We start from the raw sequence: 288,358 nt of genomic DNA on the forward strand, positions 1-288,358 counted from the left end.
TTTGCACCATAATTGTTGTAAATATTTTTTATTTGAAACCAGGGTTTGGGAATGCCAGTCCTGAGTGGACTTAGCTGCTGCTCTGCTTGGCAGCCAGTCTCTTGTCTCTCTCTTCAGCAATGGTCAGACGGATACCCTTTCCACGAGGAATGGACACCCATGCCTTGTTACCCTGGTTAAATGAACAACCAGACAAAAGATTAAAAAACCTGCTATAAGCAGCAAGAGTTTACAGACTTTACAATGCTGTAGATACTAAATATAGTGTGTGTGTACAATGCAACAGAAACCAAACTCATTCCAAAGATTCTTCAGTCAAATAAGCATGTTTTATTCAATATACAAGTTGCCCAGAATACCTATGGATTATAAATAAACTTTGACTTGTTTAAATTTTTATAGAAAAAAGCTCACATTTATGGTAAGTTTAAAAATCTGAGTAAAAAAAAACATGCAGAAAAGAACACGAGACCAGTGGGAAATCCACCAGCCAACAATAAAATGTTTTACAGGGTCATGTTTTACTATCTGAAATCCTAACTGAGGCAACATTATACAAGAGAAAATCTAAGCAATACAATAGGAATGACTACAGAACATTGAGCAGCTACTAGCAAAAGACTTGTCCATTTCTTACTCACCTTGCCAATGACAAAGATGTTGGAAAGCCTGGTGGCAAAGCTGTTGCCCGTGCTGTCCTTCACGTGAACCACATCAAAGGAGCCAGGGTGCCTCTCTCGGTTGGTGATGACACCAATACGACCCAAGTTAGCACCGCCTGTCACCATGCACAGGTTACCTACGCACAGTACAAGAGACAGCAGCAATGTTACTCACCGAATATTTCTAACATTGACTACAGTGTAATTTACTAATTGCTATATCAGTAATTATTTACTTTAGTACACTAGAATAGTAATTAATAAGGAATTAATAATAGCAGTACTGACCAGTGTCAAACTTGATGAAGTCTGTGATTTTGCCAGTCTCCAGGTCAATGCGGACCGTGTCATTGGCCTTGATCATGGGATCAGGGTAGCGGATGGTGCGGGCATCGTGGGTCACTAGGTGGGGGATTCCCTTAGTGCCAACAAGGAGCTTCCTCACCTTGCACAGCTTGTACTAAAAACACAGGTGGATAAATTTTTTTTTTAAATGCAACATCATACAAAGATTCTATAAAAGTTGTAAAGAAGATGAACAGAGACACCTAAGGTTCAGATAAAAACAGCCAAGCTGCTTGTTCCCGCTGTGGCATCTTTTAAAGACCTTTAACCCTCAACTGCATAGCTGTACCCAGTCCAACTATTCATATGAACAAAAAGTAAACTACTACTTTCGGCTGCACCCATTAAGCGTCGCCACAGCGGATCGTCAGTCTCCATACTGCCTCCATACTTACATCTGCCTCTTTCAAACCAACTACCTGCATGTTTTCCTTCATTTGTCTTGAGCAAAAAATAAACAAAGCAAAAAAAAAAAAAAAAAAACCTGGGAAGTTTCAGGTCCAAACCAAAAATGTGATTTTTTACTAAAAACCTAAACACCTCCAACACTTGGTAGACTAAATGCTGCAAAGGAAAACAAGGTTGTGTTTACAAAGAACCGCAAATGTCTAATGTTACACAAAAACATGTTACACACCCTTTTAAATTTCCACAACATTAAGACTGCTCACCTTGGCCTCCTCGTTGGTGATACGGTGGACGGTGAAACGGCCTTTCACATCATAGATCAAGCGGAAGTTCTCTCCAGTCTTCTCAATGCTGATCACATCTGCAACACAGGACACAATACTGTAACACTGTTCAGAAACAGCTGTTCATACAACCTACTCCAAATCACCCGCATCAAAATTTCCAGGCCTTATAGTGCAACAACCTGCTGGTCTTTTCACAAAGCTTGGCATCATGCTCTATCGGGTTTTAACAAAGAATCAGATCAGATTTAATATCCTCTTGGCAATTCGATCTGAACTCCCACAGGGTGAATGACGATGGCTCCATTAAAACACTCCAACATGTGCCAGGCTTGGAGGAAGGACATCTAACAGCTCATCCATCTGTTATACTGTGCTATCAAAATTCAGCCGTTACACACAAACTACTCATTTCACTATGCCATCCACACAATACTGTTTTAACTCTAAACTTATACCAGGTATAGTTCAGAGTTCATCCATATCTATGAATACATTAGAAGAGCCACTGTGCCCATCAGGTGAAAAACCTGAATGTACCCGGCAAATTCTTTTAGCAGTAACATTGAGAGGATAAGATTTCTGGGTATGTGCCATTAAGCAAAGCTTCTATCATCTCTTATAATGGATTCGCATGGGGCAAGTAACTAATATATAAATAGCAAATATGGTTGACTGTATTTACAGTGTATGTGAACACGGTACAAACTTACAACCCAACGTGCTCAAATGTACTTCTCTTACAAATATACTCAGTGAAATTTTTATTCTAGGTTTTGAGTGAGTGCAATCATTTTTTTGCTCTGTACTGCTGAAAATATCAATTGCACCATGTTCGTTTATTTGTATTGCAGCCTTTTTCCCTTCACTGTAATTTTTCAGAATGTCTTTGCTTTAGGATTTAAACACCAGAATCACTAAAAATGGAAAAACTAACTAAAGTAATAATAATAAACCTTTTTCTATAGAAAATTGCTCAAGCTTATCATCATGTCACTTCCAAAGGCCCTGTTAACATTAATAATGTTGCCCTGGATTACATACACCAGTAATTTTATAGACGATAGATGTCTTAAGATGAGTAAAATCTGAGAGACTCAAATTAAATTGCTCCACCTGCTCATGTAAATCCAGTCCAAACCTGAATCATTCTAATAACTCCAAGAACAAACCTGAAATCTAACATGTGCATGAAGTCATGTCAGATTCTGAATCTTGAAGCGATCTTCACTAGAACATGGTTAAGCCACCAGATTATCGACTGCACATTAAGATCGATCTGGTGCTATTCAGCTATCACTTCAACTCAGTGTTTACTCTCATGACCACCCCGACTTACCCATAAATCCAGCAGGGTAGGTGATATCGGTGCGGACCTTTCCATCGACCTTGATGAACCTCTGCATGCAGATCTTCTTGACCTCGTCTCCGGTCAGAGCGTACTTAAGCCGGTTCCTCAAAAAGATGATGAGGGGCAGGCACTCCCTCAGCTTGTGGGGACCGGTGGAGGGCCGAGGAGCCTAAAACAGACAAACCACATGGATGTGTTCACGTTTTTATCATGAAAACTGCCTTGTTCAATCACACACATCATTATTAATATATAATTATAGAGTCACGTGAAGAGGAAAGAAAACTCACAAACACTCCAGTAAGTTTGTCAAGCATCCAGTGCTTAGGCGCTGCAACGCGCTTCAGGTGCTTCTTCGGTCCTCGGGCCTAATGCAAAAAAACAAACAAAAAAACAATTTGTCTGTTTTAGTCCCTGATTTGGTTTTCATTGTTCATTCTTTGCTAACATGCTTAGCTTTCCTAACACTACTGAGCTAACCAGTTAGCGGCATACACCCGAATACACAAACCGGTCGAGGCCTTACTTACACAACATACTCACTTTAATTACAATATTCACAATTGTCGCATTTATTTTTACGTTTTCACAACTACTAAATCCGTTCAACGGTAAAATAGGAGCTATATTTCGAAACGCTGCCTCAAGGCGCCATGTAGAGTGAATGTGGCGGAGAACCGACACCAAACACTTTCAACATCTTTATTAGAAAAACACTCATCAAACTACAACCATTTACAGATTTATGTTGACATCATATGTGATATTATGATTATTTGAATGGTTTGGTTGATTAATACGATGTAAATTATCTGATGGTTGTGGATGAAAACTGAAGAGCGCCGAAAAAAGAAATCTGCTCACCATGTTGGAGTCTGCGGAAAAGGGCCACCAACTTCCGGGGAAAGAAAGATATGCCGCACTACGGCTAGTGAAGAGGGACAGATAGAGCGTAATGTGAGGACTCCGCGCGCGCGTCTGCCCTCTAGTGGCCGGGGTTTAAACACTAATTCTAATGGTGTTTACTACTAAAGTCTGCTTACAAGCAAACAAACAAACAAAAACAAAAAAAATAAAATAACTTTTATAATAAGAAATTTATTTTCAGCAGAATATAATTCGACAACACCTTTCACTTATTGACATAGGTCTTCCCTTAGGTTGTCTTAAGGAGTGGTGGTTCAGTGGTCAAGGAGTTACTGATCATATGGTTGGGGTTTCAAGACCCAATATCAATAAGCTACCACAGTTGGAATATTTAGCAAGGCCCTTAACCCTCTGTGCCCCAGAGGTGCTGTATCATGTCTGACCCTGCACTCTAACCCCAGCTTCACAACAATGGTGGGATATATGAAGAAAGAATTTCACTGTGCTGTAATATGACATGTAAGTCAAATATTTTTCTAATCTTAAGCAAGGCACTTAACCTTATCTGCACCAGCAACATTACCATTGCCGACCCTGCACCCCAATGCTGATCCTGACAAGCGGGACGTGTGAAAATGACAATATTTCTTTGGGATTATTATAGTACTTTAAAAAAGTTTGCTTTTTCTTCTCTAACAAGTATAACATACCATGTCAAATGATTCATAAAACTTATGTTACTGCATGTGCTATATGTAAATTATCTCCTGTCTCTTATTTCTGCTCCAACTTGTATGCACACACACACACACACACACACACACACACACACACACACACACACATGTGCGGTTAAGGAAAAAAAGGATATTTTGGAATTAGTTTTAAAATTGTATTTCTATAGATTAATACAATTTCTTGATGTAACAAACAGAACACACAAAAACAACTGTATTTAATAAAACTTAATGAAAGTACACCTGCTACCTTAATTCTGCAGATATGTTTGCTGCACTTTATTTTATATGGCACTCAATTGCAGTCAAACATTTCACCATAATATATCTTATTATAATAGTATTGTAATATTATTATTATTATAAACTACCACTATGAGGTTGCCTTTTAAGAGAAGGACATGTGTGATCCTGCCTTCAAATTGATCCAAATCAATGAATCAGATGGGACAGTCTTTATCTCCAGAGCACAAGCACTGAAAATAAACACTGCATGGAAATAAACACTTCCCAGACATAAACACTGGCTAGAAATAAATCCTTCCCAGTACTGGTTCTCACCAATTATGCCTTCTCTTGAATGAATCATAGGTGAAGTGTGTTGAAAGTATTGAAATATTTTACATTAATAACTGTTAAAAGGTCTAAATGTCTAGCTTGACTGACGTGTATCCTCTGTGAGAGTGTTAAAAATGAGTTTTGATATTTGTGACTTGACCCAGATAAATCAAGCTAGAGGTTTAACATGTACTAGGTTTTTGTTTTTGTTCAGATATCTCTTCTTCATGAATGATAATCTCATTCAGGAAATACCAGACAGTGGGACAGAACAGCTTTCTGTTTATGATAGTAGATAAAGTGAGTCAGTGACTTATCTGTGTATGATGGCCAGCATGTCCAACCTCTTTCCTCATAGCTACATGGTGTTAGTCTTCTGTGCTTTATGTGAATTTTTCACATGTTACACACTGTGTGGTCTTACATAGACTGTAGTGCATGTACCCTGCTTTATATGTACGCGTTTGGTAATGTTTACAGTGGATGACCCACTAATTAATGTTTGTTTGTATTTTTTTAGTATTTACAGGCACAAGAAAATCTTCACAACACCATTACAACACCAACAACACACTTCATGTCTAAGCCTAAAGAGAAGTCCAGGAAAATGGGCCAGTGTAAATGATTCAATGATTAAGTGCCTCAGAGTCAACCTCATGACTTTGAGCGAGACAGAGTCACATGAGTTCCATTCCACATTCATAAGCTTATAAATGGTCTCCCTGCTTATTAATGCTATCAAATATATTTGGGGAGTAAATCTTTAACGCCTTTAAGGTTAACTGATAAGTGCGTCATGAACATTCTGGACATGTTAAGATGTAGCTGGTTTCAAAATGATTGCTGTTCTATGAGTGATTGCAAAAAAAAAAATAATAATAATTTTGCGTGCTAATGTTTCTACCCAGTACTTGCTTTCACTACTCAAAGATTGAGTTTAATTGAATTTTTTTTTTTAATGAATCATGAACGTAGAAGATTCACTAATGTCCACTAGATGGCACTATATCGTTTAACCTAATATTAGTAAGCTGTTCAAATAGGAGTTAAACTGAATAAAAGGTTCTTAAATGATAATACCTTAATTCGTAGGAAATATGAGACAAGATTAGCATTTAAAAAAAAAAAGGGGCAGCACAGGTTTCTGCTTAGTTATTTTTTACACTTTGGCTTTTAGCAGTCTATCAAAACAGTTCAGCTCTTATCTGAACTTCCTTCAGGTGATATTGCATTGCAATCAACTTTGACATCTTTAGTTGTAAATGTAAAGATTTTAGACTTCATCATTGTATTTCTCCTAATGGAGATGATAGGTGTGAAGAATTACCAGTAATATTGTATATAAAACATGTTATAAAATCTGAAATCTTTACTTTTATTAAATGATTCACTAATTGTAGCTATTAGGCCATAAATAGCTAGAAGGGCATTTTAATTAATAATACGTTAGTGTGCATGTCTTATTTCACCGTATTCTGCTAAACCCTCCATTTCAGGTCCCATATCATTATTATCACCAAAAACAATAATAAAAATGAATACAAGGTTTGAATCCTGTACTTTTTTATTTATGTATATTTTGAAGAACAACATAACAGAGTACATATTTTAAATATTACAGTAATTACATCTTTTGTAGAAAAATACACAAGATGAAAGGAAAGTGCTATAAAAAAAAAAAAAACAACACAATCACCACATATGATTCATTCAGTTTTGTTAAACCAAAAATAATGAAGCAATCTTTTTATCAACACAAGTTTGCATTAATCAACACTAAAGAACATGACTTTATCTTTGAGTCTTTTAGATCTTTCTAAAAATTTCTATTCTTATGCAAGACAAATATTGATTAAACACGTACAAATATAGTGCTTTTGTAAGAGATCATATTCTAAACTATTTATTTTGCTTGAAATAATCTCATCAAATTCCGGCTGCTGATCACAACCCTTCTAGACATCGGTGAGACTATCAGTGGAGGAAATGGACACGTCCATCATTAATATATTTAACCATGGAAAACTGTCTGATAGATCAGGTTACCCCAGTGGAAAGGAGTCTTACGATGACATGCATTTTGGAAAAGACTAGCCCATGCTGGTTTTAGGATCACCTTCCATTGCAGAACAAAAACACCACCCGGCTGCTTGTATGGACAGAACCCACAGATGGCAGGTGGCAAAAGAAGAAGCAGCCAATCCATTAGAGAGCACATGAACATATCACCTTTCAGAAGAAATACATTGTGGATTCACATAATGTTTATTGAAATGTTGACTGTTGGTGGTGAAGTATACCAGTAAAAAAAAAAAAAAAAAAAAGACAGTCACAGATCGATCCAACAATGCTGATTCTTAAGTAGACTTGGGGGGGTGGGGGGGGATCATGTCTGATAACATGTTTAGCGGTCCAGTCCATGTGTGAAGCTAATGATTTAGCTCCATGTCTGGTGACTTGAGAGAAATTCTTGCACCACTTTGAAATTAGAGATTGAAAAGGATTATAACGAACAAGACCTCAATGTAAATAGAGTTACCAAGTTTTAGTCTCAAGAGAGCCTGTCTGTGGGGTTGTCCAAGTAGTCTTTTGATTGTGAGTGTATATACTCACTAATACCTGTGCAGCTTACATAGTCATTAAAGACAAACAATTCTTGTGAGCCATCCAACAGTGTCACAGGTGCAAAAAAAAATAGGCAGCCAAAAAGTGATTCGGGACTTTTAGGGGGTCAGCACCCAGCAGGTACATCTGATATGAAGTCAAACTCATTCTGGCCCAGCCACAGCTCTGGAAGTTCATTAGCCCTGTCCAAACCGAGCTCCACTACCAGAGACATCAAGACATCCTCGTCCACTGGATCAGAATCTATGATCCCAGACCCTTGAGCCATCCCTGGGCCAGAGATTTGCGCTGGACTCATCGAAGCACTGCCGAATCCTCTGTTGGATCCAGAAGAGACTGTAGTAGAGGCAGCCAGGCTTTGATAGTGACTGTTGAGTTTCTGCAGCTGCATGGAGGCTATGAGGTGCTGACTGGACTGCAGACAGAAGGGCTGGGACTTTGTGAGGCCTGGGGAGGGAGAGTGGAGATTAGGAGGGGGGTACTGGGGGCCTGTTTTGCCAGAGTTTGTGTAGTGCAGAAGGGACAGAGAGTCACGGTCTTTCATGCTTGAGCTGGAGAGCAGCAGTAATCTCATTACCTGGTGACACCTGTGACACAAAAAAGAAGTTGTGCAAATAGTGAACCAGTGCAGTGTCGTGCATGAGGATATGGCATTCCTAACACAAATTACCCCTTACTTTCAAAATAGAATCTTAGTGAACACTGATATTTAGATCAAATCTCCAACCAGAAATATAGCTCAATATCTCCAAAATGCATTTGCTAACCAACAAGAAGCCCCAGCTTGTCAATTGAGTAATTTTATTATAAATCATGCATAATCAACTAAATTATAAAGCACTTAGTCGACTCTGGTAATTACTATGCTGCACCTGTACAATCGTAATGGGCAGCAATTTATTGCTGTGAAAATGAGTATTGGGAAGAAATAACCCGAGCACACCAGAATTTATTAATTTTTTTTATGTTAAGCAGACTTTTAGTAAAGAAATTATTTCTGAACATTCTATTTATTAACATGCACAACCATTACTGTTTTCATAATCTTAAGGCAGTCATGATACTGTTCAGGCAAACCCTTTAATAGGGCTGATGAATCATTTCACTAATAATTCATCACATTACAGAACAGAATATGCAGTGCAACCATTTATGAGGCTATGAATGTGGTCATGTGATCCTGTATCACTTACAGTGTGAGAGTCATGAGGCTGACTTTGAGGCACTTAATCATTTAATCATTCACACTGCCCCTTTTCCCTGCATTCCTCTTTAGGCTCATGTTTAGTGGAAAGACATAATTGCAAAAGGCTGGCATGCAGCTGTAACAGGCCTCTAGCAAGGAGCACAAGCTCATCTCATCAGCCCTCCCTGACGCTGACAGCTGTAGGGCATTCAGCTCAGGATCTTCATGATAGGACTTTGTGTTCATTATTAATTGCCTGGAAGCAGTTACATACATGGTTAAGCCTACAACGTCATTAGCATTAACCAAACACACATCGGCGGGAGAATGTTTCAATCACTTGTCCATCAAAGTCCTGAACTATTGCATATACCATACATATATCTCTACTGAGAATTTCATATGTAAGATTAATTTACTTTAGAACAAATGTAGATTAACTATGACAAAAAGTGTGCAATATACGCAATACAAAAAGCATTTCATGAAGTCCTGTGTGCCAGGATAATTTCCCAAAGAAAACAATTCAAAGTGCCAGTAATGTCACAAGCAAGACATTGTTTTAAGAATGATTCTAAAGCCAAGTCTCTCTCTCTCTCTCTCTCTCTCTCTCTCTCTCTCTCTCTCTCTCTCGTATCAATAACCATAGAGATGGTTGGGATTAGCCAGTCATTAGTGGTGTCTCTTACACAACTAATTATGTTAAGTTAGTTAAAGTTTGCTTCATTTACCCAACTGATATGGATACTGGTATGGATTTTTGTCCAAGGAATTCTCCAGGTTAAAACACGAAATGAAAATGAATTAATAACCAACATCTTAAATTAATGATTGTGACTTCAAAACATTTTTTGAAATTACGTGTTACAGAAGTGAAACATTAAGCCTTTTCTTATCTCTTTAAACGCTATAAAACAAACAAACAAACAAACAAAAAATAAATACAAACAAAGGCAAATACAAAGAAATTCTCAAATATTCCTGCAAGTATTTGATTAAAAAAATCCAAACAAATATATACACAAGTAAAAAAACCAAAAAACAAAAACAAAAAAACCCATAAAAAGAATAAATAGATAGGAAAATAATCGATATAAAATAGATACATCTTAGAGCTTCCTCACACCTATATTTCTATTTGTGAAAATGTACCTTTGAAAAAGTCAGCAATGTCTCGTAGTGGGTTTCCTATCACACAGGGTCCAGGACTGGCCGCTGGTCATAAAATAACTGAAATATCTGCAGGATAAATAAACCAGCAAGAACAAAAAAGCATGTGTTAACAAGTCCCTGGGAAAGATGCAAAGCGCGGTGTATCATCTGCTGAAGACTGAAGACTTGTCTGTCTTCCCTCAGCACGATCACAGAGTCCAGCTCCTCAATCAAAGGCACTAAGCCTTAATACACACACACACACACACACACACACGCGCGCGCGCGCGCGCGCACGGATCGCGTTCAGTGGAGTCGACTCATTAACGCGGAGCGGATCATTGGGACGGGATTCAAACGCAATGAACAGTTTTCTAAGTTCAATTAAACATGTTTTTATAATGAAAATCATCAGCAGAACAGACTACTAGTTAAACATGTTAGAAAACTTGTTTGAGTCACAAGATATATAAAATCAAATGTGGGTCTGTCTTGATTCATGTTTAAATATTTCCATACAATAAATTAAAGAAGTGAGGGAAGCATTGATGTTGCTACACCTCTTATAAATGTTTTAGTCTTCTGAAATATAAATGCACCAACTGCAAAGGGCAAAATTGCTTCTATGCAGTCTATGCAGTCTATGCACACACACACACACACACACACACACACACACACACACACACACACACACACACACACACACACACACACACACACACACACACACATATATGATTATATATATATAATGATAGCCTACAATATAAATCATACGATGACAGAAAACACTACACAAATGCATAAAGTGGGACAAAGTAAATTAAAACTATTTAATAATTGATCATCTAAAAATTTTTTTTTTTATAATTTATCAATCATGTTTGTGCACTAGTCTAATCTACTTAACGAAATATTTAAATGTATTCCAATACAGTCTGTCTCAGCCTTCTATCAAATATATAGGATATTTCCAACCTGCTTCATGTAGACTTAATGTGGGAGATTAGGAGTAAACTATGATGATGCAGCTGTAAAAGAATGAGTTTTTACAACATATTCAAAGTTCAATCCAGTGCTCTGTCCATGTTTTTTCCTCGTCCAATGTAAAAGCAAACTAAGTGGACAGATGCTGGCTATTCACACACACACACACACACTTCAGCAACGGCTCCAGTAATTACCCAGTCAATATCCATCAAATCGGGCGACAAAACAAAAAAGAGAACAATTCACTCTGATTATACCTCTCATTTAAAGCACTGTCAGCAACAAAACACTTTATAAGTTATTTTTTTCTTTATACTATTTTTATGCATTGTCTATACAACTAAAAAAAAAAATCCCACTAAAAAACATGGGCCTGCAAAAAAGGATATAAACATAATGCAGTATTTGCATATTTTACTACTAGCATAACTATATCCAGTATTATTGATCTGTAACACTGTATATAGTTATGCTACCACTGTATAAGAGGTGACATGGACAAGGTGGTGGTAGACACACAGCCCCCTAGACCCAGTCTGAAATCCAAAGCAAAGATTTATAATACAACAACCTGATGAAGAAGCAGCCTTTGGGTTTGTTCATATATTCAAAACTGATGGGGAACAAGAAAAAAAATTACATTTAATGTCTACATTTAACATGTAAGAACCCTAAATGATTTCTCGTGCTGTTCTCAATGCCCTGTCATAATTGCGTTGTAATATATTTCAGGATCGTGTTAATATTAGAGACATTTCAAGAAATCTGTTTGACCGAGATTTCTTGATAGTCTCTGCATTCCCATGACACTGCCATAATGGCGGTTTTGATGCTTGTCCCGAAAGGCACATGCTTTCAATTCTGTCTCAACAACCGTTAACTTGAATCAGTCCTATTAGGAACTCTCCCAGCAAATATGGGCGTTTGGGATGCATCTGGCACTTTGACGTTTGTAGTCCAAACACAGTTCACATGGAGATGAGGAGCAGAATTATGTCTCCTTTAGGCTACTCCTCTGGGGAAATAGGATGCAAATAAGAGACAGTTTACACCCCAGACATGGGTCACATGGCAGATTCTTGGGAAATGGCCTGGTTTCATTTTAAAAGCAAACCCTAAAGAAAAGGAAGCAAGGTGTATGTTGCAATATTTGTTGATTGGGCTTAATTGAGTGTGTGTGTATGTGTGTGTGTGTGTGTGTGTGTGTGTGTGTGTGTGTGAGACAGAGACAGTGCATATTTGTGGGATTAAGAGGCTGTTGCCCTGCAATAGAACCAGATGAGCACTTTGCATAAACCCGTTGGGAAGTCAAAAGAGGAGCACGAGCAGGTGCGCACAAATTGGTGTGTGTGTGTGTGTGTGTGTGTGTGTGTGTGTGTGTGTGTGTGTGGAAGAGAAAGAACAATGCAATCCTGCTGAATAAATTGCCATTAGGCAATGGATTTTAAGCATATGTTAAAATTTAGGAGAATGAGGAGACAAAGACAAATTGCATTTCATAAATAAAATAAAACAAAAGCAATAATGGTGCATAAAAGAATATCAATATCACAGGCAAATTTAAAAGCATTAGGTCTAACTTTTTCATAGACATAACTTCTGTTTTCTCTATGTTCTAAAATTATTCGAGTGAGTAGCTTAATAATTATGGGCAGTTATTTAAAATGAGGAATGCAGGGCAGTGAAGAAGGTATCATTGGCATCTCACAGTGACCAGGGTCCCCATTTTCAACCTGAGCTCTAATTATTATTGAGTATAGCATTTCACATGTTCTTATGTCTATTGTATGATTTCTTGTTTCTTTCTGTGGAAAAACTTTCTCTGGTGTGGATTGGCTACTCATAATTGGCCCATGTGTGAATGGATAGTGCCCTGTGATAGACTGGTTTAATGTCCAAGGTGTGTTCTGGGATTAGATCCTGAACCACGACAACCCTTAGTAGGATGTAGCAATAACTGAAGATAAAATAAATTAATGAATGTTTAAAATTAGGTACTGTTTTGCAGTGGGTAACAATGTTGTGCATAATTTCACACTGTCCAAAACGTGCTGGTAGGTGGATAAGTGACCCTAAAATTCAACTAGATGAGAATGTGTGTGTGTGTGTGATGCTGTGCCAAAAACAGGGTGCATCCCACCTAAATAGGTGTGTTCACAGGATAAGCTCCAGATTCCACAACCTTAAGTAGTTACTTGAAGTTATCAGAGTGAAACTAAGAAACCAATGAAAAAAATAAGAAATGCCGTTCCTTTGTAATAAAAAATTTTTTTTTTTTTTTTTTTTTGGCTATTCAGCAGTATAACAGCAAACTAGGTTCAGCACAATTCTTGGACAATGAAAAATAACAGGTCCTCCTGAAAAACAGCCAAATGCCCAAGACGATATATCTGTAGACAGCAGATTGTGGGCGTGCCTACATGCTGAACTGATCGGTGTGAACCCATACATGAACCCATAGGCACACCTACATCCTGAACCCTTCATCTGTTTCTGACTAAGCCCCAGGCCTCAAAAGGAATTTCATAATTGCATTCAAAAAGAGCAAGTTTTCTGAAATATCCAGTCAGGTCTGTGTAAGGCATGTGTCAGGTGCATTCATTCAAATTCTAACAATTTATAAGTGGCTAAAAATATGTGGACGCATGGCCACGCATCACACACATTTAAGCCCATTCCAAAGCCAGGAGCGTTAACACAGTGTTTGCAATCACTCAGTTGACACTTCATTGGAATTGCTAACAAGGTGCTGACACACTTTCTCCAGGTGGAAATGAATAAAGTAATTTCATTTTCTCTACAATCTATATGCAGGGCCAGCATTTGAATATATACAATGAGTGTTTTGCCCGTACACTCTCAGAAATAAATGTACAAATCTGTACCTTTCCTCATCACCTTTAGGAATACATCTTTTCTACCGTTTGTATTTGTTTAACCTAAAGATGTAAATGTGATTGAACTATTTGTTTTTCTCTTTGGTGAAAAAGGATATCCATATCCATTGCACAACTTTCTTCACATCTTTCCTCTCATCACTACATTGACGCTTTGTCTTTCCTTTTTTCTAGAGACACACCAATTCGAATGTACATTTATTTGTTGCTTTTCCCATGTCATTTATTAAAAGGAAAAATCCCAGACACAGCTATCTAGCTGGTGTTACGGTCTGCTTTTTTTTGCTGCTGATTCATTTGTGGCATTAAAATGGAATATCTTTTCTCAGTGCTAATAAACAAGTTAATGAATCGCACTTGCAGCACCATTAAAAGAAACCACAGCCACTGAGAAAACTATAAAGATTATAGGTGAGGAAAAGCAGTGCTGTTTCACATATGGCCATGCCAGACTAACACACACAGAGCAATGAAATGGAGAGGACACACACACGTGCACTTATCATTAGGATTTTATTAGGAAAGGAATATTTACACTGCAGTGTTAAAATTCACCGGAAAAAAAAAACTTAAATGGGGTGATAGCATGACAGCATCAAACAGAATGAACAAGTTTTGTTGACCTACATACTCCTTTCTTTTTCCTCCATCCTTTTTGTCTATCTTCCAGTTTGTGTGAGCATGCTTGGGTGGAGCGGTTTGTTGTGTTTTTGGAGAGAATGAGTGTGTGTTGGCAGTAATATAAGACAATGACTCCATTGCACCAGGGAACAGTGAGAGGCATACCACTTAAAATAATACGTGTAAAAAAAAAAAAAAAAAAAAGACAAGCAAATATCCTGACTTCATATTTAAGAACTAACCTCGCACTCTGACTTGAAACGTGGTCCTGAAGTGAATCCATGAAGATAACAATGCTATCAAAACTACAACCGTACTGAAGAAACAAGCACCAAATTTCAGCATTTGAATTCTTTCTTTCTTGACCTGTTTAAGCGTAAGTGTATCAGATTGGATATGACAGGTCCTGCATTTTTATTTAAAATATCAATAAAATTATGTAAAAAAAATAAAATAATAATAAACCCGATAAAAACACTGTGGACTGTTGACCTTGTGACCCACACAGACTTCGGACATCTCGCAAAGGGCAACACTAGCCCGCTCGTTTTCCCATTAAACAAAGTTCCTCGGAAACATTTGAGTAATGTTTTCCAAAGCTCAGCTCCCTTGATGGCTCCCACATACTGTCTTCATTAGGAGAACAGGGTCTGATTTGGAAACACGAGCTTAAAGCCCACTGCTTAAACGACATTCTTCAGATTCCCTGTAAACAAGCATAAAAAAAAAAAATGGGAGAGAAAAAACAAGAACAAGTTTATAAGAATTTACTATAGACAACAAAGAGCATGATCGGGATTTGTTTTAATGTCTCACCAAAAGTGGTGGAGTCATGAACAAAAACCCCCCAGAAAAGTATTTAAGTTTAAACAGTTAAATCTCAGAGGAGTCGTCTAGAGACTCAGACTCTGTCTGTTCTTTCTCCACAAATGAAAAAAAAGTTAATTCCACTGCTTTAGTCACAATAAAAGATAAACCATTTCAATCAAACTGGTTAATAATAGTTATAAAATGTACATATTTGATCGGATACTTCCTACATTTATAAAGAGAAAGAAAATATTGAACATTCCAGTTAATACAATGTTGACTGGTGGCATGTGAACTGCATTTGATCTTGTCTTATCTCACACGGACACTTTTTTCCAAAGCTCACACCTTGTCAGAATGGAAATATCAAAGTTATTACATTTCCTTCAGAGGCAAAAAGGCATGCAAATAGGACGACATGTAAATCGACAATATTTGAGCCTCCTGTTTTGATTTGCATGACACGTAACACATGTTGAAAAGGATATCCCTATCAACACGGCCCGCTGGCGTTTTCATAACATTATGCCTGTCTGAATGAAAAGCAGCTAACAAAGCTAATATGAAGTTCAGTGTTAAGGGGAAACACTTCCACATTTCTGACCGTGGAGCATCAGAAGTGATTGGCACGTCCTGTTTCCTATTACTCACAAGTCATCTTAGTGTAATTTTTTTCAGGCAGCTGTTTGAGGCTACGTGACATTACTGGTTATCCACGAGACCACAAATTCCTTCGGCTCGGATGCAAGATTGTTATAGGCATTTAAAGAGTGCTAAGTGCATTATTTGCTCACTAGGGCTTTTATTTCAGATTTGTCTGTGCTCAACTACATTCTGAAGAGTACATGGAGTTGTTTTGCTTTAGTTGGTTTTTTCATTGTAAGTACAGCACACTACGACATAATTTGATTGCGGGAATTGACTACTTTTTAAAAAAAAAAGCAACGGCGTAGAATAATGGCTTCAGGTTTTTTTTATTGGTTACATGATTTCATGTTTGTTTTGCAGTGCACAGCACTCACACAGGCCACATTTCATTAGTCAGTCCTGTTGTTCTGGCTTATACAAGGCCACAGTCAATAGGGATTTCAATTGCTCTACTAATGCACTAACAGAGTTAGAGAAATCAACCATATATGGCGTTTAAACACTTTTGTGTTCTCGTCTATCCCCCCCAATATAGTGAAAAACTCAGAATCTCATAAAACGTTCCCCAGATGTGCTCAGAAACCGTGATAATGCGCAGGGGCCGAGGGGCGAACCATTTATTACCTGTGTTAATCAATCACAGTTTTTAAAGAATTGTTTGGCTATGTCCAACACCACTTAGCACCACACTAAATAGTTTGCCAAACCAGCAGAAGTAATATATGTATTAGTACAGTAGTTTGCAGCATTGGTCCCCATGATGAATGAAAAGCCTGTTAACAGATCATGTGGGCCAGTGGTGCACAAATCTAATGGGTTTATTTCACAATACCTCTGTGAACACAACACACACAACATACATTAAATAATAAACAAAAACGTCCACTCCTGCCATAGCTAGTTAAAAATATGACCTGGTTGAAGCAGAAGACTTCTGCAGAAGAGGCAAACCATTTACCGATCTTTGTTTTTCTATGAAGTGGTCATAGGACAGCCAAATAGAATTTAGATAAAAGGTTGAAGTTTCTTTCTGCAATTTAACTTTGATCACAAGTGTCACAATGCTGCCTCCTCCTTGACAACACCTTACATTATAGCATGCAGGGGAAATCAAAGATTTCTTAGTGGAAGAAATTAAATGGAATAAAAATTGGAAGGGGAAATAGTACACCACAAACTGTTGGACACCAACTGAAATGGCATTCATTTACTCCATGATCTCACATAAACACACTTAATCAAGAAATCCATTTTATTTTGTCCCTGACACAGAGTACATTCCACTGCCATGCCCAGCACTGGTCAAGCAGCAGTCCATTATTCTTTAGAAAAGCTCTCAGTCTTGTTTGAGGTTTCCAAGGGTGGGGAAGCTCAAACACTGGCATGCGAGACTGCCAACCTACTCTTAGCAGGGACACAGAGGCCAGCTGTTACACCACATTCTGCTTGTCTGGCAAAGGAGATGTGTGAGAAACCCGGGTCCATACCCACATGGTGCAAACTGTATGAACTATACAAGGCCACACCACTTAGTTCTTCCACTCAGACTCATTTAAACCTATTAGAGGTTCCTTCACACATACATAATCTGAGCATGAACTAGATCATTGAGGATCTAAAAACTAGAAAATCTTGATAATGATTTTGTATCTGACACTTTTCATATACTTAATTTAATGCTGTCCAGATTCTAGAATTCAATCTATGTATCTATAGACACCCTGGTTAATTCAAAGCAGCCACAAAAATCTTAATAAAAGACAGGAGTGGAACTGAGTAAAGACACAACATACACAGCAATACTACAGGGACCTGCCCCAAAAACAGTCAAAGATCAGGACTTCTTTGTACTATGAACTGGTGACTTGTTTAAATACTAGTTTAAGACTGGCCCCAGACCTGTTCATATAGGATATGCACAACATGCCATTTCTAAAGCTTAAGAAAGAAACTGGAAAGTCTGCAGCTTAAGCCCTTTTTAATTAGTCTCTGGTGGCATGGCAGGGAGGGAGCACAGCCGCGACATTGTACACATACCACATGGGTACTAAATATAAGCAGAGTTTGGCACTGGTGAAAATTGGCATTTTTTTTTCTGATCCAAGTTTACTTTTGCTTTATAATATCAAGCTCATGAACAACTACGAGCAAAGTGCACCCAGCTATCTGAAACCATCAAACTGTTGGTTCTGCAGCTTTTCATAATAGGTATGGTGTTCAACAAAAGTAATTACTTATGCAGCCTTTTGTGATTTGAATGTTTTTCCCCCCAGTAATACAAAGGATATATTTGCTCTTACCCTTTTTCTTGTAAACTAAAAAAATAACTGGGTCCAAAACATGGTGTATATATAAATGTGTAACATATAAACATATAAATATTGCTAGTCATGCAGGCCACATGGTAACCTGCAGTTACTGAAGGTCAGCTGAAGTTTTAAGGTGGACTGTGACCTCTGCATGACCTTTATCTTAATGAATAGGCTCTAAGATTTCTGTGTGTGGGCAGACATTAGCCAGATTTTAACTGAGAGTGAGAGACAGATATACAAAGGCATACAGTGTTCGGTTGAAGATGGGTCAAAGGAAATCTATACGGGAGGTAAAGCAGATGATACCATCACTGCTGAAGCTGGGATTGTTCTTAAATTGACATTTACTGGCACAGACAGCCTTTCACTTCCATTTTCTGGCAGCTGAGTTTCAAAGCCTGAACCCAGGCTAAGTCCAGAGCGGTTTTATTCCAGTCAGGCTGGTCCCAAAGGGAGTGATGTGTTCAAGACAAAAGACCATGATGATGTTTGTCACCCATCTCTCTCTCTCTCACACTCACACACACGTACAGAGAGACACATTCCAAAGGAGATGAGAAGCTGGAGCAGGCATTCTTTTCTCACAAGTTAACCACATACCAGCAGTTCAAGCCCAGTTTGGTTATGTACACTCAAAACACTTATTCGTGGAAAGAGAAAGTATCACTGTTTTAATCTTAAACATACAACATCTACACTAGCCAAAAAGAAAGGAAGAAAGAACAAAAGAGAATTCAAGAACGTGCCTATCTTTTGCTACTCTCTCTGAAGGTATTTATGGGGTCTCAATAGGGATAAGCCTTATTTACGTCCTGGGGAAATCAATCCTATACATTTTATTAATTTCGCTGATTGAATCATGCTGCTTGCATAAGTTGACAGGTGGCCATGATTAGTTTCTGAGATTTACAGGAGTGTAGAACAGGGTGGAAGATTATTTTTGAGTCAGAATAGACAGCCGAATGAACGAATGTTGCCTGAAAACCGGCATTACGCCATTCGACCGAGCACCAGTGACTGTCTACATAAACAAACCAAATGTTCTGGACTTTATAACCAGCTCCTTTGAAGAGGCCAAAGTAATTCCATCTGTAGCAATGGCACTGCTTTGAGGTGTGCAGCAGGGGTATAGTGTGGGTGCATAACAGTTGTGTTTGGTGCAGTTCTGGTTGTCTTCACAACAATTACCTTTGATAGTGCTGATGACCCGCTCCAACTGCTGGCTCTCGTTGCGGTCGAGTCGGCAGCTTGGGCTTATCTCCAGAGTATAATCCGGACCGTATTCTGTAAAGAACTGCAAGAGAAATAAAAACAAACTGTTGCTCAGAAAACAGAACGTTAATCCTGGAAATCCACTTGCATGCTAATTCAAAAACCGTTGTCTTATAAAAACTTCAGTATGACTGATCTAAGATTTTCACTGATGCCTTTCATGCTTCTCATAGCAGAAAGATTAAATACCTTGTGTATCTGGGCACCATGTGTCAGTAGCTCAACAGATATCCAATAGAACCCAAAAGAAAAATCCATTTTGGTTTGAACTTAAATAAAATGTCTAAAATTATAACTTTCAAAAAGGTAGCAGAAAGAAACGAGCATATTACTAATAAAATCCAGAACTGGCAAAGTTTGCCTAGAAAAAGGAAAGGAGTTAGCAAACAGTTATCTAATAGGTAAGGAGATTTAGATTTTAGACTGTATTTCAACATTGGAATTTTATGGGGAATCTTTATTCAATATTAGTATGTTATCTACAAACATTTTCTGTCCTCAGATACTGCACAAACCGATACAGAGACATACACACACATTCCAAATGGCCGGTAGATCTCTGTACTTGTTGTCATCTCGCCCTGTGTCTGACCTCTTCCTTTCGAAGGCCAGCCAATAAGCAGAAAAACTTTCCCTTATTGTGCAATATGAACAGAATACCATTAAACAATGCATTATGTTTTTCAAATGGAAACGATATTGGCTGTCCAACAAATACAGCCGGCTGTGCTGCTGTGCTAATTTGAAAGACATTGACCGCTTTGTCTTGGAGATATATTTAGGGGTTGTGTGTTAGTTCAACTCTGCTTTCAATTATCTCCCGCTTGTTTATCCGGCTTACCTCCGATCCCAAGGCGCTTCAACATGCAAGGGATTATAGAATCTCAACAACGCACAGGCACACACACACACACACACACACACACACACGCATATATATAAAACACATGCACATAAGTACATCCAAACACCTACTCTATGTATGCACACATCTTACTGTTCATACAAATCCACATTTTAATAAACAGAAATTTACCTTAAATATTGGACAAACACATTCATTTACATATACAGTAACTTTCACATTACCACTTGCTAAACTACACGCATGTACACTCACACAAACTCCTGTATTTTCCCATGAACTCAGGCTTTCCCATGTACATCAAGCTGAGACAACTCTGTCCGCTTCACTGCTGGACTGTTTGGTTTGGACCACATCAAGACCACTTTGAAGAACAAGCTGAAGCACAACAAACACACACAGTATTTGCTATATTTTCGAGCGTGTGTTTTCAATTCATACTTGTGTCCGTTATCATCATGCTACATTCTTTTAATTGTTCCCAAAATCACACAATTTTTTTTTTTTATTAATTAATAATAAAAATTATTCAGCTTTAAATCGAACAAAGCTAAAATCAGCTAACAATTTTAAATCAGTCATTATTATCTATCCTTAAACATTGATAAAAGATTAAAAAAAAAAAAAAAAAAAAAAAAAAAAAAAAAAAAAAAAGGAAAGTTTATTAAATGTTTCACAGGACATAGGTTCACCAAACACAACAAAGGTCAAGTTTCTCTTCTCGACAGGACAAGTCACACAGGAACAGCTTTGGGAAACCCACACAGAACCCAAGAACAATACATTTAGCATAGAGGTCAAAACCCTGCTCAAAATCTCATTGTCCTTCGTCCACTTACGCAACAAGAAAGCCGGTTTAAATTTCAGCTCTTGGCTTTGGACCTCTAACCTCTCATGTCACACCACCAGGCCTGTGCTGTAACTGACTTCCTCTAGACTTGTTTCCTGCATTTATCCCACTCCAGGAATGGTGAGAGCCAGCTATTTCCCTACCAGGATGGCATAGCTTTCCCAGCCACACGGTTCTGTCTACTGATCTGAGGTCAGATTGTAAGCTGTAATGTCTTTTCTATTGACAAATGTGAATGGATTTACACGCAACAGGCACTGTAGTGTACAATCAAAGTCTACAATGGAAACAAACACCTCAAACAAAAAGGCCTTGGAGTTGATAACTAGGGTGTGATGAACTTCACAATGTGTCAAGCTTCCTCTCTCCAGAGAAGACAGGAAGGTGATTCAAACAGCTTGCCCTGGCTGTGTTTCTTAGTGTCCCTTTGTGGATTTACCTAGAAATTACACTGGATGTAAAACACGTCTAATAACAAACAACTTGTCTTAACATGACAACAATGTTTGAAGTAAACTAACGGCTGTACAAATTGGACAGTGTACTTGAAATAAGGACAAGGTGAATTTTAGATATCCAAAGAAAAATCATTGTGGAACACACTTGACACTACATTAGATTGCTGAATGACTACTGAATTATTATCACACTGTAGAATTTTTAATTTTATTCTGATTGGTCAGAAGGTTTTTTCTACTTTCTATAGCGGCTACTTTTTATCTTTTTATCTACTTTCTATAGCAGCAACTCTAAAAGTAGTCCATTATACATTATTGTTTCTATAGTAACAATGTGCATGCAGAAAAGGTATAAACCGGTGTATGGTGGATACTCGGTATAAACATCTAAATTAATATGTAGTTCATATGGTGTTATGTTTTTGGGAAGGTAACATTCATCCTACTTTTTTGGTAACTCGAAAAGCTACATTTTACATAATATACGGGCAGTAATTTGTTTACTGGTCATTCAACAATATTTAACATTATTGAATTGGATAAAAAGTGTCCTACTTTAATCAATTAAATATTATTAGCATTGTGAGACTGTTGTGGTTTTAAGTCTAATTAAAAACTAGGAGATGCAGTCATCGAATATGTTCCTGACAGCGGCCTCTATTGTGATTAATTCTGCACCACTGAAGACAATGACATACATAATGTGGAACTGTGTGATGTAAATCTATAGCTATGAATACAAACACAATTTGGCAAAAAATATTACACAGATCATCTTGCATTTTGGGGGACACGAATCACATGGACTGAGAAACTGGCTGAAATGTAAGCGTAACTGCTATTTGAGACAATAACAAATGCTCTAGAAATGCTTTTGAAGTGAATTACCATTTACAATTGAAAATAGATTCGTGACAAAATGATTCTATGGTTGAATATGCTTACAGACTACAGAGAAAGCATGATACATTTCTTCAGTGTTATTCTGCAAGTCTAATGTTACTCAGTGTACCGTTTGTATTCTGCATGTTCCACAGGTTCCTGATTGGGCTTTTTTTTTTTTTTTATCTCTAAAAAAAATATATAGCAATTATAATGACATTACTGAAAATCTTTAACTGTGTTAGATCAAGTGGTGCCCGATTTAAATGTGTTGAGAGGCATATTGTACTAGTGATGTATGACATTACAATAATAGTATGCTATTCTTTCCCAGTATTCTTTTCTACTTTCTCCATTAACTTAAAAACAGGAAATCAACTCATGTGTAAGGGGCAAACCCTCAGACAACGCAAAAACATCACGTCGTCTAGTCTTTCTGGCTTCCTCTACAGCACCACCTCTGCGTGGCTCAGCGTGTTTGTGCGAGTGTGAATTGGCATGTGTAGCACTATACTGTTTGGAGACAGACTGGGAGGTGGAGAAGCAGCTTAACTGTTGCCAGAGTTTGGTGGAGCTCAGAAAAGACCAACCACTGACAGAGAACGCACGCAAGCACACCACACGTACACAAGATTCAGAAATAAATACTGAAAGGTTATCATGTGTTATATAACAGCTATAAAAAAAGGTGTGAGCCCCTTTCAATCAGTAAACCAAATTTGGGTGGTGTTACTGTCGTACTGTCCTCGAACTGCTTCCCAATTATTCCACAGATCCAATTGTACAAGGGTAAAATGGCCAAAAGCATTTCTTTGTATCTGCAGCTCTTACGCTCTATTCACACCTAATTCTCTTCGCCTAAGAACCAGCACAAACACTAGAAAGTGCGGTCTCTTTTATTCTGTGAGCTTATCCCAGGAGAGCCATACCCCCCCAAATATTATTCACATGGGACAGGAGTGCTTCTAATCCATTTAGCAATGTTTGACTAGCATAGCCACAGCTGTCCTCCTGTGTGTGCTTGTGTGTGTGTGTTTGTGCTGCATGTATAGAACCTTACTAACTGTATAGTTTTCATTATTAGGTTGACTCTTCAGGCTCATTGGAACACATGCAGTTTTTGCGTGTGTCATCTCACAATAGAGGGAAATGGTGCTGATTGTCCAGCACCCGGTCTCCAACACCCTCAAAACTTATATCGGACTCCTCCCAAACTCACCACAAAGTGAAAGAGAGTAAACGAGAGTATGAGTGTGCGTCTGTATCTAAAAGAAAAGAAGAAAGTGTGTGTGTGTGTGTGTGTGTGTGAAAGACAGATAGATATGGGGAAGCAAAAAACTAAAACATAAAAAGACGGAGAGAGGTTGAGTAATGAAGTGGGTACATGGTGAGGGGGGAAGCAAAGGGGTTGCTGTTTGTTATTTCACTGGGCTGTGCTGGGAAAGGCTCAGCGGAAACGAGTAAAAACAAGGCCTAAAAAAAAGAGGGGAGAGGATGTACACATGTGGACGGCCCACTGAACAGCGATGGCCGTTTCCACCCAAGGGGTCACAGCCGAGCGCCTTACGCCACGGGTACGAAAACATTATCTGCTTCGCCCACTTATCACTGATAAGGATAGATAAAGTAAAAAAATACATAAGATAATGACAAAGCTTTGTCTAGTTTCCATTGAACCATTGGTCAGCCAACGGAGATTTATTTTTAGACTGAACTGAGGAATGCATCCCTCACTGTAAGTTTTCGAATTACAATCATTTGACCTTTTTTCAGGGAACAAAATAACAAATTACACAGTTAAAAACACCCTGGACAGGGCAGAGTCGGCCACCAGGGAACTTAGCAGGGCTCACAGGTCCAAAACTGAGGACTCCTCAACAATGCTGCCTTCTCAGGCTGTAGAGTATGTTTTCAGAAAAACATCCAGCCATATCCAATGCAGCCACCTTCTAAGACCCCGTCATCTGGTTGAAGGCAGAATAAAGGCATCCTTCATTTTTCCACAAATCCCATAAGACAGTGCTGTGAAGCCTTTCTCCGCTATCACAGATATCAAAGTGATATCTTCTAGAACACTTCCTTTAAGACCGTTGCAGCAGTAACAGATCCAGGCAGCTATAACCTTTTGTTTTGAACACAGCTTGAAAATCTGGCTTTACCACAGGTCAATTGAACATGGAGCATTATGGGAATAGTTACAAAGTGATGAAATAAGACAATTGACAGAACTTGCAAATTTTTTTAACTGAGAAGCGGACTTTCATCCACATCGACTGTAAACTATAAAGAATGTGTGAGAAAATGCTTTATCAGCTAGTGCATAAATAAAAGCAAAAGAAAAGACAGTTCTGTCCTCGGCTGGGGTCTAGCTATATAACCCTCTGTTGGCCTTCCATTTGGTCATCTGCCTGTGTGAGTGTGTGGAGCCTGACTGCTTGAATGAAGCTGTTGTATTCCCTACTTGAGTATCTCTGCCTCTTATTGTTTCCACTGTTGGCAGGGCAAAACATAGAAAGAGTCTTTAGCCCAGAAAGAAAGACAAGTAAAGGAGAGCTCCATGCTCAAATAGCTTTAGACATTCGGTTAGTTCTTTACAGTTATTATCAGCTTTACGTCTTTATGTCTTTCTTTTGCACCAACTTTTTATTTTCTCTGAACTCATGCTATCGTTAAAGCGTGTTTTGTTTGGCCGGGATGGACACACAATAGTGGCAGGGAGAGGGAGTCTGTGCATGCGGTGGGGGACTCTTGCTGCGATTTGAAAGACTGAAGGGAAAAAATAAGAGACTATGAAAAGGAGGGGGTAGATGGGAAATGAGGAGTAGAGCTTATAGTGTTGTTCATATACTGAAGTTTAGATAGGCTGAACTGGGGTTAAAGAAAGTTTAAGCAAAGAAAAACAGGAAAAGACGTATAGCTTTAAGGAATATTATGACATTTAATGAGGATGGACTGTCCTTAAGCAACTGGGTTTACGTATTTTCTTGGAATACAAACACAAATCATTCCATCAAAGTTCCTTGATTCGTTACCCAATAATTAATAAAGTAATTACCATGATGATGCTATAATTATAATAAGTGTATATGAACTATAATTAATTAAATATGACATGCTGAATGCTCAGCTACGATTACCCGAATTATGTTTCCACAATATCCCAGATCAGACAGTAGTTCTGGCTGCATGGTTTATATGACTGCATTAGTATTTCATTAGCATTTTTATAGTAAGAAATTATACAAACTTGTATGGTTCATAATCCAAGTAATGGAAGTATAATAAATAAATAGAAATTTTAACTGATCTGGTGAAGTCTGGTGTAATGAGATGTTTATGAAAAGCTGTTTCCTTATGTTTTTTGACAACATCAGAAAACAGAGCACTTTAACTTTGCAGTTAACATGACAAGTGTTTTTTTTTTATATTAATATTATTATTATTATTATCATCATCATCATCAACTTAGAGAGAAAGAGAGAGGCTGGTGAGGGAACGCCTGTTAAAAACAGCTATACAGTAAATGACTTGTTTTGTGGATGTTCAACAATAATTGTAATACATTTATATACCATTGTTAAAATAATCAAACATTTGTCTATTTGATGCTGTAATAAGAGGAATAAAATCACATCTGGACTTGTCGCTACTAGATGGTAATGCTATTCCCTCATAGATTACTTTGGTATAATAGCCTGCACAAATGGGTTTTATTCCTTACAAAGCACAATGATTAGATAAAGCACAACAAAACCCCAGATGCTTTCTATTCCACTCCATGGTCAGACCACATTTATGCAGTCTTATTTAAGGTGCTTGGCCAATAATGAGGTTAAAGGTCAACCTCTTGCCGGAGTTCAGGTTTGAAGAAACAAGAGCATCTTTTCTTTAGCTGACCATGAAAGCGCCCTCTATAGTGCTAAAAGACCCTCTTTGTGAGTGTAAGAAGCAGAAAGATATCAACCTATCACTGTACATTCAAAAAGCTCCTCCATCCAGCTACCCTCCCCTACAAACACAGTCTCTTCAGCGCTCTCTTCTGAAGAAGCAATTATGTGGGAATTTACAATCCCTCTCCTCCAAAAAAATCTTCAGCCTTCAAAACCCCCCCTTCCGTCTTTTCAGTATGATGTGTGCACACACATGCCCTCTCTTTCTCCAAGGAAAGAGGAGAGAGGGAGAAAAAGGTTGAGGAAAGAAAAGCACAAGCCCCTCTCTGTCAGGCAGCAGGGACAGAGTGGTATTGTTAAAACCCCCTTCACGCTGTACATGAGCACACACACACACACACACACACACACACACACACACACACACACACACACACACACACACCTCCTCTCTGAATCACATGAAAACAAATGCGTTTATTGAGAGGTGCTCGGACATCTTTGATTAGAGCCAGTGACTCAGCAGAGAAAGAGAGAGAGAGAGAGAGAGAGAGAGAGAGAGAGAGAGAGAGAGAGAGAGAGAGAGAGATGGAGTGGGGTAGGAGTGAAAGAAAGAAATAAGATTTTCAAGGAGTGCTAAAAGGAAGGGGGACAGTGTCTTACCTCATGGTCTGGTATCTCTGAGGATAGACTCTGCTCCAGGACTGTCCCTGTCAGATAAGTCCAGCAGCGGGCAGTATTGGCAAGGTTATACCCACCTGCGAGAGAGAGAGAGAGAGAGAGAGAGAGAGAGAATCCCAGCAAAGGACCTTATTGTACTGCTGTAATTACTACCTTTCATCCACTGCTGAGTCAGGCAGGTCTGGAGTTCAGAGCTCCTTTCAAAATAGACTAAAATCACAAAGTTTATTTTCTTACCCCCTTATTTAATCGCACACTAATAAACCTTTTGGCCATGGCTTCAGCCTGGCAACAGGAACAAGAGGCAACCAGCATGAACGGACAAACACACTCTGTATCTCCGACATGAGCTTGTCTTTAAGCTTTGTTACGCAAAAGCATTTGCACTTAGGCTTTCACTTCATCAACACAAACAAACACACTGCGGTATTATCATGGGATTGTGAAGAGGTTCATGCGAGTTAACTAGCAATCGCCTTTTTATGGTGTTAAAGCCCAGTAGATCAGAAAGCAGCATTCAAACAGTAGGACTCTAGGACGCTGAGGTAAAATATGCATAGAGTAATAACTTGAATTTCTCAATAAAATAAAGATATCATCTTTATGTGTTTTTATTCCATGTTGAGTAGCTGGTATGTTTTTACAGCTCATAAGGAACAATTAGTAGAAGGAATACTAGTTTGCTAGACACACACTGACCTCCTCCCAGGAGAAGTGTAGGTAGCTTCCACTCCAGCACATGGCTCAGGCACTTGCTCACTCCTACTGGAGTCATGTTAAAAGAGCACATAGGGTCACCAGCCATGGTGTCCGCCCCTAACTGCATCACTACTGCTTCAGGATTGAACAGCGCTTTTACTTCCTGCATGACACTGTCATACAAAAAAAAAAAAAAAAAAAAAAAAAAAAGAGAGACTCAATCATTTTTCATAACATCTGCTCAACTCGATCTGCATCTACAAGCACAAACTTCACTGCAGTTTTTTATGTGGAGGCACAGCAGCAGACCTGGTAAAGACCTGGAGGTAGCGATCATCTCTGATTCCGTCCTCTAGAGGCACGTTTACAGCATACCACCTGCCCTTTCCAAGGCCTGTGTCGGACACGTCACCTGTGCCTGTGAAATCAAAAACACCTTAAAATAACACTCTACTTATAGATAAGCAAACTTTCTGGATCACCAGTGGACAATCCTACTATCCATCACATGTTTTTTTCATTGACATACTGCATTACAATATGCAATTACTGTAAAATGTTAAATCTTTCAAACAGAGTATTTAAGGACATTCTCCCATTAAGAAAAGAAAAGAAAAAAAAAAAAATTATATATATATATATATATATATATTATATAAAATTGTGAAATCAAACAGTAATTTCCTGTGGAACCAATGTGGAATTATATTTATTATCATTAAGTACTTATTTGTTGAATTAATAATTTAAATGTAAATTTGTTCTGATATCCCTATTGTGAATGTGACATTTGATTTCTCAAATTACATCAAAACTTAAAAAGACTTTATATAGCGCCTGGTCTTTTATTAAAGAGCACGCAGTCTAATACAGAAACACAACCTTGAAGTGTGTGTCACGGTATATTGTCCATGCATGCTGGGCATGATGGGTGGGATGGGTTATGAAGAACAGCAATGGGTGCAAATTAAATTCTGTTCAGTGCCAGCGCAATAACATTTGGTAACTGAACGTAAGAAGAAAAAGTGGCTGAAATGCTGGTGCTGGCCCCTGTTGCGCACTATTCTCCTCAAGTCAGCAAAGCCATTGTGTCCAACTATCAGATCGGTAATCAGACTCTACAGGCACTGATGTGGAGCTGGCTGCTTTGAGCTTGGCATCAGTTAAAACATGGCTGTCAATTTAGTGAATTAAAAGGCAGGCTGATCTGCGCTGAAGCAAAAGAAGCATGCTGAACCAACCTGGGAAGAAGCCAGGAGAGAACTTGTGCAGAGACACAGTCATCACTTTGGAAGTAAAGCTGAAGGCATCTTCTACGCCTGCACAACAGACCACAGATCAGGCAATGTTCGAGGGGGAAAAAAAAAAAAAAAAAAAAAAAAAAAAAAAGGAGATTTATAGATTAATACAAATCATGCACTATGTTCAGTAGACATACATTTCAGTTTAGCTATACACTGCTCTGAATAACTCTGAAGCTAACAGAGTTATTACCGTCGCCATGGTGAAGATCCACGTCTATATAAAGCACCCTCTCATACTTCTCTCGCAGTTTGAGAATCCCCAGAACAGCATCGTTTACATAGCAGAACCCTGATGCTTCGTCCCTGTATGTGCGCGCACAAAAACACAAAAAACACTTATCTGATTGACCTGTACTATCATTTTATAACATAACAAAAATATAACTCATGGTTTTTTTTTTCTTGGCAAATAAAAATATTGACACTTTGGACACAGTTTTGACATGTTGACTCAGGGTGTAATCACTTTCTTTGCTAGTTATATAGACAATAATGGGTGTATGTTGTCATTTTCAGAAGCAGTAAATCTGTACTGCACTACAAGCTGCACATTGATATTTGTGAGATACAGTAGATGGCACAGGACACTGGCATAATACATGCAAAACAGTGTACACAGGGACAAGTATCAGTGCTTTGTAACAGCCTGAGGTAATATAAATTTGTTCCCTGACATGGGAAAATGAACAGGATGGAGTGCTTTGCAGAAAAAGAGAAAATGAAACTAAGGGAACATCTGTTTACAGCTGTTATAATGTAAATGAAAAATTGTTACCATCGGCAGACTGCTGTGGTATAAGGCTCATAAATCACCCTATTACACACCGTAATAGAAAAATAATCAACGACAAGATGGAATGATCTGGACAACCACACACACAAAAAAAAAAACCACACACACACACACACACACACACACACACACACACACACACAGAAGCTGTTTCCAGAGTGTCATCCAATGTACTCTTTAATTATTTTAAATGTCTCATTTTTTTTTATGATGTCCAAACATCATTACAAGTTCATGACAAAACCTAGAAAGAATTTTGATTAGAAGGGGTCGTATATATTGTACTCCAGACAAAGATTGGTCTACATGTCACACTTAGCCAGTGTGAACAGTCCACAGCTAGCACTCTAAATGTCTGAGCACTGTTAATCTTTTGTGTGAGTGTTGGAGAGCTTGCTGGGCCATCTCTGACCCAGTCACCCGGGACAATCAAACGACTGTCTATCAGCACAAATTAGGGCTTGATCTTTTTTTTTTTGTTTTTTTTTTTTGCAAACGCATAGTAGCAGCAGCAGCGAAGAATTCAAATGATGAGCTGCAGACCTTCTAGGGAGTTTTTCATTCTCATTGGTTTTGACAGTAAAAATAAAGAGCGCTTTATGCACACATGAAAAATGTCAGTAGTTTTACAAACATGCAAGGAAAGATTCAGTCTGTTGACTCAGTAATTGATTGAAAAGGTTAACTAAATAAACTTGCTATGTTCTCTTACTTTTTGGCATGGTGCCAGCCTCCTGCCCAATTGATGGCAACTTCACACTTTCCATCCAGCAGACATTGAGCGGCTGTCAGAGTGGCTCCACCAACTGCAGCTGCGTACTCGAATATACCCTCCACCACTGGACAATCATACCCTAAGGATGGCAGGAAAACAGTAATAAGAGTCATACTCAAACAGAAGATCTGGCAGCTGCACTGTTTGCTTTGCTATAATAATTCCATTTTTTATTTACTTCCATCCAAACTATGGATATGAATCGCCAGCTTGTCAAGAGTTAAGAACACATGGGCAACATCCAACATAAATGCAAACTTTATCCATTTTGGCTGACTTGATCTGGAAAAGAGCTGGTTTTAAAAGAAATGTGCATATATTGCCCTCTAGTGTCTGAACTGGGAAATCACAAGATGCTATAAATGGACATGGATTTCTTTCTCGTAAAATCTTCAGTAAAACCACTTTGTCCTGGTCAATGTTGCGGTGTAGCTGGAATCTAAACGGGAATACAGAGCACACATCAGGGATGCACCCTTGATCACAGGGAATTGTGCACATATGCACAATCAATTACACCTGGGGGAATGTAGTATTTTGATAGATGGAGGAAGGACACACCAAGCTGTATTTAAACTGGACCACGGAAATGGTGCCCTGTAGCCTACCATTACTATGGACATTTTATTAACCCTCTCTACCTGTTCATTAGTAACTATGATCCAGTATAGTCTGCCCAGTGAATTAGAGTTGATAAACAGGGTAGTGGGAAGTCAGATTTAGTGTTTTCACACTTACACTGATACAGAGCGAATGGAGACAATTGATTTTTAATTAATGATGGTGACTTTTAACTAGTGATGGTGACACAGCAACAATTGGGGACCACTAGTGGGCATGTCCAGAAAACAAAAATTCTCTGTTTACTGTCAAAAGCTAATTGAAGCACCCAATGATCAAGGTTAGCAACGTTGGCAACCTGTAGTAGCAACAGCAACTGGCAATTTACAGCAATAAAACTATACATATGTAAACGTTTAGATTGCATAAAAAATCTATGTAAATACGCAAATGCTATAGGTCTTACCCAGGCCAAAATCCACTGACTGAGGGTCATCATTGTCTCCATTCTGGCTGATCTTGTGCAGGTGCTCGAGGTAAGAGTGTGTGTGAAACACGGCCATGTCCTCCATAGTAGCCATGCGAGGCTTAACCACACTGTAATGTTATTCAGAATATTGCAAACATGGGGTCAAGCATGAGCACAGGACCAGGCTTGACATAATGCAAAGCACATTTACTAGTCATTTCTGAACTTTTTGTACATTTGAACTGGAAATAATGCATGCAGTGTACTTTTAAATGACATCCATCCATTCCATCTATTCATCCATACCATCAAATCCTTCCATTCACCCATCCACTAAATCCCAGCAAATCCATCTATCCATTCACTCCATCAAATCTATCCATCCATTCATCTATTCCATCTAATTCATCCATCCGTCCAAATCTGCGTTTATATAAATCAAGCCTAAAACAAAAACACCTTTCAGTACAAACAAATCAGCAAACACAAACACACACACACACACACACACACACACACACACACACACACACACACACACACACACCTCATATGATTTAATAACCCATAAGCTTCAATCAGGGAATGCACCATACTCGCCTGTGGAGAGAAACACAAAAATAAAGTTATACTTAATAAAATGTAAGATTGTAAAAATGAACTAAACAGTTATAAACACTCAGTTCTAAGCCACATGTGACATCATGAAGTACATGATCTAAGAGCAGGTTTGTGTGTGTGTGTGTGTGTGTGTGTGTGAGAGAGAGAGAGAGAGATAATATACAGCATGCACTTAACACTCCATCAGAACTCTGCACGTGACTCATCAAAACCCGCACTATTCGGGTGCACTATGTAGTGCGGGCTGTGCGGTTTGGGACGTCTCCGTGGTGCTGGCGGTGCGGTGCGGTGCGGTGCGGTGCGGTGCGGATGCTGCACTCACCCGGTTCGGGACTTTGGATAAAGAGTCACAGGTCTCCACATAGTCCCGGCTGTACATATACACCACGCTGCGGTGACTGGGAGTTCCCCGATTCCCGCTATCACACATTTCTCTCACACTAGAATTTTAAGTTAAATATATATATTTTAAAAAATCAGACACAAGTCAGCTGCTTTCCCGAGGTGTTTAAATCCAATAACATGAATATAACCGATTTCCGGTAGATAGTTAAGAAGAACTTCAAAATAAAAGCCAGCCATTTTTTAAAATAGCAGTCCCCAACATTTTTTTTTTTTTTTTGCACAGGAGACCAGTTTTAGTTGCTTACAGCCTCTTACAGCCTCTAAGGAGCGGTGCAAATTATTTTATTCGTCTAATGTTATTAGACAAATATTAATTCTGAACTGCTCCAGATGATGTAGGCACAGTTGCGGTTGTAGTGTAGAGGTTTGGAGCTTGCTTAGTAAAATGCCTCTCTCTCTGTATTACCACACGTTGTTATATTGAGTTTTTGTATAGTATTGATTTGATGGTTTCTATAATTGCGACGTGATAGTGGTGGTATTAATAGGTGAAATAAGTCGTGTACGTCCCCATTAAAGGCTAGGGTTCCAAATGCACGGCCCACCACTGGTTGCAGAAAAGATCTGGGGTGTGTATTGGTTTAGGGTGGGGTTGCATATCATTTTATCGATGCACAGAAAAAACTGTCTGAAACAATTGAAACTGGCATAAGCAAAAGTGGTGTAACACCACTGCAAAGTTAGTTAAATATAAATAAACTAAACATTAAAAAGGTTCAGCCCGGTGCTAAATCATTTACAGCTTGGTTCCAGTCCATGACCCGAAGTTTAGGAATCTCTGTTTTACATCCCATTCCATCCCAACCTATCCCATTATATCTAACTCATCCATCCATCATGTTTAGACCAGCACCATCCTGTACACTGCCTGTATGTGCACTCTAAACCAGAAACAAATTTCCTCAGGCATATTTAGCCAATAAAACTAATTGTAATTCTGATTCTATTTCTAAATCCAATTTTAATTCTAATTCTGAGTCTGATTCCTATTCAAATTCTGATTTTAATTCTGATTCTAATTCTGATCAATTTACGTCCATGTTTAAGTGAAAAGAGAGAATCTGGCAACACCTAAGCCTGGTGTCTACACCGCGCATGCTCCGTTTCATTCTTTTTTTCCCCCCCTGCATGTCGATGTGGCTGTAGTCGGTTTTTAAGTGTTTAAATAAAGTCGACATGGAGGTTTTATTTTTATGGGTATTTGTTATGCTGAGTTTTGCAGTAGCGGAACAGGAAGAAAGGCTTCCAGATAAATGTGAAGGTACAGAAACGACCTGCTGAGCTTCTCATCAGTAAGACTTTAATGCAGGAGTGTAGATTTTCCTCCCAGACATTTCAAAAAACAAAGATTTGTTTTGCTTAAATTCAGTAAAGTATAAAGTGTAAAACTCTCAAACTTGGAGTAAGATTTGTATAAAAAATATTTTGTGCCATTATTACAGCCTCCTTTCTTGTTTCTCTAATGCAGAGATGCCTAAACCTGGGCCCAGGGACAGAAACTGTCTCATGTCCCTCATTAGAGGTCACTAAATAGCTGAATTAGTGTGTAAAATCTATTATATTTGGTTTGGATCGTTTATTGATTATTGTATACGTTTCACTAAACTAGAACTTTGGAAATAAAAATGCATTAGTTATGCAGATTTAATAGTCACGTTTTCCAATTATTTCATTGTTGATATTATTAAAATCACAAATGAGAGGAGCACATTTTTATAAAATGTAATTAATGTTGAAATGTTGAAACATTTATTTTCAGCCCACATCTCTCAATTAAGCTTGGTTTTTGTCAGTTCATAGAAAAAGTTTGGGCAACTCTGATCTAATGTCATTGTAATATATTCCTATGTTTGTTTGGTTTTTTACATATTTTATATATACTGTATAAGTACAGTTTTGTGTGTGTGTGTGTGTGTGTGTGTGTGTGTGTGTGTATATATAGTATATACTGTATATACACACACAACGTCTTCTTCTTTTGGCCTGCATGTCTTCCCTTACCACATACAGAAACCTTCTCCCTGGCCTTCCTCTTCTTTTGAACACACAACATATCTACATTTCTCCTCTCCTTCATATCAGCCATCTCTCTCCCTTTACCAGTCATAGTACCAACATTTAAAGTGCCCACCCTAACCTCCACTCTCCTACACGGCTCCTTTGTGTGATGTTTCTGTAAATGTGTTCCTCTTCTCCTTTTATATATATATATATATACACACACACACACACACAAATCATAAACACATCATTATCTAGCAGAGTTGTTTTGTGATGTTCATCTTATTACTTGCATCTCTTAGTTATCGTGGAATACTTTCTCTTCGACAGTGTGTAAGTTTTTGACAGTAGAACTGCAGGCTACTTTGGAAAAGAGCAGCCGCTCCAAAGAGGTCCTTGAACTCGGAGAAGTGCTGGATACTGGAAAACGTAAACGCAAAATTCAGTACAACACTTCGTAAGTTAACCATAGTGTGCCATCTAATGGGGAATATCTGAGATAACTTGGTTAGATGAACACCCCATAGATGAGCGCAGTCTCAATTGTTATCCTATAGTTATCAGTAATAAAAGCATAAGAACACGTAAGATGTACTAATGGCGCTCATTCGTTCTTTTTGTTTTGTACACTAGGGAAACAAGATTGACAGAAGCTGTAGACAATATCTGTGAGAGAATACTGCAGTACAGTGTCCACGCTGAGAGACCTGGGAGCCTCCGATATGCCAAGGTGTTTATTGCAACATCCAAATCTGAAATGCTAAAATACACATACAGCTTGTTCAAACAGTCTGATACTGCTAGTGAACATGCCTTTATTGATCTAATTCAATACAAAACTATGTACATTTATTAATTGTACAATAATAACTTATACTAATTGGAAATAATTATTGCATATTGATTATTGCCCATTTAAGATATTGAATATTTCTTGTTTGTTGTTATATTTCTTTCCCCAGAATAATAAAACACATTATTTTCAGGTTTGCAATAAAAAAAAAACCCAAGATTTTCAAAGTGGTCTCAGACTGCTGGAGCACACGATATACTACAAATGCAGTGGATAGAAAATTGAAAATCCTGGAATATTCCTATAAATTAGCAATCAACAGTCTGTACAGCATAAAATCAGTTACAATCAGATTGAATACAGTCTCCCCAGACTGAACTGCTTGACACAAACTGGTTCAATTACTAGATTAGACAGACAGATAAATAAACTACTTTATTACTGTATGTAGTAGGTAAGAATAAAATATCATATTAGAATACCCACATATTTAAAAAAAACAAGACTTTTAGCATATATTTCAAGCATTAAGATCATCGATCGATCTGTGATTGTAAATGTATGTGTTTGTGGGTCAGGGCACCAGTCAGACCATGAACACACTGAAGAACCTGGTTAATAAAGGGGTGAAGGTGGAGCTTGGTATCCCCTACGAGCTGTGGGATGAGCCATCAGTGGAAGTGGCAGACATGAAGAAACAGGTAAATAAAAAACAGCTATCTCCACTACATGTGTTTTTTTTTCTTTACAGTTTGTTTTGTTCTGTTTGTGTGAGAACCGTGTAAATATGCAGTAGTGTAGTATGTGTTTTCATAACTTACAGCATGTGTAAGCTGCAGTGTGACAGCATGATTGAGGAGTATATTTTTTTAACCAACACTGTATATATTTCAGTGTGAGACTGCATTAGAAGGTGAGAGGGGTGTGCATAAGGTAACACGTGCTATTATGTTTCAGTGCGAGACCATGCTGGAGGAATATGAGGAGGTGGTGGAGGACTGGTACTTCAATCACCAGGAGGAAAGACTGGAGAAATTCCTGTGTGAAGCTCATGTCCTGAAAAAATCAGAGTCAGGTGAGAGAAAAATACACACACACACACACACACACACACACCCTAAACACTGCGTATTGAACAACTGCCACAGTTTGCACATTAAAAAAAAGAAAAATAGTTTCAAAACAACTTTTTTTTAAAAGCTTGATGTAATATTTATAAAGTGTTTAATTATTTTGAATGTAATGATTTATGTACTGTAATACCTTAAAAAGTTTAGTAATTTAGTAATTAAATATTCTGAATTCATGCTTTGCAAATGCTACACAAAATACTGTAATCCCTTAGGTATCTATAAATAGTCATTTTCATTACATTATTCCTGTTCATTATTTCTAACCCTCTTTTTCAGAATGTCTAAACGAGGTGTGGAAAGGAGAGCTAGGTGTGAAGGGATCGACTGTAGAGTCAGAGAGCAAGCGAGAGGAAGATGGTCATACACACGACACAGGGGAACTCTAACAGCAAGCTGACAAACTACGACAGCTGGACGTTTCAGTCTTGCTTGTAGAATGTGTCCTGGGAAAGAAAGTCATCCCGAAAGACCAATGAACTGGGAGAAGTGTTTACAGAAAAGCTTTTAGTGTATGATGGTACTAAACACTATAGTACATATTTGCACACAGCAAAATAAAAGAAACAATCTGTGTTTTCTAGCCAACGAACAGTTGTACCTCAGTGTAAATCATTTGTAAAAGGACTTTTGGTGCTTTAGAAAGTTTATTATGCAGTTCTGCCAATAATGAAGTCACTTTTTGCATATTGTCTTTATAATATAAAAAGTATTATTTTTAAGACCGGAATACATACAAGCTGTAATGAGGAATTGTTCTGATGTCAATGTACAATTCATATATGAGTAGTTTATGTTTTTTTCAATAAAGGATTTTCTATTAATGTTGCAGACTTGCCTTCATTATATGTGTTTTGTTCATTCCGGCTATGCTTCATAAATTCTGTATAACTCTAGACCACAATTCATTTCTTTTCAACCAGACTAAAACCATTTACAAACAATTGTGAGAAGAGTTGTTTTATTCAGCATTTTTGGCGGTAGTCACCAGTGTTAGCGCTTTGTATTAGCTCTGTATTCATCTAATGCTTTTCATACATGAGAAGATCATGAAGCAGTTAATTATTAACATCAAGATAAGTTAATTAATGTTCATCGATGTTATAAGTGTTAACAGGAACTAACCTGTCTCATGAATATAACGCTAACATTTAACTATAAATCAATACAAGTATGACTTGTTATTCTGCAAATTTCTGTGGTTATAAGACAAACAAAACAGTTAGTGGAGGTGTTATTTAAATTAATGAGTGGTAATACTTTACTCTACAATCATTGATTGTTTTCACACCTGGCTGGGACAGTATATGTTGTCATTATTTTTGGAGTGAGCACTGCATTTAGAATTTTCCAGTTTGCAATGATGGAAAGTGTACAATTTACTCTTGCCAGGAAAGTCTTGAACATGTGCCAGGTATGAAAAATGAAAGCTATTATTCAACAATATGGAAATTACAAAGGTGTGTTATGCGTGATAAAAAAAAACAAAAAACGCAGAATTAGTAACTAGAATGAACACATCAATATAAACCTGCAAACCATAAAACTGATATATATATATATATATATATATATATATATATATATATATATATATATATATATATATATATATATATATAGAGAGAGAGAGAGAGAGAGAGAGAGAGAGAGAGAGAGAGAGAGAGAGAGAGAGCGAGAGAGAGAGAGAGAGAGCGAGAGAGAGAGAGAGAGAAGAGATGTGTATCAGGACACTACTGTCACCTAGTAGCCAAAGAGTACATTATTGCATACAAATAGGAGCGTCATTACGTATATATATATATATATATATATATACACACACACTCTCACTTGTACGTAATGATGCTCCTACTTGTACGTAATGGTGTGCTCTTTGGCCACTAGGTGGCAGTAGTGTCCTAACCGTTTAGAACTGATCCAGATAGACTTGTCAGTTAGCACATGCCCCTTTGTTGCTTCTGTGCATATGGTTGGGAAAGTGAGTGGCCTTATGGGGGGACAATTTATAAATGTTGAAGCAGACTGACACTTGACACTTCATGTCTATGTGCGCATTTGTGTTGCTACATAGACACCTGTCATTGCCACTTGCTTGAATAAGCTTAAGAATAATGGCTAAACGCATAGCATCTTTCAGCATCGGCTCTGATTGAAGCAACCTGCTGAAACCTAATTTACTTGGAAGATGATGTTCAAGATTAATTTAAATATTTTTAATATTACTATGAAGTTAGAAGAAACTGATAGCAAATCATAATTACTAAAGTTTAATGTTACATTCTTTTTTATTGAAATTTCTTATGATTAGGCAAAAACCTTAATGATCCTGAAATCTGTGCAGATTAAAACCTTTCTCCCACATACCACTGAATATTTATTTAAGGTTCAACAGTTTATTGGCATATGTACAGGAAACATTTTATAACACAATACAATGAAATGGATTCTCTGCAAATCCTTCCAGTGAACTCTAACATCATTTACCTTTTGTAAAAAATAAATAAATAAATAAATAAATGTAACAAAAATATTATGTCAGATTTTTTTATTGAATTTGAAGACACCCCACTTTAGCATGTTTTAGCTCAGTCTGAATAGTATTTTTTTCCCCCTGAGGTCTCTCAATGTTCTCCTGCAGGGGAATTCCGGTTCATTTTTGTGCCGAACGAATCTAACACAGTTTAATCCCTCACCCCCAGGGAAATCTGCTACATCCATCTCTCCAGACACCTCAGTAATTTATCTACATAATACAAGTGAGGCCTGACAGATTTGTTTTGGAATTAATGACAGGAAAGGACAGAATGATTTGCACTGATGGCATAAAATCCTCACTAATCCTAACCCTAGAGGTTTAGTCCTTTCACTTAGTGTGTGAGTAAGAAAGTCATGAATGAGACTGGATCTGGGCAACAATGTGTTCCAGAATGTGCTACAAAAGATTTCCATGAATTATACTTTTAAAAGCCGCAATTAAATTGACTAGTGTATAATGAATTGTATCATTGTTGGTTATGACTAACACAGTGGGTAGTGTTTGTACCTCAAAGCTTCAACATTCCTGGGTTGATCCTGAGCTCTGGTTTCTGTATGTGTGAAATGTGGATGTCTTTCCTGAACAAGAGTTTCCTCCAGGTTCTCTGGTTTCCTACCCCCCAAAGAACATGCCGTTTGGTGGATTTCCTAGTGTAAATTGCCCTTATGTATGACCCACATGGGATGTATTCCCACATCATGCACAGATTTCCATGCATATACTCTGCATGCACTCCAACGCTGACTAGGATGAAGCACTGAAGAATAAGCAAGTGTCGCTCATAACAGTTAATACTGTAGTGGAGAACATTGTGTTTATCCAATATCTAATATCGGGTAAAAATTCTCCTAATGTATTTGACATGTTGTGATGATAATATTGTACAGATTAAGTCAGGTAACAGGAATGGGATTGGTGGTTGAGTGTATTTTAGGGCTTGGATAGTTAAATGGAAAATGCTGAATTTGCTTTGATTACTGGACCTTTAGTAAGAGAATGAATACAGGATTTGTAGCATCAGTTGTCTCATGGAGGCATTTGTAATTAGGTCTTTATTTTAAACAGTAAAACAGATTTTACAGCAAAAATGCATTGCTTGGAGCAGCACACTGTTAATGCTCCCATTAATGTTTTCACAGATCTCTGGTGAGTGTCTCATTGCTGACATGAGGCCAGACTAAAAGTATATTTACACTCCACTGCCTATAACATTGCTAGGGCTAGCCTTGAGCATATTCATGAATTATATGTTATTACAAGAAAGAGCTAAAAAGCAGTATTTCTGAATAGACAAAACACAAGCTTCACAATAAGAAAACATAGATGATTCTAATGAGATCTCCAGAACTTATATTTTTCATTTATTTCCTTTTATGTGGTTTTAAGCTCTTATCTACATCCTTACTCTCTGAGCTGTGTTAATTTGAATCAGTGGACAAAAGGTATAGTTCGGTATATTTAATACTTATTCTTTAGTTTTTTTTTTCTTTGCTTAAAATAAATCATTTTTACTGGAATTAATGTGTCTTCATGTATTTACACTTTTTTAGACATGAAATGATACAGAAAATGTTTATATGCTTAATGAAAAAACTAACTAATAAATGTAATATTTCTAATTATAATTGGTACAAAAAAATCATTAATACATAGACAAAGTTATTATAAATCAAGCAAGCTCACATTGTTTTATCATTATTTCTAGATATTAGATTTATATACATATAAATTCAATTACATTAAAGTAGAATTTTTTTCTATATACATATTTTTCTATACTTTTTTATTCATTTACTTTATTTATATCCATATGTTCTATTCCTTTTTTCATGTTATGAATGTGTACGTGAACATTTGTATTTGAATTTCAATACATTTGGAGATATACTACAGTTATGGTGATTATTGCACAATTATATAGAAATAATAGTTTGCAAATCTGGATGATGCAACACTGCACAGATTTTCACTTATATCAGCTGACAGTTAATTTTCAGTGGACGTTATGTATGTTAAAGTTATATAGTGCAGGGTAACTCCTACAGGAGCAGGAACAGGAAACACTAGCATATGACATTCATCAGCTATTAAATCAGGCTTTCTCCAGGTTCTTTTTTTTTGACAAACTGCACTGGATCAGCTGTCCACTTCAGTGATTTACTACTCACTTAACTTCCACATGTGATTAGGTGTGATTTGAATCTACTGGGAAGCATTATTTGGGGGTGCTACTTTAGCTGTCTTGATTAACCTGCAAAGAACATATTATTTCACCAGAATTTTACACGTATCTCCCAACCACCACCCACTCAGAATTGTTTATGATGATGAAAAGTCATACCATCTAGAGTAGGCCATGACATGCTGCTATGATGAGATTTTCTGTAAGTCAGTATGAATACTGCCTTTCTGCACAAGTTTTTTTCAGAAGAGAATGTACTGTGAAATGCAATTCAAAACACTGGGACATTGTTTTGTCTGTCTTCTGCACAAAAAAAATAACACTAGAGGGCAAGCTACAGGCTCTTGCAAATAAAATCCTCCCTTTAGTTTCCTTCTAGCATTGAGGCACACTGTGTTTGTACATGGTCTCTCAGAGAACTTTAAATTGGAGTTAGGACCGAATACCAAGGTAATTGCTCTTAGATAATGTTTTCTTTGTCTAGGCATGGATTTGTTTTGATATCAATACTGTGGAATTTCCCTTCACATGTTGCATACTTTCACTGGCTGGTCTCAAATGTTGTGAGAACGTATCCATGTAATTAATACTAACATGCTTCACAATGCCACTCTAATCAGCAGCTGCCTGCCATGCATTCACATTATCATTTGCCTACAAGACAAATTAACCTCTTACTGCGTTGCTTTTTCCAAAACGGGCCAAGCTGCATCATGTTAGGGCAAGAATAATTCTAAACCAAGATGTGATTGAAAAATTGACCTCATAAAAGGTTAAAGTGTATTATAATAATAATAATGATAATAATAATAATAATAATAATAATAATAATGATAATGATAATGATAATGATAATAATATCATTATCATTATCATCATTATTATTATTATTATTTGCATTATTTGGATTACTCACTGTAAAAATAATATGCATTGGTAAAAGGTAATTAGAGTCGTAACAGGATAAAGATCCTACCTCAGCACACTCTTCTGGGATTGCAAAGCTTTTCTACCTGCATTTTTCTAATAAGGTCTGGACCAACTTCAAGAAGGTAACCACAATTGCATTAAATATCTGGAGGTTAGTGACATGCTGACCACAGTAGCTTTCATTTTCACTTCACTTGCACTTTCATGCTGATCCTCTTGGATCTCCTACACATCTCCTCTATCAAGCAGTGCACTTTATTTCCACACACCCTGCACACTATAGCTTAAAGCTTTCCCTTATGGATTCATGTGATACAGAATCATCCTGGTAATTCAACACAGTTATTATACTTGTCTCATGTCCAAGGATATCAAAAATGTCTAAACTGGACTACTCTGTTGAACACCCCCCCCCGCCCCGCAAAAAACATACACACACACACACACACACACACACACACACACACACACACACACACACACACACACACCTGGGACACAGTCCTCAAGGGAAGTCATCAATCAACTTTATGAGACTGCTCTGGGAAAGTGGCTTCATCTTTCCCTTCTCAGTTAATTCGTTTCATTCATTCTCTCTCTCTCTCTCTCTCTCTCTCTCTCTCTCTCTCTCTCTCTCTGTCTTGTATATGATCGTCAATTATCAGCTAACTTACTACAGAAATTGTCAAGTGTTTATTCAGGCAGATGTGCGTTTGAATATCTGACACTAGAATTAATGAGCAGGCGCTTGTCGTTTGAAAATTATGTCGTCATTCCTTCACACTGGACTGCAAATTTATTTGGGCAAAGCGCAAATCATTCTGCGTCCAAAACGCGGTGGCTAAAATTGCGCACTCTGCGTTATGGTGTTCGCTTCCACCTGTTTAAAACGCGCGCCTGCAACTACAGAAGCGTCAGCGGCTTGTGTGTGTGTGTGTGTGTGTATGTGTTTGTGTTTGTGTTTGTGTGTGTGTGTGTGTGTGTGTGTGTGTGAGTGTGTGTGTGTGTGTGTGTGTGTGTGTGTGTGTGTGTGTGTGTGTGTGAGTGTGACGTCACGGTGACAGTAATGGGCTCGCCGCGCGCGCTGCTTGCTGTGGCACTATTGATCACAGACCCTATGAGACGCAGGCAAAGCGGCAGCGCGGCACATGGTAGGAGTTCCGTGTTTTGCTTGTTTTTTTGTATTTCCTCTTCATACTTAACAATTGTAGCTGGTTTATAGCCAGTTATGGACTTATAGCAGAGTAGAGGCTTTAAATATAGAAAAGCAATGGCGTAGGATTGTCCAGCTGATTGGTGGTGAAGTTGCAGTGCATGAAGTTGGAGCGTGTTTTCCTGAAGTGAATGTAACCATGAGAAACTGTACAGACACAAGAAAATAAACTTGTAGAATTAGACATAGCAAAGTGAATACACAGGCTTGAGGTCTTTTTTCAATACAAATAACTAATACAAAAAACCAGTAATAATTTTCTTATAATGAAGAATGTGAATTTCGGTGCGATTGCTCAAGAAAATTGGAAACGATCAAATTAACCTTAAATGTAAACATCGTATATTAATATAATCTAATTAAAAAATTAATACAATTAGATTAATTACGTATTTTATTATTAATTTAATTCGTCCATACATGTGCGACTTTTCTGGGCCAAGCCAAATTGAAAATAACAAGGAAAACATTGTGAATATAATTATTTTATAATATTAATAATAATAATAATAATAAAAAAAATAAAAAAAATAATAATAATAATAATAATTATTATTATTACTACTATTATTGTTGCTGTTGTTGTTGCTATTATTATTATTATTATTATTATTAATAATAATAATAATAATAATAATAATAATAATAATAATAACGTCAAAACGACAAGACCTTTAAAAATATATATTTATCATCATCATTATCATAACTATTATTCATGTATTGCGAAATCATTAAAAACCAGACCTATAATTTCATTACTATTATTTAAAAGAAATTGGAATATGATTACAGAATGAGAAAGTGATGAATTATTGTGTTTTAGGAGAATTAGGAATAATTGTTTTGTACACATATCTGAAGGTTTTGCTGCTTTCTTATAATGCGGCTATAACGCAAGTGCTTATTTATGCGTAACGAACAAATGAGTTACATGTGGCTGCTCTTATTTTGGTTAAAAGAAGCTGTCGGAGACACATGTGCAGCGTAAAGGTGTCAATTTAAGCTGTTTTATAAAAAAATTAAAATAAAAAAAATAAAAAGGAATTTCGTTCCTCTAATCTCAAATAGGAAGCACACGAGTTAATGAAATGGCTCTTAACAAAATGGCATGATGGTGGTTTAAAATGTTTTATTCATCATGAACGCTAATTATATTCTTAGTTTGATTTAGTGCCCTAATTATGAAATAGTTATTTGAAACAATTTGGAATGTCTATCAGGAAATAACTGAGCTCAGATCGTTCCCCTTACGTCAGATTAATGATGTTTGCTTTGGACGCCATGTGGAGGTTGTTTACATAATCTGATTAGCTGGGATGATGGTCTAACTTTCAAACTATGGCACAAAACAAAACAACAACAACAAAAAAAAACAACAACCAGAAGACAAAAAGCAGTCCCTGGTGACCTGTGGCCTGTGTTGGTGGCCAGCTGCAAGAGACTGATTTTCTTATTAAAAACGCAATTTCCGTTTGCCTTCCTCTGGCTCACTTTTCACAACGACACATGTCGGGTCACCTGATACACCCGACTGGTTGTAATTATATAGCCATAAAGGCGAGTTTTTCATTAAATGATCATTATAATGATGGAGCAGAGTTACAGTAAATGTAAATCCCAGAGCAATATCAACAAAAAAGAAAAAAAGTGTGTGTGTGTGTGTGGGTGGGTGGGTGGGTGGGGGGGGGTGTTTAAATTGCTGTAAGTGTCTGAAGACATGCTTTTGACGGGTCTTCATTGATAATGTTCTATTAGTCGGATGAGCATATGAGGACTTGTCTGAGTTAATGATGTTAATTTAGCATTTTTTGGAAAACTGTCCACAGGGCCATCATCTGAGTGCTATTAACATTTGTAGATCATAACTAGCACATGTGTCTGTAGGTTTAAATGAGGTGGAACCGATGTGCAGGTCTGACAGCTCGGCCTGATTTCACTGTGGAAATGTTGTGCTTGGCATTTGTGAAGATTGCTCTAGGGCGATCTTGTGTGCATCTGTTTTTCAGTTTTTCAACACTGACAGTGGAACGAAAACTCCCAAGGAAATTTCAATGCCAGGGCGCCTAATCTAGCGTGGGAGAGTGTGTGATCTCCTCTTTTTCTACTCCATATGGTTTCTCCTGCAGACTTGAACCATGGCCTTAGGCATACACGGATTGAGAATTTGTCTTCCTACAGCAGATGAAGGTTAGGGGTTTGTCTGAATTAGGACTTGCAAGACAGCACCATCATCTATTTGCAGGTTGTAGATTTATGGGTCTCGTGTCTGGACATGCTTAATAAGAACATTACTTCATGGAGCAAGTCTAGATCCTCATGAGCTTTTGGCACTTATGAGGAGTGGTGAAAAGGTTTAATTACAATCGACATTTTTTTCACACTCCAACAGGAAGATGACATCTTGGGTTTGCGGTTTAATTTGGCTGCTATTCGAACAATATCAGTGTGCTTAATGCAAACCATCCTTATCATTTATTAGGAACATTTAGGCCACAGGCGACGTGTGTGTGTGTGTGTGTGTGTGTGTCTGTGTGTGAGAGAGAGGGGGGGGGGGGAGACTCCAGCTAAAGACACGAGTCGTAATAATCCATTTTCTGAGGCCTGTCAGGTCACTGCTCCTCTAAAATTAGATGAATGCACCTGATGCATAAAGTGGCAGCCGTACTTGGACCCAGAGGTCCTCTAGAGTTTAAACTTTCCGAGCACAACTAAAACTATCGACGGTGTTGACAGCAAAGTGTGTTTATTCACATGTTTAATTTTAGAAGGCGCACTCACTTTTCCCCATATTTCTATATAGGGGCTGAAATTTGCGGTGACCTTCAAACGGTTTACTATCCGTGAAATTAGCATGTTCCCCTACATGCTTAAAACCTCCAAGAGATTTTATGAGATGATTATTTGGATCATTTGACCTGCATATTTAACCACGTTAAATGGCATGTGAATGCTCTCTGGGGCCTAAATAAATGTGCATACATTGCATTCCCCATAGGTTAAATGTAAAAGTTAATGCACACAGTTCAGCATTGGACGTACAAACGTGTGAATAAAAGTACAAATAAACTGCGTAAATATTGCTGCAGTAAAAGTACTTATTTTGTATTACTACTTGAGCAAATGTACCAAAGTACTTGCTTTTGTATGAATGATAAAGTACTCACCTGTAGTTGATACTGTTATCATTGATGCAATTTAAAAATGCATTAGTGAAATGAAATGCATTTCAATCTAAAAATGTATTACTATCAAATGTTTTCCAAAATTAAAATACCTGAAAAATAAATAGCTTCATTACTGTCCACCGCTGGCAGTTAGAACGTCAGTGCACACTGTAATCCAATCCAATAATCCAAAACACAGAAGTAAAACCCAGATCCAGATCTGATTAAAGCAAACCATTCAGAACATCTGGAACAATTTAACAGACATATCAAGAGAACGGGCAAAGATGGACAAATTAGAAACAGGGATGTCAAGAAGATTTAAAGGCAAATGTTATAGCAGAGAGTATCGAAACACTACTCAAAGCACGTGCGCATGTAATGTATTATAGAATATTATATCGCGTTCAAAAAAGGGACTGCAGATGGATTAGAAATACACATGAAACCTCACAAACCGAGTTGCCTTTTACAATACATTTGGTCCTAAATGTCTGCAAAACAAACCCTGCTGCACTCGCTCATGTGAGCTCCTGTTTTGCACACTGAATAGTTTTAAAGTGGAATGTGACTAAAATACCTGAATAAGCAGTACATAAATTTTTCAATGAAAAAATTAAATTTACAGTGAAGTATTAATATTAGGGTATATTCCCAATACATTACTGTAGCTCTATTTCTCTCCCTGCTCCAGCACTGCGGATCAGTGATCCAACTCAGTGGCTCCATGATGAGATAATGTTAACGTTGAGAATCGCAGCAATCTGTCAGACAGCAAGAGGTCCCATTTAGCATGAGAAGACCAACAGAGAGTACGGAATGTGACAGGTATCCAGATCTCCTGAAGACAAGCCAAACCGTGTGTAAAATCGATTTCAGGGCGATTGGGCAGGAGAGGGACTTGTGCCGAACCTCAATCTCGTAAATGAATAAAATAGCATATGTGGGCCTGAATGGAGCTCGTTAGTGGTCTATAACTGTGTAACCATCTTTAACTATTCAATAAAGTGGTCTTTAAACTCTTGAAGTCATGCCTATAAGCCTCGGGCGAAAATGTGTTTTTTTGTCAGGAAAGAATACTAACCTTAAAAATAAAAAAATTATAATATATATATATATATATATATATATATATATATATATATATATATATATATATATATATATATATATATATATATATATACACACACACATTAATAATTCAGATAATACTATTAATTACAAAAATATGTGTTGGTCTATTGGTTTAAATTCTTGCCAAAAGAAAAAAGGCTTAATAATAATAATAATAATAATAATAATAATAATAATAATAATAATAATAATAATAATAATAATGATTCCAAGCTTTTCTTATATATATATATATATATATATATATATATATATATATATATATATATATATATATATATATATATATTAATATTAATATATATATATATTGCATTAATGACGGAAAAACAATAAAACATTAATACATTTATTTGTTACACCGTTTTATATGAACATACCTTCATCCATGGCTTCTTCTGTGGCCGACATTAGACTTTTATGTATCTTTAATATAAAACTATTTTGTTCTATCTCTTATTGACGTCGTGCTAACACACCGTGTCTCTCGGGCTCCAGAAGAAGGTCTTCTCATCTTCAAAGGCAGCTTTGAGTCCAAGCGTCTCATGTATCTTTCTCGCGTCTCGCGCAGTGAGTGTGAATTTATGGAAAGTGCAGGATAAATTGTTGAAACCACATCCGCACTGCTGGAATGGCCATCAGGCGAGACCATACTGAAACAGTGTGTATGTGCATGGCTTTGAGGGAGTGCAGAGAAAGTCCAAACTCACTCTGCTACAGGATCACTAATCCACTGAGACCAATAAACAGTCTATCATTAATCAATCAACAATATAATAGATCCGAGTACAGGAAAAAATACACAATCACGCCCTCCACAGGAACACATCCGCTTATTATGTCAGCTGTGGACCTCAAGCCGTGAATAGCTGACATGTTCAGTCCCTGCTCACTTCCTGTCCTAAATTACCATTAGGCTGCTGATACAGAGACGCCACCCGAGAGCCAATTAATCAGACGCTCAATTAAAGACCGATGAATTTGGGACTGAGGCCTCACGAGTGTTGCCAGATTGAGGATATTAACATGGTATTGTTAACGCAGATGAATTTTATATAAACCAAAAATTATAAAAAAAAAAATAAATAAATAAATAAAATAAATATATATATATATATATATATATATATATATATATATATATATATATATATATATATATATATATGAAAGAAACTACAGTTAGCGCAGTGTCACTGTAGCAAGATTTATGTCCAGCTTCAAGAATTATCCTGACAATTCTGCAGATCTAGGGAGTGAATGAATGAAAGATGGGCGGAATGAAGACATTTGTTAAAGTATGCTAAAATAAGTAGAACAGTTAAGTAGATCACACACACACACACACACACACACACACACACACACACACACACACACACACACACACCTGTATTACTCAAATGGGGTTTAACAAATGTAAACTATTTAACTTTTCCATGTATTTAATTGAATGCCAATTTAATTGATTCCTCAGTGTAATATATCTAATAAAGTGTATTGCATAAATTTTTTTATTCTATTTAGTTTTTTTTATTAAATATTATTTTATGTATTATTTAACCAAGCAGGCTATATATATTAGAGGTACACTATATAAATATTAACAGTACACATAATTCACGGTTCGGTACACACTTCGGTACTCGGTACTTCGGTACTCACTTTAAGACACGGTTCGGTTAATTTTCAGTACAGTTAGGGGAAAGAATTAGCAAAAACTATAATTATTATTTTATTAATGCAGTTATTTATTATCAATATTTGTGATTATCAACATTTAAACAGTTTACATTTTTAAAACAATTTTAATATATATATATATATTTTTTTATTATTCGATTTTATTTAGCTTTATTTGTTATATAAAAAATTTACATACATGGGTTAAAACAACTATCTGTAATCTTTTGTGTGCTCAGAATAACAGGATACTGTTAAACCAGTTTGTTTAGTGGTTCTGTTGCTTTTTGACACTGTTTTTGATTGCTTGTATGCTTGTAGCAACCCTCTACCCCCAACGCCTACTGAGCCCGTTTACACAGGCCTGCTGACTCTGCTGTCAGTGTCACACGCTTGTTAGGACATTAACGGCATTTAGAAATAGTCTAAGAACGATTGGAGCAGGTGATAAGAAATGAAAAAGAAGGGAAAATTAAAGCCCTTCCTTTTAACATAACTTTGGAACAATGTGTTTAAAAATGCTTCAAAAATCAGGAATCACAGCTAAATGATTTCTATCTCGAAATTATTTTACTTATTTGCACTTTACAGGTACTGCTTTGTCATTAACTGATTAACAAAACAAATGCAGAAAACATTCTTTTTAAGAAAAATAATTAATTGAGAATGATAAATGATGCATATAATAATTAATTTAACTCCCTAATATTTGGAAAGAAGTGGGTAAACCTCTATGAAATGTCTAAATGAGAATTTACTATAGATATAATTATATATTTAAAATACTAAAAGAACAACCACAATACTTGCTAATTTCTTCCTTATATTACTTTTGCCTATACTACACAGTTTAACTTGTGAATTAATCATGTTTTAATAATCTAACTTAATATTACATTGAAATGTTTAATATATGTTTAGTTTTATTAGAAATCATAAAATTAAAGTATGGTTAAAAAAACAAAAACAGAAAAAGCACAGAATCCGACATATTGCAGTATTTAGCATTGCACGAGCAATGTTTACTATTATTGTATGTGTGTGTTCATCAAATTATATGTAATTGATTAAGCCTGTAGACATGTTAAGTGTAGTTGGAATGCCTGTGGTATGCATGACTATCTTTAATGTTTCAAACGAGTATATTAGACTGTTATGGGAACTGATTTCACTGAATGTCATGCCTGCAGGTGACAAGTTCCTTGAAATAAAAAGCATGAATCTCAGTTTCAGAAACAGAGTCTTGTACATAACTGCAGACAGAATAGCTGCAACGTGTTTTGCTTTAAAAGCTGGTACAAAAAGTCTTACATGCCTTTTCACATTGAGTCAGTAAATCTGCCACTCAGTTTTCTCTTTTAATCTCCATTTCCCCTCTTCTTCCCTGACTTGCTAAATCCAGCTGTCCAAGGTCCGCGTTGTCGTTGCCTGTTACCATTTCCTCTTTGACAAGCATTGCAAAACATTTTAACAAGGCATGGTGATATAACCACAACATCTTGAGAACAGGGGACCAAAATATGTTGACTGAATGCTTTATAAGATTCATTCTAAACAGACAAAAAATTTGAAATAGTAATAGCGGTATTAGTATACTAAATTAATTCATGTTCAGGCCGAAAAAAAGCTAAACAAATGCCAGATTATATCATGGCCTATGTATCCTGTATTCATAAATGTCTTTTATTTAATTTTTTATTGTCTCTGTCAGTTACACTTTTACACTCTTTTTCTATCTTGTTATCTTTACATAGCTTCCATTACTGTAAACTTCCCCACTCAAGCATTCTCTGTTGCCTCAATCCTTTACTCTCTGTGCCTCAGGTTTGGATTAGGAATGGGAAAGTGACTATAAATTTGATGAATGGCGCAGGGGTTGGGCTCATAAGACAGCTGTTCCATTTGCTTTTTGACGTTTCTCACAGAAACTGCCTTCATGCCTCACACATTTGCTTGCCCTCATTCCTTTTTTCATTGGGATCTTTATCCTGAGTTGTCGAATAAGATCCGTTTTAAAAGGCTGCATCAAGCTAGACCCTACCAAGCAGAAGGAAATAAGAGACGCCCTCTACTGATACACTAGCGAATGATTGGTTGGCTGGACTTTCCTGTAAATCAGTTAACTTACATTCTGTACCATGAGTGGGGATGTTTTCAATTGGGGCACAGATGGTGCAGGTGAAGAAAATGGATGATGTAATGCTCTCACTCTTTTGGTTTTTATTCCTGTGTCAAATAAATCCTTTATAATCCTTTCCTGTTATGAGCTGACCTTTTCCTTATTAAAGAACTCCCTACTTTCTTGCCTTCTCTGTTGCAGGCCTGATGACATCATGCTCCAGTATCACTCCCCTACCTCCCTAGCCCTGTCATTTCTCTTGTCCCTTTTTCTAAGCTTCCTCCCTTATTCATTTCTCTCATCCCTTTCTCAATCTCCCCTTCGTTGGAGCTCACCCCATGACCCCTGCTACCACCTGGATGGGCGTGCACGCCACTGCCTGTCCGATTTTATTAACGCTGCATATGGTATGCCTGTACGAGCTGAAGACCTGCAGCAAGGGACAGAGAGAAACATCAGCACTCTGACAGACCTCCATAATCCCCATAATCTAACCTGTTGGAAAGCTTCAGAAGGTTCAGTTACTGGAGATTGGACCTTTACTATTCCTTTAGGCAGACGCTTTGAGGTCACATACATCAGCTTACAATTCTGCCAGCAGGTGGAGCCCACTGATCCTTTCTCCATTTCAATCTTAAAGTCAATGGACTACGGACGCAGCTGGCGCCCCTTGCAATTCTACTCCAGTGACTGCATGGGGAGATTCGGCCTTCCAGCTCAGTCTGTTGCTCTTAGCAGACACCAGGAGACAGAGTCTCTGTGCTCAGATCCAAGGCCTTTGCAGAAACACCGTGGTGGGGTTGTTTTGGCTTTTTCCACTCTAGATGGACGTCCTTCCTCCTCTGATTTTGAATACAGTCCTGGACTCCAGGACTGGGTGACTGCCACTGACATAAGGATTGTGTTCCATCAATCACAAGGTAAATCAGTGAGACAAGACAAGAAGCCAGATGAAGTGGGTGAGGATTTAAAATGGTCAATAAGGTCAAATGAGGAAGTCACTCAAAGTGAAAAGCAAAGAGAAGCGAATGCATGGATTAAAATGACTGAAACAAGAAGGCACAAGAAAGGAGAAAAATCATCAAGAAGAAATCGGAACAAGAGTTCCTCTCAAGAAACTGGACACAATGTGACCCGCAAACAGTCAGAGATTCAAGAAGGCAGAGGCAAAAGAAGGGGCCAAAAGAAAGACACACCTCAGTGGAAGCCATGCCAAAATGGCTTGTGTGATTGGATGATAGAAATTCAGGGGCAAAGCACTAAGAGGAATGAGTTGAGGAAGCGGAGAAACAATGCAGGACGTGCAGGGTCTCGTTCGCGATTAAGGAAGAAGGTCGCACATCACCTCTTACCTTCCTCTCTGTCAGCCCCACCCACACATACTTTTGCTCTCGCTGATGTCCAGGTGGGTGGCAGGTGCAAATGTAATGGACACGCCTCTCGATGTCGTCGTGATGACAGAGGTAATGCACACTGTCAATGTGAACATCACACAGCTGGACCAGACTGCGATGTCTGTGAGCCATTTTATTATGATCGTCCATGGCAAAGAGCCACGCCCACCCAGCCACACCCGTGCGTCCGTGAGTTATGATTGCTGTGTATGTCTTTGTTTACCATGATCTTATATTAGTTTACTGCTCTTTAACTTAAAATATTTTACAAACGTTGTAATGTAATGTGTTTCACAGTAATATCGTTACCTATTACCATCCTCTGTCCTCTTTCTCGCAGCATGTCAGTGCAATGGCCACTCCAATAAGTGTAGGTTCAGTATGACTGTGTTCCAGCAATCTGGCCGAGTCAGTGGTGGAGTGTGTTTAAAGTGCAGACACCACACAACTGGGCGCCACTGTGAGTTGTGTCAGAATGGATATACCCGTGACCACAGCAAGCCTCTCGACCATCGCAAGGCCTGCCAATGTCAGTTTGTGTTTGAGTGTGTGTGTAAACATTTGTGTGTGTATGCCTAAAAAACCTGCATTGTGGTTAAATTAATAATTATATTAGCTTCATATGTAACAGAAAGTATTTGCAATTAACAGTTATTGTGTTTTAAACAGATATAAGCACAAATGCCAATAGGAGGTGCACAGTTTGGTTTAGACTTAGCTGTGTTTTTTTGCCAGAAATGTTCACATGCCATCCTGGCTAAGATTAGAATTTCATAAAGGAGATTCATTTAAACCTCAAGGGTGCCTTGAGGTTGGTTAAAATGAAGTTAAGTACTATTTACAGTGATCTAATGGACTAATTGGTCAGGGTCATAGTGAGGGGAATTAAGCTATATTTTTAGTCATATATTTAGAGAAATACAATTAATTAAAAAAACACAGGGCGGTAACAAACTATAATAATAAAGTAAAGGGGGAAGGTTTCCCACTTTAGGTTTATATCTAACAGATACCAACAGAGATACAACTACTTAAAGCTATGTTCACTTTGGTTAAAATACAAATTCTGGTAGAGATGTGAATAATTAAAGCTGCAAGCCGTTTAGGCCATGCTAACTTTAGATTTAGGTTCAATTACATATACAGATACACCTGTTTGTAGAAATATCAGTACAGATAATGGCATGGTTTTACCTGATGTTCAGACTTGTGTGTATAATTGACAGAAAGCCTGATGGTTTGTGTCTATGTTATGGCTACACTTTGACTGCTGGAATGTGCTCTGACATTTGGCCTTTGCTCTAATGTTCATGGCATGCTTATAGAAGCTTTTAGTCCTAATATAACTTCACACTGTGGGCGGCCTTTGTGTGTAAACATTATGTACACATCATGCTGTAATAAATTCACTCATTAAATTCTCTGAAGAAAAAAAAAAAAGCTAAAGCACGAACAATAAAAAATTACCTAAATATTTCAGACTGGATACAAGCAGTAGATTTACATTGTTGTACTCCTAAGGCAGTTTGTTTGAATAATCAGAGTTTGACAGAGTTGCTTGGTTATGTCTGCTGCTTTTATAGCCACTTTTACTCCTGTTTCTCCCACATTTACATGACTCACTGATAAACTTCTTGGAAATGTGGAAAAATATTTTTTGCAAAAATGCAGGCCACTTTTACAAAATGCGGACTCTTGTATAGTCTCATATAATTTCTTAGGGAACAAATGATGATTTACATCAGAATCAAAATCAGTCTTATTGGCCAAGTGCGTGGACACAAACAAGGAATTTGGTTCTAGCTGTTGTTGAATCTGAAATGTACAGACATAAATAACAACAATTTACATTTAGTTTAGACTATACAGGACAATACAGACTATACTAGACTTTACCTGCAATATGAAACAATACAAATTATATGACAGACCAGTAATGTACATAAAGTGTGAGAGTACATGGCAGTACAAATAGCTGTATTGTACATCACATAAGATAAAGAGGTTACTTTAGGTCTTTTGTACAATATACAGCAGCAATATGTGTGTGTGTGTGTGTGTGTGTGTGTGTGTGTGTGTGTGTGTGTGTGTGTGTGTGTGTGTGTGTGTGTGTGTGTGTGTGTGTGACATATGGGGATTTTACCTGCTTTCCATCTCTTTCTCTTTTACTCTTATTTACTTTTATCCACTACTCCAGCATGTCAGTGCCATCCTCTGGGTGCCGTGGGCCACTGGTGTAACCAGTCAACAGGCCAATGCCTCTGCAGGGAGGGAGTTACAGGACAAAGATGTAACCGTTGTGCTCCAGGATACAAACACGGCCACTCGCCCATCAGACCCTGCATTCGTAAGTTCCACTCAAGTATGAATATGCTGTATTTAATTTGCATAACGTAGACTCAAACTCTCATGACAGGTCTATGCTTAGTTTTCAATGGATAGACCTACTTTTAAGGTGGACAGAAGATTTTTGTTCACTTCATTGCTGCCCTAATGATCCCAACATACTTTCTTCTTTGTATATTGACTTTGACTGCTCTTGGCCTAATTAATTTTGATTGTTTAATTCATGTATTGGGCACCATATCAATATGCTGCCTTACCCTGTTGTTTGTTAATCCTCTCATTCCTGTAAAACCAGACAAGGCTCTGAACCTCCTCTGGCCTTTATTAGTATGCCCAATCTCCTATCCACCTGGTAGTCAGCCAATCTCTATTCTTGCTGATGTTGGCCCAGAGAGTGATAATCTGCACGCAATGCCCTGCCATAGCTGAGTAGTGGATCTGGCGACACTTTTAAATCTCCACTCAGGTGACACATGCATGAGGCACCTGTTGTAGCAGTCAGACGAGCAGCCAGCATCGCACCCAGCTTTGGCAGGCACATAATTCTTCACTCGTAAAGGCTCAGTGAAAGACAAGCTTGTTTGTTGTTTTACTGGGCAGGACCAACTGGGATATTTATAACCAGAGGTCTTCGCTCAGGCCACAGCTTAAAAACTAAGCTAAGACCAGCACCCGTGAAACATTTGGCACTTAGTACAGCAAGGAGGTTCAGTCCTTATCATTGAGAACTCGGAAATTGACCTGAGCTGTATTATAAGCATGACACCGGCAAAACTGTTTGGGGTCTTTATCTTGCATGCCTTAAGTGTACATAACATTTATAGCACAAAGAGACAAAAATTAGAGTGTGCCATGTTTTTAAACAAAGCTCATTGTAAGCCAACTACTAGTACCACGGGTCATTAGTAAATGAATCATATATTAGATACATATCTTAACAGAATGCATTCAAATCCTGCATAGGTTATGGAACCCATGGTGACATGTAGGAGCAACTAAAGGAGGTTACAGTATGGGGGCCAAGGTGAGGGATAAGGTATCACTGTCACAGTTGTGTCAGAGCTATAGGCAAAAAGACAAGTCTCAGTCATAATATATGGTTGGTCCAGAGCTACAGGCCTTTCATGGCTAATGTGTATCAGTGTGTGCGATTGAGAAGGAGAGAAGAGATAGAGAGAAATACACCAGCATACACACATCCTCTTTCTGGCATCTCTGCAAAGACACAGACACATGCAGATGCACGATCAGTATGCACTAATGAGCCACCACTGGGATTAGAAAACTCACACACACCAGCGAGGTGTAAAAAAGCTCAGAGTCTAAATCAAAGGCACACAAATAAACTTGTCAGTGCTTGCTATAATCAGCTTCTATCTCTGTCACCAGGCATCCCAGAAGCTGTTCCACCAACCCCAGTTTACCAGCCCCAATATAGCATAGGTGAGCTATATATTGTTTATATTTGAATTGCCATCATATAATTTATTGGCAGAACCATTTAAGGACTGTATTGATATATAAGTTCTGTGAAACGCTTTTTTTTTATTTTATTGCTGGCTCCTTACTAGCTAAAGCCTTAATCATTATTAACTGCTGCCACCTTGTGGATTATGTGCGTATACTCTATGTATCTTTATAATCTTTCACTACTCTACAATCTTTCACTTATTTCACATCTTTCTGTTTCATCCACTCCAGCTGAGGAGTGCCTCTCTTACTGTCAGCCATCTCAAGCCAAGGTCAAAATGAATTTAGAGACATTCTGCCTCAAAGATTATGGTAAGAATCAATGGTCTGTGAATAAAATATGAAATAAATAATATCTTAAGTGGAGACATAAATGTAGTATAGTTTAGCAATGGAGTGCTCTCTCTCTCTCTCTCTCTCTCTCTCTCTCTCTCTCTCTCTCTCTCTCTCTCTCTCTCTCTCTCTCTCTCTCTCTCTCTCTCTCTCTCTCTCTCTCTCTCTCTCTCTCTCTCTCTCTCTCTCTCTCTCTCTCTCTCACAGTGCTAAAGATTCAGGTTAGGGCCAAAGAACGCTCTGGTCCCTGGTGGCAATTCTCTGTGTGGGTGCAGTCTGTTTTCCGTGTTGGATTGTCTCAAGTTAAAAAAGGCCTCCAGACCCTCTGGGTTCCTGACCGTGATGTCAGCTGTGGTTGCCCCACCCTCCAAGTGGGCAGGACCTTCCTCTTGATCGGTGCAGAGGAAAACAGGAGGGGCTGGGACCCAGGAGAAAGACGGCTGGTTGCTGATCGCTCCACCATGGCCCTACAGTGGCGAGAACACTGGAATCCCAAACTGAGGGGATTTCGTGGTCATGACAATAGGGGAAAATGCCTACCAAACACAAACTCCACAACACGGACACATTCCCTCTTGCAAACACAAGAGGAATACATCCCACCACATCTCGAGAAACTCCAACCTGAGAGGCTGCATTTTCACCATCAACTATCTGCAAAGTTTGATGAAATCTTCCACACACACTCACCCAACACCACACTTGACACACAAAAAGATAGCACAAATACACAGGATTTACAAGGACAGCTTGTCCATAACAGAGACAATTTTGAGAATGGAGATAATCCAAAAACACAGTATCCTACATCTGATGCTCGAGCAGTAACAAGTCCAACTATTGAGCCTCAGCAGCAGGAGACAAGTTTGCTTACATCATCTCTAGTAACAGATGGAAAGAAGGAAGAAAGTTCAACAGAACCTGATAGTGCACATTGAATAACTATATTTGAATTAGTTATGCAGTGCACAAAGAACTGTCATATTATCAGTTTGGATCTACACTAAAACAGTACATTTGACACCCAAATCCTAAAAGCTGGAAGAACCTCAATACAAAGTTTTTGTTTAGCAAAAATATATTGATGTTTGGTTGATTTATTGAGGGCCACAACTGACATTTGTATTTTAAAGCATATGTCTGACTGAAAGGATTTGGAGTGATGTTTAATTATATACCAAAGTCCTATTAAAATCTTAAATGTGTTTTACTAAAGTCATTTATTGATATTTATTAAGTCATTGGTCATTTATTTTTAAAAACAGCAGCTCCATGAACAGGTGCTCTTTCTAAAACACTTTTTTCCCAACAAAGAAACATTTTTGGCAGACATAACCTAGATATAATAAAGAAAAGTGCTCTTATTTAACAAATCTTTAGTTAAAGTGATATGGTGGATTTTTACGGAATGAGTTTTTGGTTTTAACACTGTTTCCTACAATAGTGCTTTCCGGGTTTTTGCTAACACTAAGATTTGTGGATTTTTTTGTCATACTTACTGTAAAACAGAGAAAAAAGAGAAGCTGATTTGAGATCACCTGCTTTTTCCTTACATAAAACTCTGTATAAAAACCAGACCTGCGACACTACTTGTGTGTGGGTTAATTTTCTATTGAGATGTCTTGTGGCCAAAATCAGCGACTGCAGCAGGCAGGCCAGTCTTTTTTTAATGAATAAAAATGACATTACATTGCACCAACTAAAACATTAAATACCTTGATGTGTATGAAAGGGAAAAGTAAAAGACTTGAGGAACTAAATGCTGCAGAAGAAAAATTAAGAGACTATTAGATATTAAGATTGGTCAGATGAGGCTAAGATGTGATTGTAAAGGCTTAATTCAAATATCTTATGTGAAGGAGGTTTTATTTGCCACTTTACTACAGCATATAATCAGCAACTTCAAAAACATTTTTGCCCTTTTTATGTTTTATTTACTGTAAAATCTCTCTAACTCTCCAACTGTGCACTATACTGGTTGAATGTGCCAGGCTTACTCTTATTAAAAATTATTTATTGTAGCTGTCCTTTAATAAAGTTATACACCTAATATTAAGTGTGTTAGTCCTCAATACGCTTACGTTAATAAAAAGCTGTCTGCCTATGAGTAGCCCACTCTTACTCTTAATGTTATTCCGATGCACATTTGAAAGCAGTGACTACTGTACATGTCAATACATATCACATCTACATAACTATCATTTAATATAAAACAAGAATGCCAGTTGTTTGCAACCTTTGTCCTTTATGTCCAAGCAGAACACTGCCACTCCGATGTTCCAGTATGACAACTGTACGGTGCACAGAGAGAAACCAATGTGTCACTTTTTTTGGCATGTGTGATTGAACACTAACATGCTTTTGTCACCCTGCGAAACAAACAGACCTCAATCTTGTTTAACAGGAATTATCCCATGACACTGGCAACATCTTTACCTGATAGGTATCATGCAGTTATTTAGGCACACTTTAAGGTAATCAAGCTTAAGGAATGAAATTCCATGACCAATGAGTGCATTTGGGTATAACTATCTCACATATTTGTCTCTTTTAAAAATATTCATGAACTTTCCCCCCCCAATTAAAAATAGTCTCTTCTAGTTAGCCGTCTATGAGATGGCAAGTCCTGTGGTGATGAGAGTGGTGTTAGATTGTGGATTAAATCTTAAGAACCTTTTCTGTTTGAGTAGCCTGCACAGTTTAGAAGATGAAAGAGCTGGTTGGATAAAAGGACTAAAGCACTGTTGCATCTGTCTATTTAGGTAGACATTAAGAGAGAGCTAAGCTGAGCCCTATCAGGACCACTATAATGAACAATACATCATGGATGTGACTGAAGACGTTTTGATAATTTTGGTGGGAAAAGATCCTCTGTGTTTGTTCGGGCAGCACTTGTCTTTACTCTGCCAATGATAGGCCTATGATGGTAAGTTATCTTAGTAGTATAATTCTAAAGCTCTTTGCTCCTTGCACTACACAAAACTGTCTGCTTAAGTATTACTCACACACATGCATTCTTTACACCAACATGTTCGGTATTTTGTCTGTGTGCCAACTGTGTGTATTGAATAACACATACTTTGCACCAAGTGAGCCCCCAAACATGTACTCGACTATCAAGTGTGGTCTTTCAATGGTCTGTTTTGTGTTTTTGAACAAGCTAGAGTATGTTAGTACAGACAGAGGAACATGCCTCTTTACTGACACCTACTTACACACACAGGGAGGATGTGTGGGATAAACACCATGTTCTGAGCTCTGTGTTTACTGCCGAGCAAGAAGAATTTTTATGGGACTTAAGACCTCTAGAGCCAAAGTTCATGGAGACCTCCTTTAGTGCTCTCTTACTCTCCCATACTCTCCCTCCCTCTCTCTCTCTCTCTCTCTCTCTCTCTATCTGTCTGTGACTGACTGAAGACTGAACACTGACACCAAAAGTTAAACCTCAACATACTGGGAGATCTTTCCCACAGTGTTTCGAAAACATACACTCATACTCAGACAGCCACTCTCCCTTCTTCATCCACAGCCACACATGTTAGCTCAGGGAACCAGATACACATGCGGCTTCTGTTAACCCGAGAGCAAGGGGGTCAATCCACTTGATCCCAAGCATGAATACCTTTCATATGAGTGTACTGCATCCATAGCAACGAGACCCGTTCCTGCTCCCCAGCCCCCTCTACAACTAGTAAAAGCAGGGCCATCTTTAATTCACCATGACCTACTGTACAAACACAGGGTTCAAAATGACCAGTAAAGTAACAATTAATAGTCCATAAAATATCAAGTTAAAAAAAAAAAAGATTTGGGGGATTTGGTTGCTATATTTAGCCCAGCAGTTGCTCAGTAAATACAATTCAGAAATTTTACAGAAACCATTGTTTGCTAGTTTCACTATATTTCTGCTTGATGTTGAATTATTTTAAAGTAAATATGAATCCTTTCTGATTTTATGGAAAATGGATACAAGTTCATAGTGAACTGAAAGTTTTTTTTTGTCTGTCACTGTTATCCTACAATGAGTCATTTTGATTTCATGAGCTAAACTCTGCTTTTTCTATCTCCTGTCATTTGATCTCTTTTCCTTAACTTACAAGAGCCTGTAGAAAGATAAAGTCAAGTTAATGGAAGCTTGGGTGATTTTCTCTCTATTTCCATTCCCTCCTGCGTGCCTGTAGTTAGTTATAGGAACTATAGAACAGTTGATTTATAGCAAATACCTCAATCTGACAGTCATTGTTACCATGTCGATGTTTGGACCGCGTTTCCGTGCATATCTGACACCAGCTGACTTTTTCCCTTGTCTGACGTTTTTGAGATTTTGTGAGCAGGAGTTTTCTGCACAAGAGTCAGGATTATGGATCAAAGCCACAAGTGGAGGGAGACAAAATGGGTAGCTTTCTCTAAGCAGGTGGTGTGTGCATGATGAAAGTTAACACCCTGCTGTATGGGCAAAGATGGATTAGTACAGATTCTGTAGACAGTGTGTGTGTGTGTGTGTGTGTGTGTGTGTGTGTGTGTGTGTGTGTATTCCCTCCAGATGTTTTGCAGGATGTAATTCTCAGCTTGGTCTTGTTGAAGTGAAACCATAGCAGATTGATTTGTTTGGATGGTGTTGGGAGATTTGTGTAGCGATGGTGGAGAGATTATTGGTGACTCAATAGTGTATATGTTGGAAAGTTGCCATAAACCCTATATCTCCAGGTCTCTCAAAAGTCAAGAGGTTGCAGGTGTTTTACTGTTCCTGACCTAGTGGCTCAAATGTAGAATATGGGTGGGATTAAATTGGGATTTACAGTGCAGTTTATGAATAAACATGTGTTTTTAGTTGTTCTCTTGCCCCATTTTGCATTGTATACTTAAGCCCTGAACTGTTTTACTAGCATTAGAAATTTGTTTTTGATGGACTCTATAAAACAATTCTGTGCATTACTCTGCTAAGGACATCTGCCAATCAGTGTAAATGTACATATATTACAAATAAAACTCTTTTTTATCAAAGAGTTATTTTAACTAGCCACAATTAAGTACGTCTAGATGTAGTTTCTTTTGGAAAAATGCATGTATTTTGCTGATCTTATTGTTGGTTTACCTGATGATGGTCAACCAAATCAACCTAGTTCTGTTTTTTGCAGTTTTTCATACTGTTTTTTCTAAAAAATATATATGTTTTAATTGAATGCAGGCAAATATATAGCATATGATACTCCACTGTTCTAAAGGCACTATTAGTCAATAAGGGTTTTATTTATTACAAAATAAAAATTTCTGTTGACCTCGGCAATGTCAAAGGTGTTACAATTAATCTGTTTATAATAAATAAAATAAATAAACATGGTATATATTTCTTATATATTGCTTATCAAAAAAAAGTATAATATTTGTCTATAATTTATATGTAGGTAACGGATCATCAATCTCTAGATATATACACCAGTGCGTTACACCAAGAGGAATGCATTAATATCAGGTAAAACAGACCTAGCCATGGATTATCCTGCTTATACCATGGTCTCTTGCCAGCATTGACAAGTGAAAGCAGTCAGTGATGTTTGCAGTGCAAAATTTGTAAGGATAAAAATGAACTCAGTTTTAGGAAGTAATTTTATATATTATGTTAGATCTAGAATTCTGATTGCTCTAAATCACACGCTGAGATAAAGTAGGATAATAAGATTACATTTATTTGAATTATAATAAATAGTTTCTAGATAGTGAATGACTTAATATGGTTACAAGTGTGTATAAGGCAAAGCATTGATTTACAAAGCTGAATAAACTGACTGGAACTATTTGTATATTCAACAGGTTGAACCCAATCCTTCCAGCCAATCAGAATAGAGTATTCAGACTGACCATAGTATAAGTACATATATAAAACATAGCAGTAATTTTACTTTCATGAGTCTTCCTCAGTATCCAGTGGTTGTGTAGTGAGGGCTTCTGGAAGATTAGGAATCTGGAGGTAGAGGTAAATCACATGGACCTGAAGAAAGACAAATACATAAATAAGTTTCCAGAAACTCCATATTGCACTTTCTGACTGTATTCTTTTAGTGTTGCAGGTAACTGTAATAGATTTCACATTATGAGACACATAATGACAGCTAACTGACCTGAACTTCAACCTCTTGAGAGATGTCCACTGATAGAGCGCACTGATCTAGACTGGTCACTGGGGGGCGCATGAGAGTGGGGCCAAACACAGTGGCCAGATTACTCAAAGACATTTTATTCATTTCCTCCTTTAATGCAACCCTAAGACAAGACGAAAGAAAGAAAAAGAGGAAGGGTTACAAAAAAGGCAGAGAGCTGAGAAGGTTTAAGAGAAGTTTAATGAGGAATGAATGTTTATTTTAAGATTCTGTTCACTAAACCTGAAAAGTCGCTGGAAGTGAAACCTAAACGCCCAGGCGACCGTTAATCCTAACAGATTCATAAATGCATAGTTTTAAGTATGTATACAATTAAAGAGCATAAGTTACCTTTTAAGGTGATGTAGGAGGAAGAGAAGCGTGTTGCGATTGACATCAGGGAAGGATTGTAGCTCAGACAACATAGTGGTCGCTCTGAGATTTGTGTCCGACAGATCTGATTGAGATACACAGTGTGTTAGTTTGTGTGTTGGGAGAGAGAGTCGATAATAGAAAAATTAAGAAACTCACCCATTGCTTTAGAGAGCCTCTGGAAATATTCAGAAGGAATAAGAGGCTCAGGCAGTTCTCTTAAATACAACTTAAGAGTGCCAGACACTACGTTCACATCTGCACTTCTCACCTTACTCATAGCCTCCCAGTAATCTAAAGGCAGAAAAGAACAGTTGCTTAACTTAAAATGTCTTCTAACAAGCAAGTATCTTTACCAGCAGCCCTACAAATACATTTTACATAGTAAATGTATTTTTTTATTATAAAATGTGGAACAAATCTCTTTAATTTCAGTGCAGTGGTTTTGCAGTGGTAGTTTCATAGTAACACTTTAGTGGCACAGTTTTTTAGTATGCGTTGTGGGCACTTACTGGTGTTAAATGCCTGTTTCAGAGCCTGAATCTCATTACTGGCTCCTGAAATTCTGTAAATACCCTCTTCTTCCATTCCTCTTCTCTCAACCTCGTCAACGCAGGAGCGCACTATATGAGGAACCAGCACATGCTCTTGTCTGCAATAAACAGACCAAGACAGAGACACCCACACATGCACGTACGTGCACAGACACACACACACACACACACACACAAGGTAAAAAAAGGAGGATGTAGCTCATTGGTTAAAATGTTAAACTTCTGATCAGAAGGTTCTGAGTTAAATTTCCAGCACTCCAGAGCTGACATTGCTGTGCCCTTGAGAAAGGTGCTTAACCCTTAACTGCTAGGTTGTATAAATTAGATCAGTGTAAATTGTTCTGGATAAGTGTTCAAGGTACATGAATGTAAAGGCAAAAAAGGAAAGCAAGTTTACATAATTTAGTAAAACCAATATATAAAAACAGATCAAGCAAAAGAGGATATCTGCTTACAAAATTCCGCAGGAAACCCTGAACGTGACAGAAAGTGTACTTTTTGCAGAACTTCCCATGATTTTGCCAAGTTGTAATATTCCTGTCTTACATAACTAGGTTTCATTTCAGACTTATCAGCCATTGTTAATTAATTCTCAATAATACACAGAATGCCACAATCTGAGAAGATTTACTTTGACTTTGACTTTTTTATTACCTGATTAAAGCGTAATAAACCAATCACTCTATCTCTTTCTATATTTTTTTTTGAGAGAGAAACACAGCAATATCTATCACAGTTAACCAAAGTGTGTTAAAATTTGACTGAAAATTAAACCCAATGAATAGAATTGCAAATTCTGACCTTGCTACATCTTCAATCAGCACACAGAACACAGGTTTTTGCTGAAGAGGGGCTGAACTGGGAGGCTCGAGTAGATGGGGTGAGTATTTTATTGACAGCATCACTTCTAGTGAGCCCAAACTGACTTTCATTTTCTTCCACTTTTTCAGTGTATCAACAGGATTTAACTGTAAAAAACATTCATGCTTATATTATATAGGTTGATCGTAAAAAAAACAAAAAAGATTGTATATAAAAGTGATCCATATTGTTTGTGATTATGTTTAGGAAACTGATGTGTAGCATAATTCCAAAAGAGGCTACATCTTACCTGTATAATTGCTCTGCCCAAAATTTTCTCCTCTGACTGAGAGACACACAGCAGGCGAATGGTTTGAGCTCCATCTACCTTTAGCTCCAGCTCCTGTCTCACACACACACACACACACACACACACACACACACACACACACACACACACACACACACACACACACACACACACACACTCACAGCACAGGGTCCATTTTTACCCAAGGGTTAATGGTTCTAATATCAGCTTAACTACTGTTAGGGTCAAATTTACTGCCAGGCTTCAGAATTTAGGGAAGCTCATTGTTTTTCAATGCCTCATTCAAACACAGTTAAATCAGTTATAAAGTGCAAATTACACCAGTCGATCAAAGTATGCAAAAGAATGTGTTTTTTTTTGCTCAAGTAAAGTCTATACCTGATCCCACTGTGGCATCAGACTGTATGATGAAAGACATGTCTGAGCTCTTCTGTCAAAAATCTCATAGCCATCAACTTCAACACACAAATAGACACCTGAAGTCATGAAAAAGTACATTTAGAGTTAGGGCCGAGTTGAGTGTTTTCAGCAATCAAAAACAATTATGGAATGTTTAACTGATTTCTTAAACCTTTATAAAAACATAAAAGGTTTGCTGATTTTAACATACCGTATTTTCCGGACTATAAGCCGCTACTTTTTTCCACGCTTGGAACAATGACTTTCTTGGTAGGCTACTGTTTAGATACAAGTCGTGTAACAGACACCGTCTTTTATTAAAGCGTGTGTAAAGTTCATTAGTTTCAATGTAGATAGCGGCTTATAGAGAGGTGCGACTTATTTATGTTTAATATAAAAATCTTTGTCAAATTCAATGGGTACGGCTTATATTTGGGTGTGCTTAATAGTCCGGAAATTACGGTAATAAAAAACATAGTTTTCCTCAAGCATTATTCTAATATAAAAATGCATATTCTTGTTAAAAGCAAAATAAATAAACAGATACATACAATACTGATACATTACATAATGTGTATACATTAGATTTACGTTTTTTTCTATAGCGCTTATAAATACTGTCCTTCCTACAATCTTATACTGTCAGTTCAGGTTGTGGAACCAGGAGCTCCTGAGCAACTAATAAAATAGCTCAACATTTAAGATTATTATAGACATTAACCTTCCTTTAAAAAAACTGAACTTGAAATTATCATCCAATACATGAATATTCAATTGATCTAGCAGCTAATAGTTCATTGGTATATTTAATATTAGTCCTATTTTACATTTCAATTTTCATGTAGATAAAAGTCCTGGCAAAATAATCCCCCTCACTACACCAGTATTACAAACACTTGTTGGTTTTACACTCTAATTACTTTACAATAAATGTACATATTTAATGAGTATTAAAAAAAATTTAATTTATGTATGTACATTAATTCATGTTAAGTTCACGCAAGGTGATATTTTTGTGTATAAGCAATTTAAAAGGTGATTTATGATTTATGTGCTGTTGAGACACAAAACTTACTGGCTGGCTGCTGTAGGCCACAGGCTGAATGCACAATTACTGCCACACTGCCACACATGCTGTTTTTCTCATTGTCTGTATGAGAGAGAAAGACAGAGACAGAGAGAGAGACAGAGACTGAGTGAAATGGATATTTCTGTGGAGTTTTGTGTCCGGGCCACAGCAGCACACAACATAAGAATTTATTCACATTTAGTTTTGTGCCTGTGTGTGTGTGTGTGTGTGTGTGTGTGTGTGTGTGTGTGTGTGTGTGTGTGTGTGTGTGTGTGTGTGTGTAAAAATTGAGGTACTGACCAGGCTGTAGGCAGCAAAGTGGCAGCTGTTGAGTCATTCTTAGTTTGACACAAGAGTTGGTGAGAGAGAGTAAGTCTGGTGGCACTGTCTCTACATCTGAGACACACACACACACACACACACACACACACACACACACACACTGGATTACAGTTAAAATGATAAAGACACAAGATAAATCATTAGGATGTTTTTATTAATTTCTACATACTCTCTGCTTTGCAGGTGTTAATTGCTTCTCTCCACTCGTCTAGCTCGTAGAATGAAGGAAAGTGAATTGTGTGACTCTGAAGTGAGAAAGAGAGACAAAGATAGAGGGAGGTGTTAGGTACTACTCAGAAAGTGATAAGCAGTGTTGAGGCAGCTTTATACGAACTCTACAGTGTGTGAATTTATATTGATGCATTTCTGCATACCCCACCTTACAACTGTGGCTATGTAGCTCCAAAATAAAAGAAGGTTTGTGGGTGACAAGCCAACTTTCGCATGCTTCGAGCTTCCTTCTACAACGATCAGCAGCACGACAAACCGAATCCTTCTTCTCTTTCTGTAACATGCAAAGCCTAATCATTCTCATGCATAATGACCTGTACACAACTGTACACTTAAATAATTTCTTAAGAACAAGTTAGTTTTACTGAAACAATATTTTAAAGCCCCAGCAGACAAAGATATGGCAGTGTTAAATTTGAGATGACAGTACCATGTTCTATTTCTTTCATTGATGAGATCCTTTATCCAGCTTGGATAATTAATCAATTACACCACATTTCCCATTATTAGATTATTTGGTTGCCCAGTATTTTTATTATTTAAACAAACACACACACAGACAATAATGAATAGCTTTTATGCTGGAACAGAAACTAAAAACGTTACCATTAACTGCTGGAATGTTTGCCTCAAGTGGAACACCTTCACTCTCATATTGCTGATTTTAAGCTGAAGGTCAGCTGATGCTTCTGTCTCTGCTGCCCAATTCATCTTGAGTCCTGCTATTGGCATATACCAACAAAACCTGTAGTAAGGCTGCCTCCTGAAACACACACACACACACACACACACACACACACACACACACACACACACACACACACAGGGCCAGTAAAAAACATTTGCTAAAAGTGGAGAAAGCAACTAGTATTTTTAAATGGCAATCTGATTTTCTGGTATCCCTCACCCCATAGCCCCACACTTTAGCTTAACACAAAGTAGTAGATCTGTGTAAAGAAAAAGGTGCCTGAGGCTCCGTCCCCCATCACAGACTTCCACTACAAATCCATCACGCACAAGTTGTCGTCTCTGTGAGGAACACACACATATATAAGACATAATGTGTAAAAATTATTTTGAGCTGCTATGGCAGTGTCTCTAAGAGCAGCGCAAATGTTCATGCATTGCTCAAGTTTTCTCAAGTTTCTTGTGCTATTTTTGTTTATATGTGTGATCACACCATGCAGCTTGTACATTATGAAGGATATTAAAGTTCATGCTACTTTCTAAGCATCATAATGGTTTTATGTGAAATCAGATTCAAATGACTAACAACAGTTTTTGAGAATAGAGATAGGATGTGTTATCTGTGTTATATTTCTTGAATACAATATGCAGTTTTTGAGATGTTATACAATGGGACTGAAATAGTTAGTGTCAAATGTTAAACTGTACATGTGCATGTGTGTATGCACAAATGTCCATGAATGTGCATGTGTTCATGTATACCTCTCCTCTGCTAAGAGTGACAGAAGTCTTGCACTGTGAACCTTCATTAACACCAGACAGGAAGCTACTTGAGACACGTAAAGCTTCCTGTAGCACTGCACTGTCCTGGTGATCAGCTGGAGTGTGTTTGAGCAGATCCTGTATAAATAAGAAAAGACATAAACTAAAGAGCAGTAAACATAAGAATTTGAACCATACTTTTAAGCATTTAATCAAATATATATATATATATATATATATATATATATATATATATATATATATATATATATATATATATATATATATATATATATATATATATATAAAAATAAAATGCTTGAATAAGTGACATAAAACTGTCTTACATGCAGAACAAGAGTAGTCTTAGTCACTCTGTCTAGGGGCTTGTACAGGAGAGCTGTGATGTAAGTGTGACATGATTAAAACAGACGGAAAATCTAAAATTAATGTACAGTATAACTGAAAAATAACGGTCAATATTGTGTTACCTTCAAAGGTATACATAGCCCTGTAATTGTCTGATCCTTTGGTGAATTTCATACTCTAAATAACAAAAAATGTGAACAGGAATATGAGTTTATGATTTTGTTTTCTTAAAAAAGCATGAATCTAATGCAATCAGATTGACGCACACGCGCCGCACACACACACACACACACACACACACACACACACACACACACACACACACACACACACACACTCACAGTGATGAACTGCATACACACCTGGGCAAGAGTTCGGAATCGTGGGTCCGACTGGGTGCATTTTTTCACTATGTCCACTGCATTTTCATAATTATCAATGAATCCTCTATACACTCCTAACTGGCTCACCTACACATCACATGACAAAAACACAAACACTAATAATATTCCTTAAAATAAAAAATCAAACACATTTCACATTATAAGTTGTATGCAGTCAGGTCCATGAATATTAAGATATTGACAGTTATTGATAATTTAATGGCATACCACAATATATTGGAGTTGAAATTGAAGAATTAAGATGACCACAGAATGTAGACCTTTAACTTAAATACAAGGGCATTTATATACAAATGAAGTAAATCAGTTTAGTTGCATTCAACCCCAAGAAGTTCACAGACAAGGTACTGCCAATGAAGCAAGCCATCATTAAGCTAAAAAGTCAAAACAAACCAATCAGAGCGATAGAAAATTTGGCACCCTAGATTTGGAACATTATTAATTGAAAATAATGCATCAATGAGCTTAGGAACAACAAATGGCACAGGAAATGTCATAAAATACACAAGAATTCTATTCCTTGTGAAGAAAAAACTTTCACAGTTGTCCAGGCCAAAAGTAGAAGCAGACATATATGTGTCAAAGACAACAATCAAGAAAAGACTTCAGCAAGTGTTTTCTACAAGTTGACAATGCTGAAAACCATACTACAGTTTGCAAAAACATTATATGGAAAACATGCAGTTATGGAACAATATTTTATAGACAGGTGAAACCAGGATCAGCATGCACCAAAATGAGAAAGTATGAGAAAAGCATACCCCATCATCTTGTGGTGTGGGCATTTGTGACTGCCAATGGAATTGGTGCCCTTTGTATTTATTGATGATGTGACTGCTGACAAAAGCAACAGGATAGATTGTGAAGTGTATCGGGGTATAAAGTTTCCCCAGATGCCTAATTCCTCAAAACTCATTGGATGGTGCTTTACAGTGCTGATAGGCCTGGAGCATACTTTGAAAGTAATTCATTTTGAAAAGGCAAAGAAGTGGAATGTGGAACTGAGAATAAATTTCACTTGCTGATGCAAAACCAAAGGCAAAATGCTCCAAGAAGAAGTTGGAAACAAGATGTAAGCCTTCAAATTGAGCTCATATTCATTCTTTAATATCAACTCAATACACTGTAGTAGACAACTAAAATAAAAAATTGTGCATGTCAAAGTATTTATGTTTGCAACTGTGGATCTCCATTTTATACCCTTAAAATTACCTGTAAGCACATAATATGTAAAATAAAATTTTAAATAAAAAATAAAATTCTTAAAAAAAAGAATGAATAACCTTAAAGTATAATAACATATATAAAAACTCACAAATTTGATGAAGAGGTCTCCCACAGTCATGTCAAGGTTCTCATGGCTCAGCTGCAGAGGAAGTCCAGGCTCCAGATCTAAATAAAACTGTAGTTTTGCTTTGAGGTTTCTGTGAAACTCAGTGTGGATATCTAAGAGCTCTGGAAGCTGGTAGAACACTGTTTGGACCTGCTCAATGGACAATACAGGCTGGGATGTACCAGCTGAGGCCCTGAGAGCCTTCAAAGGCTTGAACAAGAAAACAAAAAGAGAGAAAAGTTTAAGGAAAACCTGAAATATAACTGCAATACGGGTTTCACTATTATGGTAAGGCACTGATTGCAAAATAGTAACCATGCTATTCAATACATATGGTAATGTGAATGAAAGTAAAAAGGAAGCCAACAGATTTTCTGTTGTTGTTGTCGTCATCAGTCAGTGAACTACCTGCTTTTCAGAGGATAAGCCTGATTTACTAACAACGAAAAGATGAAAGAGGAAATTACGAATCTGTGATACCACAAAAACAGGCACAAGTGCAACAACTTGGAAACAATGTGGTTTTTTAAAACGGCAGTGACTACAGAGCAGAGCACTACAAGAGCAGTCTCTTAACTCCAGTGACAATATCCTGGTAGTGGGGGTCTTACAGTCAGTAATTGCCTGCTTACAAAGCTTGGCCATATAATAATTTAACTAGATTAAATGGCCAATAAAAGACAAATTTTACCTCATAATGTGGCCATTAAATTTACATCAACTGGCTTGTGGGTGGAGCATCGGAAGTTTAAACCCAAATGTCAGTCTGGTTAATAGTAGAAGAAAGTTAAAAGTTTCCTGCTAAACTTCTCTCAAGTCTTCTCTCATGCTAGACAGGCAAACCAAAACATAACCAGTGACCTGCCAAAGTTAGTTAGTTTGCTTTATCAAGACTAGTATTATTGCTTTAAAACCAATTATGCTCAGTATAAAAAGAAACAAGTACATCACTTTTTGCGTGTGAATAGAAAAAGATGAACCACAGATAAAACTGAAAGGGGAAGAATCTTTTTCCATTTATCAAAAATACTATTGTGGTGAAGGTATAAGCATGAGCTAAGCATTGGCTAGCAGAATACTAAAATAAAATAATTGCTTTCACAAATTTTTTTATTCGTTTCCTTCTGCTATTAAAAAGAGTATAGTATGCGTTTGCTACACACTGACAGCATTTGACTTTTATATAAAGAGATGAAGGTTTCATTGTCTTGGCATTGCGCACTGGGTCATTTTCTGCGTGATATAGTTTCTCCCAGTTAGAGTCAATGTATTTCTATGTAAATTGGCAGATATAATGTTTCTGTACACTTCCTGAATTCATTCTGTTGTAATCACAGATAAAGATTGTTGAGCCTGTTTCAGAAGCACTCATAAAAACCCAAGTCATGACATTCATCCAGCGTGCTTGACTGTTTAGTTTGTAGGTTTTGGATGATGAGCAGATCATTTCTTTCTCTATACTTTCGCCTTTCCTTTCCTTTGGTAGGGGCTATTTTTGGTTTCAGAAATTTTGTTGCACATCTCTGTAATTCTTTGCTCATTCTAATCTGGCCTACTGATTTTTACTGCTGATTAGTGGTTTGCACTTAGTGGTGAAGCATCTATGTTTCTGCTCTCTAAGTCTTCTTTAGCCAGTGGCTTGTAATACCTTCACCATTATACTATTTGTTAACAAATCTAGATGTTAATATCAGAAAATTAAACCTTGCTATTTCAATACTTTTGGAAGGGACTGCCATATATAACTATTTTAACCCGAGACATAGTTATGGTGGATATTCATTCCTGTGCATGAGGCAAAATTCATAATAGATAACAGATACATTCACACAATTATTTACAAGCCCAATTCCTAAAATGTTGGGATGCTGTGTAAAATGTAAATAATTACACAATGCAATGATGATCTTATGAATCCATATTATATTCACAGTGTTTAAACTGTGGAAATTAACCATTAAAAAAAAAAAAAAAAAAAAAGTAAATCTGAATTTGATGGCCTCAAACGTTGGGATAGGGGCTTAATAGCCTGGTAAAGTAAATGTTTCTAAAAAGAAACAGATAGAGGGGCATTTTGCAACTAATTAGGGTAATTGGCAAAATGTCAGTAATATGATTTGGCATACAACGAGTATCTTAGAGAAGCAGAGTCTCTCAGAAGTAAAGATGGGCAGAGCTTCACAAATCTGCGAGAAAAAAAAATGCATCTACAAATTGTGAAGCAATTTGTAAATAAAGCTCCTTAAGATGAAATTGTGAAGACTTTTATTCTCATTATTTACAATGAATAATATTGTCATCATTTCAAGAATCTGGAGAAATCTCTGTTCTCAAGGTATAAGGAAAATCAGTATTAGATGCATGCAATATTTGAGCCCTCAGGTGGCACTGCATTAAAACAATTATGATTCTGTAATAGAATTTACAGCATGTCCTGAAAAAAACACCTTCAGAATTTTTAAATAATAAAGAGGAACCATCTGGCTTATTAGCACTTAGTTCAAAAGGCTGCATCTCTGATGGAATTCGGGTGTTTTATTGCCTATGGAATGGGCAGCTTTCATATCTAGAAAGGCACCATCAAGTTGTTAAACAGTGGTAAACATGGGCCTGTTCCATCTTTTTTTAAACATGCTGAAGTCATCAACTTAAAAACCACCTTATTTTTTCCAAAAAAATTCTACATTTCCTCAATTTAAACATTTGATATGTTTTCTATGTTCTATTGTAAATAAAATATGGGCTTATAAGATTTGCAAATCATTGCACTCTATTTTTCTTTTTTTTTTTTTTACATGTGAATGAATGAACGAACGAACGAACGAACGAACGAACGAACGAACGAACGAACGAATTAATTAATTAATTAAAAGTTTACAAGTTTGTATGTGTTAGTGTGTGTTTGTTACCATGAGCAGAGTTTCCAACTCATTCAGGTAGGTCTCTTCACTGATTAAAATCTCTTTGAGTAACTGCAATCTTCTGTCCAACATGTCGTCTGGGCTATTACAAGTCTGGAACAACAACATGAATATCAAACAGTCAGAGATTTTTCATTATAAAAATTGTTTATGCCAGCTCAAGAGAAAAAAAGGTCAGTTACTCTAAGAACTGTTGATAATAATAATAATAATAATAATAATAATAATAATAATAATAATAATAATAATAATACTGAGAAGTAAATGTTTACAAAGATCAACATTTCATTCCAGAAATACCCCAAGCTAAAGATTTCTTGGTTCTTGAACCACAGATAAGTGTCCTTCATACTTTTAGCACAAATGCAATTTTATATATCCACTTTCTCAGAGAGGTCAAATCCTCATATGAGTTTATATCCCACTGCTATGCTGATGGCACTTAACTTATTCTTTACTGTCCTTCCGAAGACACTTATGTTTCTGCAAGGATTCCATCATGTCTAGCCAACATCTTGTCAGGGATGGCAACTCATCAGCTGAAACTAAATCCCAACAAGACTGAGCTGCTTTACATTCTTTGACGTGCCACCCCATGTAAAGATTTTGTGATCCTTCTAGTGTGCAGTCGGCAACCCATTTACTCTAAAGGTGTCACTGGGATTGAGTTCAGAGCTCTGTGGAGGCCACTTCATTTCTTTTATTTAGACCAGAACAAACCTCATGTTCATGAACATTACTTTGTACACAAGGAACATACTGGAGCATATTTGGGCCACATATCAAATCAAATAAAAAAAATTCTATGCTGCAGCATATAATGACATCCTATACATCAACGTGCTTCCAATTTTCTTTCAACACTATTTGGGAAGAATCAAATAATAGTCTGATGGTCAGTTGTCAGAAACCTTTTTTTGCCATATAGTGTGTATTGGGTGTATTTTAAGAGACAAAGTATTGTATTCCTAAGGCAGAACATTTTGAAGGTAATTTTTGTGCTATGTAACTGGTGGTTTTGAGGTTTGGGTTCAACCCTTCCTGATTTGACCAGTCAATCAGGCTAAAGGACGTGTTAAAACGTGTTTTGTACAATTGAACAAAATACTTACCGGTGTGTATGGAAGACTTGCCACCTCCTCTGTGATGCTGGGAATCCAGTCGGTTTCATCCCCAAACACATCTTGGGAGAAATCTGGATCCACAGCTTCATTTTCATCCACTACCAACCCAGTCAGAACAAGATTTAGAACTGAGTGTCATTTGAACTATAATCACCTAAAACTATTCATTGACTGCATGTTTGCTATTGCAGTGCTGGCAAGAAAGAAATTTAAAAAATCTGCAAATATTAAAACAATTATTCCAATCATATGTATTATTAATGAAGAAACGCAAACCGCTCACAATATCACACAGAAAAGTCTTAAGACGTGTTAGGATTGCAGAAGAGTAGCGAACTTGACTGCAGTGACAACATTAAATGTTGAACAATATGTAATACGGTAATGAAACCTTAAACCTACCCGGTATACCGTTGGATATGAGATACTGTAGCGAATCTTCAAAAAGCTCCATCAGCAATCCACAAGAGGGGCACAGACCAGAGTCAGCAAAGAGCTAATCTAGACAAGTCTCTTCTACTGTCAAGAGAGAAAATATAAACCGTTCTTCCTGTTTCTCTGACCAGAGAGAGAGAGAGAGAGAGAGCGAGAGACTCAACTTCAACTTTATTAAACAGCTCGAAAGTGAAAGTAATCTTATTAACACCTGTCCTTTTAAAGAAATGATGATTAGCGATATGGATGTGGTCCTTCGTCAGAAACTGAACTGAACTGAGCACACACACACACACACACACACACACACACACACACACACACACACACACACACACACACACACACACACTGTGTGACTGATCTGTACAATCCGGACTCAACACACACTCGTACTCACTTCGCACACTCATGATTCAGTACCACTCATATTACATCACTTCATTACCATAAACTGTTTACATGTCGTTTTTGCACATCTTCCTGGATTGCTGCTAAGTTGCTCTTTTGCACAATATTTTGTTTAAATTTTTGCTACTGTTCACAAGTTTACTGGCGGAGCTATTTCGTGTTTTGTGTATTGTCTTTGCACTGTCCTGTATTGTCTTTCACTGTCCTGTGTTGTCTTTGCACTGTCCTGTATCATCTTGCACTGTCCTGTATTGTCTTTGCACTGTCCTGTATTGTCTTGCACTGTCCTGTGTTGTCTTGCACTGTCCTGTGTTGTCTTTGCACTGTCTTGTGTTGTCTTGCACTGTCCTGTATTGTATTTGCACTGTCCTGTATTGTCTTTGCACTGTCCTGTATTGTCTTGCACTGTCCTGTGTTGTCTTTGCAATGTCTTGTGTTGTCTTTGCACTTTCTTGTGTTGTCTTGCACTGTCCTGTGTTGTCTTTGCACTGTCCTGTATTGTCTTGCACTGTCCTGTGTTGTCTTTGCACTGTCCTGTGTTGTCTTACACGGTCCTGTGTTGTCTTTGCACTGTCCTGTGTTGTCTTTGCACTGTCCTGTATTGTCTTGCACTGTCCTGTATTGTCTTTGCACTGTCCTGTATTGTCTTGCACTGTCCTGTGTTGTCTTACACTGTCCTGTGTTGTCTTTGCACTGTCCTGTGTTGTCTTTGCACTGTCTTGTATTGTCTTGCACTGTCCTGTGTTGTCTTTGCACTGTCTTGTGTTGTCTTTGCACTGTCCTGTATTGTATTTGCACTGTCCTGTATTGTATTTGCACTGTCTTCTATTGTCTTGCACTGTCTTGTATTGTCTTGCAATGTCCTGTATTGTCTTGCACTGTCTTGTATTGTTTTGCACTGTCTTGTATTGTCTTGCACTGTCTTGTATTGTCTTGCACTGTCCTGTATTGTCTTGCACTGTCTTGTATTGTCTTGCACTGTCTTGTGTTGTCTTTTCACTGTCCTGTATTTTCTTGCACTGTCCTGCATTGTCTTGCACTGTCTTGTATTGTCTTGTATTGTCTTTGCACTATCCTGTATTGTCTTTGTACTGTCTTGTATTGTCTTTGCACTGTTTGCACCAGGTTGCACACATGCACTTTATGTGGTGAGGACACGTACTAGTTATTAACACTGTGTTTTTCTGTTTTTGTGATTGTTGTTTTATGTTGCATCAGGGTTCTGGAGGAACTGATGCAACTTTTCTTGTTTCATCTCACTGTGTACTGCGTCAGATATATGGTTGAAATGACAATAAAAGCTTCTTGACTTGACTTGAAACATCAGCCTAATTATTTTATTCCAATTATGTTATATCTAGGTCTAGATGAAGTACATTCGATGCTTTGTCGTTGTCTGTCTATTTGTTTGAGAGATTTGGTGTCCCTGCTGTACTTTGAGCCCAGTATTCCCGAGACCACCTCATCAGACAGTGCAGTGGATGAAAGAACGAATGAATTACTGAATTAATTAATTAATTGTATTTCATTCATTCATTCATTTATCAAATGTTTTTGACTGAGAGAATCTGTGTGCTCTGTGTGTAGGTGAACGGATCCACCCAAAAGGCACCGGAGAACAGTCAGTTATGGGGCTTCGTGGCTTTACACAATTTCATTAGTAAAATGTTGGGCCACCACGAACCACCAGAACAGCAACAGTGCACCCTGGCACACTTTGTACACGGTGGTAATGTGATCGTCAGACAGTGATCTGCCACAATGTTCAATTTGAATGAAAAGTGATGAATAGTCTAAGAGGACAAGTGAACAACTAGAAGACAAGATTTGATAAGAACAGCTTTTAGATCGAACGCATATATTCCAGAAGAGGTCGGCAAAGAGGTCTAAGAGCACAGGAAATGGAAATCACATGAATAGAGCAAAACAACAACAACAACAACAACAACAACAAAAACCCGATTAATAATGCTTAAAATAATAGCTTTTTTTTGATGAGCACTGAAGTTTTGTTATGACATTTAAGTTGTGATTTAGGGTTACGCCTTTTCAATATCTGTAATTAATTTGAAAAAATCCATATGGTACATATTATACTACTTTTTTCATCTATGCAAGCCTGTATATTGAGCTAATATTTAGTTATTTAGTCTTATACTAATGTTCAGTTCGAGAAAAATGTTTGACACACGTCTTTACCAGATATGGGCATTTGATTTGCTATTAACTGCATTTCTTTTTACCTAAATTTGAGAATTTCAAGGCAATAATCTGATTATAATTATTTCTAATTAGTTTTAAAGAGGTTTCTTATTTTGACCTGTGCAACTCTCCCACCTAGTGTTTAGAAGTTGCTATTGAAATAAAACAGATCATTTAATGTGAGTGCATTACCAACAGATGGTGCAAGAGAAACATCAAGAACGACACAAAAAAACAATGCCCTTTTGCAATGCTTTTTAGATGCCATGACCTCAATTAATTTATCTGTGGGGTCTGGCATGCCTCAAACTTTACTTAGATCTCTCTTGCTTGGGTGAACAGTACAGGATTAGCAAAAATGCTCGGTGTATTATCACAATGTCAAAATCTTAATCAATTACAAAAGTGCAAATGTTGAAGCTTATTATTGTATTAAATTGTCTTGTTTGTTCATGTATTTTGGGCAAGGGTTAGTAAAACCATTAGCCATTCCATGGTTACCTGCACACTGCAAATAAGCACTGCATATACAAGGATGAATATACATGAGATGACTGACACTGGAACTGTTGCAGACACAATAGTTACACAGATCCTAAGAGATAAAAAGAAAAGTGAAAAGAAAAATATAAAACGTTAAACCAGGGACATTTTCTGCATATATTAAACAAAAATATTTAACTTTCAACTTTCAAGTTTAAGTTTATTTCTATAGCGCTTTTCACAATGGACATTGTCTCATAGCAGCTTTACAGAGTGTAAGAATTATAGAACAATTGCCTTGTACTCCTTTTAGTTTCTGTAAGGCGCTCTATAAATAAAACTTGATTTGATTTGATTTGAACAAAAATTTAATTACAAAAGCTATGTGTATTTATCACTGATGAGCAGCCTCCCTTAGATGGTATAAAGAAGACACCTTTAGAGAAACTTTAGGTGACACCAATAATGTGATTATAAATCATAAAAAAACAATACAAACACTGGAGAGTGAGAAATATCATGAGCACTGGAGTGTGTGATTATGAGTAATGTCCTTGCTACAGTCTTATACAGTCATTTAGAATCGTGGAACCAGGTGCTCCTGAGCAGTAAATTAGCTCAACATATGATTTAATTTATATTTAACATCAACTCCTCCTTGCCAAAACGTTTTAAATGTTCAATGATGGAGAAACAGCATGTGTATAATGTTATTTTTTGGTTTTTTATTTTAAATACATTTGCAGAGATTTTTCAACAAACCTCTTTCACCTTGTCATTATGGGGTTTTATTTGTAGAATTGAAACAAAAATAAATCTCCTTCCCCCAGCACTCACATATTAACCACCTTCACCTGTTTCCCATCATCATCAGCTCAGAACACAGGTGAGGTGCGTTTTTTCATTTCCGTTCGGAAATTTCATTGGTCTAATGTTATGGGGTTCAGTTTTTTGGCTTGAAGTTTGTGAAACCGGGAAAAACCCAGGAAAAATTCATAATTAAGCCGCTTCGATGTTTACGCCGCGGGGTTCAAAACGTGGGGGAAAAAGTTTCGGCTTATAGTCCGAAAAATACGGTACTCGAGACAGCAAGAGATTAAAGACAGTAATAAACTTTGTGCAGGCATGTCCCTTTTTGTTCTGTGAAATAGAATAAAAAACAGGAATTAAATCATCATCGACGATTGTCTGTAAGTTTGGAATAAAAATCTGCTTCATGTGTGAAATGTAGAGGAAACAACTTTCTCTTAATCAGACAATTTTATATTTGTCCAGACTGTTGTGTAACTTGCAACATTTTCCAAAGAGTTAGCTAAACAAAAAGAAACCAAAAGTAGAGAACCACCTGATCAATCACACCCATATGTGATTGTTGAACATCCTATTCCATATTTAGACCCCCTTAACTGTTAGAATACATTTTCTGTAGATTTTGTAGTGTAGGTGTGGGCCTTGATTTATTCAATCACAGGAGCATTTTTGAAATTATGAATCCATGCAAGAAACAATTGAGAACACTTAACAACCACCATTTAACTGTTTCCCAATAATAAGTTGGATTATTTTTTCACTCATGTGTTGCAACACAAAAGGACTGTTTTTACAATGATCTTTCTCCGTGTCCAAGTTGGGTTTTTTAAGTTCATGCTGAATAAAAAGACAAATGAGAAGAGCAAAATGTGCAACGCTTCTGTTTGTTTCCACGAGTGCTAGTGAACTGCACACTGAATCTCAACAGGTTATGGGCCCAGGAAAGGAAACAAGTGAGCGTTTTTTTTCCTCTCGAGTAAGTTAAACGCGACGTATTACGCGTTATTGATAAGGCTAACGAACTAGCTTACCAAGAGACGCATTAGGAACAAAGTCAGCGATTCTACAAAATGGCAAGTAGAGCGGCAGGGTTTCTGGTACCGCAGTTTCTGTTTGATGGATCTGAAGAGAAATATGACCTTTGGGAAACAAGATTTCTTGGCTATTTGCATACTCTAAAGCTAAAAGAAACTATTTTACAAGAACCTGTTCATGCTAATGCAGAACAGCTAATCGAAGACAGGCAGAAGAATGCTGATTGCTATGCTGAATTAATATGATTTATAGATGATAAAAGCCTATCGCTTATAAGACATAAAGCAGCTGATGATGGTAGAAAAGCGTTTAAAATACTAAAAGAGCATATTTCGGGGAAAAGCAAGCCACAGATAATAAATATGTACACACCGTTAACCCAGCTACACATGACCATGAGTGCTGGATTGACTATTGTCATGATTCTCCGTGGACTACCAGATTATTTCAAGCCGCTAGTCGTCCACATAACGCAAAATGAAGACAACTTTACATTCATAGACTTTAAAAGAAGATTGAGAATTTATGAGGAAGCTGAGAAAATAAAAACAGAATCCACAGATAATGTGATGAAAGCCCACATGAGACAAGCACGAGGCCCTTTAAAGTCACACACTAAAGACAGAAAATATGAGGATACCAATGTGACCTGTTACAAATGTGGGGTAAAGGGACATATAGCCAGAAAATGTTCCAAGAGGGTGTGGTGCAATCATTGCAAAAATAATACATATGCAGAATTTCTATGTAAAAAAAAGGTTGGCCAAGATGACGCCAGAAAGGTTGTAGATGGAAAGGACCATTTCTTTAAAGCTGAGCACTAAAGATCAAAGGCATCATGGTAGACGCTGGTGCAAACTCTCATATTGTGAATGACATCAACAAATTCAAAGACTTTGACAAATCTTTTCATCCTGAAACTCATTCAGTGGAATTAGCAGACGGGACAAAATGCAGCGGAATGGTTTAAAAAAGAGGAACAGCTGTGATTTTCTTCCTAGATGATACTGGACAGCATCACAGAGTTCAGCTACAGGATGCTCTATACATGCCTACATACCCACATGATATTTTCTCAGTTGCAAGGGCAACAAATGGTGGAGGGAACAGTCATATGGTTACCAAAGACAGCAGCAGGTTTGACATTCATGAAAGTGGAAATTTTTATTATTTGCCGACTGTCGAAGAGAGTATTGACCAGTGCAATGTGTGTCATGATTTACAAACTTGGCACAAAATTTTGGGTCATTGTAACTATGACGATATCCAAAAGTTACAAGGTGTAGTTAGAGGCATTGAGATAAAACAGAACACAGTCAGAAAAAATCGATTATGTGAAGTATGTACAAAGGGAAAATTCACTCAGACAAGAAACAGGGAGCCAGACAGAAAGGCAAAGAAACCCTTAGAACTAATTCATACTGACTTAGCAAAAAAGGACACAGATATGCACAGTCGTTTACAGAGGACTATTCCGGCACTGTGTAAGTGTATTTTCTGAAGTGAAATGAAGACACAATTCAAGCCACAAAAAAATTGCTAGCTGACATAGCACCTTATGGAGAAATCAAGTGCATCCGTTCAGATAACGGCACTGAATGTATGAGTCGAGATTTTCAGGCATTATTAACAAAGAATAAAATTAGACATGAAACGTTTGCACCCTACTCACCTCATCAGAATGGCACAGCAGAAAGAGGTTGGAGAACACTCTATGACATGACCAGGTGCTTACTGATAAAAAGTGAATTACCAAATGATTTATGGAACTATGCTATGCAAACATCAGCTTATGTGAGAAACAGGTGATTCAGTTGACGTATAAAGAAAACCCCATATGAGTTATTTACAGGCATAAAGCCAGGTGTTTCCAAAATGCAGAAATTTGGATCGATATGTTTTACTTACAAGAGAAAGGCAAATTGGAATCTAGGTGTAAACAAGGTGTGTTCATCGGCTATGATTAAAACAGTCCAGCTTATTTAGTGTACTATCCAAACACAGAGAAGGTCCAAAAGCATAGGTTGGTGAAGTTCACAACTAAGACAACCAAAGAAAGAAAAAAACACAAACATTTGTGACATTTACAGAATTCGAGGATATAGATCCTAACATCATTAGCAGTGAAAAAGATATTGATGAAAATGTAGAAAATGTACCAGGCCAAGGCAGGTACCAGGCAAGTGATGTTTCTGAGACATTGCCTGAACATACTGATCACACGCATCCTAGCAAAGATGCTAAGGATATAGTCAGAAGGAACCCACCAAGAAGTAGGAGGAAACCAGCTCATCTACAAGATTGAGACTGAGTATATAGAAGACAAACTTCAAACATGTATAGACTGTTGTTACAGAGTTGTATGCGATATACCACAAACTTACCAGGATGCCATAACATCAACCAAAGCAAAGCAATGGAAGAATGCTATGGACAAAGAAATGCATTCACTGGAGGAAAATAAGACATTCACACTCACTCATTTGTCACCAGGTAAACAAACAGTTGGGGCAGATGTATTTATACACTTGTGAGAGCGTATAAGGGCGGGAAGAAGGAACGCCACAACATGTCAGGTGTAAAGGCTTCACAGCCACTTTTATTTTTGATTTTCGTGTCTCAGGCAGTACGTCTTCTGGCTCACGCGCGTACACACACCACCCGTCTCACACACACTCTCTCCTCCTTAAATGCACCCCCCAATCACTGGAAAATAGAGAACACTTAATAGGTCACATTAGCTTCAGGTGAGGCAATCCCCTGCCTACCTGCTCCCGGCCCTGCCCTCCATTCACAAACCGACGCTCGGCCACGCCCCCGCTGCCACATACCCCCACCACCCGACTCAGGCCAGGGAGCCGTCCGGCCCGCAACCGACCCCCCCCCCCCCTGGCTCGAGAGGAAGTCAGCCACGACCATCCGCGTCCCCGGTCTGTGGGCCACCTCGAACTTGATTGGTTGAAGCGCTAGATACCACCGAGTGATCCGCGCGTTGGTATCCTTCATGCGATGGAGCCACTGGAGCGAGGCGTGGTCCGAACAGAGGGTGAAGGCCCGTCCCAACAGATAGTAACGGAGGGTGAGGACCGCCCACTTGATAGCCAGGCACTCCCTTTCGATGGTGCTGTACCGGCTTTCCTGCACTAACAGCTTACGGCTGATGAACAGCACCGGCCGTTCCTTCCCCTCCACCACCTGGGACAACACGGCCCCCAACCCTCTGTCCGACGCATCAGTCTGTAAAACAAAAGGAAGAGAGAAGTCAGGAGCATGTAAAAGCGGACCACCGCAGAGTGCGGCTTTGACACGCGTAAAAGCCTGCTGGCACGGCTCCGACCACTGGACCGGATCTGGCGCTTCCTTTTTAGTGAGGTCGGTCAGCGGTCTGATGACGTCCAAAAACATATGGATGAACCTCCTATAATAGCCCGGCAGACCCCCATTAACCGCCTCACCTCCTTTTTGGTCTTGGGTCTCGGACAGGCTGCAATCGCTGCCGTCTTATCGATTTGGGGACGCACCTGCCCGTGACCCAAATGGAAACCCAGATACCGTACTTCCACCCCCCCAACCGCACACTTCTTCGGGTTCGCCGTGAGCCCTGCCCGTCTCAAGGTCCGCAGGTACGGGCGACTGCGCACCACAATACCGGGAGATGTCTCGATATGGTGTTCTATAAGGTTTGTTCGCCCAGGCACGGGAGAGAACACGTCCGCAAACTCCTGCTGTAATTCTGACCTGTGCTCTCTGCGATGGCGAGAGGTGGGCTCCACAGGGAACCGAGGCGGATTCTGACACGTTTTTTAGTCGTACCTCCGGTCCCAGCTCCTCCCTCTCTGGAATCACCATCGCTAGAGACACCGGCACCACCTCACTCCATAATTTTAGGAGATTCAAGTGATATACTTGGAGTGCCCCGCCCCTGTCCGTGTGCTGCACCTCATATTTGACATCTCCCACCCGCCGTGTAACCTCGAACGGCCCTTGCCACCTGGCGAGTAATTTCGAGCTTGACGTAGGCAGTAGAACAAGGACTTTATCTCCCGGTAAAAACTGCCTAAGCCAAATTCTCCATTGTTAGCTGTCCCAGTGTGTGGAGTTTTGCTCTCAGTGAATTTCATTTTTTGCGCTCGAAGGTCCCTCCTCCCAATTTTCCCGGAGAACGTCCAGCACTCCACGCGGCTTACGGCCGTACAATAATAAAAGGGCTCGAGGCATTTATCCCAATTCCGCGTGTCCCCATGTACGAACTTCCGAATCATGTTTTTGAGGGTTCGATTGAAACACTCCACCAGACCGTCGGTTTGTGGATGATAGACACTGGTGCGAATCAATTTAATCCCCAACAACTTGTACAGTTCGCAAAGAGTTCGTGACATGAACGCCGTGCCTTGATCAGTCAGGATCTCTTTCGGGATCTCAACTCGGGAGATAACGTGGAAGAGCGCCTCTGCAACACTGCGTGCAGAGATGTTGCGAAGGGGCACTGCTTCCGTTTATCGCGTCGCATAGTCCACTATGACTAATACGAAGCGATGCCCGCGTGCGGTTCGCTCTAATGGCCCGACGAGGTCCATGCCGAGTCTTTCGAAGGGAACCTCGATTAATGGTAAAGGGCGCAAAGGCGCTTTTGGGATGGCCGGCGGATTCACCAGCTGACATTCCCGGCATGCCGCACACCATCTACGCACATCGCCGTGAATGCCCGGCCAATAAAAACGGTCCATTAGGCGGTCTAAGGTTTTAACACAGCCTAGGTGCCCGGCCATCGGATTATGAGCCGCATGGAATAAAAGTTCCCTACGGCTCTTTGGGACCAACAACTGGGTCGTTTCCTCTCCGGTTCGAGTGTCCTGCGTCACTCGGTATTATCTATCTTTAATCACGGCGAGGTAGGGATGGGAAAGCGGGCTATCCGTCCGGATTCGCTGACCATCGATTGCTCTCACCTGGTCGAAGGCGTGTCGGAGCATTTCGTCCCGCGGTTGCTCGAGGGGGAAATCCCCGGGGGGAATTCCCCGTAGGGCGGAGTCTGCCTGACGCGGAACTGACGTCCCCGGCTCCGCCTCCCCAGCCAACATGGCGCACCCTCCCGCTTCACCTTACCACAGGACCCATCAACACACATTTCCCTAAGTAAGCGAGGAAAAGTGGCCCAATTCGTACCCAAGATTAGCGGATGGGTGAGTCAGGGACTAACCGCCGCCTCCACTCTATGATTTCTCCCCCTCAAACAAACCGAAATGGCCACCAGTGGATATTCCTGAACGTCCCCATGCACACATTTCACCTTCACCCGGCGTGCAGCATTCAAAACCTTGCATCGCACCAGGCTTTGATGGATGGCTGTCTGCTCGCAGCCCGAATCCACCAACGCCTGGTGTGTACCCCCTTGGATACTCACAGGTATACAGTAGGTTCCTGCTTGATCGGGGGCAGCCTGTGGCGCCTCGGGAATCCGGACCATCACCCCCAACTCCATGACGGGACACTGATCCAGGAAATGCCCCGGCTCCCCACAGCGCCAACAGACCCAGGCTTCCGCTCCACACCTGCGCGGACTGTCTCCCCCACCTGTTAAGTCAAAGGCAAAGATCTGTGAGCGAGAGCAGAAGGAGAGGAAGAGGAAAAGAAAGAGGAAGGAGCTTGCCACCGGCTTCGGGGAAATCGGCCCCCGTTTCCGGGGTAAGGGAATGGGAGGAGAGGGAGAAAAGCCAGGGGACAGGGAAGCAGGAGATTCGGACGGAGACCCAGGGGATCCGCCCACCCCCGCGTATGCCGCCAGGTGGTCCTCTGCCAACTGTACCGCCTTCTCCACGGTCTCCGGTCGCTGGCACTGAACCCATTCCGCCATCCGCGGCGGAAGACGGGCGATAACCTGCTCCAACACCATGCAATCCAGAACCTCGTCCGTGCTCCGGTCCTCGTTCCGCAGCCATCTCCGGGAAGGCATCGCGAAGCTGGTGGGCGAAGGCGACCTCGCGCAGCGTCAATGCGCGAAACCGCTGTCGGTGCTGCTCCGGTGTCCGCCCAACTCGCTGGAGGATCGCCCGCTTCAGATCGTCGTATTTCAGCTGAGCAGCGAGATGAGAGGCGGCGGACGGGAGGGGGGGCGGGGATTCACCGGAGCCTCCTTTGAGTTCAGAGCGCTCCGGAATGCCGCCCGGTCCTCCACCTGTGCTCGGATTACTTCCTCAAACCGTTGTTCCTGCTCGGCACGCACCTGAAGGAGGGCCTGGTGCTGGGTCTGCTGGAGCTCAGCAATCACCTTAACGAGCTCCGCCAACGGTGAAGGCTCCGTCATTTCTTGACCTGTGTCCTTTCTCAATCCCGGGTTTTGGCACCCCTGTGGGAGAGCGTATAAGTGCGGGAAGAAGAAACGCCTGTATCAGGCTTTTCTATCAGAAGAGCGCATCAGGTCGATTCGCAGTTGTCTCTCTCTTTTTCAGAGAGGAAGGACAGTTCCATTCAGACTCTGTTTACGCCTGCTGGGGCTGATGGTTTCGTCAGTGTCTGTCATACCGCTGGGACTGTTGCGAATGAGAGAGTTTCAGTGCTGGGTTACGGCACAGCACTTATGTCCGAAGCGCCACCTCAATCGCAAGGTGATGGTGACGTCACTGTGCTTACGCGCTCTCCATCACTGGAGAAATCGAGAACCCCGCTGGGGGCTGTTTCCCTAAGAAGAGTAGTGACGACGGATGCGTCACTCGCAGGTTGGGGTGCGGTGTGCGAAGGCAGGATGGCGAAAGGGAAATGGCCCGTTTCTCTTCGGTGCGGGCACATAAACTTTCTGGAGCTGTTAACGGTGTTTCTAGCTTTGAAACATTTCGTGCAGTTTCTTCGGAGTCACCACGTATTGGTCAGATCAGACGGCGGTGGCGTACATAAATCGCCAGGGCAGAACGCGCTCTCCTCGACTTCACCGTCTGGCGCGAGATCTCATGGTGTGGGGCATGGAGCATTTCCTGTCGCTGCGAGCGGCTCATGTGCTGGGAGTGCTGAATGCGGGGGCGGATCTTTTGTCCAGGGGAAATCCCCTGTACGGGGAGTGGTCTCTCCATCCTCAGGTGGTGAACCTGTTATGGGAGAGATTCGGCCGGGCCGCCATAGATCTCTTCGCCTCGCACGAAAACACTCATTGCCCTCTGTTCTTTTCTCTGGCGAGAAACGGTGCACCTATGGGTGTGGATGCGTTAGCCCACCCGTGGCCAAACGTTCTGCTTTACGCATTTCCTCCACTAAGTCTGATCGTGCCGACTCTACAAAGAGTAAGAGAAGGCAATCACTCTGTCATACTAATCGCTCCGAACTGGCCAGGGAAAGTGTGGCTGACGGAGATATTCCAACTCCTGCACGATCGACCCTGGCCTCTCCCGTTGCGCGGGGATCTCCTCTCGCAAGCGCGCGGGGAGATTTTTCAGCTTCGACGCGCTCTGCATATGATAGGAAATGGAATGTGTTTGAACTATGGTGTGCTCAGAGACATATCGTCCCTTTTCACTGTTCTGTGGCAGATGTGTTGTGCTTTTTGCAGGAACTTTTGGTTAAGGGCAGGGCTTTTTCAACCGTTAAGGTTTATCTTGCCGCTGTTTCTGCATGCCACGCAGGGATTGACGGTAATACTATCGGTCATCACCCGCTCGTGTGCAGGTTTATGAAGGGGGCGCGGCGCCTGAGCACATTCTCAAAGCCGCTGGTTCCGGCATGGGATCTGTCCGTGGTCCTGAGCGCGCTCTCTCAGTCTCTCTTTGAGCCGATAGGGAGTATTGATTTAAAGCTCCTGTCGCTTAAGGTTGCTTTGTTATTGGCTCTTTCTACCGCGAAGCGGGTTAGTGAACTTCATGCTTTGTCTGTTCATAACTCCTGTATGCATTTTGCTTTGGATTTCTCGCGAGTGGCTCTCAAGACTAATCCGGCTTTTATCCCTAAGGTGAGCGAGTCAGCTTTCGCATGCAGACAGGTGGATTTAATGGCCTTTCATCCCCCTCCTTTTTCCTCAGCGGAGGAGAAGCGGCTTCACTGTCTGTGTCCTGTCCGTGCGTTCCGTCACTATGTTGACAGGACGAAGGGTTTGAGACGGAGTAATCAGCTGTTTGTTTCATGGGCTGGTTCCCGTGAGGGAAGTCCCGTTTCCTGGCAGCGCCTGTCCCATTGGCTCGTGGAGGCTATTATAATGAGTTATAATAGCGTGGGTCTTAAACCTCCGGAAGGACTGAGGGCTCATAGTACCTATTGGTACCTAGAGGCTTGGCCGCTTCATGGGCGCTTTTTAAGGGTGTTTCGATTCAGGACATCTGTGCGGCAGCATGCTGGGCTTCCCCGCACACTTTTGTCCGTTTTTATAGGCTGGATGTCACGGAGCCTTCGCTGGCTCATTCCGTCCTGAGTGTGTAATACATATATGTATACATTTTGTATGTGTGTATATGTATGTATGTATGTATGTATATATTATATATATATATATATATATATATATATATATATATATATATATATATATATATATATATATATATATATATATATATATATATATTTCATGTCAACGGATGATGGTAACATCGTGTATCGGTTGTTTGTCATTTCTCTCACTTTCACTCTCTTCAGTGAGAGGGGTTATCTCTTTTTATCACATCACTGAGTTGGTTGACACCTGCTTCGGACAGCATATCTAGTGAGATACCGAACGAATGTTTGAAAGAGAACTTTGGGTTACTTACGTAACCCCGGTTCTCTGATAACAGGAGTGAGGTATCTCACCACACATCCCTCCTTGCAGTGCACGGAGAAGAGATATGTGAGAATGAGGCAGGGACCGCCAGCAGCGGTGTATACAGGGAAGCGGGACTCCCGCATCACTGTCGTGATTGGTCTGTCAGCCGACAGACGTGGTGTGATTGATGCTTCCAGGATTGGTCACGCCCGAGGCGATTCCCATAGTGAGATACCTCACTCCTGTTATCAGAGAACCGGGGTTACGTAAGTAACCTAAAGTTTTTGTCTTCATGCTCAACTAAAGTGAAATATTGAGCATATTTCCACTTTGAGAAACTCGTCTTGCTCTCTCCTTGACTCGCCATTACTGCCACACAAACCTGAATAAACGGAAACATGGCCACAGTGCCCCTTGTTCATCCACCAATCCTACAATGCGTAAAAAGGTTAGGCTGTAGTCTACACACAAGCCAAAATTAATTCATTAAAAAAAGTAACGGACAACGCACCATATGGTAACGGAGTTACTTTATTTAAAAAGTAATGTGTTACAGTATTAGTTACTGTCAAAAGTAACTGCGTTACGGTAACGCGTTATTGCCCAACACTGGGCACGAGCAGCACAGGTCAGGTGTATACCGGGAGCCAGGGTGCCGGACATAACAGGTCAGCATAGGTTTTTAGGAATGCACAGGTTCTCTACGATAGTTTTCACACCGGAGCTTATGGTATGTGCCTTCGACAATCAGGGGTTACAAAGAGTAACATTACAGAGGTGTGTAAATTAGCAAAGGCAATGTCTGATGCTGTAATATGCTCTGGCCCCATCACAATGTACAATGCACATCAACTACAGCAGCAAGTTTCATCAATAACCTTCCGAAGTCGACATTAATTAAATCTTTATCAAACCCTGCAGAGCTCGACTGGGCCACTAAATGTCTAGAATCAACATTCCATTACACTCTAGATCGGGGGTGGGCAACCAGTCAGAGACCGAGAGCCACATTTTTTACTGTGTTACCGCAAAGAGCCACATCATACACATGGGCACACATGAACATCACCCATCCCTTCCTCTTACACACACACACACACACACACACACACACACACACACACACACACACACACACACACACACACACACACACACCTCTGCTCAGCCAGATTTATTGTAAATATCACACACCAACATAATGACAGAAATTGACTCCTACAGTTCTAAGACCACAGGCCAGTCATTTTTAACAATGAACATTGTGTGCACACACACAAACTCTGTTTAACCAAATCCACAAAAAACTAAAAATATATAATTTACAATAGCGTTTTTCTTTTACTATGCATGTTACTTAGTGGGACTTTTGGCTATCCTTGCCTTAAACAATCCCCTTCAAATCTGCCTCGTATTCCGTTGTTGCCACTCGAAGCAATTCTTTCACATGGGTGTCAGTCAGAACAGATCGATGCTTTGATTTCACGTGTTTCAGGGTAGAAAACACAGACTTTGTTTGTGTTTTTTTTATGTGCATGTTCAGTTTGCTTGAGTTCAATACGGTATTTTTGTCAAATGCGCATGTGCGTGAGATGAATATGGTGGGCAATTGATTTTTACAAGGGGCCACATGAGAAACCTGAATTGTTTCAGAGGGCCACACCAACGATAATATTTTATCGATGCACCGAAATGAAAATTCAATTCAAATGGCAATGAAATCTATGATTTTTTTGTGTTATGCCTTTTGCCTTGGCACCATCACTGAAAAACTTTCCTGCCTTTTGTAGTATATTAAATGTGTAGTATCTTAAATGTGTAATATCAAAAGGCCTAAATTCATGTTATTCAGCAATGGTGACACTCCTGAAGAGGCCAAAGTTAATTACTGAACCACCTGGACAGATCGTTCTCTTTAAGCAAAAGTGTATGAAAAGGCTTTAATGTTATCTCAAGGCCACAGAGAGACTGCCACCGTATTCTTAAAACAAATATAGAATGTGGTCAAGGATGTATATCCTTTTGGGAGGCGACCTCTGACCCGTTCACCATATACAAGGAGGTACAGGAAAACAGGATGTTTTATGATCTGGGAATAACACCTGGAAACATCTGGAGATTTCAGTCAGGACAAAGACAGGCTTTTCTTTACGTTCAACATTATTGCACAGTAAGCTCATATGCACCTAATTTACATTAAGAGGCGGACCCGGAAAACGGGCAAGCATTTAATGTGTGTGTAAGCATGGATCTGGAGTCAGACTTTGAATCAGAGCGTGCTGACTCCAGGCTTGACCGGAAGGCCTGTAAAGATGCTATATTTCTGTGCTAAATAAAAATCATTATTTACACGAAATACGGTGTCTAACGAGAGTCCTTCCAGCCGACAACTACACCTCATCAAGACGACGAAATACACAACATTTCCTGGCGTCACGAATCCTGGGCGGTTTGCGGCCTTCTCAGCTTCGCGGGTCTGCTCCGACGACTGCTCCCTGATCTGTCCGGCCGGCTGAAACGGTGAACGTTTGGGGTTCCGTTTATCTGCTGTTGGGTCGCACCGTTAAAGGCCTGCACTGTTAAAGGCCTGTGTGTGGGTTATTGGGTTGTTGAGTGTTATGTTGTGATTGTCGGTTTGGGTGGCTCTCCGTTCTAAATTTTTGCACTGCTGGGCAGCGCAAAAGGGGGATTTGACTGTAATAATGTTTTAAGGAAAATTAAACGTTGAATTACAATAGAAAAGAAGTGAAGTAAAAAGTTTAAGATATAAAAGGAACAGGAATAAAGAGAGAAGTAAAGAAAATAAGAGTTGAAGCTGAAGTAAAAAAGCATAAAGGTGATTGCTTTTGAGAAACAGTTGAATATGGTAAAAAAGTTAAGGAAATAAAGAAAAACAGGAATATAAAGGTTGAAATACAAAGGGAAAAGTAAGAATAAGGTTTAAAGAGGAAGCCGCAAGATTTGGACAAAAACCCTCAGGGAGGTGACATTTAAGTCAGGCCACAAAACCTGGGCATTCACTAGGTGGATTTCAGGTCAGTTCTGGGAACTGGATGATGCAGAATTAAAATTCAATTGAAGTTCCCACTCTGACTAATTAGCTGACGAGCTAGGTGATGATGCAACTGTCATTTGAATTTCTGCATATCAATAAGGTAGCAAAAATTTAATAAAGGAAGGAAAATAAAGAGAAAATAGAATAAAGGTGCGGCAAAATAGCATGCTATAAGTTTGTATGACTGAGTCGACTATAGTGTATGTGGAATTTGTGTGTGTGTGTTGAGGAAAACGTGTGTGCGCTTTGAGGAAAAAAATAAATAAATAAATAAAATAAATAAATAAATAAAGGGGAACTAAGTGTGTTTGTGTTTGTGTTTGCGCGTGTGCGTGTGCGCTCAGCTGCGAGTGAAGTCCCTCTTCCTCCGCTGTGGGCGAACCCCCCCCCCCCCCCCCCCCTCTTCCTCTGCTTTTTGTCTCTCTGCGTGTGAGGGTCTGCGCTCCGCTGCGGGCGGGCGGGATCCCCTCCCTCTCTCTCTCTCTCTCTCTCTCTCTCTCTCTCTCTCTCTCTCTCTCTCTCTCTCACTCTCTGGAAAATTTGTGTGTGCGCGACTGATTGCAATATGTGCTGAGATGTGTAATAAAAATATATATATATATATATATATATATATATATATATGAATAAATACATAGGAGAGTTAAGGTGGAAAACAAGGGTTAGTTTCTAGTAACTATAAGAATAATATTTGTCTTTTTAAGAATAAAACAATGAGCCTCATTACATGAGAGGACTAAATCTGTTAAAACTTATGAGCTTCCTTCGGAAGACCTTTTTCTGTTAAATAACAAAAGACAAGCTAAAAACAATGAGCCTTTTTGGGAAAATATTTTATTTTATGGCCAAATAACTTTATGAGCCTCTAAAGAGGACCTAAATACAAAGTCAAAGCCCCTTAATACTGAATGAATAAAGATATCCCTACAGTGAGACAAAACACTCCCCTGCCCTGAATGAATAATATAATTCCCAAAAAAGGACATTTTCAAGTAGAGAAATTAATGAGGGTGTGTGTGTGCGTGTATGAGCAACTATTATAATAAAGTGATTATTGTATATGTATATGTATTGTTTGTGAGTAATACTGATTGATAAAAAGTTGGGGTGATTATTAAAGTAAAGCAAATTAAAGTTTAAACAATAATGGTGTTTAGAGGTTAAAAGGAGATAAAAAATCTGTAGAGTATAAAATCTTAAATGCTGATGGATATTGTGTGTGAATTATATTGAATTATATGTGGTGTCAGCTGTGGAGAACTAAGAAAGGATCTAAGGTCCTGTTTGCCTCTTTTGTTGAATCTTTGGTGTGTGCGCGTTGCTGAGACAGTTGCTCAGAACGTCACACGGATTGAGGCCCGCGACCGGAGCAACATGATAAACGCATGGCTCCTGTTTGATTAAGGCCAGTGCTGTTTTATCCATAAATAAATAAATAAATAAATAAATAAATAAATAAAATAATTTTTTTAAATGCTTGGATGTGTATTTGAACATATGTGTGCGTATTCAAATATCTATTTTTGTAACTGTGCGGTTTGATCTCTCAGCTTGAGAAGTATCGCAGTGAATTACATTTTGTGTGTGACCTTTGTGTTATGCAGTTCAAAGGACACTTGGCAACGGACTGACCAGTCGTGGTATTTAACTAGTTAATTATTTGATTTGTACTCGGTCAAGGGTTGTTGTCATAAGTTTTACAATTTATCTGTGGGTTTTTTGCTGAAGTCAGTTTTAAGTAATCTTTAATTTGGTAGTTGGTATCAATATATGAGTACAAAAATACAGAAAGTTGTAATAATGTCGAAAATATTTACTCCTGTAGATGTGGTATGCGAACAAGTTTTTGTGTAGAGAGGTTATAAGTAGGTGGGGACTCCCGGATCGAATATCCTCAGATAATGGTAAAGAATTTGTGGATAAAACAGTCAAATTAATCTTACAAAAGTTGGAAATCAAACAGCGTCTTGGAGCAGTGTACCACCCACAAAGTCAAGGAATGTGTGAAAGAATGAATGGTGTTTTAAAGAATCGCATTGTTAAGATCTGTCAGCATACGGGTTTAAATTGGGTAGCAGCGCTTCCGTTGGCACTGATGGCGTGTCGATCAAGTGAGCTGCGTGATTTGCATATGACACCTCATGAGTTGCTAACGGGAAGACGGATGCCGACTCCTTGTTTGCGTACCAGTGGGAAAGGTCCAAGTCTAGCACTTTTGGTAGACGAAATGCGAACTTATGTAACATATATGGTCAGCTTACATAAAAAGATATCCACATATGTTTTTGACAGGCAGAGGAAAGACGAGGCGCAGCAGAAACTTGATGAGCAAAAGAGCACCACAGTGCAACCCGGAGACAAGGTGTTTGTGAAAGTATTTAGAAGAAAGTGGTATAACGAACGTCGGGAAGGACCATTTGAAGTGGTCCGCAGTACTGGAACAGCGGTCCAGGTCAAAGGGTCTCCAACGTGGTATCATTTATCACATTGTGTTAAAGCACCAAAAGAGGAGATAACGTGTTCACAGAGTCAAGATGTTGAAGGTTCAAGAGAATTGGAAGAAGGTATGGGTGAGCATACAGCAGGAGAAGAGATGCATGACAATAACCAGAGTCAAATCCCAGAAGGGGAGGTTGTCCGTGATATGGGCAATGTTGATGATGCTGTGTACGCTTTTGATGATGCCAGAAATGACAGTACAGCTAACGGACAGGAAAGAACATTTGGGGACATTGATTTCCAGCAGGTTCCCGAATCAGCAGAGCCTGTGGCGATGGAGAGAAATGCGTCACAGGTTAAGAAGGACTGTAACTCAACTGCAGGAGAATCAAGAGAGACAGCTGACAGAAGGAGTCCGAGACCGGCTCGGAGAAGGGTTAGACCAAAACGATATGAGAACTAGAGCCCATGTGGCTATAGTTCCTCAGCAGATCGCTACAACACCCTCTCCTCCGAAGGTTGTTATCAGAGCTGAGTTAGGGAAAGCGGTTGTTCTTCCTTGTCAATGTGGAAGATGGAATGTTGGTAGTACTAATCCTCCTAAGTGGAGGAATAATCGTGGTGAAGATGTGTTGTTGACAGGACCCGAATTTGAAAGTGTGCCTCGCGATCAAAGAAAGTATTTTTTGTACAATGACATGAAGTTGGTGAAGATGCAGACGGATTGTTCACTAGTTTTGCGTAATGCTACATGGGAAGATGCAGGTAAATATGTGTGCACTTATTTAGAACCAGCATTTAAATTTGTGCCAATTCTTAATTATTGGGAGGATGATTATGTAACGCGTAAAGTGACACTTGTGATAAAAGGTTTGGAACCTAGTGGGAATGTCGCGGATATTACAAAGGTTCAAGATCAATCTAATTCAATAACTACTCCGAGAACGAATAATTCTCAAATGGAGCTCGTTACAGTAGTGCTGGGTACAACTAAGAATGTTGATACATCAACCCAGACTACTACTTTGTCACAGATAAAGCTTGTCACTACAGCTCTGGGTAGCAGCGCTTCCGTTGGCACTGATGGCGTGTCGATCAAGTGAGCTGCGTGATTTGCATATGACACCTCATGAGTTGCTAACGGGAAGACGGATGCCGACTCCTTGTTTGCGTACCAGTGGGAAAGGTCCAAGTCTAGCACTTTTGGTAGACGAAATGCGAACTTATGTAACATATATGGTCAGCTTACATAAAAAGATATCCACATATGTTTTTGACAGGCAGAGGAAAGACGAGGCGCAGCAGAAACTTGATGAGCAAAAGAGCACCACAGTGCAACCCGGAGACAAGGTGTTTGTGAAAGTATTTAGAAGAAAGTGGTATAACGAACGTCGGGAAGGACCATTTGAAGTGGTCCGCAGTACTGGAACAGCGGTCCAGGTCAAAGGGTCTCCAACGTGGTATCATTTATCACATTGTGTTAAAGCACCAAAAGAGGAGATAACGTGTTCCCAGAGTCAAGATGTTGAAGGTTCAAGAGAATTGGAAGAAGGTATGGGTGAGCATACAGCAGGAGAAGAGATGCATGACAATAACCAGAGTCAAATCCCAGAAGGGGAGGTTGTCCGTGATATGGGCAATGTTGATGATGCTGTGTACGCTTTTGATGATGCCAGAAATGACAGTACAGCTAACGGACAGGAAAGAACATTTGGGGACATTGATTTCCAGCAGGTTCCCGAATCAGCAGAGCCTGTGGCGATGGAGAGAAATGCGTCACAGGTTAGGAAGGACTGTAACTCAACTGCAGGAGAATCAAGAGAGACAGCTGACAGAAGGAGTCCGAGACCGGCTCGGAGAAGGGTTAGACCAAAACGATACGAGAACTAGAGCCCATGTGGCTATAGTTCCTCAGCAGATCGCTACAACACCCTCTCCTCCGAAGGTTGTTTTTAGAGCTGAGTTAGGGAAAGCGGTTGTTCTTCCTTGTCAATGTGGAAGATGGAATGTTGGTAGTACTAATCCTCCTAAGTGGAGGAATAATCGTGGTGAAGATGTGTTGTTGACAGGACCCGAATTTGAAAGTGTGCCTCGCGATCAAAGAAAGTATTTTTTGTACAATGACATGAAGTTGGTGAAGATGCAGACGGATTGTTCACTAGTTTTGCGTAATGCTACATGGGAAGATGCAGGTAAATATGTGTGCACTTATTTAGAACCAGCATTTAAATTTGTGCCAATTCTTAATTATTGGGAGGATGATTATGTAACGCGTAAAGTGACACTTGTGATAAAAGGTTTGGAACCTAGTGGGAATGTCGCGGATATTACAAAGGTTCAAGATCAATCTAATTCAATAACTACTCCGAGAACGAATAATTCTCAAATGGAGCTCGTTACAGTAGTGCTGGGTACAACTAAGAATGTTGATACATCAACCCAGACTACTACTTTGTCACAGATAAAGCTTGTCACTACAGCTCTGGGTAGCAGCGCTTCCGTTGGCACTGATGGCGTGTCGATCAAGTGAGCTGCGTGATTTGCATATGACACCTCATGAGTTGCTAACGGGAAGACGGATGCCGACTCCTTGTTTGCGTACCAGTGGGAAAGGTCCAAGTCTAGCACTTTTGGTAGACGAAATGCGAACTTATGTAACATATATGGTCAGCTTACATAAAAAGATATCCACATATGTTTTTGACAGGCAGAGGAAAGACGAGGCGCAGCAGAAACTTGATGAGCAAAAGAGCACCACAGTGCAACCCGGAGACAAGGTGTTTGTGAAAGTATTTAGAAGAAAGTGGTATAACGAACGTCGGGAAGGACCATTTGAAGTGGTCCGCAGTACTGGAACAGCGGTCCAGGTCAAAGGGTCTCCAACGTGGTATCATTTATCACATTGTGTTAAAGCACCAAAAGAGGAGATAACGTGTTCCCAGAGTCAAGATGTTGAAGGTTCAAGAGAATTGGAAGAAGGTATGGGTGAGCATACAGCAGGAGAAGAGATGCATGACAATAACCAGAGTCAAATCCCAGAAGGGGAGGTTGTCCGTGATATGGGCAATGTTGATGATGCTGTGTACGCTTTTGATGATGCCAGAAATGACAGTACAGCTAACGGACAGGAAAGAACATTTGGGGACATTGATTTCCAGCAGGTTCCCGAATCAGCAGAGCCTGTGGCGATGGAGAGAAATGCGTCACAGGTTAGGAAGGACTGTAACTCAACTGCAGGAGAATCAAGAGAGACAGCTGACAGAAGGAGTCCGAGACCGGCTCGGAGAAGGGTTAGACCAAAACGATACGAGAACTAGAGCCCATGTGGCTATAGTTCCTCAGCAGATCGCTACAACACCCTCTCCTCCGAAGGTTGTTTTTAGAGCTGAGTTAGGGAAAGCGGTTGTTCTTCCTTGTCAATGTGGAAGATGGAATGTTGGTAGTACTAATCCTCCTAAGTGGAGGAATAATCGTGGTGAAGATGTGTTGTTGACAGGACCCGAATTTGAAAGTGTGCCTCGCGATCAAAGAAAGTATTTTTTGTACAATGACATGAAGTTGGTGAAGATGCAGACGGATTGTTCACTAGTTTTGCGTAATGCTACATGGGAAGATGCAGGTAAATATGTGTGCACTTATTTAGAACCAGCATTTAAATTTGTGCCAATTCTTAATTATTGGGAGGATGATTATGTAACGCGTAAAGTGACACTTGTGATAAAAGGTTTGGAACCTAGTGGGAATGTCGCGGATATTACAAAGGTTCAAGATCAATCTAATTCAATAACTACTCCGAGAACGAATAATTCTCAAATGGAGCTCGTTACAGTAGTGCTGGGTACAACTAAGAATGTTGATACATCAACCCAGACTACTACTTTGTCACAGATAAAGCTTGTCACTACAGCTCTGGATACAACTACGAGTGTTGATACATCAACCCAGACTACTCCTACTTTATCTACGATTGTAAAAGAGTATAATGATACAGCAGTGCCAATACCTTCGATGCCTGTGAAGTTTGTAAATATAACACAGGCGCCGGACATAGTGACCTTAGAGTCGACAGAAGTGTTAAATATGACTCAGGAACCCATGTTGAAAACAAAGCCTACAGTAAATGGTAGTGAAGAGACCTTTGAAGCCAGGCAAGAGATGTGGGATGAGCATGTTGTAGCCTCAGCTGAGATAACTCAGGAAACTATATTAGATACAATGAGTGAATATTTTAATTCTACTCAAGTTCGTACTTTGCAAAAGAGAGAGAGTGACTGGAAAGCATATGGTTTCGATTCATCGGTGTTACAGATTGCTGACCCCTGGGCAGGTAGGAACTTATGGTTTCAGCAAATAACTCATTCTGTTAGATCAGTTAGAAATTTGAATTGTCCATGTGTGGTGAAAGTTTCATCACCAGGCACATGGCCTTCGATCTTAGAAACCGCTAACTTCTAAGTGTCAGTATTATGCATTATCGTGGCTATTGTTTCAGCAGCAGGCACCAACGGATAGATTAATGACTTGGTCACGCGTTCTGTTTACGCCTAAATTCGAGTGTGCATGGCTGGGAGGATTACCTTATATAAATTTACTAGGTCAACATGAGAATATATTAACAGCAGTCCCTGAGTCGATGGAAGTGACATCTGTGAAAGTGGATGTATGTTTCTGTTCAAATGGAACGTATACTAGTTCGGGGATGTTTATGGGAATATCTGATTGTGACAGTTATTTGATGAATCTGGGCAAACACCGTAATAAAAATATTAGTAAATTATATGAAGTGAAGTTTCATGCGCCACATCAGAAATATAGTAAAACTTTGATGGTGAAAAATCAAGATTTGCCAGGAAATGTGACAATAGGAAATTTTGAAGACATTTGGTGGGTTTGTGGTGATAAGGCATATATATTTCTGCCTTATGGATGGATAGGATGCTGTTACATGTCAAAACTGAAGCTCCCATATGAGGTTTTTACAGTACGGAAGGGAGACGGTCCTGATACAAATCAGTCAAATGTTGTTTCTGCTAATAGGAGGAAAAAAACAATAGCACAGTTCCATAATTTGGAGTCATACCATTGGAGAATAAGTCTAGGAGAAAAGTGGGGAATAGGACTGTTCCCATGGTACGGTGTGACATTTTTAGCTGATCATATTGATAATATCACTTATACATTACAGGGTTTCGCCAATGAGACAATAAGGGGATTTGATTTTCTGTCTAATACTCAAAGAAGTCACAGATTGACCCTGCTAAAGCATGACATGGCGTTAGATTATATATTGGCCAAGCAAGGTGGCCTATGTGTGGCTTTGAACTTAACTGGTGATGCATGTTACACCTTGATCCCCGATTCTTCTGATAATATGACTAGTGTTATAGAGGCATTGCGAAACATACGGGATGCCTTCGGTCCATCTGCAGGAGCCGGATGGTCTGCTAATTCTTGGTTGCAAGACAAATTAGGTCCGGTAGGTGCGGTCCTAGTACAGATTTTAATGGCAGTTATCTTATCGTTGTGTGTGATGTTTTGCTTTTGCACGCTGTTGCTGACCTTTGCGAAAGCAATGATATTGCGATGGGTTGGAGCTGTGATGCCTGGGGACGGTACCCAGATGCCGCTGCTGCGAACAGCAGATGAAGATGGAATAGAATTAGATGGTGAACTGATGGAGAAGTATCCGTTTTGATATTAGTTCTTATTGTGATTCTTCATGTAATTTGACTATAAGCTTACTTTTTAATAGTTTCCCCCTATACTGTGTTCGGGTAAAAGGGGGGAATGGAATGTGATATGATTCATTTGTTGCCTGAGAAGACGATACTGGTTGTTTTTTTTTCTTTTCTTCTCTTCAAGGAAACAATATTGGGGGAGATTTGAAGGCTCGGAACAAGGAATGCTGTGATTCTACACATCGGCGACCCCATACTGAGAATCAACGCAGCCGCGGATGGACATTTTTCCCATACACATATATATGTTTATTATAGGATTTTATGTGTTACAGTATATCCAGTGACATTGATAGAAAATGTTTATATGCTAGTAGTAATCACAGTAAGCCATGATAGTTTTTAAGTTTCTTCTGATGCATAACCAATGCATATGTATTACTTCTTGTTAAAATCTTGATTGGGCTGGAGTACAATTTGTGGCCACCTGGGGCAGAGGGGCCGTGAGAGCGGTTTTCCTGTCTTGATTGTTTGAAGGATATTCAAGGAGAAACGGCTGCCTGACAGGTTTTTTCTCTCTCACACTCCATAAATTTATTATATTGTTAAGGTTCTGTGACAGAATGTATTATTACCATTTCTGTAAACTATGATGAACATGTATGTTATATTCTTTTGTTTATCGTGGGATTAGTGATCCCCCGAAGGGGGGAATATGTAGTATATTAAATGTGTAGTATCTTAAATGTGTAATATCAAAAGGCCTATGGTGACACTCCTGAAGAGGCCAAAGTTAATTACTGAACCACCTGGACAGATCGTTCTCTTTAAGCAAAAGTGTATGAGAAGGCTTTAATGTTATCTTAAGGCCACAGAGAGACTGACGCCGTATTCTTAAAACAAATATAGAATGTGGTCAAGAATGTATATCCTTTTGGGAGGCGACCTCTGACCCGTTCACCATATACGAGGAGGTACAGGAAAACAGGATGTTTTATGATCTGGGAATAACACCTGGAAACATCTGGAGATTTCAGTCAGGACAAAGACAGGCTTTTCTTTACGTTCAACATTATTGCACAGTAAGCTCATATGCACCTAATTTACATTAAGAGGCGGACCCGGAAAACGGGCAAGCATTTAATGTGTGTGTAAGCATGGATCTGGAGTCAGACTTTGAATCAGAGCGTGCTGACTCCAGGCTTGACCGGAAGGCCTGTAAAGATGCTATATTTCTGTGCTGAATAAAAATCATTATTTACACGAAATACGGTGTCTAACGAGAGTCCTTCCAGCCGACAACTACACCTCATCAAGACGACGAAATACACAACACTTTTCAAAAACATTCTCTACAGACGGAGAAACTCTTTGCAGATACACCCCCTCTTGAAATTTCAGCATTGCATGTTTTGCAAATCGCTATCCGCACACCGCAGACATGTTGCTCTTATCCAAAAACCGTGTGCTGGCTGCGCTTTTTTATTGCGTCATTACAATTGTGTTTCTGCCGTGTTGTTTCTGTGATTTAGATATTTCTGAAAATTCTCGGTGCATCCCTGTAATTTATGATTGGCCTCATGCCAAGGTCTGATATACCGAAAAGTTTCCCAGTAGGGGCAAGCTCATTTAAGTCTTAAAAATACCGTTATTGGACTCAAGCAAAGCGAACACGCACATTAAAAATCAAACACACACAAACTTCGAAAGGAACGTAAGAGCCGCATGAAACCAGCCAAAGAGCCGCATGCGGCTCGCGAGCCGTGGGTTGGCCACCCCTGCTCTAGATGATCTAACTTCCCTTAAAACATATAGTTAAATAATTTAGACCACTGAGCAGGTATCAGGGTAAGCTAAACAAAACTGTCAAGTGAGCTACAGTAGATCTTTACCCCGGGGGGGGTCCCCTTTCTACTATAAAGAAAAGATCTTTCCGTGGGCTCTTGGCTGTTTCAGCCCAGAGTACTCACAAAGGTAGGCTTCTTAGGCCATTAAACCAATTAGTACACAGATTAAACAGTCACAGTCACTGGACCCAGACACTTCAGCTTGGTAGGCTTCAGACTTCGTATCAGGACCTGCTGATTAGGCACAAAAGGGTGTGTTGGCTTCTGTGGGCAGAGGAAGAGTTAGTGAAACATCAGCACTGATAGAATAAAAATTTTCAACCAGGGAAGAAACATAGTCGTCTACCATCACTTCCAGGTTACCTAAGGAAGAAACTCCAGTGTGGTCAAGAAAGGCTTGAACATTAAACTTTCAAAAGATTTCTTTTTGTTGAAGATAGGGTCATTCTCATTTCTGTGAGTACTACCGGGAGAACAACAGTCCAATTTCGGCCTGTGTCAATGCAGGCTGTGGGTAATAGGGAATACTAAAATGCCAATCAATTGCTAAGCTTTTAGCCAAAAGTTGTTACTTTAGAAGCAAAAGGTGTGCTGCTATCATTTCAGTCACTCTAGGAATACCAAACATAAAGTTGATCTCTTGTGTTAATATTTTCACAACTGTTTTAGCATTCTCTGTCAAGCATGCAAATGCTTCTGGCCACTTACTGAATCTGTCAACTATAACCAACAGGTATCTCAAATTTCCTATAGGTGGCATATGTGTGAAATCTATCTGTAGGTGTTGGAAAGGGGCTTCAGGGAAAGTGGCAAAGTATGTTGTATAGGTCGATGTATGTTAGTTTTGGCACAAGTCAAACATGAATCCTACACTAGCTTGGTTGTTTTAGCTACATCAGCAATACAGTATAATAAGTGTATAGCCTGTATGACTTTAGCTATGCTAATGTGTGACATCCCATGGTAATGCTTCACCAACAATATTAAAGCTAATTTAGGCATAGCAATAATCTCTAATGATACCAGGAGAATCTAATTTACATTGTTTAGAAGCCAAATACTTCATGTCCTTCTCATTAGACTGACTTTTTTAGGTCAAAAAGTATTTTTTAGTATTTTTAGGTCAATATCTGGTATATTATAGATATGTATCATCATCGAGATCTCAGGGTTTTTATGTATTGTGTCTAAATCTACTGGTTGTTTTGCTGCTTCCTTAGCTACTTTATTCGCGGAACATCCTTTAACCTTAACTATGGCCACTTTGGCAGGGAGTTGAACAGCATTTAAAAGGTCGCCTATTAGATTGAAATGTGCTATGGGCTTTCCATAAGCTGTTTTAAAGTGTCTTTGCTTTTATGTTTATGCAAAATAATGCACAACACCATAAGCATCTAGTCTAGCAGAACACGCAGCGACACTACAGCTGAAAGCGGCTGAGATATAGGCTTAATGGTAAATGTTTCTGTTGCCAAGAGAGTTGTTTCATAACCAGATCTACATTGTGTTGTAATTATGTTGTGTGTTAAGGTTGTTTAAAATAGCTGTTACCTGATGTGAGGTGTACAGTATTAAAAGATGTGACGGCACCATTTTCTCAGCATCCCGGACCATCAGAGCCACAGCAGCCACCACATGCAAGCACGAGGGCAACCCTTGTGCTATGTTGTTTGAAGATTTGGAAAGATATGCAACAAGGCGATATCCGTCACCGTGTTCCTGGGCCAGAATCCCTGCAGCCGTACCACTACGTTCGTGCACATGAAGGTGAAAATGTTTAGTGTCATTTGAAAGACCTAAAACTGGAGCAGACTGTATAGCCTTGTTGAGGGCAGTAAGACTTTCAGTCATTTCATGACTCCACAAAATGAGATGTGATAGAGGATCTTTGTGATCAAAAGCACTATGCAAAGCTTTATCATGCAATGCGCAGTGAGGGATCCATGCTCGGCAGTAGTTTATCAGTCACAAGAAGTTCTGCAGCTGTTTTAAAGTCTGAGGTCTTGAAAACCTAATCACAAGCTGTACTCGGTCCTGTGATATCTTCTGTTGGCCTGCTGAGATCACATGGCCCAGATATAAGACCTTTCGCTTCACCCACTGTAGTTGCTGGTGTGAAGCTTTAAATCCAGCCTGAGCCAGGACATTGCAGACAACCACTGATGCTTTGTGGCAGTCCTGCTCAGGACTTTGGCCGATATCCACCTGCCATAAACAACCTGCATCCTTTAATACGCAGGTGACATCCTTGTCACAGGATGTCACCTGCGTATTAAAGGATGCAGGTTGTTTCTGGCAGGTGGATATCGGCCAAAGTTCTGTGCACTACAGCGGAGAATACGGATGTCAACAAAACCCTGAGGAAGACGTGTCCAGGTGAATTAACGTCCCCTATAGGTAAATGCAAAAAGCAGCCGCGTCTCAGAGGCCAAAGGGACACTGAAAAAGGCAGAACAAAGATCAATCACAGAGAAAAATCTGTGAGTTGCTGGTATAGAGTTACCAATGGTCGCTACATCGGGGCACCAAAAGAGCTAACGAAATAACTATTTTATTAATCTCTCGTAAATCTTGTGCATTTTTTATCTGCCTTCAAGACTGGATTAATCGGTGTGTTATAAGGGTGAATATGTCTCAATCAAAACAAAATCCTTGTGACAATAAATTGTCAATAACTGGAGCAAAGCCAACATTCTTTTCTTTTGACAATGGATATTGTTTAACAAAAACTGGATGATGTGTTTTCATGAGTGCATGATACGGTTTTACCTGGATTAAACCTGCCTCGTGTTTGTGAGAGGCCCATCATTTAGGGTTAACTTTACCTAAATTAGGGTAATCAGGCAGGACTTCTTTACTATCATGGAAGAAATCTTTCGGATGTGGATGTGGCTCAGTTGAAAGCATGAGGACAAAAGGAAAAGACAGTGAAACATTGGTTTTAAAAAACAGAATCTCCATTCCCATTTAATGCATCAAATCTCTTCCTAAAGGCGAAACCTTCCTAAAGGTTTAAAGGCGAATTTGGAATTATTGTAAAGCTATGATTTGTACCAGTTGGTGTCAACAGGCAAAGGGTGAGTTACAGGACATGAAATTGGAACCCCATCTATTCCCACAGAGTGAATACTTTTACCTGAAATGGGACTAGAATATTCACCCCCAGCAATTGAAGAACAGGTAGAGCCAATATCAACAAGAAAACAATAGTCTATATTGTCTCAAATCAAATCTAATTTTATTTGTCACATACACATACATACAGGGTACGACATGCAGTGAAATGCTTTATACGACTGCTTGGCATGAGGGAATAGGATGTGGAGAAAAATAAAACAAAGAAAAAGAAGGCAGATAAATAAAGAGAATAAACTATGTAAAATATAAAATATATAAAGATATAAGGAGATACAGGGTGTATATACAGGGTATGCTTATGTACAGTAAACAGTAATCACATAAGGTGGTTGATGTGATTGTCCTTAAAGTGACCGTGTGCGGTGTGGTGTGGTATAAAGTGCACTGTGCTGTGCAAGTCCACAGTTAAAGTGACAGTCCAGTGATTAAAGTGTCGTAGTGCGAAAAGAAAAATTTGACGATGGAGAGAGTGGACCAGCTTTTAGATCCTGAGTGTTTCCTGGTTTAAACTCCGAAGAAGCTCCTCCTCATTCTCTCTGTGTTCGCTTTCAGGGAGCGGAAGTGTTTCCCTGAACGCAACAAAGAAAATAATCTGAGGCTGAGGTCTTTCACAATCTTCCTGGCTCTGGTCCGGCACCATGTGCTGTAGATGTCCTGCAGGTTAGGGAGCTCGGTGTGGATGGTACGTTCAGCTGAACGCACCACCCTCTTGAGGGCTCGCCTGTCCTACATGGTGCTGTTTCCGAACCAGGTCTTTAGCACCTGAGAGTTTAAAGTATAAAGTCCCTTAAGTGTCTCAGATGGTACTCAAATGGCCATCTTTACCAGGGTGTTGGTGCGACAGGACCAAGACAGGTCCTGTGTGATGTGAACACCTAGGTACCGGAAACTGTCCATTCTCTCCACTATCAACTCCTTAGTCCTGCTGACAATTAGGAGAAGGTTGTTCTTCTGGCACCATCTCTCCTGGTTTTTAACCTCCTGTAGGTAGGCCGTTTCGCCGTTGTTGGAAATCAGGCCCACCACAACAGTGTCATCAGCAAACTTGATGGTGGTGGAGTTGAAAGTGGCCACACAGTCGTATGTGTACAGTGAGTACAGCAGGGGGCTTAGAACACAACCCTGGGAAGCTCCAGTGCTGAGGGTGAGGGTGGATGAGGTGTGTTTTCCAACCCGTACGGCTTGTGGTCTGTCTGTCAGGAAGTTAGAGATCCATTGGCACAGCGGCAGACTGTCCCAGGACCTCCAACTTAGAGGTGAGTGTGGAGGGAATTATGGTGTTAAATGCTGAAATGTAGTCCACAAACAGCATCTTTGTATAATTTGTATAATTCAAACAAAAAAAAGTAATCCAGTCTCTCCAATTAGATTACAAATTTTTTAAGTTAGGAGAAAAAATATAGACTCTAAAGTTAAAACAAAATTGTAGTCTCTCCAATATTTTTCTATCCCTGTTTTTTTTTTTTTTTATGTATTTATTTATCTATTTTTTCGTGGATTTTTTTGGATACTTCAGACAATATCGTCTATATTAGACAGACTGTAAAAAACTTCTTCTAATCTTTTATCTTACGTCTAAGATGAGGAAAACTTTGTTGTGACAAATTAATCCCACCTAAGGAAATTGTTATCATTAATTGAACAATTAATGCATAACCAAGACACGAACACACATGCAGCCCCTTTGACTGGCAAGGAAGTATCCTAAAACTTACCTTGATGCGTCATTTCCCTTCGGATATTACTGGAAAGTATCTCACTTCTGACAACAACATTGTTAGATTTTTATCATGCCTAAACAAAACTTAATTCTTGGAGAGGTTTCCCATGAGATCTACGATGCCCGTGGTGCCTTTTCTGATCAGGGAAGAATCACACAGCACATAGGATAGAACAAATGTTCTTCTTCAGTTTAATGCAGATAACAGACTAGTATATATACACACTGGAAAAAACCTGAGCTAAAACGGTTGCTGATTGGTAAAGAAGACATAGTATCCAGAGATGTGTGAGCCCAGACAAAGACATTCCATGTACCTTACATACTCCCATCATAATGATCCTATAGACACTGAACAGACAACATGGGAATGAGTTTAGAGAACCAGTGTGAGGTCCATCTTAACAATAACAGCAGTTTAAAGTATTAATTTTAATTTCAATCTTTTGCTAGGTGAAATATCAGTTAAACCCAACAAAAAAAAGGCAAAGTTTTTATAAGGTTTTTAAAAGTGCAGTTAAACTTTGATACTCCCGACTTTCATACTTGTGACAGTCACTTCGCGACTTGGAACCGGACTAAGAGTAACTCAAGAAAAATCTCATTTGAAAATCCAAAAAGCCACGAGTGACTCGATAGTTTGGAGTAACATTTCAAAACAAATAATAAATTACATAACATTTTTTGTTGATTCGACAGTACAGTACATGTACAAGTCCCCTTGATTAAAGAACCATCAAAAGGAGAAAGTAAAAATCGCATGATTTTTTGTTACTCGCGAGGGGTCATAGAACGTAACCCCTGCAAAGATCGAGGTTGCACTGTTTTTAGTGAGTTGTAAGTCTGATGAAATAATCAAATTAAACAAAGTGTTTTGTTCAACGTGCAAAGTAAAGAAAAACAAGAAATGTAAAATAAACAGATGCACTTTTTTTTACATGACCTTTAAAATCATAAGCATAGCATGCCAATGTGAATTTCTAAAAGCAAAAAGGGCAATTTTCAAAACAATCTGTCTATCCATGGGTTTTTATCTCAGGTGACATCTGCCACCAGGCACAGGGGTAACAGCAGAGCACAGTGAAGCTGTCCTCAAGGATGGAGCCCTGAGCGAGGCAAAGAATCAGTTATGATGCTTCACCTCTTTTCATACAGTGTAATATCACATGTATGTATCTCACATTAATGTTATAGCGCTCTCTCATTTTGCTGCGAAGGCAGCAGGAGACGGTCAAAAAGCAGTCCAGTAGGGGCATCCAGAAAAACCAGCCAAAATCAGAAACAGTCTGGGACTGCATACACGGCAAGCACCAAATGTCATAGCAACCTGAAACATATATCCACACAGTAATTAACATTTCTTTTTTCCTTATGACAACACAATGTGTCTATAAGGCTTCCCCTTCTGCTAAAGACTGCTTTGGTTTTCATACTTTTGTTTCAACAAGTCATATGATTGTGCCACTTAGGTTTTTTTTTTCTCTTTGAGATTAAACACATTGTGTTCATCAAATATTCCAACTTCAAGGCTGCAAGTCTGCGTTCCACTCACGTACTGACATTTTAAGCATTAATAGTTAAAATGCTGTGGTTGCTGGTTTGCATTTTTGTACACAATAAAAAAATTTATCAACCTCAAACTTTAGCCTTGCAATTAGTTCAAAGTTCCTCTTTGACTTCTCATCTGACATGAAAACCACATGTGAGCAGACTTACAGGTTTTCATGTCAGATGAGATGTCAAAGAGGCCTGTGCCCCAGGAATGAGAGCTTTGGGTTGTCTGTGTTCTGGTGATCTGTTGTAGGTCAGCCATGGCTAAAAAGACGTGATGGTAAATAATTGTCAGTTACAACCAGTAATTACTGATTTTGCATCTCTAAACACATTCTCCAGTTACTCCCCACTTTTGAAAAATAATTCATTCATTCATTCATTTTCTCCCGCTTATCCGTAATTCGGGTCGCGGGGGCAGCAGTCGAAGGCGGGGGCCTGCTTAGCACCGTCCCTTATGGTCCCTCCTGCAGGCGGTGAGCCCACGGGAAGGCGGCCCTACGTCACTCCGACGTCACAGACCTTGATATTTCCCTCGTAAGGGACCCCCGGAGCATAGAGGGTTAAGGGCCTTGCTCAAGGGCCCAAGAGTGGCAGCTTGGCGATACCGGGGCTTGAACCCCAGACCTTCCAAACGACAACCCAGCGCCTTAACCGCTGGAGCCACCATTCCCCCGCACTTTTGAAAAATAAATAAGTAAAATGTCCACAAAAGGCTTTGTGTTCCGTGTTCCCACAATAGGCAGAGCAATTCTCTGCAGAACAAAGCAATTACTCTAGCGCAGGTACCAGAAACCCATAGTGCTGAATGCCTTCAAAGGCATAGAGTTAAAGGTGCAGCTATTATGACTTCAATGCAGTGAGAATTTTAGTGAAGCCATTGAAGGGCTAAAGAAAAACATTGGGTACTAAAATATGCTGGTCAATTAAATTCCTGCAATTCTCATAAAATGCATTATTTTTAACTGATAGGAAAGGATGATAAAAAAACTTTCTTTTAGCTTCTCCCATTAGGGGTCGCCACAGCGGATCATCCCTATTCATCATCCGCATGTTCGATTTGGCACATATTTTTACGCTGGATGCCCTTCCTAACGCAACCCTCCCCATTTATCCGGGCTTGGGACCAGCACTAAGAGTGCACTAGCTTGTGCAACTCTAATGGCTGGGGTCCGTTTCCTGAACGGGAATCGAACTCGGGCTGCAGCGGTAGCCACCAGGGAACCTGAATGAATGATAAATAATAATAATAATACTTTTTAATTTTTTTAATTATTAAATATTTATATGCATTGAAACACATTTTAAAGTTGTCAAAATATAACACAAGCAAAAGTGTATTGTGAGTTAAATTATATTGATTATCCTTTTTTTGCCCAGCCCTACTCCACAAAACACAATCTCCATCCAATATGTCTCTCTCTGGCAGTTCAGTGTTCTTTACAAATTAAAAAATCCAAGTCAACAGAAGGTTGAATATTTTGAGTGATGGGCCAGCGACCCGAATCCTTTCATCCAGGAGGCCTTTAAATATACAACTTTACATATCTTCTTTGCAAATCTACACATGCAAAAACAGCCACTGACTTTCAACAACCTTTAACTAATTAAATTTCTTGAAAAGATCATTAAACAGACTGCACAGCATATGAAAAGTGTGCTTTAAAAAAAAAGGTTTTAAATATGAAATATTCACAAAATATTTTCAAATGTCAAATATGACGCCTAGGTTTTGAACCTCTTTTTTAAATTCTGTTGCAAGACCCCTAATGTTGAAATTAGGCTGCACCTGCATATTAAAATATACATTCACACTAAATCTCATTAAGACTTTCTCATTAAGAACATTACCAGCCAGCCAATGTTTAATGTCAGTTAAACAACCGGACAAAAACTGGAGCGCACCGAGTGAATCTGGTTTTAAAAGAACATATAATTGAATGTCATCAGCATAGATGAGAAATGAGATATTATGTTTTCTAATTATATTACCCAGAGGTAGCATATATAGGGAGAACAACACTGGGCCAAGTATTGATCCCTTAGGTACATCATAGAGTTGAGGAATGCTCGAAGACAAGATGTCACCCCATCATACAGATAAACTTCTATTTGACATGTAAGATGTGAACCAATCAAGCACTGAACCCGGATTCCAAACAGGTTTTTTAGTAGGAAGATGAGAATTTTATGATCTATGGTGTCAAAGGCTGCTGTGAGGTCTAAAAGAATCAACACAACTGGGCAGCCACTATTTCTTGCAAGCTTTATATTGTTGTGAATCTTTTATAGGGCAGACTCAGTGCAATGACATATTCTGAAACCAGATACAGATTTATCCAGAATTGAATTTTATTCAAAAAAATTTTGAAATTGATAAAATACAAGTTTCTCTAGTATTTAAAAGAGGAAGTGTATGTGTAAAAGCTGGGGCAGCCATGTTTTTTGGGGGTTTTTTTTGTTATTGTGTTGAGTCTGTCTGTGGCTGTTGCTTCCTCAGACCAGAGGAAACTATACGCTAATGAATGCAATGAGGAAGTTATAGATGAAAAAATTCTTTACAAGAAAAACATGGTCAGCTTTGCTGATTTTAAAAGCATACCTAAACGCACGAACATTTTAGATAGTTCATAACTTTTTAATCAACCATTGAATGTTGGTTGGCTTTTTTTATCTGCAAAAATGGACAAATTTTAATTAAGAAATTTGTTTAGTAAGCAGGAAAATGGCAACCAAATTAAATAAAAAATTCACCTTTTCTCATAGTTTATCTTTACAGAGATTCACCTTGTATAGACGGTTCAGTATAGACCTGGTTTTCAGTCACTGGAATATCTCTTTCTTAATTTCTGAACAAAAGAAATTACAGTGAGTGTGTAATAGCATCAGTTAAACACAGTCCTCAATACATAAGCAGCATTATAACTCTTAAGTAATTTCACTTTCAGATTCTCATGATTTATGGACCAGGAAATCCACAACACTAGCATGGAATGTGCTTATGGGGGCCAAAAGACAGTTTTATCTTTATGCTGATAAAACCAGCTAGTCTTAGATCAACAATCATGTTACTTTTTTTCTCTGTTTATGTGTCAAATTTGTCTGTGGCTGTTGTTGTCTGTGGGTTAAAGTTGTCACGTGAGTTGTCACTACTGATAAGTCATAGTCCAGTTTAGAGTCATAAAGAAGTTGAATGTCAAGTTTGTAGTTTTTTTGTGACTTCTCTCTTTAACATCTAACAGCTTAGTAAAAAATAAGAGAAATGTTTACAGTCACTTTATTATAGTCACTGAACAAAATAAATGGATTTGAATTTAACTAAAATTAACTAAAACCAAACATTTGAAGTTCTATAAAGTAATGTCCTTAAAAACATATTTTACACTGTATTCTAAATATCTTCAAGAATTTCATGATTTCTGTTCCAAACACAGCTGTTTCTGTAAAAAAAATTGATTTATTTTGAACATCCATTCTAACCTCAGTAGGGTTTAGTCATAACATAATACATTATGGTCCACAATCATTATGGTGGTGCCATTACTATGTACTACATAATAATTACTAATTCCCAAATCTATACATCTTAAGCAAGTACTACCAGAAGGGATCCTGTTTGTTTTTAAAAAATTGCAATGGCAATGTGAGTATCTTTTTAACTAGAATTAATAAACAATTATTTAAAGACCCTGACCTTTACCTGTTGCTTGTAAAAGTGGTAAATGATCTACTACTGTCTTCTAATAATAGCGGTGTCTCCTTGCTTGTATCACTTGATATCAGCTCTGATTTTGATTCCACTTATTACAATGTCCTTCTGGAAAATGTTTATTGGAGTTAAATGAACAGCTGTTTCCTGTCTCAGGTTTTATCTGAATAATTATTATCAGTTTGTAAATTTTAATGGTGACTTCTTTGTGTGGTGTTTTGAACAATCGTTTTGATCTGCAGAGGATCCACTTTACAATGTACATGTCTTGAAGAATCTGCTGCTTTGCATGTCCTGCTTTGAATCTTTAGAAGTCTTGCAAAGTCAATGTCTTGGCATCTTGTTTGATGGCATGCAGTGGACCAACTGCATTTGATCTTCATGTTTTGGTTTATTAGTGTTTAGCATCATTGCTTTACAACCCATTGCACACAGAGCTAACAGCAGTCCACCAGGACATAGAGATAGTGAGTAAACTTGACTGACTTTTCACTCAGGTCTTTCTTGAGCACTAAGTCAACTCTGTATACAAAAAAAAAAAAAACAATGAAAAAATTGTTAAAACCATTTAATAACTCCCATTGAAATTTGTATTATAATTATTACTATTATTATCTTATTGTAGTATAATTATATTCTACATGCCTTGCACTAAAATAAGAACTTGTTTCTTAAAGAAGACTGCAAGTACAGGACATCTATCAAGTGATATAAATGTAAAATGCACATCAGGAAATCTTTGCATGCACACTGCTCACCCACACAATTTCCTGTCTATATTCTATTTATAAAACACCACACATGCTGCTTTCTACTTTACAAAAAAGAATTTGCAGATAATAATTATGAACAGAAGAAAAACAGATGGCATTAATAGCATTCATAATTAGAAAATAAAATAAATGCACTGGCTATATGCTTTATTTATCAAATTATAAACATGGTATAAAAGGATCATGCAAAGCAAAAGTGATATAGAAAAGTCATCAATATTGATTGATTTCACAGTTAAGGTAAAGTTGTTCTGATGTATTAAATTCTGAATGAACAGATTTTGAATTTAAACTTTCATACATAATGAGATTGTCTAGCCAGTAATCTGCTGAGTGACAACAGTGGCACCAGAGACAGATCGAGCACGAATCTTAATTTCACGTGACATTTGGCACCAGGCACAGGGGTAGCAGAACCATAGAGTGCAACAGTCCCCACAGCATGAGCCCTGAGAGAAAGATATATATAGAGAGAGAGGGCGAGAGTAAAATTTATTAATAAGTACTTTTTAGCAATTATTCTTGCCTCAAATATTATATTTTGTTTATTTAAAATATATAAATATTTTGTTTCCCCAAATTCAGATATTACAGGTTTGAGTCTAAAACACTTAAATATTCTTGTTCGTACCAGTCCCACTTCCAGCATGGCATGCCCCTGTGCACAAAGCGAGCTCTATGAACTTGAATGGTCCACACTGAAACCTCAGCTTTAAACCCCACTGAACACTATTCACTATTCTCACCCAATATCAGTGCTCCCTCTTACTAATCCGCACCAACACTCCAAAATCTAGTGAAAATCTAGTTATTAATATACAGTATAGCACTATTATAAGCTGCTAAAAGGCAGAAGGTGGCAATAACCTAATGTTTTTTTGGCAGCACCGCTAAAGTTATGGATTCTTTTATCTGCAACTGATCAAATCTAAGTAATAATATATAGAGGCTTTGAATACTTTTTTTTTATACTTTAAATTGTAGCAGACTTCATATAAAACCTCTTTCCACATCCCTATGTAACATCCTTTACATATCCCTGTGTCTCCATTACTAATATGAATGCAAATATTTAATGATTATTAATGCCCTACTTTTTACTAACACCCTTTAGGTGTTCCCTAAAAGTTTCTGTTTTCTTTATGGTGAAACTAACTGTGGTCACAAACAGGTGCATCCCGTATTGCAAAAATATATAAGCAAATACAATGACAAAACCACATGCACAATGACACAAAAGATTGTTTCCAAAATGACAGACTATTACTGACTGCTGTGCCATGTACGTTTTTGTATGTCTTACATGAATGCTGTAGCGCTCTCTCATCTTTCTGCGAAGGCAGCAAGAGACGCCCATGCAGGTGTCGAAAAGGGGCAGGCAGAAACACCAACCAAACTGAGAAGCAGTCTGACATTGCATACACGGGAAACACCAAAGGGCACAACAGCCTGCAATACACATCCACATAGAAATTGAATCTTAAGCTACAATTCTAAAAGCAACATTGTAAGTGGTATTGTTCTTGTACCAGATGTTTTATGTGAATGATATGAGATGTGCACATTAAAGAGAGGTTGTGTAAAAAGGATGCATGCATCACTGATTCTCTCCTCAAAAACTGGGCTTGACTGTTTGAGAGTTTGTCTGTAGGAGATTTGTGCATACTATAGCTAGAAGGTTTAACAGTTGGAATGTATTTACTGTTACACAGTGGCGAAGTAGTAATTTTTACTCAGACTTTTTACTCAGAACACTAAGTGTTGCAACAAATTATGATAACAGGGTTAGGGTTATTATATAAAATCATATCCTGAGATTGTGTTTCTCAGTTTTTCCATATTTGGACACAATATACTTTGTCCTTTTCACTTAATTTTAGTGTTGGTTCTCTTGCAAAAGAAGATTCTGTCAATTCTGTTTTGCTCGGTTAGACTGTACAATGAGAGTTATAAAGGAGAATATTTTGACAAATTTAAAACAAAAAAGAGGAAACAGCCAGAACAGGAATTAACCAGCACAATTAATTCAGCACACTATCAGATTAGGTTATTTATTTTTTTTTTTTTTTTACAAAAATAAAATCATATTCTTTATTTATATCCATGTTTATAAGTAACATTAATAAAATTTGGCAGATGCCCTAATCCAAAGCAACTTACACACACAGTTAAGGTTTAAGAGCCTTGCTTAAGGGCCCAGCAGTGGTAGCTTGGTCATGATGGAATTTAAACTTGTGACCTGATCCAGTGGCCAATGCCTTCACTACTGAGCTACCACATCCAGTTTATGATGTGCATAGAACTATGGCGAGGTAGCTCTTCAAACAATCAAGTTTATTGATAGAGATTAGCTTGATTAAAAAATTACTTACAAGTGCTCATGTCAGAGCAGCAGTCACAGATGCCTGTAGTCCAGGTGCCAGAACTGTACTGTGAATGCGACACTACAGTGGTAACCTGCTGTTGGACTGCCATGACTAAAAAAGAAGCAAAATCATTCAGTTATTACTACAATACGTGTATAAACATTTTTACACGTATTGTAGTAATACGTGTATAAACATTTTTACACGTATTACTACAATACGTGTAAAAATGTTTATATTAGTAATACATTTCGCTAGACCCTAGGAGTTGTTATCATTCTCATATCATGAAAACCATCCATAGTGTGAGAAATGATTGAAACATCAAATACAATACTCAATCTAACATTTATTTAAAATTAAAAGCAGCCAACAAGGTAATGGAAAAGCAATAAGGACACTGATTACATAATATACCATAAATATTTTCATTGGAAACTTTTGCAAAAGTAATAACTTGTTTTTTGATACAGGGTGTTCAGTTCGGTACACATGATGCAATCCTTGTTATGTGCAAAACATAGTTAAAATCTGAGTTTATTAGGACCGTATAAAGTGGCGGAACGCAAGTTTGTTTAGTGTCCGCCTCACACTTTGAGCATTTTTTATTATTATCATTTTTAAACTTGAAAACATACACAACAATGCCAGGGGTATAAAAAAAAAAAAAAAACCTATAGTTTGTGCAGTGTCACTGTGGCTTCTCACTCAGTAACAGAAATACAGTGGGTACAGAAAGTATTCAGACACCCTTACATTTTTCACTCTTTGTTATATTGCAGCCATTTGCTAAAATCATTTAAGTTCATTTCTTTTCCTCATTAATGTACACAAAGCACCCCATATTGACAGAAAAACTCAGAATTGTTGACATTTTTGCAGATTTATTAAAAAAGAAAAACTTAATTTTCACATGGTCCTAAGTATTCAGACCCTTTGCTGTGACACTCATTTATTTAACTCAGGTGCTATCCAGTTCTTCTGATCATCCTTGAGATGGTTCTACACCTTTATTTGAGTCCGGTTGTGTTTAATTATACTGATTGGACTTGATTAGGAAAGCCACACACCTGTCTATATAAGACCTTACAGATCACAATGCATGTCAGAGCAAATGAGAATCATGAGGTCAAAGGAACTGCCTGAAGAGCTCAGAGACAGAATTGTGGCAAGGCACAGATCTGGCCAAGGTTACAAAAAGATTCCTGCTGCACTTAAGGTTCCTAAGAGCACAGTAGCCTCCATAATCCTCAAATGGAAGACGTTTGGGATGACCAGAACCCTTCCTAGAGCTGGCCGTCCGGCCAAACTGAGCTATCAGGGGAGAAGAGCCTTGGTGAGAGAGGTAAAGAAGAACCCAAAGATCACTGTGGCTGAGCTCCAGAGATGCAGTCAGGAGATGGGAGAAAGTTGTAGAAAGTCAACCATCACTGCAGCCCTCCACCAGTCGGGGCTTTATGGCAGAGTGGCCCGACGGAAGCCTCTCCTCAGTGTAAGACACATGAAAGCCTGCATGGAGTTTGCTAAAAAACACCTGAAGGACTCCAAGATGGTGAGAAATAAGATTCTCTGGTCTGATAAGACCAAGATAGAACTTTTTGGCCTTAATTCTAAGCGGTATGTGTGAAGAAAACCAGGCACTGCTCATAACCTGTCCAATACATTCCCAACAGTGAGGCATGGTGATGGCAGCATCATGCTGTGGGGGTGTTTTTCAGCTACAGCAGGGGTGGGCAACCAGTCAGAGACCGAGAGCCACATTTTTGACTGTGTTACCGCAAAGAGCCACATCATACACATGGGCACACATTAACATCACCCATCCCTTCCTCTTACACACACACACACACACACACACACACACACACACACACACACACACACACACACACACACACACACACACACCTCTGCTCAGCCAGATTTATTGTAAATGTCATACACCAACATAATGACAGAAATTGACTCCTACAGTTCTAAGACCACAGGCCAGTCATTTTCAACAATGAACAAGTCTTACACACACAAACTCTGTTTAACCAAGTCCACAAAAAAAATAATAATAATAATTTACAATAGCGTTTTTCTTTTACTATGCATGTTACTTAGTGGGACTTTTGGCTTTTTTTGCCTTAAACAATCCCCTTCAAATCTGCCTCGTATTCCGTTGTTGCCACTCGAAGCAAATCTTTCACATGGGTGTCAGTCGGAACAGATCGATGCTTTGATTTCACGTGTTTCAGGGTAGAAAACACAGACTTTGTTTGTGTTTTTTTTATGTGCGAGTTCACTTTGCTTGAGTTCAATACGGTATTTTCGTCTGATATACCGCAAAGATTCCAAGTGGGGGCAAGCTCATTTAAGTCTTAAAAATACCGAATTGCACTTAAGCAAAGCGAACACGCACATTAAAAATCAAACACACACAAACTTCGAAAGAAACGTAAGAGCCGCATGAAACTAGCCAAAGAGCCGCATGCGGCTCGCGAGCCATGGGTTGGCCACCCCTGAGCTACAGGGACAGGATGACTGGTTGCATTTGAGGGAAAGATGAATGTGGCCAAGTACAGGGATATCCTTCTCCAGAGTGCTCTGGACCTCAGACTGGGCTGAAGGTTTACCTTCCAACAAGACAATGACCTTAAGCACACAGCTAAAATAATGAAGGAGTGGCTTCACAACAACTCCGTGACTGTTCTTGAATGGCCCAGCCAGAGCCCTGACTTGAACCCAATTGAGCATCTCTGGAGAGACCTAAAAATGGCTGTCCACCAACGTTTACCATCCATCCTGACAGAACTGGAGAGGATCTGTAAGGAGGAATGGCAGAGGATCCCCAAATCCGGGTGTGAAAAACTTGTTGCATCTTTCCCAAAAAGACTCATGGCTGTATTAGATCAAAAGCGTGCTTCTACTAAATACTGAGCAAAGGGTCTGAATACTTAGGACCATGTGATATTTCAGTTTTTCTTTTTTAATATATCTGCAACAATGTCAACAATTCTGTGTTTTTCTGTCAATATTGGGTGCTATGTGTACATTAATGAGGAAAATAAATTATCTTAAATGATTTAAGCAAATAGCTGCAATATTACAAAGAGTGAAAAATGTTAGGGGGTCTGAATACTTCCTGTACCCACTGTAAGATTTTATTTGCACATGCATGACAACGCTAAAGAATTAAAAGCTATAGTGATAACTAACATTAACGCTGTGGATAATTTTATTTAATTTAGATTTTTTATTTGTCACAAACATAGTTATATGCACGATACAATTAAACTTAAAATAAAAAAGTTAAAGAAAAAAGAATCTTGAATCCAAATCGCTACCCACTTTTGTTTAGCGGCTAACGCTAGCGATATTAATTCTTTAGCATGTAAAAGGAGAAAATTCTGACAATTCTGCATATCGAGGGAGTAAATGAATGAAGGATGGAAGGAAGGAGGGCATTTGTTAAAGTATGCTGAAATAAGTAGGACAGTTAGGTCAGTGATTTTCAACCAGTGTGCCGCGGCACACTAGTGTGCCGTGAGAGATCGTCAGGTGTGCCGCGGGAAATTATCTAATATCATCTAATTAACCATTGTCGGGTGTCTGTGCTGTAATAAAGTGTGCTGTCGGTGGCAGCAGAGAGCGATAAATGCCTGTAAAGACAATAGAGTTAGTGCTGCACGACACGTGACAGTTTGGGATCTCAGCAAGACGAGCAAGTGACAGTGATGGAGAAGTTTTTTGAGAAGGGAAAATGCAAATGCCGAACAGGGCCTTGGACAAAATTCTGACACAGATGAATGCCCTAGTATGAGTGGTCAAAAGAACAAAGCCAAGACAGTGAGCTAGAGGCAATACAGCGAAAGCTATCTTTTATGTGGATTTACTTTCACCGGGGATGCGACAGCACCGACGCCGCTGTGCTTGGTGTGTGGTGAGAAGCTATCCAATAGCGCCATGGTGCCAAGCAAGCTTAAACGCCATCTCCAAACGAAACACCCTTCCGTTCAAAACAAGCCAATGGACTATTTTGTACGCTTACGTACAAACAATGAGAAACAGGCAACTTTTTTTTAGAAAAACCACAAAGTTAAACGAGAGAGCCCTTAAAGCTAGCTACCTTGTGGCTGAACTCGTAGCTAAATAAAAAATGTCCCACACTGTGGCAGAAACATTAATACTGCCAGCTTGTAAAGCCATTGTAAATGAGATGCTCGGCCATGACGCGACCAAAGAGATAGCTAAAGTGCCTCTCTCAGATAACACAATTGCCAGACGTATTGATGACATGTCTGCGGACATCGAAACTGTTGTTTTGAAAAGATGCGCATCAGTAAGAAATTTGCCTTGCAACTTGATGAGTCGACGGATATTAGTGGACATTGTCAGCTCTTGGCCAACGTGCGTTTTGTGGATGGAGAAACCATTAGAGAAAACTTCCTATTTTGCAAGGCACTGGCAGAAAAATCATCAGGAGAGGAAATATTTCGGGTCACGTCAGAATATCTTGACAAAAGCGGGCTTACGTGGGAAAACTGCACAGGTGTCTGCACTGATGGAGCCGCAGCCATGGTCGGGCGCATCAAAGGCTTCGTAAGTAGGGTCAAAGAAAGAAACCCAGATGTTATTGTTACGCACTGTTTTTTGCACCGTGAGGCCCTCGTTGCAAAGACCTTACCAGCAGATCTAGCTTCTGTGTTGGATGATGTTGTGCGCATAGTGAACTTTGTGAAGACGCGACCTTTGAAATGTCGCTTATTTGCGTCTTTGTGTGAGGAAATGGGAGCGGAACATAAGGTCTTAGTTAGAGTGTTAGTGTTAGAGTGTCATTTTGGTTGGTGGTGTGCCCCAGAATTTTGTAAGTGTAAAAAATGTGCCGCGGCTCAAATAAGGTTGAAAATCACTGAGTTAGGTAGATCATATCTTTGGAAAATTAAATATTTAAATGTAAAACACTCACGTAAACATCTGTATTTTCCCAAATGGGGTCTAACAAATGTGAACTATTTGATTAAAAGTTTTCCACTAACTTTCTATTCCTTCTGTTTCTTAGCTCAAGCTAGTCTGCTTGTTGTTCTTCCTAATTAATGGTTTATTTGATGCAATCCGACAATGAAGGCCTGCTTTATACAGTGCACATTAAAATACGTCTGCCACTTGAACTCTGAGAAGCATTTATGTAAATCTGCAATTTTTGACCTTGTAATTCGAATAAATTATTCTTTGCTACAGGATAATTCCTTGGTCTTTCTTCTCTAGAAAGCCTGTCATAATGTTTGATGGTTTGGAGATTTCACTTGGGGATACATTAAAGTTCTTTCGATTTTTCGGATTGACTAACTGTCAGAATTCTAGTAATGTCTGCAAATTTTGTTTATTAATGTTTTTTTTTTTTATTTATAATTACATATTAATAATAAAAAGCTTCAAATAAAATTCCTAAAGGAATGGTGTCTACAAAAAAAAAGCATGAAGTTAAAACAGACTTGAGTAAATGTTTACTCTTTGCACTGTGTAGTAATACTTTCTAAATCGTGACGTGAAGTTCAAACATTTGTTTGATATGCTTTTACATAAAATTTGTTTAATCTGAACCTACTACATAAAAAAAAAAAACCTTAAAGAGTTCAATGTTCAGGGATGTGAACAGAAAAATTCAATGCAAGTGTGTAAAACCTTTACCTTTTCGTTGATTATAAGCTTTTAGTTCTGCAGAATTTCTAAACAAAACCGTTTTCCTGTTTACTGGGAAGAGAAAAATCTCGATAAGACAAAGTCGAGAGCTCTGATGTGTATGCAGCTAAAAATGAAGTGTCGGATCCTCCCATGTACAGTGGAAGACGTCAAACAACGTGGGACCCAATCGCGTGCATTCTATGCAAATTAACTTGCATCTGGGTAATAGTTTATGTTTTCTTTATTTTTATGACTATAAAAATTGTAGATTCACACTGAAGGCATCACAACTATGAATTAACACGTGGAATTATATACATAACAAAAAAGTGTTAAACAACTGAAAATATGTCATATTGTAGGTTCTTCACACTCTTGGCATTCTCTTGATGCCTACTTTGAAGAACCTACAATATGACATATTTTCAGTTCACTTTTTTTTTTATGTATATAATTCCACGTGTTAATTTATAGTTTTGATGCCTTCAATTTGACTCTACAATTTTCATAGTCATAGTCAACTCTTTGAATAAGCAGGTGTGTCCAAACTTTTGGTCTGTACTGTATATATATATATATATATACACAGTGAGGATAATAAGTATTTGAACACCCTGCTATTTTGCAAGTTCTCCCACTTAGAAATCATGGAGGGGTCTGAAATTGTCATCGTAGCTGCATGTCCACTGTGAGAGACATCATCTAAAAATAAATATCCAGAAATCACAATGTATGATTTTTTCACTATTTATTTGTATAATACAGCTGCAAATAAGTATTTGAACACCTGAGCAAGTCAAAGTTAATATTTGGTACAGTAGCCTTTGTTTGCAATTACAGAGGTCAAACGTTTCCTGTAGTTTTTCACCAGGATTGCACACACTGCAGGAGGGATTTTGGCCCACTCCTCCACACAGATCTTCTCTAGATCAGTCAGGTTTCTGGCCTGTTGCTGAGAAACATGGAGTTTGAGTTCCCTCCAAAGATTCTCTATTGGGTTTAGGTCTGTAGACTGGCTAGGCCACGCCAGAACCTTGATATGCTTCTTACAGAGCCACTCCTCGTAATTTTTACACTGTAATCAGCTCATTAAATCCAAACACCTGCAAAGGTTTCCTGAATCTTTAAATGTTGTCTCAGTCTGGTTCAGGCTACACAATCATGGGGGAAGACTGCTGACTTGATAGTTGTCCAGAAGACGATCATTGACACCCTGCACATAGAGGGTAAGACACAAAAAGTGATCGCTAAAGAAGCTGCTGTTCACAGAGTGCTGTATCCAAGCACATTAATGGAAAGTTATATGGAAGGAAAAAATGTGGTAGAAAAATTGAAACAAAGCCCATTTAAGAATCTGGGGGAGATTCACAAAGAGTGGAGTGTCAGTGGTGGTTTGGGGAGACATGTCATCTGCTGGTGTTGGTCCACAGGTCAGCACAGCCATCTATCAGGAAGTTTTAGAGCACATGATGCCCCCCCCCCTGCTGACCAGCTTTATGGAGATGCTGATTTAAATTTCCAGCAGTATTTGGCACCTGCCCACACTGCCAAAAGTTAGTTAAATGACCATGGTATTGGTGTGCTTGACTGGCCAGCAAACTCACCAGGCCTGAACCCTATAGAATCAATGGGGTATTGTCCAGAGGAAAATAAAAACCAAGAGACCAAAAAAATGCAAATTAGCTGAAGGCCATTGTCAAAGAAAACTGGGTTTCCATACCACCTCAGCAGTACCACAGACAGATCACCTCCATGCCACTCCAAATTAAGGCAGTAAATAATGTAAAATGAGCCTCTACCAAGTATTGAGTACGTATACAGTAAATTAACATACTTTTTCAGAAGGCCAACAATTAACTAAAAATGTTTTTTTGATTGGTCCTATGAGGTTTTATTATATATATATATATATATATATATATATATATATATATATATACATAAAATTGACTTTAGCTCTGCGTTCAATACAGTCCTCCCCACTTTACTGATCACTAAGCTCAGTGACCTGGGTATCTGCACCTCCACTTGCAGATGGATTCTGGACTTTCTCACCAATAGACCTCAATCTGTTAGGTTGGGAAACCAGGTATCCTCAACCCTAATTCTGAACACTGCATCCCGCAGGGCTGTGTTCTGAGCCCACTACTCTATTTCCTGTTCACCCACTATTGTGCTCCTCTGTATGCCTCCAACATCTTCATCAAGTATGCAGATGACACCACCGTGGTCAGCCAGATCGACAACAACAACAACGAATCGGCCTACAGGGAAGAGATCCGTAATCTGGCAGCATGGTGTGCCACCAACAACCTGACCCTCAACGCCACAAAGACCAAAAAGCTCATTGTGAACTTTCGGAAATCCAACAGCAGGAGACATCTACCAGTCATCATCAATGGAACCGAGGTAGAGCAAGTCTCCAGCTTTAAGTTCCTGGAAGTTCACATCTCTGACGATCTGTCCTAGCAGCAGAACACGTCAGCTCTGGTAAAAAAAAAAGCACAACAGCGCCTGTACTTCTTGAGAAGTCTCAAGAAATCTCATCTGTCCCAGGGGATTTTATCGAGTTTCTACCGCTACATCATTGAGAGCATCCTGACCAACTCCATCACTGTATGGTACGGCGGCTCTACTGTGTGTGAACGTAAAGCCCTGCCAACGTATCACTGGTGCCCAACTACCTGCCATTGAACACCTTCACCACAGCAGATGTCTGCACAGAGCTCACAACATTATCAAGGACTCTTCACATCCCAGTCATAATCTGTTTAACCTCCTTCCATCAAGAAGGAGATACAGAAACTTACACACCAGAACCAGCAGGTTCAGGGACAGCTTTTTTCCATCCACCATCACACTACTGAACTCTACACTACACCACTAAATCACTACAAAACAAACACAAAACAAAACGTCTCTAGGTTACGACCGTAAGCATAGTTCCCCGAGGGAATGAGACGCTGCGTTGAAACGCTATGGTAACGCCCCTGCGTGACCGCGCTCTGAACCACGTGTGTAATCTGACCAATAGGCGTTTGGTACGTGACGTCATCAGCGGGCGACGTCGCGTAAACAGGAAGCTACACATGGCTGCGAGATGGACCAGACGCTAGCTACTGCGAGAGAAGGTAAGCGCCGCAGGGATGCAGGGAGTGTGGCACGGAGACGCAGCGTCTCGTTCCCTCGGGGAACTATGGTTACGGTCGTAACCTAGAGACGTTCCCCTTCAGGAACTCAAACTGCGTCGAAACGCTATGGGAACGAGTGTCCAATCACGCCACACTGACCAGACCCTGCCTAGAGAGTGAGGGCCTCGGCACCAGCACGCAGGACAGAGGAGCCCGGGGTGGCTCTGAGGTCAAGGTCATAGAACCTGACGAAGGTCAGCGGGGTGGACCAACTCGCCGCTTCACAGATGTCCTGGAGTCCCACTCGCACTGGACACAGCCGGTGCTGTCGCTCCTGTTCGGGGGCTGCATACGGAGGGGGGCAGAATGCCTGCAAGACGACAGGACGTGAGGGAGCTGAAGGCACCTTAGGCACGTACCCAGGTTTCGGGTAGAAAAACGCTCTGGTCATGCCAGGGGCAAACACCAGGCGGGACGGGGCCACAGACAGAGCCTGCAGATCCCCGATCCTCTTCAGGGAGGAAACTGCCAAGAGGAAGGTGGTCTTAACCGACAGAAACCTAAGGGCCACATCGGCTAACGGCTCGATAGGGGGCTCAGACAGCGCCGCCAGCACAACAGTCAGATCCCAGACAGGCACTCTGGGTCGTGTCGCGGGCCTCAGCCTCCGGGTGCCGCGGAGGAAACGTGTCACCAGTGGGTGCCTGCCCAGCGACTGCCCCGCGGGTGGGGTGCCATAAGCCGCGATGGCGGACACGTAAACCTTGAGGGTTGAAGGGGACAACTCTGCGGCAAACTGTTCCTGCAAAAACTCCAGAACTGAACTGACAGGGCAGGTAACCGAGTCCAAACCATGGTGCACACACCATGACGCGAACAGTCGCCACCGTGCAGCATACGACCTCCTCGTAGAGGGAGCCCTGGAGTGGAGAAGGGTGCCAACTACCTCGGGAGAGACCAGCCGCTACGAACTGTGCCCCCTCAGGGGCCACAGCCATAGCCTCCACAACTCCGGGCGGGGGTGAACCAGGGTTACGCCCGCCTGTGAGAGGAGATCCCTCCTGGGAGGAATTTCCTACGGAGGGCCCTCGAGCAGGGACACCAGATCCGCAAACCATGGCTTGCCCAGCCAACAAGGTGCTACCAGGAGATACGGACCCCTTCCCGGTGAACCCTCTCCAGAACACCAGGGAGCAGAGCAATCGGGGGAAAAGCGTACAGGCGTAGCCTCGGCCACGACTGCACCATGGCATCCAGCCCTAATGGGGCTGGGTGAGAGAGAGAGAACCAGAGGGGACAGTGCGAGGTCTCCTGGGTCGCAAAAAGATCCACCTGGGCCCTGTAGAACCTCCGCCATATGCGCTCCACCGTCTCGGGGTGGAGTCGCCATTCCCCAGGCCTCGGGCCCTGCCTCGACAGGGCGTCTGCTCTGCCATTCAACCGACCCGGGAGGTAAACGGCCCTCAATGACAGGAGCCTGTCCTGAGACCATAAGAGGACCGCCCGTGCCAGCTTGTACAAGGGGCGAGACCGGAGACCCCCCTGGTGGTTGATGTAAGAGACCACCGCAGTATTGTCCGTCCGGACCAACACATGGCGATCTCTCAGGGCCGGGAGGAAGTTCTGTAACCCCAAAAACACTGCCATCATCTCCAGGCAATTTATGTGCCACGAGAGACGTGGGCCGCTCCACAGACCCTGGGCGGAGTGGCCACTCATGACCGCTCCCCACCCCATGAGGGAAGCGTCCGTTGTCAGCGTCACGCGACGGCACGGAGACCCCAGCACCGGGCCACGGGACAGGAAAGGACGGTCTTTCCAGACATCCAAGGCTCGAAGGGCATGCCGCGAGACCTTGATAGCACAATGCGGGTCTCCCCTAAGGGAGAACCCCCTGCCCCGGAGCCACCACTGGAGGGGCCTCATGTGCAGGAGCCCGAGCGGAACTATGCTGGATGCCGCCGCCATGAGACCCAGCAGCCTCTGAAACTGCCTCACAGTGAGTGGCTGGCCTTCCCGCACTCTCCTGACGGCGGTGAGGATGACCTCAACCCCAGCAGGCGACAACCGTGCCTGCATCCTGGCCGCATCCCACACCACGGCCAAAAAGGTGGTTCTCTGTGCCGGAGAAAGCACACTCTTGCCGGCGTTCAGCTGAAACCCGAGCACCTTCATGTGGGCGAGGACGACATCTCGATGCCGAATCGCCTGCCGCTCTGAATGAGCTAGGATCAACCAATCGTCGATGTAATTAAAAATGCGGATGCCCTGGAGCCGCAACGGGGCCAGTGCTGCATCGACGCACTTCGTGTGCGGGGCGAGAGTGCCAGGCCGAACGGGAGGACCCGATATTGGTATGCCACGCCCCCGAAGGCAAACCTCAGGAACCTCCTGTGCGCAGGAAGGATGGAGACGTAAAAGTACGCGTCCTTCAGATCTATCGTGACGAACCAGTCCCCGGACCTGATCTGAGTCACAACCCCCTTGAGGGTGAGCATCCTGAACCTGAGCCTCCTGAGAGAGCGGTTCAAGGAGCGAAGATCCAGAATGGGACGCAACCCACCATCCTTCTTCGGAACGACGAAGTACGGGCTGTAGAAGCCTGACTCTTGAACCGAGGGGGGAACCACCTCGATGGCCCCTTTCCCCAGGAGTGTGCGCACTTCCTGTTCCAGGACCAGAGCCTGCTCGGGCCCCACCAGGGTGGGACACATCCCGTTGAAACGGGGAGAAGAGGACGCGAACTGGATCGCGTAACCGCCCTCTATGGTCCGCAGGACCCACCGGGAGACTTCTGGCAGCCCCTCCCATGCCACCAGAAAGTCCCTAGGGGCAGAGTTAACGGCCCACCCCCCTGGTGGTGCGGGGGAGGGACGGGCACCGTAGCGAGAGGTGTGCACCGTCCCTTCGACTAAAGATCGTCAGGATTTCCGCACCACAGCCCGTTTGCTGGAGGCGAGGGTGACCCTCAGGTCAGCCCGCTCCTTCTTGGGCCCAGAGCGACGCCTCGGACCCTTAGGCCCTGCCCGCGGAGACCGGGTGGCAACGCTCTGTTTCTGGGCTTCGCGGTGCCCGGAGGGACCGGGCTGGGGCTGCCGCTAACCAGCCCCATGCGATCGGCTAAGGAGGTACTGCTGAAACGCAGCCGACTGCTTCTTAGACTCCTGAAACCTGTTCACGACCGCCGTCACCGCGTCGCCAAACAGGCCAGGAGGAGCCATCGGTGCGTTCAAGAGCACACCTCGATCCTTGTCCGGGAGGTCGGACAAGGTGAGCCACAGATGCCTTTCTGTGGCCATGGACCAACCAACGGCCCGCGCCGTGTGCTTCGTGGCCCGAAGGGTTAAGTCGGCAGCGCGACGCAACTCCTTAATGTCAGAGGCCCCAGAGCTAAGTCCCTCATCCAAATCACGTAGCAGGTCAGCCTGGTATGCCTGCAACACACCCATGGTGTGGAGACATCCCGCAGCCTGACCTGCTGCCGCGTAAGCCTTCCCCACCAAAGCCGATGTAGCACGTAGCGGCTTAGTAGGGACCACCGGAGCCTTTAGCGACGAAGCCACGCCAGGAGAGAGATAGCTGGCTAGCGTCTTTTCAACACGCGGCATCGCCCCATAGCCGCACGCCTTAGCCCCAACCACATTCGCATAGAGCGAGAAGTGGCGAGACGAAGAACGGGCTGAGTACGGGGTCTCCCAGGAACTGGACACCTCGGCGTGCAGATCGGGGAAGAACGGCAGGCCCCGGCGCCGAGGAAGCGACACAGGACGCAAAAAGCGCTCATCCAGCTTACTGGGTGCGCGCTGTTTCTGCTGCTCCACCGGCCAAGCTAGATCCAGCTTAGCAACGGCTCGTGTCACGACCTCGAGGAGTTCCTCGTACAGCACAGGCTGCGAGGACTCCACGGGCTCGCTAGCATCCATCAGCTCACCCTCCTCGGAGAGAGAGACATGTAATGCCACGCTGCTCGTACCGGGAGAAGAAGCAGCCATCGGGCCTGCTTCTCCGATAGAGCCGAAGCTCAATTCAGCCGACGAAGCTGAAGCTGACTCATCCGACTCCAACCCCGCCGCTAAATCGGCCTGCGAGCCCCACGAGCGCCGGCGCCGCTTCGCCTCGGCAAGAGCGGGACTGGAGCCGCGAGGGAGAGAGCTCTTCTCAAAGAGCACTCTCCGGGAGCGAAGCGTGCGCATAGCCATCCGGCTACAATGCGAGCAATCGACACCCTCGAGAGCCGATTGTGCATGCTCCACTCCCAGGCAAACAACGCACCGATCATGCGAATCCTTGCCGGTAATGAATCGCGGACACGGATGCACGCACCTACGGAAACTTTGCCTGCCCGCCATCACTCGATCAGAAACACAGCGAAACAGCGCTTACCTGAACGAGCAGAAAGCTAGCGTCTGGTCCATCTCGCAGCCATTTGTAGCTTCCTGTTTACGCGACGTCGCCCGCTGATGACGTCACGTACCAAACGCCTATTGGTCAGATTACACACGTGGTTCAGAGCGCGGTCACGCAGGGGCGTTCCCATAGCGTTTCGACGCAGCTCGAGTTCCTGAAGGGGAACACTGTATATAACCTCTGTACAATACATGTACATATTACATACTATATCTTTTTTACTCCTCATTACACCTGCACTTTTTTATCTATATGTATTTTTATATCATTACTGTACATTCTGCCCAACATTTCATTCATTTATGTGTATATAACGTATATAACATTTAAATATATATATATATATATATATATATATATATATATATATATATATATATATATATATATATATATAATTTCAGCTTGCTAACTCCTCAAATGCCATATTCTTGTAATCTTGTAACCTTTGACTTCTGCACATTTCTCTTCAATGCCATAGCCATAGAACCATTTCTGTAATTCTGTAATTCTTAATGACGTCCACACATCTCTGCACTATAATAACCTTTATATTTATTCACTGTACACCTTTATATCTATTCACTGTACTTCTGTATGTCCACACATCTCTGCACTGGTATAGGCTTTTATATTTATTCACTGTATATACTTTTATATATACCACTTGCTGTAAATATGCTAGATATTTATCTGCACTTTTGCACGACTGCTGCATTTTGCACTTCTGGTAGATGCCAAACTGCATCTCGTTGCTGTGTACCTGTACAATACAATGACAATAAAGTTCTATCTATCTATCTATCTATCTATCTATCTATCTATCTATCTATCTATCTATCTATCTATCTATCTATCTATCTATCTATCTATCTATCTATCTATATATATATATATATATATATATTTATACATATACATACACACACTGGAGATCAAAATTAGAGAACAATTTATAAACAATTGAACAATTCTGAAATAATGTCATCTTCACTGCTCAACAGTTGAAGGAGTTTTTGTCCTGTCTATACCATGCTACCAGAACACCTTTTCCACAAAATAACTAATGCATTAAAAAAAAAAAAAATTCTTTTGCAGAAAACACACTGATCAAAATTAGAGAACAACAATGACTGTAGCATGGAAAAAGATTACAACAAAATTTTCTGAGGGTTTCAACAGTCAGCAATTAGTAGGAAGTGTACAGGCCTCTGCTCTGAATGACTTCAGCACATCTGCGGCCACAAGACAGCACTAGTCTCTCACACTGCTCTGGTGTGATTTTGGTCCACTCTTCTTCCAGTCTCCTCCACAGTTCGGTGACTGTAGTGGGTTTCTTGGCCATAACTTTGTCACCAAGGATTTTCCAGAGGTTCTCTATTGGGTTGAGATCAGGACTCTGGGCAGGCCATGTCATTATTTCAATGTTTTCAGTTTCAAGGAACTGTTTTACCAGTTTTGCTGTGTGACATGGAGCGTTGTCCTGCATGAACACTGCGGGTTGATTGGGTGATGAACGCATGGAAGGAACCATATGTTGTTGAAGAAGGTTCTGATAAACATTTGCATTCACTCTGCCATATACAGTGAGGAAAATAAGTATTTGAACACCCTGCTATTTTGCAAGTTCTCCCACTTAGAAATCATGGAGGGGTCTGAAATTGTCATCGTAGGTGCATGTCCACTGTGAGAGACATAATCTAAAAAAAAAAATCCAGAAATCACAATATATGATTTTTTAACAATTTATTTGTATGATACAGCTGCAAATAAGTATTTGAACACCTGAGAAAGTCAATGTTAATATTTGGTACAGGAGCCTTTGTTTGCAATTACAGAGGTCAAATGTTTCCTGTAGTTTTTCACCAGGTTTGCACACACTGCAGGAGGGATTTTGGCCCACTCCTCCACACAGATCTTCTCTAGATCAGTCAGGTTTCTGGCCTGTCGCTGAGAAACACGGAGTTTGAGCTCCCTCCAAAGATTCTCTATTGGGTTTAGGTCTGGAGACTGGCTAGGCCATGCCAGAACCTTGATATGCTTCTTACAGAGCCACTCCTTGGTTATCCTGGCTGTGTGCTTCGGGTCATTGTCATGTTGGAAGACCCAGCCTCGACCCATCTTCAATGCTCTAACTGAGGGAAGGAGGTTGTTCCCCAAAATCTCGCAATACATGGCCCCGGTCATCCTCTCCTTAATACAGTGCAGTCACCCTGTCCCATGTGCAGAAAAACACCCCCAAAGCATGATGCTACCACCCCTATGCTTCACAGTAGGGATGGTGTTCTTGGGATGGTACTCATCATTCTTCTTCCTCCAAACACGTTTAGTGGAATTATGACCCAAAAGTTCTATTTTGGTCTCATCTGACCACATGACTTTCTCCCATGACTCCTCTGGATCATCCAAATGGTCATTGGCAAACTTAAGACGTGCCTGGACATGTGCTGGTTTAAGCAGGGGAACCTTCCGTGCCATGCATGATTTCAAACCATGACGTCTAAGTGTATTACCAACAGTAACCTTGGAAACGGTGGTCCCAGCTCTTTTCAGGTCATTGACCAGCTCCTCCCGTGTAGTTCTGGGCTGATTTCTCACCTTCCTTAGGATCTATGAGACCCCATGAGGTGAGTTCTTGCATGGAGCCCCAGTCTGAGGAAGATTGACAGTCATGTTTAGCTTCTTCTATTTTCTAATGATTGCTCCAACAGTGGACCTTTTTTCACCAAGCTGCTTGGCAATTTCCCTGTATCCCTTTCCAGCCTTGTGGAGGTGTACAATTTTGTCTCTAGTGTCTTTGGACAGCTCTTTGGTCTTGGCCATGTTAGTAGTTGGATTCTTACCGATTGTATGGGATGGACAGGTGTCTTTATGCAGCCAACGACCTCAAACAGGTGCATCTAATTTAGGATAATAAATGTAGTGGAGGTGGACATTTTAAAGGCAGACTAACAGGTCTTTGAGGGTCAGAATTCTAGCTGATCGACAGGTGTTCAAATACTTATTTGCAGCTGTATCATACAAATAAATAGTTTAAAAATCATATATTGTGATTTCTGGATTTTTTTTTTTAGATTATGTCTCTCACAGTGGACATGCACCTACGATGACAATTTCAGACCCCTCCATGATTTCTAAGTGGGAGAACTTGCAAAATAGCAGGGTGTTCAAATACTTATTTTCCTCACTGTAGCTGTATAAGAGGCCCAACTCCTGCTGCAGAAAACATGCCCCAAACCATGACACTTCCTCCTCCACTTTTCAATGACTTCTTTACACACTTTGGGTTCAGTCTTTCTCCAGTTTGTCGCCGAACATAATGTTTCCCATCGGACCCAAATAAATTAAACTTGCTTTTATCACTGAAGTGAACTTTGGACCAGTTCTCCTCTGTCCACACAACATGCTCCTCAGCAAAGCTTAGTCTAGCCTTTTGATTCTTTCTGCTAATGAGAGGTTTGGTCACTGCAGAGTGGGCTTTCAGTCCAAATGCTCTTAAACATCGAGACACTGTATGACTAGACAGATCCTTAACCTGTTCAGCACTAAACTGGTGAGCAATTCCAGCTGCAGTGTGAAAACGATTGCCCATTGAGATCCTCCGCAGTATCCTGTCCTCTCTTGTATTTGTCTTCCGTGGACGACCAGCCTTCTTGGCGGACTTGAATGAGTTTGTGATGTTGTAAAGATTCAATATTCTTGAAATCACACATTTGGAACGACCAACTTGTCTTGCTATGGCTGATAGGGTCATCCCTTTGGCCTTCATCTGGACAACCTGCTGCCGAAGGCTTTCAGTCACTTAAGAACGGCCCACCATCTTGCAGAGTCAGTGAAACTGGAAGTTAGGCTGCCAGTTAAATAGGGGTTGACATATAATCAAGGAAATTAGCACCAGGTGCCAGATTAACACCAATAACTGGGAGGTATCTAAAAGTGTTCTCTACATTTGATCAGTGTGTTTTCTGCAAAATAATGTTTATTTTTTTTTTAATGCCTTAGTTATTTTGTGGAAAAGGTGCTCTGGTAGCATGGTATAGACAGGACAAAAACTCCTTCAACTGTTGAGTAGTCAAGATGACTATTTCAGAATTGTTAAATTGTTTATAAACTGTTCTCTAATTTTGATCTCCAGTATATATATATATATATATATATATATATATATATATATATATATATATATATATATATATATATATATATATATAATCTTTTTATTGCTACTCCTAGAAATCGAGTCCTACCAACACCAAATTTGGCATACATCTACATTACTGTTCTGTAATGTTTATGTGACCAATAAAAATCTCTTTCTATTATTGGTTTTTGTTGCTGTTAATGCTATTATTATTATTATTGTGTTCAAATATATAAGATTAGTTGATACATCTAAAATGCTTTGCATGGTTGTTAGTGTGGTCTGCCTTCCTCCTCAAACTACAGAAAAACTCAAATTCAACACAACTGAGTGTTTTCACTATTTTTTAGACTGCCATTTTTTTTCAAAGAAGCATTTTAACCACATTAATTATCAACAGAATGTACTAGTGAAACTGTCATGTTTCAGCTGTGGTCTTCGTGATTTTGTTCTTCTTCAACCTCGTTATAAACTGGACTATATTACGAGAGCAGAGTCTGCGCAGCCATGTGCACTTCGTGCTCGTCTTCCACCTGCTGCTCTCGGCCAGCATGTTCTTCGCCGTGCCCTTTATCTTCTATCTGCAGATGTACTTGGAAGCGAAGCTGCCGGTGGCCACATGCAGAGTCCTCATCTGACAACGAGCACCTCGAACATCCTCCTCACCATCTCCGCCATGGCCCTGGACCGCTACCTGGCCGTCTGTTTCCCGCTCCAGTACAGCAGCGTCTGCTTCAAGCACTGGCCCTGGCTTCTCGGGGTGCTCACGTGGGCGCTCGCGTCCATCATCCCTATCAATCTTTTCTTTCAAGTGGAAACGAGTAAAGCGGTCGAATGTAACCGGGAACAACTCAAATTCGGGACGGTGCATAAGATTGTTCTCATTTCTATTTGTACTGTACTCATAATGTACAGCTACGTGCAGATTCTGTGCATGGGGAGACGCATGGGTGTGCTGAACCGGAGGAACCGCACCGGATGCAGGACCATCGCCTTCCACGGCGTGCAGCTTGCAGTATGTACACTGCAAGCTGCACATACTGCAGCTTGCAGTATGTACACTGCAAGCTGCAGTATGTGCAGCTTGCAGTGTACATACTGCCAAACTTCATCAATTTCCTTCTCTCTATCCTGAAAACATGGGACGAGATTACTACAGACACGAAATAACTGTTTGGTATCATCACGTTTGTGTTCTTCAGCCTGGCGCAATGCATCGCCCGGATAGTGTACGGACTGCGCAAAGGAGCGCAAAGGAGATGCTGGAGCAACTGAATCTGCGCTTCCCCTGGTTAGCCTGCAAGCTGAAGAGCCTGCTGGAGTGGACTGTCGGACATCAACCCCGTCAACGGTATGTTACACACACACACACACACACACACACACACATGCGAGCATTCCTTTGTTAGCTCAAAAACTTACGCTAGTTGCGCTAATATGCGCCATTTTTTCATCATAATGAAAGGGAAAGGTGGATCCCATCACATTTCAGCGCAAAAGGTTAATCACAGTTATTAGGTCATACGTCCAAGCAAATTTTTTAAACATATTATCATATACTATTAGATGGTTCTCTTTCACCATCTCGTGTTCGAGATCCACCTATGGGAAGGACATCCGTACCTGACCTACGCAGAAGCATCCAATTGCACCAAGTCTGGCTTGACAGACCGCTCTCACTATCCTCAGTTAACATTCGCCCTTCGGTGCATCCGCGGCGAAGAAACCCCCCAACCCCGCTCCTCCTGGTCCTAAGCGAAAGCGGCCATCCTGATGCTCGACCACAGGGGGCTTTCGATCCGCGTGCATGGGCGGCCAACCCTCCGGATCCCTGTTATTCCCTCCAAGTTCGCCCATCAAAAAGACGCAGGTTCTCTTTCAGCGAGGTCAGCCCCCCTCGCCAGCGAGGGTCATTCTCTTTGCCGCACAGGCTTCACTGTTCCCCGTGTCGTCCGAAGTGCGTTTCCCCGTTCCAGTGGGGATAGATGTGAGATTAAGTGCAGAAGCAGTGTCACCAAACACCCCCTTCACACTTCTCTCACAAACTTAATAAAGGCTATGGCCCCTGTTTTTCACAAAGAAACACAAAAAACTTAAAAAAAAAAAAAAATCTAACGAATCTAATGAATTCGTTTCTGGGAGAGAATTTTTCCCCAGATCCCCACATGTCGTCTCTGGTTTGGCCACCAGATAACGCCATTGCACCATTAATGAGCGATCCGGCCAGATCGGCTCTCAACATTCCACCAGGTTGTGTGGGGACGCTCGGGAGTCACGTGACGGGCTGGTTGTCTGTCTCAGCCCCCGATTGGGTGATTCACACAATCACGAGGGGTTACAGGCTTCAGTTTGCCTAAACACCCCCGCGGTTCAACAGAGTGGATCCGCTGGATCTCAGAGTGTTGAACAAACATTTAAGGAAATACAATTTCAGAATGTTATCACACGGCTCTCTCATTCGTTCGATCTGAGCAATGCTTTTTTCCACATAAGCATCTATCCTCCTCACATGAAATTCCTTCTTTACGCCTTCGTTCGGTCTCGCTCTGAGTCCGAGGACGTTCTGTCTGTGTGCGGAGGTGGGGCTTGCGCCACTGAGATCAGCAGGATTCAGGATCCTGACGTACATAGACGATTGGCTTATTATAGTCGATTCGAGAGAGAAAGTGATTCAAAACACTGCCCGTGTGCTCTCACACATCACTGCGCTCGGTTTCAGAGTCAATGTAAACAAGAGCAATTTCACTCACGCTCAGGAGGTAATTTTCTTGGGTTTGGAGCTGAATTCCGTTTGGGTTTGGAGCTAAATTCCTGCACAGAAGCGCATTTCTTAATTCATGAACTGTCTCGCGCAGTTCAAGGAAGGAGCGCGCATACAGTATCGCACATGTCTCAGATTACAGGGTCTGATGGCTTCGGCTACCCATGTTTTGCCTCTGGGTCTTCTGAGAATGAGAGCTTATATGAAGTGGATTTTGTCCCTTCATCTCAGCCCATTGCACGATCTTTGCCGCTATGTCACAGTGACGCGCGCGTGCATGGCCACGCTGCGCCACTGGAGAGCTGCGGAATTTTACGCGCATGGGACCCCTCTCGGGGCGATCATGCTGCGGAAAGAGGTGACGACAGATGCCTCCTTAATGGGGTGGGGAGCCACTCAGGAGGGCAGGTCAGTGAACGGTGTAAGGCCCGAACTCACTTCATTCAGCCCATATAAATTATCTGAAGCTCCTCACTGTGTTGAAAGCTCTAAAGCATTTTCGCCCCGCCTTCAGGGGAACCATGTGCTGGTGCGCTGCGACAATACAACAGCTGTAGCACATATCAACGGTCAAGGTGACATGCGCTCCTCCAAGCTTCACGCTCTGGCTCACAAGTTGTTGGTATGGAGCACATGGCATTTCCTGTCATTACGGGTGGCTCACGTCCCGGGCGTTTTAAACAGGGGCGCAGACCTTCTGTCAAGAGGAAACCCGCTCTACGGAGAGTGGCGTCTCCACCTGCAGATAGTGAGGCTGCTATAGGAGAGGTTTGGCCAGGCTACCGTCGATCTCTTCGCCTCGTGCGAAAACGCCCACTGTCCTATGTTCTTCTCGCTTCGGGATGCGGACGCCCCCCTCGGCGTGGACGCTTTGGCTCATCCATGGCCAAGCACGCTGCTCTGCGCTTTCTCTCCGCTCTGCCTGATAACCCCGACCCTGGCCAGGGTCGCAGTGCAGGGGTTGTCTCTGATTCTCATAGCTCCCAGGTGGCCCAAGGAACCTTGGCTAGCAGAGATAATTCCTCTTCTATATGCGGAGCCTTGGCCCCTCCCGTTGTGCACAAACCTCCTGGCCCAAGCAAACGGGGAAATCTATCATCCTCACCCAGACAGAGTGGCTCTCTGGGCCTGGCCCGTGAGAGGGTGAATTTAAACACCTTGGGACTTCCCCCGCGTGTTATTGCCACGATTCAGAATGCCAGGGCCCCTTCCACTTGTTCTCTCTATGACTGCAAGTGGCGTGTGTTTGAGGAGTGGCATGAAGAACACCAGCTCGTTTTATATCTGTGTTCAGTTGCTGACATTCTGGGTTTCTTATAGGACCTTATCGAACTTTTCCGACAAACAAGGTCTATTTAGCAGCTATCATTGCGTGTCACGCCGGGTTCGGCGAACACTACGGTAGGGCAGCACCCCCTTATCCGTAGATTTATGAAGGCCGCGCGCCGCTTCATTCCAGGCACTAGAAGTGTAGTCCCGGATCTGTCTATAGTGCTGGAGGTGCTGGCCCAACAGCCTTTCAAACCCCTGGGGGATATCTCCCTCAAGCTGTTGTCCTTCAAGACGGCCCTGCTTTTAGCTTTGGCTTCCGCCAAACGTGTCAGTGATTTGCATGCGCTCTCAGTTCATTCCTCGTGCTCCAAATTCTCGTTCAATGGAGATAAGGTTTTACTTAGGCCTAATCCGGCCTTCGGCTTTCCAGCTTTCACTGGTGAGGTGATTGATCTCTCCGCCTTTCACCCCCCTCCTTTTTCCTCTGCGGAGGACCAGAGGTTGAATGCTTTGTGCCCTGTGCGTGCCCTCTGGGTTTACATGGACAGGACAAACTCTTTTTCGAAAGAGCAACCATCTTTTCATCTTTTGGGCCCCGCCAAATACGGGGAATCCCATCTCTAAGCAATGCCTCTCTCGCTGGCTGGTAGAAGCCATCTCCTTAGCGTATAAATCTAGGGGCATGCAGCCTTTAGGTGGCCTTAGAGCACACTCCACTAGAGGCATGGCTGCTTTTTGGGCTCTGTTTGGGGGAGTTCACTTGCAGGACATTTGTGCCGCTGTGAGTAGGTCCTCTCCGCACACCTTTGTTAGGTACTACCGGCTTAATGTCTCATGCGGTTTTGAGTGTGGGCTCTTCGTAGCCACGTGCTACTAGGCCTGCACTCCTTTCAACCCCGTCTGCCCGGCCTAGTGATGGATGTTTCCTTTTCATGGCTGGGTGTTTTTATCACACGCAGTTTATTAAGTCTGCTGCTTTGTGATGTGCTGTGCACCACCTTTTTGGCCGTCCTCTGGCTTACAGGGCCTCGCTGTGAGTGTATTGGGCAACCGGGGAGTTGCCTATATCTCCCATAGGTGGATCTCGAACACGATATGGTGAAAGAGAACAATAGGTTACTTTTGTAACCCCGGTTCTCTGAAACATCGAGTGGAGAGATCCACCAAGTTTGCCCCGCTTGCTGCACGAGAAGCGAATTTGCTCACTGAGGATAGGGAGCGCGTGCAGGTGCCTTATGCACTCGGGTAAGGGGCGTTGCATTACCTGCCGTTGGGCACGCGCTCGTGTCTGTCAAGCCAGACTTTGTGCAATTGGATGCTTCTGCAGAGGTCAGGTACGGATGTCCTTCCCATAGGTGGATCTTTCCACTCGATGTTTCAGAGAACCGGGGTTACGCAAGTACCCTATTGATTACACTATACATTCAGGCCCCACTCAAACGCTTTCATTACAGTTGTAATAGCTAGTCAAAAAGCCCATTTATTACAGATTACACGTTGGCAATCAATCCAAATTTAGGATGCAACTTAGATTGGTTGACTCAAGTAAAGCATTTTTAAATTCCATTTCATTTCATTTTGAACTAGGTGACCAGATGAAGAAACTGTAGAGTTGAGGAACTGGAAGTGTACAGAGCCCTTATATTATTTTCTGCAGAATACTAGTGCAATTAATTATAAATGCAAGTTTAACATGAAAATGTGGTAATGTCAATAAACGAATTAGTGATTTAAACTCATGCACTGCAAGCTTTCTGGCTGATCAACCATAGGCATGTTCCTAAAACACATGGGGGGGGAGTGGGAGTCAAATTATTGTTTTATATTTTCATAATCCGTTTTTTTTTCATCCACACACACCCCCCCCCCCCTCCCAACCACAAGACCACAGACAAACATCTGAAACCACAAGACCACAGACAAACCACAAGACCACAGACAAACATCTGAAAAAGGTTGGGAAGGTTTAAGATTAACGCAAAAGAACCTCTAAATCTAAGCCTCTAAGATTAAGCCATATTTACATTTTGTTTAATGCATTTATAATCAGAGAGTTGTCGAATTGTATGGTGGAGGCGATTGTTTCTTATTCAAAGAGCATTTAGAAGCATTAACTCTTTCTGGACCTTTGTCCCAGTACTTCTTCATATTTATCCATTTATCATAGGACTCATGCATAGAAGTGTCATCCCAATTCAGATCGCCCAATCCACTGTTCACCATAGAATACGCATTTTCCATATAGCGGGTCTTCAACGACCCATGTCTAGGAAAATGATCTACCTGCGACATGCTTTTACTCCATTCTGCCAAATTATCTAAATAAGGATTAGTCCAATACCCGGCACCATTCCTATACATACAATCATTGGGATTTTCTTTCAGCAATGGGTAAGAGATGTCATGACCCATCTTCTTTACACAGAACAAAGAACAAACACACAACACTTAACACTCAGACAATACAGCTGCGCTAGGCACCATGGGGATCGTAGTCTTCAAACAAAAAAAGTAATCCAGTCTCTCCAATTGGATTACAAATTTTTTAAATAAGGAGAAAAAAAAAAATAGACTCTAAAGTTAAAACAAAATTGTAGTCTCTCCAATATTTTTCTATCCCTTTTTTTTTTATGTATTTATTTATCTATTTTTTCGTGGATTCTTTTGGATACATCAGACAATATCGGCTATATTAAACGGACCGTAAAAAACTTTATCTTACGTCTAAGGTGAGAAAAACTTTGTTGCGACAAATTCATCCCACCTAAGGAAATTGTTATCATTAATTAAACAATTAATGCATACCCAAGACACGAACACACATGCAGCCCCTTTTGGCTGGCAAATCCCTGCAAGCAAGGAAGTATCCTAAAACTTACCTTGATGCGTGATTTCCCTTTGGATATTGCTGGAAAGTATCTCACTTCTGACAACACTGTTAGATTTTATTATGCCTAAACAAAACTTAATTCTTGGAGAGGTTTCCCATGAGATCTACGATGCCCGTGGTGCCTTTTCTGATCAGGGAAGAATCACACAGCACACAGAATAGAACAAATGTTCCTCTTCATTTTAATGCAGATAACAGACTAGTATATATACACACTGGAAAAAACCTGAGCTAAAACGGTTGCTGATTGTTAAAGAAGACATAGTATCCAGAGATGTGTGAGCCCAGACAAAGACATTCCATGTACCTTACATACTCCCATCATAATGATCCTATAGACACTGAACAGACAACATGGGAATGTGTTTAGAGAACCAGTGTAAGGTCCATCTTAACAATAACAGCAGTTTAAAGTATTAATTTTAATTTAAATCTTTTGTTAGGTGAAATATCAGTTATAAAGTTTTTATAAAGTTTTTAGCAGTGCAGTTGAACCTTGATACTCCCGACCTTCACACTTGAGACATTCACTTCGCGACTTTTTATTTGGAACCGGACTAAGAGTAACTCACGAAAAATCTCATCTGAAAATCCGAGAAGCCGCGAGTGGCTCGCTAGTTTGGAGTTTTCAAAACAAAAAAAACCAACATTTCAAAACAGAGTTTGAACTAATAAATTACATACAAATTTTTGTTGATTTGACAGTACAGTACATGTACAATTCCCCTTGAAAAAAGAACCATCAAAAGGAGAAAGTAAAAACCGCACGATTTTTTTGTTACTCGCGAGTAGTGTTGTGCTCGTTACTAAAAAATAGTAACTAGTTACAGTTACTCGTTACTTCATTCAAAAAGTAACTCCGTTACTTTGTTGATTACTTTCACCAACAAGTAATGCGTTACTGTTAAAAGTAACTTTTTTGTTACTTTTTAAAAGAACGTTCTTTAATGTTCCCATTAATGCCCTTTTATGCGTTATGGTCTACAAACACAAAACTGACTTAAACACACAGTAATTTTGAAACACTATTTTATTAAAGTCAGACCTGCACAAACTGAATATATCACAAGGATTTCTGAAATAAATAACAAAACAAGCTCAATAATATATTCACAATCAAAAACTAAAGTGGCTTCTGCTGTTCTGTTGAGCTCTTAAAAATGTTCCTTTCACAGCTGAAGTATGAAAACAGAACACCGGGTGAGCTTCTAGCTCCGTCGAGGCATGTAGATTCTGAAGGAGCTTCGGCAGATTAGAGTTGCTGTTTATCGCAGTAGATACAAGCTTCAAACCAGAAAGACGCAGCTTACATTTGACAGTTTTTGTCTTTATACTCAACTAAAGTGAAATAATGAGCCTATTTCCACTTTCAGAAACTCGTCTTGCTCTCGCCTCGCCATTACTGTCGCACAGACCTGAATAAACGGAGACACGCCCACAGCGTCTTCTTCCTGTTTACAGTGGTTCATCCACCAATACTACAATGCGACGCTGCTGTAAGCAGGTTAGGCTGTAGTCTACACTTCAGCCGAAATTAATTAATTAAAAAAAAGTAACGAGTAACGCACCATACGGTAACGGTAACGGAGTTACTTTATTTTAAAAGTAACGCGTTACAGTATTAGTTACTGTCAAAAGTAACACGTTACCGGTTTACTGCCCAACACTGCTCGCGAGGGTCATAGAACGTAACCTCTGCGAGGATCGAGGTTGTAAGTCTGATGAAATAATCAAATTAAACAAAGTGTTTTGTTCAACGCACAAAGAAAAGAAAAACAAGAAATGTGAAATAAACAGATGTACTTTTTTACATGACCTTTAAAATCATAAGCATAGCATGCCAATATGAAATTTCTAAAAGCAAAAAGGGCAATTTTCAAAACAATCTGTCTATCCATGGGTTTTTATCTCACGTGACATCTGCCACCAGGCACAGGGGTAACAGCAGAGCACAGTGAAGCTGTCCTCAAGGATGGAGCCCTAAACGAGGCAAAGAATCAGTTATGATGCTTCACCTCTTTTCATACAGTGTAATATCACATGTATGTATCTCACATTAATGTTATAGCGCTCTCTCATTTTGCTGCGAAGGCAGCAGGAGACGGTCAAAAAGCAGTCCAGTAGGGGCATCCAGAAAAACCAGCCAAAATCAGAAACAGTCTGGGACTGCATACACGGCAAGCACCAAATGTCATAGCAACCTGAAACATATATCCACACAGTAATTAAAAAAAAATTTTTTCATGACTTCACAATGTGTCTATAAGGCTTCCCCTTCTGCTAAAAACTGCTTTGGTTTTCATGCTTTTGTTTCAACAAGTCATATGATTGTGCCACTTAGGTTATTTTTTTCTCTTTGAGATTAAACACATTGTGTTCTTCAAATGATCCAACTTCAAGGCTGCAAGTCTGCGTTCCACTTACTTACTGACATTTTAAGAATTATTAGTTAAAATGCTGTGGTTGCTGGTTTGCATTTTTGTACACAATAAAAAATTTAATCAACCTTAACCTTTAGCCTTGCAATTAGTTCAAAGTTCCAGTTTGATGGAAAACCACATGTGAGCAGACTTACAGGTTTTCATGTCAGATGAGAAGTCAAAGAGGCCTGTGCCCCAGGAATGAGAGCTTTGGGTTGTCTGTGTTCTGGTGATCTGTTGTAGGACAGCAATGGCTAAAACGACGTGATGGTAAATAATTGTCAGTTACAACCAGTAATTACTAATTTTGCATCTCTAAACACATTCTCCAGTTACTCCCCACTTTAAGTAATAAATAAGTAAAATGTCCACAAAAGGCTTTGTGTTCCGTGTTCCCACAATAGGCACAGCAATTCTCAGCAGAACAAAGCAATTACTCTAGCGCAGGTACCAGAAACCCATAGTGCTGAATGCCTTCAAAGGCATAGAGTTAAAGGTGCAGCTATTATGACTTCAATGCAGTGAGAATTTTAGTGAAATGCATTATTTTTAACTGATAGGAAAGGATGATAAATAAACTTTCTTTCGCCACAGCGGATCATCCCTATTCATCATCCGCATGTTCAATTTGGCACGTTTTTACGCTGGATGCCCTTCCTAATGCAACCCTCCCCATTTATCCGGGCTTGGGACCGGCACTAAGAGTGCACTAGCTTGTGCAACTCTAATGGCTGGGGCGGTTTCCTGAACGGGAATCGAACCCGGGCCGCAGCGGTAGACCACCAGGGAACCTGAATGAATGACAAATAATAATAATAATACTTTTTTATTTATTAAATTATTAAATATTTATATCCATTTAAACACATTTTAAAGTTGTCAAAATATAACACAAGCAAAAGTGTATTGTGAGTTAAATTATATTGATTATCCTTTTTTGCCAAGCCCTACTCCACAAAACACAATCTCCATCCAATATGTCTCTCTCTGGCAGTTCAGTGTTCTTTACAAATTAAAAAATCCAAGTCAACAGAAGGTTGAATATTTTGAGTGATGGGCCAGCGACCCGAATCCTTTCATCCAGGAGGCCTTTAAATATACAACTTTACATATCTTCTTTGCAAATCTACACATGCAAAAACAGCCACTTTCAACAAACTTTAACTAATTTAATTTCTTGAAAAGATCATTAAACAGACTGCACAGCACTTGAAAAGTGTGCTTTAAAAAAAAGCTTTAAATATGGATGGATTTTAAATATTCCTTATAGGCAACTTAAATAAAACACCCATAAATTATCAATAAAGTGTGTGGTTATCCAAATGCTATTATTTTATAAGTTTAGTGTGAAATATCCTTTTGCAGGATAAAGCAGCTCAACAAAATGTAGAAATCCATCTATTCTTGTGGCTGTATGCTAGAAAAAATGTAAAAGTAAACCTTGAAAAAAATTTTTTAGAAACCTTAGAGCATTATCTAAGTTTACCTTTCCTCTGCTTGCTCTCTGATCCTCTGTTGGGTCAGAATTAAGCCAAGTTTCAGTCACTAGGTTATTACTTGTGAGAAATGAAGGTGGGGAATGTTTAGTATATCAGATAAACACAGCCATCAGTAAATTGGTGTTTACATTTTCCATGAGGAAGTTATAGATATGGGATAACTCGTAACAAGAAACTCATGGTCAGTTTTGCTTATTTTGCTTGCAAGTTGAGTGTTATCTTTTGTTATTTCCTGTGTTTACTTTGCTTTACACAGCCAGTGTGTCTGTTACATATAGTTACAATACAATGTTACAATAGTGTTGTGCAACTGGTCATAAGTATGGTATGTTATTTTCGAGCATTGCATTCTACATTTATTTCCAATTTGCTCTTATAATCCCCTTCACTCTACTGGGAAGCTGTTCCACTAGATTTTGGAGTGTACTTATGGTAATTTGTGGTTCATCAGCCTCAAGGGTGTTACGAAAGGCAGGTGAGGAGACCTGAGGTGCAGTCAGTGTTCTAATTCATTCCAAAGGTGTTCAGTAGGGATGAGATCAGAGCTCTACAGCAGGCCACTCAAGATCTTCCTCTCCAAAATATGTAAACCAGATCTTTAAGGAGCTCACTTTGTGCACAGGGGCATTGCCATGCTGGAACAGGCTTGGGATTCCAGTTCAAGTGAATGTTGTTATTTTATTATATTTTCATAATTTTATTTTAGCGCATCTAAAGACATCCTATATAATTCAGTGCCTCCAGCTTTGTGGTAAATGTTTGGAGAAGAACCACATATATCAGGAAAAGTCAGGTGACCAGATACTTTTGGCAATATAGTGTACATTATTAGAATTAGTGCATCCTTCTTGTTGGCTTGAATCACTTTTCATTTTCTTATGACCGCTCTCATTAAGAAGGAATTTATACACACAGAACTGCTGCTCACTTATATTTTTTATTTTCAAAACATTCTGATTAAACTCTAGATACTCTTTTGTTATAAGAATCCCAAAAGATTAGCAGTTACAGAAATCATTATCAGACTAGCATTAAAACACAACAAATAAACTAAATGTTAAAAAGAAGAAGACTAAGCACACCCTCTACTAAAAAAACAAAGGCTTTGGTGAATAAATGGGTCTTAAGTTTAGCTTTCAAAATAGAGAATTACCTTTCAGAGGTAAGATCAGAAGGAAGGGAAAGGACTGGCGTGATGTGTGCACGCTTACTGGTACCTGTTAAAAGCCGTGCTGCAGTGTTCTGAACCAGCTGTAGGTGACTGAATAATGCCTAAATAAAAAGCATTGCAGTAATACAATCTAGAACTTATAGAAGCATGATGGCTTTTTCCATGTCTTTTATCAAATTAAAAGGCTATTAATAGTAAACGCAGTAGAAAGAGCTTGTTTTTACAACTGAGGTAACTTGCTTCACAAAATGCAAATTGCTGTCAAATATGACGCCTAGGTTTTGAACCTCTTTTTTAAATTCTGTTGCAAGACCCCTAATGTTGAAATTAGGCTGTACCTGCATATTAAAATATAAATTCACACTAAATTTCATTAAGACTTAGAAAATTACCAGCCAGCCAATGTTTAATGTCAGACTTCTTTTTACAAAAAAATTTACAAAAAAATTGTTGTAATTGATTAAAGTTTCTCTAGTATTTCAGAGAGGAAGGGTATGTGTAAAAGCTGTTTTTTTTTTTTTTTTGTGTGTGTGTTATTGTGTTGAGTCTGTTTGTGGCTGGTGCTACCTCAGACCAGAGGAAACTATACGCTAATGAATGCAATGAGGAAGTTATAGATGGAAAAATTCTTTACAAGAAAAACATGGTCAGCTTTGCTAATTTTAAAAGCATACCTAAACGCATAAAAATTTCAGATAGTTCATAACTTTTTAATCAACCATTCAATGTTGGTTGGCTTTTTTTATCTGCAAAAATAGACAAATTTTAATTAAGAATTAAGAATTTGTTTAGTAAGCAGGAAAATGTCACATTAAACATTACACATAAAACATTACATTACACATAAAACATTTTCTCATAGTTTATCTTTACAGAGATTCACCTTGTATAGACGGTTCAGTATAGACCTGGTTTACAGTCACTGGAATATCTCTTTCTTAATTTCTGAACAAAAGAGTGTGTAATAGCATCAGTTAAACACAGTCCTCAATACATACGCAGCATTATAGCTCTTAAGTAATTTCACTTTCAGATTCTCATGATTTATGGACCAGGAAATCCACAACAGGATTTATTTTAACAGGAATGTGCTTATCGGGGCCAAAAGACAGTTTAATCTTTATGCTGACCTTGGGTTAGCAGCTTACCAAAGAAGTTTTATGAAAGGGATTTTATATGGTATTTGTATGTAGAGAACTCTTTGGAAAAATATATTATATTACATAACATAATATAATATAAATATATTACATTACAATTTTGCTTCTCAATTTTCAATAGGCAAATGCAAAAATCGTCATTGAATGATTCATTAATGTGACTATTATACAGTGTTCTCTGTGTCACAGAAATGTACACATCAGTGTAAACATTGCAGTTACAGACCACTGGGTAAAAATGAAAAATGTTTGTTTTATATATGTGTGTTTTGGCCAATGCAGTTACCCATTTCTATAGGAAAGGAAAGCAGTATAAATTCAATGTTTTGATTAGTAAGAATATCGTAATACTTTAATGGCATGCAAAGACCTATGCCACAGGGCTCAGTAATTTGTTCATGGAGTGCATCCTGTGGTGCATAGTTTCGTCTTTACTAGTGAAACACTCCACTTCAATTTATATTAATTGTGTTTTAAGCAAAGGAAACACTCAAACAGTCAAATACTTTTTAGCTGGGACTTGATCTGAAACTTCTGAATATTATATTTCTTACAACTAAAGTGTGTATTGTACTGTATATGAATCTATTAGATATTATTTACATATTAAATATTCTGGGTTTACCAAAAAATGTTGATTAGACCAGATGAATGTGTTAATGAAATAAGGCCTCAAAGATTCAACTATATAAATAACAAAGGTGTTTGCTTTAAAATTTCATGAGAAGACTGTGTATAAAATTATCAAAAATATCCCTTTGTTCATCCATTTAATTCAAACTGCTTTTAGTGGGCAACACAACCCATGTAAAGATTTTTTTTGGATCACCCAACACAAGATAAATGGAAACTCAGGGATGGTGCACTGTGTAATCTGGGTTTCTATGTAAGTTCCCTCAATTAGAGCAAAGATTATTGATCATTAATTAAATCATTTTCAGACCTGCCTGGAAGTTGTGTGTAAAAGAAAGTGTACTATTTCATAAACAGTGTGCTCTTCACTTGTCTCCTCTGGATTGAAGGTTTCTCCATATGACGACTTTGGGATCTTTCAAAGGGGTACAACCTCATAATCAAATGCCAAGTGACTGATTTCTGAAACATATCACTTTGAGATGCTGTAGTGGTTAGATGACTAGTCTAATTTAAGTCTTTCACATAAGTGTAGCTTATTTTATTTTTGCAGTTTGTAAGTATTGTACATAAATTGTTAACTATTTTTAATTATTTAAATTCTATCCTGAAGTTTGTTTTATTTGTGTATCTGGCTCAATGCAGATAGACTAACAATGAACAATAAAACAAAGACACTAATGACCACATCAGGTTCCAATCTGTCAAAAAGAGGAAAATACAATGGGTACAGGGTATTAAATCTCCTCTGTCCTGTTGTGGTAAGTATGACCCCAGTGAATCCTCTGATTCCTGTTCTTGACTGACAGAAGTAGACCAGTGCTCATCTGCTGTTGTAGCTCATCCACCTCAAAGTTTGATGTTCTCAGATGGTTTTGCTCACCACAGGTTTTTCTTTCTTTTTTTTTTTTACCTCTCCCATCAAGAAGGCATTTCTACTATTGCTCACTTGTCACCTGTTTTGTTTTGTTTTTTCTTCAGAACATTCTCATTAAACTCTAGAGGTTCATGCATAATAATCCCAGAAGATAGAAACTATCAAACCAGCTAGTCTTAGAACAACAGTCATGGTACTTTCTTTCTCTGTTATTGTGTCAAATTTGTCTGTGGCTGTTGTTGTCTGTGGGTTAAAGTTGTCATGTGAGTTGTCACCCTTCTGGCAAAGAAAGTAGCGTTGGATAGGTTTTTTTTTTTTTTTGCTTTTTGCAGTTAGATTATGAGGTATGGTATGTTCTTTCCTTTTTGTTACTACAAATAAGTTAGCACCACTAATTCTTTTCGTGTTTTATTTCCAGATGTTTATTTTGGATATTTGGATATATTGTATATTTTCTGCATGACCCTTTCTCATTTAACTTAGGATCTGTTTACCAGTAGTGATTTTTCAGAGTCAATCTAAAAGCTTATTCTTATCTTTTAATGTATACATGTACTACATATACATATCCTACATATATTCCCTCAGTACAACTTACTAGAGTAGTCTTTTTTTATTGTTCGTGAATTACAACTAATAAGTCATAGTCCAGTTTAGAGTCATAAAGAAGTTGAATGTCAAGGTGTAGTTTTTTGTCACTTCTTTCTTTAACATCTAACAGCTTAGTAAAAAATAAGAGAAATGTTTACAGTCACTTTATTATAGTCACTGAACAAAATAAATGGATATGAATTTAACTAAAAATTAACTAAAACCAAACATTTGAAGTTCTATAAAGTAATATCCTCAAAAACATATTTTACACTGTATTCTGAGTTTCTTCAAGAATTTGATTTTTGTTCCAAACACAGATTTCTGTTCCAAACACAGCTGTTTCTGTAAAGAAATTGCATTCATTTTGAACATCCATTCTAACCTCAGTAGGGTTTAGTCATAACATAATACATTATGGTCCACAATCATTATGGTGGTGCCATTACTATGTACTACATAATAATTACTAATTCCCAAATCTATACATCTTAAGCAAGTACTACCAGAAGGAATCCTGTTTGTTTTTAAAAATAGCAATGGCAATATGAGTATCTTTTTCAACTAGAAGTTAATAAACAATTATTTAAAGACCCTGACCTTTACCTGTTGCTTGTAAAAGTGGTAAATGATCTACTACTGCCCTCTAATAATAGCGGTGTCTCCTTGCTTGTATCACTTGATATCAGCTCTGATTCTGATTCCACTTATTACAATGTCCTTCTGGAAAAAATTTATTGGAGTTAAAGGTACAGCTGTTTCTTGTCTCAGGTTTTATCTTAATGATTATTATCAGTTTGTACATTTTAATGGTGAATTCTTTGTGGGGTGTTTTAAACAAACCGTCTTCACAATGTACATGTCTTGAAGGATCTGCTGCTTTGCATGTCCTGCTTTGAATCTTTAGAAGTCTTGCAAAGTCAATGTCTTGGCATCTTGTTTGATGGCATGCAGTGGACCAACTGCATTTGATCTTCATGTTTTGGTTTATTAGTATTTAGCGTCATTGCTTTACAACCCATTGCACACAGAGCTAACAGCAGTCCACCAGGACATAGAGATAGTGAGTAAAAATTACAGCTCTGTATCTGAACTTGTACTCACTCACCATCCTGTAAAACATAAGGAATGCCTACACTGTGACCCTTTGCATTGGAACTAAGTAGTGGAATGGATTCCTAGCTGACTAAAAAGTAAGACTTTAGATGCTTTCACTTGAAGGACCTTTTACTCAGGTCTTTCTTGAGCACTAAGTCTCCTCTGAATACAAAAAACACAATAAAAAAAAAAAAAACTTTTAATAACTCCCAGTGAAATTTTGATTATTATTATTATTATTATTATTATTACTATTATTATTATCTTATTGTAGTATAATTATATTCTACATGCCTTGCACTGAAGTAAGAACTTGTTTTTTAAAGAAGACTGCAAGTACAGGACATCTATCAAGTGATATAAATGTAAAATGCACATCAGAAAATCTTTGCATGCACACTGCCCACCCATACAATTTCCTATCTATACTCTATTTATAAAACACCACACATGCTGCTTTCTGCTTTCAGATAATAATTATAAACAGAAGAAAAACAGATGGCATTAATAGCATTCATAATTAGAAAATAAAATAAATGCACTGGCTATATGCTTTATTTATCAAATTATAAACATGGTATAAAAGGATCATGCAAAGCAAAAGTGATATAGAAAAAAGTCATCAATATTGATTGATTTTGCAGTAAAGGTAAAGTTATTCTGATGTATATTTATGTTTTATATATATATATATATATATATATATATATATATATATATATATATATATATATATTGTGATCAAAAATTTTAAAAACAAAATCAAATTTAAAATATGCAACGACGATTACATTCTGAATGAACAGATTTTGAATTTAAACTTTCATACATAATGAGATTGTCTAGCCAGAAATCTGCTGAGTGACAACAGTGGCACCAGAGACAGATCGAGCACGAATCTTAATTTCACGTGACATTTGGCACCAGGCACAGGGGTAGCAGAAACAAACAGTGCAACAGTCATCACAGCATGAGCCCTGAGAGAAAGATATATATATATATATATATATATATATATATATATATATATATATATATATATATATATATATATAGAGAGAGAGAGAGAGAGAGAGAGAGAGAGAGAGAGAGAGAGAGAGAGGGAGAGAGAAAAATTAATTATTTAGTACATTTTAGCAATTATTCTTGCCTCAAATATCTCTTTTGTTTCCCCAAATTCAGATATTACAGGTTTGAGTCTAAAACACTATTCTTGTTCGTACCAGTCCCACTTCCAGCATGGCATGCCCCTGTGCACAATGCGAGCTGCCCTACTTTTTACTAACACCCTTTAGGTGTTCCCTGAAAGTTTCTGTTTTCTTTAAGGTGAAACTAAATGTGGTCACAAACAGGTGCATCCCGTATTGCAAAAATAAATAAGCAAATACAATGACAAAACCACATGCACAATGACAAAAAAGATTGTTTCCAAAATGACAGACTATTACTGACTGCTGTGCCATGTACATTTTTGTATGTCTTACATGAATGCTGTAGCGCTCTCTCATCTTGCTGCGAAGGCAGCAAGAGACGACCATGCAGATGTCCAGAAGGGGCATGCAGAAACACCAACCAAACTGAGAAGCAGTCTGACATTGCATACACGGGAAACACCAAAGGGCACAACAGCCTGCAATACACATCCACATAGAAATTGAATCTTGAGCTACAATTCTAAAAGCAACATTGTAAGTGGTATTGTTCTTGTACCAGATGCTTTTATGTGAATGATATGAGATGTGCACATTAAAGAGAGGTTGTGTAAAAAGGATGCATGCATCACTGATTCTCTCCTCAAAAACTGGGCTTGGCTGTATAAGAGTTTGTCTGTAGGAGATTTGTGCATACTATAGCTAGAAGGTTCAACAGTTGGAATGTAATTATTGTTATTATTGACTTTTTACTCAGATCACAACGTGTTTCAACAAATTATGATAACAGAGTTACTGTTTTTATATAAAATCATATCCTGAGATTGTGTTTTTAATTTTTTCCATATTTGGACCCAATATACTTTGTCCTTTTCGCTCAATTTTAGTGTTGGTTCTCTTGCAAAAGAAGATTCTGTCAATTCTGTTTTGCTCAGTTAGACTATACAATGAGAGTTATAGAGGAGAATATTTTGACAAATTTGAAACAAAAAAGAGGAAACAGCCAAAACAGGAATTACCCTCGTTTAGCACACCATCAGATTAGTTTTTTTTTTTTTACAAGAATAGGTTTTTATTTTTGTAAAAAAAAAACAACTAATCTGATGGTGTGCTCTTAACATGATTAAGTTTATTTATATCCATGTTTATAAGTAACATTAATAACATTTGGTAGATGCCCTAATCCAAAGCAACTTACACACACAGTTAAGGTTTAAGGGCCTTGCTTAAGGGCCCAGCAGTGGTAGCTTGGTCGTGATGGAATGTAAACTTGTGACCTGATCCAGTGGCCAATGCCTTCACTACTGAGCTACCACATCCAGTTTATGATGTGCATAGAACTATGGCGAGGTAGCTCTTCAAACAATCAAGTTTATTGATAGAGATTAGCTTGATTAAAAAATTACTTACAAGTGCTCATGTCAGAGCAGCAGTCACAGATGCCTGTAGTCCAGGTGCCAGAACTGTACTGTGAATGCGACACTACAGTGGTAACCTGCTGTTGGACTGCCATGACTAAAAAAGAAGCAAAATCATTCAGTTATTACTACAATACGTGTAAAAAATTTTATATTAGTAATACATTTGGCTAGAACCTAGGAGTTGTTATCATTCTTATAGCATGAGAACAATCTATATTGTGAGAAATGATTGAAACATCAAATACAATACTCAAGCTAACATTTATTTAAAATTAAAAGCAGCCAACAAGGTAATGGAAAAGCAATTAGGACACTGATTACATAGTATACCACAAATATTTCCACTTTAAACTTTTGCAAAAGTAATAACTTGTTTTTTGATACAGGGTGTTCAGTTCGGTACACATGATGCAATCCTTGTTATGTGCAAAACATAGTTAAAATCTGAGTATATTAGGACCGTATAAAGTGGCGGAACGTAAGTTTGTTTAGTCTCCGCCTTACACTTTGAGCATTTTTTATTATTATTATTTTTGCCAGGGGTATAAAAAAACCTATAGTTTGTGCAGTGTCACTGTGGCTTCTCACTCAGTAACGGAAATACAGTGGGTACAGAAAGTATTCAGACCCCCTTACATTTTTCACTCTTTGTTATATTGCGGCCATTTGCTAAAATCATTTAAGTTCATTTATTTTCTTCATAAATGTACACAAAGCACCCCATATTGACAGAAAAACACAGAATTGTTGACATCAGATTTATTAAAAAATAAAAACTTAAATATCACATGGTCCTAAGAATTCAGACTCATATATTTAACTCAGGTGCTATCCATTCTTCTGATCATCCTTGAGATGGTTCTACACCTTTATTTGTGTTTAGCTGTGTTTGATTATACTGATTGGACTTGATAAGGAAGGCCACACACCTGTCTATATAAGACCTACAGATCACAATGCATGTCAGAGCAAATGAGAATCATGGGGTCAAAGGAACTGTGGCAAGGCACAGATCTGGCCAAGATTACAAAAAAGTTTCTGCTGCACTTAAGGTTTCTAAGAGCACAGTGACCTCCATAATCCTCCAATGGAAGATGTTCGGGACGACCAGAACCCTTCCTAGAGCTGGCCGTCCGGCCAAACTGAGCTATCGGGGGAGAAAAGCCTTGGTGAGAGAGGTAAAGAAGAACCCAAAGATCACTGTGGCTGAGCTCCAGAGATGCAGTCAGGAGATGGGAGAAAGTTGTAGAAAGTCAACCATCACTGCAGCCCTCCACAAGTCCAGGCTTTATTGCAGAGTGGCCCAACGGAAGCCTCTCCTAAGTGCAAGACACATGAAAGCCCGCATGGAGTTTGCTAAAAAAAAACACCTGAAGGACTCCAAGATGGTGAGAAATAAGATTCTCTGGTCTGATAAGACCAAGATAGAACTTTTTGGCCAAGAGGTATGTGTGGAGAAAACCAGGCACTGCTCATCACCTGTCCAATACAGTCCCAACAGTGAAGCATGGTGGTGGCAGCATCATGCTGTGGGGGTGTTTTTCAGCTGCAGGGACAGGCTGACTGGTTGCAATCGAGGGAAAGATGAATGCGGCCAAGTACAGGGATATCCTGAACAAAAACCTTCTCCAGAGTGCTCTGGACCTCAGACTGGGCTGAAGGTTTACCTTCCAACAGACAATGACCCTAAGCACACAGCTAAAATAATGAAGGAGTGGCTTCACAACAACTCCGTGACTGTTCTTGAATTGCCCAGCCAGAGCAATGACTTAAACCCAATTGAGCATCTCTGGAGAGACCTAAAAATAGCTGTCCACCAACGTTTACCATCCAACCTGACAGAACTGGAGAGGATCTGCAAGGAGGAATGGCAGAGGATCCCCAAATCCAGGTGTGGAAAAAGTTGTTGCATCTTTCCCAAAAAGTTGTTGCATCTTTCCCAAAAAGACTCATTGCTGTATTAGATCAATTATGTGTACATTAATGAGGAAAAGATGTGAATTTAAATGATTTTAGCAAATGGCTGCAATATAACCACTAACTAATATTCCACTAACTTTCTATTCCTTCTGTTTTGTTAGCTCAAGCTAGTCTGCTTGTTGTTCTTCCTAATTAATGGTTTATTTGATGCAATTCGACAATGAAGGCCTGCTTTATACAGTGCACATTAAAATACGTCTGCCACTTGAACTCTGAGAAGCATTTATGTAAATCTGCAAATCTGCAAATCTTTTTTACCTTGTAATTCGAATAAATTATTCTTAGCTAAAGCACCTTTGGCAGCAATTACTTAGGGTAAAAAAATAAATCTTGATGCAAACAAGCTTTGCACATCTGAACTAGAAGTTTTTCTGCCATACTTGGCATACTGTTGACGAATCTTGAGTATACGGGTATGACCCTGAAACGAAAACAGTGTCTTTACAGTGGAAGAGCCTATTGTCTCTCTGACCAAAAAAAGGACAGCAAGAAGTGCATGCTTATCATGTTTTTAGACATTCTTAGCATTTTGCATCGAGAATTCATCCCAAGTGGCTGTCTGAAATAGGACATTCAGCGAAAGCAACCGGATTTGTGGCTCGCTAATCTTGAAGTCTTTTGATAACAACTCATATGTGGGTAATATTGTAATTATGTGGTACTCAGTGAATATTAATGAGGAAAAACATCAGTTTGGACGATTGTACTATCACGCTGCAAATTAAAAAAAAAATTTTAAAGTGTGTATAAAGATGATCCGTCATTACATTATGACCACCCGCCTAATATGTTATTTGTCCCCCTTTTCACACTGTACAAAGCATCACACTGCCTCCGCCAGCTTGCCTTCTTCTCATAGTGCATCTTGGTGTCATGTATTCCCCAGGTAAGCAAGGCACATGTGAAAGAAAAATTGAAACATGATCCAGTACTGATTTCCTGCGTGCCAATTTGGATATTTCTTTCTTAGATTTCGCAATCTAGTTCTTCCTTAGAACAGTTTAACAATATTTATTTCCTGTGACTGACTGATGATTTCATGATAGATAACACTCCAACTGACTGTTTCCTGTTTAAATAATGCTTACAGAACTTGCACGTATGCTTCAATTTATTGTCTTGTTGTAGGGTAAAGTTAAATCCGATGTGGGTGTGGGTGTGTGTATGTAAGCACACAAAGCAGACAATCATACTTTTAAAACTATTGTAATAATCTATTACAGAAGTAAAAAAAAATTACATACAGTATGATAAGTATTCATTTTAACTTTGTTAACTGCACCATTGTTAAAAAACACTATACAAATAACACTGCAATACAGATTGTGGTATGCACTATTTATTTATCAATGAAACCTAAAATAAAAAAAAAAAAGAGCTGATCCCTTTCTCTTGGACTACAGCCAGGGACTCACCACTTCCCTGTTTCCTGCTTAACTGGATTTTACTTTCATTGGAATATAAGCACATTACTGAGTACTTTATTTGATCATCAGGAAAATATTTACATATATATAAAATAGATATATAAAATATAGAATATTAAATATTTCAATAGAATATTTACAAAATGTAAAAAGTGAACAAATCTGATTTTTTATTTATAATTACATATTAATAATAAAAAGCTTCAAGTTAAATTCCTAAAGAAATGGCGTCTATTTCCAAAAAAAAGCATGAAGTTAAAACAGACTTGAGTAAATGTTTACTCAATGCACTGTGTAGTAATACTTTCTAAAATCGTGACCTGAAGTTCAAACATTTGTTTTATATGCTTTTACATAAAACCTGTTAAATCTGAACCTACTACATAAAAAAAACCTTAAAGAGTTCAATGTTCAGGGATGTGAACAGAAAAATTCAATGCAAGTGTGTAAAACCTTTACCTTTTCGTTGATTATAAGCTTTTAGTTCTGCAGAATTTCGAAACGAAACCGTTTTCCTGTTTCGTGGGAAGAGAAAAATCTCGATAAGACAAAGTCAAGAGCTCTGATGTGTATGCAGCTGAAAACGAAGTGTCTGATCCTCCCATGTACAGTGGAAGACGTCAAACAACGTGGGACCCAATCGCGTGCATTCTATGCAAACTAACTTGCATCTGTGTAATAGGTTATGCGTGAGAAGACTGAATTGGCTAATATATATATATATATATATATATATATATATATATATATATATATATATATATATATATATATATATATATATATATAGTGTAATTTGGGAAATTGTTGGATTACTATTAAATCAAATTTGAGGATATGAAATGTGCTTTTTTTTGTGGTTGTTCGTTTTTTAGTTTCGTTTCTGCTGAAACAGGAGAAGAGATGAAGCGCCTCATTGCTGGTCGAGTGAAAAAAATTCACCGAATAAAAACTCAGAATGTAGAAAAGAAGGTATTTCGTTGGAAATGGAAAGAGAAAGCATTAACAATCATTAGTTGTTTAATTCATAATATGACAGCCAGACAGAAAAACATCACAACCCAAAATTTTGTTTATTAAACCATACACAAAGCACATTAAAATAAGTTTAATAACATATAAGAAATAAGTTGTATGCTGGTCTAATGTCTAATGTTATTATCGTTCTTGTGTTTTTTTCTTATATTTTTCTGATAAATATTATGATTAACGCAAACCTGGTGTTTATTTTCTCCACACTTGGATGACTTGGATTTCCCCTTCATTAGATGCTGATTTGGATTAAGGTGATCACTTGGAGAAGTGCAGTAATCAGGGAGAAAACTGAGTAGAAGTTTTTGGAGATTGCGATTGTTTGTGTGGCCAATAGATGGCGCTGTTAGATCATGTCTGTACAAACATAACGCTGAGAGAGAAAGGGAGAAAGATCATTACACAGGTGCAGTTTAATAAATTAGAATATCATTAAAAAGTTGATTTATTGTAGTAATTCAATACAAAATTTTAACTCGTATAGATTTATCACACAAAGACTGATATATTTCAACTGTTTATTTATTTTTAATTTTGATGATTATGGCTGACAGCAAATGAAAACCCAAATTTCAGAATCTCAGAAAATTATAATATTGTAAAATAGTTAAATATTGGAGACTCGTGGTGTCACACTGTAATCAGCTTATTAAATCCAAACACCTGCAAAGGTTTCCTGAACCTTTAAATGTTGTCTCAGTCTGGTTCAGGCTACACAATCATGGGGGAAGACTGCTGACTTGATAGTTGTCCAGAAGACGGTCATTGACACCCTGCACATAGAGGGTAAGACACAAAAGGTCATCGCTAAAGAAGCTGCTGTTCACAGAGTGCTGTATCCAAGCACATTAAAGGAAAGTTGAATGAAAGGAAAAAATGTGGTAGAAAAATTGAAACAAAGCCCATTTAAGAATCTGAGGAGATTTACAAAGAGTGGACTGTAAGTGGTGGTTTGGGGAGACATGTCATCTGCTGGTGTTGGTCCACTGGTCCACTGTTTTATCAACAGGTCAGCACAGCCATCTATCAGGAAGTTTTAGAGCACATGATGCTTCCCTCTGCTGACCAGCTTTATGGAGATGCTGATTTAAATTTCCAGCAGTATTTGGCACCTGCCAAAAGGACCAAAAGTTGTGACCATGGTGTTGGTGTGCTTGACTGGCCAGCAAACTCACCAGGCCTGAACCCTATAGAATTAATGGGGTATTTTCCAAAGGAAAATAAAAAAAACAAGAGACCAATATACTTAAAGACTATATACAGTGAGGAAAATAAGTATTTGAACACCCTGCTATTTTGCAAGTTCTCCCACTTAGAAATCATGGAGGGGTCTGAAATTGTCATCGTAGGTGCATGTCCACTGTGAGAGACATAATCTAAAAAAAAAAAATCCAGAAATCACAATATATGATTTTTAAACTATTTATTTGTATGATACAGCTGCAAATAAGTATTTGAACACCTGTCTATCAGCTAGAATTCTGACCCTCAAAGACCTGTTAGTCTGCCTTTAAAATGTCCACCTCCACTACATTTATTATCCTAAATTAGATGCACCTGTTTGAGGTCATTAGCTGCATAAAGACACCTGTCCACCCCATACAATCAGTAAGAATCCAACTACTAAAATGGCCAAGACCAAAGAGCTGTCCAAAGACACTAGAGACAAAATTGTACACCTCCACAAGGCTGGAAAGGGCTACGGGAAAATTGCCAAGCAGCTCGGTGAAAAAAGGTCCACTGTTGGAGCAATCATTAGAAAATGGAAGTAGCTAAACATGACTGTCAATCTCCCTCAGACTGGGGCTCCATGCAAGATCTCACCTCGTGGGGTCTCAATGATTCTAAGGAAGGTGAGAAATCAACCCAGAACTACACGGGAGGAGCTGGTCAATGACCTGAAAAGAGCTGGGACCACCGTTTCCAAGGTTACTGTTGGTAATACACTAAGACGTCATGGTTTGAAATCATGCATGGCACAGAAGGTTCCCCTGCTTAAACCAGCACATGTCCAGGCACGTCTTAAGTTTGCCAATGACCATTTGGATGATCCAGAGGAGTCATGGGAGAAAGTCATGTGGTCAGATGCGACCAAAATAGAACTTTTGGGTCATAATTTCACTAAACGTGTTTGGAGGAAGAAGAATGATGAGTACCATCCCAAGAACACCATCCCTACTGTGAAGCATGGGGGTGGTAGCATCATGCTTTGGGGGTGTTTTTCTGCACATGGGGCAGGGCGACTGCACTGTATTAAGGAGAGGATGACCGGGGCCATGTATTGCGAGATTTTGGGGAACAACCTCCTTCCCTCAGTTAGAGCATTGAAGATGGGTCGAGGCTGGGTCTTCCAACATGACAATTACCCGAAGCACACAGCCAGGATAACCAAGGAGTGGCTCTGTAAGAAGCATATCAAGGTTCTGGCATGGCCTAGCCAGTCTCCAGACCTAAACCCAATAGAGAATATTTGGAGGGAGCTCAAACTCCGTGTTTCTCAGCAACAGGCCAGAAACCTGACTGATCTAGAGAAGATCTGTGTGGAGGAGTGGGCCAAAATCCCTCCTGCAGTGTGTGCAAACCTGGTGAAAAACTACAGGAAACGTTTGACCTCAAACAAATGCTACTGTACCAAATATTAACATTGACTTTCTCAGGTGTTCAAAAACTTATTTGCAGCTGTATCATACAAATAAATAGTTTAAAAATCATACATTGTGATTTCTGGATTTTTTTTTTTAGATTATGTCTCTCACAGTGGACATGCACCTACGATGACAATTTCAGACCCCTCATTGATTTCTAAGTGGGAGAACTTGCAAAATAGCAGGGTGTTCAAATACTTATTTTCCTCACTGTATACTTATATATAGTAGACTGTTTATTTAGCTTGATAACTCCTCAAATGCCATAATCTTGTAACATTTCACTTCTGCACATTCCTCTTCAATGCCATAGCCATAGAACCATTTCTGTAATTCTGTAATTCTTAATGATGTCCACACATCTCTGCACTATAATAACCTTTATATTTATTCACTGTACACCTTTATATCTATTCACTGTACTCCTGTATGTCCACACATCTCTGCACTGTTATAGGCTTTATATTTGCATGACTGCTGCATTTTGCACTTCTGGTAGATGCCAAACTGCATCTCGTTGCTGTGTACCTGTACAATGCAATGACAATAAAGTTGTATCTATCTATCTATCTATCTATCTATCTATCTATCTATCTATCTATCTATCTATCTATCTATCTATCTATCTATCTATCTATATACACACACACACTGGCGAATCAAAATTAGAGAACAATTCTGAAATAATGTCATCTTCAGAGAGAGAGTGAGTGAGTGTGTGTGTGTGTTTGTGTGTGTGTGTGTGTGTGTGTGTGTGTGTGTGTGTGTGTGTGTGTGTGTGTGTGTGTGTCTGTGATGTCATATGATCTCATAGTCTCGAAATAATTACACATTGTATAGGTTGTATGTTAATACTGTTTTGTTTTTTTTGTAATAAAACCTTTGTTAATTTTATTAACATATCAGCCTCATACCTAAACAGGAACTTACACAACAATGCAACAAAAATAACAACTGATATATCCTCTCTCTCTCTCTCTCACACACACACACACACACACACACACACACACACACACACACACACACACACACACACACACACACACACACAAAGTCATACAAGCGCGCGCGTGCGCCCACGTGCTCAGACAGTCAATAAAGGAAGCAGGGGTTTCTACTTCTTTTCTTTCTTATTGAGTTAGAGGAAGATCATACACACTGCAGTGGATAAGAATAGAAGTAAAAGCGAAAGACACCGAATGGACCCAGATGAAGCAAACGGAGTTTGGAGTTCCGTCACTTTTATGGCACAATGATAACTTAACTTTGGGGACCTTCTACAGCCCGGTCCAGATGGCAAACTCAACATCCAGCGCCTACACCAACGTTCGCGTCTGCACTTCAGCTGTAGTCTTCGTAATGTTGTTCTTCTTCAACCTCGTTATAAACTGGACTATATTACGAGAGCAGCGTCTGCGCAGCCATGCGCGCTTCGTGCTCGTCTTCCACCTGCTGCTCTCGGCCAGCATGTTCTTCGCCGTGTCCTTCATCTTCTATCTGCAGATGTACTTGGAAGCGAAGCTGCCGGTGGCCACATGCAGAGTCCTCATCACTCTGCTGACAACGAGCGCCTCGAACATCCTCCTCACCATCACCGCCATGGCCCTGGACCGCTACGTGGCCGTCTGTTTCCCGCTCCAGTACAGCAGCGTCCGCTTCAAGCACTGGCCCTGGCTTCTCGGGGTGCTCACGTGGGCGCTCGCGTCCATCATCCCTATCAATCTTTTCTTTCAACTGGAAACGGGTAAAACGGTCGAATGTAACCGGGAACAACTTAAATTCGGGACGGTGCATAAGATTGTTCTCATTTCTATTTGTACCGTACTAATACTCTACAGCTACGTGCAGATCCTGTGCGTGGGGAGACGCATGGGTGTGCTGAACCGGAGGAACCGCGCCGGATGCAGGACCATCGCCTTCCACGGCGTGCAGCTTGCAGTGTACATACTGCCAAACTTCATCAATTTCCTTCTGTCTATCCTGAAAACAAAGGACAACATTACTACAGACACCAAAGAACTGTTTGGTATTATCACGTTTGTGTTCTTCAGCCTGGCGCAATGCATCGCCCCGATAGTGTACGGACTGCGCAAAGAGGAGATGCTGGAGCAACTGAATTTGCGCTTCCCCTGGTTAGCCTGCAAGCTGAAGAGCCTGCTGGAGTGGACTGTCGGACATCTACCCCGTCAACGGTATGTTACACACACACACACACACGCGCGCATTCCATTGTTAGCTCAAAAACTTACGATAGTTGCGCTGGTATGCGCCATTTTTGCATCATAATGAAAGGGAAAGGTGGATCCCATCACATTTCAGCGCGAAAGGTTACTCACAGTTAGTAGGCCATACGTCCAAGCACATTTTTTAAAACATCATATATATTATTAGATGGATTCCACCATACATTCAGGCCCCACGCAAACGCTTCCATTACAGTTGTAATAGCTAGTCAAAAAGCCCATTTATTACAGATTACACGTTGGCAATCAATCCAAATTTAGGATGCAACTTAGATTGGTTAACTCAAGTAAAACATTATTAAACTCGATTTCTTTTCATTTTGAACTAGGTGACCAGATAAAGAAACTGTAGAAAGTTGAGGAACTGGAAGTGTACAGAGCCCTTATATTATTTTCTGCAGAGTACTAGTGCAATTCATTATAAATTCAAGTTTAACATGAAAATGTGGTAATGTCAATATACGAATTAGTGATTTAAACTCATGCACTGCAAGCTTTCAGGCTGATCAACCATAGGCATGTTCCTAAAACACATGGGGGGAAAAAGTCAAAGTAATATTTTATATTTTCATAATCCGTTTTCATTTAATGTTGAGCCCAATTCTTGTTTTAAAAAGTAGGACAAAAGAGGGCTTTTTTATGTTTTACATTTTGTCACAACACTTTTAAGTGTTCTATTTACATCTGCCATGTTGTCTGGATCACATTCTGCTTGTTTTTGCCCTCCCCCCCTATACACCACTACAACCACCACCATCACAAGACCACAGACAAACATCTAAAAAAGGCTGGGAAGGTTTAAGCTGAACCCAAAGGAACCTCTAAATCTAAGCCTCCAAGATTGAGCCATATTTACATTTTGTTGAATGCATTTATAATCAGAGGCAGTTAAAATACTGTAGCCTGAGCAGATTCAGCATTAGAAAGACACTAACAAACATTTCTGTTTGTTTCAGGGAAAGGAGAATGACTTCAGAGACACTCTTATCAAGGGAAATATCCCAGACATCTGTGTGACCAGACAGTCTGCAGTGAGACTGGAAATGAATTTAATACAGCTAGAGACTTGATTTAGAGGAAATTTGCACATTTTTATACATAAGCTCAACTGTGAAATGGTCAGAAGACCAAAAAATGACTTGATGGCAGCTGTGTGTAGCAAAAGGTCATCAGCTCAAGACTGTGAACACATGCAGGCATTACAATAACTACTATCTGTATATATTGTAGGTCATGCAAAAAATTAACAATTGTATCTTAAAGGACTATCCAAGTATCTAAGCACTGGTTGGTGTGCTTCCACTCTACTTAACCCCTTTTACCAACAAACAGTCTGCTGTTTTACACATTTCTCATAATGTGAAATTAAATATCCATTGAATATGACTAGTTGATTTGAAAGAGGCAGATGTAGAGAACAGGGTAGTATGGAGATGGATGATCCGTTGTGGCGGCCGAAAGATGATGATACAGGCAACGCAAACGGCGTTCCAGAAAAGACTTTTGGCAAAAACCAGCTATTACTGATCTTAAGCAAATGAGAGGTCATTCAAGATGTGCTGGGAATGTAATTATTGCTGCAAGGATTACATGGATTCCCGTTGGGAAAGACAGCATACCACTAAGGAATTTGCTAATTTACAAACGCTGAGAATACACAAGCTGTAAAATTCCAGAGGGGTCAAACCTGCAATACTCAGTCCAAGAAAATTTCAAAGTTAATATTTAAAACTAACTGATATAAAATGCAATGTGAATCTCATTTTCTTGTTTCATTAATTCTGTCAAGTTTATTTATTTTTAACACAAGCCTCTGGAACATGGTAAAACATGCTGCAGAGAGCTATTGACATTTCTTCAAACAAATCTTAACTTACTGTAATTGCGCACTGTAAATTGCAGGCACTGATCGATTGTATGCATGTTATTTTGTGTTACATAATCTTTAACTTTTTTTTGTAATAAATCTATCGCTCAAGTTCTGCTGTTTCTGTTGTGAACAGACAGGCAGTACAGTTAAGGTTTACACCTCTGATTTCACACATATGCAGATCGGTAGCCAGTGTGTACAACAGCAACAAAAAAAATTGTACATGCAAGAGTTGTGAGAATTAAATCCAAAAAACTACTCAAATACACTCAGTTATATTTCAATACCTTAGTGAACAACAATAATAACTGCACATAGTTATGATAAACAAAGAGAAACACCTAAAAGCGTACCTGTTTTTTTTTTTTCTCTAAACATTCAACTGAAATAATGCTTCAAGTAACATTTAATAACCAAAATATGGAAGGATTTAAAACATGAGGCAGGCTGAAAGTTTATATAAAAATATAAAGCCTTATATACAGGGTGTATCGATGATGGCAAAACAATGTTGAACAAAGCCAAAATTAGCTTAACAGATAACCGAACAACAAAACAGTTTTTCAGTTTAAATCCTTTAGTACAATAAATTAACAAACAATACTGAAACAAGGCCACATGTGGGCTTCATTTCAAATTTTTTTTTATTCTTTCAGTGAAGATCCTATTTATTATACCCACCAGATACAAACTCCAAAACCCTACCTGCTTTAAAATTTACGTGGATTAATCTGTTTATTTGATATTAATGTTACAGACTAATACTAGAGCAAGTCTTATAACGGTACAAAAATTCCCTTTAGCATGGCAGAGCAAAATGATCTGTAAAGTAATATGGAACCATGAATCATCAATTCCTAAGAAAATGTTGGATTATGACTGTCTGATTTCAGTAAGAGAAAGATTTCAAAAGCCCAAGGGATGAGGAGAAACCACGCCTCCATTCTCCACCACAGCTGCAGAAATGGCACGCAGGTTCTTGAATGTCTGCTTGGATGTGCCAGATCTCAGGAACTTTATGTCCTGCATGATTCTCTCATAAGCCTAAACAAAGAAAAGAAATGAGAATGAACAAAGACCCCTGAAGTCGGATTATAGGGATATTCGAACTCAACGTGAACATGAGTAGAAATATATACTAGCAGTTACAAATGCCAGAGAGCTGATTTTTGTTGTTGTTGTTGCATTACACATGTTAGAAGAGCGGTTTTACATTGTGTTGCTGTAAGATGGGAAGGAAGGAACACAACTAACCTCAGTACACCAGGTTTCACATAGCATCTTCTCATGCTCAGCAGATGAATGACCCTGGCTCAAAGACCTGGAGGCCCTGGGGGAGGAGCAGAGCACAAATATTTGAAACATTTTCTGTCACATTTGTGTGTATGTTTGACATAATGTGAGACAGTTACCTTGACAGTACGACAATCATTGCATATAAGTCAATTGCACAGTCTGCAACTCTTTTCAGCACAAACTGCTCATCTGTAAAAATAGAAAGAGATTTCACTGCAAGGTATGCAAGTTTAGAGGAAAAGGATGTATTTAAGACCTGAAAACCAATGGGAAAACACATGCTGATAGTGCAAGATGAAAGAACTATAATCACACGCATGTTTGAGATGTGCACAAGTTTTTTTTTAACCACCATATTTACTTGAGTGCAGAGAGGAAATCACTCATGCATTACCACAAATTCTCATGGTCTGGTTTTGTATTAGCAGAAGCTACATTCCACTGTAAAATACACTAACATCAAATAAAAAATAATTTTAAAATGATCTCTAAAGTCGTCGAATCCACCTCAATTTACAGGTCTCTAATGATGTAGATCTAACTAAATCTGTTCCCTCATCCAACCATTTTATATATATTTTTAATAACATGCCACTAAATGGGCAAAAGAAGTCTGGATCTGGACTCATTTTGTTCTCACCAATGATCCTCTTGCCATGTTTTAGAAGCAGTTCTTCAATCACCTCTCCAAACTGCTCAATGGCTTTAACCGCCTGAGAAAAGAGAGGAGGACAAAACATTTTGAGGCTGCACCCGCTGCTAAAAGTGAATGGTGAATAAAGATGCCTTCTGTTTTTACATGTATTCTGTTTAAAGGGTAGTCAGTAATTAACATATTTAAGTTTATCAGAGCTATAAAACTCTTCTGAAATTGTGAAGTGTGTCTCAGTTATTTCTCACCAGAGCACCACTGTGAGACAGTTCTGGATGAACACTTTCCTGCAGCGTGAGGCCTGTACCCATGCCAGCTTTCCTAAATGACAAAATTAGAGCAATTGTGATTCTTAATTTTCAATCAATCATCTTAATTTTTAACAAATGCAAAACAATGAGACTCAGACAATTAAAGCATGGGTCACCTTTTGGCACGTTTAGTGATCTCCCCAGCCAACAAACTGGCATTGCTGAATGGACTTTTCAGCGCTTTTTGTAAGTTCTTCAACTGATTCCCTGCATTCTACAAACCAGGATGAAAGTTTTAAGTTTAGAAACACATAAACTTTGTGTCTAATAATCTAAAATGTAATTCTGTTTCAGGTTTATAACAGAGCTACATATTCGGTTTACAACCACCGTATCTTTACGGTCATTACAGCGCATGCATTTTCAGTATGCAAATTCCCCAACGAACGTTTATATTTTTTGGTTAACAAATGCCTGCCACTAGTATTCATAACAGATGTGTATGAACAGTAGCAAAAGTCAACAACCGCTTGTCTGTAACCTCAAATGCAGTTTTTTCAGTTTCTACAGGAAATGTTTACCAGGTGCTTGCTCATCTTCCTGTCAGCATGTCTGTTCCCTAATTACCTGGAAGCCATTGAGCGCCACGAAGAGTCGCAGAATGTCGTTGGTACCCTCGAAGATACGGAAGATGCGCAAGTCTCGCAAGACCCTCTCGACACCAGCGTCCTGCATCAAAACATTATGACTGTGTAAATACTGGGTTGCAACATACCCAAGCGAGACACCCACCACATAAAATTAGTCAAAGTGAATTTCCCCATTTCAATTCTGTAAATGGTTTATATGGTGTAGGTAATCATAAAGGTTACACTAACTTCCCAAATACAGGTGATAATGTAAATTCTGGTATAGAACAATGCTGCAAAGACATGCATGACCTCAAAGCTAGTAACAATCGAAAGCATCACAATTCCCAAAAAATAAATAAAAGAACGCAGATGCAAAAAGAATAGAGCATTGCATACATTTCAGTTGTGCAAGTAATAAAATACAGTTGGCTGCACTCATAGGACACTCGGTTTTCCAGAACACCACATCTGAAAGTGTTTTGCACCTCAAACGGTTTACAGTTAAATTTAACAATGTGGGACTTTTGCAAAAACAAAATAGTTCCTGTTATCCTTTTCTAGCAACTATAAACAGCCCTTTCTCCAGCAGACACTTTTTCTTTCTTCTAGTTAATAGGAAAAATGCAGCTAGTGGCTTTACTGAGAAAGCAGACAGCTTCTGACTTTCTCTTTACAGATAAGAGAGCTGGCACCTTGCTCGGTTTGAACTGACAAAAATGGCTACTATAAATCCAGTAATACTACAGTATAACTCGTTGATCCTTAAGGCAGATGGGATACAACAGCAGAAAACAGCATTAGGTTCCACTTCTGTAAGTTAAGAACAGAAAAATGAGCTTCACTAAAACTCAACACCTAAACATTGGAAAAACATTGCCTCCTTTTACAAAGCCTTGTTTTTGCTGAGGAGAAAAAGGGTCAGAAATTCGCACCGATAAACAGCATTAATTCATGGACCCAACCTGCCTTGCATCAACAATCCAGGCTGGTGGAGGTTTTGTAATTATGTGCAAAATGTTTTTTGGAACACTCTAGGCTTTTTAAAACCAATCAATCATTATTTGAATGCCACAGCCTATTTCATTATTGTTGCTCATCTGATTATTATATTTGCATTCCTTCATGGCTAAAAATATCGAATTTTCTAATAGCTACCTCTAGCATCATAATGGTCAAAAGCAGACTCCAGCTGCTTTCATGAACATGACATTGAGTGTTGCAGAACGGTGGCCTACCCAGACACCAGATCTGAAGCCAATAAAACACTCATGCAATGTGGAAGAATCTCAAAGGGATGTTTCCAATGTCTTGGTGGCTCAATGAAATTAATACCAGAGCAAACATTAGCATAACATTCCTAACAAAATGCTCAGGGAGTGTAACAAACGTATCAACATAAACCTGGGATTTGCCTTGTAGCCAGAACTCCTATAGTATACATTATAGTATACTTTTTTCCCCTCAAATTCGAGCACACAGCAGCACTGTTGTATAATAACCAGTAATACCAGCCAATGCAACAGAACCCTTAACGGTTTACAAATTTTATGCTCGAACCATATTTTTAACTGGTAAAAATGATTCATTTCATTATATCCAAAAATCATGCATTATAGTAAAGATTTTTAAACTGTATGTGATGCGTAGGCAACAACGGACCAGGAAATGTATATTTTCGCAAACCGTTTACACCAGCAAATCAATATCTTACTATCAAATGCACTGGAGATGTGGCAAGATAGACTGTCTTGCACAACAAAACCACATGAAAGGGAACAAGAAATGCCCAGTTTTAGAAAACCTTTTGCTGAATCATCTAAACAAGTTGCTCACTTCTGCCTCAACTCTGCACACTTCTACAATTCACATGCATAAACAAGAAACAACCCATGCAGGCTTTGTTTACGCCAGCACCCTTTTTACAATTTTTTACTCAGTACAGTTCAATTCAGTTTTCTCTATATAGTGCTTTTGACAATAGACATTAGTTTTTAGGTTATTAGGTTTACAGAGATAAAAGTGTTATGAAGAAGTTGGTACGTATAAGTTTAGTGCCTACAAGTTGATTCCTTTTTATTTTAAAAATAATGATAGTGTTAAATTTTAGCAAGGACACTTAGTTAAACAGTTAAATAAGTGTGAACATGACCCATATTCTGCTAAGTACAAGTTTCATATGTAATGTTGCAAAAAGGTTTAGTGGTTAAACCCCACTTTGTAAAACCCCTACGCTGATTTGGAGGGGTTTATGCTGCTGACACCTACATTGTTTTTCCAGAACACCCAACACATTTGTCTTTTCCACTTCAAGCATGTGGGAGAATTTCAAGACTAAACAATAATGTGTAGAAATAAATGTAGCTGTTAAAATGTCAAATGTAGCCGTCTTGTAGTGTGTACAAGACAGACCTAATGGGTAAAAGGCCAATGAACAACTATTCCTAACAATATCATTCCCAGATGATCTCATGCCATTGTTATTTGCCTTTTATTTTGGACTTTGACAACCATCTCAAATGTACATGAACCGATTCCACTGAGCAAATATTCTTTGTATTTGAGCAAATACTCTTCTGTTATTCAAAGTTTAGCAGCTGGGTGTTTCTTCCTGGTGTTTTACACCAACACTGTTTACATTGTGGGCTATTTATATTTGATACACTTATAAAAAAAAAAAAACCCACAGCTGAATTCATAGCCATTCTTATATCAGACATCACTCAGAAAGAGTAGATATGTTGTATTTACTACAATTTATCAGCAAGAGAAAAATCTAATTTACCTTCATAAAACCCATTCCACCCATAATCTGAATACACTCATCAGTCACGGTCCATGCTGCTTCCTAAAAAAAAAAAATTAAAAAAAAAAAAGAGAGAGAGAGAGAGAGAGAGAGAGAGAGAGAGAGAGAGAGAGAGAGAGAGAGAGAGAGAGAGAGAGAGAGAGAGAGAGAGAGAGAAAAGAAAGACCATTACAAGCAAAGTAATCATTATAGCGACCATTGTATTTTAAATAAAAAATAAAATTACATATATTACAAAAGCTGCTTATTAAGAAAAATCTTAATCAATGCAATCTTTGGACTATTTAGAAATAAACATTTGTTTTGGTTTAAAAGTACAGTGAAATAATTGTATAAAAAAGTTAAACGTGTATAATTCTTGATCTCGCAGTGTGCGTAAAAGACTCACAGAGGCAAAGATTTTACTGATGGCAGCCTCAATCTGGAAATCAGTTGCTCCACTGTCCATGTTCCCACTGACCATGTAGGCCATGGACTTTGCGTACAAGAAAAAGGTGTAGAAAATGAAATGAGGTTACCAAACATTTTCCTCCTCATGTGGTGATCACATTTTTTTTTAAAAAAGTGAAATTCTTTTACATATATGAATGTCTCCTATAGCATAAGGATGTTTAGGTAAAAATGTGTAAATATTCTGCTATACTATTTTCACAATACTCTAAAAGTAAATAATTTTATTCTAGGGTTTTTTTTCCCCCAGAAATCCCTGTTCATCTAAATTCCAAGGATTAGACACCTGAAAGCAACAGCGTTAATAAATAAACTATTATACAAGTTACAGAAAAATCCCTGTACAGTCAAACTGTGTCAAGGCTGTGGATACAATCAAGCTGCTAACTGTAAAAATAAAGAACAAAAGGAAAAAAGTTAATCAGGAGTAATGTAAAAGCCTAGCTCACCTCTGTAACATACTGCATCATAGCCATTCTGGCCATTTTCTCCTGTATGACTCCGTAGTTATGGATTTTGTTACCAAACTGTGTCCTATTGGCAGCATGATCCACCTGAGAAAAGAGAATATGAGACACTGTGTAGGTCCTGATTAAAACAAAACTTTCCTAACAGTTCTGACAAATTAGTTATATTAATATCCATCAATCAGAATATAAAACTGGTTGTGTGTTAAAAAAGCATAGCTAACAATCCCATGTTTAAGAAACTTGTTTGAAACTTTAAAGCTGTAACTCAAAAGTGTTAAAGATTACACACTACTGAATCATACAGATTCAGAAGAGATCAGACCACTGGCTGACGTGTATTTTACTATCTCAGAAGAGGAGAAATGTCTGGCATGGTGCAAAATGACACTGCATCGAGATATTGTGTTAAATTTTAGAAAATGTTTTGTGTTAAAAAGCACTTGGTTTTGGGACAGTATTTAAGCATTTGAAAAATCCACTCTCTCAGTGTGAATCTGGCACCCTATAAAAACAGAACGCTTTACAGTTATCATGCGGACATTGCAGGTTGAACTTCTGTTTATGGACTGCACTTTCCAACAGTGTCAAATCTAGTTTGATCAAAAGTCAGCTCTTTACACTAACCTGGCATACTTTTCAAAGCAATATTGAAATTGTCACAATGTTGAGCAAGTTTTATATAATTATATAAAAGACTAACTTTCCTTGAATCATTTTGGTTTCATGAAATAAAAATTTTACACTTGATTCAGTAACTAATTTTAAACCTAACCGACATGTTTTATTTTGGCACAGTTGGTTTAAATGCAAAAGCAAAGCATTAAATTGTTCCTATTGCATGAAGCACCAATCAAATGTCCACACAATCATTGTTTTTAAATGTTCAATGATTGTGTGGACATTTGATTGGTGCTTCATGCAGTAGGAACAACGTGATGCTTTGCCAACGCTGAGAACAGGCATGTTTTTTAAACCAACTGTGCCAAATTAAACGTTATCTAAATCACCAATTCACATGTATATGGATAGCTTGATTCAATATGGTGGGACCTTTTAATAAAAACAAATAAAAAAATTTTTAAATGAATGTATGAAATGTATAGCTGTTTAACTCCTTAGCACAAAGTGAAATGCAGGCTGGGGAATTTCCCCATACAAAGGCACAGAGGAAGTGAGGGTGATCTAGGTGATGAGAGAGGATGTTGCAAAACACTTGAGGCCAAATAAACAACATTGCTATTCAGACTGTTAAAATATGAAACGAAAGCAAAATAAAACATGGTGCAGCTTTTTCAATAGAAATGCCTTTTTATAAATTCTATTTTATGATATAAAAATGTACACTTTAAACTTGACTTTTACATCCATGTACTGTAAGTGTGACACACGTGCACATTTTCTGTAAACACAAACAATAACGCACCGCTTTGGCAAGAACACCCTTCATGGTTCCGGAGAGTGCTGCAGCCATGCCAAAGCGCCCGTTGTTCAGGATATTCATGGCCACCTTAAATCCACCTCCAACTTCCCCCAGTACACACTCGGCTGGAACACGCACGTTCTCAAAGAACACCTCTGCTGTGTTTGAGGCCTTGATGCCCATCTTCTTTTCTGGGGGGCCACTAGATCATGACATAAGCACCAAAAAAAAAGTTTTTGTACTTATTTTAATCAGTAAAAAGAAACTAGTGCACACATTCCAAGATGATCCTTTACTAACCAACTTTTATTAAGCATAACCTCAGAGCATGGACTTGCCTTATCAATAACTTTCATGCTAAACTACATTTTACTCACTGTGTGACTCCTCCAAAGCTTCTCTCAACAATTAAAGCAGTGATTTTGTCCTTCACTTCTCCGGTTTTCTCGTCTTTCATTGGAGTCTTTGCGAACACGGTAAAGATCTCAGCCAGGCCTCCGTTACTGCGGAGCGACAGAGAAACAAACGTTGCTCAAACCAATCTATACACCTGTAAAATGCTGTCAACACAGACATTTTTAATTAGTTACAGCTAGATGATGAAATTTCCTTTTCCGTTAACATCTGGTAAAAAAAAAACAGAGCTGCCCTCTGGTGATGGATTGAAGTCTTTTCTGTCTCTTAAATAGGCACAAGACCTGAGAATACACAAACGAGTGCGCGCACACACACACACACACACCTGATCCAAATTTTGCTTCCATTGAGGGTGAAGTACTTTCCACAGGGTGAGGGCACAGCAATAGACCTGATAGACGCAGCATCTGAGCCACTAGATGGTTCAGTCAGACAGAATGCAGCCAATGTTTCACCTGCATACGAAAAAAAAAATCAAATAAAATACAGATTAAAACACCAGTACGCAGAGGAAAACTGGAACAGGGAGGGGGGAAAAGGCTTTGGAACACAACATACAGCATGCATGATATTATAGAAAATATAAGCAATTTCTATAAAGAATAAAAATGTACCAGAAGTAAAGCATGCAATAATTATTATCTATTAGTATCTACTAGTAAAAAGATGAACAAACACAATAATATGAATTGAAATGATAAATATGGAGAATTTTCTTTAACAATATGTCAGCATCTATTTCAAAGCCATGTTTATTTATAAAAAAATGTGTTAGCTCCACCTCCTGGTGATGACAGTAAATTGGTCTTGATCACAGCCTAATGCCCACATAGATTGCATGTGACTTAACAATATAGCTGTGTATATTTGTAGGCTGAATATTAAGTCACCAGTTCAAATTCAACACTGCATATAGGTCATTTACTGATGTGTCCTATATTTTTTATAGGGTCTTTCAAAAGAAATATAAACGTCAAACCAGTTGCCTACAATAGTCTCATGACTTCACAGTGCATTACTCTGTAAACCCAAAATGCATTTATCTCTCCTGCTTTCTTCTATTATAATGAAGCTGCAAAAAAGTTGTATCCAATCTCATGCAAAATATATACAAACATCAATGAAGCAACTATTTGTGAGGTAGACAATGTGTGTAGACAGTTTCAAAAGGTTTTAGTTTAAGTAAATATTATAATTGCTGCTTGATTCACAACAAACACAAATCTCACCTGAGGCCAGCTTGGGAAGATATTTCTCTTTCTGCTGCTTGTTGCCGTATAGGAGAATGCCCTTAAAGCCGATGGACTGGTGCGCGCCAAGAGTGATTCCTACGCCCAGGTCATGCATGCCCACAATTTCCACCAACCTGGCATACTGTAGTCACAGAGAGAATGTTTCTTGTTTAAACCATGCTCGGTTCATCAGACTATTCATAGTGCCGTTCTCCAAATCATAATGCTGAATCCAGTTCAAAAATAGTACCCTCTTTTTGATTCCGTTTTGTTCTTACACACAGATGCATTCAAATCAGCACTATTTCATGGATCTGGTAGCTTCTGTATAAAAAACCTGTAATTAAAAATACATATGTATTCTTTTCTTACCTGCGTGTTGTTGAGGCCCACACCACCCAGATCAGCAGGCACCTGCAGGCCGAAAGCTCCCATCTGCTTCAGCCCTTCCAAAGTTTGATCCTCTACCTTCTCCAGTTGATCATTTAAAGCAGGGTCATTTACCTCCTAAATGTACCATAAACAAAAATAATGAATAACAAGCAAAAATAAATGTACAACAGGTAAAAAATAATAGAAACCGTCAATGGTTTGTGGGACATACAAAGGAACTTACATTAAAAAACTTTGTACAAGGTCCCACTATCTCCCTGAGAAACTCAGACTGCTCCTCATTCAGCACTAAAACATATAAACAGGACAACCCACTGCTGGAATCAGTGTATTAACAACATAAACTAAAAACAAAACCTTGTAAAAACTATAATGATGATGCAAGCTTCACTATACTTTATTTAAATGTAGCAGGAACAGCAATGTATTTTACCTGTTGGAAAGGGAAAGACCTGTGAGGTACTGATCTGCCCTTTAAACATGTTCACTGCAAATGATTTGGACTCCTTAACCAGAGAAAAGAAATGTGATTTTTCAAAAGCACAAGTTTATATGTTCTAAAATATCAGTGTGGGGAAAAAAAGGCATACCACACTGGCAGCTTTTTTGTCCACTCTTTCAGCCTTGGAGGCCACATCGCTGCCGGCTGCTGACTTCTCCAAAACCGCCTGCAAAATTGAAAGACAAAAGAACAAGAAAAATAAATAAATAAAGAGCAAATAAATAAAGAGCAAATAAATTAAAAGAGTATAAACAAAACACATTTGCTCTTTCTTCAGAAAACGACATGTTTGAAACCCCAAGAACGCTGTGAAAATCCAGAATCAAGAGCTGAGGGAGTTTTAGCGAGCAAGTAAATGACGGTGAACTCTGAGGGATAAATGGCATAGGAATTTACAGTCACAAAAATGCTGTTTTTGTATGTGAGATCTAGCTTGATGATAGCAAAATGATAGGTGAGCTAAAATGAGTAAAAAAGTCTGCTATTCTGACCTTTCACCTACTGTCAATTAGTACATAAAGTATAATAAAGTACCCTCCCCACCTTACGAACGAGTTACGTTCCAAACGACTGTTCCTACTATGAATTTGTTCGTAAGATGTTACTGTGTTCATTATTGACTACGCATATCTCCTAATGATGTAAGAGCTTTAAATACTAGCAAATAAACAATCGCATGCATGCACATCATGTAGACTCGTTAGGCTCGACAACAAATTTCACTTTGAGGAAAGTTCTTAAAGTGTGGAGCATTTGTATGTTTACTCTGATATTCTCTTTTGAAAAAAATGTGTGACCACTTCACTCTTTATGCTAATTTTGGTTCACGTCTTATTATTAGAGACGAAGCCATGCAGGTTTATGAATCCCATGACCTGATGCACCAGACACAATCTAAAAACAGACAAGTCCTGTAGACAATGTGACACTCACAGGCTGCCAAGTAAAACAGAGAGAATGGCAAGGACACCAAGCCCTTGCTCGCTCGCTCGCGCTCTCTCTCTCTCTCTCTCTCTCTCTCTCTCTCTCTCTCTCTCTCTCTCTCTCACACACACACACACACACACACACACACACACACACACACGAGATAACTATTGCATTTTATGACATTCTGAATCACTTCTGTGTAATTTCAGGCAGCATTCCCCAAACTTTTTTTTTTTAATTACCCTGCAGACCACGACCACAAGGTTTAGTTACAGCTAAAATGTCAACAATTTAAAAAAACTACGTATTTCATGACATTCTGAGTTTCACACAAGACCGTGTACTGTGACATGCAATAACACACATTATTACTATTATATATAATTTAATTTCATACATGATGAAATTGTTACTTGCCATAATTTAATGCTGCACAAAAATACAAACCGCAACTGAAACAAGTGTGAGAAATTGGCACAGATGGAAGTAGTTTTTTACTCTCTCTTTTTAAACACATCACCCTGCAGACCACGATGGTCAATAAAATAGAAATAGGTTTTTATTCTTGTGCAGCCTCATACCAAATAATTAACATTGTGCATTGTGGTTGGGGATTAGAAGATAATCTTGCATTTTCTAACATTTTCAATTTGCTTCAGTACAATTTAAGGCAGTGGTCCCCAACCTTCTTTTTTTTGCAACCTGCTATCCAAATGATCCACGACCCAGTACCAGTCCACAGCCCGAGGGTTGATAACACTAGGAGATAACATTTTATTTTATGACATTCTGAATTGCTTCTACATAATTGAAGGCACCTGATGTGTTCCATACTATGGGGTAGGAATGCTGATGGTGGCTGCACACTGCCTGAGCTCATGGAAACTGGACGTGAACTTTGGCCCAGATTCTTCACGACAACAAGTGGCGTTTGCATGAAATACACCCCCAGGCCACTTTACGGCAAATACAAACTGCTCTTTTCTTGTCCTGTTTGACCCATATTATTTGCAAATAAATGCATATTTACGTAAATAAAACAAACAAAAATAAAACATGGCTGACATGATAAGAGCACGTAAAAACCGAACATTTGAACTTGGATCTTACCTCAGCACTTTGGCTCACATAAGGACGCAGAGTTTGCACAGTTAAACCACCTCCTGCTCGGCGCTGGACCCTGATAAATGAAGGGGAAAAAAACAAAATCATGATTAACATTATTTATTAATTTACTTCTTTTTTTTTTTGGTGTTTTCAGGTTGCCAGTTATTTGATAAATGCGTATTCTGGTAGTCTTGGAATAGCTTAGCTTGCTAAGTCACGGTCAACTGACAAGCTATCTAGCGACCTTAAACACCACCAAAGACAACAGTAGCAGAAAATAAATATATGTAACCGGTATATTATTAATATTTGATTTACCCTGACATGGACGGTGGTAGGCGAAGCACAGCATTACACAGCGCCGCATTCTGAGTGACTTTACGTACCAGCATGATTAGCCTCAGTGAGCTAGCCTGGGGAAAAAAGGGTCTTATCATAGTTTACCTTTCTTGGAAACTAAAGTGAGAAATTAGACTAATATCTGGTTGCATTTATTGTATTAAGACATGAAGGAAGGAAGGAAGGAAGGAAGGAAGGAAGGAAGGAAGGAAAGAAAAAAAGCTTACAAATGACAACTTGGACCGGAAAAGCTGAGCGAGCTGCCGGTCTGATCTGATCTGATTTCTCCTGGGTCGTCCTTGAAGAGAGACTGTAATTGATGAAGTAAATACATTATAACCAATAGATGCAATCAAGAATTTTCTTTACTTATTTATTCATAATATCACAAACCTGCAGTATGATTAATGTAGGAGAAGAAAGTGTCCTTCTCAGACCAGGGAAAACAAATACTGATGGAGTTTACCTACCGGAAGTGTATTTATATCAGTGGGCGGGGCCTGTCTGTGACGCGGCTGAGAGGGCTGGCCCAGATCTGCTTTAAGACGAGACTAATTATTGTAAATACAGTTTATAATGTACAAGAATCCAAAAAATACAAAATAAAATAAAATCAGATTGAATAGGAGTATCTTTCTATCTTATCTATCGTTGTAAAAACCAGAAATCTAGTTTTTGAATGATGGATTTCACTCTAAACCTATTTTTAAGAGAATGATTATTGGATTCTGTCATTCAAAAGAAGACACTGTTATTTTATTGCATTTGCACTAACATATTGTCAAAACATGAAATATATCATCTATCGCATTTGAAAAATGGTGAGCTGTAGTGAGCTTCAAATCAGACTGATGCATGCAGGTGTTTTTTTGCTTATGAAAAAAAAATATATATATATTATATATATTTCCTGTATGTTTGCAGTGATATGTGTGGTTTATACGGTTTTAAAACAAACCGAGAAACACATCAAGACACAAAAAGACATGTGGCATACCTTGACGTATACCGAGTAGGCATTAAGGCATTGAAACCAGATAATTTGTGAGAATGGACGTAATGAAATAAACATACTGCTAATTTTTTATTTAATATTTACCTAAAGTTTAAGAGTAAACATTTCATAAATACAATACATTAATCTGAAAAAGAAAGTGACTGATGTGGCAAATATCACAATTTCTACCTGTAACTTACCCAATAAACTATAGGCTATTTTAACTAGTCCGTTATATTCAGAAATTATAGAAGTATATTACAATAACTTGCTGTTATAACTTTATTACTAGGGAGAGTGTTTGGTTTTAGGAAACTGATTAAAAGCGAGAGTCCCAAATACCTGCGAATCGTTTTATAGTGGATGCCAAAGCAATTAATGCAATGCACTACAGTGTATGTCCACTAGAGGGCTTTTGGGATTCAGTTGGCTGGCTTTATTTAAAAACCCGTGATTAGTGGACAGTACGGGCGAAGTATCATATGCCAAATAATATACCAAATTAAAAGGTAGTTTTACTAACCACAACTACTATGCATCAACATAAATAGCATAATTTGAGCTATACCTATTTTTAAAAACGTGAATATAGAATGTCCATAAGTGAATGTCCAGATGCATAATCTTTAGAAATAGGACCTCCTGCTACACCACATCTACCCCTCTGACCCTTGTATCAGGTAAAGATACTCTTTCTTTTTAAATTAGAGACTAAAATGATTATTATTATTATTATTATTATTATTTATTTTTTTATCAAATTGCCAGTAGTTGCAGATACATGGACATGCCTAATAAATTATCAACTGAGTGTAACAAATGTGACCACCACAGGGATTGTTCAACAGGGTACTGGTGGAAATCGGGCCACTGTTGGCTAAGGGAGGAGAAGGAGAGGAGGAAGATGTCTACAGAGACAGCAAGGAAAGGAGAAGTGGAGGAGAGTGGAGGTTAGGGTGGGCACTTTAAATGTTGGTACTGTGACTGGTAAAAAGAGAGAGATAGCTAATATGATGGAGAGGAGAAAGGTAGACATGTTGTGTGTTCAGAAGACCAAGTGGAAAGGGAGTAAGACCAGGAATTGCCTTATGGAGAGGAATGTGGAAGGGTGATGCAGGAAATGGATAGGATTAGTAGGGAGGAAGTGAGAGGAGCGATTAAGAGGATAAAGAGTGGGAAGTTGGTAGGACCAGATGACATACCGGTAAGGAGATGTTTAGAAGAGATTCCAAGATTTTGGAATGTGAGAGGATGCCTAAAGAGCGGATAAGGAGTGTGCTGGTACTGATTTTTTTGAATAAGTTTATTAGTCACACCATGAAGTTATGGTAAAGAGTAGTGGAAGCCAGGCTGAGAGAAGCATCTGTGAGCAACAGTATGGTTTCATGCTAAGGAAGACCACTACATACGTTGTGGTATTGTATGAGGAAGTCAGGTGTGTCAGAGAAGTATTTGAGGGTGGTGCAGGACATGTATGAGGACAGTGTGACAGCAGTGAAGTGTGCAGTAGGAACGACAGACTGGTTCAAGGTGGAGGTTGGACTGCATCAAGGATCGGCTCTGAGCCCTTTCGTGTTTGCAATGCTGATGGACAGGTTGACGGACGAGGTCAGACAGGAGTCTCCCTGGACTATGATGTTTGCGGATGATTTTGTGATGTGGTGAGAGTAGTGAGCAGGTGGAGAAGAGCCTGGAGAGGTGGAGATATGCGCTGGAGAGAAGGGGAATGAAAGTCAGTAGGAGTAAGACAGAGTACATGTGCGTAAATGAGAGGGAGGGCAGTGGAGTGGTGTGGTTGCAAGGAGAAGAGGTGGAGAACGTGGAGGAGTTCAGGTACCTGGGATCAACAGTGCAAATTAATGAAGAGTGTGTTAGAGAAGTGGAGAAAAGAGTGCAGGCAGGGTGGAGTGGGTGGAGAAGAGTGGCAGGAGTGATTTGTAATAGAAGGGTATCTGCGAGAAAGAAAGGGAAAGTTTATAGGACTGTGGTGAGACCTGAAGATGTTGTATGGTTTAGTGACAGTGGCATTGAGTGAAAGACAGGAGGTGGACCTGAAGGTAGCAGAGCTGAAAATGTTGAGATTTTCGTTGGGAGTGACGAGGATGGACAAGATTAGAAATGAGTTTATTAGAGGGACAGCACATGTAGGACATTTTGAAGACAAGGTGAGGGAGGCGAGATTGAGATGGTTTGGACATGTGCAGAGGAGAGACATGGGGTATATCGGTATGGGAATGCTGAGGGTGGAGATGCCAGGAAGGAGGAAAAGAAGAAGGTTTGAAAGAGGCAGATGTAGAGGACAGAGTAGTATGGAGAAGGATGATCTGTAGTAGGAACCCCCAACAGGAGCAGCTGAAAGATGATGATGATGTGTGTATATTTGTGTGATATATTATATATGATATATCTCATATATCATATCATACACACACACACACACACACACACACACACACACACACACACACACACACACACACACTTAATTTTAACAACTATTAACAACTGTCTCATTTACAAACGCACTACAGGGAAAACAGAATTTTATATATTTATGTTGCATATACACAAAAAAAATTTACCTGCTTACTGGAGCACTACAAAATGCACGTTTAGACAGGACAGCTGTTTAAAAGCACAGAGTGACCACTATAGTATTAATAGACCCCCTTTCTCCTTTGTGAATAAGAATATCTTCAGCTGTCTCAACCTGATCTTACAATTTCAAAGTGTGCAGGGTATCAGCTACATAATGAGTGGCCACTTACAGCACAAGGAATTAACAAATAGCAGACTTTGTCATCTTGACAGATTTATTCTGAGTAACTGGTTGATCTTGATTAGGGTGATGGTGGATCCAAAGCTTATCCCATAATGCTGGGCACTTGATTGGAGTAAACACTAGATGGAATGAAAGTCCAGCCAAGGGCACCATATACATCCACATAATCATATCTAAGGAGTAGCCAACCTATGTACTGGCATACAAGCATAATCAGTCAGAATGAACCAGGTATGTAACCAGTAAAATGTATAATAATACAAAACATTTGATCCTGTTTAACAACCATTACAAAAATAAATAATAATAAAGATAAAAGCTATTATCCAGGAAGTTTAATAAACAGTGTACAATATAAAAAAATTTCAATTTGTAAAAAAAAAAAATAAAAATAAAAAAAAAAAAAATGCCAGTCAAGAAGTTTTCTATTACAAATTTATTTTGAGTAAGAAACACAAAAGTGACAACAAACAACATGGCACCAAAAGTGGCACTGTTCTGTTCAATCTTCATTTAGCACCTGTATGCTTTGATTATATCCATATATTCATTCATACAAAAATGATTATGCTTGTCAATCTACTAACAAAAAATGAGTAGAAATGTGAAATATGTGGATTATAAAACTGGCTGATCTACCCAGCATAAGTACCATTTTTGGCATTTTTTGCTCCCTATCCTAGTACCACTGTCTGTACCGCAACTCTACTCTGCCCACATATGCAGCTGTGTTTGATGGTAAACATTTCTGACCATGATTATTCTTCAGTCAACTTTAGTCCACAGTACCAGAGTAAATTACCATAAAAACGGTTTAAAATCCTAGTCAAACCCTGTCTCACATTAGTTTAGTCATTTAGCAATGCATTTTACACACAGTAAAGATGTACTGTAAAGAACACATGTTCAGTACTAGTTGCCATAATATTAGAAAGCTTCCCCTTATGTTTTAACATTTCAGCTGTGAAAGCTCAAGATTGCAACGATTTGAGAAAATTCAACTTAGTAACACCACTTTCTAGCTGCCTTGTCAAAAACATCCAAAATCCTTTAGAAAGTTGCTTTTTTTCCTTAAAAAAAAAAAAAAAAAAAACTAGTTAAAGTGTCTATTCACTTAGTTTTTCTGTAAAAAAAAAAAAAAAAAAAAAAAAAAAAAGTATCTAATGGAAATGGAAAACATAACGAAAATACAAAACTGCAACATTTTTAGAGATCAAAAGAACTAGCGTTTGGGCAGGATGAGTTTTGCCAAGGCAAATATTTACATAGGATATAAAGAGGCCTCAGAGATTTTCCTATGTTAATCGGAGTATAGTGCTTCCTGCATAATTTGATACAATTTGCAAGAAAAAAGTGTCAGGAAATGTGAAAAAAAACAGCACAGTTAGGGAGGCCAGACCCTGTTGTATTCTGTTGGTGAGACTGAACTAACTTTAAAATTACTCAATGTGCTAAATCTGAGTTGTGCAAGACGTCCAGCTTTATACAGAAACCCTGTTCCTGCCGGCGAGGATAGATGCCAAATATAAAGAGCTATCCTGCAGCAATACCAAGTGTTACATCTCAGTCGCTTTCTGAATGAGGCTCACAGTTATCATATGATTAAGTCACATAGAGGTTTCATTCATTCACTCAATCACTCACTGGTTCACTCATCCTTGCCACACACAGAGACACTTATCCTGTGATAACTTTTGCTACATGACATCCACAAAAAACTCGCTAGGGTTTCCCATGGCCAGGTGGAAAGACTGCCTGGAGGCTGTGAGCTCAGGTGGAACAGAGGCCAGGTCACGTGTGGGTGGAGCTCCAGGAGGTCCTCCAGGATTGTTGGGTGGAGGCAGACCTGGGTGTATCGGTGTTCCAGCTGTCTGTGGATGAGCTCCCAGCGCTGGGTGTGGATGTGGGTGCTGTGGTACCATCATTACCATCATGGGATTGTATGGAATTGGAATGCCAGGTGGGTATGGAGAGAGGTGAGGCGGAGGTGCCCGATGATGCGAACGCTGACTGGCATGACTGTGCTCACTTGGCGTGGCTGAGCCATGGTCCCTCCTTAGACTGCTACGCACCGAGTATTCAGATTCACTGCCACTGCCTGAACGTGAGTCAGCTCCACCCCCATTGGGAGATTTGTCGTCACGTGTGCTGCCAGCCATGGTGCTGCCACTCTTACTGCCCCTCCTTCTCTCACCTTCACTTCGAGTGGAGCCACTGCTCCGACTCCCTGTAGACACAGAAGAACATAGAAGTTATTAAAATGCATACATCCAATCAGTCATGTCAGAGAATATTTAAATTGAAATTACTGGCAAACTTTAAAAAACATTTACCCTCATGCATACAGTCACAGAGAATAGAAAATACAGAAGAAAGTGTTTTTTTTACCCTCACTGTGCTGGCTACCCGTGCTGCCAGGGGCATAACTGTAGCTAGAGAGCTCATGGTATGGAGGTGGCTGACTCGAGTATGGGTGAGGGTACTGATATGGGAAAGAGTGAAGCAGGGGCCATGGTGTCGCCCCTGGTAACGGGAGAGGGGCAAGTGTGTCTTGGTCTGAAGCTCCACTGGAACCATCATTATCATTAAGGGACAGATTTGCCATGTCTGAGAATTAAGAAGAAAACAGGAGTCAAAAACATAAAAGATAAACTGTATCATTGCTGGTGTATTTATAGTGTCAACAAAATTTATTAGGTTTTTCTCCCTGATTTATTTTTCTTATCAAACTTACTGCAAGCTTGATCACAGATTTTGGAAACTAAATTGTACACTTACAGTTCTCACAGTCGCTGAAGTCTCCAAAGATATAGTAGCACTGCTCTGAGAAAGTGATCTTATTGACAGTATGTCTAATAAAACCAGCCTTCAGGAGATTACTGGCATATTTACGGGCCTCTCGGCGATCCTGAAAGCCTTCTATGTGATGGTAGAGCCACTCCACCACGTCTGAGCCTGCACATACCATATCATTTTTGTCAGTTAAGCCTGCTTTATTTATCCAATCTGAATTAGCAATAATCTAATTCTATATAAATAAATAAAAATCTTAATCATATTAAAACAATATTGTATTTTTTTAAATAAAGGAAATTCCCACGATAAAGTTTCCTTTAAACGTTTTCCTTACCCAGGAATGCATTAGGGATAGTGATCTTTAGCCACATCCTGTCTCTCACTTCTAGACCTGATTCAGGAGAGGCCATAGCTTTTGCCACAGATGCCATATCAGAGTGAAGAGACAGGTTAAACTCATCAAAACCTACAGACAAATTACAACAAGAGGGGCATGAGACATACATATGTGAAAGGCATTAACTTTTATAAAAAGTTGGTAACACACATAGAATAACGGCATAAAATGTGTTATAGCACAAAATATTCATAGAATATGAAGAAGCCAGAAAGATGATAACCAATAACGAGTTTTTATGCAACATATACATACGTTCAGTTTCGGTGACAGATGAGCTGGAGGTGATTGTACTGCCTGGGTAAGGTGGGTACACTCCCGTCATGGCTACCGAATGCGTGACCCAGGCCGCAGGGTCTATAGGTCTGATAGGCTCATCTGACAAAAAGCGGGAAACAAAAAACCTCTCAATTTCCTTTCCTTATATACTTCCTGCCAAGCTGATGGGCTAAGTAACAAATGCAATCAACATGCAATATCAGGTAATCTAACCCTCATAAAAATCACTTGGTATAATACAATGCCATTTTAAATTGAATTTGAAATGACTCACTACGTGGAAGAGTGAAGTAGCCTTGAGGTGAGGGGTCCCAGCATTTAGCTACTGTAAGAGTGATTGGTCTGAAATAGAATTCGAAACATATAAGCCATGTTACACTACATAAGCCATGTAACCATATTCATTTGTCTTTACACACCCACAAAAATGAGATGCCTCACCCTGGTTTGTGCACAATCTCCCGTAGTACCCTGACCGCATCGTCATTGCTCATGTTCTCAAAATTAATATCATTTACCTGTGAAGAAAAAGTCAATATAATTAATAATAACATAATACCACTTTCTATATAAAGCTGAGCAGCTACAATACATTTACTGCAACAAAATGCTAAATTAGGTTCAGACCCACTGTTCATCCATAACAAAATTATACAGGGTTCTATATTCTTGTTTTTAATATACTCTCATTGAGCACTTTCCCATTAAACAGATTTAATTCTTCATGGCATGGATTGCACAAAGTTTTGGAAATATTTTTTTTTTTTCCAGATTCAGAATCATATCTGACACGAATGCATCATTTCAATTCCGACAGATTTTCATGTGACTTTTTATGCTGTGAATCTCCTGCTCTTCCACATTCCAAATGTGTTCGATCGGAGCCACTGAAGAACACTCAACAATCATGTTCATGAAACCAGTTCGAGATGACTTTTGCATTGTGACACAGAGCATTATGATGCTGGGAGTATTGCAGGCTGTGGCATTCAAACAGTGATTGATTGGTATTAACAGTCTTAAGTGCTGAGAAAACAACAACCCATTTACACCACCCCCATAAGCCTCCACACCCCTTTTTTTTGTTGCACTGCTGATCAGATAGTTACATGAATGTTTGGTGTACAGGAGTATCTAATAAAGTACTCTGTGAGTTGGCCATATGGTGACATCACATCAACCCATATGACACATGTCTTTTTGTCTGTCTTGTGTGTATAGCTGAAATTCACACAATCTTTTAAAACAACAAACTAATGAGAAACTAGCTGGTCATTTTGAGGTCATCTCCCTTACCTGAAGCAGCATGTCACCCGGCTCGATTCGCCCATCGGCAGCCACTGCTCCTCCTTTCATTATAGAGCCAATGTAGATGCCGCCATCGCCTCTCTCGTTGCTCTGGCCCACAATACTGATGCCCAGGAAATTATACTTCTCTGTGAAACACAAACAGTAAACAGTCAAGCTAATTAAGAAACATTACCATTCAGATTTTCTATATTTTAAAATAAAAATGCAACAGAGTGGTGGAGCTGGAGTGAAAGCTGGGGCTACAGGTATAGAAATGGGGTACTTCTGAAGGAATTTAATCAACACTTTCTGGGATTTAAACAGTGCTGAGGGATAAGTAAACCTATTATAACAACACAATTAAAAACACATTTGCGCCAAAAGTAAATGCCATGAATCTGAAATATACCAACCCATGTTTAGAGTGACTGTGATGATGTTCAGTGACATAGTTGAGTCTGTCACACTACTGAAAGATGATGCCTGCAAGAAAGTTGAAAATAATTTAAGAAAACAGAAAAGCAAATCCATGTGTCTGATGATTAAACTAAGCTCCATGTGTTTGATGAGAGGTGTGCTGTACCCTCTCCAGCCTTGGAGGACGCTGTTTCCTGCGTCTGCGGTGTCGCTTTAGCAGCCTAGAGGCAGTGCTCTGTTCTGTTGAACTACTAAACCTGCACACAACATTAATTTCAGCATCAGGCACAGAGAAAGCGGAAATCAAAAACACCACACTTCAAACTGTCACAGATGCATTATTCAATAGTGTCCGATGTGTCAAAAATATCAATGCAATAACCAGAATTTCCGTTCTTTTTTTTTTTCTCTGCCTTTTACCTGCTCATGGTGTCATCATCATCAGAATCACAGAAGCTGGTTGTCTCCAGTTCACTGCTCATCACTGTGGTGGCACTTTCATAACCTGCCAAGTGCCTCTCCAAACGCGACTGGCCGTTCATACGTGACCCTAAAGTTAAAATGAGAATAGAGGCAAGAGAGTGAGACTAAGATCTCTAAAACTTAGATAAATGTTTCTTACTCATATTCAGATCAACAGCTTATCTGTCAAGACATGGGTCATATCGCACCGTGCTCCATGCTCTCTCTGTGGCGAGGCCTCTCTCTCCTGAAGGACACGACAGACTCTGTCTCTGTCTGTTCATCCAGCGTCTCCACACTGCCTGCAGCGTTCGGACTGCAACACCAAGTAAACACACACATGCATTCATTTCGTGCCATGGAGTTTGCAACTTTAAATAACATGTATAAACTGTACAATGATCAAAGATGGTCCTAAGGCTGCAAATTATTAGCAAAACATGGTAACACTGTTGCTATTGTCTAAAGTGTATGCTGTAGCTAAAGATCATGAAATTAACTGGGAAACCAAAGTAAATAAAATACATACCCTGGTAAATAGTAATAATAATAATTAGCCATATTTTATCATTAATATGAGGCGAATGTAGCTCAAAAGTCTGCCTCACCCGAAAACCTTTCCATAATGATACAAACAGTATCCGGTACAAATCTGTGTGTCAACACTATTAAAGTAAAATTGGTCTAAGAAAGGGTCAGAAAATACATACTGAAACGAGGGAGGTCTTGAGTCACCAATTCCCCCAGTCCTCTCAACTGGAGGAGGTGGAAGAGGGGGAGGAGGAGGTGATGGTTGAGCAAGGACCTCCACTGGAGGTGGTGCAGGTTCTGCTGCAGGAACATCTGAGGACACAAGCTAAACAAACAAAAATAGAGTTTAGTTTTTCAAACATTTTAAAGTAATTTTTTTAGTATAAACTCTGTTTTGAAATGTTACTCCGAACTTTCGAGTCACTCGCGGCTTCTCGCGAACTCTCTGATTTTTTGCGAGTTACACTTCCAAAAAATTCCAAATGAAAAGTCGCGAGCTATTGAGGTTGCGAGTGTCGAGGTCGCGATTGTCGAGGTTCCACTGTATACATAAGTAACATCAGCAAGCCTATGTTGCATTATATAACATGTTTATTATTACATTTATATAATTATATAATTTTATACCATTTCTGAACATAAACTACTTTATGGTATGATTTTTATTTCATATGGTTTTAAAAATACCAGGGGTTGGCCTTAAGCCAAGAATTGCAATATCAGTTTGAGTAGCAGGGAAGCTTATTTCATTCCCACAAGTATGTGGCAAAACATATTTGTGCTGGTTTATTCGACAGAAACAGTCATCAAGGCCAGACTAGGGAGATGAATGATCATCAGCTCTCAAATATATCATTTTAATGTACAGGTAGAGGTGGGAGGCTGACATAAGTTAGAAGAGACAGCATTGAAAATATATAAGGATTTATGAGTTATGGATTTTGCTTTAACAGATAAAATATACATATTTAATAGCCGCTGCATGTGAGAGCATGGAGCATTTTTTATTTATTTTGTTCCGACACAAGGGTTAGCGTTAGGGTTAGTTGAACGTTGACAAAAAACAAAACGAGATAGTTGTTGACTTCAGGAAAGCACAGAGCGGCCATTCTCCACTGATCATCGATGGATTCTCCGTGGAGATCCTCAAGAGCCCCAATGCTAATTGGTCTTCAACCAGATAGCATTGATTGCCAAGTAGCCGCTCTTTAAATGCATCAACCGAAGTTCAGAGACAAACAAGTAAAATTGAGATAAAATGGAATAATGTTTCCAGTCATACTTGTTCACCATAAAAATAACTTTTCATAACCCTGTTACACAAGGTGTGTGTGTGTGTGTGTGTGTGTGTGTGTGTGTGTGTGTGTGTGTGTGTGTGTGTGTGTGTGTTTATAAAGCCACTTTCCATATGTCTGGTTTTAAACGAGCAATTGTTAAAGCGAAGCCAGTTAGAATGCACCAGTGAGCCCTTAATTCCTTAAGTACAGCACTCAGTCACCTCACATTTAAACACATGCAAAGTGAAAACAAAGACGAGGTAAAACAACATACGATGTGTTGTAGAATAGCTATTACATTTGACGCAACAGGCTTTTTAAACTTTTGATCAGCTCCTGAGAATTAACAGTCTGTTGAGTAATTTAATGGTTATAATGAACAAAATGTTACACACCTCAATAGTTCTTAATGGAACACAAATAAAGTTGCCTTTCTGTATGTGACTTTCTCTCACCGGTGGTTAGTTCAGTTCAATCAGTTCAGTCAGCAGCAATTGGCATGTAAATACAGGGGTGTGATTAAAAGAAAAATAGCAAACAAGAAACATATTTACATGTATTTAGTTTAACTTTGTGAGCACTGTTCTTCAAGCCACAGAACCTTTAATGTGGGATGGGTCTACTTTAGAAATCATAGTCATGTCTGCCATGTAAACCTGTTATGACAGATTCAACAACAGCCCATAAACTGTTTTGAGAAAGGCGATTTTGTTTGTATTCTTCCCCCCAAAGTTCAGTCCTTACTGTATGTAGTAATCACACATAATCAACAGATGAATAGATCTTAGGCTGAAAATGCAGCAGTAAAAGTAAATCTGATTACGAAGCTGTTGGAAATGTTTTTTTCTCCATGCTACCCTGGGCCAACCTTATCCAGAAATCAAACATCGGTATTTAGGTCTTGAATAGAAATAAGCACTGTTTTGCCTAAGAATCTAAAGTAATGTGAACGAAAACAAACAAACAGAAAAGTAAAAACAATTCTCTTTAACTTGGTCACACAGATTTATGTTCTCTTGGCATTATGCATATGACCTATATGCAATGAATAAAATGAAAAGACTGTTTTGTGATTGCGAGTTCAGATACAGTGTGTGTGTGGTACTTCGAGTGCATTTGATTTGACTCTGCAAAGCCCAAGCGTACACGCTTTTTGAAAAGTGAGAAACAACAGAGACAAAGCAGCAGGTCACAAATATCCAGTGTCTCTGAATTTCCAAAAAAACAAATAAATCAGCCTTTCACTTGCTGTCAGCATACAAGAAATGACTTAGCTTTGCCTGAGGCTGTTAGCTCCATTTAACACTGCTTAGCTTTGCTAACTACATTTGAGATTCAAACAATGAAAACTTCATTATTTCTAAATCACCATTCACCCCACCCTATTCAAATGATTTGTTTTGAACACATTAAATAAATCAGTTTAAATAGTTGGTAAGAGGCAGAGGACCTTTAAGGAGAGAAAAAAAAAAAAACACAAGCACTCACCAAATCTTTTAATAGGGTTAAAGGAGTCTGTGCTATTGTGCACCCTCTCTCCAATGAACATGAAATATCCTGATGCTGGTATAGCGTTTCCGTCTCACTGGGTTAAGTTTCATCAGATCCTTTAGATCGAGAACACGCTTTTCTTTGGAAGCCTCTAGAGCAGGCAGGATTTTAGTCTCCGTGTAAAAGGCTTGAGAAAGACATTTAGAGTTTTCTAAGGTTTGACTTAAGACACTAAACAAATGTGGGCTCCATCAGAATGCTGCAGTGTTTCACTTAAAGATCACAGGTAAAGTCTCCAAACTCAACTCTTCTAATATGAAATGCTCAGTGAACACTAGAGTGCTGCTACACCATATGACTTTAGTTTGGTTTGTAAGCATATGATGCACGTCAACAATGTAAAGTCTCAGCAAATGTAGCAAGTGATTAATGAAAAAGCCCAAAAACAATGGAAACAAAAAGAGCAAGGAAATGCAGGAAAGAAAAGTCAGATACATACCCAGGAAACCACTCGTCCATTAAAGCAGGGCAGCTTAGCGTTGTCATCAGAAATCTCTTCCTTGACCACTCTGGAACGAGAAGAGCAATAGCTTATAAGTATATGATTTATAATAATGGTGATTTGGAAATTTCCCCACTGTGGAACTAATAGAGGAATATCTTATAATAAATGTGGTGAACTACTGCATAGAGTCTTTTTAGGGCCGGCAACAGCCTCGATATCAATTACTCCGACTTTAAAACCCACATGGCTTCATTTTTTTTAATCAGAGTGATACACAGTAGAGATCATAAAAGAGGTAAGATGGTTGTGGAACACAATAGGGGTGGATAATTAAACAAACATTTCCGCAAAGGCGTTTTTTTTGTACCACTCTGCACATACCTTTGCTCGTGACGTAAATTATTTATAAAGCCATTCTAACAAACAACTTTATAGAAACATTACCAAGATTCTTTTCGAGTAGCTCGAATTCCGCATACACTACATTTCTTTCTTGTTAAACAGCACTCACAGTAATCCTGGAAGAGAATACTCCCATCAGGAAAGAAATGCCTCATCATAGGATTAGTATGATTAGTCAGAGGAGCTTTGTATTACTTTGCAGTGTCTCTTCCCACTAAGGCATGGGTTACATTAGTTTTTTTGTTTAGTTGTTCTCAATGATCACAATTGCTCTAAGGGGAAAGGTGGATGTAAATCATGTCTGTACTATGCCCCCACGCAACAAACCAGGTGGTCAACTGTCTGTATAACATGTAATAATAATGTTGCTGAAAAATGTCCTAATGTCCTACACTTGTAAAAATGTCAAAACCTATATGTATCAATAATAGGAATGTTTTCTAAATGTATAATGCTGTACAGGAGCACAAAGTAAACTACTCAATTATTAACAGTGAATCATGAAAATCAATAGCAATGCAATATGGAGGAATCAATAAAGCTAAAAATAAATGTAAGAATGGTAATATTAAGTCTTATTTTCGACACCTCAAAGTCCATGATTTTCTTTTTATCATGCATTTCCCACCTTATACCATAACAGCGACCTCCTGTAGAGGATACTGGTGCATGTGCTTTCTTAAACATTTGACACCTTCCAGTATATCTTGTCAAAACTGTTGTGACTCAAGCAACATTACAAAGCAATCCATCACTCTTGGAGGAAAGCACCATCTGCTCTCTTCAACATACATGAGCTCGTCTTTTACAGGCGTGATTAATCAGCATCAATGTGATAGACAGGCGGAGAGAGCATGACCCTTTCTTTTTACCAACCTGCCATGGATATCTGTGGCATAAATAATATTCAGACTTACAATCTCTCAGAAATATAACACTATACTCACTGAAATTGTACTTATCCTATAATATTTGCAATATGCTATTTTTTTTTCCCATATCCACATCAAGGGTATGTTCCTGCCTTGTACCTGCACTGCACCGCACCCTGACAAAAAAGTGGCTACTGAAGATAAATATATAAATAAATGTCAATTTAGAAATGCAGAAAATCTAAATATAATTGTATAGTATACATATGATACTAGCTTTAAACCTACACAAGTCTAGCACAGCATGGTGTTAAATAATCTGGTAATGTTCAAAATTAGATTATTGATGTCTAAAAAAAAAACCCTGTGCTTTATGCTAAAGATTTTCTGACAGATTTACACAGAAACGATCTAAACTAGTGACACAAAAATGTATGTACATTCTAGGGGTGTAACACTTGTTTGTCTTGTTTGTACCGAACCGCTTTGGCACAGGACGGTGATTTTTGTTTAGTCTCTTTAGGCTTGCATTTGCAAAAATTAAATATATAAAAATCAAATGGAATAAATCAAATTAATGCAGTACACTTTTTTTATTACATTGATTAAAATTTGTATATATATATCCATATAGCCCAGTGTGATTTCTAGCGAAATAGATATATTTAATTTAATCACAATAACAAAAGTGTAATGCATTTATTTGATTTATTACATCTTAGTTTTTTTTTTTTTTTTTAAACGCAAGCAGGCATTTTATATCAAAATTGATCAAAAATAAATAAAAATATAAACTGTTGACGTTCACAAATGTAAATACAATTTTTGTTTTTGAAAAATTTAACCTAACCGTGACTTAAAAACCAAAGTACGTACCGAACAGTGAATTTTGTGTACCGTTACACCCTTATTACATTCCCTTAAATAATTAACTTACATGCAAGTGTGTTGTCATGTGTGCTATGCTCACATTTATAATAAAATAGTCCATTGTCAAGCAGAGAATTGGAGAGTTGGACTGTGCCAATGTGTTTATTTTGTGTGGCTACACAAAAGACTTCCAACAGGACATTACGTTTCTCAATCACTAACAATGATTTATAGATTATGTTGATACATTTTCTTTTTAATAAAACCACACTAAGGGATTTTTATTCAGTAGGAGCATCAGTGCGTGAAAGCATGTGTATTGAATCCAGACATTACCACAGTGACATTTTGTTGAGCCTGTTGCTAATAAAATTACACCCACACAAAAAAAAGCAAGGATGTTTTCATCATGTACACAATTGTAAATAAACAAATGTGTGAGTGCAGTATTTAGCATGTTGTTGTGTATTGGCTTTTAAATCTAAATCTGGAATGTTACTACACACTTCAATGTTTTTCAGTTTGTAAAAAATGAAAATAAGGCTGTAGGCTGATGCTACATTCCTTTTACTGCACTACAGCCTAATTCAATTAACAAGAGTCTATTGCACATAGCGCATTACTATTCTTCCAACCAATAATGTTCTGTTTGACCAGAATGAAAAAAAAATTTTAAATTCAGCGAATGAGCCTAATCTGGGAGTGTGGAACATGTCCTAAAACTTTGGGCATACTTAAACACTTGAGGGGAAGGAAGGGAAAAAAACTCCTATAATATAACTCTGAATGTTATTCTCAGAGAGGGGAAAACAAATGTTACAAAATAAAGGAAAGAAAAATCCATCCAAAATCATATTCATTTTATCACCTGGGAAAAAAAAGTTCTGATCACTCATAGCAAGCTCAATGCACTCCACTGTACTGTGAAAATCTAGGTTACGAGATACGGTGGTGCAAAAATAGACTGAAGCACAAGAGAATGTGGGAACAGAGATATGCATCAAAGAACGAGAGAGAAAGGAATGATACTGCTCAAATCCAAGGCTACAGTGCTGCGGAAAATACATTAAGAACGAGACAAGATGAAAGTGGCAACCATCGGCAACCATCCCCCCATCCTTTCGGCACTCTCTTTCCCTCTCGCATGCTCTCCTTCGCTCTGCCCTTCTCTGTCTCGCTCTTCGTGTTGATTCTGCCCAGACACCCAGCAAATGGCCTCTCTCCAAACTCCACTACACCCCCGTCATCCCCCCTGCTCCAACCCTTCTCTACCACACACAGGCAGGCTGACAGCTGGCTCCGTGCACAGCAAATCAAAACAGCAGCATCAGAGTGAACCTACTTCCGTACGTTCCCCTCCACCACCGTATCACCTTACAGTCCATCTATGCATTTCTGCACTTCAACAATAACACACGTCATATACACACAAGGCCCATGCTACTGAACAGCACAAAGCAACCAGGAAAACCCATCAGAAGGTCATATAAAACTAAGCGTGTTATTTCAATGCTCATTAGTACTTCTTTAGCTTTATTTAACCAATCTCCTTACTCAAGGCTCATTATATACACACACACACACACACACACACACACACACACACACACACACACACACACACACACACACACAACTAATCCATGAATCAAATAGTACACTTCCGGTCTTCGATGAAGATTGAGACATGTCCCGAATGTTTATCCTGATTTTAAAAAGATGCTTACAAGAAGCCTTAACCTACCTGGAGGAAATGTCCTCACTAGTACAGACACATCAGTGATCTCTTAATAAAGACTGATTATACCAACAGAGAAATTGTAGGAATTTAAAAAGGTTGATTATACACCAAATTCCACTATATGAGAAAGATATTAAAACACATGGGGGGAGTGGTGGCTCCAGCGGTTAAGGCGCTGGGTTGCAGATCGGAAGGTCTGGGGTTCAAGCCCCGGTATCGCCAAGCTGCCACTCTTGGGCCCTTGAGCAAGGCCCTTAACCCTCTATGCTCCGGGGGTCCCTTACGAGGGAAATATCAAGGTCCGTGACGTCGGAGTGACGTGGGGCCGCCTTCCCGTGGGCTCACCACCTGCAGGAGGGACCGTAAGGGACGGTGCTGTGAGGATTGGGCAGCAGTCGAAGGCGGGGGCCTGCTTAGACTGCTGCCCCCGCGACCCGAATTACGGATAAGCGGAAGAAAATGAATGAATGAATGAATGAATTAAAACACATCATTAGTATCATTAAGGAGCACTAACGCAGAACATTATATCTGAAATGGATGCGTGTAGTCTAATGTAGTGTATAGGTAGCTTTGCCACAGAATGTGTATTGTTCATCTTCTACACATGAATTTCTTAGTAATAGGAGGCGATGAAATGTCCCTGAAAATTCAGAGGTCTCGGGATGGACATTAAAAGTGGAGCTCTTCATTACAGTCAGTGGTGACTTTAAAATTCCTAAATCCATTTTTTCACAATGGTCCACTTCATAATTGTATGATTTTGGATTCAGTGGTGGGATTTTGTGCAAGAGAACCCACACTCTGGAGCTGGTAAATATGATGTTGACTATTTGGCTTCACTAATAGTTTTTCCTGCACGACATGGATATAACTAGCAGCACCGATTCATCTGCAAAGCACCTCTTCTGTGATTAACAATCATACTCCATACACTGTGTCTGACGAACGTATTAATTCAAATCAATGTAATTTGCATAGCGCTTTTTAACAATGGGCATTGCGCCTAATACGTAGGTTATACAATTTTATTTTATACGTTAGTACCTATAATTTTATCCCTGATAAAGCCAGTGGCAACAATGGCAAGGAAAAAACTCTCCGAGGTGATACGAGGAAGAAACCTAGAGAGGAACCAGATTTAGAATGGAGCACATCCTCATCTATGTGCCACCTTATTACACGGCATTATTAACAGATTCAACTTTACTCAGTTTTAACTCAAAGAATACTTTTCTTCACTACAGACTCGACTCGCTGGTAAAAGACATTGCGTTTTGACAGGTCTACTGCATGATCCTCATGAGTACGTACGTAGTCGAGAAACGAGCCCAGATTTTTGGCTTTCGCCCTCAAAAGTGAGGCAAGGAGGATCCACAATATGACACACGTGAGAGGAATTGAAATTAGGGGACAGACTTGCCAGAAAAGCTTTTTTTTTTCCCCCTCCTTACAGATGTAGTCTACAAACTTAATGTGTTCTAGTCAGATCATGATTCAGTGTTTTTCTTTCTCCAGGCTGCATCCTGTTTGTCCTTCTCTCACACACACACACACACACACACACACACACACACACACACACACACACACTGTATCGTTTAGGTTGTATAGGTTACTATGGTCCGTCTGACATTTAAACCAAACAAATAGGACAAACTACAAACTACTACCTCCATGTAATTAGACTGTGTTTTGTCCTCCAAGCCTGCAAGTTTGTGTATGTAAATCGGATTAGACCCACAACTCAGAGGCGCATAGTTTTGGGTGAAAATGGAGTTGGAGAACTTTTCCTGCACTGCTAATCTTCTACCTTGAAACAATGCTCTATAAAAGCTCGGTCTCTCCTCAGAGCAGTTTAACTGTCAGTGTTTTATGTGAAATGAAGCCCCAAACTATATAGTTTTCCATCGGAGTTACAGTTTCTCCCACACTTTTGGAATAAAAGGACAGTGAGAAAAGTAGCGTGAAGTTTTTTTTTCCTCCTGGTTACTTTGTAGCGCTACACTCGCGTCCATCCTCCGCACGGTAACTCTCTCTCTCACACACACACACACACACACACACACACACACAGCCCCCACTTACTCACCCGAAGTCCTGGTCCATAGACTTGAAGAAGAATTTGTAGTTTGGTTTGTTCAGCACTTGCTTGAAATCCAGCAAAGTGATTTTTTCCGCCGCGATGGGAATCTTCACCAGGTACGGCGTCTCCTCTTCGTCAATGTGATAAATTATTTTGGTTTCTGCCATTTTCTCCAGCCACTTTTTTTCTCCCCCCTCTTGTTCCCAGAAGTATGGCAGAGGGAGCTAACCGGCTAAACCCGAGCTAGCTAACAAGAGGTGGAGGAGGAGAGGTGGAGAGGGAGAGGGAGAGGGAGGAGGAGGAGGAATCGAAGGGGGCGACCCGAGTCGCAGCCTACCGAGGAACACTCCTTCAGCCGAAGCCTTAACAAGGAGGAAAAAACAGGAAGAAAGTTGAAAATCGTAAATCCTCTGTCCCTGGTTTAAACTCGAACGCGCATCCCGGGGCTCCAGGTTAACTCTGCGGATGTCTGGTTAAAAAAAAGAGAGAGAGCGAGAGAGAGAGAGAGAGAATAAGAAGAGACGCCTACTTTTACTCGGGCGGTCCCGGTCAGCTTTCCCACCACTCTAACTTTTCTCCCCCCAACAGCAGCAGCAGCAGTGGAGGGGGAACTGGCGCTTCCCCTCCGCGGCGCAGGCCAACGCGGCGCGTGACGTAACGCAGCTTCAAATGCACGCGCGCTCCCGAACATTCCCAATATTCCCAGAATCAAGTTTTACTGATCCTAACACGTGCATAATCCACTTCCTGAGAATATTACACTTTATTAAAACTGCATTTAAAAAAAAGGAAAAATTTAAAACGATACATTAAATCCCAGTTATTGCAGTAGGAATCACAGACTGGTTTAAGGTGGAGGTTGGACTGCATCAAGGATTGGCTCTAAGCCCTTTCCTGTTTGCAGTGGTGATGGACAGGGCGAGGTCAGACAGAAGTCTCCATGGACTATGATGTTTGCAGGTCATATTGTGATTTGTGGTGAGAGTAGGGAGCAGGTTGAGAAGAGCCTGGAGAGGTGGAGGTACATGCTGGAGAGAAGGGGAACGAAAGTCAGTAGGAGTAAGACAGATTACATGTGTGTGAATGAGAGGGAGGGCAGTGGAATGGAGAAGAGGTAGAGAAGGTGGAGGATTTCAGGTTTTAGTACCTGGGGTCAACAGTGCAACAGTGTGTTAGAGAAGTGAAGAAAAGAGTGCAGGCAGGATGGAGTGAGTGGAGAAGAGTGGCAGGAGTGATTGGTAATAGAAGGGTATCTGCAAGAGTGAAAGGGAAAGTTTATAGGACTGTAGTGAGACCTGCGATGTTGTATGGTTTAGAGGCAGTGGCATTGAGTAAAAGGCAGGAGGTGGAGCTGGAGGTAGCAGAGCTGAAGATGATGAGGTTTTTGTTGGGAGTGATGAGGATGGACAGGATTATAAATAAGTTAATTAGAGGGACAGTGCATGTAGGACGTTTTGGAGACAAGGTGAGGGAGGCGAGATTGAGATTGTTTGGACATGTGCAGAGGAGGGACATGGGGTATATCAGTAGGAGAATGCTGAGGATGGAGCCGCCAAGAAAGAAGAAAAGAGGAAGGCCAAGGAGGAGGTTTATGGATGTGGTGAGGGAAGACATGCAGGTATTTCTTTTGAAAGAGGCAGAAGTAGAGGACAGAGTAGTATAGAGACGAATGATCCGCTGTGGCGACCCCTAATGGGAGAAGTCTAAAGAAGAAGCACTTGAGTGCTTGAGTTGAATGCGCTTGAGCCAGTTCCTGGTTAGATTCTTACCTGCCAAAGATTTTCTCCCAGCCCGCTTCCGTTTGCTCAATTCGGACCGGATGACTGAATATTCACTGCTCGGATCTGACCTGAATCAATGCGACCGATAATTTGCAGACACTGATGTAGTGAAGCCGGAATAGGCCTGTGCCCCGGGATTTCAAATCAAATCAAATCAAATCAGATTAAATCAAATCAAATCTTATTTGTCACATACACATACATACAGGGTACGACATGCAGTGAAATGCTGGACTGTTTTACAACAGTCCAGCATGAGGGAATAGGATGGGGAGAAAAATAAAACAAAGAAAAAGAAGACTAATAAATTAAGTATAAAACTATATAAAATATAAGAATATATAAAGATATTTATGAGATATATATATGAGAAAAAAAGATGTATATACAAAATATGCTTATGGCAGTAAACAGTAAAACAGTAAACAATTTAAGGTGGTTAATGTGATTGTCCATAAAGTGTCTGTGTGCAGTATGGTGTGGTATAAAATATAAAGTGCGCTGTGCTGTGCGAATCCAGAGTTTAAAGTGTCGTAGTGCGAAAAGAGAAATATGTGCAGAGAAAAAGTGTGATGATGGAGAAAGTGGGCCAGTTTTTAGATCCTGGGTGTTTCCTGGTTTAAACTCTGAATGGCCTGCGGGAAGAAGCTCCTCCTCATTCTCTCTGTGTTCGCTTTCAGGGAGCAGAAGCGTTTCCCTGAACGCAACAAAGAAAAGAGTCCATTTTTGGGATGGCTGAGGACCTCGATAATCTTTTTGGCTCTGGTCCTGCACCGCATGCTGTAGATGTCCTGCAGGTTAGGGAGCTCAGTGTGAATGATACGTTCAGCTGAATGCACCACCATCTGGAGGGTTCGCCTGTCCTGCATGGTGCTGTTCCCGAACCAGGAAGTGATGCTACCCGTCAGAACCCTCTCATTGGTGCAGGTGTAGAAAGTCTTTAGCACCTGAGAGGGTAGTTTAAAGTCCTTAAGAGCCCTTAAGTGTCTCAGATGGTACAGACGCTGCCGGGCCTTCTTTACCAGGGAGTTGGTGTGACAGGACCAAGGCAGGTCCTGTGTGATGTGAACACCTAGGTACCGGAAACTGTCCACTCTCTCCACTGGGGTCACGTTGATGTTTAGCGGTTGGTATGACCGCTCGTGCTGAAGTCCACTATCAACTCCTTAGTCTTGCTGATGTTCAGGAGAAGGTTGTTCTCCTAGCACCATCTCTTCAGGTTTTTAACCTCCTGTAGGTAGGCCGTCTCGTCGTTGTTGAAGATCAGGCCCACCACAACAGTGTCGTCAGCAAACTTGATGATGGTGGTGGAGTTGGAAGTGGCCACACAGTTGTGTGTACAGTGAATACAGCAGGGGCTCAGAACACAACCCTGGGGAGCTCCAGTGCTGAGGGTGAGGGTGGATGAGGTGTGTTTTCCCACCCGTACGGCTTGTGGTCTGTCTGTCAGGAAGTTAGAGATCCATTGGCACAGCGGCAGGCTGAGAGGTAAGTGTGGAGGGAATTATGGTGCTAAACGCTGTAACTACGCTAAACTGTAGTCCACAAACAGTATCTTTGTATAATTCCCATTTCTGTGGTCCAGGTGGCTCATCGTGGTGTGGAGAAGATGAGCAATGGCATCCTCAGTAGAACGATTCTGACGGTACGCAAACTTTAATGGGTCCAGTGTCAGGACAGGAATAATGGTGGACTGTTTGAAACATGAGGGGACAACAGACAGTGTTCCAGTGAGAGGTTGAATATCTCAGTGAACACCGATGCTAGCTGGTCAGCGCAGGCTTTCAGAACCCAACCTGTGATGCCATCTGGTCCTGCTGCCCTCCTGGTATTCACTCTCTAAAATGCCCTCCTCACGTCATGCTCCGAGATGGTGAACCTGTTTACCTCTCTGGCTCTCTCGGCGTGCACGCTGTTTGTGTCGCTAGCGCCGCTAGTGTGGTTAGCTGCAGCCTCGAAACGAGGCTTAGCTCGTCTACCAGAGAAGAGTTTGCATTCACCATTCTAGAAGATGGTGTTCTATAGTCCATGATTGTTCTTAGTCCCTGTCACAGGCTCCTAGAGCCACCATGTTTTGATTTAATCTCAATCTGTTTATTTGAAATGTCCACTTTTGTGTTAATGTTCCGTGAATGACCTTTACAACCACTTGAATTGATATGACAGCAAATATAGGCTCTAAATTCAATCCACAATATTCATATTACGTATCAACCTTATCATGCAACATAAATACACAAAGTTTGTGGACACCTTTCTGTCACACCCAGGCATGTGTACCCTTCCCAAAACATGTTGGAAGGACAAAACTGAATAGAATGTCTTTGAATGCTGCAGGATTTGAATTACAATTTCCCTTCACTGGAACCAAGAGAATCAAACCTGTTAAAGCATCTCAGTGCCCTTGTGCACAAAGCAAGCTCCATGGTTGTCTAAGGGTGAAATGGCAGAACTCCTGCACAGAGCCCTGTCCTCAACCCCACTAAACATCATTGGGATTAACTAAAATGCTGACCTCAGGTCTCCTCCAAAACTTCAGTGTCTGAACACATTAAACGTTTTACGGCTGAATGAATAAATGAATGAATGAATGAGAAAAAAAAATCTCAGAGCCACACTTGAAAATGTAGCAGAAAACCTTTCCAAAAAATTGGCTGCTGTTATAACAGCACATATATGTGTGTGTATTTATGCGCTGTTATAACAGCAGCCAATTTTTGGGAAAGCCTTTCTGCTAGATTTCATTAATCCCCTATATATAAAATATATGTACATATATATATATACTGTATATATATGGAATTGTGAAGTGGTAGCTCGGTGGTTACAATGTTGGACTTGTGATTTAAAGGTTGTGAATTCAAATCCCAGCACCATTAGATAATTGTAAACTGCTATGGATGAGTGTCCAATCTTACGTTTTTTTTATTTATTGTCACGAAATGTAATATATTGATTTGTAGTCATAGACAAAAATTTCCAAATGTTTATGTATCACTGAGGACGACTTTCTATGTAATGTATTTCAATAGGAAGTATCTTCGGTGCCTCTGCCACAGTTTTCTTTCTGCCACTGGATAAAACAGATGCTGTATTATTTGTTTATTTTGTTTGTTACTGAATTTTTAATCTTCGAGCACTATTACTCAACATTAAAGTAGGAGATTTAATCCTTGTTTTTATTGCTTTATATTCGTTAAGCTACTCACTATTATAAACCATCGTCAGTGGTTCCTTCCAGTCAAAATACAGTAAATATATATTTATATATAGGAGACTGTTTTAATTAAAGACACACATTTATTACAGTATAAACCGTACCCTAACCGTGTATTTTCTGCCTTTTTTATAAAAAATGGGAAAAAAGATTACTTTTGGCATTTCTGTCAGCATTACCCATGCTTCAGTTGCTATGGAGACGGAGCAAGATGGAGGCAGTCAAAAAAGGGTAATTCGTGTCCATGAGCACGAATCAATAGATTAAAGTTTGTGACTATATCACGAAATGACATTAGACTGTGTTGTGTCTGCCAAATGCCATAAATGTAATTAATTGTGTCCACATACCTTTAGGAAAATAGCATATCCTCGTATGTGATTACTTTTTTTGTTAACCTCATTAAACACGTGAAGCAGAATCTTGTTGTCTTGAAATTTCATATTTGATTTCAACTACAACAATGGCAATATTGTGTGATTTTTGTGTGTCTGGTACAGTAAATACAGTTCATTGGACTGGACCACTGACAAATAGGACTTTATAATAGACTACAATATTTTATTTAACTCAAAATTTTCCCTAAAATATATAATTAAATGCACAAGTATTCATCTCGCTAGAGTCCATGTTTTCTATAGGGTGAATAAGTGATTTTTTCTTGGGCAAATTCATTACAGCAGGGCCTACATATTAAAGTCTCATTTGTCTTTATTAGCAAGTTTGCACTTCTGATGACATACTCTGAATTTGTATATTTGTGCCCAATTACTTAAAAAAAAAAGTTATATTTACTTTGGTAAGTCTTATTTAAGGCAGGAAAAAGTGAACAGGGTGAAATTCTAAAGGCAGATTATAGAGTGGAACAGTTGGGAATCAGTGAAGCGAGTTCATACTGTATGTGTTCGTTATTACCAGTAAAAAATACAGAAATAAAGAAACACAAACACAACATTGCTAGGATGGAGAAAATAATAAATAATATAATAACACCAGGAAAACCTATATGTGAAATAAAAGTTACGCCTATATGACATTCAGATAAATCACTTTATTCTTTCATTAATATAACATTTACTTTTGACCATATTTTAGCGTATTATTCTAGCCAGTCAACATCTGTAAAACTTTTGTTAACATCTGTAAAACCTTTATCAAATTTAATTTTTTCATTTTAAAGCATGGATAAGAGAATGTTTAATTCAATGTAAAAAATACACAAAACAAAAAGGTTATTTCAGGTCAAATGTGTTTTATTGGTTTTTTGTGAGTTTATGAGCAAAACTTATAACTGGACCCTCTGTAGACTGTGGCTAATGGATTCATCTGTCTAAATCAACAAGGGGAAAAAAACCCTGTGTCCTACTCAAATATATTTGGCATAATTAACAGAAATTGTAATATCTAACAGTACATAAACAAATCACTATCTGTCTAGTTGTGTTTGAGTTCTTTTACTGTTATATCATTCCAATTTGTTTCTATTCTGTTGAAATCAGTCGTGAGTATACAGTAGATGTGGTCAAAAGGATGAATCATAGTAGCAGCAATCACCTTTCCACCCCACCTGCCAACCCAATTTACCACACATCCTTTCATCCTGCACAATGTATGTCAATGATTCAGATATAAATCATGTTTATAATTGACTTTTGATAGTGTTACCAGATCAAATCACTTCAGTTTCACCGAATCAATTCAGTGTTAAGAACATAAAGCCAACACCATACTTTCATTAAGCACCAAGAGACAAAGCAGATACTCTGCAAATGCAGCATGTCCTATTTATAATTAGTTGCCATTCCAGCATGTTTTGCGCCTTCATTGCAAATCATTGTCCTAACATCTAGACTCAACTCCCACACAGACATAATTGCAGTGGGATTAACAAAGTTCTTTGATGACTTTAATAAAATTATAAAACATTTTCAACTGAAACTGTAATAATCAAAAATTACTTCAAATTTAATAATAGTTAAAATTACTTAAAAAATAAAACAAAATTTTGGAAAGAAACCAAGAACCATTTACTACCAATAATGAGTATTTGCTAACAATAAGCCAGACAATCTATAATTAAGATATCTATTTACTTGATGAAAAAAAATCCTAATCTAAAAAATTCCTTAATTCACTACACTTAAAACAAATTTTTTTCTATCACATACTTTTGGAAAAAATTAGTCCCGGTAGGGCAAAAACACAGCAATGAAATGGTTCATTATCAAGCCCTTGACAAGTTAAACTGGGTTTTGAGGTTAAGCACTAATGGTACCATTTAGGATTAATGAACACTGAGCTATAGTAAATATGTTACAATTAGACCTTAGTTGTGCTGCACTACCTTATCCAGTGCACACTCAAAAAAAAAGGATATTATTTAATTTGGTGACTCTTCAACGGTTCTAAGTCATATCCTATACCATGCCTCACGGAAGTCCATTTAGTAAATAACAATCATTGGTCATCCACAAAACATCAAAGAACCGTGTATATTTCTATAATATCCACAAGAGGGCGCCATGCGATCCTTAATAAACTCTCACTTAGGACTGGGCATGCCTACAATTTAGGGATTTCTCAGATTTTCAATCTGAGAAGAAGATTGAAATTAATTTAAATTTATAATCCATATGTCTGATTCATATCAGTTTATTAGGAAAGATGATACAATGCAGACTGGGAATACGAGTATGGATTTCACATTGATTTTCCAGTTTATTCAGATATTTTGAAATCCATTACACACTATTTGAATTCAGATCATTTGGCATTGAATTCAAGGCTACAAAAGAGAAAGTAGTAATTAGTGGTTCTAGTTTATGCAAATTTTAAACATATTAAAACACACAGAGAGAGAGAGAGCGAGAGAGAGAGAGAGAGAGAGAGAGAGAGAGAGAGAGAGAGAGAGAGAGAGAGAGAGAGAGAGAGAATACCATGCAGTGCAGTAAATTTTCAGGTTTCCTAAATTTCATCTGATTTATATTGTTAATTCTGTGTTAAATTAAATATAATAGATTTATTCCTTTTCCTTTTTTCCAATGTAGTTCTGGCTTTCAGTTGTGGAACAAATTAGGGCCAAACAACACTCCTACCACGCAAGCGAGGACAAAAAGCATCCAGAATATTACAACCAGCATCTGGACACACATCAGGTTTTTTCTCCTCCTCAACCCCTCCACTGTACCTGATATGGACTCAGGTGTGCTTGAGCCCTCACCCATTTGCTCCACTCGTAGGCTGACTGTGGGTAAAATAATAAATCGAGCATCCCGTGACTCCAGAGACAGGATCACCCTCTGAGTGACAGTAGCCAGCCGGGTGGAGACTGACACAGGCAGGCGAAAAGTCACAGGAGGTAGCTGGGCAAGGATACGGGAATTGCATGGGAGGGAGTGTGCATCGCCACTTTCTAGTGGGGTGGAGTGGCGGCACAGAGGACAGGAAATGGAAGGAGGGCTGTTGGGATCAGGTGGGTGGAGAGGTGACAGCTGGATATTATGAAGGCATTCTGTGCAGAAGACATGAAGGCATTCCAGCATGCGTGGGAGTTTGCGATCTTGATCATATTCCTGATAGCACACGGGGCATTCCACCTCTGGAGAGTCCCCACTGCCAGAGATTTCCTCCTTGGTAGATGTTGTAACTGGTACCGGGGCCACTGACATGGAAATGGACTGGAGATGGGACTTCTGAGATTTAAATTTATAGTGTGATTTGGGAATCTGAAAAGAACACTGTTTGTTAGACGTAGAAGTAAAGTTTTTTTTTAATAAAAACATTTATATAGTTGTGTAAAAATCTCAGAGTTTGGAAAGTTTCACAAATGTGTGGTTTATCATTATCCTTCTGAAACATTCTTAATGAAAAACAGGAAACAATCATTAACTGCAGACTAAATTCAAACCTTCGCACTGTTCCCAGTCTAAAATTAGTTTTAATGCCAAACAAGAATGTTGGAAACATGTTCCTCAAAAACATTGCAAAAATACTGTGCTGACTTGATCTAACAAGATTACAAAGGGTTTCAAAACTGCAACCACAAACTGCCCTTCTCTTACTTCCTGTTGTTGAAAAAAATTAGACACAGCAGTCTAATGAAAATGGTAAGAATTAGAAACTCTGTGCGCCTTAATAAGTAGTGTGTGTGCGCGCATTAAAAAGATGAATATTTATAGATACGTATACGGATATATTAGGACTGGTACTGACTGAACACATTACACAAGCGTACATTATATTCTCAAGAGTACTGTTAGTTGTTGCATGTTGTCTGTTTCTGTTTTAGACTGATAATTCCAAACCACAATTCACACTGGTTCATCCAGAGCAACCATTGCTCAAGGGGAGAGCTACTAGGACTACATGTCCTTATGGAGTACATGGGACTGATAAAGCTTGCAAATGTCCTCAACAGCAGTTTCTCATGTCAAAATGTACACGTTAACCAGTTGATCAATATTGTTAAAAAAAACTGTAAAACATTTCTTTGCATCTTCCTCCCACAAATGTATACGCTGACAATAAAACAGCTTCTACTACAATCACTTCTTTTGGGATTAATAATTTGTAGCAGTGTTCAGGAAGGGATTAAGAAAAAAAAACAAAGAATCGATACATTGTGGAGTTTATTGAATACATTTATTGAATAAAGTCTAGAATCTAAGTTTGAATCTAAGTTGATGAGGTGATAATAAAGACAGCTGATTACATTTTATTTTGTGAATGAGATGAAATTTACCTTTTCATAGAATTACTGGTCCTATTTTTCTGTTGAAGCCTTGTGGGTCTTCTTGCATTTGCGGATGATGTCCATTATTACAAATGATGTTAAATGGAAGGAAATTATACACGGTATTCAGTATCACTTCTTTCAAGTCTCATGCTTTTATGAGCACATGTATGTTTGGAAGAGGTTTAGGCTCCCTCTTTCTCTCTTTCTCTCTCTCTTTCTCTCTCTCTCTCTCTTTAATTCTCTTGTGCCCTATCAAGGGGGTCAGTTTCCCTGACATTTATTACCTAGAGATGGTTTGGTTTCTAGGACAGGGAGCAGTAATGATTTTGATGACTCATTTCATCTCCTATGGTTTATATATATTTCTCATCATTATTTAACAAGCTTGCAATTTAAATTGCTATTCTACATGGAACCTATTTGTATCTCTTATATACAGTTTATTTGACTGTTTTTCAGGAAACTAGAAAAAGAATTACACTAACGAAAACAGGACATTTACTGTGTAATCATTATAAAAAAAACAGTTAATGAATTCATGTATTTTTCTACTAGGTTGGTTAGTCTTTTAGCTGCCAAAAAAAATAGGTCATGTTTTAGTGATGGGAACAACATAGATGGACATTAAACTTTTGACCATTAATGAATCAGGTTCAGATTATCCATATTTCACTCCGTGCTTTTTTGTCTTTTTTTTGTGGATCAAGTGAGAGTATACAAAACATGATATATCTTCCCCTCAAATTAAAATAGCCTTTCATTTCTAAGAACCTGTGCTAACAAGTTCAGTAGGCGATTACACATTAACAGGCGTGCAATATATTTTAAGTCATTAAAAACTAAATTTAGAAATTAGTTGCACAAAATAGAAAAAGAATCTTTTGTTTTAAAATAATGGTATTCTCAAAATAAAGTGATATTCTCAATTTTTATAGAAATTTAAGCAGAGAAGCTCTTTAGCTTTAAAGACTATTGTAAAAACAGTTTACTTCAATGGGCTTTTTCCCCCCACTTTCACTTCCTGAAGCATGAGGTCATAGATATTTCAGACAAAAGACTGTCTGGATTACCAACAGCACAGTAAAAGCCCAGCCAGTTTGATCCAGATATTACTGTAAAGTATACACCCACAAGTGGGAGTGAGAAAGAAAAACAGAGGCAGGTAAATTTTGGGAAGTCAGCATGGTGTAATGAGACATTTTTTGTTACAGAGCTTTGATCTGAAGATTTGAGTTGTGACATGAGCACGCAGCAATGGGTTTCCTGTAAACTTGCAGCAAACTAAAGGGCCTCATTAAACTACAGGTGTCATATTACCATCATGAAAATCTCCCTGTAAAATGAATTGTAATGGTGAGTAATTCACAGCGCAATCACATTATAAGTGTGTGATCAGTGGTTAAAGTTTTGAACTTTTGATTTTAAGGTCATGAGCTCAAATCCCAGCACCACCAACTTGCTACTCCTAAAAAGCCATAGATGTAGAATTATATACTTTATATAATATATACGTATACTTAATTTTATACATTATTTATAAAGGATGTGGACAGGCCTGAGCCTTATCATAACACTGCTGTTTGGACAGTCTAATAATATTTCTTTTTGAATGCACGTCTAAGATTTAAGAAGCTGTATTGTGTAATGTAATCCACATACCCATAATGTTCCCCCGAAAAGCAAAAAAATTTTCGGTGTTTTTATAAGTAGAAGATATTCCTGATCCAAATTAAGCAGTGTTTAGATATCGAACAGATCAATTATGGTATTAGCGACCACATTTCATTTTTATGAAATTTGGAAACTAGCTTAAGAATGTCCTTAATGCAACTAAACATAAAAAGAGCTTGTAGCAATTTTGTTTATGACTAAACATAACTGTAGAAATATGACCTCTTCAAAGTTGCTTTGGAAAGTGTACAGGTCATATTTGGAGCTTATCTCTAACTACTCTCTCACAGAGTGACAGAAAACTGAGACGTGTGTGGTGACAATAAAACATGACTCATATACTGTCTGGTTCATTTCATAATAAATGATTGTTTATACTACTGAATAGTAGCAAATAATTTATATAATTTATTTTGACTATAGCATATCAGATGTAGTACTGGGACTTAAAAAAAAATTGGTCCCCTAGTCTAGTGGTTAAGATGCAGCGCTCCCACCGCTGCGACCCGGGTTCGATTCCCGGTCAGGGAACCATCCCCAGCCACTCTTAGTGCCGGTCCCAAGCCCGGATAAATTGGGGAGGGTTGCGTTAGGAAGGGCATCCAGCGTAAAACATGTGCCAAATCAAACGTGCGGAGGATCCGCTGTGGCGACCCCTAACGGGAGAAGCCGAAAAGAAAGTTTTTTTTTTTTTAATTAAAAAACTTAAAAAACTTTAGATGTCCACATAGAAGTATAGGTCCCAGTTAGGCAGGGGTCTATTTAATTTTTTTTATATTTCATTTTTATATGTGTAAACGTGTAAATCCGGATTCAGCTAAAGTTATTACAGATGTTCAAGCTTCTGGCCATTTCTAACGTGCCTCACAAGGCGTCGAAGCCCGAGAGATTGTGACGTCACAATGCTTCGCCGTGTTTATGCTTGCGTTGCTAGTTGACTTTTCTTCCCTTTTCAGGGGGTTGTACAACACTTCCGCCCACACATGCACGTTGTGTTTGTGTTTGTCAGCCCTATAAAAAGTCTCCGTCTCCATCAGATCGCTTCAGTCCCCGAGGCTTTTTCTCACCCACACGTTAATAAGGAGACACCATGCTGTCCGAGCTCGAGTGTGGAATCTGTTACCGGTTTTTCGACACCGGCCGCCGCTGTCCTCGCCAGCTGGGCTGTAAACACCGCTTCTGCGAAAGTTGCTTAGTAACGCTGGTGGGGTGCGGAAGCGAAGACCCCCAGTCCGGATCGCAGATAATCTGCGCCTTCTGCCGGCACGCCACTCACGTGGACGCAGAAAAAGCGATAGACAGTCTCCCAGTGGACGAGGGCATTTTAGATCGCCTGAAGCAAGAAGGTGTCCTGGAGGAAAGCACCAGCGAAGGGGAGGATGATGAAGAGACAAAAACCGAGACAACCAGCCTGGATAAAGAGGACCATCCACCCCGGACGCGGAGAGGGAAAATGTGGAGGTCTATCAAACGTTTTTATAAGAAAGTGAAAAGTCCTAATCAAGGAGGTGAGTTGAGTTTCGGTCCAAGTCTTTTTCTTATAGTGAACCGACTCTCGCCTTACATTCCTAAAGGTGTTGATTTTTATACGCGTGACGTAATTACATGACCCCGCCTCCACAAAACTTCCCCTTAACGCACAGGTTCCTAAACCTGCTCCTGGAGTACTCACTGTTCTGCACATTATATTATTTTCCTTGCTTTAACACACCACAAATGAGTGTAAAAGACTGTAGAAAGAACATTACTTATAATCTTACACTCCAGTACTAATGTTAGTTCTCACTCTTCAGTGTTCTGTATTGTTTAAAGATTTATAATCACACTCTTGATGTCACCCAAATGAGGATGGGTTCCCCTTTTGAGTCTGGTTTCTCTCAAGGTTTCTTCCTCATAACATCTAAGGGAGTTTTTCCTTGCCACAGTCGCCACGGCTGCTCATCAGGGATAAAAACACCCCATACACCTTCACTGTTAATTTCTGTAAAGCTGCTTTGAGACAATGTCTGTTGTGAAAAGCGCTATAGAAATAAACTTGACTTGACTTGACTTGACTTGACTTGACTTGACACTTCAGCCCCAGGGCTAGGAACCATTGTCTTTACTAATCGTAACTGGAAATGGTAGCCCAGTGGTTAAAACATTGCAAATCTGAGTGAAACGTCAAGATGTTTATTTATAAATGAATTTACAATCATTTAAACTCAAGAATTTTTTTGACTCATTGTGTGTTTTTTTTTTTCCTCAGACTGTATTACTAATGATGAAATGATGGATCTGGCACTGATGGCTTGCTACATAATGTAAAGACGTCATGCTGATGAACTTGCCCTGTTGAATGCAGACCAGAGAAGGTTTGGTGCATCATTCCTTTCATAGCCACCTGAACATCCTGGACTCTTCTCACCTGGATGCATGGAAAGAAGGAAAATAGACATGTGCAGAAAGGACTTATTCTATTAGAACTGCTTTGCATTGCACATTTAATGTGTTAAATGTTTTAATACTGTGAAAAAAGCACCTGTTTTTTTGGCTATATGTTTGAATGTATGTGTTTTTTTACACTCTGATTCAAATGCCAAGTAACTTATAAAAAACATTAATACTGATTAGTGTTAACTTAAGAATTTGGTGGTATATTCCTAATATATGTAATCATCTGTATTTATTATGCTGTTGTAATTCATTTTCTATTGTTTTATTTTTAATTAAAACATTTTTTTCTTGTATTTGTAATTCATTTTTATTTGTTATTCAGCCACATACAATCCTTTAAATTGTTCTGGTAAAAGAACAATGAGACATAATTCTGTCCCAGTTTGATGTTAATCACAGTCAGATTACATTAAAGATTTCGTCAACACAGTCATATTCGTGTTATCGATGGCACTAAAGAAGAAGTCGTTTATTAAATTCACATTTAAAAAGTGGTTTATCTTTTTCCCAATTAAGAAATGACCCAAATTAGAAGCCTTTCATAATCTGGTCCTAGACCCAAGTAAATCTAAAATCAACATGACCTTATGAGAATTGTTTTTATAATTTTATTAACATCTAACTGAGAGCATTCTGATTAAAAAGTATAGTCATTGTAGGGCAAAAAATGTACAGTCTTTGCCATGAAGTTCATTGCCATGATCTTGTGAAATCTTGCTAAGTAAAGAACATCCAGTAACAATCACGTAGAAACATGTTTTTCCTAAAAGTAAAAAAACCCAACAACAAATGTTTATACAGAACCTTTAATTGGGGTACAATCGATATTGGACTCAAAAAAAGGGCCTTTCGTTTTCATTCCTTTTTCCAGTTGCAGTCTGCGATCTGAATAATCTTTTGTCAACATTTGAAAATGAAAGGTGGCACTTGGACATTGTTTAAGCAAGTTTTGTTTTTTTAGCTCGTGGATTCCAAACAAAATGAAAATGCTCATGAATACATCTGTGTAAAATTATTACTGAGAATAAATATGTGACTATGTTTTTTCTTAATCTGTGTCTGAAAGTGGTTTATGTGAATTTAATTCATGTAAATCTTAATTATTTGGCTGTATATTAACTAAAGCAAGCATTAACTTCCTTTAAAGTGATTTTACAAAGAATGAGAACCTGTATTCAGTAAATAGTTTTAACAAGCTCAGTATATTCCACAACACAGCAGAGATAAACATGTGTATTGATACGGATTAAGAGTTTGATTATGTAAATATTAGATTAACCTCTCTATTATCAGCCAGAAGCATCATTTACATAAAAAACTGGAAAATCCTACAGTGGAACATCTTTTATTCATCATGCTGGCCCCATTCCTAATCTGTCAATACTGATGGCATGTTTTAAGAAAAGCTCTGTTGCTAAATTTGTGTCTACAAATAGCACTAGAGTTTCCATTCGGAATAAAACGTTCTTTTGCGTAGACACATTCTCAGGAAATTCCTGCCTTCAGGAATTTCCCCAAATGGACATGCATTAAACTTTGTTGAATCTTAGTTTCAAGCAGTATGATGTCTTAAACAAGCTTAAACCCGTTTAGCGGTTTGTTTGTTAGGTATAATTATATACACCATAAAGAGTATATAAATGACAGTGGCCACACAAAGGATTCAATACCATTATTTCAGAACCACTACAAGTGTCGTGTTACTCCCAATGCTGCATTGGCTCACAAACTTTGATTTAACAATAGCTGATTTTTCTAAAAGTATTGTATATAAATAAGGAAGGTTCTTAAGGGTATAACTATCAACTTATCGTCTGTGTAAGTGGTCCTCTTTAAGAATAGCAGCAATTGCGTAAAATTAATTAATGTAAAATCTGTAAAGTTTACATTAAAAGATAAGGTTAAAGGTTAGATTAAATACTTTAAGGGTTATATCTATCTATACAATAAGTATTGGTATTAAGAACATTAATAAATGTGACATTTACCCCTAGATCTGCTATGGTTAACGTGCTATTACCGAAGTGGAAGTGGTTAGTGCTATTACTGAAGTGGAAACATCTCAGAGAAATAAAAAAACCAAAACAAAACAACAACTGAGAAATAAAGTGGGGACCACGAAACTTGTAGTGAGTGTGATGGGGGAAAAAAAAAATCAATTCTCTGTTGTGTCACTCACTACAAACTTTCTCTGGAGACAACATTAGATGAAGAAATGTCCATCAGGAGCTTCATGAAAAGGGTTTCCATGGCCAAGCCGCTGCACACAAGCCTAAGATGCCAAATGTCAGCTGGATGAAAATAAAGCAAAGCACTGGATTCTGTAAAGTGGATACGTTTTCTCTGGGGTGATGAATTATACTTCACTATTAGCCAATCTCCCTGATAAATCTAGGTTTATTGGATGTCAGCAGGATGCCACCTACTGGAATGAATAATGCTATAAGTCAGGGTTCAGTACAGAATGCAGGATACAGTTTAGACATTGTTTTTGTTCTAATATGATAGCACTTAATAATAGAAAAAGAAGAAATGTGCAGATGAATATGTCAAATGTCAGCACAATTGCCATTGGGAAAAGTAAAAAAATCCAAATGATCTCTCATTCAGTCACAATTCAGTCAAAGGAAAGGGCAGGTGATCCAAAAAAAGAAACACAAATCAATTTTTGCTTGGACAAATAGATTTTCTTAAAATTGCTGTAATTATATTATATGATCAATTATTTAAATGATTTAATATAAAGCATAAAGGTTTATGATTCTTGATATACTTTACTTTCTTTTTTAAGAATTAAAGGTTTAGAAAAACATTGAAACATGGGCTCATAAATAGTTTTGCTTCTAATTGCCCCTGAATCCGTCTTCAGTTGAATTCTGAGCATAAATGCTGAATGTAATCCAGTGTATAACTGTATGAAGATTTATATCTACATGTGAGCTGACCTTTAATGCTTCATAAAAGTTGTACCTTTTAGTGAGTAGAAAAGAAACGCTCAACTGTTTAACCAGTTATTTTAGTAAAGGCATAGATTATGTAGGTGTATGAAGAGAACAGGCACGTTTTAATCGCACTCCTGATTGTGTAATTTTCCTGCTCATACTCGACCTTATTGCATTCGTATTGTGAAGAGCGCTGGTTTTATCGAGTTCGGTATTCGTAATACAGCCACTAGATGGCGCGTGTGTGCCGACTATGGATTAAATGTTCCCCGGAGGTCTTTGGGTTCATTTTTGTTTTTCGTCAGTACTATGGGCCTGTTGTACCTCAGCCTATAAAAAGCCTAGATGGATATGTAAGGAAAAAAAATCAATACGAACCAATTCAGACACGTGTCATAGCATAATTTTTGTAACTGTTCCTTATTGTACAAGTGCTATGCACATATTCATTACTTATATGCATAATAGACCGCCAATAAAAAAAAAAAAAAACAGCTTACAGTGGTTTTACAAGCTGGTGAACAGATCAAAAATGTTGATTGCGTGTTTATCATTAATAAGTAGTTAAAAGAATGTCCATCAGGCTTGAATGAAAGCTGCCCTGTTCCCATTCATCCGTGTGACCCTATACTCCTCTTTTCCAGTAAGTAAGCCTCTTCAGAAATCCCCTTCTCTACACCCAGTGCTCCGTTGTGCTGTAGCTCAGCGTGAGGCCGAGGCGAAGGGGGGAAACGGGTTTGGGGGTGTTTCTGTCAATCATGACTACATACATTGTACACTGGATTACTGCCCCTCCCCCATAAACGCCTGCAAACTGGGAGCATTCCACCTACTTAAGAAGTTTTGTGTCCTCTCAATGAAAAGCTCATGGATCTGCAGAGTTGAGAATGGCGACGTGACATTCTGGGAAAGAAAAATTGTCTGAATGGTGGCATTTTGTGCAGTAAAAAGCAAAAAAAAAAAAACTTAGTGAAAAAGGGCTCGTTGCGTATTTGCCTTCAGTGTGTGTAGGAACATGTCCATGTTGTCGTTTTCCCACCCCTCCTTCTATTCTTTGGTATGCTCATGCTCTCTCATTCTTTCACACACACACACACACACACACACACACACACACACACACACACACACACACACACACACACACACACACACAACAGCAGGAAGAATCTACACCATGTGCCTGTAGGTTCTCAGGCAGCTCTAGGGAAAAACACTAGAGGCCCCATAGGCAAGGTTTACCCCTCCCACCACCATGCTCTCCCCTACACACACACACTCACACACACACACACACACACACACACACACACACACACACACACACACACACACACACACACACACACACACACACACACACACACACACACACACACACACAAACACTGATTTAAGAGCAAAACCTGAAATGACTCTGTCTACATTCACTTTCTGTCTGTGACCCTTTAGAACCTGATACCACCCTTAATACAGCTGAAAAGTCCCACTATTAGCTTTAAAAAAGTTATTTTAAAGAAAATTATACATGAATAAGGCAATTAGAGAATGCATGTATTAGTTATTATTGACATGCAATAAGGAAAGGTGGAATCTTACCAACTGGCAAACATGGACTATCAGTCTGACCATGCAGCTTTGGCCAGTCTTTAGGCAGCAGGTAGCAGGGAACCCACATGACATGAAACGTTTCTATGCATTGCATATGTAAAGAGGGGGAAATGAGCTAAAGTGCACTAAATAACAGATACTGAAATGCATTAGTACCAGATAGGGTGCTATTCTCTATTCGTCTGCTGTTATTGATTGTCCTGCTGAAACTTTTTTTTTAGCTTGTGGTATAAATGAATTGAAAGCAGGTAGAATTTGGATAGAAAACATAAAATCATAAAATCTCATCAGAAATGCAGGCTGCCAAGTCATCTATAAAGCTATAAAAAGGAAGCTGAATTTGACGTCTCTTAAATACAGACAAATCTACGTTCTGGGTACTTTCCAGCTCATGCACATATACAGGCAAGCTAATACGCAGTAACCTTCCTGTATGCCTAAGCCAAAAGGGAAGCAATAAAGCAGGAAGATTTCCTGAAGTACAGCTAGTCCTAAGAGTATGCTGTTGTGTGGCTGGAATTGATGGCTATGATTTTTTTTTTTATGATTCATAACAACAGCATTAAAGTAAAAAAAAAAGAATATTAATGAAAATTCTATAGCCACAGCATGGCTGAGGACTGTATCGTTTTGTTTCACCTTTCCCCTTTATGCCTGTGGATAAAATAAAAAAGCAGTAATGGTAGTACAGACAGCTAAGAACGAATGGAGGAAAAAAGTGTTTTTTCTAAGTGCTAAAGTCACTATGAAAAGTGCAGATTTCTTTTGTTACAAAAAGGCTCTAACCCACAAGAGTAAAATTTTAACCCTTAAACACTTGTGTAATCATTTTGTGGTTGTTGATTGGAATACAGTACAGTATTTATATAGAAAAGATTATAGATACAGCAGAATTTCATACATTCATTAAAAAAAATAAACATATTATAAAAACAATAAGCATTGATAATGCTATTTAATGAATCATGCAACTATTATATTTATCATACATTTAACTTATAAATGTATGGCACGATTTTTGTTTAACCTTTAATAAAAAAAAAACCCTCTATAGTGTAAATAAAATGTGTGTGTATAATTTAAACAGTATCTACATCTATTAAACATCATAAACCGATTTTGTTTCAGATTTCTTTCAGCAAAAAATTCTAGTTTTAACCCCAAAAATAAGTACCCTCATATCTGATGTAACGGATGATGAGCTGTTTTGTATATCTAGCCAGTTTTTATCATCTTAATATTAGCATACAAGCTTGTTTGTAACATCAGAGTTATTATTAAGTATTATTTAAACTTCTGGGCTTCGTTGGGTAAAATGCACACTAATTATCATTGGTGAGTAAGGTCAGACCTTTTCATTTACTTTGACTTTTAACTTTGACTTTGTGAGTCAGGCGCTTGAGAACATTATTAGCAAAATCTCCACTTCAAGTTTGTTCATGTTCAATGGATGAGACCAATATTGCTCTCAATAAATGTTGCTAGTCCAACATCAACATGCAAATATAGCTTCCTTCTAAAGTGAGACCAAGGGAACTGTCTACTGTCCAGAAGCCTCAAGCTTGAGCTCAAGCCTTTACCTTGAAGAGAAGAAAATCGGAACGAGAGAAGCCTGTATCTGTAATCAGGTCAGAGACAGAATCCATGCCGCTGTCTCCTAGGTGGCCAAGTAAAAATACACCTGGGTCAGCTGGTTTGTTCCTGTTTGCTGCACAGTTGTATTACAAGGTGCTGTTTTTTTTAATTGACTGTTGACTTGGAATTGGCAGTTTATTGAATTGGTGGTTTAAGTACATGCTCTTTAAAAACTGCTTACCATTTTGGTAGGAAGGTAGGCCTCATAGTGTTGTTTTCGAACTTACATTCTCAGAGACAAACTGTAGTAAACTGCTTTGGAAACTCAGGGTTAGGCAGAAGGCTGTCAGTGTAAACACAAGAGCAGGTGCCAAATGCACAATTGCTTGTCATTCACTGTGCAGCAGCTCACCTGAGCTTCTCTTACAAGTGTGGATATAATACAGATTTATCTCTGTCAGTAGAATGCCATCTGGCACATTACACTCTGCTCACACACAATAAATGCTTTGTGTTTATACGGCTGTAGATGCATTTGTCATCATTTTTATATAGAGAGAAAATGAGATAGGGCAGTAAGAGGAGGACAAACACAGAAAGAAAGTAAGAAAAAATTGTAAAACATTTTAAAGTAAAATCACACTACTATTCTTGCGAATTATTTATATATTCAACTATATCATGGTGTATAGAGGGGGGGATTTATTGTGATAAAACCAGTGCTACTGAAGGAGATGTAAAACACTATGGACCATGACAAAGAAAAACACATGGCAAACACGAGTAACACAAATGGGCAGCTCACACTGCAATATGACATTCTAATTTACAAGAAACATAATTTGAGCACGTAAGATTGTAGCTCTAACCCTTCACCCCAAAAACTACCCCAAAACCACCCCACTAGTAGAACCAACAGCAAATAACAAACTGTGGGAATGCTCAGAGAAAGAGGATGTATGTTGTCCCATACCTGGCCTCTCTTAAAGACTGCAGTTTAACACTATTTCTGTCCCAATTTTTTAAATAAGTGTGAGGTGCAAAAAATGGCAAAATATGACTCTTCAAATAGAATGAAATTATTTTTTTCTGGGTGGTGGGGAAGGGGCGCTATGGGGGGTACTTGCTACAGAAAGGTCTCTGTGTTCAACAGGGAAACGATACTCACTATCAGGTCAGGACATCTGAAACATTTTGGCATTCACAGTTTTTGCTGTAAGACATGGCAAGCAATAGGCATGAATAAGAAAATATGCTGGTACAGATTTTTATCTTTATATTAGGTCTGCACATCAGCATGCTTTATTAGACATATTTTGCATGTGATGTTCAGGATCAGATTCCAGCTACACCGTTTAAAAGTCTTTTTAGAGGCAGGTCATTGTGCAACAACAGCCCTCTCCCTACACATAAATATACTGAACAATTGATCTTACAAAGCAGTTAACCATCATTAAAAGCTGAATTAAAGTGAGAACTATGCCAGAAAGTGAAAATAGAAAAAGATTACAAAACTGGCGAGAGAACTATAATTAGAGCCCATTTTTACTCTAACTTTGGCACTGTTTGCCTTTGATCATATCAACCAATATGGAGGCTGGTATTACATGCTAAACACAGATGTTACCATTTACACTGATCAAGTCAAGTCCCTGATCCATATATTACCCAATGTAGAAAACCAAGGACGGAAATCAGTGAAAAAGGTCGACATCTACTGAATTTTTTTGTTTGATAATGTCTTTTACATTCCTATTTGAAACATTATTTGTACAGTCCACCATGGACTTGATCAGCTAGCATGTTTGCATGAGGTAAGTAACAGCAGGTACCATCACAGAGAAACACCCCACCTTAAGACAACAGAAAAAACAGCGCAGTAGGGTAAATGCTACCGTAGGAGCACCGGCAAAACAAAAAAACGTAAGGGAGGGCTGGAATTACAGATAGGCACTAAAGTACTAATGCATAGTAGGGACATTTAATTCACATAAAAAAATTAAAAAAAAAAGTTAAAGAATGAAGCAAAAAGAAAGAAGAATCAGAGAGTGAGAGGTGAGATTTACAGACAGCGTTGTGAAAAGGAATCAACAGAGACAGTCAGTAGTAAGAGAGTGCAGAGTACTATACTAAAGCTAATGGTAAAGCTGCTATACTAATTAACTAAACAGCACAGCACAGTACAGAGCATTACCATCATCTGAACAATTCACTATAGTACCACCATTTCTTTCTTGATGATCATGCCTTCCCAGCTGTTCTTCAGTCAAACTCAAGCTGCAAAACCTCTTTCAAATAACTACAATCAAAACAATAGGCACTTTTTTTTTAAAGTTCGTAATTCAAGAATTGTGATCTCAAGTTCCACAGTTGGACTGAATCCTTTTGCCAAACTGTTCAAATGCCGGACCTCATTGGCTCTCAGATTAGCAGGCGTTTTTCATCCTCTCCTCCGATTGGCTGTGGTTTTTATTTGTTACAAAACCAATCTGGGCAGCAAGGAAAGTTTTTGGCACTCAATCCTACTGGTTGCTGCAACGAGTCAAACTAAAAACATAGACAAAATGGTTTATCAGTGCCACAGAGGCGGCTGGACCTTGCACACACACACGACTCGCCGCCTGTTTGTTTTCTAAAAGTCAAACTGCCACACATTGTGTGTGCAATAAAACTCTGGGACTTCATTCCTTGGTATTCCAGAAGACCAGGGCAATGCTTCAACATTCTGAAAAAGAGAAGAGAGAAGGTTTTGGTTAGATTTAGTATCAGAGTAAAAGAATGCAAAAACAAGAAGTTCTCAAGTGTAAATTGTTTTATTAGTTATGAGTTTGTTAAAAAAATATTTCCACTGAGATTTCTGTGCAAGCTGTTAATCCCCAAATGGAATAAGATTATATTTCTAAAATGCACTATGAGCAGTAGGTCCTGTGAAACATCAGAAATAAAGATTTTGTGTCACGCACAAGAGCCATGCTTCCCCCTACATAACATCATCAGCCTTGATAAGAGCAGAACTGTATTATAAAAATCAATGGTACGCATCGACATTTTCTTTTTTTTAGCTTCTTTAACCCAAACAACAGAGGGTCAAGTATACATGAAGAAAACAGAAATGACCAACATGGCGTACATTAACCTTGTAAGCGAGAGTGTTCTGTTCCAATGGCTGCGATAAGAGGACTATTACATTTGAGGACATGTACCTAAAGGCAAGCAAAAAAATGTGATCGTGTTTGTATGTCTCTGAGTGCATGTGTGTGCGCTAACAATCGTGGTCAAGAAGCAAACAGACGTCATTCAAGGAATATAAAAAATCAACAAGTGAAAACATGATCAAATTCCCGCTTACCAGACATCATTAAATAAAGAACAGTGTGGGCTTGATCACTCCACTGCTCTATTTTCTTCCTGTGACTAATATCCTGTCATTTTCTCTTATTATTGGGTGCATGATTTCAAATCAAACAAACAAACCCGAACGGCAGGAAACCCGGTCGGCGGATTTGTACAGAACATTATGTGTTATTGAAAGTACGTTAGAAACGTCCCTCTGTTTACAGTTAAGGTTGAGTTTGTAATATTAATGCACTGATGATGATGTTTACTTCATCTTAAATATGATCAAAGAAAAGAAAATCCATCAACACTTGACTCAGACTGTTTTCACCAATAGTTTACAAATGCAAAGCAGCAAAATTAACATCCAGAGGGTGTGAGCACATCCTCAAGGTAAATGCAGTAAATTTTTAAATGTTGCTTATAATTAAAGACTTAATTTGCATTAGTGCTACAGCAAATATTAGAAAAACATGTTTCAAAATAACTCCAGTAAGAAAACAAAAAGAGAACCTAAAACTTGAAACAACAGGTTCTGTAGACGCTTGGTTCGGTTACACTAATCACACTAGACAAACCAATGGTCAACCTTCTGACTGAACAGTAAAACTATATCACATGATCACATGTGCAAATAGCAAAGCAAGAGACATAAAAAACAAATCTAGATGTGGTGCACACAATCAACACATATTGACCACAGAGCTTCTGTGAACCTTAACCTACAATAAAACCCTAAAAAATTCAACATAGCCCATATCTGTAAGCTTCTCGGAGTTCATTAGACACCACAAACAGGTCAATGGTCTGGGGAACTGGGTACGGTTTCCATACTGAATGCAGATTTTGCATACAATATGAAAATAGCTTATTAGAAACATGCTGACTCAAACAACTCGAGGTAGACTTCAGCAGTGAAATACTAAAATATACCTTTCTACAAAGTGGGATACATTTCAAAGTCTGCCTTATCACCTGCTAAGTGCCTCTATAAGAACACAGATCAATTAAGTATGAAACAAGGGACACAAACAACACTATTTTGCAACTGATGTTCTGTTCTGTTCTGTGTTACCCTGTGCTCCAAATGTTAAAAAAGACCCTTCATCCTACCCCCACCGCTTTTCCTACCCCTACAATGCTATATTTAGTCGGACCAGAACAAGCTGTGCTATCCAAATCACAGCAACTTAGTGACAATCCCAAGAAGACAGAAGAAACTGGCACACACACACAAAAACACACACATACTACAACATGAACACACAAGTCCTGAATTGTGTGTGCAATCTTGAATACAGTCATTTACATCTTATATCATTAAATTGATATATAACAATATGTATTTCAACCTCTAAATGTGTAAAATATCTATAAATATGCTGAAATAGGTCTTAGATTTGGTTTGTTCTAAACTTGCTGATATTGAATTTACAGTGCAATGAAACTAAATATTGAATAATATGAATGAAAAAAAGAAATTTATTCAATATTACTTTCATTCTTGATTTACCTAATACAAAATATTCATTGACATCTTTTTGAAATGTCTCATGTACACCTGCCCATTTGCAGTTATCCCTTCAGCCAGTCAAGTGACATCAGTGTAATGTATTAAAAAAATCTGTCAATAGCATGGTTGTTGGTACCAGACAGGCTGCTTGATTCATAACCTGCTAATCTAGAATTTTCACACAAAACAAACTCAAGAGTGCTAAAAAAAATAAGCACCCAGTGAGTGGCAGTTCTGCAGGCAAAAACACCTTCTTAATAAAACAGATCAGAGGCGAATAGACAAGCTGAGCTAGGAGGGCATCTACAATAACTCAAATAAGAGTAGATTAACAAGAGTGGTGAGCAGAGAACGTATTTCAGAATGTATAACATGTCGTTTCTTGAGGTGGATGAGCTTTAACAGTAGAAACCTCGGAGATCCGGTTCCACCCCCATCAGCAAGAACATGAATCTGAGGCTACAGTGGTCACAGGGTCACTGTAAGAGTTTACATCCACATAGTAGCTGCAGTGTTTGTAGTGCTGAAGTGTCTTAAGAGCTTTTCCAAACAAGATGGAAGTCTTCCTTTCTTTTTTTAGACTCATCTTTGCATAAGTCTCTCTCATTTCCTCATGTGTTACTCCAGTGGAGCAATGATCAATATAACAATACCCCTGAGAGCTGCCACTCTTTCTTTACAGTGGCTAATTCCTCCCTCTTGCTTTTTATGCAATTGATTGCAGTTGCCAAAATGTGTGTCTGCCTGCACTAGGGCATGCTTTATCTGTCTGGCTGATTAAGCCTTTTAATTACTAAATCTATTGTGTGTGTGTGTGTGTGTGTGTGTGTGTGTGTGTGTGTGTGTGTGTGTGTGTGTGAGAAACTTCAAGTAACAGTGATGATTTATTTTCTGCATAACTGTAATGCCTCGAGTATTGGTGGAATGTACAGACTGCATGCCATCATTTATGAATGCATATGTTTGTGAGTGTGTGTGTGTGTGTGAGAGAGAGAGAGAGAGAGAGAGAGAGCGAGAGAGAGAAAGAGAGAAAGAGTGAAAAACAGTGTGAGTGAGGCTTGATAACTGCTTATAGAGTATATAAGAGCCACTCCCTTCCCCCTAGTGGCTGTCAATATATACGATGTATATCTTTCTGTGTTTTAATTCTGACATGTATGAGAGACACTGTGTGTATGAACGCTTATTCATATTTTATCTTTTATAGCAGACGTTACACTGACACAAAATGTAAGGATAGAGCTAAGTTTGGCCATACAACAGATTGATATTTTGTGTGTGTGTGTGTGTGTGTGTGTGTCAGTGCAATATAAAATGCAATATCCTAGTTTGGGGCCAAACAGAATAAAGGGAAGTGGGTAAGAAGTCAATGTTGCAGACCCTCAATACAAGCACAGACACACATCATGACATACATGACCAGTGATGCAAAATGATGCGAGATGAGATGTTTTTTTTACACAAGCAAACAATACTATATGTTTAACTATGTGCAGTAGTTCATGTGCAGTTGAGGAAGCAGCAGTGTGAGAGCAGTAGATGCACAGCTCACCAACATAAAGCTTGAGTGCCGTGACATTGCTGTGCTGCCTAGATGCTTTGTGTCATTCAGTGTAATTGTGTCATAGTGCTGAAGTCAGCAGACGTGTGCTGCCAGAAGCTCGTTTGTTTAGGGAAGGAAAGAGCATCGTTTGCTTAACGGTACTGACGGTATTTTGCAAGATCTGTGCTAAAAAAATAGCCACTATTGGTCAAGTACTTGATAAAGAAATGCTGAATAGAGGATTTTCAGTTTTGGGCTGTGTACACACTAGTGATGTGTTCTTTGCGAGTGGGTTGAGAATTCTAGCTGACTTTGATGAATATTGAGAGAATTATTTTCATTTTATAGCTCAACCCATTGCAATTACTCATGCAACTTAACTAAATCAAATTGCTTCATGGAAACCACTGTTAAAACTAAATTACTGATTCAAAACTGTTAATGATGAGGCTGATTTTGTGTTTCAGTTGTGTGTATTAGTTGGTGTCACAGGGAGGACCTGCTGCATTGCTATGAGTCTAGAGAAGGGGGTATATAAATCGCTTGCCAGGAATCAATTTAAATTGAAACAAATTCCACATCTACACAGGACAGCTTTATTTTCTGAATGTAATCCAGCTATTGATATATTAGATTTATTCATTTGGATTTTTGTTTATTTAAAAACTAGAATGCAATGCAATGCAATTCAAATCCAATCCAATCTCTGCAGTCTCTCCTAGCCACACAGACACATGCACATGTGCCCAGACGGTACTAAAATGCCAGTAATCTGTGAATTACATCATCAAATCCCTACTGATCTCAATGTCCTTCTTTCCCCTGCTTAGCTTTTAATATATCAGCTGGTGAGACCACTAGAATGGACATTTTTGGGGAAAGACACACACACACACACACACACACACACACACACACACACACACACACACACACACACACACACACACAGACATATAAATATATAAAACAAAAATAATTCAAATGTTTGTGGATAAGATCTTCTGCCAAATGCCATAAATGTAAATGTTAATTAATTGTATGTAAGAGAAGAAGGAAATTTATGACTATTTGGTCCGGTATCTAATAAACCATGTGTTTTTCTGATGCTGAGGTGCATATCATAGCATATCATAGCTTTCTAATACACTAAATGAGGTTGGCATGTCCTGTTTAATGCATGATGTGGAAAAGCAGGCAGGTATAATGCTTTAATGATTTCCTCTGATCACTAGCAACTAAAATCCCTTTCTACCTGGTCCACTTTGCTTAATTAGGCTTTCACTTATCCAGTATTCCTTATTTTTTTTTTTTTTTTTTTTTACATTTCAGCAATACAACTGCTATAATTAGGAAAATGTGAGATATATGTCATATCTCAATATGTCAAAATTAATTGGAAAAACAGTAATCTAGGGACATACATGTAAACTGTTAAATCCTGGATTGTTCAGCTTCAATGGCCCCTCACAAAATGATTTCACTGAACCCAAACATGGTAAAAAATCTTGCATTGATTCTGAAAAGTAGAAGTCTTCTGCTTTTTTGCAAGTTCTAGGAAATAAAGAGAAATAGGAAGAGGGACAGGGCAGTGTGGACATTTCAAAGTTGGTATATTATTACACACTGAATTGATCAGACCTTCTGGTTTACTATGCTGCTAGCTGCCGAACAGCATGATTAAATGCTTTATCTTTATGCAAACTAATTGCCACCACAACAATTGCTTAATTGGTCCCTTTTCCATTCTAATAAAATAATCTATAGCCCAATCTGTTAGAAAGTTTTTAATAAAACAAAATATATTTTATATTAATGCATATCATCGTCAATAAACCAATGCTAAAATGTTTATCACTGTTTAGTATAAGTGCTGGTTCTGTATTAACAATTGGTAAAATTCTCATGCATTTACAGCTTCAGTAGTGCAGAACAGCACTGACAGTTCAGCGTTTTCTCTAACAGTTCCATGTTTTCTCCAGACATTCTTATTTACTTGATGAACACCTTCTACACCAGTGTACACCTTGTACACTAGTTTGCTGAGTCATTCGTAGACGTTGGCGATATGATGAAATGCTATCGTTATTATGATATATTATATCTAGGTCCCCTGGTGGTCTAGTGGTTAAGATGCAGCGCTCCCACCGCTGCGACCCGGGTTCGATTCCCGGTCAGGGAACCATCCCCAGCCACTCTTAGTGTCGGTCCCAAGCCCGGATAAATTGGGGAGGGTTGCGTTAGGAAGGGCATCCAGCGTAAAACATGTGCCAAATCAAACGTGCGGAGGATCCGCTGTGGTGACCCCTAACGGGAGAAGCCGAAAAGAAAGTTTATGATATATTATATCTACAGTAAGCCTTTCTGAGATTAGAGTTATCAGTGCCATTATACAGCCAAACGGATTTGAACACCTGAAATTGCTACACAGAGCAAGATTATTATATAAGTGTTTAATAAGACTCCAAATAAGTGATTTATTAATAAATAAGTGCACTTGGCAGATAAATGAATGACATTTATACATAAATAACTCAAGACAAATACATTTTGTGTGTGTGTTGTAATGCTTAATCAGAGTTATGCAGATTTCTACCATTTCTAATAAAAAAATAAATAGTTTGCATTAAAATGTCAATGTCAAAGGTGTTATTTCTAGCACCTTGATGTTTAACCAAAAATAATAAAATATAGAATTCAAAATCCTTTTAATGCCAATATTGTAATAAGTTGGTAATTCAATTATACACATATTTTCAGATATTTTTTTAATTACTTAATTTTTAACAACTTTATTTTTAAACAAAAAATTCTGTTGAACACAAAATATCTAAAGATAATATATTTATAAACATTTATAATAATTCTGTTTGAAAGAGAAAATATAAATTGCTTCTACACGTCTAAATGATTATTACTATAAAGTAAAACTAGACAAATTGTATTAAAATGCTGAAATATATAGCTGTAATGGCTCAAAATATTGTGTTACCATCGAGTATTGCTTAGTCACTGCTCAATATATAGGATTCCTGTGTAATTATTTCTATGTAATTAGTGGAAGCTTAACTCCACCTCTCTTCTCTCAGCTGTTCCCTGCTGGGATTTACATAAAATTCATATGACAACCCAGATACCCATAATACACCCTGTTTATAAGACAAACAGGACACCAACATGGCATCTTTGAGCAATAGCAACGCAATATTAAACAAGAATGCAGCATTACTAGAGGCCCAAGTTGGTTGGAGGCATGTTGGCCTGACTAGGTTAAGAAATAAAATTTGAGTTATATCTAGATTATATCAATCTGAACAGCTAATAACGCTCTATTGTGAAGAAAAGTATATCAGATTAGGACCTGGTTACTTTTAATAAAACCACTGCTATCTTTATAAGCTGATAATTAAATTATTGTTAAGATTACATTTCTTAGGTTGATATATTTTTCTGTCCACTATCTTATTAATAATTTATCCACCAGAAGGCTATAACTATAGTCAGTCATTACACAGACAAGCAAAACGTGTTGACATTTTTTAGCTGATCAAAAATGTAGTGAATTAACTTGAAAATCCTGATAGTAGAACAGATAGTCTGAACCTTTCACACAAAAAACCCAATAGTCACACCTTGTATTTAAATCTTTCATGATTCCCTTATCATTTGCATAGAAACACTTGCTTGGGTATTTGATAAAAAGTATGGTATGGTGTTTGATGAATGCTGTTTTAATGCAACTTCCTGGGCCACTGTAGATATTAGCTTCATGTATTTCGACATCAATTGATTGAATTAAACAATTGCTTCATTTTGACAATTTTGCAAATGATTTCTTAGTATTAGCAACTCTGTGGCACCAGTGCATATTTCTTATTTAAATAAAAAGCTCTGTTATAAAATTCATCCTGTTATCAGTTGTCCTTGTGTCAGCCTCTAACAAGATATAACCAGTACTGCCTAGGGGGATTCGCTGAAGTCGCATACACATACACAGTATTCTATGAACAGAACACTTAAAGTAGCTGCCTGGATAAGTTATTGTGATACACATCACATGACTGATGTGTATGTAGACGCTTCAGGCTGTGTGGAGTTCCACACAATTGCACTTTGACTGTGCAAATAATTTTCCTCAGCAATATCTTTATGTTTTATACTTTATCTATCCACATGTGTGCGTGTATGCGCACATGCATTTGACACATTTACCCACGTGAGAAATGGCTGATTAGTAGATATAATTGACTGAGATATCCTCTACTCAGGAAGTTGTCATGTGTGTATGTATGTTTGTGTGAGTTTGTGTTTGTGTGCATGTGAATGCATGATAGCTTTACAGTGATAGCCTGAGGAGACACATGTCCTGATCAGTGAAAAATGCTACTTTTCTCATAGCTGAAAATACGTACTGACTGAAAATTGATGGCTGTGATCATTCATTTTACCACAGGCTGGTATTATCATATAGCAGCCATGCTGAAGACATGACACATAGTTTCAGAAATCATATTTATCTGGATTATTTGTATTGATATTTTTACCATCAATTATATTTACTTGTTTCTTACATTCATATATTATCTAAAAGCTTTTTAAAACGTTATTTACTGTCTCCTTAAGAATTTTTACATTTGTTTAGTTCATGCAATCATAAAGATGGAGCTTAATTGAGTGTACCGTTGCATGAACATTATCAATTAAGTAATGATATATAGATAATTATGAAATTAAAATTTGTGCCATTTAGCAGACACCCCTATCCGGAGGGACTTACAATTATAAGTTACACATCAATAAAAATTATACAAGTAATTGTTTAGGGCCTTGTTTAAGGGTCTAACAGTGGTAGCTTGGTGGTTCTGGGATTTGATCTCACAACCCTCTGACCCAACGTGCCTTAACCTTTGAGCTATGACCTCCAATTCAGTGTTTATAATCGACATTAGAATATTCAGACTATAAACTATATCTACAGTTAAAACCATTTTACAGTTAGTGTTTTACATATTATTTTTTTTCTGTTTGCACATATGCTTTCACTGTTTATGCTATGAATTCTTATATTACACTTATTAGGGTGCTCGGTTCTATTACACATAATGCTAGTCGCCATGAACAGGTGAAATGGTAATGTTTACTCTATAACTGACTACATGCATGTACTGATTGTAACTGATCATGAATGAATTAATGAAGCTGTCTAAGAAGCCTTATTAAAAGTTAGTTGAGAGCATAGTTATATCAATATTAGACACATGTTATAAAATTTGCATGGGGCAGAGGGTAGTGTTGCTGATTCACAGACTGCCTGGTTTGAGCCTGAGCTCAGGTTACTGTCTGTGTAGATTTTTGGGTGTTCTCCCCACGTCTGTGAGGGATTCCTATGGCTTCTCAAATTTCTTCCTTCAGCTGGTAGTAAGATTTGCTACTCCAAAATGCAACTGAATTTCCATAATGATGATGTTCATTATTAAAATTCCTCAGACAGTAATCACATATTATCACAATATATATTATTGTCCAGAATATAGTGTCCTATCATCTTAAAGAGCCAGTGGGAACATGGAGAATTGATTGCTGGGACTCACATTTAAATATCAGACACTGTCAATGCTGCAAAGAGCTTCATACGTCTTACTTACAGTTAAATGAGCACCGAAACATTGAGCCATGATTGATTACTAAACCTCTCCCAGCAGCTGTAAAAACTATTTTTGCTTCCTCTGAGCACACATTATTATCAAAGTGCTACAGTTTTAAATAGAAAAAAGGGAACTTTTGATAAGACAATGAAAGCAATAAATGGTGATTTATAACTAGGGTGGATCAAGTGATCTGTTAGCTTTAGGAAACAAACTTTTGTACTCATTGTAGCTTGTTTGGTGTTGATTTTACTTTGACAGTTTAATCAGTGATTCTTATCAGTTTTCATATTAACAGAACGAATGGTTATTGAAAAGTGAATGAGTAAAATTTATTGAGGACTGACAGTACAAAGATTCAGGACTGTCACGTGATTTCCTGAAAGTGTATAAAGTATATCCTTAAAACACAATGTGCCACCCAGTTCTATATATAGCCATTTGTTTGTGGTGTGTTACCTGTGCAACTGAAAATCATTAGTGTGTGCTTGTGTGTGCATGTGTATGTGTTTAAAGGGACTTGATCTCCAGATAAGAGATCTCTCTAGAGCGTACTGGCTCAGGAAGAGTGACACAAGACCTGACTAAACTTGAGTAACTCCATAGAAACAGAAACAGAACTTAAGCAATATCAAGACTTGCTAAAGGAGTGTGAGGTATTAACAGAGTCAGGACTGTCCTGGAAAACATGAACCAGGAACAGGTCAAATTTAGCAGTACATTTAGTACACAGGCTCATCTTTCAGTCGTTAAAATTCATAAGAACACAATGCATACACACATTATAATCATACTAACACACGCTTCTCCACCCAGTAGTTAGAACTTTTTAAAACAGTTACTCAGTATCAAAATGTAGATCTGTGGTGGAGTGGGTCTGTTTGCAAGCTAAGTCCTGATTGGCTGCTTGATTGAACTGATCATGCAAGATATACTCATTGAGAGAGAGAGTAAGTTTTACGCACTTCCCCTGAACACACACACACACACACACACACACACACACACACACACACACACACACACACACACACACACACACACACACAGAGAATGTTCTGCAGCTAAAGTATGACTGCTGACTCACCAACTACAAACAGTGCCAGTTGGGCTTCAGGCCATTTGACAGAGAAAGAAGAGACAGCAAAGAGATAAATTACACATACAGACACACACACACACACACACACACACACACACACACACACACACACACACACACACACACACACACACACACACCCAACACCTACGCACATAACTAACTTTGAAAGATATTTCCACAAGGTTAGTTATATGTATACTTATTGCTATGACCAATATTGATATGTCTACACCAAACAATAAATGTAAACCCTAACCATACACTTCATATAAAATGAGACAGCAATCTTAGCACCTTAAGACTAGCTTAGGTTTAGCTTTATTTTCAGAGTACAAGTACAGATACATAAAATGCAGATAGTATACAACCAGCTTTGCAAATGGCATCTAAGTTCAATGAATAAGTACACTTAAAGTGCAATAGGTTGAGATAAACATGTACACTTAAACAGCATAATACATGCAAAAGAATACAGTAGTTTACAGTAAATGCAGATGGTGTAAAGACAGATAATTGCAATAAAGTGCAAGCATTTAGTTATTAGGTGGAGGCCAGCAGTTAACACTTAGCAGCTGATTTCAGCATTTGTACGTTTGAAGGGGAAAAAGCTGTTCATGAGTCTTGTTGTGCAACAGCGCAGATTTTTCTGATGACAGACATACAACCAGTTCATAGTGGAGATAGGAGGTGTCCTTGATAATAGCACTCTCTCTCCACAAGCAACTCGTATGATAAATGCCCCAATTGCTTGGCAACTGTGTTCCAATGAAATTTAGTTTTAGTCTTGAATGACTGCTTTGCCATATGTTTATATACTCGTGTCAGATCAAATAATTTCTTAAAAATTGAGGATATTTTTAATTACAATACTTAAGGAGATTTAACCTATAAATGTGAACTCACCTTCAACTGGTGCACCAAGGTTTGTTGATACACCGAGATATGTATTGTTTGGATTGTAACATATGAAAACCATACAGCATTAAAAAAAAATTCAATTATGACTGTAGCAGATCTTCTATTGTGACCAATTACATTAATTTATAACATACACTATATTGCCTAAAGTATTGGGCCACCTGACCTTTCCTGCTATATGTGGTTCTTTTCCTGTTACCACAAAGCTGGAGTCACACAATTGTATAAGACGTCTTTAGATGCACTATGATACAATTTTGCATTCACTTGAACTTTTAAACCCAAACCTGTTCCAGCATGGCGATGCCCCTGTGCACAAAGTAAGCTTCTTAAAGATCTGGTTTACATGCTTTGGAGAGGAAGATCTTAAGTGGCCTGCTATAGAGCTCTGATCTCATGCCTACTGAACACCTTTGGAATTAATTAGAACACTGACTGCACCTCAGGCCTCCACACCTACATCAGTACCTGCCTTTCATAACACCCTTGTGGCTGATAAACACAAATATCAAAAAATCTAGTGAAACAGCTTCGCAGAAGAGTGAAGGGAATTATAAGAGCAAATTGGAAATGCAATGGATTGGAAATGCAATGTTAAAAAATCACACACCGTACTTATGACTAGGTGACCCAATACTTTTGCCAATATAGTGTATAATTACAAGATTCTCAATTATTGCTAGTGAACTAATGACATAGTGTCGTAACTCAAAACCTGAGCTGACACAACGCGGGTGGATTCTTTGTTTCAGTTGGTAAGTTGACACAAAACCATAATGTTTACGAAAAACTGGACTGGAAAGTTTGAAATGATCTGCTTTAAGCCCAAAACAGATGTCCCATCTGTGGTAAGTGAATAGTACAAATCAAAAGTTGTAATATGATGCTCCACTGCAATATAAATCATCAGCATTTTCAAACACTGTGTCTCATTCATAGCCCTTTGCTAATTAAAAAGGTAACTGTTGCTATTCACTCATGTAAGTTGCTTTGTATTCTAAGCAATTTGTCATTTATGCTGCTTTACCCATTTAATTGAATGTCACTAGATGGAACAAGACTGTACACATACACAGAACTGTGTACACATTCCTGTGAAAAATGTCCCCCAGCTCTATTTTATATTCATATTTTCTGCAAGGTTTTTTTTTTATGAAGGTAAAAGTATTAAATGTATTTTCATTTTCTAACCTAACCTTTACACTTAACCTTTAATTTAATTAAAACCATAGAATTTCCATAATAATTGTAAATTTTTATACAATTAAATTCACCTACAACAAGATGACAAAGTTGTTTTTAATTTTTTTTAAAGTAACTTGCAACTAGCTAAAAAATGCAGAGAAAATTCCCAGGCTACATTAACTAATTATTCTTTAATTAATGCTTGGCACACAAGCGAATGTTAGCTACTCTAATAACTTTCCAATCTACTAATTAAGCCAATTTCTTTAATAAAAACCTTCTGTCACAACATATTTGCAGGGTGTGCTCATTTCCATGATACCTGCGTATATTTAGGACATTTAAATGACATATACAGTCGTTTAGTTTTACAGCATGGTGGCCATATGGCTTTAAGTTGCTCAGTACACAATGATGTCATAAGCTATCTGTGTATCTAATGTGTATATGTATGATAAAAAAAAAAATACACAAACATCCTGATGAGGTGGAAGCTCAGTGGGTCAAATGTTGACTTCTGATCAGAAAGTTGTGAGTTATAATCCCACAAATGCCAAGCTGCTACTGCTGGGGCCTTGAACAAGACCCTTAACCCTCAAATGCTCAATTATACAAGTAAAACAACTGTAAGTCGATTAGAATATTATCATCTGCCGAATGTCGTAAAAGTTTCCATACGGTTGTCCTCAAACACACTAAAGCATATTGAGCTCATATCACAAAAATGCATCTGTTTTTACCCTTGACCTGTCCTTGCACACTGCTGCTCACTTTTTTCCCATCACCCCTGGAATGAGGCTTATCAGGTTGACTAATGCAGCCACTACATGAATACACACATACACACTGTGCCACAAACACACATGCTTACAAGACAGTTCCAGTCAAACCCGCATCAACTTCAGCACACAGTGGAAGCGCCCGTGACAATATAACAACAAAAGGAGCCCAGTTGCTTAGACAGTTTGTGAACCATGAAGCACACTGAGTGACACACTAGTTCTTTTATAAAAAAGAGTGAGTGTGTGAGAGGAGGAACGATCTGTGGAAAACAAGAGGATGAGGAAAGGCGATAAACGTTGGGAAAACAGTCAACAAGGATTAAATAAAAAAATTAAAATAAACCAAGCAGCAGCAAGAAAGATGTGAACAGAGAAAAAAAATGACTGCTAGAGGAAAGGACTCGAGAAAAAGAGTGAATGAAAGCAAGCGAGAGGAGGAAAGTTGTACTCATCAGCATTGCTACGGCAACCATGCGTATCCCACTTCCTTTGACGCAAGCACAAGGAGAAATCAAAGTCCACAACAAGTGCTTGTTATTGCTCTCTTTCTCTCTCTATCTCTTTATCAGTTATTGCCTACAATAAAATAAATATTTGCCCAATATCCCTTTTCACTTGTAGGACAGCTTAGCATCTCTGCTTGCAGGTTTATTCTTATCATCACACCAGTGGCCTGTGGTTCTGAATGTACGAGTGTGTGTGAGTGTGAACTCAGCTTCTGTTGAACAACTGAGCTGTTGGAAGTCGATCAAAAAGGAATCGTTTTGGCTAGAGTAAATATGGCTGACTGGATCAGTGCCACATGGAGCAGACAGGGAGCGCAATCTGTACTTGCTTTTAAAATGAAAGTGTGTGAGAATACCTGACAGGAAAATACATAATAACTACAAATATTTTTCTGTTTGTGCGAAGACAGCTTTCTGCAAATTAGTTTCTAAAGCATTTTATTTGTTTCCCCAACAAATTAAGTATGTAAATATCTCTCTTCTCTTCTCTTCTCTTCTCTTCTCTTCTCTTCTCTTCTCTTCTCTTCTCTTCTCTTCTCTTCTCTTCTCCTCTTCTCTTCTCTTCTCTCCTCTCCTCTCTTCTCACACCATATCAGTATGGCCATTGTATGCTCATATTTACAGCCTTAACAGAATTTAACTAGTCTCTTTGTTATGTGTGTTCAGAATTAAAAACATTCAATATAATATTGATTTTATACAACAGTCCTATTAACAGGAAATAAAATATGATTACAAATAATTTGTGTATTTTGTTCTCTGTCCGTCAAAATAGCTCCTAAAGAAGCCAGAGCTCTGCACTCAGACTGACAGCCCATACTGCTAGAAGTGGAGCGTTTGCAGAGAACACAGAGTGAAACAAACAGTGAAATATACTATATTATTTGAATAAAAATATAATGTACCTCAATTTATCAGTTCACTAACTAACTGCCATCAGTCTGCTAGAGCACCATAATAAGCCCAAATTTTCTGAAAGTGATGTGCATTTCAAAAAAGCTATTCAGCAGTGGTTTATTATTAGATTTTAATATTTTACTACACAATCTAAGACTGTTCTCTATTTGTTTAATTGTATTACCTAAGGCCAAATAAGAAGCAAGACCCAGCATTCTCTAACACTTCTTCTCCATTCATTTCACAGTAAAATGTATTTTAATTTTATATATATATATATGTATATATGTATATATATATGTATATATATATATATATATATATATATATATATATATATATATATATATATATATATATATATATAAAGATTTTTACCAAGCCTTAGCTTTTGTTACACCCACACAAACTAGCCATTCACCTTCCTGTTGATGCTTCAAAGCCTTTGGATTTACAAGCTTTCAACATGACTTTTTGACATAAAGAGGGAGGGAATGGGGCTGGGCTTAAGGGCAGGTGTATCCCACCTACTGTCACGATGAACAAAACATCTATCTGTCTATATTTTGAACATGGATGCCTGTCTATATCAAATATCTTTCAAAAACCTGCAATAACAGCATGCAAAGCTTAGACTTTCATCAAGCATAGCCATGGCTTTTGGAAAGGTGCATTACCCCTGTGAGCAAAAATATATACCTTTTCCAGAGGTTCGTGCAGGTTTTATGCAAGACATCAAACTCGTTGTAAGCCAAATGAAAAATATATATTTAAATGCAAGATCAAGGCAGACTTTGGCAGAGTTAAAGAAGACAAATCTGTGTTTTTAACATACAAAGAATGGGACATCCCAGGACACGCCCCAATATCACATTACTGCATTATTTAGCACACAGTTTATCATTTTTATTCTCTTAAAACATAAACACGATATATATCTATCTTTCCTAAATTTGAGTGGGTGCTGACAACCAGAAGTGCCTTTCAAGTTCCTCACAGCAAGCTTTTAGTTTCGGATTCAGGAGATGGTTTTTAAAATCCTGAAACAGTTCCTCAATTTAACCATAATTAATAAACACAGTGGTCTGAATCTCAGATTGAATGAACTCAATGTGCTGCAGGCAGGGTGGTGTACTGAATGACCCAAAGCTTCTCTACCGCAAGGCCACAGGATGCAGGACCATGCATAAATTAGTCTGCCTCAGGGACACATATAAATAGTCAAATGTAATCCCCTCTTGCTCTTCCTCTCTCACTCTTTCCATCTCCATCATCCCTCCCTCTCGTCACCAATCCTCATTCTTGGACCATCTTTTTCTCATGCTAGTACAGACTGGTTTTGGATCCTTTAGGACTGGCAGGGTATGACTGGAAAAACACTCATTATGGTTTTAATCAGAAACTGACTAATATTTAACTGTTGCTTCAAAGAAGTACTAAGTAGCAATGTTCAATTAATTAAAGAAGAACTGTTATTTAATTCCTTCTGACCATTATGAATAAAGTTGGAGTGAATGACTTTGAAAGAGCAACAATTAGGTGATTGAGATGCAAGTGCGAATTTATTCATGCATATAACAAAGTAGACAAACCTAAAGGGCAAAGTCATAAACAGGCAATAGTTCAGACGCTCAGCAAAACAGGGTTAAATAGTCAAAGGAAACTCAAGACATTGAACAAACAGGGTCAAAACCAGTGCAGCATGCACTCAATAATCTTGGTCATGTCATTATTGATTAGCTAGAAGTGATAGCTCACAATGAGCCAAGTTTTGCTACGTGTTTTTGTAGAAAACCAGTTATTAGGAACAGATGTGCGATAAGAAGTCTGGGAAATGAGAGTAGTAACAGGTGACTAATCAGGTGGTAGGTCTTGTAGGTTCTTATGTGGCAGAGATTTTTGAGAAGTTTGACAGGTCGACATGACACCTACATGTAGAGATGGTATCGAGATGATCTAGTATCAGCACTGTACTAATTTTTCAAAAAAATGTCTAAATTGAATATCCGAAAGCAAAAACGATTCTAAATCTGATCTTATCTGATGTAACATATCTAGCCTGAAATGTCACAGGATTGTCTGTAAAACAACAAAGTATCCAACACAGTAATTCAATTTACCATAAAATCAGCATTAAGAAAATTAATTGGATGTATCGGGTTAATGTTTAAAAAATTATTATATTAGTATCCTTTGAAAAAATATACACCGATCAGACAATAGTTAATCGCATCAATCAGGCATAACATTACAACCACCTGCCTAATATTGTGTTGGTCCCCTTTTTGCTGCCAAAACAGTCCTGACCCATGAAGCATTAACAGCATTAACTTTTTCAGCAATTTGAGCTAGAGAATCTCATCTGTTGGATTGGACCACACAGGCCAGTTTTTGCATCAACAAGCCTTGGCCACCCATGACACTGCCACTGTTCCTTCCTTGGACCACTTTTGATTGATACTGACCACTGCAGACCAGGAATATCCCACAAGAACTGCTGTTTTGGAGATGCTCTGAGCCAGTCCTTAACACAATTTGGCCCTTGTTAAACTCAAATGCCCATTTTTCCGGCTTCTAACACATCAACTTTGAGGACAGAATGTTCGCTTGCTGCCGAATACATTCCACTCACTAACATGTGCCTGTATAGCTAGTATTTGAGAATCTAATTACATCCCATTACCTTAATACAGCCATTACATGGTCCATGCATTAGACCTTGTCAATATCCATAATTTTAGATGACAATTGAGGCAATTTGATATCACAGAAATGTTTAAAGCATGGTACCTTAATTATATAATATTAGTATTGATAACAGACAAGAAAATACTATTGTACTTTTTGTACCTAAATGTTTGTAGATTTTGAATGAGACAATTTAGCCTCAAACCAAACAGGTAGGAGTACAGACCACAGAACACAACATTTAGAGGGCAAATGTATGAGTGAGTTGCAGAGTTGGAAATGTAAACAGGATTTGAACTGGTGAGAGCTGTCAAAACAGCATAAAACAGCTACTCCAGTGTGAGGGTTGGTTTCTTAAACCAAATGTGTATGTATGTATGTGTGTATGTATGTATGTATGTGCACATTTGTGCACACATAAGGTGGAACCCATAACTAAATGGACAGTTGCTTGGCAGGGATTCCTATAATGCTTAGGCAATAAAGATACAAATAACATAAAATTACAGCTGGCACTCTGCACTTTAACCTCATTGCTTCATTTCAAAACCAGTACACCGAAATAACTAAATGCACTATGTGTGTGTGTACTGTATAACCCTCACCTTGCCTCACCCTTTCTGACTTGGTTTAGGTTCAAACTACACTCTTACATCTGCAGCACATCTGTCACTCTGTCTGTATGTCTCATGCTCTACCTCTCTGTGGTGGCATCAACCCCCTTGGTGCCAGTAGCAAACCACAGCAGTCGAGCACTCACTGAGAGGACACACGTGGCAGCACCACAGCACGGCTGCTGCCACGTGTGTGTGCTCTAGCAGGGTGGAGACCAGCCAGAACTTTACAGTGTCCCACTGTGTCACTGTGTGTTTGCATGGTTGCTTACCAGATTCCTAACATCCAAATCTAAAGTAAACATACTGTAATTTTCTCATGGAAACATACATAGTGCCTAGTATTTTATTTTTGCATATCAAGACCAGATATATGTGTTCATCATTCAGTGTTGTGCTAGCTAGCTTATGTAGTTGATTCTTACCCACTAAAATGGTAGTCCCATGGTGTACCATATTTTAAGCAATCATTAAATTGATATTATTGATAGATGGAAATCACCTGTTGCCTAGTAACTGATTCAGCAATTACCTCAGTGACAGCCTCTCAGGGCAACACTAACCACTAGCTTTGTTAATGTAATACCTTATTTAAGGGTGTAATTTGCTAGTAATACAAAAGTAATTTTTGTTTAGCTAACAAATCCCCCCCCCCCCCCCAACACACACACAAAAAAAATAAAATAAAAATAATTGCACTCTTGGCGCAATGACAATGTCATGACTGACGTTCCCCCCAACATTTTAATCCTGGCAATTCCTCCCCACTAGCCGAGAACCACATGAGAGCTATTAACAAAGAGGGGCAACAGCTATCAAGTGCTTCTCTTTGAGACACATGAATCCATTCCACTGCATTTTTAACTGCTCATGCTTAATCACAGAATAGCATAACACACGTAGAAAGCACTATCCAACCTCTTCTGCATAAATGAGCTCTCAAATGCCCTTAAATGTCTAACTTTGCTCTGACATTAAAAAGAGTATTCCTGAAATCCTGGCCACCGATAGCTATGATATCACTGGGATTTATGCATTTTTATATCAATATTTTAGCATTTAGCAGTTTGTATGGTTAGAGAAGATGAGAAATGCAAGGAGAGAAAGTAAGGTTGAGAGAGAAAGTGGGAAAGAAAGATAATTACAGATGCACAACGACTACATTGGTAACAGTTGTATTACACACCCACACTCTGACACACAGAGTGAACGAAAGCAAACACCTACGCACATCAACCTCCCAAGCCCAGACAGAGTTATTTCACTGGCATCCCTCTTTAGATCCCCCCCATCTCTTTTGCTCACTTTATTCTGCCGTTTGTCTTGTTCTCACTTCACTGTTCTCTACTATATTCTCTACTCCTCCTTCCCCCCATTGTCTCATATCAGATGTCGCCACGAAGACCCAGTCTGGAGTCTCGGCTGGGAAAATCCCCACAACTCTGATCATTATTATTTTGTGGTAAAGAGAAAAGGGCAAATTCTTTCTTCTGTCTTTACCATCTGCATGTCTCGCACACTGTCTATCTCTCTCCGGCTCTAATACACATGAGCTTTTTTTGGTGCCATCTTTTTCTCTCACCATCTCTTTGTATCACTGTCTCTGTGTTTTTCATTCCAAAACTGATCAGGGCACTCTTCCAATTCTTTACTCAAGCCTGAAAAATATTTTTATACAGACAACACAGAAGCAACCTGCACACACATACATACATATATGCACATATGTACATGCACACGCTGCAAGTCTGCCAGATGTGTTCTGAACAGAATATTATAAAAAAAAAAAAAAAAAAAAAAAGGAAGGGGGGATTAGAGGTTGAGCCAGTACTGTGTCAGTGTTAGTTTGGCTCTGTTTCAACATTCACAGCTAGTACACTACATCCCCCAGAAACCTGATCACACTGCCAACTTAACATGAAAAGCTCACACACTCGCTCCCTGCTGCCGAATGAGCCAACACAATTGCTTTTTCAAATACTCTGGGTAGAAGAAATACTATTTATAATGATCTAGAACTACTTTCTCTAACCCCTACCTTAATCTTATTCGGTATTAAAGAAACATAACCTAATTTTAGCTCAGTAGTTGGATATGCTACACCTCATGCTGCACACAAAATCTCAAGAGGAACATTTCACTAAAACGCATCTGAACTGTCCATAAATATGAGTGAAAATATAATGAATAGACAATAAAAAAAGTCAGTAATGACAGGGAAAAAAAACCCTAAACACCAGCAACTAATAAAACTTACAAAAACTATAATCTTCCAAAAATTACTTGATAAAATACAATCTTGCAGTGTGGCATGATTCCAATTAATTTCAAAAACAAATTTTCTGGATCATCGTAATGCAAAAATCAAGTAGTATAAAGTAAAAAGAAGATTTATTATTGTGAACTTTACATGGCTTTCTAACTAGTGCTGTCAGTTTAAAGCCAAGGAGACAGATGGTAATTGCACTCAGAGGCAGCAGGTGGACATGAATAAAATGTACAACTACACAATTGCCCTATAAAGTCGTCTGTTTTCAATCTATCTAGGGTTAGGGATCTTTATTCTTTATTTTGTATTTCAAACATATGCCCCTCTGATATCATTAGAATGTGTTATTAATTTTATTCTATTTCCTTTGGATTTGGTTGAAAATAATTTACTTTACATTATAACTATTATTAATTTGAAGAAAAAAGGACTAGAAGAAAACTGCTCTTACCTGTACTGTCTTTGCTGCTGTTGGGGCCTTGGTGTGAACGTAGCTCCTCTGACTTGTAAAAGTCAATGCTAGCATAAGTGTTGAGATTTGATGCATTACTGCTCAACCCTCCAGTTCCTCCAGCACCTCCAGATGCTCCACTGCCCAAAACAGATGAAAAGAGACGTGCTGCTGTTTGGCCAGTAGTCTGAACATCAACTGCAAGATGTGAGCTCTCCCTTGTAGCCAAGTCTAGGTCTATATAGTTGAGACCTTGGTCTGTAGATGAAATCTGGGTAGTATTTATGTTAGTTAAACCATGGCTAGTATGCTGATTTGGGATATCTAGCAAGTCCCCATTGCCACTCAAAATGCCATCTAAACCAAGTCGCCATGCTATGGCTTGGGTGTGCTCGCTGATCACGCACATAGAGGATGAGGAGCTTACAGGGCATGAGGACACTGAAGAAGGGGCCAGGAATGTTTCAGAACAGTGGCGCCGCCGGGCTTGAGGGTCTGCCCTTATTACCTTAGCACCATGATCTGGATTTGAAAGTTTGGACATTGGAAAATCTAAATTAAGGCCCATGGTTAAGTTGGGAACCATGGATTCTTGTCTGTCCAACAATGTTTCTTTAGGTGTGGTGGAGCTGGAGGTTGTGTCTGAGCTCAATCCAAAAACCATTTCTGTATAGTCAGCGCATGGTATAGGAGAGTCGAGTGACTCAGAGGTCGATAGAGACCTATGTCCAGAATGTACCATTTCCACCTCAGTCTCTTCTTCATTTTGTGGAGCTAATTCCTGCTCATCCCAAGCTTTGGGTGCTGATGTAGGTGGCATTGGAGGTATGGGAAAAGAAGGGAAACCAAGGGGAGTGAGGGAGAAGGATGATGGTGAAGGGGGAGCTCCTAGCTCCATGTTGACATATTCTGAAGCAATAGATGGAGGGACAGCAGAAGAGGGGCTGCAAGGATGTGGTAAGAAACCAGCCACACAAGAGGTGGGCCTAGGCAAGAGCCATTGTAAGCTGGCAGGAATGGAGCCACAGTGTCTTGGTCCTCTAACTACTTCTCTGATACTTCTTTCATTCTTAAACTCTATACTGACATACTCACCAGGACTTTTAGGCTCAGGTGGGACTGGGGTCTCACGGACCCTTGGTAAGGTATTGGCTTTAGAAACATCCACAAACAAACTAAGAGGACGATTCCTCTGGCCCTGTGCATGTTTAGCTGCTGAAGACCCCAATCTCTGCTGTAGAGCCCCACTATACTTTACTTTAGCTTCTGAAGATGTTTTTCTCACCTGGGTGAGCTTTTCCTCCCCCTCCCCCAGACTTTCACTGCTAGCTGAACTGGATGAGTATGATGAAGAGGAAAAAGACAAGTGCCGTCCACCTCCAGGTTCTTGATAATTAGATGTGCCCCTACAACTGCCAAGAACTTGACTATTTCCATGTTCACTGCCTAGACATTTTCCTCTTCCTACACTATCATCAAATTGTTTAGGGCTACTGTGTTTATAAGAACGGGGTAGAGAATAGTAAGAATATACCATTTTGGGAGGAGGTTGGTGAGAAAGTTTTTCAGATGCTGTAAGAGACTCTTGAGGAGAGGGAGTGCTGTTGGCACGAACACTGATAGGTGACATGTTCATATAATCACTGCCAGACCTACTGTCTGCACTATTCCTGCCAATCCAGGCTCCTGAAACTACACGCTGATCAGGGGAACAGCTGCTATTTGGAGACATCATCATATAGCCATCTGTGGTAGAAGTAGGAAGGTGAATCTGCTGAGGAAGTGAGATAGTATTGTTGGGAGTCATAGCCATATAGTCATCTGCAGGTTTAGAGTCGGACACTGCTATGGATAGTGAGTGAGAGAGGGTCACTGGAGGGGCTGTTACTCCTGGCAACATGGACATGTAACCATTGTCACCCCCTCCATTACCATTAGCAGTAACTGTCGGTCCATCTGTTTCGCAGTTTCCTGCTTCAGCTTTGGACTCTGCAGCAACATCCAGATATCTGGTTCCACCAACTGTTGATTCTGAATCCTGGTGTGAGCTGAAAGACTCACGGCTGGTACTTCGAGACATTATAGCATAGTTGTCTTCCTCAATCTCTAGATCTCCTCCTCTGCGGTAAGTGCCAAGTCTCTCAAGGGCCATGGGTGGCAGAGACGCCCTTTTGCTGACCATCCTACGTTCAGGATCACATTCACGACCTGAAGACCGTCTCAACACCCTTCTAGTCTGTGTCAGAGAGTTGTCAGTTGGCAGTGAATTGAATGCCCCTTTCTGTGCCATAAGAATATAGTTGGAAGCTTCATTCCCACCTGAGCTACCTACAGACCCTGCCTGAATGGCTGCAGTCAGCAAAGAATGCTCACCTGGGCTGGAACCATATTCATCTGAAGAACCATAATCACTAAGTGAACCAGAAACCGAAGGCTGACGGAGAGGCATTTGATTGTAAGTGCTTCCATTTCCATCCCCACCAGCTGCAGTGGTTTCATGACTTGTGGCTCCAAAATCAGATCCATTGCCTGAGTAGGAGGAGAGGTTCTGTGCAGGTGAGGGGGCTGGAGTCGAGACGGACCTCTTCAGAGTATGCTGTGCCTTGACTGGTGTGGGAGCACGTACAGATGTAGACCTCAGAATGGGCGTGGTGGAACAAGACCCATTTGTGGTGGGACTTGAACTGTTATTAACACCCTTTGTCCCTGCGTTAATACCCTCATCTATTTTTGCTCCATCACTGGAGCAAAAATTACTGTTTCCACCTCCTCCTCCCGTGGCTCCCGGTGGCTCTGTGCGAGGTCGTCTGATGAATCCCACTTGGCTGGGTGGAGGGTTTTGATGGTGGCGACGAGATGGAACACTTATTGGATTAGATGCAGTAGCACCACCCCCAGCTCCTGCTGTAGTAGACTGTGATTTACTGCGCTGGCGAAACTCCTCGCTGAGGGCTTTCATGGCTTCAAGTAGAGTCTCATGCATGTTCTGTGCCACAACTGAATCCTCCACCTGCATCCAGAATTCTCCAGGGCCAGTCACTGCTGATCTGCCAACCTCCACAAAAAAGAAATTTTCTGAGTGGCCACAACGTCTCACGTTCATTAGCTGTAACACAACAGCTGCTGCATCTGAGTTGAGTTTGACAAAGTTGACTGTCTTCTCTGTTAGGCAGAGTCTGTATACACCCACTAAGTTTTTAGCTTGTCCAAGACCTTTTGGCCAAACTTTAACTTGCCAGACCTCCTTAAACGCAGGCCCAGGGGATGGAACTCCATAATCTCCAGAATTACCATCACACAGTGCTTTACCTACAAAGCAAGGAAAACACAAGTTATAAATAAAGAAGCTCAAAAAAGGTGTTGTTCATTTGACAAATCTACTAGGTAAGAATAATAATGAATGCATGAACACTATGAATTAACACATACAGAATTGTGCATTGACCAAAAAAAATGTGAACAAATCAAATCCATTTTATATTTTACATTTTAAACAAACTGATTAATCTTTGCTCTTTCTTGGCAAATTTTCAACCACATTCATGAGGGAGTTTCCCCCAGGAGTTTTTGTTCCCAAATAGGCTAAGCACTCTGGCCATGTATTCTATGCTCTATATAAACACTAACAATTTAAGTTACAAATTTAGATAGTAACAAATTAACATCAGTGTTGATATTTGTCTAATAAATACATTGAAACTGATCTACAATATACATGTAGGATATATTGAAGTTATAAAGCGTATCCAAAAAAACTAAATGCCAAGCATCTTATCCTAAATGTGACACAATGTGAATGTCTATAAATGGATTAATACTAGAGTTTTTTTTTTTTATTCATTAGTTCTCACAGCTACTTATACAATAGCACAAAAGGAACAAAGGTAAGTGAAAAGTAGGTTACTTGAAGAAATGAGCTACAGATAACACAACTATAAATTTTAACTTGCAATCAAAGCCAGTGATCTTACCACACTAAGATGGCCTAAACAATCAGCAAATGCAGCCAACAAGGTATATTTTAGAAGTTGCATCAGGAAAACAAAAAGACCTTCTAGCTTATCTAACATGCAAAGTGAAGTTTAAGGAAATAAAACTGCATTAGTTGTGTATTCCATTAACAATTATGCATGCCGGGCACCCTGATAATCCTGCACTAAAAAAAATAAGTGTCTGTTCCTCACACACACACACACACACACACACACACACACACACACACACACACACACACACACACACACACAAACACAATCAAACACACACACACACACACACACACACACACACACACACACACACACACACACACACACACACACACACACACACACACACACACATCACAAGCACTGACTAGTTTCACCAAAAGGTAAATTTTTATGTCCTAAAATCTGATGCCTGCATGAACCAGTTGAGTGATCCTCTTCCACCTCAGTAGCATTCTGATAACCACCTGCATGGAAAAGCTAGACCTCAGGGTATGTTTCAAGAATGGCAGCAAAACAAAGAAAAAAAATTGCAGAGAACTTTTAGATAATAAACCAGTCATCACAGTCAATGTTTCATTATAATAGTTCTACCCAGTTACTCAAATTGAGTATGCAAATGGAATTTTCTTTTTATTATAGCTATATTACAGCTTTTATTATTTATTATAGCTGTCTGCATATGTAGCAAAAAGGGTAAGATTGCTTTGTTACAGTAATGATAATTTTGAACAACCCATAACTCTTGAACTGCCAATTTAATGCACCTACACATTGCAGACTTTTCTAAAATAGCACAAAATGGGAATAAAAGACTAAATAAAAACTATGAATGAATGAAAACTTCAGTCACTAAAAATTCTCACACACTAAAATGCTGAAAATTCACTGAAAAAGTAGTTTGTTTCTCCAACTGAAAACCAGAAATCCCAGTCAATATGAAAATCATGTATTATACCTTTATGGATATTATTACCTTGTAGTGATATAAATGACGGATGTAAAAATAATGTATTATAATTTGTTGAAGAAAGCAAAAAGCTCATCTATAATGAAATTTCAGAACTTCTGGTTTCAGTCCAGAGAAATTTTCTGAATTTATATTTTGTGTATTACTTAAAAAAAAATTTAATGATCTAATTGATTTTATAATCTTACTTCATCATTATTAAACATGTTAACCAAGGCTTAAAGACTAATAAAGCCTTTTTTTTGTCTGTGATTTAAAGTAAACAGTGAAATATTGACTGAAAATGGAAAATGCCAGACTTTAAATGGACCATAAAAAGTGTTTGTGTATGTGTGTGTGTGTGTGTGTGTGTGTGTGTGTGTGTGTGTGTGTGTATTTAGTACATGCATTTTGGTCTACGAAAACAATTTCAAGAAACGTGACACACTGTTGAATATATTTGTGTTTTTCCCTCACACTGTCTCCAGTGCAGCAATGCGTAAGACAATCACAACCATATGGAGAAAAGTGTACTAAGGCACGCACTTGCAAGGACACCCTGCTCTCTGCTCTGACTCACCCTTCCGCCACCGTTGCCAGAACATTTCAGTTACGCGAACAAAAACAGAAAACCTGCAAGGTGTTTTCTATTTCCCACTTTTCCGAAAACATTAAGAGCTCAACTATTTTGTCTTTATCATTTTTCCAGCAGGTAGTTATACTATATCGTGTGTGTGTGTGTGTGTGTGTGTGTGTGTGTGTGTGTGTGTGTGTGTGTGTGTGTGTGTAGTTATTTGGTGAACTTGAATTATGCCTGCAGCCAACATTAGTTGAGTCACAGAAAGAAAGCATTGCAGAGCTGCTTATTAGCAACCCATATGAAAATGTCTTTCTGTTCATTACTCTTTTCCTTTGTGAAAATATGTATTAAAAGGACACAAGTTGATATTACGAAGACTGACACTTCTCTGAGTAATGGAGTTTCTAGAAAAATAGAAGAGACAGAAAAAAGAGCCAGAGAAAGTTTGGTAAATAAGGGACAGGTCCAAGTTTTTACCATAGCAGTGAAAGCATGGACCTCACACAAACACACTATTCTCCTGTGTTATTCTGAAGGAGCTCTTTAACAGAGTGTGCAGTGTTTACCTAATGAGTGCTTACTTCACATCCTTCTGCAAAAGCACACCACTTGAAGCTGGCGATGCTCCCATTCGGCACCTTTGATCTAAGAGCGTTATGCACCAAGTTCAGAACACTACTGCAGCCATGCTGGACTAAATAGACAGTCTGACAACAGTGTGGCCTTAATGTAATATAAAAAAAACAACAACATTACAGTTTAGAAGAATCCATAAAATTTAGGACTCTCATTTCCTGCTCGAATTTTGGAGTAAGGATTTTTCTTTTTTTCATGCATTTGCTCTTCTGGTTGTCAGAAATAAACATAACTGGGCTGATGTAGGTGGAGCAGCATGAAAGGGGTGTGACAAGTTGAAATTCATGGCATAGTTGTTTTTTAAACCTCTTATTTTGAGAGTTTTAGATACTCTCTCCCAAAACTTAACTAAGTTTAAAATCTGCGTATTTTTTTATGTGAACCGTACCACTATGCTGTTAGTCTTTGTAAATTATATCAACCTGAGTTCATTATTTCATTGGTCAGCAACAGTAGAATTTTTTTTTTATTCTAATTATTTTGTTTATACCTGCCCAAAATATATATTTTTTATTATCCTTAAGTATCCTAGTATCCTAAAGTAAATGTATATAGTATAGCAATAATGAATGAAGTAAGGCGGTAAATTGCCATATGTTCATGTTAATGAATGTGGTCTTAATTTGTACCACAAGCTTTATATCTGCACACTTAATCTGGCCCACATGAAAATGAAAACCTTCCGCTTGCACAACATTTTAGTTGTCCCATGGGATCTTAGTCCTGCAGCACACCAAAATTCCCAACCAGACAAGAAAAAACTAAAACATAAAAACAAATAGTGCTACAAATATCTGCATTTGTATCTGTTTAACATTATCTGCACATTCCAAATAACATTCCATATATATTATATTTATAGTAATAATGTATTCATACATCTCTAAATATATGGGTTAGCATGACGGTAAGATAACACATCCGCTTGTGATATGGCGGAGAGTACAGAGTCAATCGACAGCTGGAAAAAAAAACACATTGGTGTCACGGATGAAGTCGAAACATCAGCACGGTAAGCAGAAACTGTATAACCCTCATCATGAGAAAATGGTATAGTGTAATGGAATAGTATTATTGTGTAATCTGTTTGCTTGTAACTTTGGGACAGTCACACTGGATCTGTTCTGTCGTGACTCGCAAGCATCAGGTTGTGCAATCAGCTCGCTCACAATATAGTGATGAATTCAATTAAAACGGTGCGAACAAACACTAAATCTAAAAGCAGAAAATAACAGCAACAGTAAACAATCACATTTTTAGCCACTGTGTGGTTTCTAGCAAATGCTTATGCATTTGTACACCAATGTACATTTCTTTCTTTTTTTTTAATCAAGTCTGTCAGCTTGCTGTGTTTCTCCGTTCGTTCTCTATTTATAGCATTTGCCCACTTCAAATGCTTGTTTTCAATGTTTGTATATTTAATGTATTCACATATCATTTCATTATTATACAAAATTAAGTTAATTATATTCTAGATGCTTAAATCTTCACTAAACAAAATGTGTATTTTTTTTTAAGCATGGTTGTTAACTTGGCATCCGAAATAATCATTAATATAATACAATACAAATGTTTATTTACTTTTTTTTACAGAAGGAAACAACCCAGCATGAGTGAATTTATTCAAAGGAGAAATCCTCCATGCACTCTTCAATAAGCAGCCACTATAATCTTTAAAATCTCTGTCTTTTGCATTTTTTTTAAGTACAGTTTTATACATACATTTCCTGAATTAGGGTTTTATATCATTATAAAAAGCAAAACAAAAAAAATTTGTTAGATTATTCTATTATCAAAATAATTGTAATTTTTTTTTTATTAAAATTAATGTCACTTTCAAATAGGCCACTTTAGCTAACTACTAGATCAGTGGTTCTTAACCTTGTTGGAGGTACTGACCCCCACCAGTTTCATATGCGCATCCACCAAACCCTTCTTAAGCGAGGCGTGTCATCACGAATCATATGAGTCGGGTGTGTGTCTTGACCTCCGCCGAACCCCTGAGACTGACTCACCGAACCCCTGGGGTTCGATCGAACCCAGGTTAAGAACCACTGTACTAGACCATAACAGGGAATGTCATGTATAAGGACAAACATCTCGACACTTGGAAGGAAATGTGAATAAGAGTTCATTTCTTACTGCACACAGAATCATATAATTAATGGTCCAACAAATTGTCCAAAAAACAAATCATTATAAAAAAATAAGGATTTATAAACAATAGGAAAGTTGGAGAAACATGGGTGTATAAAAGGTGTGAGTAAACATCACGGTAACACAGTTTGTAACACAATTATTAGTTTTACATTAGCTAACATTTTCTTTTTTCTACAATTACACAAATTAGAGAAATATGTACATAAGGCCATAGTCTTGTCTGTTTTTTGCATCTGTGTAAAAGTAACAAAAATAGGTTCCTTAATGCTGTTTGTGAAATCTATAAACAAAATAAAATCCTCCTGCAGAGTAACTACAAAAAAACAGTGACTCATTTTAGGATTCACTTCATAGAGCAGACTTATGACAAAGTCTCAGTTAAATACTACCCATAAATCTTGCTAATGTGTATACTTACACACAAATAGCTATTTTCCATAAACTGAACTGACTGAAATGATCAATTATACATATCAATAATGATATGTGGCTTTGTTTATGTAACAACCCAACAAAAAAGAGTATCATTTCATCTATTTTAATATAACACAGGTCTGGTCTGTTTAGTATAAAGATATAATTAGTTTAGCTGTAAGGCATCACTTAAGGCTTAAAAAGGTTAAAGACGTCTTCATGTGTACACAAATGCAGCTGTGTTACATGCTGCTTTATTTCTACCCAATCATTCTACCATTGCTTTGCCTTTACTTTTACAACTATATCAGACTGTATATTTAATTATCTATCAGGCTGGACTATTTTGCCATGTCATGCTGGGATTCAATACGCTTTCTCTCTCCATCCGTCTCTCTTTTTCTTTCTCCCTCTTTCTCTTTCATATACACAGTTTGGTTTTAATCATTATAATAAGGATACAGTAATTATACTACTTCACTATTTTATACTATATATTATATAACACTATATATTATACATCAAAGGAAATGCTAAAAAAATGAACAATTTAATTATCATATGATTAAATTATTACAATTAAAGTTTACAAGTCTGTATTTGATTTGAAAACCCTGAGGTTTAAAAACAGAAATCATCTATAGTTTATATATAATTTATATATAATTATAATAAACCTTATTTATATACATGATGTAAATTCTGCTCACTACTAAGTTCTACTCATGAGCAGGCAGTTGCCAAAAAAATATATCTGGACAAACAAGATCCAGCCAACCAGCAGTAAACAAAATTGGCTTTTTGTTATTTTACTTATTTTAGTCTATAAAACAACACTGACTATATATAACAACACTGTAACAGTTTTATATTTCTGTTTAGTCACTGTATAATGTTTCAGGCTCACAGCTTTTGAACCAGCTTTTTGAACAATCAGCATGTTTTGTTATTCAGTCCCTACATAATTCATAACTTATTCAGGTTAAGGTTTGTCTGTGTTGTCAACCTAACTGTGCATAAATGCAAAAAACACTGCATGTCTATTTGCAATAAGGACATAATTATTGATTGTTAAACCTAAATATCAAGAACTTAATATATGTGGACCCCTGAAAATTAATCAAACATCTTTTAATACAGCTGGGGGTATTTTGTGGAAAGTGCCTGAGAGCTGGTAAAGTGTTTAAAGCAGTGTGTGTTACCATACACCACCATAGAAAGGCAGTGAGACTCAGGGAGTGGAGGAGGAAGAGCAGAGAAACTGTTACATAAGCAATCTATTTAAAATGAGAAGGCAATGGAGCTATAGTAATTAAAATATAGCCCAAATATCAGTTCACAAACACCCATGAATAAAAGCCATAATAATCTAAATTACTAGATCATGACATTTTGAGGAAGTCAGTCTGTGTAGATGAGAAGCCCTTACTGTATGCTGGCTCACTTAACGTTTGAATTAGTGCGTTTTATCAGAGGATTTGTTTGGACTGTCTTAGGCACTGTATGGAAAAATAATTCCATTTTTAGGATAAGGATGAGGAGTTACAAAGCAAAAAAAAAAAAACAGCTGTGTGTAACCCAGAAAAATTGTAAAAGCAGAGAAAGACAGAGCAACTGAGTGAGAGAAATGAAGAGTGTGTGTCCCATTTAAAACCCTGGAATCTCTAAGCTTTTCCTTAGCTGCCAAGTGTCCCCGTCTGTCTCACACTCCCACCTCCCTCTTCCAAATGGACACACTCGCACAACCTCTGAGGCTCATTTCACACATTTTTTTGTTAGTGCGCGCACGCACGCACGCACGCACGCACGCACGCACGCACGCACGCACGCACACACGCACGCACACACACACACACACACACAGAAGCTGGCTTGATCCTACCTAATACTGGCTGGTTAGAATAAACAAGAGCTTCTTGTCATGTTAAGGTGGCACTTTGTGTCAAAAGAAATGAGCGCAGAAATAGAGAGAGAAAGAAGGAGAAATTTTGTTGTTAATTGTTCACCAGTAAGCTCTGACAGAGTAAAGTCTATTTCTTCACAGACACCCACAAAAAAGCCCCTCTGTTTAGCACTTGAACTGGGAAATTATAAAGTTACCACACCCTGTTCTGGATGCAGATCTACCTACAGGGCTTGGCAGCAGGATATAAAGAACAAGCTGGCATTTAACTTTTTGAAGAGGGAGAGGGGTGCTTTCTACAAAATACATTAAGTTAACGAGCTGCATATTTCTTTATTACAGTGCAACGTAGCAAAATCTGTCGACCCTCTGCCACAGACCTGACCTAAGCCTGTGATTGGCTAATGTTACTATGACTGACAACGAAGAGATTTAATGCCATCCCTCCTACACAAAGAGCGTGAGGACCTTTGATTCCTTGGCTTTTAGCCACAGATGGCTTTGGTATCATCCGGATACAAACATGATACTGTTATTATTGTTTGTATTGATAATGATATTATTGTTTGTATTGATACTGTTATTATTATTGTTGTCATTGTTTTTATTATTATTGTTGTTGTTGTTGTTGTTGCAAGGAATAGGAATTCTGGAAAAGAACATTTGCATAACCTCAGAAAAGTGGTATCCAAGTTGAAGGTTTGGATACACGTTCTTCTTCAGTGTTTTTTCTTTATTTTTTATTATTTTCAACATTGTACATTAATACTGAAGACATCAAAATAACAAAAGAACATGTATGGAATTATGCTGTACATAAAAACGCGTAAAACAACCCAGAATATGTTTTATATATTACGATTGTTCAAAGTAGCTACATTTAGCTTAGTGACAGCTTAAATGTCACATTTACATTTATATGAAAGAGAAAATAATGAGGATAACAAAGATCTTAATGAAAAATTTTATTACAGTGTAGCAGTGACAAAACACACACAAATATTTTGGGTTCATTGGAGTCAAAAAGGACACAGGACAATTCCTGCTCAGACATTTTATACTGTTTTCTGCCTTTAATGTAAATGTGGTTTAGCTTTAAATGCAAATTGAGTGTAAGGATTTTGTGTTCCTAAATGGCCAGTTGATACTATTGTCTAGTTGGATGTCTGTAAATGGTAATCATGCTCACATACACATTCGACTGGTTATAGTACTTACCACCCAAATGGTCGGGTATTGTTTAAATGGTAATTATAGTTACGTACTCCTTTAGGACAGAGATGGTCCTTGATGTTCTGCTGCTGCTCCCATACTAATATTGATTATTCACCTAACTTTCTACACATATTACATAACTACCTCTATGTTATTTAAGCCATTTTGGGGATGACCTCATTCTAAAATATAACTTGAGTCTGAGTTATCTTGCAGTGGAATCTGGGTTGAGGCAGTCTATAATTTCTTACAGTGGTCACCTGGAATGTTTAACAGAGGGTGAATGGATGGTTCCTGAATGGGCAGTTCCCACAGTGGAGCAGTGGAGAGGAGGTATGATGGTGTTGGGGTGCTTTGCTGGTGAAAGAATTGGTGATTTAGTAAAAATGTTGTACACACCTAACCAGCATTTTGCAGTGACATGCCATCCCATGCGGGTTGCACTTAGTGGGACCATAATTTGTTTTCTAACAGGACATTGACCACAAAAACACCTCTACGTTATGTAAGAGCTATTTGTTCAAGAAGGAGAGTGCTGGAGTGCTGCTTTAGATGACCTGGCCTCCACAATCACCTGATCTAAATCAGGTTGAAATGGTTTGGAATGCGCTGAACTGGAGTTTGAAGGTAAAGCTGGGATTTCCAAGTGACCACCTAATGAGGCTGAATAAAAAAATGCCAAGAATGTGCAAAGATAAAGAATAAAAAATATAAAACATATTCTGTCTCATTTAAGTTTTTGTTTACTATATAACTTATCAAAAATGTATAATGTAAAAATACTAAAAATAAAATGTTTATTTAGTAAGAATTTAGTAATTAAATTTCAAAATGCCAAATATATATATTTTTTATTTGCTGTTGTTTGCATGCAGAAGCCTATTACACATTAATAAATGCCTAATTAGAAATGATCAAACAGTAAATCAATTCATCAAAATGTATCAATATTTGTTTAACATTTATTCTTAAAATATATTGGTTATGTCTAAAAGTTAATTTAATGTAATTTATGTAATTCAAATTGAGGGGGCAAACAACCTGATGTTTACTGGCCTTGGCCCCCTTTGGACCACCCATAAAAACGACACTAGAATCCTGCTAGACCAACAGTGCCAACCGACAGCAAGGGTTCTCTATCCGTGAGTGCTGAGTAAAGTAAACTTTAAGTGTCACAAAACTGAGCTCATGATTGGCTCTGCATCTCATGCATAAAAAAATACACTGTGCATTTTGTCAGAACTCTTTAAACTAAAAAAAAAAACAGGTAAAAGTGCCAGTCAGGGTTGAATTTGTGGCAATTACCTGAGGCTGTATGTTTGTATAAATGTGTGTGTGTGTGTGTGTGTGTGTGTGTGTGTGTGTGTGTGTGTGTGTGTGTGTGTGTGTGTGAGAGAGAGAGAGGGCGAGAGAAAGAGAGAGAGAGAGAGAGAGAGAGAGAGAGAGAGAGAGAGAGAGAGAGAGAGAGAGAGAGAGACAGAGAGTGTGTCTGTGTTTTTAAACAAGTGTTTAAAGGTTAAACTCTCAAATGAGGTTCGTCCTCTTAATAGTTCTTTATGAAATATAAAAATTAAGACTTTAATAAGGCTTTATTAACACACACTTTTTAGAAACAAACTATTCAGTTTGTTAACTATGTTACGTGTAGTGTATATAGCATTGGCCAAAACCATCCTGTTTTATATCCTGGGTAAATATCTGTCTGCTGTCTGTTAACATAACATCCTGGTGTATGTGTTGAAAACACCACATGGAGCAAGTGCGTCAGCTACAGAAGGTAGAATCTAGGCTGAATTTGCATGTACCTGTGTATGTGCATTGCATTCCATATGGTTGGCTATTAAAAAAACTTGGCACAATTACTCTCTATTGCAAACAGATCATCTGCACACTGTATACAGTATTCTGAACTTTAAAGGGAAAACAGAGTTGTGTGTTCTCTTGAGAAAAGACTGTTTGTGCTCATGTAATAAAACATGTCAAAAGTATTTAATCGCTGAGCTCTGTCTGGTAAGCACGAGCATAATTTCCCAGAAATGAACTGTGCTTAAATGCCCAGTCAACAAAAGGCGGACTGCTGCCTCCCTTAAAACAGTAGCTATTCATTTGTTTTTAACCTCAAAATTGTCTTCCTGGACAGAGCTGGCAAGCAAAATGTATCTTACGGTTTACGATCAAATGAACCCATTGACCTTTATTTCCTCACTGGCTTGTACAGGCCAGCTGAAAAAGAAAAAAGCCTTTGTCATTTTTTTTTTGTGAGAGACAAAATAAATGAATGATCTCAGCTTGAGGATTTGTATACGTCTGTGCAGGTACATACAGGAGAGTGGTCTGGTTTGTGAATTGAGGTGCATGGATAAAGCGTCTAATTCAGTGTAAGATGAATAGTCACTTTAATATAATTAGTTAATATAGTAAGTTTAATATAATAGTATAACTAAGTTTAATTTAACGATAGAAAGAAATTATCTAATGCTTATATATATATATATATATATATATATATATATATATATATATATATATATATATATATATACATACATATATCAGCTTGCTAGCGACATAGTGATTTAATTAAAACAGTGCGAACAAACACTAATTTTCAATGCAGCAAATAAGAGCAGCAGTAAACGATTACATTTTTAGTCACTGCTGTGGTTTTCAGTGAATGTAATTCAGTGATTATGCATTTGTACAGCAATGCATATTTTGCATATTTTTTCCTTTTTTTTTAATCAAGCCTGTCAGCCTATTTAATCAATTCTCTTTTTATAGCATTTGTCTATTACTTTAGTGAACTTATCTGTTTTTAAATGTAATTTACTGTGGCTTTACTACGTTCACATGATTGTTTTTAATGTTTACATATTTCATTAATGTTGATATCATTGAATTATTCATTATTAATTATTATAGAAAACGTTATTAATTATATATTCTAGATGCTAATAGCTTCACAACAGTACAAAATGTCTGTGTATTTTTTAAACATAAACTAACAAAACAATGTTGTGTTATATATTATATTAATAAGTGTTGTCAACTTATCATTAAAAACAATACAAATGTTGATTTACACAAATTGCTTCACCTTACATACTCAAATGCTGTTTTTTTCTTTTTTTTTACAAAAACAACCCAGCATGAGTAATTTGTTAAAAAGAAAACATCCCCCTTGCTCTCCTCAACAAGCAGCCACTATAAACTTTCAAAAGTCTAAATTAAAGATAGTTAAACTCAATATGTGGCTTTTGCATTTTTAAATACACTTTTATACATAAACACGCTAATTATTAGTGAAACCATACTCAACATAGGGCATAAAGACAAAATATTATTGTAAATGTTGTAATTATAGTAACTATAGTGTCTAATTACATAAGTCATCAGAACGCCAACCTAAACTTTTGCTATGTTTCTACACAGACAGTTAAAATTGCCGGATGTGTACACCATGGGGTTTTTTGGTGCTTGTTTCGAGACTAGTAAAATAAATGCTTAGTGATGAAAAAATTTGTTATTTTTTTTTCTTTATACCTGAGTAAAGAAAGGGTGTTGTGAATAAATGTGTTGCATTTAAGGGTGAGATTTCGGCACTTTTATATTTATTTATTTATATTTTTGATAAAAATGGTCAAACTGAAATGCGCACTGCATTAATCGCGCATTATTGATTTATTGATCTACTGATTTAAGGCTTGGACAGGACAGAGAGCCAACACAGGATCATCCAGTGGAAAATGTTTTAATTGAGTATGAACACTTAGTGTGCACTAATATGGTCGAACCATAGGAAATAGCCCAGTATTAGGCACGAGCTCAGTAGCAAGTAGCTTGTTAAAATAATACAGATTTGTCCCAACTTCAGCTCTGTGTGAGTCTTTGTGTGTCTATGTGCCTGTGTGTGTTTGTTTGTGTGCGTGTGTTCGTGTGCAGAGAAACACTATGTTTCTCAAAATTGCCACAACATTAAAGACATGAGCAAGACCCAAAAGAGTTCTAAACAGCAGCCAATCACAGAAGTCTTTTACACACATATCATGAGATGGTGGTGGCAATGTGGTGGTAATGTGTGATGTAAATAAGCTGACCTCTCTGGCGCCTAGTTGTCATTTGGCAATTTTCTGCACCCGACTTGCAGATACAGGAGAAGGCAGCACATACATGATCCAAATAATATCACCTTTCATGATTAACTTCTCATCCCTGACACTGTACTCAACTCAACTAAGTGTATAATTAATCTAAAACTTCATGGAATATCCCAAAATTTCTATTCATTAAATAAAAGGTAAGCAAAATACTGGCATACCAGAACATGCTGTCTCAGACTGTGTGCTGTTTAAGTGTGTGGACAAATCAAGTGGTGTGACGAGCATGAAATCACCCCACAGCTGAACAAATAGAGAGCACTGGAACATCTACGCTCTGCTGTATACCATCTTATGTACAGGCGAGCCTTCTACTCCATATATGTGTGAGTTTGAGTGTGGAACATTGCACATGTGGCAAAATTTGGCCCAGGATCTAAAGTCGATTGTTCAGCATTGTTTTAACATGCTGGTTCAGACCATTTCTCTCTTCTCTAAACCTTTCCACAGTTTAAACCCTCCAGTGACCCACTGTGGTTTGCATATTCAAACTGTGGTTACTAAAGTATTAGGCAGAGCGGCTGGGTTTCAAAAACTTTGTCAATGGGGAAATATTTGTCCCAAATATCGCCTCACCCCCTACCCATAATTTACTGTTGCCTCTCTGGGAATGTAGGGTGCATACGTATACTTTCTCTGGTACCAGTACAGTACAGTACATTCCCAAGACTCTGGTCATCCTATAAACTGTGGTTACTGGATGAAAAAAGCTAATTGATGACTTTCCATTTCTAAAAAACAAGCTGATTTTAATAAACTGGTTATGTGGTCTTCCCAGACATTTGCCAGTAACTACGTCAACATAAATTGATGCATTTCTACATAAGGTTATCATTATCACTAATCCACCCCAAAGTAAGCAACTCTTAAAGGGTATAAGCAACATTACTTTTGCATTCTCAAATTTAATTAGTGCTTAACACAAATGTCAAAACATCTGAGAAACAGATCAGTGGACTCCTGGATTTTTTTTTTTACTGCCCATAGACACCACAGTTTATGACTAACAACTGCAGGATCCCCCTTGTTTCCACCTCACCACAACTCTGTTTCTTCTTTTACTCATTTATAAGATACTGTCATGATTTCAAAACAGACATTTCACAGACGGCGCAAAACTGTTTGGAAGAGTTTCTAGAGCTCACAGCTCAGATTAGACCGTCATCAGTTCATTGTTATATAACACATGCCAGGTTCCAGCACCTTGACCTGTGATTTTATTTGCCAATACTGTATCATGTGGTTTGTTTGTTTTATCTCTTAAGGCCAAGGGGCAGGCAAGCATGCAGGTGGAAGGCTTTAGTTATGAAAAGTCATGGACACATCTTTTTTTGACTTCTGGTGACAGTAACTCCAGGTCCAGTGTCTTACAGGATTGATGAGTTTTGCCAAACCATTCAGACAGCTGGCATGTGTATTGCTGTGTATTTTACACAGTTCACTAGGACTATGGAAGCAGGAGTCTGAAGAAGAAAGCTTATCTTTTCTAATCAGGGTGGAGAAACAAATTATTCTTGCACAAGTGCATGGTTCTTTACACCTAACCTCTACACATATAAAACATTTTGAAAGAACTGGCATGCGTGTTTTTCCTTGACATTTTTTTTTTTTTTGGCACTTACTTGTATTAGCAGGACAGGGTACAAAAAACAGCAGAAAAAAAACATAATGCACACGACCCATGCTGACTTAGCTATACACTAAAAAAAAGGATGTCTTTTGAACATGGTCTGTATATTTTTCATCTGGGAATGTGAATGCAGTGTACCATTAAATCTTAATTTGGATATAGTTTAGGTCCTATTCGTGTCCCTTAAATACAGTGTCCCTTTAAAACGTTTCCTGCTTTTATTTTTCACGAGGGGCTCTTTTTCTGTAGTGTAGAAAAGTGTAAAATGACACTGGTTTTTTTTCAAATATTTGAGAATTGCGTCTTTTAAAAACAGTGAAAAAGTTGTGTTTATGCTGTCTTTAAAGTGAAGACATGATTATGCAGACTTGATCACTGAAGTCGTAAGATAACTCTGGAGCTCGGTGTGGTGGCACGGATAAGGAAACCAAAATACGTGAACTTCAGGGTCTAGGTTATGTTTGCCCTTATCAAAAGATAATCGGTTTAAGGTCTCAAAACAGCACTTGAAACTCATGCAGAGGTGTCAGTGAACTTTTAAAGGTTTAAAGCCAGTAATAAACTGAGACAAACTGTGACAGACTGGCCTGGCATAAAGGACACTATTATTGCTTGCATTTGGTTAGTCCTGGTCCAGGCTGCTTTGACTTCTTCAGAATCTTTTAGTACAATGTTCACAACCAGTTAAGGGCTGATTTTTTGCGGCTTTACAGGAATGGGCAATATTTAGCGTCATTATTCAAAGTGCCAACACGCATTTGAATTAATGTTGAAACATATATATAATTTGCACTTTTAGGGGGGAGCCCTTGGCATCTGAAGGCAGAGTGTGGTCTCCAGGCTCTAAACCTGACTCATGAATATGAATACTTTAAACGAGCCCAATAAGCATGAATGAGGCTCTAATGATCAGAAGGAGTCACACTCTACAGTGCAGACTTTACTGCCCTGATCCTGCCACTCAGGCTGTAAAGCACGTGCTTAAGCGGTGTAAAGAAACACCCGAACAACCGTGGCGCAGACTACTAAAGTCAGGCGAGAATGCAATTTTAATGCACGAAGAGTGTGTGCACACTGGCGCACGGACCTGCCACGTTAACACCTCATTTAACCAACTCAGTTGCGAGAGCGCAGCGAGCGAGTACGTGAAGCTCGGGGCTGTGTTCCAAACCGCAAACTAGTTGAATGCGTTACGGATAGCGCGCGCAATGCTGACTTATAACAACCGTTTCGGTAACAGCGTGCACCGAACTAGTTATCGGTGTGTGTGTGGGGGTGTGTGTGTGTGGTGAACTCACTCTTGCAGTGCAGCTCGAGCAGCGCGCGGTACCACTCGTCCTGGTCCGCATCGCTCTCGGCGGCCACGGCGAAGCTCTCGGCGCGCGTGTACAGCACGATCATGTGCTTGTGCTTGGCGTCGGCGCGCTTGTTGATGTTGAAGCACGCCTCGAGCGCGAGCGCGCGCTTGGGCGCCGCCGCTTTGCCGCCGCGGAACTTCTTCTCGCTCTCGTAGTACTCGAGGCGGGCCGGCCCGCGCTCCGAGGCCGCGCGCAGCACGAAGTAGCGCCGGTGCATGGACTTCTGCTTGCGGAGGTAGCCGCTCTTCCGCACGTCCTCGCAAGTCGGAGCCTCGCTCTCCATCGCGCTCGCTCAGTCCTGCGCCGTCCTCATTCATTCACACGAGCTCGCCTCGTTGCGTTCCCCTCTCTCTCTCTCTCTCTCTCTCTCTTTCTCTATCTCTCATTCAATCACTCACTCTCTTTCAATCTCTTTTTTCGGGAAAAGTCAGACGGTCGTCACTTATATTTTGTCCCGTGCCAAGGCGACGGGGTGGCAATGTCATCACCAAGATCGTCTCATCCAAGTGTGTGAAGCTGAGAGAAGGTCCGTCTAGCCAGGACTGAATCGTATTAATTTACAGTACGATAATCTACATCTCCTCTGCTGCTACCGCGCGGCCTGTCACTCACCGCCCGTCCCCCTAGTTAAAGAGCGTGTGTGTGTGTGTGTGTGTGTGTAAAAGCGTGTGCGGGTACCAAATAGGAGGGGAGGGGAGCTTCACAAGACGAGGTTGCCAACCAGAATCAGATTTCACTGGCAGAAAACGTTGCCTTTTAAGTCAACTTGAGCGTTTTAAGGTTACTTTTTTGAATATATATAAATCCTACATACACACTGGAACTGCTTTCAGTGTCACTGAGTACTGACACGAGGGTCAATACGACCTTATATGTCCGGTTATAAATCTATATGTGAATATTTATAAAAGGCGTGTATGGGATATGTAGTTATCATGATGATCTGTGCATAACAAAAGTTCTTTTTGAGTTGTTACTTAAGACCCCTTTGAGTGAAGTTTCCGTTAGTGAGTGTGTGTTTATGGACACCGCGACCTCTGCTGGAGAGTAAAGTCCCTACAGGCATGTCTATTTTGGGAGAACTGCAGTCATGCAGGAATATTAATTCAGGCCACATGCAAAAGTTGAAAGTGATGCATTTCTGTCTCGGTTCTTTTTTTGTTTTGTTTTTTAATTTTCAATTTAAAGCTCTAAAAGAAGTGCAGTTACATTCATAACGTGATGATGTTTTTTTTTTCCCCACAGATAAAAATATAAATGCAAATCTTAAAAATAGATATATTGCATGAAATCCTGAAGCAGCAAAATTCAAACAGGCTTGTTTTCCGTATTTTAACTTACACAGTTACATGTTGAAACAATAGTTTCCTGTTAACAAAGACATTCTAAATGAACCAATGCAACTAAAAAATATATTGGAAAAAGAAATATATATATATATATATATATATATATATATATATATATATATATATATATATATATATATATATATATACATATATATATACATATGTTGTTATTTGGTCCATAAACATGAATAATGCAAGTAACACTTTATGTGAAATTACAAAAAAATAGCATTACATTCAGGCAGCTCCTTGCTCGTGAAGCGCATGCAAGCTGATGACGTACAAACGTATGCCTCACATACATATACAAACACATGATTAATCTGTTTCTTCTATTAGCATGCATTTGGAGAGTTGGCTGCCAAATGAGAGCTAAATAAAAACTGCACATTTTATATTATTAATATCATAATATTTGAAGCTCAAGTTGCATGCTGCCCTTTTTAAGTGTTTTTTATTACTACAACTTGATACTTAGGTGTCTTTGCTAAAATGCAAGCGACCTTGGTGCAGGCTAAAGACTAGTAATGACTTTTTAAGAGTACAGGGCAGGAGGTTAAAGCAGCTCTGTGTGTAAGTGTGTGTGTGTAAGTGTGTGTGTTTCTGCTATTGCCACTTGCGCTCTGGCACCATTAGATAACTTTAAACACATACGACGTGAACACACCCACGCACAAACATACACAAAGACACACATGCTTACAAAAACTTTGATTTGTAATGTGTGGTGCAAAACGGTGCACACACAACACATTCACACATACAAATACAAACACAAACTCAAACAAAGGGGTACACTGTTTAATACGCACATTAACTTAAACTCAGGAAAATGGGCAGTCCTTGTTTGTTTTCCTCGCTTATCTGATGGAGGGAGTTTCCTTAACTCAAGGCATGGAAATGGCATCAAGCTTTCTGTCCATTTTTCACATACACCCACAATCCCCTCTGTTTCTTTTTCTCTCTTTCTTTCTCTCTCTCATCAAAGAGACAGTGAGATCAGATGAAAGGGTTCAGTGAAGTTCCTCTGGCGGGGTAAACCGTCCCCTGAGAGAACAAATGAAGGGAACAGTAGTAAACCAAGCACATATTACACACATACGCTGCAGACACACACGCACATAAATGACTCACTACTTACAGAGTACATGCAGCCTAATGTTAGATAGCATTATAGTCATAGATAGCTAATGTTAATATTAATATCATCTACTAAATTCAAAATAAACACTGTTTAAATTAAACGTGAAAAGAGTGGAATGGAAAACACATCCATTCAGATCTACTCACAGTAAATGGGTTGACAGACACTGGCCGCTGAACTTTTGAGATGGGCTCCAGTGCCGGGAAAGAAGCAAAACCTGCATTTGATTGAGTAACTGTTACATATAAAAGCCAAAACAACACAGGAGGTATAATTTCCATTTAAAAGAGCTAAATATATAACTATATAATATTTCCAAACTCCAAAACAAAAAAAGCAGCGACAGACTATATCTAAAATATATATATGTCTAGACAGAATACAGGTGTGGCTGCATATTTCTAGATGTTAAATGAGGCATATCCATGTTCATTTAATGTTAATTCTACTGTCATCAATCAAATTCTATTGAAAGAGAAATAATTACGATTTTCACATTATTTCAATTTTATGAACTGCCTCGAAATCGGCACTTTAGCGACACCTACTGGTATACAATTAAATCTCCCATTTGCTTTGATTATTAAATTCCCCAGTCAGTAACAAATTACTTTACTTTATATATAATATGACTTTACAAATATTTTATTAATAGCTCTTTCATAATCCAAACTTGGGTGCTACTTTTTTAAATGAACAAATACACATGTTGTAAAAAAAAAAAACTATTAAATTTGATATTCTACATTTAATACTGAAAATACATGTATTGTCTAAACACATACAAGCAGTTATTTTTTATAATAAGGCCATTGCAAACATTATAAAACATGTAGTATATAAATGATATAGCCATCTGGAAAATTCATTACTCTATATTGAAATGCATTAAATCCAGGCTCTTTAAAAATGAGATCAGCCATTTAGCTCATGATTAATCGTCTGGAAGAGAAATATCTGAGCTCACCATTTGTCTCCTGATTATTAGCTGGCTCATGAGGGAAAGCATTGTGGGAGGTAGGAGCAGGAAAGGAGGCTGAATGAGGAAAGGCAGCTGAAGTAGATGGTGACACAAGCGTACTGCTGTCACCTGTTAAAAAGGAGAAAACTTTACAACAAAGAATTTAAACAAAGTACTGCAGTCAGCATGTTTTTACTCTCCTGGTCTCTACACATTTAGGTCATCTTGCAGACCCATTTGTTAGTGTAAATGACACTAAAACCATTATAGCATATAGGGACTTATGTAACAATTTTATTTTGTTTAAACACAATGCTATTTGCTATGGTATCTTATGTATAAAAAAAAAAAAAAATATTAGTTTCCTAAATTACATACTTTATTTTATTTATTTTGTTCCACTAGTTTGTATTATAAGCAATGAATGATGGAAACAATGAAAAAAAAATTCCTGTAATATTATTTTTTCATTTTTTAATTTAAGTTCAGTAAAAAACCTGTTTTCTGAATCTATGTGTAAATCCCTGAGTGAAAAATTTAAATCAAATTGTATGTCACATACATATTCATACAGAGTACGACATGTAGTGAACTGCTTTTTACAACTGTAAATAGAAATAGAATATAAAATTTAAATTAAATCCAAATATAAAGTGTAAAACATGTAAATGTATAATACAAGTATAATTTATTAAGTATAAAAATAGGGAGAAAATGTAAAAAAAAAACCCCACATTTTATGTTATGTATATATCTCTATATCCATATCTATCTATCTATCTATCTATCTATCTATCTATCTATCTATCTATCTATCTATCTATCTATCTATCTATCTATCTATCTATCTATCTATCTATCTATCTATCTATCCATAACACACACACATACACTATAAAATATATACAAATGATATTATATTTGTATTATATAATTAAATTTTTATATTTTTAATTATTTATTTAGTTAATTTATTTAGAATTAGGCAGGAAGTGATGGACAGGTACTGTATATCACATAGATATTGACAAAAATCCAGATTTAAAGTATTCCAGTGTGATTGTCGCTAAAGTGTTCATGTGCTGATGTTGTGCCGTGCCAGTCCAATCAGTTACAACCATTAAAATGAATGGGAATAGGGAACGCGGACGCTTCTCTTTGCTGACTAGTTAAATACCCTTTATACTTGCTTTGAGGCTGCAGCTTATGGCATGCTACAGAGCTGGAGAGGTAAACACGCTTACCATATCGGGGCATGACATGAGGAGGACATTCAGGAGACTGAATACCAGGAAGGTAGCAGGACCAGATGGCATCACAGGTCGGGTTCTGAAATCCTGACCTGACCAGCCAGGATCAGTAATCACCCTGATATTCAACCTCTCCCTGGAACAGTCTGTAGTCCCTCATGCTTCAAACAGTCCACTATTGTTATTGTACCCAAGACACCCCAGTCCGTGTGCCTCAATGACTAACGTCCTGTACCCCCGACCTCAGTAGTGTAAAGTGCTTTGAAAGACTGGTCAGAGACTTCATCGCTGCTTCACTACCGGACACACTGGATCCACTAAAGTTCACGCACCACCAAAAACGCTCTACTGAATACGTCATAACACATCTTTTCCACACAACAATGAGCCACCTGGACTGCAGAAAATTTATTATGCGAAAATGCAGTTTGTGGACTACAGTTCAGGGTTTAACACCATAATTCTCTCCACACTCACCTCAAAGTTGAAGGTCCCGGGACTCAGTCTGCCCCTTAGTCAATGGATCTCCAACTTTCTGACAGACAGACCACAAGCCGTGCAGGTGGGCAAACACATCTCATCCTCCCTCAATCTCACCACTGGAGATCCTCAGGGTTGTGTTCTGAGCCCTCTGCTGTGTTTGCTTACACTTATGACTGTGTGGCCACTTCCAACTCAACTCAACTTTGCTGGTGACGGTGTTGTGGTGGGTCTGACTCAGACTACGAGACGGCCTACCTACAGGAAATTACAAACCTAGAGAGATAGGGCCAGGAAAACAATCTTCTCCTAAACGTTAGCAAGACTAAGGAGTTAATAGTGGACTTCAGCATGAAGCAGGAGCGGTCATACCAACCACTAAAGATCAATGGGACCCCATGGAGAGAGTGGACAGTTTCCGGTACCTAGGTGTTCACATCACACAGGACCTTCACCACAGGATCAACACCCTGGTGAAGAATGTCTGGTAGCAATTGTCCCATCAGAGAAGTTTAAGGGACTTTAAACTACGCTCTCAGGTGCTACGAACTTTCTATATCTGCACCACTGAGAGTGTCCTGACGGGTAGCATTACTTCCTTTTTCGGGAAGAGCACTATGCAGGACAGGGGAGCCCTCCAGAGGGTGTTGCAGTCAGCTGAGCGTACCATCCGGAACCGAGCTCTCTGATCTGCAGGACATCTACAGCAAATGGTGCCGGACCAGGGCCAGGAAGATTGTGAAGGACCTCAGCCATCCCAACAATGGATTTTTTTCTCAGTTGCATTCAGGGAAGTGCTTCTGCTCCTTTAAGGCAAGCATAGAGAGAATGAGGAGGAGCTTTCTCCCGCAGGCCATTCAGAGTCGAAACCAGGAAACACTGAGCACCTACTACCTGCATTTCTCTTTCTCTCTCTCTCTCTCTCTCTCTCTCTCTCTCTCTCTCTCTCTCTCTCTCTCTCTCTCTCTCTCTCTCTCTCTCCCTCTCTCTAACTCGCTCACTTCCTTTGTTGCACACTTATTTTGCACAATTTGCACAACTGTCACTTTTTACACTGGACTGGCACAGCACAGTGCCACTTTAATATCAGCACATGGACACTTTAGTGACAATCACACTGGGACACTTTAAATCTGGACTTTTGCAATATCTGTCATAGTTATACTTTATACCTCTAATATACTTTTATACTTTATTTTTATTTCTATAATTTTATATTATATTTCTATTTATATGTTTACATGTTGGACAGTCATAAAAAACAGTTCACTACATGTTGTAGTCTCTATGAATGTGTATGTAACAAAATTTTTATTTGAAAAAAGTAGATGGTGACTGCAAGAAAAGCAGCCCTGTCTCAGGCAGAACAGCTGCCATATTTTACCATTGAGTATTTCTTGACCACTGTCTTGGCGACTTGCCACAACACCACTGCCGCATATCATTTTTACATTCTTGTGCAGGCACTCAGACCACCGACCGCCTGCATACTGGGGCCACATATACATCATATGTATTTCATAGGATGCTAATTTTTATATATATTTTTTTCATTTCCTTACTACATGGTCTTGGTGATATGCAGTCTCATCAAATGCATGACCACTTGAGTTCAAAAAGGGTATTTCATTATAATACCTTGTGCCTGCATTCAATCAGAAAACTATTCACAAACATTATTAGCAAAGTGACATCAATCTCTTTGTTTAGAATAGTATTGGTGTTTCAATTAGCAGTCTATTTAAAGACTTTTACATAGACTTTTACATGCTTAGTTTTGAGCTAAAAGTTATTTTGGGATTAAAAAACAAATACTACCTTTTAAACATTTTCCATTATTTGGGATGACAGAACCCTCTGTCATCCCTCTGTGTGTGTGTGTGTGTGTGTGTGTGTGTGTGTTTGCGTGTGCGCATGTTTGTCATTACAGAAATGGGATAAAGTGCACCTGTGGCTGTGCTGTTGAAGGGGTTACTGGGGGATAATGCAGGCTGTGAACTGCTGGCTGTGGAACAGAACGGATTTGGGAAATCTGGTGAAAAGAAGCAAAAGTAAGATTCAGGAGATAATATGTTGTGTTTTATAACCACAGTGTCTTCTAGCTAATTAGACTTTAATTTGAACCCTAATTGGGTTAAACTACAAAATCTGTTGAGATCAAATAGAGCTAATATCCTACAGGACAATTAAAAATTTCTACAAAAGTTTCAGAATAAAGAGAAGTATACTGCTTGTAAAACAACTCTTTCAAAATAATTTATATGCATTATATCAGTATAGGAGGGATTAATTATACAAGTTTCAAAGAGCAGCTGAATGTGTAACTTAAATATATACTGTATACATTTTATAATTGGATACACACACATTTGCATAAGTATATGCATTTGCACAATTAATCAACTTCCAGTGTTTACAATTATTTACAAATAAAAAAAGTTAGTTAGATCACATACCTAAACAAACAGCATCATGAATACCAAAGTACTATTTACATTTATATTTATGGCATTTAGCAGACACCCTTTTCCAGACCGACCTACAAAAGTGCTTTGAAGCTCTTGCTTTGAAACTTTGCTATCAAAACAAGTTTGGGGAAAACTCTCAAAAAAATTCAAACAAGCCTTGATTGATATTTGGTTTTTAAGTTTTGGTTATAAAATATATCCTAAACCTGATTGGCCTGTGCACTAAGAAAGGTGGAGGTGGTAGCTCAATGGTTAAGATGTTGGCCATCTGCTGAGAAGGTAATGAGTTCAAATCCCAGCACTGCCACTGGTGGGCAGTTGCTTTGGTTAAGAATGTCTGCCGAATGCCATAAATTAAATATTTTATTGAAAATGAAAAAAATAAATAATAAAAAATGCACAGCCAAGCCTTTTGTCCAACCAAAAAATGCATTAGTCAGAAAAACAACCATGAGACCAAAAAGTGAAAAAATTCAAGGGGATTAGCACGTACATCAATAAATCATTTACTCACTTGCAAAAGTCTGAGAGGCTGAAGAGACCTCTGGCACACCTGGAGAGCTTGGAAAGGTAAACAAATCATCAGATCACCAAATGCAAAAAAGATCCATTGTACCAACACAAAACAAAAAGGCTTTTCTTTGTTTAACGCTTTAATAATTGAGTAATAAGTAATTGTGTGCACTAATTATGTACCTTGCAGGTGTGGAACTAGAAGATGGTCTGTTGCCAAACAGACTGCTGTATTGTGGAGGGCCACTAGAGGGAACTGTGGGTGCAACTACAAACACACGGCAATGTTGAGTCATCACATGGCAAAGACTCAACATTTTTTCCTGCAAGCTTCGCCTCACCACTCCACCTCCGCATCAACATTAAAACTGCTCAGTGAAATTGATCTCAAAACCGTTTATAGATAGATAAATTATTTTAATATACTATATTGTTAAAAAACCCTTCTTAAGCTCCTGCTCTTTTCAAGAATATGCTGCAAACAAGAACATTGGAAGCATCCATGGAGAGCCAAGTGCTTTCATCCAAAATCTGTTTTGTAAAACAGTTTGGCAATGCAAAGTCCAGTGTTTTTTAATCATCAAACAAATCTTACAACACATTTATAAGGAAACATACTTATATTACAATGTATTTATCAAGAAACACGCGTATGAGACAACTTTACCTGTAGTGGGCGGGTCAGAAAAGACCTTGTCGAGTTGAGACACAGCAGCATACTTGTCTTGTGAGATAAATGGTGGACCCTGAGGGCTTAGTGCACTAGGGGTAGACCCAAGACCACCAAAGTCCAAACTTAGAGATTTAGGGACGGTCCGAAATGGTGCTCCACCTCCTGAGGATACCGTGCGACCTATAGTAGTTACAGCAGCAGCAGATTTAACATCAAGTCCGAGTAAACCAAGTAACTACACAGTGACATACAAATGCAAAAATCTTATGTTGTATGCCAGTGAAGCAGATTTAAAGGGCTTCAAAAAGAAAAGAAAAAAAATTAAGTCACTATATTTTCACTGTATAGCCATTTAGTGTGAGAATTAATACTATATCAAAAGTTATGGTTAGGCAGCTCCTTGTGATATTAAATCAAATCATCTTACATTTTAATTTAAAAGCCAAGTGTGTTGGGCCTTATAGCACTGTTGTAGCAGTGAATTTGGTGAGTCTGGTATTTCATTTATTTAATTTAAAGACTATTGATTTTGTTGAATATATGAGATTTTGTGCTTAATAACATAACTATGATTCATTTCTGGGTACAGAAATAGCAACTGAGCAAGAACAGGAGGAAAAATTGGCTGACACCCAACTAAATAAGCATTATAGCGATGAGTTACAGCTGCACATGCATACAAACAGAGCCCTAAAGCTTCACCAATAAAAGTAAGAGTAATTGTATATAATGTGGTGCCATCCGCACAGCCACAGCTCTTATATTTTTGTGTAAAAGCAATATAACAATGCGCCAGCCCAAGACAAATGTAGCAGTATAAAAGTTATTCATCATAAAATTTCTTCAAACCTATACAGTTCAGACTAGCATACTGTAATCTGGAACATTTTTCTCCTTCAAAAGATGATGTGAACACATCAGTGACCTGCAGAGTGTACCAGTATAGGCCATATTCTAAATATATCTACGTCTAAAGTACTTTTTCTATTTTTTCGTCATAGAACAGAGTGTCTGTCCTTGACCTGTTGGTGCTGGGAGACAGTGCTTTGAAGTCAGAGGGTGAAGGCTGTGCAAAGCCAGACGCAACAGCATTCCATAGCTGACTAGGCCACCATTTAGATCTTGAATCACATATCAATGTTTCACACTGTTTTTTGTCTGTATGAGATTAACATGGCACATTTCAACACATACAGGGAGCAGTGTGACTCAGTGTGACAGTCTAAAAGAACCTCAGACTAAGAAGCCATTCTAAACCTTTTTAAAAATTAAGCTCCGGGAACATGCAGGGAACACAACATATAAATAATATGCACACAGTGTTTTTTCCTGTGATTACTCTAGCTGCCCTTTCAGCTTATTAGTAGACAGTAGACAGACAAACCGTCATAGGAGTGCATGCACATGCAGATATACTATCAAAGCTCATCAACTTACCTAGTGTGAAGCTGTTTTTGAAAGTGCTACTTGCTGAAAGGTTAAAATACAAAAAACTTATAGTTTATAGAATAGTATACACAATATTTTGTATGTGTATAATTGTGTATTTGCATCTGTGTGTAGAGAGATGCGCACCTGAAGGCCGTGGAAGAGCAGGGAAAGAGGGAAGTCGACTCTGGGGTCCCATTCCTGGAGATATTGTTCCTGGTCTCTGCCTCTCCATCCCACTTAACAAGGAATCTGCAAGAGCAGAGGGGGGCTGTCAGCTGATAAATGAATAGGCACAGTGAATAGTGTTTGTAGAACAGAGAGACACAGACAAGATAGATAACAAGTATCTAGAGAATAAAAGTAAGAACTGAGACATACATGAAAAAAGAAAAAAAGAAAAAAAAAAAGGAGAAAGGGGAGGAGACCACTAGAGGAGGCAAAACAAGATGAGACAAGAGGAAAGTAAGAGATATGCGAGGTGCAAAGACGTGGAAAAATGTGACAATGTGAGTGGAAAGGAGAGGACAACATATGAGAAGAGATAAAAAAAGACAGGAGATGAAAGTGCATGAACAGTGCCTTTAATAGTGTGGTCTCTAAAGCTCTGAGATCGAGTTGGTCGAGCTGTGAAAACCTCTGTACGAACATCAGCTGGAGACACAGTCGGAACTCTATCCCATGATGGCAACTGAGCCTGGGACTACACAAAAACACATAAACATTAACAGAACATACTTTGTTGTTCTTTGCCATTGTACATAATATTCACATTTCCCTTACTACAGATCATTTTTCTCTCTCTCTGTCTCTCTCTCTCTCTCTCTCTCTCTCTCTCTCTCTCTCTCTCTCTCTCTCTCTATATATATATATATATATATATATATATATATATATATATATATATATATATATATATATATATATATATATAGTTTGTGAAATTTTATTTTTATTTTTTAAAGCAATACATTTTTAAGGCAATTATAGCATTAACTAGAATTTAATATATTATTTATCATGGTATGTTGCACATGACTGCATATATTTATATATTATATACTAAATTGCCAAAAATTACCAAATCCCAGCATGCAGGTGAAATGGAAAGACAATACTGGTCCAAAGTGGCTCCATCTATGTAGCTTTTCATCTTTGTGCTAACTGAACAGCTTAGCTTGCTAATTATCTGATGTTTCTGACATCAGCCACGTTCTTACCTACTTTGTTCCGCTTACATAAGAATTTATAGCATCTGTTGTGAAAGCACCTTAGCTTTTAGTATTATAATTATTATTAGAGACCTTTATGCCTACACCAAATGATCCACAAAGTTTGAAGCACGTAGTTTTCTATTTCTAATTTCCCTTCACTACAACGAAGAGGTTCTGAACTTGTTCTAGCATTAAAAATTAAATCACTTTATATCCAGATTAGAAATCTTTCTAATCTCTTTATATTTACAAATAGTAAAGCAGTCTCTATGCCCCTGACTATATATGGATATTTATAATTGTGCAGATTTGAAAGATAAAGAAGATGCCAAAGACACAGTGATTCTGTCTGAATTCCGTACAAAATGGAGAGAAGAGACGGTCCATACTTGGAGCAAAAACACTGAATTTTGGTCAGTGTGTGCCGCTTTTCAATTATAAACATAATTGAGGCTGTCTGGTATTATCCAGAGAGAGAAAAAGCAACCAGAATAGTTTACATAAGATCTAGGTTTCTCTATGATTCAGAGAATTATACCATGTAGTTTTTGTATAACAGTGTACTAAATAGAACTGATAGAGCTTATAGTGATTTATTTTTTGCTTCTTTATTGTATATGGCTGTTTCTACCATTTCTGTGGGTACAATAATGTTTCATTTAGTTTTTCTTGAAGATCTTGTCCCAAAAAATTTTGCGTAATAATGTATTTCCTTATATATAGTAAGTCTTTGCTTTCTTTCCCTACGATTATCGCTAGTTCCCTCTTTCGATATTTCTCACCAGAGCTCGAGAAGCCCGGGCTGCAGGGTTTAGTGGGTGTCCAGAAGAGGGCTGAGTCTGAGCAGGAGCTTGAACCCCTGTACTCCATGAAGGCTCTACATCCCTCCTACCTTTACTTTTAGAGAAATGCCTAGAAAGAAACAACAAAACACTCTATAAGGACATCCAGATAGCTTGATTGGAGACATAATGTAGCTTTATCATTAAACTTGACCAGACGCACCATTTCTTCCGCTCATATTTTTCCTGAAGAAATTCTTTCAACTTCTGTGAGTCACGAGTGTCAAAACAGCCATCAGTCTTTGGGTCGAATGTACAGAGCCACATCCTTTTCCCAACCTGCATTCCCACAAACCAGAAGAATGTGTTTTGAGATTGATATTCAGCTCTCATAATCAGAAGAATAACAAAGAGCAGTGTAAATAAGAAACTTCCTTGTATATATTGAGTTTTCGTGCATACATACATTCACTATGATTTATCCAACAGTAATATCAGTCTTACAATCATTATCTTGTCCTTTTTAATCATATCTACTATACATATCTGCTACAATCTCCAGCTCTTCATGCAGGAGGAGGAGACAGAATGGCTCAGAGAGTTCAAACTTGCATTTCAGAGGTATTAAAACAAAAAGAGCTCCAACCAATAAATCATCCACATATTCACAAGGGACTGGTGCGGTAATGAGTGAGAAGCTTTTAGTGGTATTACATGCTGAGAGTGTGTATGTGTGTACCAGTAAATGGGTGCAACTGCATGTAGTGTGTGAGTGCTAAAGAACTGCAAGGCCTTATCAAATGCTCCACATGTCTCTCCTTGTATTCCTACATAAAATGTAAGCACGAAACACCATCTTAACTTCAAATGACTTAGCTCACAACCTCCTGAGCACAAACAGATGTCAAGTAACTGACACATTCTTCAAACATTCTTGATGCCATCCCACAAGTCCAGTCTAACTGCTCACTATGAGGTAAAAAGTTTTTTTTTTTTACATACACCACTATGGACAGACTAAGCATGGCCATTCTGCATGTAAATTATACAACATATTCTTGTAGTGTGAATTTTTTTTCCCATGTATAATGTATGAACAGCAGGTTTTGTGTTGAGACCAGAGAATGCTGTGCACCATCGGAGCAGAGCACAAAGTACAAGTTCAATGGACTAAAGCATTTTGAAGGAAATCAATGAACACCATGATTGTTTGAATAAATCCATAGTGATTTTATTTTGTATTATTTCATTTGTTAGATTAACTTCAACAAGGATATGTAATGCTTCCCATTCAAACATCACCCTTACTCACTCCAACTTCAAATTACATCTCAACTACACTTCAATAATTTCAACATTTGCAGGCATTACATAGTGATTTATATTTTCATCCAGATCAGCAACTTTGTGTTTACCTACTTTTAACAAAAAAAAACCCAAAGCAAAATCAAACGGTGGTCTGAACATTTTAATTATTTATAGATAGAGACCTCTCTGTTTCTGCACATATCCTGCCTCTTGCACTGAGAAACTGTATTTGACCGCTACTCACTGTATGTACTAATCATATTAAACACTTCCTGAATCGAGAAAACAGAAGCGTGTGATATTGCATGCTGGATACAGGGGTCAATATAACTATAGCTATGTGTATAAAGGCACTTTCTTAGTACAAAGAAATATTTAATAGAACTATTATTATTCTAGAAATAAATGATGTATTGATGACAGCTCCTAAATGATCTAACTTTAAATAAACATTGGATGTATAGATAAAAAAAAAAAAAACAGTATTCTCTATATGCAAATATAGATAAATTTTAAACAATATAAGATGTGTCTTAAAATGTGCAACACAAACAATCGTGTGGGGACTTGGTCCTCCTGCATATATTTAATCGCCTGCTGGACCCAAGATTTTATCACAGAGAAGGTGTGTCTATTTCTCCTATGTAATTCATGCAGACATTGTACTGGTCTCTGACCAGATTGTGACCAGTAATGTATAATATGTAATCATTCTTTTTGAACAGCAGTAGAAAAAGATGATTTTCACTGGAATATCCTTTTCTCAAGGAAATATTTACCACATTTACCCATTCAGTCGTCTTTATATTTTATATTGGGGATGCTAAAATGATTTGGGGGGCGTGTCTATTATTTGGCCACGCCCGTTCAATTTACAACCTGCTTGAGTGCCTGTTCACTTACCTCGTTGCCATGGTTTTGCAAAAAATCTACTTCCTGTTGGGAAAATGTTGTCATGGAAATGGACTTGACCCTGTGGGGTGGGTTGAGTCCCCTCCTGGAGGAAATAAGAGAGAAACGTTTGGATTGAATTATTCGACCAGATGAGACGAGAGAACGTGAGAATTACGCATTCGTCTATACGGTTTGGGGACGTGTGTCAAATGTGGAGGATAGCATTTCATTAAAGACGCGAGGAAGAAAAATTTGGTATAATAAGATAACGAATCGTGGTTAAGAAATGAAGAAGCACAACCGTGAAAATAAAGCGTGACTGGGATCACTGCTTATGTGATTCGGTTTAGGTGTGAAAGTGGAAAAGGGAAATCTGAGTGTTTTATCTTGTGATGCTGCATTAAGTATGCTGACATGCAGGAAAAATGGGCTTTATTGGTGCAAAACCCGAAACCGTGACGAAATGAAACGTTGCACAGGCGAGATGAGAGGGATCGCCTAAAAAAATAATAATAATATGACAAAGTAGTAATTACCGCATGGATACACTGAAACCATCCTCCATGTTTCTGCCCCTATATATTATATATATGGGCAGGGTGACAAGGGGCTTGCATTATGCATGAGTATATATAGTCACTACAATCTCTGCAGCACGTCTCTTACTATATGATAAGATATGATCAGCCTATAGGACTTAAGTTAAGACACGCATAATCCTCTTGCACCCAATACTACCTGACTCTCAAGGCCTGTGCGTGGTTATAACAGTGATCTTAACATCAGGAGGCTGTGCATAACACGTTAGAGTACTTACAGCATTCCGGAACATGAGGTGCAAACGAAGCAGCCCACTGTGATGTCGGTGTAAGTGACACCAGGCTGGCCGCACTCGAAGCAGTGCTTGTTGGGCCCTGTTTGCGCGAGCTCCCGGACCTTGCGGGTGCAAATCTCCTGGCTGTCCCGGTGTTTTCGGTTCGACATGCTCGCGCCTTGGTTGCACACCCACACATACACACACGCTCACTGCCACACGCACGTCGAGTCTGCAGCAGGGAGACGTGAAGCGACGCTCCGTTACACTGCACTTAGTTCCTCCTTCGTTTTTTTCACTCCGCTCCGAGTCTCACATCCGCCTTATGAAATTCACACTGCGACTGCATAATGTTCAGACGATTTATCACAGGGATCCTCATATGCATATTTTCAGATGCGTATTCAGGAGTTTTCCTCCTCTGCTTCTTCCTCTTCTTCTTTTTTTTTTAATGCGTATTCAGGTTTTATCCGCTCTCCGTAATCAATTTCTCGTGCGCGCGCCTCAACAAATCCCCGTTCACGTTCCTCTTAAAAACCTGTCCAGAGATTTCTCGCGCGTGTATTGTGCCACGCGCTCGTGACCATCGTGTTACATGCTAAAAAAGCTCATGAGAACCCGCCCGTTCTTCTACGAAGACACGACGCTTTGCTGGAGCGCTGACAGGAATCAGGGCTTTGAGTGCAGAAAAAAAGCGATGCATGAAGTGCACAGATACTCGGGGGAAAAAAAACCCCAACAGCAACAGGATGCAGGAGCTGCCAAAAACAACCGAGTAATATAATACACCAGGGCGTGATTGTAATTTTTTTTTTTTAAGTGCAAACGTCTATCCGGAAATTTCTGTTTTTTTTTTACTGCTTACAGACAACCGTCCTGTTTATTTTTTTTTATTTTTTTAGAAGGCCATGTAGTTTTAAGAACAAATAAATCCCTATTAACATCGGGTACTTGTATATATGAACATAAAGTCTTCGCACTAAATATCAAACAGCGTGCAAAACAGAATGCAATTAACCAGTACATCATTGACCATATTCTAGCAATAGTATCTATTTGTTTTATTTTAATATATGCATATAAATCTAGAGTAAATCAACATAGCAAGGAAAACTGCACATTTATGAATGGCCACTAGATGGAGCGATTTGACTGAGTTCATAATTGGAAAGCCCCAAAGACAGCATACTATATGATATATATGAAAGTACTATATTATATTTTATATATATATATATATATATATATATATATATATATATATATATATATATATATATATATATATATTAAGGAGACCAGCAACATATAACCATCATTTACCACACACGCAAATAATTTACATTCAGCAAATAAATAAAAGGTGATGCACATCAAATGTTTTCACGTGTTTATGTGTATTCTTGTGTATGCTATATTTTGTACACGTTTTGACATGTTTAAAATAGCTCCTGTGTGTTAAAATCGCTCCTCTCAGTTGTCACAGGTGATTTTTCTGTGTGGTGTCAGGTGGAGCACAACAGGTTTAACCAGTAGGCCTGCACTGCATACAGAGATAGCCAACCTGTCTCAACAGTTCAAGAGATTAAAGCCAAAATGCATCTACACCAAAGCAATTATAATACATAGATATTGCTTCTGAATCGAAATCCTTCTAGCCAGAAGGCTATACAGCGCCTGTTTACCAAGTTATTATGTAGCTTATCTGTCTAAACTCACTAGACTTATTAATCAGGGAAACCTTACCATACTGTGATAGGGATTTAAAATGGATAATTATTGCAATGACAAGTTTATTTGTTTGCTACTAAATAAGCGAACAGACACCACCATAGGACTACATATTTTAGTGATGGATCATCAAAATGTCTCTGTAGAGCTTCCGTGCATTCTCCTCCTTTGGTTCTCTTCACGCCTTCTAATTTTCCTCCCACCAAAACATGTCTGTATGTGGATTGGTTAAAGGTATGTGTGCGTGGTGTCCTGTCATGGACTGGAATCTCCTGTCTAAAAGAGGCTCCTGATTCACTGCGACTGTGAAGTGAAGGAGTGTTTGGCAGTGTGGTGAACTTTGGTCACTAATAATAATAATAATAATAATAATAATAATAATAATAATAATAATAATAATAAAGACAATCATCAAGTAGTTAAAGTTACAATTTGCAGACAATGTTTCTTTGACAATGGTTCGCTTGATGGCAGGTTCATCATTAACTTGAAGAAACATCAGCAGGACGCGTAACACCCGGAAACAGAGCGTGTGGTGGTGGTGGGGGGCGGACCAACGAGAGAGAGAGAGAGAGAGAGAGAGAGAGAGAGAGAGAGAGAGAGAGCAGTGTCTGCTGTGACGACCTTAATTATTCCCCGAGGAGCCATCACCATCACCATCACCATCATCGTTTTTATTTTAGTGGTCCGAGGTTCTCAGAAGATCCACGCGCGCAGTCAGTGTGTATAAGTAGTCGGAAGTTTAGTGCTCAGTGGAGCGAAAGATCACGCGCGCTGGATAGGAAAACGAAAACTCCCCTGACTTCGACTTGCACTTGGCGTTTATTTATTTTTATTTTTTATTTTTATGTATGCCTACAAAGTTTAATTTTTATGAATGTGTATTTAATCTGTTCCGGGCGTATGGATAGCAAGGTCAAATACAGAAGGAATTGTTTTATAAATATGAACTTTCCAGGTTAATCTGGGATTGCGTTCTACAAACTAGTTTGCTGTAAAAGCTGCGGTGTGATTCATTCGGAGAGTTGACAATGAGAGCAAAACACTTGGACACAGTTTAATAGGACTGCATTGGAGTGCGACTTTCAGAACAAACGCAAAGGGACTGCTACAGCTCATGACCCAAGAAGGAGTAATAATATAATACTTTATACATTACATGTTGCCACTGACAAAATGACTGTCAAGATGGAGTTTGAAGAGTGTTTAAAGGACTCCCCCAGGTTCAGGTAAGCACACTGAAGTATGTTTAAAAATAAAAAAGTTTAACCACAAAAAAACAAAACTTCCTGTCCTTCTAGTTCAGGGTTAATTCTTAGTCCAGATATTCAGACTTGTCACAGGCATTATCATAAAACATGTTATCTTTCAACTGCACTACTCGGTGAAAGTTGTTGTGGGGCTGTTTGACAAAAAAATTCGAGATTACAGTGGAGTGAAATGCAAACATTAAGTTGTCCAGACGTCCTGGCGCTGGAAAAGGGTGGTTTTGGTTAGAGAAATGAATGGGATGAAGATGCTTGTAAGGCCATGAATTGAGTCAACATGCAGAGCTCGTATCTGCCTGGCCCTGCTTAACAGTGTAAATGTGAGAAGGATGTACAGCATTTTGTTACTTAAAGTTTTGGCCAAACGTTCCTTTTCTAAAAGCATATTTTCTTTGGAGGAAGAAGCAAAACTGAGGCTAAGCGTCTTTATACCTTCTTAGTAAAATTATAGGTTTGTTGAGCCAAACAGAGAATGACTTTGGAGAGATCTAATACTGGTAGTTAATGTTGTGTTGGGTGTGGCTGTGTTGCACAAAGGTGATGGTGACATTATCAGCACTATCTGTGGTTTCTTGCTTGCTTTGACCATTATTTTTATTTCAAGAATCTAAATTGTTTTCTTTAAACCCCCCCCCCCCCCAACACACACACAGTACATTTTTTCCTTTTTGGCTGGTGGACTTACACAGTGGAAAGTGTGAGTGTACTGTCCTGAGGATGCATGTAGCAGATAGAAACAGAGAAGGGGTGGAGTGGGTTACAGAACTAGGCCACAAGCAGGCGGTAATACACCCCCCTTTCTCCGCCCTCTCCCCCCCTCTCTTTCCCCATGTTTCTTTCATTATCTCTCTTTGCATTCTACTGTACTGTTATCTCATTGGATAGAAGTGTTTCGCATTCTTTGTTTGATGCCAGAAAACACCTAGGCATTTACAACACACGATCACAGCCACTTTAAATGGGAAAATGAATTGACTGGGAGGGCTCTTAAGAAAAGCTTCGGACATAAACAAAATCCAGGCCCACTAAAGTGCTGCCTCCCGTTGCTAGGTGATGCCTATGTGGGGGATGGGAGAGACAGGAAGTAAAGCGATACCAACATGATAAAAATGAGACAGGAAGTGTGTTTTCAGGGGTGGATCACTACGGAAACATCAAGTCCCTCTCAAGCACACTGGTGTATGAAAAAACAAGAAGCTAATTCAATTAAACGTGACATAGTTAATAATTATGATGTTGGTATTGTGCAGTCAAAGCCATTATGGTGCATTTTAAATGATTTATTTTCTGATTAAAAACCCATAGATTGTACATTGCAGTGAAAATAACTCTTTATTTTCTCTTCTGTTCTGCTTTACTTGCGTATTAGTGTGAAAGTGCTAGCGGAAGCCACAGGGTCTGAACCCTGTGTGTGCGCTCAAAAACTTTTGCAATTTTAATAACAGTAGATTCTTTCTTTCTTTCTCTCTCTCTCTCTCTCTCTCTCTCTCTCTCGCTCTCCTTCTGTTCACATGTGCATGCATAAGTAATAAACAGGTCAGCTATAACATTAAAACTACATACCTGTAGGCCTTGTGCCCCAAAAAACAGCTGTGACACATTGTGGCATTGACTCTACAAGACACTCTGAAGGTGTGCTTGAATATCTGGTTCCAAAACATTTGCAGCAGATCCTTTAAGTCCTAGGAGTTGGAGACTCTTGGATCAGAATGTTTGTCCAGCAGTTCCCAGAGATACTTGACTGGATTGATATCTTGATCTCATTGTTATGTTCCTTAAACTATTTTTGCCTTCCTTCTTTCCAAAGTGCATGCTGGATCCATCTTTTCTTTTACACACTACACACACTCAGCAGTCTACATGATGTAAAAGAAAATTTCATTCATCAGAATGAAATTCACCTTGTTCCATTGCTCACTGGTTCCAGTTATGATTCACAAGCATTCATGCTCGTGACTCTGTCACTACATACCAGGAACACTACACAAGGCATTCTATTTCTGAGATGATCTGAGCCTTTCATTTAAATATTACAATTTGGCCCATGTCAAGATTGCTAGGATCCTAATGCTGTCAAATTTCTTTTCTATGTCCAGTTTGTCAGCTTTAAAACCTAAATATTTATTTACTGTTAATCATATTAATTAATAAAATTCACTTTCCACTGTCATTTGGTTTATTGTTATATTTAATGTTATACAGTAGCTGATCAGTGAACAGAGAAACAAATGCATAGCAACCATCACTGATCTACCAGTTTTGTTTATAATTGTCCTGCAAAGTTGCTGAATTGCCTGAACAATTTGGTGTTTTTATGTTTAATCTGATGTTCTGTCATCAGGGCAGCCATTGAGGCAGTGGAGGGGGATGTGAGTGAACTGGAGACACGCCTCGAAAAGGTACGTTGACTCTGAAATCGAATTATTCAGCATCATTTTATTTGTTTTTTGTTTTTCTAAGTAAAAAAACATTCAACTCTAAACGAATGAATTACAGTGCTCCCTTTGTCGCATTGCTCTATTAAGAGAAGTGCAATTCTTCCCCTCATTCCTCTCCAACAGCTTCCATTCGCAGATTTTAGTGAAGAGAGATAGTGTTTACATGAACTGAAAGAGGAATAACACATTTGACGGCTTTTGCCCAGCCCCTTGTTCAATTCCCTATCAAAAATTTGAGTGAAAGTTCTCACTAAGTATACAATTACTTTCTGAACTTCCAAAATTTAATAACATGACAGTATTGCTGATAATGTACACATCTTATAGCAAATAGTCGACACCATTTACAATGTGTCTGTGTGCCCATGCATTTGTTTGTTTGTTGGAGGTGTATGCGTCTGTTTGTATGTCAATATGTCAGTGACGCTTTACAACTGATTCTTTTCTTACGCTTTCGAAGTATCAGAATCATATCTGGATAGTAATAGCATGGATAGAAGTGCACATGTAAGTATCCTAAGGTGCAGTTTAAATAGATTGCTAAACACTTTAGGGTGCTGTGATTCGTTTAGCCACGTTTTATGCAATTGTAAAGGCATCCTTCTGCGAAAGCCACTTTCAACTAACATTACATCATAACAAATGTGGTCCATTACTGCTGAGATGGATGCTTCACATAAATTCAAAATTAATCATTATGTTTCTATCTTTTTATATCGGTTAGATCATCTAAAAAATGTGAAACAGTATAGGAAATGAGTGGGCAATTGTATTTAGATGATTTTTGCATTAATTTAAACACATTGGTTCCTGAAAGTGTTTATTAGGGCCATTAGAGTATTAAAGAGTAAATAGGAAATCAGAATTTCCTGCTCATTTTTAGGAAGTGATTCTCAATATCTATGAAAAGTGATTTTTCTAATGTAAAAAAAAAGAAAAACGGCACATGTCCTATAAAAACCCACTTTCCATTACACTTAATCTATTGGACTGTTCCACTTTTAATGCAAATACACAACATTTCTATGTAGTAAGCTCACTCAAGGACTTTTGAGATTTTACCAGAAAAGGTCTTTTAAAAAAAATGTAAAACATGTCATGCCAACACACAGACTGACTGACACCCTGTATTAAATGTAGTAATGATTTCCTGTAAAGAACTCTTTGCTAGGATTAAAATGTATGTAGCGAACACGTATATGCAGAGTGTTGAAACATACCAGTGATACAATTATACTAAATATCAGCACTCTTGAAACTCCACTAGTCCATTGCAACTAGCAGTTGTATAATTATCATTTAAATCAATTGTTAGATGTTTAAAAAATTATTCTAATAACTGGTAAGTACTTAATTATGCAGAAATTATGCAGAATTAAATAGCATGTTACAAAACAGCAAAAAAGTAAAGCAATAATGGTGAATACTATTCTCGTGTTGTACTATATATGGGATACGGCGGTCACATTTCATTGTGGTTAACTGTAAAATTTGAAAATGTAACAGCGCTTGTGTTTGGGTGTGTCCAGTTGGTGAAGCAGTGTAATGCCATGCTGGAAGCAGGCCGAACATATTGCCAGAGCAGTAAGAGTTTTGTAAATGGACTCAGGGAACTTGGATACCACCTTTCTGATGAACCAACCATGGGGGTAAGTGATCCACTCAGGTTCTGGATATCCAAATATGAATGTTCATGCAGAGAAAGAGGGCCATGGCTAAAAAATAAGTCATGAGTAGTAGGTCATTAGCTTTTACCAAGTCAGTCTGAACTTGGGATTTGCTGCATTTTCTTTTGTGTGTGCACGGCATGCGCAACCAATTAGTGTTTGGCCATCACAAATTCCACTGCGACCTAGACATCATGGAATGGCTTGTTTGAATTTAACCACACAGTGTAGCCCACAACAGCATATCAGGATGTGATCACTCGTCATTATTAGCAAGGAAAGGAACTTCCACAATGTGACTGACCATTTGTTTGGTCAGTATGGTTTTGCACATAGCATGCAGCAAACATACTGCAGTGGAGAGTAACTATAAAACAGGATGCTCTTTGTGCGCTCTTTGTACTCTTTGTATGTGTACAAATCATGGAGGATTTTATGATACAATTCTCAGTAAGACTTTGGGTCTCTTTAATTTTCTTGCTTGTGGTAAACCCTTCAGGACTGTCTGGAAAAGTTCTCCAAGAAGCTGTCCATCATTCTCTTGGCTCAGGAGGTAAAGCCAGACACACACATTACTCCTTTTCACTGTCACTGATGGTAACTAACAAATATGCTCACTCTTTCTCAGGATGTGTCTCCATATTCACTCACCCTTTTCTGCTGCTCTGTCTTATTCTTTCTCTCCTGCCAGGAGCTCATTGAAAACACACAGAAGACAGTGAAAATGAAGCTGCAGAGTTTTGTGAAAGAGTGAGTAACCTCCTGGAAGTTTTAAGTCATTAATTAATTTTATTTGTTAATGTTGATGTAAAAACAATAAAGTGTATATGACAATCGCTCATGAAATAATTAAATGTTGACGGGTGTACAGAAGTCATGCTAATTTGTCATAACCTTCCATCCAGAGATGTTGCTGACTGCTGATAATCGTTTGCAAATGTTTGATCAGTTGAATGTAATAATCTCTGGTGCATATGTCTAAAACACCATATTCATCAGTGTCAGATAAAGTGTACTGTCTTATGCTCTACCCAGTTTAAAGAAATCCACATGGTGTTTGATGATGGCATGGAAAACTTCAATTTATGCACAAGCTTAGTGTTGCACAACATGCATACAGTCTTTTAATGTTTATCTGATTTGGTAAAGGTTAATTTCAATCCTACAACCCCAATGAATTTTTTTATTTTTTTATTTTTTTTTTATTTTTATTTTTTTTACAAAAAATGTAAATTAAAATCAGAATGTAGTCATTTGCAAAACTCATAAACCCATATTTTATACTTATTAATATTTAAACTGCAGAAATGTACCATTTTAAGGAAAAAAGGGTCTGGACCTTTCTCCAGGTGAAATCAATTGGTGCATCATGAAACATAAAATATGATAAAGAAGATTTAGGATTGTTGAGCAAGTAGAATCCTGTGTCAGACACGAACATATCTGATAATTGTCTCAACTTTTTATGGAACTTTTTGCAGACATCAAATTAAAAAGTACTTTATATTTTACTTAAAATGGTACATTACCCCAGTTTAAACATTTGATATGAATTTAATGTTCTATTGTAAATTAAATACTGGTTTGTGGGATTTGCAAATAATTGCAGTCTGTTTTTATTTACATTTTCCCAACTTGGAATTTGGGTTGTGTGTCTGTTGTCAGACTTTGAGAACATACCCATTAAGGTCAGCGCTTAGTCGAATTCATACTTGCTTTGGCCAGTAACATGATTTGTTCTTTAACTGTATATAATATTTTCTGTCTGTTTCAGTGATGTGAAACGCTTTAAAGATGCACGTAAGGAATTTGAACGCAGCAGTGAGACTCTTGAGGCAGCTTTGGGGAGGAATGCTCAAGCTCCACGGGGAAAACCACATGAGGTTGAGGAAGCTAGTCAAGCCTTAACACATGCTCGTAAATCCTTTAGATCAGGGACTCTGGACTATGTACTGCAGGTACTTACTTATCCAGATATTCACAATTCATGTAAGGTGAAAAACAGAAAGATGCACTATTTTGTTATGATGCACTTTAAAGTTTCATGTTGCTATTTGTTTATTTCCCCCACAATATATTTTTTTTCTATTGTAAAAATGTTCTTAATGCAAATATTTTGGTTGTTTAACATTTCTTAGATAACCAATAGGATGCATTTGCAAATATTGCATTTTTTTTTTTTATTTACAAGGATGTCATTTTAGTGTCTACGTACTAAATACTAATACTTAATACTAATTCACAAGTAATGCCATTTTAGTACCTATGCAGTGCACTATTTACTTAGTGGGACAGCATTTGTCATTTATCCACAGACTTATAGACTCTGTTGGGAAATGTCAAGTAATTAAACTCAGATGTGTGCATAATTTCATATAGAGATATAGCACACAGGGCAGAAGAAAGTAGTTTCACAAGAGAAACAGCATTCTGCAGAATGTTTACACCACTCATCTTTTTTTTAGCTTGTATAGAGAATAATTTGCTTTTGTTCACCCATTTATTAAATACAGACTAACATAGTTACAGTATGTCTGCTTTGCCAGTCATCATACGTATTTTTCATCTGTTGGGATCTGTGGGCACAAAGTGGTTGTAGAAGCCACTGTGGCTGTAAAAATTCTGATAGTTAGCACTTTCTTGATCATAAAATTTTACCCAACATAATCACTGCTACTGCAGCACTATTGCAGCAGAAGGCTGAATTATCAAGAAGACAATCAGTAAAGCTTTCGCCGTATGCATCGTTTATTAGACCATATTAAACTGCAGTATGTTTGACAAATGCATAAAAGTTTAACTGCAGTGCAAAAATTAGAAGTTATGACCTCATATTTTCCTTCTTGTAGCAGTAAGATCAACAATAATGCATTTTCAATTAATACAATTTGGCAGATTTTGATGCAGTTGTAACCTTAGATGGTATTTCGACTTCAGTCTCAGGACTGGGGAGAAATCACACTAGCTTCATGGTAGATATATAAGTAAAAAAAAACCACACTCCTTACTTCAGTGGATAACTTTCTAGTATTAGAGTAAGACTCTCTCACTATTCTTTTTTTTTTTCTTTCTATTCTGCTTTTTTATGATTTTTTTTTTTTCTTCTGTTTTCTTAGATTAATGTAATTGAGTCCAAGAAAAAGACTGATCTACTGATGGCGGTATGTTTCTTCATTCGGTACTTACTGATGTAATGTTTTTTTCAATACAGTAGTAATTGAATCTGGCAGAAGAGAATAACCTTATTCTTTAAAAAAATAATCTGTCTGTTTGTGCGTTTGTGTGTCTGTGTGCAAAACAGATGCTCTCTCTGATGGAAACACAAGCTGCGTTCTTTCAGCAGGGTCACCAGTCCCTCACAGAACTGGAGGAGTATCGTAAGCAACTTAGCAATGAGGTGAGAAGAAGAGACTGCCAAATGATTGCTGACCTACTCACAGATTATTTATTTAAAAATACATCATGGGACATCTGACTTTTCCAGCTATATTTGTTTTTTTTCCTCAAACTGTTTCCTCAAAGTTAGAGGCACACAATTGAATAGGATGTCTTTGGATGTGGTAGTATTACATTTTCCCTACACGTGAACTAGGAGACCCAAATCTATAGTGTATGTAATATAATCTTCACTGTGTCTTTTATATAAATCATTATTAAGTGAAACTGCAAAAAAATACCATAATACTGTATCTTGATTAATGTTTAATTTTGAATTATACATTTTAGATATAAAATAGATAAATGCATTATAGGCAAGCTCTCACTTGACAAGATTCTTTTCTAATGAAGTGTTTTCTACAGCTCTGGTTATCTAACAAGTAAGTCGTTTGAGACAGGAAGCACAGTCACCTTGTACTGGCCTGAAAAGCCGCAAAACCTGCTACAAAACTTCCTGCCTACACAGGAAATGGTGACAGACAGTGACAGCGTGAGGATTATATTAGAGTGCTTCATCTTTTATACATATATGGCATTAAATGTATAAATGAAACATTATTACAAAAAAAAACAAGAGTTGTTGCAAGAGAAGTAAATAGTATGAAATTGACAAGTGAGGGAGTGATGCATTATCAATTTGATAAAAGAATGCTCATTGTGACAACAAAGAAATGGATAGAATGTAGTAGTTTTATAGTACCCTGAAACATGGTATAGTAAGATATTTTATGATGCACTAGAAATGATCAGCCTTGCTTACTGGAGTGGAAGAAAGTCAGAAGAACTTTGATCACAAGCTTGTGACCAAGAAAATTTTATTTGATTAAAAAATGTAAAAAGTTCTAATGCAAAGAGAAAAAAAGAGCAATAAGCATCACAGACCTGTTGACCTGGACAGGAACGCAAATGTCAACACTTCCTGCTTCCTATTCATGGACATATTAAATGTCAAAACCTTTTAACCTGTTGACTATAATTAGCTGTAATACAGCACAACTTGCATTTACTAAATCTTAACTTTAATTTTTTAAATAATTATTGCTTATATATGGATGAAATGTAGATGGTCAGGAGAATAAGTCTCTTTCTCTCACTCTCTTAGTACACACAGCTTGTTCTAAACTCTGCAAGAGATAAGAGGGACATGGAGCAGAGACATGGTGACATCAAGAAAAAGGTAGTCATGCAGGAACACACACACCAAAATACAGTGCACAGTATTTACATAATGTGTAGCAAATATCATGCTATCATATTTGTGCCATATTTATTTGTCAGGATGAGTCTTATGATGAGTCCATCTTGGACTTCAGCCCAGATGCAGCCAGTGGGATCGCCATGGAGGGCTACCTGTACAAGAGAGCCAGCAATGCCTTCAAAACATGGAGCAGGTGCAACAAACCTCTTTCAATCACCTCAATCACCTAAACATCTAATAATAATATTTATCTATTATGTATTAATATTTGATATCTAGTATGGTAGTAATTATTTCGGTAATGCGATTTTAAGATATTTTAAATATGTTTTCTGATTCTCAATATTGCCATGCATTGAAACCATTTTGCAGTGCATCTCATTTCACAGAGCAGCAGAGGGCTTTCAAATTTAACACCGTGCAGATAAAATGCAGCAATTGCTTATTGCTCTAAACTGTTCTCATTTTTACAAATACAATTGTATTTGGAATGTAATTAATCAGTGCTTTTTTTCTCTTTACCCCCTTTTTTGTAGGCGCTGGTTTTCCATTCAAAAAAACCAACTGGTCTACCAAAAGAAATTCAAAGTAAACATTGCATTTTCTATTACATATTGCATTTTCATTTATGTAGTAAATCTATTTTAAATATTCGCACTGTCTTTTTTTATGCAAGTAAGTAAAAAAACATCAGAGGTCTACTTGACTTGACGACTTTTTCTGTCCTTAGGAGCAGCCCACTGTAGTGGTAGAAGATTTGCGCCTGTGTACTGTGAAACCCTGTGCTGAACAGGAGAGAAGGTTCTGCTTTGAGGTCGTCTCACCCTCCAAGTAAGTGTGTTTGTGGAGCATGATTTCTGTGGCGTAAAGTTATTGTGTAAGATGGTCAAGTGATGGTGAAAATGTAAAATGTGTATCTGTACATATACAGTGCCTGTGACTAGATTTTTTCATCCTGTGCGTGTGTAATCTGCCTACACTGATGCTTCACTGTTTGTTTGTGTGTATGTGTGTGTGTGTGTGTGTAGGAGCTGTTTATTGCAGGCAGATTCGGAGCGACAGCAGCAAGGCTGGATGAGTGCTGTGCAGAACAGCATTGCTTCAGCATTTCAGGATAGAAGAGAGGAAGCATGCAGCCCTGTAAGACACAAACATACATACACATTTAAATAAATTAAATAGTATCAGGTCAAAAAAAAATGTGCCAAAGGGACTGATCACAAACTCATTAAAATGCCTGTGAAAACAAGACAACTGCATGTCCAAATAAAAAATTGCTGTATTTGAATGGTCATTTATGCAATATTTCACAAGCTTCTTCAGAGACGAGAAGAAACTGCTTTTGACCTGCTGTTCAGGCTGTGTGACAGGGCAGTGTAAAACATCTGGAGGACAGTGCTGTCAATACATTGTCTTGAACAAATGAAGCACCTGCCAGAGCTTTCATATTATTTCTAAAAAAAAAAAAGAGTTTATTTTTTCATTTTGGCTCCGAACTGAATCGTTTAATTTTTCAGGAATCTATTTAGGAATGTGAAAATGAAGTTTTAATTAAACCTCAGTATGGTTAAATATAATCTGTATTTAAATAAATATTATTGTTGTATGCTTATGTAAATGAGGAACTAGTGAACAGGAGCTCGTTTCCATGCAGCTAAAGCTGATGCATAATTAGTGTAAGCACTAATTATGCATCAGCTTTAGCTGCATGGAAACGGTAGGTACACACACATGATTATACACTATTTGTATGTGTGTTTTGTTACAGAGAGAGCGCTGCAGCTCTGTGTCAGCAGGCACTATAAATCTGTGTATGGGAGAGCAAAAGGACTATAAAGCCTTGGAGGAGGTGCAGGCTATACCTGGGAACAGCCAATGTTGTGATTGTGGAGAACCAGGACCAGACTGGGCCTCCATTAACCTAGGCATAACACTGTGTATTACCTGCTCTGGAATACACAGGTAATACATCCTCACACACACACACACACACACACACACACACACACACACACACACACAAAAATACAATTTGTTCAAAAATTATGTATATGAATCACAATTATCCAGGAGAAAACGGCATCTTTTTACCTGTCACTCATCTTGTTTGTCTGTTCAGAAATCCTCTTGCACCAACATTCAGGTGCTCTAGTCTGAATCTGAATAGAGCAACTATATTTGTTTGGTTTTTAAAACATCTCACCACATTCTCTGAACAAATCCAGTTAAAAACATATATAACCAAGAATCAAGAAGCAGACAAATGTATCTGTTGTCCTTGTAGTTTCACCATGCCAAAGCACAAATGCATTTTTAAAGAATTCTTTATTTATGGTGATTTTTAATTACATTATTACCAGACATCTTTTATTGTTTCTTTAGGAGTCTGGGTGTCCATTTCTCTAAAGTACGCTCTCTAACTCTGGACTCTTGGGAGCCTGAACTCATAAAAGTAAAACACTCACAGACCAATGTTGTTTTCCCTTTTCCATGATTTTTTTTTCTTTAAACATTTTCACAATTTCATGGCAATTGAAAATTTATTAAAATGGGTTCTTGATTATTCACTCCTTCACAATCTTCCACCGTCACTTCTTTGTCTTTCTCACCGAGTAGCTGATGTGCGAATTGGGGAATACTGCGATTAACCGGATCTACGAGGCACGAATTGATGAGATTACAATAAAGAAACCACACCCTTCCAGTCCCAGGTATGCATTGTTTTCTGTTTTACACCCCCTGTCATCAGGGATACCACCAGGCTTTCAAACAGATACTTTAAAAGTTTTTTTTTGTACTCAATGTAATCACTACTGGATATCTCTGTTCTTTATAATGTGTTAGAAAATCAGTCGCTTTAAAAAGCATAGTGGATTTTAGAAGACGTAAGTGAGGAATCCGGATGCATGTGACAAGTTGTCCAGGTCCACATATTTGTTTCTCGTTGGTAATCGAATGCAAAACAAGTTCTATGTTGTGATAGGGATAGATATTCGAACAAAATGTGGATTTGATTTCAGATCAAGCTTATGCTAGTTCAGTAGTTAATGTTACATTCAAGTCACCAGTCTCTATACAATGAAGAGACCGGTTTTCAATAAAAATGCATGGTCTCCGGTTGCCTTGTTGCTTCAAGCCTTCATATTTGTGAATACAGTCTAATTATTATAAGTTTTAACCACAGCAATACTAAACTATTACTGAGCAAGACCCTTATTCACCTACCAAACTCAGTTATTAGTCCCGTTGGATAAAAGCCAGTTGAGTAAACCTGAATTTAAAACTTCACCTTGATGTAATGGTTTTTATGTATGGGCTGTTATACTGCCCTCTGCTGTCTTCTAACTGACATTACTAAACATACATTACCACATGCCCCAGACTACTAAGGACATAACCACAAAGGAAAAAAAACTTTAATGTCTTTGTGCTCTCCTCCCCTGCATGCACATCAGAGAGGAATGGCAGGTAACAGTGATGAGGCTGTTTCTGATGATTATTAGAGTAATATATAATGTTTTATATATATATATATATATATATATATATATATATATATATATATATATATATATATATATATATATACTGCATTTCATTGGCTCTGTTCATGTACATTGCACAATGACAATAAAGTTGAATCTAATCTAATAATTTGAGCATGATTTTGAGTATGGATTTAACTGAAAATTGCTGCATTGTGCAAATCTAAGCATGAA

General features: G+C 38.7%; 17 protein-coding genes and 5 long non-coding RNA genes across 28 annotated transcripts in view; 8 read left to right on the forward strand and 14 right to left on the reverse strand.

The window, feature by feature from the left end:
- Positions 1-12: 12 nt before the first annotated feature.
- rps4x (ribosomal protein S4 X-linked) lies at positions 13-3,983 on the reverse strand. Its single transcript, XM_083540881.1, has 7 exons — positions 3,915-3,983; positions 3,341-3,418; positions 3,039-3,219; positions 1,679-1,776; positions 951-1,122; positions 642-799; positions 13-172 (listed from the first exon to the last, which is right to left on the reverse strand). Exons 1-7 carry the CDS (start codon positions 3,915-3,917, stop codon positions 71-73), a joined length of 792 nt encoding a protein of 263 aa, XP_083397007.1. The 5' UTR covers positions 3,918-3,983; the 3' UTR covers positions 13-70.
- Positions 3,984-6,758: 2,775 nt separating this feature from the next.
- On the reverse strand, positions 6,759-10,315 carry cited1 (Cbp/p300-interacting transactivator, with Glu/Asp-rich carboxy-terminal domain, 1). Its single transcript, XM_083543104.1, has 2 exons — positions 10,176-10,315; positions 6,759-8,424 (listed from the first exon to the last, which is right to left on the reverse strand). The coding sequence occupies exon 2, from the start codon at positions 8,409-8,411 to the stop codon at positions 7,944-7,946; it is 468 nt and encodes a 155-aa protein (XP_083399230.1). The 5' UTR covers positions 8,412-8,424; positions 10,176-10,315; the 3' UTR covers positions 6,759-7,943.
- Positions 10,316-14,559: 4,244 nt separating this feature from the next.
- Positions 14,560-33,184, reverse strand: hdac8 (histone deacetylase 8). 2 transcript variants are annotated; one of them, XM_083540770.1, is made up of 11 exons: positions 32,899-33,184; positions 32,503-32,555; positions 31,953-32,083; positions 30,863-31,004; positions 29,548-29,660; positions 29,295-29,372; positions 28,363-28,471; positions 28,054-28,226; positions 27,337-27,431; positions 19,645-19,750; positions 14,560-15,392 (listed from the first exon to the last, which is right to left on the reverse strand). In XM_083540770.1, exons 1-11 carry the CDS (start codon positions 33,004-33,006, stop codon positions 15,370-15,372), a joined length of 1,131 nt encoding a protein of 376 aa, XP_083396896.1. In that variant the 5' UTR covers positions 33,007-33,184; the 3' UTR covers positions 14,560-15,369. The 2 variants fall into 2 exon arrangements, with proteins under 2 accessions (XP_083396896.1, XP_083396897.1); XM_083540771.1 differs by lacking the exon at positions 14,560-15,392 and adding an exon at positions 20,849-20,971 and having other exon boundaries at positions 32,899-33,117.
- An 891-nt stretch (positions 33,185-34,075) lies between these two features.
- On the forward strand, positions 34,076-37,733 carry cnpy4 (canopy FGF signaling regulator 4). The gene is made up of 6 exons (XM_083543107.1): positions 34,076-34,242; positions 35,313-35,439; positions 35,616-35,712; positions 36,354-36,476; positions 36,733-36,850; positions 37,185-37,733. The coding sequence occupies exons 1-6, from the start codon at positions 34,158-34,160 to the stop codon at positions 37,292-37,294; spliced, it is 660 nt and encodes a 219-aa protein (XP_083399233.1). The 5' UTR covers positions 34,076-34,157; the 3' UTR covers positions 37,295-37,733.
- Positions 37,734-43,610: 5,877 nt separating this feature from the next.
- Positions 43,611-59,468, forward strand: ntn5 (netrin 5). The gene is made up of 7 exons (XM_083543028.1): positions 43,611-43,707; positions 52,077-53,458; positions 53,610-53,798; positions 55,467-55,616; positions 57,005-57,058; positions 57,317-57,397; positions 57,626-59,468. Exons 2-7 carry the CDS (start codon positions 52,090-52,092, stop codon positions 58,354-58,356), a joined length of 2,574 nt encoding a protein of 857 aa, XP_083399154.1. The 5' UTR covers positions 43,611-43,707; positions 52,077-52,089; the 3' UTR covers positions 58,357-59,468.
- Positions 59,469-63,084: 3,616 nt separating this feature from the next.
- Positions 63,085-76,057, reverse strand: LOC310726998 (active breakpoint cluster region-related protein). 3 transcript variants are annotated; one of them, XM_083543029.1, is made up of 23 exons: positions 75,901-76,057; positions 75,657-75,773; positions 75,243-75,352; positions 74,119-74,223; positions 71,192-71,419; positions 69,835-69,942; positions 69,595-69,649; positions 69,451-69,503; positions 69,104-69,241; positions 68,562-68,683; positions 68,261-68,417; positions 67,803-67,928; positions 67,593-67,668; positions 67,382-67,477; positions 67,088-67,162; positions 65,992-66,089; positions 65,593-65,685; positions 65,283-65,449; positions 64,440-64,579; positions 64,087-64,221; positions 63,907-64,012; positions 63,538-63,679; positions 63,085-63,407 (listed from the first exon to the last, which is right to left on the reverse strand). In XM_083543029.1, exons 2-23 carry the CDS (start codon positions 75,706-75,708, stop codon positions 63,321-63,323), a joined length of 2,469 nt encoding a protein of 822 aa, XP_083399155.1. In that variant the 5' UTR covers positions 75,709-75,773; positions 75,901-76,057; the 3' UTR covers positions 63,085-63,320. The 3 variants fall into 3 exon arrangements, with proteins under 3 accessions (XP_083399155.1, XP_083399157.1, XP_083399156.1); XM_083543031.1 differs by lacking the exon at positions 75,901-76,057 and having other exon boundaries at positions 64,087-64,105; positions 64,199-64,221; positions 75,657-75,821; XM_083543030.1 differs by lacking the exon at positions 75,901-76,057 and having other exon boundaries at positions 75,657-75,820.
- Positions 76,058-106,980: 30,923 nt separating this feature from the next.
- Positions 106,981-140,513, reverse strand: LOC310726239. The gene is made up of 2 exons (XR_014533667.1): positions 140,408-140,513; positions 106,981-107,121 (listed from the first exon to the last, which is right to left on the reverse strand). It is a non-coding gene; the product is annotated as an uncharacterized lncRNA (long non-coding RNA).
- On the reverse strand, positions 112,605-121,460 carry LOC310726215 (cornifelin-like). The gene is made up of 4 exons (XM_083541570.1): positions 121,302-121,460; positions 115,632-115,736; positions 114,563-114,708; positions 112,605-113,708 (listed from the first exon to the last, which is right to left on the reverse strand). The coding sequence occupies exons 2-4, from the start codon at positions 115,732-115,734 to the stop codon at positions 113,574-113,576; spliced, it is 384 nt and encodes a 127-aa protein (XP_083397696.1). The 5' UTR covers positions 115,735-115,736; positions 121,302-121,460; the 3' UTR covers positions 112,605-113,573.
- Positions 119,029-121,379, forward strand: LOC310726234. The gene is made up of 2 exons (XR_014533662.1): positions 119,029-119,113; positions 120,532-121,379. It is a non-coding gene; the product is annotated as an uncharacterized lncRNA (long non-coding RNA).
- Positions 140,514-141,706: 1,193 nt separating the features above from the next.
- LOC310726638 (cornifelin homolog A-like) lies at positions 141,707-142,587 on the reverse strand (the record flags this gene model as incomplete). The annotated part of the gene is made up of 3 exons (XM_083542383.1): positions 141,707-141,877; positions 141,953-142,102; positions 142,432-142,587. Coding segments are annotated over 3 exons (396 nt in total), but the record flags the coding sequence as incomplete, so codon positions are not given.
- A 7,296-nt stretch (positions 142,588-149,883) lies between these two features.
- Positions 149,884-155,945, reverse strand: LOC310726214 (cornifelin-like). The gene is made up of 4 exons (XM_083541569.1): positions 155,785-155,945; positions 151,908-152,012; positions 150,831-150,976; positions 149,884-150,323 (listed from the first exon to the last, which is right to left on the reverse strand). The coding sequence occupies exons 2-4, from the start codon at positions 152,008-152,010 to the stop codon at positions 150,189-150,191; spliced, it is 384 nt and encodes a 127-aa protein (XP_083397695.1). The 5' UTR covers positions 152,011-152,012; positions 155,785-155,945; the 3' UTR covers positions 149,884-150,188.
- Positions 155,946-159,950: 4,005 nt separating this feature from the next.
- Positions 159,951-163,226, forward strand: LOC310726191 (odorant receptor 131-2). Its single transcript, XM_083541539.1, has 2 exons — positions 159,951-161,197; positions 162,205-163,226. The coding sequence occupies exons 1-2, from the start codon at positions 160,215-160,217 to the stop codon at positions 162,263-162,265; spliced, it is 1,044 nt and encodes a 347-aa protein (XP_083397665.1). The 5' UTR covers positions 159,951-160,214; the 3' UTR covers positions 162,266-163,226.
- Positions 163,011-176,533, reverse strand: acadvl (acyl-CoA dehydrogenase very long chain). Its single transcript, XM_083541465.1, has 22 exons — positions 176,406-176,533; positions 176,240-176,322; positions 175,992-176,086; positions 175,677-175,746; positions 173,725-173,802; positions 173,568-173,640; positions 173,358-173,422; positions 173,114-173,248; positions 172,739-172,883; positions 171,835-171,964; positions 171,470-171,595; positions 171,096-171,294; positions 169,652-169,756; positions 169,141-169,227; positions 168,732-168,794; positions 165,945-166,046; positions 165,494-165,591; positions 165,315-165,387; positions 165,055-165,127; positions 164,531-164,603; positions 164,373-164,448; positions 163,011-164,162 (listed from the first exon to the last, which is right to left on the reverse strand). Exons 3-22 carry the CDS (start codon positions 176,063-176,065, stop codon positions 164,025-164,027), a joined length of 1,983 nt encoding a protein of 660 aa, XP_083397591.1. The 5' UTR covers positions 176,066-176,086; positions 176,240-176,322; positions 176,406-176,533; the 3' UTR covers positions 163,011-164,024.
- LOC310726238 lies at positions 164,752-165,048 on the reverse strand. The gene is made up of 2 exons (XR_014533666.1): positions 164,932-165,048; positions 164,752-164,900 (listed from the first exon to the last, which is right to left on the reverse strand). It is a non-coding gene; the product is annotated as an uncharacterized lncRNA (long non-coding RNA).
- Positions 176,534-180,212: 3,679 nt separating the features above from the next.
- On the reverse strand, positions 180,213-195,978 carry dvl2 (dishevelled segment polarity protein 2). Its single transcript, XM_083541452.1, has 15 exons — positions 195,214-195,978; positions 189,231-189,300; positions 186,143-186,288; positions 185,642-185,748; positions 185,391-185,520; positions 185,137-185,227; positions 184,967-185,036; positions 184,560-184,699; positions 183,705-183,781; positions 183,538-183,605; positions 183,240-183,362; positions 182,922-183,053; positions 182,570-182,746; positions 182,180-182,398; positions 180,213-182,018 (listed from the first exon to the last, which is right to left on the reverse strand). The coding sequence occupies exons 1-15, from the start codon at positions 195,372-195,374 to the stop codon at positions 181,489-181,491; spliced, it is 2,241 nt and encodes a 746-aa protein (XP_083397578.1). The 5' UTR covers positions 195,375-195,978; the 3' UTR covers positions 180,213-181,488.
- A 5,258-nt stretch (positions 195,979-201,236) lies between these two features.
- LOC310726696 (uncharacterized protein) lies at positions 201,237-205,086 on the reverse strand. The gene is made up of 3 exons (XM_083542454.1): positions 204,947-205,086; positions 202,410-203,930; positions 201,237-202,275 (listed from the first exon to the last, which is right to left on the reverse strand). The coding sequence occupies exon 2, from the start codon at positions 203,871-203,873 to the stop codon at positions 203,262-203,264; it is 612 nt and encodes a 203-aa protein (XP_083398580.1). The 5' UTR covers positions 203,874-203,930; positions 204,947-205,086; the 3' UTR covers positions 201,237-202,275; positions 202,410-203,261.
- Positions 205,087-207,451: 2,365 nt separating this feature from the next.
- On the forward strand, positions 207,452-209,340 carry LOC310726212 (RING finger protein 227). The gene is made up of 2 exons (XM_083541567.1): positions 207,452-208,119; positions 208,860-209,340. The coding sequence occupies exons 1-2, from the start codon at positions 207,702-207,704 to the stop codon at positions 208,916-208,918; spliced, it is 477 nt and encodes a 158-aa protein (XP_083397693.1). The 5' UTR covers positions 207,452-207,701; the 3' UTR covers positions 208,919-209,340.
- A 2,576-nt stretch (positions 209,341-211,916) lies between these two features.
- Positions 211,917-213,379, forward strand: LOC310726237. The gene is made up of 2 exons (XR_014533665.1): positions 211,917-211,952; positions 211,988-213,379. It is a non-coding gene; the product is annotated as an uncharacterized lncRNA (long non-coding RNA).
- A 2,478-nt stretch (positions 213,380-215,857) lies between these two features.
- Positions 215,858-258,363, reverse strand: LOC310726139 (insulin receptor substrate 1-B). The gene is made up of 3 exons (XM_083541413.1): positions 257,559-258,363; positions 238,628-241,936; positions 215,858-217,900 (listed from the first exon to the last, which is right to left on the reverse strand). Exons 1-3 carry the CDS (start codon positions 257,899-257,901, stop codon positions 217,893-217,895), a joined length of 3,660 nt encoding a protein of 1,219 aa, XP_083397539.1. The 5' UTR covers positions 257,902-258,363; the 3' UTR covers positions 215,858-217,892.
- Positions 258,364-259,666: 1,303 nt separating this feature from the next.
- On the reverse strand, positions 259,667-273,663 carry agfg2 (ArfGAP with FG repeats 2). Of its 4 annotated transcripts, none has more exons than XM_083541505.1 (15): positions 272,903-273,663; positions 272,533-272,583; positions 272,095-272,188; positions 270,107-270,222; positions 269,884-270,013; positions 268,470-268,590; positions 268,035-268,139; positions 267,897-267,929; positions 266,454-266,639; positions 265,970-266,054; positions 265,788-265,834; positions 264,754-264,837; positions 261,082-261,204; positions 260,261-260,331; positions 259,667-260,017 (listed from the first exon to the last, which is right to left on the reverse strand). In XM_083541505.1, exons 1-15 carry the CDS (start codon positions 273,067-273,069, stop codon positions 259,970-259,972), a joined length of 1,461 nt encoding a protein of 486 aa, XP_083397631.1. In that variant the 5' UTR covers positions 273,070-273,663; the 3' UTR covers positions 259,667-259,969. The 4 variants fall into 4 exon arrangements, with proteins under 4 accessions (XP_083397631.1, XP_083397630.1, XP_083397632.1 ...); XM_083541504.1 differs by having other exon boundaries at positions 260,261-260,349; positions 272,903-273,636; XM_083541506.1 differs by lacking the exon at positions 272,533-272,583 and having other exon boundaries at positions 260,261-260,349; positions 272,903-273,633.
- Positions 264,747-268,325, forward strand: LOC310726221. Its single transcript, XR_014533649.1, has 3 exons — positions 264,747-264,856; positions 265,977-266,072; positions 268,023-268,325. It is a non-coding gene; the product is annotated as an uncharacterized lncRNA (long non-coding RNA).
- Positions 273,664-275,139: 1,476 nt separating the features above from the next.
- Positions 275,140-288,358, forward strand: part of acap1 (ArfGAP with coiled-coil, ankyrin repeat and PH domains 1) — a 20,806-nt gene continuing 7,587 nt past the window's right edge. The window contains exons 1-16 of the mRNA XM_083541451.1: positions 275,140-275,859; positions 278,240-278,297; positions 279,866-279,985; positions 280,503-280,556; positions 280,695-280,753; positions 281,778-281,961; positions 283,120-283,164; positions 283,305-283,400; positions 284,544-284,618; positions 284,720-284,832; positions 285,176-285,227; positions 285,370-285,470; positions 285,668-285,779; positions 286,408-286,601; positions 287,022-287,091; positions 287,256-287,350. Of these exons, the coding sequence (XP_083397577.1) occupies positions 275,807-275,859; positions 278,240-278,297; positions 279,866-279,985; positions 280,503-280,556; positions 280,695-280,753; positions 281,778-281,961; positions 283,120-283,164; positions 283,305-283,400; positions 284,544-284,618; positions 284,720-284,832; positions 285,176-285,227; positions 285,370-285,470; positions 285,668-285,779; positions 286,408-286,601; positions 287,022-287,091; positions 287,256-287,350 (1,481 nt within the window). The 5' untranslated portion in view covers positions 275,140-275,806. The remainder of the gene's footprint in view (positions 275,860-278,239; positions 278,298-279,865; positions 279,986-280,502; positions 280,557-280,694; positions 280,754-281,777; positions 281,962-283,119; positions 283,165-283,304; positions 283,401-284,543; positions 284,619-284,719; positions 284,833-285,175; positions 285,228-285,369; positions 285,471-285,667; positions 285,780-286,407; positions 286,602-287,021; positions 287,092-287,255; positions 287,351-288,358) is intronic.

Source organism: Silurus aristotelis (assembly GCF_946808225.1).
Source record: "Silurus aristotelis genome assembly, chromosome: 5".
In the NCBI taxonomy this organism is placed as follows: Eukaryota; Metazoa; Chordata; class Actinopteri; order Siluriformes; family Siluridae; genus Silurus; species Silurus aristotelis.

Coding starts and splice junctions, on each gene's coding strand:
- rps4x (XM_083540881.1), bottom strand. Junction 1,123..1,678: donor TCACCAACGAGGAGGCCAAG/GTGAGCAGTCTT, acceptor CTGTGTTTTTAG/TACAAGCTGTGCAAGGTGAG. Junction 173..641: donor ACATCTTTGTCATTGGCAAG/GTGAGTAAGAAA, acceptor TCATTTAACCAG/GGTAACAAGGCATGGGTGTC.
- cited1 (XM_083543104.1), bottom strand. CDS start 8,411: ATGAGATTACTGCTGCTCTCCAGCTCAAGCATGAAAGACCGTGACTCT.
- hdac8 (XM_083540770.1), bottom strand. CDS start 33,006: ATGTGTGATAGCGGGAATCGGGGAACTCCCAGTCACCGCAGCGTGGTG. Junction 29,661..30,862: donor GGCTGGCACCATGCCAAAAA/GTAAGAGAACAT, acceptor GCGCACATACAG/GGACGAAGCATCAGGGTTCT. Junction 28,227..28,362: donor TACCTCCAGGTCTTTACCAG/GTCTGCTGCTGT, acceptor TTTGTATGACAG/TGTCATGCAGGAAGTAAAAG.
- cnpy4 (XM_083543107.1), top strand. CDS start 34,158: ATGGAGGTTTTATTTTTATGGGTATTTGTTATGCTGAGTTTTGCAGTA. Junction 34,243..35,312: donor GCTTCCAGATAAATGTGAAG/GTACAGAAACGA, acceptor TCTCTTCGACAG/TGTGTAAGTTTTTGACAGTA. Junction 36,477..36,732: donor TGGCAGACATGAAGAAACAG/GTAAATAAAAAA, acceptor ATTATGTTTCAG/TGCGAGACCATGCTGGAGGA.
- ntn5 (XM_083543028.1), top strand. CDS start 52,090: ATGCTCCAGTATCACTCCCCTACCTCCCTAGCCCTGTCATTTCTCTTG. Junction 53,459..53,609: donor CCAGCCACACCCGTGCGTCC/GTGAGTTATGAT, acceptor TCTTTCTCGCAG/CATGTCAGTGCAATGGCCAC. Junction 57,059..57,316: donor CCAGCCCCAATATAGCATAG/GTGAGCTATATA, acceptor CATCCACTCCAG/CTGAGGAGTGCCTCTCTTAC.
- LOC310726998 (XM_083543029.1), bottom strand. CDS start 75,708: ATGGAGCTTTTTGAAGATTCGCTACAGTATCTCATATCCAACGGTATA. Junction 69,943..71,191: donor GAGACCTCTTCATCAAATTT/GTGAGTTTTTAT, acceptor TGTGATGTGTAG/GTGAGCCAGTTAGGAGTGTA. Junction 63,408..63,537: donor CTCAAGAGGTTGAAGTTCAG/GTCAGTTAGCTG, acceptor GTCTTTCTTCAG/GTCCATGTGATTTACCTCTA.
- LOC310726215 (XM_083541570.1), bottom strand. CDS start 115,734: ATGGCAGTCCAACAGCAGGTTACCACTGTAGTGTCGCATTCACAGTAC. Junction 114,709..115,631: donor CTGCTCTGACATGAGCACTT/GTAAGTAATTTT, acceptor TGTGTATTGCAG/GCTGTTGTGCCCTTTGGTGT. Junction 113,709..114,562: donor GAGAGCGCTACAGCATTCAT/GTAAGACATACA, acceptor TCTTTCTCTCAG/GGCTCATGCTGTGGGGACTG.
- LOC310726214 (XM_083541569.1), bottom strand. CDS start 152,010: ATGGCAGTCCAACAGCAGGTTACCACTGTAGTGTCGCATTCACAGTAC. Junction 150,977..151,907: donor CTGCTCTGACATGAGCACTT/GTAAGTAATTTT, acceptor TGTGTATTGCAG/GCTGTTGTGCCCTTTGGTGT. Junction 150,324..150,830: donor GAGAGCGCTACAGCATTCAT/GTAAGACATACA, acceptor TCTTTCTCTCAG/GGCTCATGCTGTGATGACTG.
- LOC310726191 (XM_083541539.1), top strand. CDS start 160,215: ATGAAGCAAACGGAGTTTGGAGTTCCGTCACTTTTATGGCACAATGAT. Junction 161,198..162,204: donor GGACATCTACCCCGTCAACG/GTATGTTACACA, acceptor TGTTTGTTTCAG/GGAAAGGAGAATGACTTCAG.
- acadvl (XM_083541465.1), bottom strand. CDS start 176,065: ATGCTGGTACGTAAAGTCACTCAGAATGCGGCGCTGTGTAATGCTGTG. Junction 164,604..165,054: donor ACATGGCAAGAGGATCATTG/GTGAGAACAAAA, acceptor CTATTTTTACAG/ATGAGCAGTTTGTGCTGAAA. Junction 164,449..164,530: donor ATGATTGTCGTACTGTCAAG/GTAACTGTCTCA, acceptor CTCCTCCCCCAG/GGCCTCCAGGTCTTTGAGCC.
- dvl2 (XM_083541452.1), bottom strand. CDS start 195,374: ATGGCAGAAACCAAAATAATTTATCACATTGACGAAGAGGAGACGCCG. Junction 183,363..183,537: donor CTACTTCACTCTTCCACGTA/GTGAGTCATTTC, acceptor GCTTTTTGTCAG/ATGAGCCTATCAGACCTATA. Junction 182,399..182,569: donor CTTCAGCGACTGTGAGAACT/GTAAGTGTACAA, acceptor CTTAATTCTCAG/ACATGGCAAATCTGTCCCTT.
- LOC310726696 (XM_083542454.1), bottom strand. CDS start 203,873: ATGTCAGTGGCCCCGGTACCAGTTACAACATCTACCAAGGAGGAAATC.
- LOC310726212 (XM_083541567.1), top strand. CDS start 207,702: ATGCTGTCCGAGCTCGAGTGTGGAATCTGTTACCGGTTTTTCGACACC. Junction 208,120..208,859: donor GAAAAGTCCTAATCAAGGAG/GTGAGTTGAGTT, acceptor TTTTTTCCTCAG/ACTGTATTACTAATGATGAA.
- LOC310726139 (XM_083541413.1), bottom strand. CDS start 257,901: ATGGAGAGCGAGGCTCCGACTTGCGAGGACGTGCGGAAGAGCGGCTAC. Junction 241,937..257,558: donor GCTCGAGCTGCACTGCAAGA/GTGAGTTCACCA, acceptor CTTGCTTTGTAG/GTAAAGCACTGTGTGATGGT.
- agfg2 (XM_083541504.1), bottom strand. CDS start 273,069: ATGTCGAACCGAAAACACCGGGACAGCCAGGAGATTTGCACCCGCAAG. Junction 260,350..261,081: donor TAATAATCAGGAGACAAATG/GTGAGCTCAGAT, acceptor TATATGTAACAG/TTACTCAATCAAATGCAGGT. Junction 260,018..260,260: donor TGTCTGTCAACCCATTTACT/GTGAGTAGATCT, acceptor TTGTTCTCTCAG/GGGACGGTTTACCCCGCCAG.